The sequence below is a fragment of the Drosophila tropicalis genome, unplaced genomic scaffold (genome assembly GCF_018151085.1).
Source record: "Drosophila tropicalis isolate 14030-0801.00 unplaced genomic scaffold, ASM1815108v1 contig_1187, whole genome shotgun sequence".
In the NCBI taxonomy this organism is placed as follows: Eukaryota; Metazoa; Arthropoda; class Insecta; order Diptera; family Drosophilidae; genus Drosophila; species Drosophila tropicalis.
The window spans coordinates 1,495,947-1,778,354 of NW_027172559.1; the positions used below are offsets into that span (position 1 = coordinate 1,495,947).

The following is a 282,408-nucleotide window of genomic DNA, read 5'->3' on the forward strand; positions in this document are numbered from 1 at the left end:
CTGCCTCCATCTACTTGTGAGTGATTGTTTTATACCCAAAACTTTTTCACTCCCCCCACAATTGTCTCCTTCTTTTTATTTTCACCTTCTCTTTGGCATTTTGGTTCCTTTGTTTCAACCAGAATACATTTGTATGTGTGTGTGTATATGTAGGTATGTATGTGTGGCATATGCACAAATTTTCAACCCCGACCCCAAAATTTGCCTTCGAGTAGCAGACCTCTCATATTACCATTTGTGGCTTGAAGCGTATGAAGTAATTGAATTTTTTTGGTTTTCAATAGACCTTAGCAGATCAGATGAGTGTATGAGGACAAAGTTAAGGCCAAAAGATCAAATTACTATCTAAAATGGGAATATTAATTGAAGTTGAATTTCGGTAAGGTGTCGCAACTTAAATCCAATATGCTTCTGCTCATATACACATGTATTTTCATATTTTTCCAAAAAACCTTCAATTATCCATCAATTAGTCTCATACGGCCAATTGCCAAACCCGAAAAATAAAAAAAGAAAGAAAAACCAAAAACCAAAAACTAGAAACGGAAATTATTCATCGTTTCCAGGGAAACTAGGAAAAAAATGAATGGAAACAAATCGAAACCAAAACATAGAAGAATGCAAAAAGAAAGCAAAGAAGATAAATGACCCACAATTAGTCACACCTCCGATGACAATCATTGAATGATTTTCAAATAAGTGAAGGAGAGAAAGAGGGAGAGGGAGAGAAAGAAAAGACAGACTATAGTCCAATTGTGATTTAGACTTTGATTTTGGAACCTGGACAATGGCCAGAGTAATGAACATTTTTGTGGGTGTGACAGGCCTGAATAAACTTACCTAATTGCTGTGGGCGGATAAGGATTAAGGGGTTGAGTATAGATAGACAGATGGTAACTCAACACAACTTGGCTATTGGGATTATTCACCATGTGCTCGATTTCAATCTCATAGCACAAAGGAAGCTGCTTCAATATCAAATTGTTAATTATTCTTGCAATGTGAGATACAGGAAAAGAAATATTGATCAACATTTCGAACTATTTTGTTTTCTAATTACTTACTACCATAAATGTAACTTCATTCGACTGACCAAAGTTTCGAAAAGTCAATGTAGCCAATAAAACCGTAACCGTAACTGAAACAAAATCATTTATTTCGAACCGCTTAGACAGGTTCTTCATCATTTCACAATCTGAATACGAAAAGGGAAATTCAAGTGAAAGGTTCTCTTGGGGATCTTTTGTCTCTGAGCCCCACCTTGTATATACATATGTACATATGTGTATATTATATTGTGTTTTGATTGGTGACCCTGGCATGTCAAACAACAATTTGGCGTTGAAGCGTATGACATTTGAATGATGATTGCAGGGCGCAGGTGACGCTTCCGCTTTACACTTTACCAATTTAATGTCTCTATTATGGCCAACTAAACAACTAACAACTAATTTTGGGGGCATAGGAGGGCGTGCCAGTGACAAAACAATCATTTATATGCCAATGCTATTGTTTTTTACTCATTCTATTCATTGTTTTTCTCATTCCAGACTGAATTGAATACGTTCTGGACATTCTCAGACGCAAACCTCCCAAAAAAAAAAAAAACAAAAATCATCATCAATAATAAAAATGTTTGGGTGTCTCAATTTGCTGGCCGCTCTGCTCGTCATCGGCGCATTGAAAGGTGAGTAAGCCATCAATTTGTTCTCTAATTTATTTATGTTGTATATGCCTGACATGTGTATGTATATACCCATCCTGAGCATATATATACAATAAATTTTTCGTACTCTGCCTCAATTATGCATAACGCTTTGGTCAGGCTTCATTTGTCAACTGGCAACGGGCAATGGGCAACCGGCAGCCGGCAACATTCAATATGAAATTTCACACTTTGCCTGACATTTGAAATCGTTGGCAAATTGCGAGGAGACCGTTCACCGACCAGACTCGCCACAGCGAGGCGCCATGGTTTGCCTCATAAATTAATTTACACTTGAAACTGTATTTGCCACTGGGGGCAAAAGCAACATTAACAGCAACACCAACAGCAACAAAAACAACAACAACAATCAAAAGCGTAAAATCAAATGCAATTCAATGTGCCACCCATGGCGAATATGTCTGTTGCGAAAGCATTTTGCAGTAAAAATTTGATTGTTCTCTTTTTTTTGTTTGTGGTTGCATGAAACACTCAAGATTGAGGCTCACCTAAGTACAAATGTATTTATTCAAAAGGCGCACAGTGGCACCAATTAATAATATATATAACAAAATATGTTTACAAAACTATCATTTCAACAGTTAAACTGATTAACCAACTTTAATTAAGTCATAATTTAATGATAGGGATACTAGAGAATTCCTTAGTATGCCCATATCGACATCAGGGCTAAAGGTTTCGATGGGGATCGAAAGGCGATTGAGCTGCTGGACAAAGATGTAATCTTGGTCTCGTTTTGTCTTGGAAAATAAATAAAATTTAATTTATTACTCTACTGTTATTACTGTTATTATGTTGAAATTTGTAGAAAGTTCTAATACAACTTTATGAAACTTTACATTTTTGGAGGAAAGTAAGTGTTAAAGAAAAGTTGGGTTTTTAAAATGAATTAAGGCCAAGGCTAGCCCTTTTGCTCTAAAGATTAGGTTCAGCAGGAGTACATCTTGTCAAAGTCCCAAATAGACCGAATGTGGTATTAAGGCTTATATCTAATTAGGATATGCGAAAAAAAGTTGGTTAATTATGGGATGAGGATAATCATGAAGCATATTTACTAAAAAGGTTAAGGAAAACAAACATATTTATACTCCCTATATCCTACGAAAAACCACAACAAGTAACGACCCTTTTATATGGGGTTTCAATTAAACTTCAATCCCACATCTTGGTTTCTTTTTACAACTCTTCCAAGTTGAATGATTTCTAAAAGAATTTTTAACATCCATTGATGCACTTTGTTTCCATGGTCTTTCTACTGACCGCTTAATGGCGAGTTTTTTGGTGCACTGCGCCATCGAAACGAGGAAACGAGAGAGAGTCCGGAAGAGCCAACATTAAATCCCCCACTCCATGGGAGAATACTCCGCATCCCCCTTTCGCCAACCGATCTCTGCGGGAGGGCATTATCAGCTCAACTGGTCATTGCGACACGCGTCTGCTTAATTGAAATTGACGCTTGCCGAGTTTTTCTTTCTTGATGCGCATATGAATTTGTTTATGAACAATTCCCTTAAACCAGACAAAAAAATACTCAAAATAAATTTCCCAAAAAAAAAAAAAAAAAAAGAAAGCAAACAGAATCGTAAGCAAATTGCTCTGCAATGGCACTTTGTCGTCTGTCGTAATAATTTCAGCTGCAATTGAAATAAATTAAATTGCACTCGGAGCCATTTTCAGTGACATTGCCACCAGTTTCCGTTATTTGTGTGCTGGTTGTTCGTGTGTGTGGATGTGTGTCTGTGAGCTTGGCATCCACATTCACAGCTCACCCATTTCCATCCATTGCATAAACCGCAAAACTACGCTGCAAGTTGCCGTTCCACTGGCACCAAAAATGCCATCATCGTGATGTGCACATGTCACTGCGGCATTTGTTTAATTAACAAAAACGCTTGCCCCATGGGTATGAGTATGAATGTGTGTGTGTGTGTGCCAGTCCCAGTGTGTGTTTTTATGTTGCATGTGGATTGTGGGTGCTAAGTGGTGAGCTATGGCAACGCTGACGTGTGCAGCTTTCAGAGAAAGCCTTGCGGTTGTCAGTTATCGTTTGTCTTTTGTAATTTGTGACTTGATGAGTTATGCTCCTCGTATCTCTCCCAGTATGTGTGTGCGTGTGTTCTATCTGATTAATGTGATATGGATCTGGAGTTGATGGTGACGCTGCAGGATTGCAGTTAACTCATATTTTACAGCCACAATATACTTATGAAAAAAAAAATGTACAAGTAAGATTTTCAATTAGCTAAATGTTAAACGATTATTTAAAAAATATTAACCCTTTGCTAGAGCTTTCTTAATTGCTGAAAAGTTTCAATCGAGTCTCTACTATAGTCAAACTGATTCGGATGCCAAAGGATTTGTTCCTAGAGTAATTAATTACTTTTGTACTGAGCTTTGTAAAATAAGTTGTATCATTTTTGAAACATCAGAAACACACAAATTATAGTCTTAAATTCTTACTATACAAACGGAGTGCTAGAATTTACGAAATTTAAAATTGATGTCAGTTTATCTCTGCATTTATAATTGGGTCTACAAGTTCAATTTATATACTAACCTTCTAATACGAAATAGTTCTAGTTTTAAGAACTACGAAAGTCAACGAATCCCCCGTGTAATTTTAACTTTCTTTGAAACGTCCTCATATACAATACATACAAAGCTAAAGTCAACTTTTACAACTTTTAGTTGATTAAATGAATGTGATAGGGTAGGAAAGTTGATTAAATATAATCGAATAAAAAAGATCTCTGTAGCTTCTTTCAATTTCCTTCCACACACATCTTATCCTGTTTATAACTGATGTTCCAATCTTCCTACATTTGTGTGTCAATTTTGGCAATGGCATTAAACCAGATAGAAAAGTTAAGTTAACTGTGGACATAAAAGAAGACAAAGTTTTGAGCAATTAAATAATTCCAAAATTTATTTATAACATAAAAATGATTTGAATATTATTATAATTGTGCATTCACAATATGATATATAACAGCTTCCTTTCATCTTTTCCATGCCAATTTTGGCCTATCACCTTTACTTGTGTGATCACGTGTTTCAGAATAGGTCAGACCTTATACCATATCATCTCCACTTAGACTACAATAAAATATTTCGTTTAAGAGTTAAATTGTTTAAGAAACAAATCATTTATTATTATTTAAAGAACTTTATTGTTTTTGCAAAGTGGTACTTCAAGATTTCTATTTAAATAATTGTTATAGAAGTCTTGAGATATGAATGAGTTTTTTATCTTTCTTTTATTGACAGCCAAAAATATGTCAGTTGTTTGACCTTAATTGGATTCCATGTGAAAACTTCAAGCTATTCAATAATTTTAATTTTGTTGTCTATTGACTCTGATCCTTATATTGTATTTTTGGTGTTTAAACATTCGCAATATGAAACAAAATTCTGTGCTAATTTTCGATATTTAACTTAGTCTGATTGCTGTCATAGAAATTTCATTTTCATTTTCACTACAAATCATCTGAGCGTAAAGCCACAAAAGTCGCTGGCAGAAAACTTTCCCAATAAAATGTTGAACAATTTAATATATACACAAGCAACAAGAACCACAAGGAGGAGCGACATGAAAAGCATTTTGTGGCAGAGTGGGTATTGGTGCGGCGGGTAAACTGTTGCTGCTGCTGACATTTGCCTAGAATAAATGAAAAGCGAAAAGTCAACTGAAAAAAATTGAGGAAAAATAAAATAAAATGAAACCAAAGCAGAGGCAAACATTAATCATTTAATTTGATAAGCAATGAATTAAAATTTCTGATAATTTTTCAAAGTGCTTGAATTTTAGCTATTTCCGCTTCATCTAATGATGCCCAAACAAAGAAAAATTCTGTTTAGGAGTTCAACTTTAACTACGGCAACTTCCAAATTCGATTTGCTTTATTTTCTATTTTATAGGGAAAAGGTCTTTGGATTTGACGCATTGCATGCAATTTGAATTGATTATGCCACGGTTGAAGGGGTACCCAAATAGTTGAGGGGTTAGATGAATGAAAAACTACTTTTTTCTGGCTTTCACTTGCAGTGTCAGTGTCAGTGGAGGGTGTCAAGGGTTTGGCCAAACTTGTCGCATGAAAATGCAATTCAATTGATTTATGTGTTCAATGCAATTACCAACCAAACAGCAAAGGAGAAAAATAAAAAGATGGTGGATGTAAGGGGGGAAACCCTTGATGTGCGTGCTGGATGCCAATAAAAAATCCCCAAGCTGGGTTGCATTTGACAGCCGCATAAATTGCTGTCTTTCCGCCACCCCAAAAACCCAGACACCTTGTCACTAGGTGTGAAAATGGCTGCCAAGCTAAAGCCAAGCCAAAAGAGAAGACCCAAAGCCAAAGCCGAAGCCAAAGCCAAAGGCAAACAGACAAAAGTCAAATGGGCGTCTTCCTTCCTTCTCATTGTGCGGGGGGCGTCACCACTTCGAGGCCAATTAAATTTATTGCCATCTCTTTCTCTGCCTCCTCTGGCCGATTCTGCTCCTGCAAAATTGTTTTTAATTGTCGTCGGCAATTAAAAACACGCCCCGAAATTCAACTTGTCTAAAGGCGGCCGTGTGCCACTGATAAATAGAATTAAAGCAGATAAAATGAAAACATTATTCTATTCTTGGAAAGGCCTAGGCAAGACTTAATTATAATTAAATCGATTGGGAAAATATTTTGCAGTTAAAAGAAAACAAATTGAAAAACTTGAAGATTTTTCATTTCTCGTTTTCTGTGCATTTCATGTTATTTTTATCATTCTTTCCTTTTGTTGCTTTCAATAAGCGATTCGAAGGAAAAGCACCTGCTTTTCCTTTAAGCTAATGCCAAGCGCCTCTAGCCTTCCGCACTCAGTAGTCGTTGTGGTGAAGGAGATGCTACAGAAGCAGAGGACCTATCTAAAAGATGAGATTTGAAAAAAAGCAACTTTTTATGCACTGTTGAGGACAAATGTTGTTGTTGTTGTGGAGAGAGTTTGGAATATCTGAAGGGCGCAGTTTTTAAGCCACTTGCAGTCGGGCCAATCTTCTCCATTTTCCGTTCTCTACTTTACTTTTCCTGTCATCTGCCTTTTTTCAGCAACTTGTTTTCCTTGGCAATGGTCTTCTCTCTTTTTTGTAACATTTTTGCATTACCAGGCAGAGGCAGAATGGGAAATCCACAAAATCGACATAATGCAATTTTAGCTTGGCATTTTTTCTTCTCTCTTTTTTATACCCTTGCAGAGGGTATTATAAAATTGGTCAGATGTTTGTAACGCACAGAAGGAGACGTTTCCGACCCCATAAAGTATATATATTCTTGATCAGCATGAGAAGCTAAGTCGATATAGCCATGTCCGTCTGTCCGTCTGTCCGTCGGTGCGTACGCGTTTTACTCAGCCATTTTAAGAGCTATCGGGATGAAATTTTTTTGGGAGCTTTTTTTTACCCGGGTGAGATAAAGTATGAAAATCTTTGGGATCGGACTACTATATCATATAACTCTGGAACAAAAATTTTTGCAAAAATTGGAGTATCCCCATGAAATTTACCAATATAATAGAATTTGATATAAAATCTCAGATCCCAAAATTTGACCCTGATCGGATAAATAGAACACAAGTTACAGTCTATATAAATCGGTTCAATCGCTGCCGGCAGCTCTGCTTGCTGGCTACTACGTCATCATCAAATCAACAGAGCACATGCATACACACACAGACGCAACGCTACATAAACTGTATGTGTATGCGTGCGTTGCTTTGCTTAGGGAATGAGGGAAGAAGAAGAACAAATTGTACATAGTATGAAGAGTAAAATTGTTTTGTTTGTATATTAATGAATTGAGTTGCAGAAAACAAATTTTGAACATGTGAAATTATTATTGTCAAGGACTGCAAGGGTATATAAACTTCGGCATAGCCGAATTTAACTTCTTTGATATTTTCTTTTTGTATATCCTTCGAAACGTCCGCCATCTTTCTGGCAGCCAAGTTTGGTGGCCACTTTTGTGCAAATATTTTGCTTTGATGCGTTTTCGAAATTAAGTTGCTGTTGGCCGTTGTTGGTTGTCCTGCCCAGTCCTTGTGCAACATCATTTGCATACAACACACAGGCAGATGGGGTGATGAAACTGTGGACTATATTTTTGGACTTTAGTCTCCAGACTGCATTCAATTTACTCCACTCGACATATAGTCCAAAACTCGACATACACAAATCAAACTCATAAATCAAACTATACACCAGTTTGTTTGGCTGCTACTGTTTCATTTGTTCGCTCCCTCCTCTGTCTAACCAATTCATTGTGTCTCTCTTGCCCGATCTCTCCGCTTCTCTGTTGTCTATATATGAAATTTCTATGCTGCCTAAATCAACAGCATGGGGTTTTTATTAAAATGCTACGTGTTGCTCTTCCGGCTCGTCGCCATGGACGCCTCTAAACCTGCACGTCGCTCATAACTTTTCAGCGGGGTCCACCTTTTGCTCCTCGTTCTTCTCCTCTCTTAGCATCTCCTTCGTTCTGGCTATCCTACAGTAGGAGTTTCTCACGTCTCCTCTTCCACACAATTATCCCCATCCGACTGGATTTCGGTCGACCCACCTAGCCCCTGAGACTCTCTGCCTCTCCTGTTCCAAAATAAAAGCAAACAGTCAACGAGGCGCACGCAAAAAACACAAATCTCCACTTTTTGCATTTATTTTGATTTAAATTCCATTTCTAAGCAGAAACTTTTTCACTGAAAGTTTGAAGGGTATGCGCTAAGGTATGCCGGAACTTGAGTAAAGTTTAATTTAATGAAAGAAAACTTTCTTGGTTACTTTAACGTATTTTGATATTCTTTGTAAGTTATAAACATAATAGAGTGTTGATTAATTGATTTGGAATCAAGAATTAAGTTAGTTAAAGTTAGTTCATTCACATGCCCATTGAAAGAGATTATTAAAGAGGTATCACTTAGTCCATAACAAGCAGGCATATGCTTTCTCCCTTTCTGGCTCTGTCGACATATGCATATTATTTATTTGCCTGGATTGTGATTATTATTTCATTAGCTAGTCGTGGCGGGTTGAGGAATACCTCCTCCCCTCCTTCCCATAAGCTTGCCGTATTTGGAAACATAATTCTTGAGTCTGTTTGTTTTAATTGCCACAAGAAATTTTTGCACATGTGAAAATTTCACTTTTTTAACACAACGCGGGCAAATTGATTAGCATTTAAATTGCTTGCAATGTGGCGAAAAAATTAAGCCATAAAGCTGAATGCCAGCAAGATGGCAAACGGGGGCGGTAGGGGGAGACAACGAAAGAAAGGAAAGTAAAACGCACATGTGGGCAACTGTGGGTAACCATTTTTTTGCCTTGCGTTTCCCCCTTATGAATTCCCACTTCCACATTCATTCCCATAACCGATTCCACTCCTATTTCCAATCCCAGGCCAGCAATGAATTGCAAATAACGCATTGACCGCAACTGCACCTTTGCCGCCACCTTTTGTGGACAAGTAAGGTAAAATCGCTTTCCCTCCCTTCCCTTTACCTCTCCTCTTGTATTCCAGATCCATATGTGTGTGTGTGTGTGTCTTTGTCTCCCTATCTGTTTGTCTCTATGCAACATACATAAATGGCTGCAGCAGCAGCAGCAGCAGCGGGCAACAACGAAGCAAACGAGGAACATGCAATGCATTTACCGCCAAAAACAGAAACTAAAACAAAAAACCAAAAAAGCCACAATACAACAAAAAACAAAAAAAAAAAAAAAAAAGGAAAACCCACAACACGAGCGTAAAATTTTTCATGAATTTGTAATTTATGTGCTAAAATGTTATCGTTGTTATCGCTCCTTTTGTGTGCATGTGTGTGTGTGTGTGTATACATATGCTACAGCATACATATATCTATATATATATCTCGTGGCTGGAGCACTTATCAGGTAGCATTAATGGCAAGCTAAGACAAATTTATATGCATTTTTAAAACTGCTGCAAACCGAATGGACCGCAATTGTAATGAATTATAGCAAATGGCAGGGAAATCGTTTGCAATACTTTATTGATTCAGTAAAAACATAATTTAGTAAACAACAACAACAACAGTAATAGCAACCACCGATCCATTTGCTAGTATTTAATATTCTATTGGAAAGTTAAAAGCTGCTTATGCATAAAATGCGGGTCAACTGCTGCAACTAAGGTCATAGCCAAAGCCCTTCAATTCATATAGGTAAGTGGGAGGTTTACTAGAATTATACATATGTATTTATGTGTATCTATGTATGTATGTATTTCTGGCATATATTTAGAGTCTATTTAAATCGGTTAAGTACGCTCATGTGTTGAGCATAAAACTTGATAATGAAATGTAAAATAAAGCACTCTAAAATCTAGCTTTTTTCTAAATTACTCCATGAACGAATTCTGTTATACCCTTTTTTTTACTAAAGAAACTTTTAAGTCATTGTTGTGAATAAACAATTCAAAGCTTAGTTTATGTAAATTTCAATCTACCGAAACTATTAAAAATCTGAAGGTTTCTTCCCAATAAGTTTCATAATAAAATGATAAAAAGAGATTTTCTTACTTTAAATAGTATTAACATGAATAATTTTGATATTCCTAGAATAGAAAAACATTTATTTACTTCAGGAAAGAAAACACTTAAATTTTGGGAAATATCAAAATCGAATATTTTTCATTTCACTTTTCAAGCCATCGGAAGAGTACAACTTTTTTTTTCATTGCGTTCTACTGCATCGTTTTGCATATTTTATATTATTATTTTAAAAGGTAAAAAATATTAAAATATTAAACAACTTTTTTTTAACCATTCGCTGTATTTTAAATAATTGATTTTCTTTTGTTTCACAGACATTTACAGTTAGCTTTAGGTGCTAAATCGCAACTAATCTGTGGGTGTGATGTCAAGCAAAAATCATTATCCAGCATATTGATTAAATTTGCATAATAATTTTTTATTTTCAATGTTTTTAAATCGCTTTAGGCGAAAATGTGAAATGAAATTGAATTTCAAATGGCTGATCTAAGATTTGACTAAGAACTTTAACTTTCGCTTGGATTATTATAGCAAGACAAAATTGTAAAGTTCTCATTAATGAGTTTTTTAGGCAGCTCCGTTTCTTATGATAAATATTATGGAACTACGTTAAATATTTCAAATACTAATTATCCTGGCTTCTAGTTAAAGTGTAGATACTTTCCCTTACTGGTTGGGTATAAAAACTCGACTGCTCCATTTGTTCACTATTGCTCACTTTTGTGGCTGTTGTTGCTATTTTGTACCACACACACACACACAACCGCATATAGTTATGTGTGTGTGTGTGAGTGTATCCATATCCATTAAGCTGCCGGCAGCTATTCATGTTCACGCTCATGTCCAGACGTCGTTGGTCTGTCGCCGTTTCGCTTAATGCAACGCCGACGACATGCAAAGCGGTCATCCACTGGCCCTATGCCCTCAGCTCCCAGTGTCGCCTTCCCTGCGCCCAAGCCTCACTCCCTTCCACCTTGGTCAATCGTCAAGCTTATCTCCATGGCGAGTACGACAGAATAAAACTCGCTTTATGCCCAACGTTAGCTGCGTCTTTTGTTTTTCTGTTTTTCGGTCTTGTTCTTGTTCGTTCTCCTTTATACAATATGCGCGGCAATCGTAAAACATTTTTATAATGCATCCACGTTGGACCTTTGGATCAGTTTGGATCGTTGGACCGGTAGACCGTTGTGTTCTGTATGCTACACATTGTTGTTTGTATACATCCCCCTTCCCTTTTTGCATCTCGTAGGTGGCTCAATTGGGCCAATGGAACGGGCTATCATCAAATATTGAGCGACTTTAAGTGACAATTTTCACATGGGTATTTGTTTTTTGTCTGTCTTTCACCTGGCTGAAGTGAGGTCTCTTTCCCGTTTAGCTCAGATCGTAAAATATATAATTTTATGTGCTCTCATTTAGTTGGTTGTTTCTTCTCTCTTTGCCCTTCGTCTTGTTTGATTCGTTTGAGCAAGAATTTTTGAAGAATTTTGTGCCATCGATTTGAAATAGTTGGCCATTTCTTGATGATGGAAAGCGGCTAGTGACTAATTTTATAGTTTTTCCCATCTTACACAAGAATTAGATTTTTCTCTTTGGTCTTTTCTTTTTAGTTTCTTTCTCTCATTTTGTTGTGCAATGTTTATCATAAAGTTTTTGTTATACTTAAATTTTGTATCTTTGATCTCTTTGTACTTTTTGTGGCTTTTCCTTTAATTATTTAGAAAAATTTGTTCCGGTTTTGCGTCAGGTTTTTTCCCCAATTGAAAGTTAAAAGTTTGCGATGAAAATTTGCTTTCAACAGAAGGAAAATGTGTTTGCTGTTGGGTGTTGCTGTTGTTGCTGTCGGTGAGGGGTCGGATGGGTGGTTGAAACTTCTTGCAGGTGTTGTATGTGTGTGTGTGTGTGTTGGAGTTGCTGGTGTTGGCGCCTGTCAGCTTGTGTGAAAATGTGATAAAAATCGCAAAAGCTGCTGCATTTTCCATTTCACTTCATTTTTGATGACAATGCGGGTATTGCTGTTTCTTTACCCTTACCTTTTTCTTTCGTCTTTCCATTGACTGATTCACCTCTCAAAAATGAATGAAAGCAGTTGGGCGAAATATAAATATGTATTTAGATAAGTGCCGGCTTATCGTTAAGAAAGCATCTCAATCACTTGCTCCCTCTCTTTCTCACTCCCTCCTTAACACTTCTTCTCCTTTTCTTTGGCTCTTCAAACTGCCTGCCGCATACGCAATTAATTCTTTTAATTGAAATTGCTGTCGCCTCACCCATCTAATTGGTAGTTACTGTTCCACTGTTAACTCTTCGCCATGTTCTTCTCTTGCTCCCCAGCTCCTTTTACCGCTTTTGTTCGCATTGTCATTGTCTGGGGGTGATGTTGGTTCTGCTGAGGATGGGGTGTATCACTTGCATGCGAAAGTGGCGGCCGGCAGCTGCTGGCATCAAAAGAAGGAGAATGAAAATGAATTCGTATGAATGAATTGTGAATGAATTGCCAAGTAGCAGGCGGCACAGTGGAATCAAGATTCTTCAAAGAATCTTGAAGAAATTATAAAAAAAAAGTCTTAGAGATTAGAGAAACCTCACAAAACTCCATACAAAAAGGTGAATGAAAATTTGTATTATTTTTCTAAGTAGATAAAGATTTTCATTTAATTTTCATGCCACTGTGCATCACTGGGTGGGCAGTGTGTGAGATACATGAATTCCCTGGCAATTTTCGTTAAGAATTGGAGGTTGAAATGGTTTGAAGGGGTTTGGGTGGGACGGTTTTTGTGAGGGGTCGTACAAAAAGTACGGGCGAATAGCGAGAAATGCAGTAACTGGAAAATTGCGCGACAATTAAAGATTTTGCTCAGCGCCAGCGGAGGCGTCATCCAAATGTAAGTCAAGTGAGGCGTAAAGTGCAAGTGATGGCAAAAGGCATGCATAGGGGATAAGGCAGATAGCAAGAGGAGGGCAACTGACACTGGGTCCCACAACATAACGGATTCCACTCATTCTGTTTTCATGCCACGGCTTTCTTTCTGTTGCCTCATTCATTTTTCTTTCCATGTAGTTGCTGGTGTTGTCAACTTGTTGCAAAGAAAAACTCTGATGCGAGTGTGACAACTTGGCTGACAAAATGCTAACAAGATGATGTGGCGCGAACTCTTTTTTTTTCTGCGTTGGCTGGATTCTATATCTATATATCTGCCTGTTTTTTGTCCTCTCCGCTGACTGTGAATGTTGTTGATGTTGCGACAGATACAAGCTGTGCCAACAAATGACCAAATGTCTGCCAAGTGTCAGACGACCACCCGGTTTCACAATTCTCAGATCATTTCTTAACTTTAACCCTAGAGAGGAAGAGAGTGAGATCCACTTAGAGAAATGAGAAATAATGATTATTATTAGTTTTTATACAATTGAAATAGACAATTGTTTTTTTTTTTTTTTTTTTGTAGTGTAGTTTATTTGCATGAAATGCTTGAAGGCCTTAAATTTATGAGGGCGAAAAAGAATTCTCAGATGCCTTCACCCTCCGGTTCGTTGCTTTCTTTTTTTTCATTTTCAGCTCGCGACCAACATGGTGTATGAGCAATTTTTTCCATTTAGAGCCGTAAATCATTTGGCCAATGCTTGACTTTTGTTTTGGCCTGACAACTATGAGAGAGTGTGGCGAGCGAAGTGGGCGTGGCGCATGTGTGTGTGCTCGCGTTAATCTCCAACTGCAGTCCTCGTCTCCATCTCCATCTCCAGCTTCATCTCCAGTTGCCAGCCTCCAGTCTTCTGCTGTCTTTGACAGGCAACGGCATTTAGTTTTAATTTATGGCACATTTGCTTACTTTATGTTCTCGTTTCATTTACTTTGCTTCCTTTTACTTTTTTATCCTATGCTTTGTTTTCTTCTATTTCGACCACGCCTCTCATTGATATTGACGCCCACTTTAAGTCATCATATTAGCTAAAGTTTAGCCATGGGTTAGCTCTTGACTCCGTTGGCAGCGCCATTATCATCATCTTCATCATCTTACACGATGCCCAACATTGTGATAATTGCGCCTAATAACTTTTGATGGCTGTAATTAATTCCCACAAGCGTTTCAGCTCACACACACACACACACACACACACAAAATGGCCTAGCCACAACAATGGATGACATCCAGCAAACCATCAACCAGCATTGGGGCAGCAACGAACAACGTCGTCTTGTCAGCCATGAAATTGACACGTCTTTGGTATTAAGTGGCACATTGAATAGTGCAAATTAATACTGATGCCCCACAATGATGTTAAGTTAGTGTTGGTTAATGTCGCGCAATAATGTCTGATGGGGTCAACTGGCCAAGTAAACCTACTCGATGATGTCTTGATGTTGGATAATTGCCTTGGAATTTCACCTATTCTCATTCGTTGCACCCGGAAATTTCTCGAACCATTTGCAAACTTCATCAAAAGCTAACAAAATCTGTCTGTTCATTGAGATGAGAACTTTAAGATATTTTATTAAGTTTTCCCAAAACATTTACTTGAAATTTCGGTATACTAAAGTCTCCCTGTGCTTCCTTAGTAGCGAATAAATTTCTTTCATTAACATTTATAAAGCCAATCTTTTCGAGACCTCTCTCACTCTTTCATGACCTTGGAAAGTGTTATTTCCCTTTCACTTCCCATTGCAAAAAACTTGCAACTTTTTGTGCTCATTTTCATTGTCTGCCGCTGGTAGCTGGTTGCCAAAACTGCCATCTGCCGTTTAACTCCTCAACACCCGTTTAATTAACCCATACTGGGTTAGTCAACTTAAATGCAAGCTACCCCTATCCCCCTCCCCTTACTCCGCAGACATGGCTCTCAGTCATGCTGACTCAGCTGTCATTGTTTGGCGTCCCGCTTGGTTCCGGGGCATATGTTTTTAATTATAACTACACCCCCGCCTCAACGGTCTTGCCAACCGGTCCATAGTTTGTCCTGTCTCCAGACTTCGATCCATAAGCAATTCTCTTACTTTCCATTTTTTCTTTTGTATACTTTTATGGGTGTTTGTGGTGCCTGCCCCAAGACCTGCTCCATATTCTGTACTCTTTTTTAAGTTTTGGTTATTCCTGGTTCGAACATTTCTCTTTTTATTTTTTTGCTATAATTTTGCGAATTTATGATGCGTTACATTTACAACAAACGAGACATTTTATAGCAGATCATCAATCAATTTGTCAGCTTCTGGGGAATCGTGTCTGGGCATTGCATTGACAATTATACGATGGTCGCAATAAGAGGAGGGAATCGACAGAGGGGCGTTGTCACGCCCACCTAACTGACGAAATGCATGTAGAGGGGCTGAGATGTTGTAAACTTATTTATAGCATTGCTCAATGCTATAAAATATAATTTTATGGCACAGAAAACCGCAAAATGCAACAAGGCATGCAAGGACACAAAGGGGCCCCATAATGGGGCGAGAATTGGGGCGGGGGTGCCCCCTCCGAAATGTCAAAAGCAGCAGCAAATAATGAGGTATAGGGTAACTTCAGCAAAAGAAGGGGCAAGGTTGGGGGTGTGAGTCTGATGGCTAAGGGGGCGAGAAAGTGTAGTCGGCAAACTTTGCCACATTAATTTCCGTAGCAATTTTTTCTTTTCATTTTTTTTTCTTTTTACATTTTTGTTGGGGCTGCTGCTGCTGTTGACTGAAGACGACGACGAAACTTGCCACTGCAACTGTCAATGTTGCACCCCGGCATCCCAAGTTACTTGACAAGCACAAATATAACATCAGCAGCAGCAGCAGCAGCAACAGAAGCAGTGGCAGTGGCAGTGGCATCAACTGTGGCAGAGCGAAAATGAAGACAAATGCTTGCATGCTGAAAGCTGTGCAAAGTAATTAGACAAACATTTGCCCATGGTCGATTGTGGTCCCCAGTTCCAGTTTCAGTTCCAACGAGACACATCCAGCACCAGCTGCAGACTCACGCACCGACCATGCTATAGGATGGGACAACTGCTAATTGCTTCAATCAACAACTTTTAACCCAAACTAAAAACTAGAAGATGCAACAGTAAAATCAACATAAAATGCAGTCAAAACTTTGACACGCTATAAAATTTTAAAGGCTTGAACAAAATACTCTCATACACAAAATATATTTTTTCCAACTTCTTTCAAAGATATGGTAACTAAAAAACTGAATAAACGGTATGAATTGAATTTAACAAAATGTGGTCAAGTTAAAAGTTATCTTTAATAAATTTTGTCAATTTTGGGAAGAGAATTCGGTGTGAATTTCGACATGAATTTCCTCTGAATTGTGCCTTTATTTTAAAAAATTACTTTAAAATTCATATTTCATATTTATATTCTTAAGTAATGAAACGTAATACCAGGTCTTAAACTGTTTGCTTAGTTTGTTCTGTATTATTCCTATTTAAGAGATTCTTTCCAGCGATCACTATACTTATATCCTAGAAAGTTAAGATTGATTTTCAAATTTATAAGAAATATTCTGATAAAATTTGAAAATTATTTCGTTATGATACAAAGAATATCCAAACAGTATTTTGTTGGTTTAATTTCATTTAACTGACTTCAAAATGAAGCTCCAATCTATTGAATTTATCATATTCTTTTTTGATCAAATTTACCAATTTTTCTTAGTTATAAATTTGACAATTACCATTCAAATCAGAGGGGCATTAGATAGGTTGATAGAGAAAAATTAGTTTAAAACTTATATTTCTCTAGACGACATTTTTTGTTTTCTTTTTGATTTTTCTATCATATAGTTGCAGTTTTTCAAAATGTCTTTATTTGCTCTCAGTAAACTTTTACAAACCATGTTTTTTTTTTTTGGCTCCTTTCGTTCTTTGAATTTGGTAACAAATGTTTTCAATATGCCAGAAAAAGTCCTCGTTTCTTCCCTCCCATTATGTGAGACGAGACGCACGTTGCGGCGTTTATTGCAAAAATTTTCAACAAAATTGCCATGAAAATTGCACTAAAATTACAAATTATATACAAGAGTGTGTGTATAGGGGTGTGTGTGGGTGTTTGTGTGTGTGTGTGTGTGTGTGTGTGTGGCTGTCTGCTTTATGGAGGCGGTCATCCGGCGTTAATGACGACGACGCCAGCAAGACCATGCCCCCGGACGACACTGTCTCTAAACAGGAGACGATGCGCGGCTGTTTCTAATTGTTTTAGTACTCGTTGGGGAATGAGGATGCCTAGTTTGCGGTAGGTATAAAGTAAAAGGGGCGGGCGACCAGGTTATTGTTTTTGTTCCTCTGTCGGTTCCGCCCCTGTCCCACAATTCGCGTCATCTATGTTTGTTGTTAGAAAATGGGAATTATGACAGTTGGCTGCTTTTGTTGGCATAAGTTCAATCTAAATAGGGGCCACAGATTTTCACAGCAACTTTCCCCCATTTTGTCCGTTATACTAGAAAAGTGTTAATTACAACGAAGCGACAATTTCGAAGATTTCACCCGACCCGCCCTTCTTTGTCACACCAACAAATCATTTGCCAAACAATTTTCACTCTGGTTTTCAAGTGTGGGGCGACACAAAAACTTATCATGGCAAACATTGAAATGGAGTTAAGTAAAGACGGGTGATTGGATGGAGTTTAAGTTCTTTTCGTTTGGGATTAAATTAAATTTAGTGCCAACTTAAATTCTAAAATTAATTAAAATCTAAATTACATTTCTATTCTAGTCATTAGCTGTAATTTCTTGAAAGCCATACGAAATGATTTAATTAGAAACTCCTTTGCCGTGTTTGCTGTGGGCTTTCCCTTTATGTGGGAATTTTATTTCAAGCTCTAGCTGAAGATTCTTTAATATTTACCTTATGAGTAAACAGCTACTGTCGAATTTGTATGCAACCCTCTTATGGGTAGTTTATTCCATTCCCAAAACACACGGAATACGACAAAAGGTAGCAAACTTTAACCATTTCCAGCAACAGGAAAACAAATGTACCTATGTACCTGTAGTTTTCTACCTCTTTTGCCCTGTTTTCTCCTTCGTCCTGTTGTTGAAATTCGCTGAATCGTCACAAAATCACTTTTACGATTTTGGTTTATATAGCAATAAAAGTGAAGAAGAATGACAGAGGGAATGGGGAAAAAGAGAATACCAAGAGAATCTGTTTGCTAGCAAACTAGCTCAATACAACTGAGAAATCTTTTCCTGACTTTGCTGGCCTCACTTGGCTTGGCAAAAGTTACAGCTCCGACGAGATGACTGAGATTCGCGGGTGAAAACTTTTGGCAGCCACTGTGTGCCAGTTTGTGAGGATGCCCAAGTGTGTGGGTGTGTTCATATGTGTGCGCGCTTCAAGCTCAATAAAATTGCATGAGGCAAACAAAGTAATTTTTATAGCAAAGCTTCCTCATATATACCATACAGAACGATATATGTATATGAAGGTGGCACATACAAATGTACATATGTATGTATATGTATATATATGGGAATACTTCTTATTCTCTTTTCTTAGTTTATCGTCTTCTCTCTGTTTTTTTGGTAGCAATCTGTTGAGACTTGAGCCAAAATCCAACACCAACGCGAAAAAGGTGGAGTTGTAGTTCAATTCGTTACCAGGACGACTTTAGCAAAAACCATAAGATGAAAAAGAAAAAATGTTGAGGAAAAATTTACGCTTCAGCTTACATAAACTTTTTCACTGGCTTCACTCTCTGGAAATGCCGGCAGTCAGCATGACTCTACAAATTGAGCCTACGATATACAGATATATAATATATGCTACACCATATATGCATGCATGTGTCTTTGGCATCGCTAATTTTGCGCTTCAAGTTATTGAAAACGAATGGCGTGTGAAAAATGTGAATTATGGCACAAGGATGGAAATTTAACGATTTGTGGGGCACGATGATTTTTCTCGATTTATTTGATAAACCAGATGAGAATGAAAGCAAAGCATTGCCCATAAAAATGCAAGTCACAGGATTTATTTATACAAGTTTTTATTGCATTACTTGTAAGATTGTTTTTACTATAAGAATATTAAAGCAATGCGATTATCAGCGGGCGATGAATAAGACAAGTCTACATTAAAGAGCAGCTATTATATATCAGAAAAGGATAATGATTTGCCAACAGTTTTAGTGCGTAGAATTTAAATGATCTTATCAAAACCTTATCAAAAACAATTTGAAACGAAAATCACTGACATTCAAAATTAAGTCTTAATAAAGATACTAATCTGATGCCATGATTTATTTTTATTCTACAAAGATTTATGTCATTTAACTTTATTAATGTAAAATCCTAATGGTAATCTTATTACCAATTTGCAAGTCCCAAATCATTCTGTAACACATTTCCTGAACAATACTCTCTTTGTCTAAGGACTAAACTTTGCTAGAAACTGAAAAGTGAGCCCTAACTATCAGCACAAACAGGATGACACAAATTAGGTATCCAAAAATTAGCCAACTAGATTTGCCCCGGAGTGTATTATAAGGAGAGAGACAGAGAGAGAAATAGAGAGTCACAGTGTAAAAGAAGAGAAGGGATAGACAATTTGTGCCGGAAATCTTTTAGTCGCAAAATATTTAGGCAAAATTTCAAACTGTTGCACAAAACTCAAAGTTGACTCTAACGGAAGGCGCTTAAAAAGTTGGCAGCCATATGGCAGCACAAGGACAAGAATGGTCGACTGTAGAAAGGAGAGTGGCAGGGGTAAAGGGGTATCCTTGTTGTGCCTCGTTTTCAAGTGTGAATCTGGCAGCAGCAGCAGCAGCAGTAGGAGACAGGCAAAAAGGAAGTAAGAGCTGGATAAGGACGACTGTTGGGGTCCTTCACTTGTTGCTCACTTGGCGGCGGCCTTTTTGCAACGTTGCACATTTTTTTCTTCATGTAATTTTTTTGTTGGTTGTTTTTTTTTTTTTTTTGTTGGTTTGTAAATATTATTGGCAACAACGAACAAAAAAGTGGCTCAGCTGACAATGGCAGCCTTCAAGTGGGTGTCTGAGCTTAACAGAGAGCCAAAGAGGCTGTGTGTGTGTGTGTATATTCCACTGACGGGGTAGAGAAGTGAAGTAGCTGCTGCCACACTTTAAATGCACTTGAAAGTGTTTGCTTATACCACTTCGCACAAACACAAACACATACAGCAACACACACACACACACACACTTACCATGACATGGCTTTTAGCATGGTTATATTTTTACTTTATTTTATTCCTCCGGCTGCCGTTCAGCACTTTAAGCGCATTTCGGTTGGCAAAGGGTCTACACCTTTTACTTGGCCATTTTTAAGTTACCAGCCGTCGACATTCACCACATTTTCCGGCTTGTGCCTCATGCAGCTACCACTTCCCTTGCATGTTGCATACTTTTGTGAATTTCGCCTGCTGTGTTTTTTTTTCCTTTGGCCAAAAATCAGTTGCAAGAATTGCCTCTTTAGCATTGGTAACAAGTCTTTAAGGTAAGTTAGCAAAAAGGCAAATCTTTATATACACCCAGCGACAAAAAAAAAGCCGCACTTTAAGGTTATTGCAACTTTTGCCTTCTCTAGCTCGGGGTTTCCCCAAATTGTATTCTAGTCGCTTAACTTTTTATTTTGGGGAATCCCCTCGATTGTTTTCTTCACTTTTTGCTAAATTTTCGACTTGTCGGTTGATAAAATTTCATTTTGCGGAGATTCAATTTGGTGAACATTAAACATTATGGTTAAAGGAAAACAGATGACCCTCACTGAAAAGGCCAAAATTATTGCTTTGGCTCAGCAAAACGTGTCGAATCGTGAAATAGCTAATAAAACTAATTTTAATGAAAGTTCAGTTCGACGCTTTTTGAAAAAATATCGTGAGACGGAGGAATTGGGGAGGACGAAAGGATCAGGCAGAAAAAAGTGCACAAATGAACGGGAGAATCGCGTTATTATGAGAACGAGCCTCCAGAATCGCTTCAAAAATGCCGTCGAAATTGCATCTGAAGTGCAGCAACGATTTACGAAAGAAATTTCGGCTCGGACTATTCAACGTCGGCTCAAGGAGATGGGTTTGATAGCAAGGACACCAGCCAAAAAACCTCTTCTCAACCAGAAAATGAAGACAGCTCGCTTAAACTGGGCGAAAAATAAGCAAAATTGGGGTCAATTTGAATGGTCACGGATCATATTTTCTGATGAGTCCAAATTTAATCTTATTGGACCCGATGGCTGCTTGAAAGTTCGGCGCAGAAACGGAGAGCGATATTCGGAAAACTGCTGTGTTGCCACTGTTAAGCATTCGCCTTATGTTATGATATGGGGATGCATTTCCAAATACAAAACAGAATCACTTATTATGCTTCAAGGGATGGTGAATGCAGAGAAGTACAAAGAAATCATTCTCAGTGGACTTGTGCCTAGCATTGAGTCGATTACTGAAAGAGAAAAAGAGCCCATGTATGTATGTTCAAATAATTCAATTTAGAAGTTAAGATAAACTGAAATAAAATAAAATGACTTATCAATCTGCGATATTTGTATCTCAATATTTAAAAAAAACGACTTCATAGTTTCTATAGAAAATAGTGTAATTTATCTTATTAGACTGAGAACCAAAAGTCTAAAAGAAGAAGCTGCAAAAAATAAATGAATAATTTGGTACACTGCAAAACGTATTTCCCATGCCCGTATTGTCCGAAGTTTTCCCTCGCTCATAGCTTATTGCTAATATTGATGCTCATGCTAACCGATTGCCGGCTAGTGGATGGAATACAATCATCTCATAAACATATTCGAATATTTGCGCCAGATGTTTTGTCGCATTGTAAAGGCGAGGCGAGGCGCCTTGCCTTTTCTTAGCCCTCCTATGATTCTCTCTAATAATCTGTACAATTTTGTATGATTTGCCTTTTGCCAGGCAAAGATTTATTATCGTTTCATGCGGATAAAAGATTTACGCATAAAAATATGGAACCAGGGGCATGAGACATGGGGCAAGATAGAACATACAAACCGACTCTGACTCTGACTTTGTCTTGTGTTTATGCCGCTGTGTCACATCTTGTCTCAGTATGTGTGTGTGTGTGTGTATGTGAGTGTGTGTTTGTGCAGCAATCACAAAGATGTGAAATGAAGTCATTTTGCCAGCTGATTTGGTTATTTATCATTATTTCTTTATGATGCGCAGCTCGGAGCGAAGCAAAGCTGCTAGAGATGCCAACAGCATGTGATACAATATTTATGCATGTATTCTCGACCTCTCTTCATGCTGCTCCTTCGTTGGAGTTATGGCATGGAATTTGACATTGACATGATTGCATAAATCAGTTCTAAGCAGGGCTACCAACTGCCACTTGGTAAGAACCCTTTATCAATTACATATTAAACGTTAAAGAAAGAATCCAAGCTCATTATTGACTGTCAATTTGCTAACCCAAAGAGCCCACAAAAAGTCCAATAAAACAGTCCAATCTAATTTGATGGCTTTCCGGGATATCAGGATCAAGGCTTTGACCCAAACGAAACAACAACAACCAGTAAAGCCAAGCAATGGGCGATTGATTTAAATGTGTGACAAATTTCCAAAGACGTATTGACAAATCGACCCCCAACCCGAGCCCACAAAAACTATTAGCATACTCACCCACACATTCACATATGGTCTGTGCGGATTTTATCCTTATCGACCTCCCGAGGCGCTCATCACGAGAAAAGCAAGAAGAAGGCAATGCAAAAACTTTCAGCCAAGTTAATCATTTGTGGGATATTATCAATCCGTTTTTGGTTTTAGGCCAAAGAGAGCAAAAGACAGCATTTAGGATTGGGGCTTACTTGGAATATACCCTCACATAAAGTACATAACTTACATCAATTGAGCTAGGAAATTAAGGACCTCTCTGAATAAATATGATCTCTAATAAAAGTGTGATTGAAAATTAACTCCTTTATGGAAAATAATATTCTTTGCTTTTTACGAACAAGTGCCATAGAGAATGCTTAATGGATTGTGTTGATTGGAAACCTTTCCCATGTTAAGACTGTGAGTCTAATCTAGCAAATAGCTACTATTAACAAAATAGAGTATGCATCATCACATCTTTATCATGGTCAAATCTCTGCCTTGTGTGTTTTGTTGTTCTGTTGTCTATGTGCTTCTTACTGTCTCCTCTGCTCGGCAGACAGTACGAGGAATATAGTTTGCTCGTGTGTGTGGGATTTGGGCACATCATTACCCAAAAATTCCCAAAAGTGAGTTTTACGTGCTTGGGCCATCGACTTTGATACCCATAGCCGAGCCATAGTCAGTGCTAGAGTTGGTGCTGAACTCATCGTCGTCTGGGCAACCCATAATAAAGCTTATAACACTTTGCATTTCACTAATGCAAATACAATAGAAGGACCTATCTAACGTCTGTGTGTGTGTGTGTGTGTGTGAGTGTGTGTGTGTTTATGTGTTTTTCAGTTTGAACTCTCCATCCTATTTCAACTTCAATTATAGCCCCATATGTCTGTAACCGCTTGGGGAGCACAATAGAGAACAAAATTTGTTTAAGCTTCAGTTGGGGATTAAAATTTTGCCTTAGCTCAGAGAAGGCCAAGGCAAATGAAGAAGGAGCTAAGGCTAAGGCTAGGGATGGGCTTCCCGCTGGCATGGATAGCTGGCAGCCCAGTAGATAGCCCAAGCATTTTGGTTATTGTGGTCTAGAAGTTTGATGCTGCGGTTTGTGGTCATTATTGTTGTTGCCTTAGTTATCGTTGGAGGTTAACTGCCACAGACTTTTCTCCCACACACGAACGCACACATATGTATGTACACATACACACATGGATATTCAAAGCAATGAGATATAAACTCATTAGGTGCTCGGATTGTCTATTGGCTTATTTTCATTGGCCAAATTCAGGTAAAGCCAATATTCAAATCGTATCCAAACGAGCCAAGACAATAACATGAAATATTGGCATTTAATATTGACAAATTCTAAAATCTCTTACATAATTGCTCAACATCTGTCAGATAACCGCTAAGAGCAATCAAAAAGTTAAGAGCCAGACGACAATTCATCCGCAAACTAATTTATTAATCCCGCAACTAACACAAACACAATGAGAGCGAGAAAGAAAGAGAGCAGACCCAATGAAAAGTCAACTTTTCTTTTGGCCGCCAAACCGCTTTTGGACATGGCTAAAATATGCAAAACTAACATAAATCTCAATTTAGAGATTTATGAAAAACTCGCACACACACACGCACACATGAAAAAGGGTTGAAAAAGTAATAAAAAATTCTGTAATTCCCAGCAACGAATATCACCAAAAATACCACAAACGGCGTAACAATATAACAAAAAACTACAGAAAGAGCAAAAAAAAAAAAAAAAAACTCGTTCGGTTGCAACAAAAAATAAAAGTTCAAAAGGCACCAAACAAAAAACAAACAGAAAATGTAAAAAAAGAACAAAAATTCTATAAGTGAAAAAATGTTGTAAAATGCAACAAAAAAAAAACTTTAAAAAATCACAGTCTGGTCAGGACTAACGTTGCACCACGCCAAGGGAATAGAGAAAAACCATTTTTGCAATAATACGCTTTTGGATGCACTTTTTTGCCATAAAAAAAGGATGAAAAAAAGGGAAAAAGGATTTCACTTTTTCACCAAACATTGAATATGTGCAAAACTCTTTTAGCTATTTTCTAAATCTAAAATACAAATTTTTTGTTTTATCCTTGTAGATCATTTTTCTCTTTTTCGAAACCTTATCAACTTTTCGAAATTCTCCTCAATTTCTTTAAACTAATTTAATCTGTTAATTTGAGTATATGCCTGTAAAGCTTTGTAGAACATCCTTGGTGAAAAAAAATTGAGTGAAGAATTTTTTAAGTGTTCTCCTCCTGGGCATTTCTTTGATACTTTCTTTGTTGGCACCTGAACAAAATCTTAGGATAAACTACAAACAAGATTTTGTTTTTTGTAAGATCTTTAAAAAACTTTTATCTGATACGTGCTAAACAACTTAACACTTTCGATATGACTCCAATTGAAAGTTAGAGTGTGCCATAAAAATTGATAAAAATGGCCAGATGAAAAAATCCAAGCGTGCACAATTTTTCTCCCATTTGATGCGTTGCAAATTGAAATTCGTAGAGTGGAATCAAAAAACAAAAAAAATTAAATTAAAATAAAATCAAATTCCCACACACACACACACGGATACTCATTCCCTGTCAAGATAAATTACTTAACCTAAGTTTGCCACAAAAGTTTTGCGCAAACGAACAAAAAGAAGAGACAAAATTTGAAATGAAAATGAAAAATCCGGAAAAGCGCAAACTACTTCTTGTAGTCGCGGTGGCGCGGCGCGTCTGTGGAGAAAAATGTATGATGGGGGAAAAAAAGGGTTTTGCCTTCTGCCCCATATATTTTATGTTCACCATTGTCCTAGCCATCCTGCGAGTGTGTAAAATCTGTCGCTGCTTCAGCTTCAATTATTTTTTACACAATTTTCTTGTCTCTTTTTGGCGTTGCGATAAATTTTTTTGTAAGTATCCTCTGCAGTAGATACCCTGTAATAGTACCAACGTTTCAAATGGGCTCAAATATTTATCAACCTAAAAACTAATTTTTAATGATTTTTCTATTCTATCAGAATAGATGTAAAGACATGGCCAAAGTATTTTTGAGTAAAGGCACTGTTATGTCTGCTAATTTAGTAATCGAAAAGCCTTGGTTAGCAGAATAATTAATCCCAATTATTTTCCTAAATAAGTTAGCCTTGTTAAGAATATGTGATGAATGGCTATCCTGCTAGCTACACGGTATCTTTAAGTTCGCTCCAGGTCTACCTTGCTGGATTTTTTGATTCTTTTTTTGTATGTCTACTTCTGTGCCTTCTTTCTTTACACATTTTTTTATTTGGTGCTGCTCATAAATTTGGGTGTCTGTCGTTTTGTCGGTAAAGAATCACTGCTGTTATTCTAATTTTATGGAAATTCCTGCACTTTTTCTTTTCGTTTTTTTCTTGGCTCTTGGCTGCCGTGCCTTTTCTTTTCAGCGCACGGATTTGCGTTTGAGAAAAATCTGTTTGTCATACGCTTCGTTGCGCCTCATTTTGCAAAAGTGAAAAGCAAAACGGGGCGCAAAAAAGTACCAAAGGAAGACCAAATTATTGTTGGGCCTGTCTTGGCCAAGCATTTGGCTTCCATCGAGTGGCTAGCAGCTGGTCAGTGGGTGGCAACCAACAGTCAAAAAAGGAATGAAAAAAAAAAAAAAAACTTTTCACAACGCATAAATTTACTGCATTAGTTTTTGCGCCACATTATTCTTTGAGGGCGCAAAGCATATGCACACCGAAATTTCATTTTAAAGCTGGCGCAAAGTGAATTTTGATGATACAAACTCATTCACACACACACACACAGAGAAAGGGATACCTACACAGATAGACTCACTCACACTTATAGCATTCTTTAAAGTCTTGCAAAGTACCAGGGTACATAAAAACGTATCCACGAACTCAACTCTTTCACGCTTCAGGCACATTTTATGCCTAATTTAAACAAAATAAAAGCCATAGAACAAAAAAAAAAAAGAAGAAAATGAAACGAAAATGTTGCAATGTCCATAAAAAACGAACTTGATGGAGTGGAATTCTGATACACTAACAATTAAAGTGTTGTATAGAAGCCTATTTGTTTTCCCTTTTTTTTTTTGGCTGACATCATTGCGAAATTTGAAGTCATGGTTAAAAATAAATAAAAATTCCAATAGCATTGATGAAAACAAAAAAAAACATTAAATACATCGAAAGCAATTTAAACAATTGTCGCTCTAATAACGCTTTGGGTTTTAAGTGTTTAGCTCTAAACTTCCGTTTTGTTATTGTATCGGTAAATGGAAATGCGCTTTTAAGTGTGTCTGGTTTAAAATAATTTTTTTTTTCAATGTAATCTTTACCTTTTTGCATAAAATGAGAAGAACTCTTAAGGGGCTTATTTCAAATATTCATAATTTTTTTTGGATATATTATTTTTTGTAAATATTTAACTCAATCAATCAATTTGTATCAATTTATATTCATGATCATTAAGGAAATTTTCATTAATTTAGTCATTAGTTTTATTTGTTAGAACATTATGTTGGCAAGAGTATATCGACTTCAGTGTTTTTTTCTTCCCATTTTTCTTAGTTTTTATTGTATTGTCAGTTTTTACGACAAAAACGATGAAAAAGAGAAAAACTAGATGGGAAAATGGAAAAATAGAAAAATCGTCACCCGCCGCCCTCGTCACTACAGTTTTAAATGCTCTCCGATCAACGCTAATGCCATGGGCCATGCTCCCCCTATTAAGTGGGGCAGCAACAAAAACAAAAACAAAAAAAGAAAAACAGAAACAAAAACAATAATAATAATACCCATGGAAAAGCACTTTTCTCACCTTCCCGTCTCATTTGATGATGATTTTGTTCCTTTTGCATTTCCATTGGCTCTTTTTTCTGCTCTGATTTTCTGACTCTCTGCCTTTGCCTTGGGGTCATGCTTGGCCTATTAACTTTTTGTGGTCGGGAGACATCCGTTGACAAAATTAGAAGAGCGCGTTGGCGTTGCCATTCCCGTTGCTTTTTTCTCTGACTTTGTCAAATTAATTAATATCATAAAAATGTCAAACCTTAATTATCATAAATAGACAAATGACAACAAATATTAGACGGCTCGTTTGTTTTGCGCGTTTTTAAACTAAGAAAAATGAAAGTGCGAAACGAAAAGAAACACAAGAACGACAAGTCATCCCAATCGTTTTCGTGGAAATTTTCGATTAATTTTATGGAAACTCATTAGTACTGGAAATATGCTTTTCTGTTGACATTAATATCTTTGTTAGACGATCAATTTATTAAGGAAATTACAATATAACATTCCTAACGATAATCTTGTTAAAAAAATGGAAATTCTAATATTAATTTTAATTTGATGAAGGCTATCAAATCGATTGAAATCAAGTGGAAAAAACATTTATATTTGGTATGAAATTTTAATTCTAATTAACTGAAAACTCTCTCCGACTATACCAAACTATTACTTATAGAAGATCGTTAAGGAACTATATCTATATAGCATAAATGTTTATAGACATTTAAGGGGTATCCCTAGGTCTAACTAAAATGGTTCAAAATTCTAATTACAATTAGATTGTTTTTGGGATGGGTATGTCATCTACAAAGTTCATTGAATCTTTCAAGAATCAAAAGTCATGCAAGAATAAAGCCGTATTGAAAGGGTTCTGTGTTTTTCGAAACTAAAAACATAACCCATTAGCTTTGTCCACGTTTGATTTAAAGGAATCTCTTTTTGAGTTCACACTCTGGATTGCCAATGTCAAAACCAAGTGCATGAAAAGAGCACTTCAATTCAATTTTCAACACTTTTTCCAACCACTAGCTCCATTTGTGTTTCCTCCCCCCTTTTATCTTCACATTCTTTCGTAGAAGAAACTGAAGAAAAATAGTAAAGTTATTTCTGTGCATAACAAAAAATCAATTGTCTTACACAGAGCCACACAGACACCCCAGGCAAACAAACACATGTCAAAAACACACACTTATGTATAATGGAGGAGGAGGAGCAGCAGAAGTTGTAGAGATGAAGTAAAAAAATCTATTTTGAAATATAAAAAGTGTCATAAACCAGACCCAAGCCAAAACTCTCATGAAAGACCCAGAGCGTGCTGCTGACAAATAAAACTGTCAGTTTTAATAACTAAAACACAGCAACAACAATAAGGAGCAAGGGGTGAAGGGGAGCTAAGTATGTATCTGTGTATGTATGTACATACACTCTACTTCACTTGATGCACTCTTCGTCAATGAGTGCAACCCCAGCACTGTATCTGTCTGTCTGTCTATCTGCCCCTCCATCCGTTTTTCTGTCTTCTGTTTCTTCTCTGACAGATTACAGGCGGCGATAAAGCAAATGTGCCCTATGACTTTCAAAGATCTCTTTTCTCCCCATTTACCAAACTTCTGTTTTGGCTTATTTACTTCAACATTCTATTCAGTCTTTGTCGATTCGTTTTAATTAAAACTAAAGCAAAAGATGCTGATAACAATTTTATATGTTTGCCCTAATCTGTATGGTAGGAAATCATCTTTGTTTTTCAATGAGGTCATAAATATATCAAATTTTATTTTTATTTTCATACTTCAGACAAGTCGTTTTGGTAAGCACGAAGAGTTTTCGATTTCGTTCGACGAAAGGGGTTCATAATCCCGGGCAATTAGGTAAAACGAAATTTATGTTCATATGGTTCAGTTAATATTTAAAAATGTTTTTAGCTACGATCTGACCTCATAGACAGAACTTTAAACTTAAATGTTAATGCAATTTATCTTTCTTTCTTTCTTTCAGGTAAGTGAAGTCCAGAAAGGGGAAACTTTCTTTGCAAAAAGTAAGCAAACAATAAGAAAATACTCTCAACTTCAAGCTGTTACAAAGAGATGGAGCCAAAGGTAGGGAGAAGAGAAAAAGTCGACAATTGTGTCAATGTGTGGCGTGAAAATCCATTAGGAACTAAACTATGTCAATCGATTGCAACAAACGAATAACAACTGAAAGTAAAAACAGAAGAACCAAGTGAAAATTCCCAATACAGAAAGAAAACACAAAACAAACGCATACAAAAATAAACCAACAATTCCTAAACATTCAGCTTAAAGATGGTCACGTGACACGGCATGAAAAGGCATAATAATAATATTTTTTTCTGCAGCCACTTGGTTTTGGATCTGGTTTAAGATCTACCTTAAGCATCTGTCTAAAATATTTGAATAGATTTGAATAGGTAGACACAAAATCTCATTATCTCAATCATTGTAGACAGAATATTTAGTGCACAACTAGAAAAGCAAACAAAAAAGAACTAAAATTGCAACAAGTTTAAGGATTAATTTAGAAAAATATTCACATTTGGATAGTTTTTTACAAAAGATATGTACCTACATACAAAGATATCGTGGATATCTTTCCCTTTCATTTTCTGTGTCAGTTTTTCTTTGGCTATGTCATGAATTATTTAAAACTAAAAATGTTGGAAAACCCAAACTGAGAACGTCACCCAAATGCATTTCTAATATGTTTAGCTTTGGGATACAAGACAACTAGAGACAGCAAAGAACAAAGCACACATAGCAACACAGACTGTGTGATGGAGAGGGGAAAAAGGAAAGGGGACGAAGGTGCAAATGAGATTTGCTTGGGGTTTTAGTTTTAAAACTAAGTTAGAGAACCGAAATGAAATTGAGTGGCCAGCCAGAAAAGTCAAGTGGCACCTACCTCTCCTCTGTGGTCCCCACCGCTCTAACATACAGTAAAGCATACCGCAGAAGCAACCACACGTTCTGTTTGTTCTATTGATTTTGACAGTCCACTTTGTGGCTGTTCTAGTTTTACACGTATTTGACAAAGTCTTAAGTAGCAGTTGCCTACAAGTGGAAGCATCTTAAATAAGAAGAAGAAGGCACATTAAGAGCATTAAATGAATTTCAATTGAGTTTAATTGCTGTAGATTGATCGATGGAGAAAAAGTTACAAATCTTGCAATTAGTTTATGCACATGTATGTGGCTTAGCCTACATATTACCAATAGACCTATCCCAATTTATTGGACTTGACAAGGTCACCAGCCCACACACACAACACACACACACACCTACGCTCACAAATACTGGCATGTGGATTCAGCCTTTTAGTTGGATAATATTTCTTCCGAATTTGAAACGTTTAAATTGTTTTTCGTATAAATTTCAAATTAACAAGCACTCGGCTTTGAAAGTTTACTGATTTATTTTGGATTTATATTGCTTCACTGGTTGGGTAGCGGAAGGCAAGAGGTTGACAAAACAGCAGCAATAACAACAGCAACAACAACAACATGAACAAGGACAACAAGCAATCAGGACATATGAAACCCTTTTCTGTCTGCTTGCTCTTCTTTTGTGCGACTGTGTGGAATGATGGGACTGTGTATGGGTCGGTGGATACACGGAAGGAGAACCACCGAAAAAAATGGCGGAGCCAGCTCTTTATGAGCAAAGCGACCTTTTTTTTTTTTTAGTATGTATGCACATATATATGTATTTGTATCTTCTGCTCATCGGATCAAAGGATTACGAAAAGTTTGGTGATGCGTAAAATGAGTTTGATGTTGATATAAACATGTTGATGATGTTTTAATGTAAATATGTATATAAAAAACAAAACCAAACCATGAAAAAAGTGCTACGATTTTGCAGAGAGTGGCGTTTAATGATGTGTAATCTGTGTTGTGGCTAACTTGTTTTAAGCCAGACACTGACCAAGCAGCTTAAATTGAGAAATAAAGATGTATTTGGACTTAACCGGTAACAAGAAGGACGAACAAACCTTCCTTCCATTCCCTTGTCTAAGCGAAAATCAATTATAAAGCTAAACTTATTTTTGCCAGTGTAGTTATAGTTTCAATTTTTTGATCATATACATAAATTAAAATTTAATGTCTGCACACTTCACCCACAACATTTGACATTTTGCACATTCAACTAACCAAGACAACCACAAATTTTTGAAGCACCTGGCACTGACTTGAGCCACATTAAACTTGGCATTTTCAATTAGCTTAGCTGTCTTGCTTTCTCATTATACTTTTCCTACTCTTGCAGTTCTTGTTAAGCCCAAAAATCTATCTGTGTTTATTTGGCAAGGAGTGTAACCTTATAAAACCGCATCCTCATTACGAAATATTTAATCATATTTGGTTAAGGCGAAAATGAAAAGCGTAAACTAAACTGAACAGTGTCAAGTAAAGTGAAAGCAAATGAACGACGACGACGCAGGGTGAGCGTGGAAGGGGAAGACAGGGGGGAAAGGAGGTGGGATTCTCAGCCACAATTTGAACAATGGCAAACCGTGAAAACCTCAGCAGAGAAAACCACATGGTAAAGTAAATGTGTGACAAACTAGCAATATTTTGCACACTGATGCAAATCCAACTGCAGATGCAGTTACAGCTACTAGCTACGAGCTAAAGATACAGAGATACTCGTGCCGTGCTAGTTGTTGTTGGTGGGTAGCTCGGTTATAGAGATGGGTGAATGCTCTTAGAGTATTTGCCAGTTGGCAATAATATCAAATTGCACTTTTTGCAGGCAACATTGAAAGCAGGGAGAGCGCAAGAACGAGTGAGCAAGGATACACAAATAACTGGTAAATACAAACAAATGTGCAAACAGCAAACAGAAGCCAGGAACAGCCAGAGAGAGTTCTCTCTATCTCTTTATTTCTTTGTTCACATTATTGAAGTCTATTTGAGTCGCAGTTTGGGTCAGAGTCGAAGTCGGTGTAAGAGTAGGAGTAGGAGTCAGCAAAGGACTCGGGTAGTGACTGTTGAGCATTTTACCATTTCTGCCACATTGGCAATGTTTTTGTGTGTTTGTCTGTTTGTCATTTGATATGCGCGGTTATTTGATAATAACATCTGTCTCTCCCTCTTACAGACTGACTGACTCGAGTAGAGCTGTTTAGCTGTCCCATAATATCAATCAAATTCTGTCTATGCGAGTTGGCTTTATGCTAAATCGCTGATGAGGCATTCAATTGTTCGTCAACTGATTGGCAGTCTGCGATATGGCAGCAATATTGCCAAGCTCAAATGAAATGCAAATAAAGTGCACAGTGCAAAGACTAGGCTAAGTCTCTTATATGTCACAGAATTGGAACAGAATATTTGCAATAGGAATTTCAATGCATTTGGGAATAAGTGAAATTTATTGTGTTAGAAATGTTAACGATCGGAATTTTCTTAGTGGCGGTGCTCCTTCTTCCTCATTTCGAACGGGAAAATTTTATCATAATGTAGGTATATGGTGATAATCCTTAGAACTGACTTATGAACTTTAACTCCTTCCTTAACAATTGTAGTCCCTGCAAAATCAACTTCAACTAATGTTCCTGCACCTGGCGCAAATGTGTACCCTCAAGAGTCGTAGCTAAAATTTATGTAGACATATTGCCATCATAACCTGCCACTTATTGGCATAAACAAGTTCTTGGGGGGCGGGGAAGAAAAAGAGCAACCTTCGGGCTTTAGCAGATTCCTCGAATAATTGATGTTAATTTGAAATAATACTCCCGTTGATATTGTGTTTCGCTTGCTTGTAAATCATTTCACTCCACGCCATTGAAACTGACACAAACAAACACTTTATTAAATATGCCCTGTCTGCATAATCCTTCGTCCTTTTTTTTACAAAAGAACGGAAGAAAAAAAATTGACGCGTGACCGCAGCACGTACGAATTTTTTGGGTCATAAATTTTGTGCGTTTTGGGCAAGTGTTTTAAAAATGCTTATAATTTTGACTCTAACTTTCAGGAGAGTTGGAGTTGGCAACAAATTTACACACATATGTATATATAGTCACGCACACACACATGTCCGCACCTTGGTGCCCTTTGTGACTTGGATTCGGCACGCGCTGCCACCGAAAGAAAGAAATAAAAAGAAACGAAACCCTGAAATAAGATGAAGGTTCACAGTGTCCCAAAGGCGTCGTCTCAATGACTGTTCCTTCTCATATTAGCAGTTTTGCTTAGACGTGCGTAGTTTTCCGTATGACTTACATTCTGCCGGATCCGGTTGCCTTATCCTTGTCCTTGCCCTTGTTCGTAATGCGCTTATTATGATGGCACATAAAATAACAATTTATCTGCAGCATTACAAATTTCATCTCCCATTGCGTCCCTTTGCGAGACGGAGTTATTAGCATATGTCAATAAACGAAAATGTCTAAGTCAGCTGTTCATGCACTTGCCACAAACCAACACAGACACAGACACATAGACATTAATGTTTAATGAATTAATCAGCACGCGTCCTTAGGGTTGCCTACCAGCCTGTCATTTAGTGTGTGCCGTTGCCCAAACCATCGATCCTTTTGTCTCTGTCCTACCCTATGCTGACCGGCTGAATATGTAGGCACACATTCGATTGTTGTTCTCCGTATTGATTGGGCCCCGTTGTCTAGCCATTACCTAAGCCAGGTGCTCTCATTCCCTCTGTTATTTGTGTGTGTCTGTCTTTGTGTGATCAAACCAGCTGGTGACTAAATTTAGGCTGCTGCTATTTTTGTGCCAAGAATTTGAACAATTAAGTAGTTTGCCCATTTGCCATGACGAAATGTTTGCTTATTAATAGAATTTATTCTCGTCCTAAGTAAACTTAGGATTACCAGCCAAGTATCTCAGTGAATCTTGAATGGAGTTGTTAATTAGGCTTAAGCAATCAAATATATTTGAATACATCTTGTCTCAGCAATTTAATATTAGAGTTTACTTCCAGAAATATTATATTTAATAAAAGCTAAAAAAAAATGATTGGAAGAAACATTTTTTATGCGGATATAAAATGTTGGTTTCCTTCCTGACAAGACGTACTTATCCTTCAGTGTATTTTCTGTTTAAACGAGTAATAAATTCTATATATTTAGTAAATATACATATATTCAAACATTCATAGATTAGTGTAGTAATTGGTAGCAAATTATTTCTATATGATCTATATAAAAACAATTCTAGTGAAGATGGCAGGACTCTTCCAGTGACAAAAAGGAGCACAGTTTTTAGGCCTTTTTAGCCCTTGCTCAAAAATATCTATCATGAATATACTCTATGAGTATAGGCTTCCTTTCGAGCGCTGCAAAGGGGCTGACAAATTTTAGTGACCTTTATCGAAAGATATAAAAAACATCTGCTTTAAGCGCATTAAAAGGTTCATTCTACAACCGGTCAGGGGATGAGTGGTCAGAAGAGGAGAAACACAGCGGTTATTTGACCCCTCGCTAAAGATGACACAATTTAGAGTAGCATTAGTGACAAGGGGAGACAAAGAAGGGGAGGATTGGTCAGCATTGGTCAGGCGGCAGTCGTCATTCGGCAGTCTGCTATTTATTAAGCCTTCAACATGTCCCACATTCATCAGTGGGACTGAGTTTGCTTTAATTGTTGACCTTCTGTCGGTCTGACCTTTGGCCAGACCCCTAAGCTAGATGAATGACAGACAATGCGTGTGTGTTTGTGTGGGTGAGTGGGCGTGTGCTTGTCTCTGTCTGCATTTATGTACATGTGAGTGTGTGTGTGGTCAAGCCCATTTTGGCACACACTTGTAATTCAATTATAAAATCTTCATGGTCGATACGCTTTAATTGCTGTTTTTTTTTCTTCTATAGCTGTTTGAGCTGGATTTAGGATTGATCCAGTCGAGCGGAAAATACATTAGCGTGGGTCTCTTGTTAACCCTCACATTGCCTGTCACAGACAGAACACCCGAACCACCCATAAGTCCCCTTAGCGCGGGCTTCATTAAAGGCCAAAATGGGGGAATCCCCCATGGAACGTTTGCAGAGAGATGTCAGAGCTGCGGCCTTCATTAGGCCTACATGGCACATTCCACAATTTTTGTGTGTTTTCTGTTTTTCAACTGTCGCTTGCAGCGGACATTTCTATTTACCGCAATTTCCTACCCTCCCTTTATAGCACTGAAATGGAATGGAATTGCCAAAATACCTACCGACCATTTGACGCACCAATCCGCCACCCCCCTTTTGGGCTATGCTATTAAATCGAAAAACGATTACAAACTATAATGCAGTGTTTGTTTTCAGACTAACTCAATGCGTTATGTCGGCCACCCTCCTTTATGGCTATTGACTTTGGTTATGGGCCCTGGGATGGAGAAAAACCCCGTACTAGCTACCAATCTGCTACCTCACCCTCTCGTCTCTAGTGACCACGCACTTTTCGTTGAACGTAAATGTCATTTCGAGTCAGTTTTCCAATTTTTCGTTTGGGTTTTTCTTCCCCCTCCCCCACCCACAAACAATTCGCCTCATCTGCGTTTGTTCCATTTTCATGGACATTAAACTTTTGCTATTTTAGTTCCGTTTGTCTGTTTGTCTATCTGTCTAACTATTTTGCGGTCATGTCATTGTTTCATTTTCACACGCAACTGCCCCGCCTCCGCCCTCGCGCGTTCCCTTAGGACAAGACATTAAATTGCATGAAGTTTTATGTGCAATTTCGATTTTATTTGTATTTGATTGTGATTTTATCAATACATTCATACTAACACACATACACACACCCACACACCCCCACAATAGCAATCTATACTTATTCTCATGTGTGGGTTTTCTGTATACTCTTTAATTGAAATGTTCAACGGGCATAATATTGGACTTTTTTTTCTGATTATTCTCTAGACAATGGGTTAACCCTTAAGCTCGGTTGGGGGGCACAGTGACTCCCAAACCAATTAATAATAAATTATGAAATTCATTGGAAATACAAACATTAAGCAACATACACATTTTGATTGCACGAATGCGGATGACTAACTGAGTAACTGACTGACATGAATAATGGGTGGTTCTGGCGGGTGGTAGATGTTGTTTGGTCTATGATTAGATTCTGTTCCAAGAATTTTTGCCATACTAATTGAGGTTCGCAGCGGTGTTTGATGAACAAATTGGATGGGATGTGAAAGCATGAAGTCACTGATACACATTGCCAAATGAACTCATGCTCACACGTTCATAAGTGTGACGTTAAGTGTCATATGATGAGAATTCGATTCTTTAACTAACTTTTAAGTTATCACAATAAGGTTAAATTGAAAAAGGATGTTTCCGAATTTTACAGGAAAATTTTTGCTTTATATTACTGTCACCTAGATGATATCACTTTTTTCATATCTTTTCCACCTTCGTTTTTCTCACTTTTTCACTGAATTTGTTTTGGTTTTTATATGGTTTGACCTTTTCCTTGGTTCCTTCACATCTCCTAAGTTGGATGGAACAAGTTATACAAATTTTAGACTCAACTGACTTTATTGTGAATAGAATGTGTAACAAGTTCTAATTGATTGCACATGTTAAGCAACTGGATGTCTCTCGTTCTAAAAGTAATGTATTAATTAAGATAAAATCAATCTATTGGCCTTTTCGCGTATTTGCACTCATTTCTTCGGCTTCAATGCTCTTTGTCTATGTCCTTAGAGAGTAGTTAAGGAAATTGGCGGCCACGAACATGCCACATAGCTAAGTCTCAGCAAGTAAAAAGCAACTGATGGGAGAGAGGCAAAGTGTCAACCAGTTGACCTCATCTCAACTATACAGTTGCCGAGTAGACCGAGATGCAATGCCAAAAGAAAAACTGTCCACCCAGGCGGGGTGCACATCAAAATGACGTGCCACCCAGAAAAATAAAAATTGAAGGCAAAAAAAAAAAAAAAAAGAAAGCAGAGATGCTCTGAAGAACACGGAGCACAGTGCAAATGAAGTTGCTAAAGCTGCTCAGGGCTGTCCCTTGTTGTTGTGGTTGTTGTTGTTGTTGCTTCTGTTACTGTGGCAATTACAGTGGGTTTTGGGGGGTGTGCATATCTCCATTCAATGCTCACTCCATCTGGTTGGCCGTCTAGCTGTTTCTTTTCATCTGGTTAGCTGGGGAAGTGCAATGTGCAGTCACGAGATAAACAAGTTGGCAGCCCTGAAAATGGCATGATGCCCAGGCAAAACGGAGGAGCTATGCTCGCTACTACGTCTCCGGCTCTTGAGGGTTTCAACTCTCGAGTCTCCGCCTGTCATTCCGAAGCTTTACGCTCATTTTCGCCTTTTTTCGCAAACGGCGGCGATTTTCGTTTCGTTTTCGTTTCGTTTTTTTTTTTCTGTAACTTCGCATTGTTACGGCTCAGGACAAATACCCCCATGAGAATGGTGATGATGATGATGGGTGGTGGGGATAGTGGTGGAGGGGGTGAGCTAAGTATCTTCGGGTGTATGTGTGACTTGCGGTTCGACAAGCGTAAGACATTTTCAATTACAGTTGCCAGCATGACCAGCGCTACGTGGCCTGTGTGCCACAAGGTTCCATTCTCGTTACTTGGGTGCACTTTTTGCTCGTGTTTTGTTGCTGTTGATGTTTTCTCTTTTTTTCTGGTTTAAGCCAAATCAAGTTGCAATGCCACGCATGTTGCAATGTGTTTTGCGGCATTGCTTGATGTCAGCCAACGAAATGCGTCAATTAGACGAAACTGCTAAATGTCGGATGGAACATTTTTAGTTAGTCTCTGTAGTTGTTGTTTTGCTATTGTTACTGGCACAAAAATATTCACATAAATTTTTCCTGTTTTGGTGTTGTTTATGCCAAAGTCTCTTCTTCTTTGTAAGTTGGCCTTCTTTTCGCATTTTGTGGCTAAAACTTTTATGGGTGTTAATTTGTGTTGTCAACAAAGTTAACATGTACGGAGTTTTACGTTTAGGTCGAGTTAGTTTCCGAGAAAGGACAAACCAACTGACATAAAGGTAGAATAAATATGGAATTGGATATAGGTAATTAAAGTTGTGCGTATAAGGTGTCAACAACTTGAGTGCCCATAACCATAAACATTTTGTTTTTGACTTTGAGTTAAAAGATGACTCACTGTAGTTAGTGGCCAAAAGACATCTTCTCGGGAAATCAGTTTTGGTTGGCTTTCAATGGTGACTTAAAGTTCTTTATTTTCACATTATTTTCCAATTGTGGGCTAAAGTTCATCAACTTTGCCTTAAGTGCTGCTTGTGTGAAGTTTGCGATCATCTTTATAGATTACTCCACTTTCCATTATCTAGTGCCGCTACATTTTACAGTTAGTATCTCCTGTTAGGCAACAACCTGGAGCAGTACTTGAGTGAGTCTTCCATCTTCGATACCTCACTTGAACTGCTAAGTATCAACGCCCAAGTCCAAAGCGGAACATCATTCAAGTGCAATTAAAACGCAACTTTATGAGTCACTTATCTGCAGTACAAACTGCCTACCAGTTAAACGAGATAGAGAAACCCATGGAAACTTAGAGATATAGAGTGACAGGAGGAAGTGTGTGAGAGGGAGTGAGTAAGAGCCAACCGCAGCCGACAAGAGATGGCTGTCAATCAATGGAACAGACACTTGGGCATACCCAAAACACATTGCAACCGAAAACACTTTAGCCATAAATCAATTAAAATTGATTTTCATAGCCGCTGCACCTCAACTCTCTTTCTCTCCATCTGTCTCTATCTCTCTTTAGTCGTTTTTCGTCCCTACCTCTTTGTCTTTATTTGCTTTAGACAAAACGCAACGCAAATTCCAAGTAAGCATTTCATTTTTTCTTTTGGTTTTTTTTTATTTTTGGTATTTTTCCCCTCTCGTTGAATACACAATTTTAGTAATGAATCGAGACACTGGAAATTATCTACCATCAGCTCTGCTGTCTGCTATTTTATGCAGTTTTTGCTACTTAGAGTCGTTTGAGCGATTTATATGAAAGGCTCCATCCATTCTAAAAACATCCATCCACCATCCTGCTGTACGCTTGTGCAATTTCTTTGCCTTTCTCTCTGGCTCTCTCACTGCTCTTATCTGGACGAGACAGCAAGGCATCCAAGGAGAGTCACGGTCGCCATATCGAATAGATCTCTTCTTTTTTTTCTTCTCAAGCCATCCCTCTCTGTCTCTTTGGGTTAATGCATTTCAAATATTGACAGCTATTTGCCAATTTCGTTTATACTTGAAAACTGTAAGCCAAGTGGCCAATACAAAATCGAAAGATGTCTGCCAAGTGTTGTCTATAATTTTTATTTTTTCTCATAAATAAGTTGAAAGTTTGGCTGTGAATATGGAGATGCAAAATTGAAAATATCTAACGCACAAACACAGAATAGTTCACAGAAATTCTCATTGCCTTTGGGCAATTTCCATAAATATTTCATTTAGCGTAACTTATACACTTTTGAGTGGAAAAGCAAAAAAAAAGAGGATGTTCCACGCTGCTGCATTTATTTTTTATGCTCTTCTTGTTTTTGCTTAGTTTATCTTTTGGTTTTACCTCTTGCAAGTGCAATCTCCCTAGACATAATGTCCCCTGCTGTCTTACAGTCACAACCCATACACATTCACATTTTGAATTGCATTCACTTCCACATTCGCAATCGCATTCACATTCCTATTGTGCAGCTTGTTGCATTCGTACTTGTCATAAATTGGCAAAAAGCAGCAGCAAAAGTACAGAAATATTTTCAAATTTTTTTTAGCAAAACTTGACATTTTGATAGTGCTCTCTCCATGACAGAGTTAAGGACGATGAGAGAGAGAGAGAGATACAGAGAGGAAGAGATGGAGAGAGGTAGCCAAAGAGAAAGACCGAAGGAGGTTGAGATACTCATAGAAATGATGCTTAGCTAAACAGTCTGTAGAAAATGTTTGGTCAAATCGCATTATTTATTTGCAAGACGGAAACGGTTCTTTTATGCAACTCCTGGCAATTCCTTTGATTTTTTGTTAGAAGAGTTTTGAAAATGAAGTTGCTTTTTCTAGTTATGATATGTTGGGCTTGAAATTGGAATTGGGATTCAGTTTAATTGTTGTAGAAAAGGTTGTTCCTATCTATGGCAATTATTATCAAAAGTAAAAAATATGCTCATTAGACTCATTATTTGGAATATATCCATAGAACCAGCTAAAGTTTTTATTAAATTACTTTAAAAATACATCCACTGTTTCACAGTTTCTTTGCTTCCAATCATTACGTTATTGTAATTTAATGCCCATTTTCAAGTTGAATGCATCTGACTGTTATGGCCGTTATCCTCTTACCAATTTCCTGTGTTGTCTCTAGCCTTAAGCCATTGATGTATGCTATGAACGAGATGAAGCCAATTGATAATAGCCTCAGTCTTTGGGTAATTAGCGATTGCCACGCCTTCATCTTAATAACCCTTTATATCTTGCCAGACAAAGTCAATTACAAAGCAATTGGTTGACATAATTTAGCCAGAGAGACAGAGAGAGACAAAAGTACCTGCTAATTGAAAGTTATTTATAATGACTTGGCAGGCATTAATTTAACTAAAGCAACTGGAAGGACACTTCTGAAATCCATAAAGAGTCTGGATTTTGAATAAAGACATGGCTAATGCTATTGAGTAGGACATGGCCGGGATAATGGCGCATTTAGCATACATTAAAATACTAATTTCCATCAAAGTGGCAGCAGAAAAACCAAGCAAAAGTCCTCAGCAAAGAGTCCTGCTTCTGTTGCTTCTGCTGCCAGGCGGTGCCTTTTAATAGAGCCACACTAATTACATGCCGTTAGGAAAGTGAATGCCAGGCAAATGCTGAGAAGTCAGTTTCGTTGTGTTGGCCATTTGTGGGCGTGTGTGTGTGTGTGTGTGTATATATGGGTGTAGGTGGGTGTGTATAATGATGTGCCTAGGTTGCCCTACTCGGTGGATTGCTCCTGCTCCCAACATCGTTGGCTCATTGCCCAGTCTCCGGCGTCTGCCATTGCTTCGCTCGTCTCTCAGTGCTGCAGCAGCAGTCAAATTTGTAATTAAAGCAACGGAATTTATGAAACGTAACATTTTTGCAGTTTGCTAGCACCAAACATACTAGTTTATGCGCAAGCATATTTTGTAACATTCCAAAATTAAGAAATTTTTTCACATGCTTATTTAAGAGAATTCACAAAAAATTGAATCTTAATTCTTAAAATAAATTCTCTTGATATTAACAAAAACATGTGATTTAGAAATTTGTGGAATCCTAATTTTAAGCATACCTAAGATTAATCTAACAAATGGGCAATTCTTCAGGAAAGTCAACCAAGAGCAAAAAGGTTCAAATATAAAATAAATGTTATCTTCGAATGTTAATTGTAAACAAGTTGTTTGTGTTTATAGTTTTATGTTCTAGAATCATGTCAAAGTTTGACCATTAATGCTTTTACTCTTATAATATATAAATTTCTATTTATATATTTATTTTCCTCTTAATCCTAGACACAGTCATCGTTTTTTTTATAAGTTGAAGTCATTATTTCTTGTTTTGACTACGACTTTTTTAAAACGCAGAACTGTTAATAATTTTAAGGATGGAATTTCACTTTCGATTTGTTTATTAAACGGTTAAAAAGTTGTTAAAGTAAATAAGTAATATTACAAAATGAAATACCATATTTTTATCGATTTGAAAAATGTTTGTTTTTTCATCTTCGATTCCTCAAACGATGAGTAAAAAAAATGACAGACAATAAGTTTTATAAATACAATTTAAGATTTGCTGGCACTTTTACAAAAACTAATATATTGGAAAATCTGTCTGATGCTGTATTAATAAGATTTTTAAAGTCTACATTTCATTAATTTAAGAATTGGTTTAATTCGGATCCAACGAATTACTAAGTAGTTAATTTTATTTAGTCTTAAATTAATTTCTTGCAAAAAACGCATAAATATTTTTTGAGTTAAAAAAAATGTTTTCAAATCAGTCCCAACACACAAAATGCTAATTTCTTTTTTGTGTGAATATTGATTCTATAAACAAGTTTTAAAATTTCGATGCATGGCAAAAATTGCTTTTAATTCAACTAAAATTTTGCTCTTGCTAATTTATTTAATTCGTGCATTTTGTTAAGCGCATAAACACACATAAATGAGGTGGTGGAACACGGAGTGTTTATGTTCATTTTTTTTTTGTTTTTTTAATTCTGTTTTGCTCATTTGGTTTCTCGCGTAATGTTTTCTTTTTCATTTTTTGTAGCCTGCTTTTGGAAGTTAATTTTGTGCACAGTTTCTTTTATCTCTCTCTCGTTTTGGGTTCTGTCAGTGAAAATTCAAAAGAATAATGTATTATGTCTTTTTTCTACTGTTTCAAAGCGGTTACCTCACAAACACAGTCACACACACACACACACACTCACATATACTTTGATCCTTTACGCATATGTATGTATGTATGTCGTCCATATAAGCTGGTAAGCAACTGGCAACTGGCTACTTATCCACATAGAGGTCCTGCGAGTACCTACTCGATTTCAGACTATGCAGCAAAAGTGAAATATATGTATGTATGAATATTATGGCAGGCTCAGAGGGTAAAGGAGCTAGAGGAGCAATAAGAAAAAAAAAGAGAGTAATATATAAAATTTATTAGCAGAAATTATGATTATTTCGTTGCTCTTTTGCTGCGTGTATTTTTAATATCCACTTTTACTTCCTTTTTTTCTCCTTCCTTTTGGCCTTTATTCATCATCGTCTTGGTCTTCTCCTGCATTTTAATGGCCATTGCGTCTGCCTTCTGTCTTTTGGCCAGCTGCATCAATTTCGTTGCTGCCGTTCCTTCAGTTTTTCTTATTCGCTTTTATTTTTGAGTGGAGCTCGTTAAGCTTACTTTAATTTTTACTTGAGACCATAATTTCAGCAGCAAAACAATTTTTATACTCTTGGCAAAAGGTAAAATTCATTTTGGTCAGAGAAATGCAACGCATAAAAGAATGCATAGAGAATAAACATTCGTCTGTTTAATGACCAAAGTCCACCATAATTTATCCGAAATTTTCATTCTTTTAGATAATAATGAGTGGATCAGCAGGTGAAAAATAGGGTATTGCAGGTCTTAAATAATATTTTGCAAGTTTTGTTTTTCTGCTTACTTCATAATTATGTAAAATACTTTAAATTAGAGTAGATAGCTTCAGATTTGAATACTTATACCATATCAAATAAAGATAGCTGAAAGAAGTAGCTAAGTTTTTTTATTATTTTTTGATTTAACTTTGTTTGGCGAATTTTATTTCAGAAAGGGTATAAAGTTTTCGTTATAACAGTTTTTTTGTATTACTTTGCATAACATTTTTGGTTTTATTTCTGTGCCACACAATTTCGCGTGCATTTAATTGTGGCGAGCGTTTTTCTGGTCAAGCTGTTTTGATCATTAAGCATAGCAAATTATTTGTGGCTTATTGTAGTTCTTATACGTGTTGGCCGACCGCTAATTGATTTGGTTTTTTTATGCAATAATTTATAATAAATTAAGCCGATGAGTTGAATTAATTATATTGCCATATAGTGTAGAAAAGTCAAGACTCCAACTAAATAAATTATGGTTTTCAATTTCTATACCCCAAAAGTATGCAATATAAAAGGCGCGCAATTTCACCATATGCAGCCTATAATATTCATCACCTCCATTGCCAGGGGCAGCAACCGCCACCAGCACCACCACACCCCATAAAAAAAGACAAATGACCCATTAAACGCCAAAACTTGTGCACTTTCATTGCAAATAGCAGGCAAATGCAAAACAAAAAGACGAACAGAGAAGGAAAGAAAAAAAGGGAGAAAATGGAAAAGGAAAAGAAAAATATTGCCCCGCAGCCAAACGACAACAAACTCTTGATTTTTATACCTGCAGCAGCTACTGGCGCAAAAGCAAAAGGATAGAAAACGCTCATAAAACGTTAAGATATGCGCCAGGATCCACGCAGCGTTTCGTCTATTTTTCACTTCGGTCTGGGTTCGCAGGGGTCTTTTTGGGGAGGGGTTTGTCTTAGGATTTGTTGTGCTTATGAAAGCATTAAACTTTCCTCATTTAAGGCTGTGCGCACTTGAGTTGCCTTTTTTTACTGCAATTTCTGCGTCCTTCTTCAGTTCAGTTCTTTGTCGTCTGATTATGGCGCACAGCTCGCAGCGTTCGGTACTTCATGGTTACCCAGTAGATGAGGTAAAACTAAAAGAGTTTATACGCCTTGCCCTAAACGAAAAAAATTTATAAGTGTTATCGAAGGTCATGTCAGAAACAAAATCACTTGGTCTTGGTCATTTTCTGAAGCGTTTTTAAGATGAGTTTCTTAAGCATTTGAATCCAACCACGAATGTTATAATATAAAATATTTTACAGTACAATGTCAACCACTACAAGGTCTTTTCCGAGTCTTTTCCCTTTTTGCAGGGTATGAAATGGCTTACACCAACTTGTAGCATTTTTGTCATTTCTTCTTTTTCTGTATGACAATAAGGCAACTTTATCTGTGAGAGGGGGTGACTGTGACTATGTGTGTGTGTGTGTGTTAAAAAATATTATGCAATTTCTACATTTACACACTTGAACATTTTCATGTCGTCCCGCAGCGTTTTAAGGGTAAAGTTTTGTTTTCTTTCTCAGCTTCTTTTTTTTTTTTTTTTTTTTTCTTCTGACTCAAGCCTTTTTTCTTAGACAGTTGATGAGCTGACTCACACTCAAACACACATGCACAGACAACACACACACATGCATAGAGACACAATTGTTATAAATGAATTTGCAACATGTCGCCTGGGTCTGGGTTTGCCGCCTGCTCGTTTCTGTTAGCATGTGGGCGGGTTTGGCCTATGCTCCGTGCCTCGTTCCCGCAGTGTCACCATAAGCACAGCCGTCGCCTTTTGCTTCAGTTCGCAGCTTTACAGTTTTTCGCTCTAAAAGACGCCATTATATTGTGCTGTATGCTGCCCTTTGTATGCCAGTGAGACTTCCTTGAGGGATTCCAGTTTGCCATGTCTGCTATGTTTGCCTTTGCGTTGGCTCCCCTTTGTAACCCGCCTCCTTATCGCCGTCTTTACCCCTTTGGCTCCATTGTTTGTTATGTGTGTGCACTGTTCGGTGCTGTGTGCGAAATGCGCTAAAAATAAAGAGTCAGTTTCTTGCACTATGACGACTGTTGAACTTTGACTCGCCAACGACTGCAAACTATAGTATAGTATAGTAGTCGTAGAGAGTTTTGGCCCACCATTCTGCATTCCAGGCATATGCAGAACGAAAATGTAAACCGCTTAGTTTTACCGTCAACGGGATCAAACGTGCAAGAAGCCAAAGCCTCACAAAGTCAGAGCGTGTCTTAAGCTTGTGGAGAAATACATAAGTTTAAAAATATGTATTTTCTTTTAACTAAAACTCAAAGCTCTTGCAAAATATTAAAACAACAACTGTGCATGATTTAAATTTGTTTGGCCATTTTAAAGAAATTTTCCAGGAATAAGATTCTCTTAAATCTATATTAAAATTTCACTGGGTTTTTTAAATAAGAAGCTTTCAAATGATACATAGGTATATACACGGCCTAAATAAAGCTGATCACCTAAGACTGCAAAGGCACTGTTTAATTCAAAAGTTAAATTATATTTTAAACTAATCACACATGCAACCTTATTACAGGGTATAATCATAAATAAACCTCTTGTTGACTCGTTTAGATATCTGACTAAATTCATGCGGAAACGATTTAAAAGCTGGAATAGAAGAAATTTTTAGATTTGATTATCAAAAGAATAGTTTCATCTAGTTTTGGCCATAAAAAATTGTTTCCCTTATCCCTTGGTATTAAGGGTGGGTCTATGCTTTTGAACATATACATAACTGCAAACACATTTGAAAAAAAAAATGTATATAAAAGTGAATCGAAAAAATTGTAGTAACATTACATTTAGCTCACGGCGCAGCGCTCATATTTGCTTTCTCAAGGCAGGCAGGCAGGCAGCCAACAGTGGCAACAATAATAATAAAACAACACAAAGAAAAGAAACAAAAGATAGAGTAATAGAGATGGAAGCAACACAAACGAGGAGTCGACGAGTCGACGATGACGTTGACGTTGAGTGCGAGTCAAGAAATAATAATAACAAAAAGCAAACACACAGACCCAGACTCAGGGCTACCTTCTCTTTTCTCATGTGGGAGTTTTCATACGGCGCGTAGCAATTTCACACATTTACATAGTAAAAAATACACTTACACACACACACACACATGCACCCATATGGGTGGCAAGTCCCCTCCTTGCCCTGAAGTAGCAAAAGTGTCGTCGCATAGCGGAAGTGAAAGAAGTTGTCGCTCTTCCCGCTCGGCTGGGACGTAGAGCACAAAAAAGGCGCAAATTATATTTCGTTGTAAGGCAGCAGCAAATACAAACACAACGATTCAGAGTATGTGTGTGTGTGTGTGTTAGTATGTATATATGTATGTATGGGTGCGTACGTGTGTTTGTTATTACAAATAAACAAACAAACAAAAAGCATATACATATAAATAACAAAATTTAATGGTCGCTTGCACCATGGGCAACAAAAACAACAAATAGTTGGTTTATTTTAGTCATTATTTAATAATGCAATTAATTAAATTCAACTTTGAGTAGAACTAGATTTATGCATTTAAATACTAGTCTTTTTCAATACATTTATAAGAATTTTTAAAACTATAAACAACTTTAAACCTGATATTCGTATGATAATAAGAGAATCACAAACTTTTTTTTTTACCATACAATTTTTTTCCTTAAATATTTGAAATTTATCCCATGGTAAATATTTTTCAAGCAGTGGCCCACAAAAGTAGGCAACATTTTTTTGTATGTGACCACAAAAAGGGTGCGTCATATCAACATAATTCACGCTGTGCACAAATGCCATTAATGCTCACGCATCCACACACACACACACACACACATACATTCGTCCAGTGGGGGACACACATGACGTATGAGTGACTTTTTATGTTTTAATTGTGCTACAGTTTAAAATGACGACCCTACAGATGGGACTCCCTCCCAAGACCTTTTAATTGGCAGTGAAAAAGCATTCTTATGCCTATGTCTGAATATTAATAGGTATGCATGTGTTTTTTCCTGCCTAGATAATTATGCAAAAAAAAAAATTGTAACAATTATATCGAATTTAAGCCTTTTGCTCATTAACGTGGCCTTAATTTATGGCAGATTTCAGGAATACAAGATTAAATGAAAATTGACTGTCGTGTAAAATAAAACTACTGCAGATTATTAATATTAAAAGCGTACGAAGAGAGAATTTGCATTAATTTAATATAAAAAAACATAATTTTAAAATTAAAAATTGTTTACAATACTTTAAAGAGATCAGAGCAAGAAAAATGCTTTAAAAAAAAGAAGGAAAATTACCCGCAGCGGTCAATTCTCTGTCATAGGCAAAGGGCTTCGGGCCAATGTCCAACCCACAAAAACACACTCTCACATAGAAAGAAGGAAAGAACAAGGCAACCGAATTAATTAAATAAGAAAAAAGGTAAACCGAGAAGATAAATAAAAAACAGGAAAGACAAACTGTGCACACAGTAAGTGAAACTTGAAATTGAATAAAGCCCGCAGCTGAGACACTGAGACGCTGCCAACGTAGGGTCGTTTGCTCGAGTCGGCACTAAGGCCAAGACAAAGGAAGACAAATGTAAAACAATGCCAACAGAATAACGCATCGACTTATTTATACCTAGTATACTTACATACATGTATTTGTAAGCATATTAAAGCAGCTGAAAGATATAATTTCCACCCAAAACTTTGCGAAATTTCTTACTTTATATTCTTTAAGCCAAGCCCTAGCAACTTCTGATACCTTCTTTGGTAATAATGAACTACAATATATAGTTCACCCTGGGGAATGATAGCTGAAGGCTTCGCCCTTAGTCCTGAGCGTAGATTATATTCAATGCACACGGCAAATTTCCAGTCGAAACACCTTGGGAGTCATGTCATTTGCCTGGGTTTGGGTCTGTGCTTGGATTCGGGTTTGAATGTCTTTCCTCCACTGCAGTCTGTCGACAAGGTGGAGAAGAAAATGACGCAGTGAAAGAAGCAACGCGCCCACATGATTAAGGTTTTACAATTTATCTAATACAATTAGTCAAAAAAGGTGAGCCGCCTGGCTCCCACTACACATACAACTAGTGCTTTGTGGTGGTAATCGTAGAAGCTTGCCAAGGTGACTTACATTACATTAATGTCAGCCACTTTGCTTGGTTCCTCTTTGCTCTCGCCCCCCCATTGTTTCATTACCACCATAAAAATTGTGTTTTTGGGGGCGGGTCTTCTTCGGTCAGAGGTGCGTCGACTTTTCAACTTTTGACGCTCAAATGCAAATTTTTGAGGATAGTCCAACAAGCCACAAACTCTGAATGAATGTTGGCAGACGGCAAGGGGTCAAGAATATTATTTCGTTCTTTTTAATTTGAGGGGTGTGCGAGTGTGTAGGTGCATCCCCATTTAGCTAATTGAGATATCTGGCCAAAAGGAGGTGGAGGGTGGAACTCTTCAATGTCATTGAAAGATTCGAATGCACTTCAACACTTATTGATTGCCTGCAAATGCAAAATTGAAAAGGAAATAATTTGTAGGAAACTTTTCTCAACTGAGTGCCAAACATTTTTGCCCAAATGGATATTCTAACCACAAATATTGGCTAGTTTAATTGAAATGTTCTCTAATACATATACATACATAATTTTCGAGGGTTGAATTACAAGAATTTCTGCAAAATGTGTATAGAGTCTACTCAAAAGTCATATACACACACACACACATACACAGACGGAGTTACATAGACAACTGCCGACATTTAGCCATTAAGCTTTGGCCACATTCTGTGTTCTGTTGACTCTCGTTTTGTTTCTGCTTTTTTTTTTTTTTGTTTAATTTTTGTCCTCTGACACAAAACCGCAAAATGGCAACAAACTTTTTTGTTTTGTAGGTTTGACTACATTTTACCACCATGCTTAGGTAGGGGAAGTGACGGAGTAGAGGGAAAAAAAGCTGACAAACTTCAACAACTCAATGCACTCAATCAATGCACACACAGAGTTGCTGCCGCCTTTTGTGCCAAAACACTCAACACACAAAGAACCACTCATCACAAAAAACAACACACACACAAAAACAAAACCCAAAAAAAAAGAGAATTCAAAATTTATAGTGCCATAGATAAGGCTGGAAATGGAAATGGAAAAATCAACAAATGATTTTTCAAAAAAATCACCACAAAAAAAGTGCAAAGCCAATTTGATGGAAGCCATTGAACAAAAACAGAATAAAAAATGCAAGCGACTTTAATGTTTTCTTGTAAACAGATTGATTTTCAAAATGATAATGGGCCCCCAATCTTGTTGGCCATACAAGAGAGCAGAAAGAAAAGACAAAAACTCGTTGCCAAAAGCCGCAAAAGCCTCCAACAAGAACAACAACACAAACTTAAACAACAACTTGAACATTCACAGACCATTTGGCGGCTTAAGCTTCACATTGAGATTGAGGTTATCGCTTAATCGCATCGCTGCTACTTGCCAGGCGGCACTCGGCAATATCTTCGTCTTAGGTTTCTCTGTCCTTATGGCTGTTGTTGTTTTGTTGTTGCTTTTCTCTGTTTTACACAAGTATTTTATGCCGCCGCCTTTCGTCCGGGGCCCCAATCATTTTTCAATAAACAAACAATTTCATGGGCTGCTTGTCTGTTGGCAAAATCGGATCTAAGCCTCAATAAGCAGCCAGCGACAAGAAGCACTTCCCCTCTGACGTCGCACCGCTCATCTTACCACACCCGGACCGGGGCAAGCTGATGGCTATCTATATAACTGTTAGGCTGTTGCTCAAAGGAGTCAAAATTCCCATTTGGCTTACACTGGGCTACATGGAATTCAAATTGCTTCCGCTTTGCGTACTTGATAGGGTCAGTAATAACCCAGAAATTTAATAATGAGATACCATAACCAATAAGTTTAAGTCATCTAAAAGCGTTAAGACTTTCTAATTGCTTTACTTCTTTAAGAAAGTTATTAGGTACAAATTTATAAACTTATTAGCTATAAGCACGGCTAGGATGAGTTTTTTTTAATAAATAGAAGTCTAAAAATCTTTTAATTTGCTTCTGAAAGGTAAAAAGAGAAAAGCTGGAATCTAGCTTTAGATTTTAGTATTTATCCACTTTCTTTCTTTGGATGTCCAGTTTGAATTTAGGATTTCGCTGGAATTAACTTTAATTTTGTCATGTATCTCGCTATGCTAGGTCATAATAGACAATACTTAAGAAAGGATTCAACCAACACTTAAAATTAATATTTAAATTAAAGAAGCAAAATAATGTTACATAGTGTCGGAAAAAACACTTTGCGATTTGAATTCTAAATTCAGATTAGCCATTTCAATTGGATGATAATTGTTTTCTATTTTTTTTTCTTCTATTAAAGTTTTTGTTAGTTAAACAATTCTGAAGAACGTGATACGAATTTTTGGGGGGCCAAAAGCCGAAATAAAACGCAATATCCTGACAAATTTCAAGTCAAACAAATGGCTAAAGGGAGATCCGGAGAGTAATTACAATGAAAGCCAGCTCAAGTGAAACAGAACTAAGCAATTGCAACTGTATTGGTGTGTACTATTGTGAGTGTGTTTGTGTGTGTGTGTGTGTGGAGAGAAATGAAAAATTAAACAATTTTCTAGCTGATGCTGCCTTTTGCTCCCTTTTTTCCTATGCCAAAGAAAGGGAGGAAAACTAAACGAATTGCAAAAATTTAACTGAAACATTTATTCTACAAAGCACTAAATTATTCGTGCCAGCCTTAAAATGGATACTGCCAGAATTCATTCTTACTTCCAACATTCCGTAACTATCTTTGTATGTGTGTTTGTGTTTGTGTGTTTTTTCTTGTATTCATGTGGCAAATCGGCAACATTATCGTCATCGTCATCAGCATCAACAGCTGCAACTCTTGCCAAAAGTCATAAGAAAAAAGCCAAAAAACAGTAGACAACAAAGCCAAAATCAGATACATTTCTACTTTCCTGGCTCTGGTCCTGATGCTGATGCTGCTTCATTAATATGCGCAAATTATAATGAAAAGAGGATGAAAAAAAGAATGAATTGAGGATGCTGCAGAGACAACTCCATTCGACTTGACTTTGCGACATGATTCGCATTCATTTCATTTGCCTTCATTTGTTCGGTCGGTCTTTGGGTTTCAGTTTGTTTTTCTTTTTGTTTTCGCCAACGTAAGCGCTTTTAATTTTCAGCTTGCATGCACAAAAGTATGCAATATGTTTTACCCATCTCCAACAAAACTCGCCCACAGTAACTGCATTTATGCATGCATGACATGGACATGGCAAACTCTACCCCCCAAACCCTCCGTCCTTACACACACACACACACATCTCATGACAATGGCTTACATAAATTTTAAGCTCCATTAGCAAAATGCTTCAGCCACCATCGCACCCAGAGGCGTCTCTTCTATGCTGCATTTTTGTGTATCAAAGTTCAAGTGCAAGAAAAGTTTCCTTTTGCTTTTATATATATTATGAATTGCATATTACATTGGCTTGCCAGAATTTCTAGAACATTAAAGAAAACTTTCCATTCCATCTCACCTTAGGACGGGCTTATCCCTGACTAATTTGTATATAAATTGAAGCTACCAACATCATAGAAACTGGGTCATTTTGTGTGAGGTTAAAAAGGTGCAACTTAAATATGATTTTGGTAACCATTTTCACAGAAATTGTTTGTCTCTCACTTTGTTGTCGAAAAGTGTTCATTATCCTTGAAACTAAGTTTCAAAAATACCTTTTTGATGTCGAAAAGTTAAAAATTTTGAAAACATCATATTAACCATTCCCATCTTTCAGTCCTTTTTTATTGTTTTCTTATTTTTAAATTGGTCTCATCCAACTGATATAATATTATAATTTATTTGTCCTTTCCATGCAATATTAAACTCATGCCAGCTGTGAAACCAACCAATTATTGACATAACGAGCATTCCATCAAAATTAAAATGTTTCCCGCAAAGGCGAAGTTTGTACGCACTTAATTAGCTATAAGGAAAATGTCAGTTCTTTGACTTATTTCAACAATTTTGTTTTAAACTCTTTTTTGACATTTGTCAAGTGAAATGTGTCAACTTTTTGAAAATTTAGTTCATAATTAATGAGACTATTGCGCAAATTGGTCAGACTTTTAGAAAACAAGAAAAAAGTTTTTAAATTAAGCACTTATTATAAATAGTGTTAATTTAAAGATGCTTAAATCCTTTTTAAAATCGATGATGAGAAATGTTTTGGAATACTTTAAAAGTTATTTGAAACGATGGCCAAATGGCCATGCATTCTTCATCTGAAATGATGACAACGATTGTTGATGTTCATCTAAAACAACCATCGAGAAGTCTTTCAAGCAAAATTTGATGTGCTACAAAGAGGCTAACCAAGTTGAAGTATCCTTTAGTGAAGAGGTAAAAATTGTACGTTTATTCGCACCATACATATGTGTATGTATGTATGTATGTATGGTAGCCATATATATGTATAGTGCTTCATTGTCTGTATGTATTTATCGTTAAACCATGATTTACGCTCATTATTTGTTCACCCCGCTCTATCTCGCTCCATTCGGTTCGCTTTTAGGAGACTTATTTGCAATTGTTGTTGTTGTTGTTGGTGGAAAGCAATTTTCCCACACAAAAACCGAACGGAAGGGAAAGCCCAGCCGACATTTATGTAACGCCATTATATTCATTAACACCACACACACACACACTTACATATACACCAACATCAGAAAGCGAATTGTTGCTATTGTTATGCAGTGCACACACTGTCGCTCTTTGTCTGTGTGTGTATGTGAGTGGGTGTGTATGTGTGAGCGCGCGACCAAGTGAGATTGTGTGTGTGCCTTTGACTGTGTTTATTTTAGCAGCTATTTCTTTCTTTGCCTGCTTTTTTCAGTGGTTGGCGTCAGTAATTTGCTCCTTATTGAGATGTTGTTTATTTACCGAGCAATTTGTATTCATTGTGCGCTCATGTTACCCACATACTTATACCCCAATCCGTCCCGTAAAGTTGAGTTTCTTCTATCTGCTGCTCCATGTGGTATATATAAGACATCAGCAGGATTCAGCTAGTAGTATCCTCAGTAGTTTACGATGTGCCTTGTAAGTTATAGTTTCCGCAACTCATTTCGTTGTTTGTCGAATTGATTTTTATGCCTGACCAGAGTCCTACTTCTGCTCGTGTTTTCGGGTTGGCCGAAATAATAATTGTTTTCCTTATTCCCCAATGGGAAAGGAGAGGATGGAGAGAGAGGGCTAGTGAGCCAACGCATGAGCTTTGCATAGGCCACTGAAAAAGTAGTCGGGTTAAGCCATTAAAAGCTGAGTTAATTTATTTGCAATTAGTGGATTTTTTGCTTCTTCTTCTTGCTTTTGTTGGTTGGCTTTGTTTTGCTGGGTCAGCAAATGGCAGCATCGGTCAGATGGTCTGTGGTCAGCAAAGGGATTTGTTTGGTTATCGATTCAACGATTCATTTAGTTGATAGCAGTCAAAGAGAATTTGATTTTGGAGTCAACTCTAACTTAATCCCAGTTAACTTTCTTCCTGTCCTGTTTTTAAAAATACAATCCCAATGGTATGGTCCGGTTCTCTTCTTAATCATTCTTAGCAATTATCTTATCTGATTGTCTCGGAAAAATTTATTATTTATTCTTTGCAATTTCGTAGCAGGCGCAAGTGGCAGGAGATGGCAGGATGGTATAATCTACTGCCCCGTGTACTCTGTGCGGGCCCCAAAAGGCCCAATGGCCAGTACTTAGTGGGAGCTAAATTTCCCATTTCCCTCTTCCTTCTTGGGTCCGGCCAGTTCGTTTCTCTTGCTTTGTTTTCTTTTCATTTTCTATATACTGTTTTGTACTTTGCGTTTTAGTGTGTTTTTCGTTGTCGTTGTTGCTTTTTGTATTTTGATGTTACCCTAGGGAGCGCTGAAGTAATTGTTGCGCTTGCCCTCTGCCATGCCCTGCAGTCAGTCGTCGCCTACGATGTTTTAAAGTGGGACCAGCGGGCAATCGAGAGAATTTTCTTAGTTTAGTGAATGGCAAAATCAGGAAACAACAGAGGATTTTATCAGCAGGTGATCGAGGAAACTACGGAAATCATTTTACGAAATATTTGGCTTCCTTTTGAAGAGAAGATTGCGAAAATTCAATTTGATGGTATGAACCCGATTTATATATCCAAATGCAATAAATAGTTTCGGTTAAATTAAATTCCTCAATGCAGTGAAATGCAACATCCTTATATCTTTACACCCTGCAGACACTCCCCGACTCTCAACTGATTCAGCATGGTCCGTTTTGCTGTTACTGGTCCGGACATCTTATGAACTTTTACAGCTCCATTATATGCAAATGATGAAAGCAAGAAAACAAATATTGCTACCTCGGGCAATGGCCACACACACACACACACACGCACAACATGAAAGGCATTGTGTTTGGCTGTTGGCAGGATGCGAGAGGCACACGCCTTCGTCCTGCTGGTTCATATGCAGACATTTACATAAGCAAACAGCTTCTTCTTTTATGTGGCTCTCCTGCTTCTGGCTCGCATTTTCACACACGCACACACATACACACACACTCACACATATCTATACCCTGGCTCTGGCACATGAACTACTAATAAACCAACATCACTACCGCCAGCACCAACACCAACAACAACAGAAACAGCAACAGGGCAAGCGGCAACGGATATTAAGCTGAAACTGCCCTGAGGACAACACAGGCCCAACAACAGCAGCAACAAAAAAAGAATGTATAACGATGCTAACTTTCGACAAAGACCAAAAGTGACCGTTACCATTACCGTTACCATTTTCAATCTTTGAGGATGCAACTAAAAAATACAACGGCAAAAGCAACAAAAACAAGAAAAATGTTGATCGACTGATAGCTTAAGCAAACACCCTCCAGATATTGAGCAACAGTTGAGTCCCTGCCACATCTACAACTACAGCCTCAAAAACTCGTTGCCATGAAAACAATTTTTCAAAATTTTCAACAACATGAAATCACTTTGTGCCCTTAAAGAGATTGAAAACAACAAGCAACGTTCTTGACTCAAACATCTTTAGTCCAACAGTTTCTTAAAGTCCAGTATGTATGATTTCAATTGCCAAGGCTTGGAAATTGCTTTGAACTCCCAATTTGAATTTTTTAGCCAATACTGTAGAAGATTCCGAATCCTGATTTTGCATTGTAAGTTTTCATTATATATAGTCCTACTTCAATCGAAGCATGAGTAAGATTTTGGAAAGCAAGTATTTGAGTTTGAGAAAATTTCTAACTTGTTTCTTGCTAAAACGCATAGATATTGCGTTTGTACAAATAGATATCAAAGAGGTAGTTTTAATAAGTAGGTACATCTTTATATCCTTTTTATTTTTCCACAGACATAATCATATAAATGACAGCTAAGTAGGCAATGCATTAAATTGTCATTTTACAATAGATGAATAACTAACAATATGTTTATGCAGAGACACCCACACAAGATACTTTTATACAGAAGCACGCAAACAAAGATGCATTCACACAGACACACACAAACTGGAGGCACTTACAGCAGGCACTTGCAAAATTTTGTGGCAAAAGTTGTGCGACATGCGTGCAAGCGAGTGACATTAATGAGACTATGGACAACTTTAAGAATTGCCTTGCCATCATGTGTGGAAAAAGTTTTGGAAAAATAGAAAGTACGCCAAAAGTAACTCTCACTAGTTTCTATTCAAGACTTGGTGTGTGTGTGTGTGTGTGTGTGTGTGTGTGTGTATTATTTCTAGTTCTTTTGTGTGCTGCTGCTCTTTTAGTTTCGGTTTTTGTTTTTCGCCATTTCTCCCACTCATTAATTCTGCTTAAGAGTCAAACTGCAGATGGAACTAAAGTTTTTCTTGGTAATTTAAGGAACTTTGTCATTTGGCCGCCTTATACAAACGCAAAAGACAATGGAAACTTGGGTGGAATTAATATGCTCATGCTGCGACCTCTGCCAAGTGAAAAATCAATTTCCCTTTTTCCACCCTACACACTCACACACACATTTAATCTCTCTATCACATACACACTGAGTGAAAAAACCAACTTTCTTTGCTTTTTGTCAAGTTTTTTCGTTGGGAGAAAAGTTTACTTGGATGGCAGGCTTTTATACTTCATTTGGGGTTAAGTGATTAAATTTGCAAAAATACGAACGAAAGCTGAAGAGGTGAAAGTCAAGAAACTTTAACTCACACACACACAGAAACACATATGACACAACAAATTGATAAAGACACCTGGCAAGGGAGCGCTGGGGGGGCTGATACGTTATGAATAGTTCACTGTGATATACCTTTTCATCAGTTTTATGGAGTTTAATGTCATCATATCTATAGAATTCTCTTTAAGAATTGGCTCCTGACACACATAAAAGAGACATGACATTGCACTCCTCTGTCATTTCGTTGTACTTACAACAATTGCAACTCATCTTTCATGTCCTGTGAGTGAGTGAGTGAGTCAGTCAGTGAGTGAATGAGTGAGTGAGTGAGTGTGTTTGTGCCTATGTATACCATAATATCCTTTCACATTTTATTACACTTGTAATGTGCAGCGATTGGTAGCTGAGAACGCAAGTGAGCAGTCATCCTTGAGAGTGGAAGTATCTATGGATCTATGTGTGTTTGTTTGTATTCTATGTAAGTGTGGGTGGGCTTGCCTGTGTCTGTGTGTGTGTGTGTGTGTGTCTGACAGCCACAGGCTCTGTAATATTGTAGGACATGGAAGTGTGTGTCAATATTGACAATAAACAAGTTTGCCATAAAACGCTACACAACTCAGACTCTCTCCAAACTTGAAGCATCTAAGTGGGCGTCTGTGTGCCACGGATTCTCTGTGTGTATGTGTGTGCCACAAGTTGAATGCTCAACCAAGCAGGGAGCAAAACTAACTGCAAACCATCATATAAATCAGAGATACTCAATCATGCTGAGAGGCGTAAGAAACCATTCCATGTCATCGCATTGACTTATTAATCAAATAAATAAAATATATTACAATAAATACAATTTTTTTTGTGCCGTTGCTCATTTTTTTTAAATTACCAAATGGCCCTGACATGCCAACACAAAAAAAAAAAAACTTTTAATTTATAAATTATATGCATATACTTTTTATTTTTTATAAAATTATAAAGTTAAAGGCATATTCAAGTCCCAGTCCATCCCTTGCCAATCAGTCATTGGGTTGGCATTTATGCAGACCGAAACTTTTATAATTAATTAACATAACAAATTTATACACACACACACACTTACGGGAAAAAACCTTAATGTAAAATACGGATAAAACCAGGCAATTTGCCACAAAAAAAAAACGTAAATCAATCATTGACATTGGCACATTAAAGATTTAAGCTTGCCGCATAGTGGGCTGAGAGCTATGCAAAAAGTGTGATACAAAACAATTTGCATGAAATCGCTGATAAAATTTGATGTAATTAAGCAGATAAAAGATTTTTTTTTTCATTTGTAAATTAGAATTGTTTTTTTCAGCTCATTTTAATTGGTAAGATAATTTGCATTAAATTATCTAATTGATAAATTTCATGTGCTTTTTCGAAGTTTAAACTAACGCTCAACTTGGCATTAATAAACGTAGTAAACTTATTTTAAGCAAGAAAACTAAATCAATTTATGACCATAAGAACCTTGAACACATTTTAGGTCAATGCATTTGGTAAATTTTCAGTCGATTTTAGATTATAATCAGTTCTCCCAACCTTTTGCAAATGAATAATTTTTATTTTTCGATTTTCATTATCTCATTGCAGATTTCACAGTTGGCCTGCGTTTGGTTGAAGTACGCATACCAAATTACGTGATTAAAGGATCTGCAGCGCAATTGGAATGCATGTATGAGCTCGATGGCGAAGCCCTGTATTCGGTCAAATGGTATAAGGATGGCAATGAGTTTTATCGCTATGTGCCCAGAGATATGCCACCAGCTCAAACGTTTCTGCTGCCAGGTGTAAATGTAGATGTGAGTAACCCCCAACAAAAAAAAAAAAAAAAATAAACAGTAGAAAATAAACCTAAGAGACTGAACAGTCTGTAAAACTGTAGCCATTGTTTTTGTCTGTCATTTCGAGTGTGTCGCACTAAAAACAAACATTAAAAACATCGTTGCATACTTTTGCGGCAAGCCAGCAATACAAACGCAATCCACTACACCATATGGGAGCACAAGAGTGGCAAGCGAGGTGTGGCCAGAAATTGTTTATCACGGCTCCAGGTGCTGGGAATACCCTTTGTGGGCTTGTTATAAAGCCCTTGCGGCTCTTGTTTGTCGAACCCAAATTTACACTCACCGACCATGGAAGAGCTCGATAGACATGAAAGTGCAACTTACTATGCAAAGATCGAAGACTGAAGCCAACATGAGCTAAAGGGATTGCTATTGATATTCCATAACGTTGCTACTGAATGGATCGACAAAGCTGGTGAAAACAAAAGTAGCTCCTCCACAAAAGTGCTATTGCTCCATTATTTTTGCCACTAAAAACTTTTGCACGTAAAATGCGCTGCACGTTACCGCTTAGGTTACGGCCATCCCACCAAAAACAAAAAATACATCGAACGCATACAAAACCCATGTTGCTAGTGCCAAAGGCAGCACTTCCAGTTCTTCCGATGGCAGCCATTGCCTGGGCACCGCCTCGTTGAGTTCGAGATAAGCACGTGAGTGCCACCAGACATCCTAAATAGGAGCACACATACAGCTGTGTATCTCTGAGTGTGGGTGTGTGTGGAGGGGGTGTGCGTGGTTGTGTAGGTACTTGGGTCTATTTCTAGCCACTAATCGGCTACCGAAAAAGTGAATCCTCTTCTTGCTATGCATGCGTTTTGCCAAATGCCTGGTCGTTGTTCGTGAGTTCCTGCTTTTGGCGCGCAATGTCTGCTGACTCCCTCTTATTCTGTCTATCTATCTGTCTAACTGTCTGTCCAATGGTCCAAGAACTTTGAGTGCAATAAATTTTTCAAGTTGCGCTTTTCGTTTGCTATGGGCGTGGCGAACGCAGACAAAACGTGTCCATAATGCGCGTTATAACACAACACATTCACATAACCAATTCACTTACAAATGTATTCGACTATGTCACAGTGGGAGCATAAAGCAAAAAGTAAGTTCACAAAGAATGTTCAAAAGGATTGAAAAGAAAGTAGTTACGTGAAACCAACCTTTTCCCAGATGATTGAGTCTTCCAACTTTATGTCTCCTAAAAAAATAAGTAAAAAAGTATTCTTCTAGAATTTTTAGTACATTAAATAGTTTTGAACTTTTAACCTACCTATTTATTACAAGCATTTACCACATCCATAAACAAGACTGGGCATTCAATTCCAGATCCTTGTAGTTCAGATGCCCACTAATGATCCCAGATCTAGAATGCGACATTGAAAAGTTTTCTTAAGATATTTTTATTGCCTGGTAAATGGATAAGGAAATTTAATCTGTAGTTGCTCCGTTACATGCCACTGTTTGGCTTGGACTGACTGAACGTTGTTTTTGAGCCCCAGATACGTTTGCTTTGGCACATGTTATTCGAGAAAGATTTCCACCAGCGATAAAGCCGAGTGACTGATAAGAATGATGCCCCGACCAGGCTAATGGTTATATCCAACTCCATTGGCGGATATTGTTTTAGCATAATCGATTTGAGTGTCTTTCCGAAGGGGAGAAGATGGCGTTGGTGGGTGTCTGCAGGTGCGGGACATAAGTAAAAGTTGTTGTTATTCTGTTTGGGTTTTGTTTTATTGCAGTTAGAAATAGTTGAGTGCGGCCTGGGGTTGCAGAGGGGTCTCGATGGGTGGATAGAAGGCGGATGGGGTAGTAGTTGTTCAGCTTAGACATGGTACGTGAACGTGAGGTTTACCTTAGCTCAGTGCTTGTGTGGTAAACTATAAATTAGGTTAAAACAACGGCTCCGACCATAACAATGGGAATTCGAATGAAAAGGAGTCCAACAGCAGCAACAGCAGAAAAAAAATAAATAAAAGGGAAAAAGCAAAAGAAAAAAATGCGCAATAAAAGATAACAAAGTGCACTTTTCGCTTGGTCAGATAAACGTGAAACAAGAGCGAGAGAGAGCGAGAGCGAGAGTAAACGAACCCAAGTAGAGTTGGATTTAATGGCTTAAAGTTTAAGTGAAATATTTGGCTAACCCTTTTTTGGTCCGACATTCAAACACTGACCCTTAAAGCGTCCGCAGCAGACATTTAAAAAGCATTTACAAAAAAAAAAAAAAACCCTCAAAAAGAAGAAACATGAAGGAGACCCTGAGAGTAGGAGGTGGCCCGACTGGGCAGTTTACAAAAGCAATTACGTTACATTAACGTCCAGAGTGGCTGCTATTGAAACTGCCACTGCCAAGCAAAGCGACAACGTCAAGCTTCCAGTCCAGCTCCTGTCTTTGCGAACGATCCTTCATTCCATTCAATCCCACCCCATCCACATACATACCTTACTCTCCAGCTTTACACTTATAACTTTCGTTACTTTCGTTACTCATTCAACAATTTTTTAATTGCAGTTGCACAACTCTAGTGATGCCACTGTTACGCTCCGCAACGTCAATCTTCAGTCGGCGGGACGCTTCCGTTGCGAAGTATCCGGTGAGGCGCCATCATTCCAAACGGTCACCGAGCATGGCGACATGGTTGTTGTGTGTAAGTATATACATACCCACTGCGTACATATATAGATATATATCCCACTGTATTTGTATGTCTTTCGGTAAGGCGTTCGCTAAAAGTCAAGCGAAAACTTATAATTCTAATTAGAAATTGTGGGCATTGGCTCTTGCGGCTAAATGGCAGCAACGGCAACAGCAGCCACATTTTCCAACTTCAACTCTGTGAGTCTGAGTCTGACTCTGTCCACTGACTTTCGTACTGAGTAAACACAAAGAAAAAAAAGAAAGAAGTCTTTCTAGGGACCTACATAGCACAGCCGCAAACGATGGGATGGGCAAAAGACATAAAAAGGATAAAATAATAAGGAAAATAGAAAAAGAGAGTCAACTTCAGAAGAAGAATGAACATTTTCAGTTATGTATGTGACATAAGGTTTAAGAAAACTAAGATTGAAATTGTGACTTTAGCTCAACATAAAGCTTCAAAGTTTTTTATTATTTAAAAAGTATTAAAAACTGAACAATTTTTTAATATTTAGTGATTAGATAACAAATACTTAATAAAATATATTTAAATGCAGAATATGATTCAGGATGTAAGCAGAGATATAGCAAATTCGAAAGAGTAATTACAATTATTAGATTAATTATAATTAGATTCTGCATATATGTATTAGACTAAAATGCTTAATCAAAAACAATTTATTTACTTCAACTTTGATTCATCAACTTGTTTAACTATACTGAAACATTTGCTTTAAAAAGTTTTCCTCTCACAATTGAAGATGATTTTATTAAACAACAACAAAGAGGAATTTCTCCACAATGTTGTAAGTGTGTGTGTGTGTGTGTGTTGTTGTGTTGACTTCAATTCGCACAATTCAATCGGAATTTGCTCATTTAGAAGCTAAACAAGGCAAACTGCATTTGACAGGCTTCATTTGATTTCATGTTTATAATAAGCTTAGTAAGCCGAACTGTCCCCCAGAGCACAAATAATATGCCGAGGCCGGGGCCCGTTTAGTTGTCAGTCGGGCCCCAAACCCAAAAGCTTTATCTAACTCAATTTGGGACCGAAAACTTGTTGGTCGTTAAGAGCGGGCGAGTCTTTTAAACCATTTTTTCCCCTTGAAGGGAAACAAAAAAGATACACAATGAAAAAATTCATGAATTTAAACCAAAAAAATATGCCAAGAAATCTAAACTGTAACAAGTGATAGGTAAATTTTTGAAGTAGCTTTAAGTGTTATCTATTGTCCTTTTTTGCTGCACTTTTGGCCATTCTCAGTTATTCTTGGCATTCGTATGCAACACACATGAGACCTTTGAACTGGCGTTGACATTTCGTTTGTTCAATTATAAACTTTTGCGTGGGCGTGCTGGCATTTCTCTCCTTCAAAATCTTTCTCTTTTGTTCTCGCCTTTCTCTATATCACAGTGTCCTGCGTGAGCGTTTGCGTGTGTGTGTCGGTGTTTGTTTTTGTGTGTGTGTGTGTGACTTTGTTCTAAGCTCGCATTTGTGTTGGCCTTTGTTTTGGTTTTTTTCTGCTGCCTGTTTGGCTTTCAATCAAAGTTTTTAAAAGCTTTAACAACAAACTGAACGCAACAGCATCCACAGATGGCTTTGGCTCTTTAGCTCTGGGACAAAAAGAACAACACAACAACAACAAATACATATATATGTATAGAAAGCCAACAAAAACAACAACATTTCCGTTTCCGTTCACATAGTTCTAGTCGCTTTGCGGCTTTCGGTTTATAGACTTGCCAATTGACGGGTCGACTAACTTTATGACAGCTCTAGTAGCAGTTTAAAAACAAGTATTCAATATCCCTTTACAATATACAATAGAAATAGGGAAGGTAACCGTTATCCATAACGGTTATTTATAACAATCGACTGTATTTTTATTGCAGTTTTCAAAGTCCAGTGGATAGGAAGTGATTATAGTCCTCACAAAAAGACCCCTGCTTAACCTCGATCACAATGCTTAATATTTTAAAAATAGGCATAAGATTTGTACTTGAAATGGAAAAGGGATTAATGGGTTCTTTCAAAGGATTTCGACTGAATTGTAAATGTCGAAAGAGTATTTAACGTTCGACTCCGCGCATCAGGCCAGTTTTACTTTGCCTTTCTATCTTTTCCTTTGCGACTTTTTTTTTTGCAATTTTATCAGCCACTGGTTGGTTGGTAGGTTGGTGCATCAGGCAGCGGCTGGAACTTTTATTGAATTTCCGCCATCGTTCCCGACAGCTTTTGCCGTTCTTGTTGTTGTTGTTGCTGTTGATGCTGGGATTTCTTCTGTTTTTTTTTTTTTTTTTTGGTGGTTGGCTTTGGTTTATTACGAAATGTCTGCGGGTTTTGCTCGCTAGCCGTAAATGAAATTTCTCTTAGTCTGACTCGGTTAGCGACCCAAAAAAACAAGCAAAACCACTGCAAATAGTGGAAACAAGAACAGAAACAACATTCTAACTAACCTAAACTTATGTCCATTTTATTCGCTTAGCCCTGCCCGACCAAGGACCACCGAAAATAACCGGCGGGCGACCACGATATCAAATCGGCGATGTGGTTCGTATCAATTGCACTGCAGGACGCTCTAAACCGGCCGTGAATCTATCCTGGTTTGTCAATGGCGATGCGGCCGAACCACAGAAATTGAGAAAATACGACACGATTGTATCGGGACGTGAGGGATTGGAGACTTCGGTACTGGGCTTGCAGTTTCGTGTGGAGCAGCATCATTTTCGGAATGGCGACATGAAATTAAAGGTAAGTGCATGGGCATTCAGATTGAACATAATATTAAACATTATGATTGCTTATTTGCAGTGTGTGGCCTCGCTATCGACCTTCTATTGGCGCAGCAATGAGGAATCCGTCGAGGGAGATCGGCCGCAAAAAGCACCGGTATTGGAATCCCGCGAAACTGTCTATGCCAGCAACTCACGTGCCGATCCCGTTCAAGGTACGTCATACCGGGAATTATTTGTGACAAAAATCTTATCGTTTTTCATTCAACCAAATGCAGCCAACAAAACGGACTCGCTACTGGTTGCCCGTGCACCAAATGCAATGTTGTTGCTGGCATTGGCCACTGGAGCCACCCTGGCTGGCATTCTCCGGGGTGGCGGGTGGCCAACAGCTCGGCACAACAACAAGGGTAGGCCGAGAGTGGGTGTAAATGATGATGGTCATGATGACGATGATGAAGATGATATTAATGATCATGAAAATATAGATAAGATAGATGTTTTTGAAGAAGATATTAAAGTAAATGATACATCTGATGAGTTGCTAAGGTTGGCTACAGAAATTGAAAAGAAATTGCTTGAAGCATCTGTGTCCACATCCCAATTGGTTACGTCGCAGCATCAGCCAAAGCTGTTAACTGCACGGTAGCTCAATTAAGTCAACACACAAAAAAGGTCAACCACACAATTTCCCTCAAATAATTTTTCGTCTTTGCTTCAGATTGAAAATGAACAAAACCCAAATCAATATATACATACAAATGTGCAAAAATGAAAAGAGCTGCTAATTTATTTATGCAAAACAAAAGCTTTCTTGAATTTAATTTGTAAAAACAGAAAACAGAAGAAAAAATTTCAATAAAAAATTAACGATGAGAGAATGTTTGTAAATAGTAAAAAATTAATATATATATACATATAGAGAGTATATGTATTGTATTGTATTAAATGTTATTAATTTTTAAGCATTTTGGCGCTGCAAAACAAATTGAAAATAAACAAAACGATATACATACATACATATATAGTTTAATATTATATGAAATGATAACAGAAGAAGAACAACTCATGGTAAAAAACGAGTTTAATTAAAATACGAAAACCAAAAACACAAAATCATATAAAACAAAAATAGCTCTAAGTGTATCGTAGTAGTCGAGTGAATAGATCATGAATTATATGTGTAACACTGTCCAACACAATTCACTAAGCCAACTGGAATAGTGCCAAATTCAGAATAATATTTAATTAAGTAAAAAATATCTCGATGGAACTTTATTTTATATACATATTAATGAAGAATATTTTCAACTCATAAATAATTCTTCCTGCTTTTGTACTAAATGTTTGAGAGATTTTGATTTCATTATTTGAATCATAAAATAAAATAATATGATGATAATATGACAATACCAAATGGCAAATTCTTTTTTTCAACGTGAATCATTTGATTCATCACCAAAAGTTAAGTTCAAATATAAATCGATAATCAAACCCTTCCTATAATGAGATTTTCTTTCCTATTGAGCTTTCCTTTCTTTCAAATAATTACTTATCATTATGTATTCTTTAAATATTTATAATCTGAGCTGAATTCGAACATTCCATCTTCCAAAAATATATATTTTTATAGACGAAATATAAAAAGAGCTTTGAACAAAATCTAAATAAATAATCATCAATTGATTCAACCTAAAATTTAAATTGTTTCGAATAACTACCGAGCTCGTTATTCAATTACATTTATGTATTTCCACTTTATTTATTCTACATTTTTTAAATAAAAAGATTCAGTATAAAATATGGAGAATCTATCTATATATATCTCGATTGGCGCTAATTCCTCTTGGCTTAAGAATATACCATTCAAAATCATGTTGGACAGTGTAATACTTTGTTTAAATCAAATGTTTCATAATTGTTTTTTTCTGTAAACTTCTTTTCAGTTTAATACAAAAAAAAAAAGATCTAAACACAATTAAAAATGTCTTGCACTTGATTTACTTCTCATCAAAATTGTATAATCTAATAAAATTAAGCACATATAAACTGAAAAGATCGAATGGATTGAAGAACTCGTTTGGGGTGACTGTTGAAAAAGTCTTAAAACTAACACAAAACATATCGTAATTTTATAAATTGCCAAAGTTTCTATATGTATTGTACACTAAATTTTACAAGAGAGAAAACACAAAAACAAAATATTATCAAATTTAAACTTACTTATATGTATGTGTGTGAGTGTATGTCTAATACACTATGTATTATTCTGTCAATGTAAAAATGTAAAACGAATAAAAGAAGGATATGATGTATGATGAAGGAATTACATTCCAAAAACAAAGAGGAGGACAATTGCTGTTACAAAAATGAAATGCCGATTTTAGTTAGTGAAATTATTAAAATGAAAAACGAAAAACACACAATAGCAAAAGTCAACCAAACATCAAATACTTTAAACTCTGAAAAGCTTATGTAAATAGCCATCAAATCACTCACTTCCTAGCACTAAAGTCCCTTCATTGAGCAGCGCCAAAAAACAAACAAACCGAAAATGCATAATTAATAATATAATTAATCCAAAAAAAAAAAATTATTATTTTTATTTTTTGTTGCTAATTAACAAAAAATGTACCAACGATTTTCCATGTTGGTTGTAAATACAAAAACAAGATAAAACCCATCCCAAACAAAAAAAAAAAAACTATAAATATTGAAAAAAAAAAAAACGTGCGCCAATTCTTAAAATAAGCATTAAAATTAATTCATATATAAAATATCAATGAGCAAACATTTAAATGCTAATTGAGTCAAATTTGCATATGTATGAACGAGTATGTTATATGTGAGTGTGAATGCTTGCGAGTGTGAGTGTGTGTGTGTGTGTGTGAGAGCGTATTGGAGTAATAGACTATAGAACTAAATAGATACATAAATAAATCTGCATTGTTGTCAACCGTAATGGTTTTTTAAGTCTTATTTAAACAATATCATAAACATTTAACTACAACTAACAAAAAATAAAATAACACAAACACATAAATGATCAGCAAAAAAAAAAAACAAATATATATATATAGAATGTATATGTAATATGGACGTTTCATAGTCGTCCAGAAATGTGTTGAGTGTGTGCTAATTATAAGTGTAAATTATTTGTGTATTTAAAACAATTTTTAGATGTATAAAAAAAAATAGAAAACAAAAAAAAGAGGGAAACGAAAATCTAATCTTAAATGCATTCAAATATCTATACGATAATATGTATGTGAAGGAGAATGGAATGTTGGGGAAGAGATTTCTATAAGATACAAAAGCTGCATACTAAAAATTATTAACAAAACAAAAAAAAAAAATACTTCAAGTAATTGAATAAATCTAAATAAAATGCCATAAAGTAATTAAAACTTGAATTTAAATAATAAAACAAAACGAAAATGCAAAATCTCTGCCACAAAACTCTGTATATATCTTTAAGCGTAAATTCAATGTACAATACGATGAGTATATGACACAAACAACAAAATACAAAATTATGAATGAAAACATCATTAAGAACACCGTCAAGCATGGAAATGAATTAATAAAACATATTTGTTTCAAAATCAAATCAATCATTGTGAGTTTGTTTCTAAGTTATTACATATTTTAGATGGATTTCCAATCACATTTCATTTCACCTTTGATTAAATGAAACGATTACTAACAGCACGACAATTCAATTCGTTTAAGCACATCATTTAATCTAATAAGACTTCAATTGAAATAAAAATGTTACGTCATGGAAAAAATTCCACATTTTTGCTCACAATACGGACCGCTTCCCGTTGGAAGTGTGGCTGGACTTAATCTAGTCAACTTAGGGGTCAAGCATTTTGGGATGCTTAAGATAAGGTTGAGAGCAGCACAAAAATAATACACATAAATGATTCATTGGAAAGAAGATGAAATGTATCAGTTGAGCTAATTAACATTTATAATAATTTCATATTGGTTTAACGATCTAATGTTTAAAAAAAATTATTTAATTTCAGTTGGATCTACATCGCCTTTCAACCCCGTTTGGACTGTGTATTTCTTGAATTAAAAACTGAGTTCTTTTTCTTACTTGATCAATTAATTGTTTTCAGTTTATTACTGGTTTCAAATAAATAAACGTTCAATTAAAATTTTTGCCAAAACTAAATATAAAAAATAAAAAATAATTGCAATACTCACTCACTTTAATTGTATCACAAAACCGGAAAGTTTACTTGTCAAGCTGTCCATTTACGCATTCTCGTAGATGTCGCATAAAAAAAATTGGGTAATTTTTGGAAAATATTTCAAATACGTGAAAATGTCTTTGCCGAACGTGACAATAGGCTACCGCGTCCAAAACAAGAAAAGCAACCATAGCAACAATAAAAAAGAAGTAGAAACCCCTGAAACGTTTAGTCACAAAAATAAGGAAGAAAAGGCAAACAAAAAGTTAAAGAAAACTGGAGAATATTTATAGGATTTTGTTAAATATACTAGGTGTAGCATTCATTTAAGTGTGAATATTAGTTTCATGCAGTTTCATTTGATGCATATCTATCTGAAATGTAGATCTAAACGGTACTAAGATCCAAATAAATGACAAACATATGTACATGCCAGGATTTTAGTCATAAGTCAAGGCTAAACCTAACTAGCTAATAAGCTGACAACAGAGAGTAAGTACCTTTGATAAATACTCAACACACGGCCAAAACAAATGGCCACAAATGAGCAACTAAACAATGGCCGATGGTCATCTTTGTTTTCATCTGCACAAAGTTAGAGACTCAATGTGATTAGGCCAAGGTGTTTGTGTGGTCTTTGGGACATCTATTTATTCCTTACTGCTGCTGCTGGTCCTTGCTATCAAAGAAATGCCACATAAATCAGATTTGTCATTTTATACTTGGATTTTGGTCCATTGCTCAAATTGTGCTTAAGTTGAGCCTAAGCTTCTATTAGACAGACGTTTCGGTGCAATTTTTCTATTCTGTTTTTCTTTCTTTTCTTTTTGTCCTTTGTTGCGTAATACTTCAGGTTCCTCTCTGATATCTCAGCTATATGTATGTGTACATACATACGTTCATATGTATGCGATAAGCTGCCAGAAGTCTAAGCGAAAATATGTGTTGCCTACTTTGCGGCTTTATGTCCATGTCTATGAGCGTTGACAAGGCAAACGCCGAGGCGAAAAAAGTGACTTTATGCATATTAAGCTCAATTGTCTGAAGCTTAAAAGTTTTATGTTTGATTTCGCATAAGATAAGAGGGCATAAATTTACGCACAGGTAAAACTTTTTGATTGCCCCCTAATGATAAGTTAAACTGTGCAGAAAAGTAAAACGAAAAAACCGCAGGGCAAAGGTGGAAAGTGGAAAAGGATAGATAGATGGTACACTACTAACTTTAATGAGGTCTTTTGTAAAAGAAACACTTTTCAACTTATAAATACAAAAAAACACATGGCAATTATAGTTTTTGTTCAACCAAAAAGTGATTCATTCTAGTCAAAGGCTATCAGTTTGGTAGATGAATAAAATGAATAATCACACATATATGAAACCTTCAGAATTGTAAAATGTCGTAGGTAATTGTGTTTGTATATATATTTTATGTTTTTGTTTATTATATTATTGACTGCCGATTGTGAATTCCCACGTCTGGCGACAAACATACAAACTCTATATGTACATATAAACATGGACTTATGTGAATAGGTTGGCAACAAAAATAAGAAAGTGTGATTTCTGTTAAACCAGTTTTCAGTTTCCGCATAATTTAATATCTAATAATTTATTTTCTTGTACCAATTCTTTCATTAAGATGAAAGACTGATATATCATATCTTGAAAATAATCTAAATTGTTGTAACCATGAAGCACTTAGATATGCAACAACAAACAAACTCTAAATCGTGGTTAATTCATTATGATGTTTGCTGGTTAAAATATGTTGCACCTTAAATCGATTTTAACGCTGCAAACACAGAAGCCATTTCATTCAAAAGAATGTCATGTTTGCTTGCACACCCTTTGAACTTCCTTTTTTTGTCCTTCTGTTGTTTCGTTTCGTGTTGTTATCATTTGCAGCATTTGAAATGATTTGCAATAAAAGTGTCTGCGACTGTCCAATGGCCACACCCCATTGGTAAATTACGTGCAACTCGGCTAGCAAAGCAGTTGCCATTGCCATTGTCATTGTCATTCCCATTGTCGTCATCGATGTTTTCGTTGTTGTCGCTGTCCTTGCTCTGTCACTGTCACGTAATTGCATTGCCTTTGTTTATCCACATTTCTTTTTGTTTTGTTTTATTCTATGGGTGTTTTGGTCTTCTCTCATTTGCCGTAAATTCAGGAGCGTTTTGGAGTTTATCAAATTTGCTTTCTCTTGTATTTATTCAACTATTTTACCAATTTAAAGGCAGTTCGTTTATCTACCTATAGCAACAACATATGTAAAATAAATTCAGATAATTAGTTTTTTTTTCTGTTATCATATCTTTCTATATTAAGGAACAAGTCATCAACAGATCAAAGTGCTAAGCTCCTATCAATCGGCTTACTTTTAGCTGAAGTGTTTGTGGAAAGATTTGTATAAATTTTCCATTTTTAAAGAGCAGGACAAAATGAGAAAAATTAGAATTGCTATTTCGCTCCTGGTGAATTCTATTGAAAAAACAAAACATAAATACTCATAGGACAACAATAATGGCAGCAGCATCATAATTTTTTTTCTTTCCTCCCTATTTTGTGTGTCTTTTTTTTTCCTTTTGCAATAAAAATGCGTGGCAATATCAAATTACTCATAAAAAATGCTGCCCGCCAATTCCTTTGTTGAGGTTCTATTCTCATTGCTTTGGTTCCGGGTTGAGAGGACAGAGCCTGATTTTGCCTTGCAATTTCTGGCACATAATTTTGGCAATGGCTTGTGTCACATAAATTATATAGAATTCTGCACAACATTTGCTGGCCCCCGGCCATTAAAAGGCATTTTAGCCATGAAAATGGAAATGATTTCATGTCATTGCAGTTACGTGACATTCAAATGCCACAGCAGCTGTCACAGCTGTATGCAGACCTTTAAAACTGGACATGAGCCTTAAAGGCCAAGTCGAATGGAAAAACCAAATGAAATATCAAAATAGTTCGTACAAGTTGCATGTATATAGGAACATTTCGAGAACCTTCATCTATAGTCAATTGAGCTCACTTCATGCATTCCTTGACCTGAAATTTATTAAAGATTGAACAAAGAAATTGTAGTGGAAAATGTTCAAGTTGCCATAGTGAAAGTTGCCGAGTTGCTGCTGCCTGTGTATTTTTAGATAAGTTAATCGAAAACTTAAATTCGGCTAGTTAATTTCATTTAAGTGGCAAGCACCTAAAAATGTTTTACACCCGTAAAAAGAAATTCGCCAATGTTTTACGCTCAATTTACATTTTATCGAGATCCACCACACAATCCACCACATGTTCCCCTTACTGTTCTGTTCTCACACTACTTGGGCCTGTGCGTCTCATTATGTCTTGCCATTTTTATTAGCTTCTAAAGATTTGCAAGGACCCAAAACCCAAACCCCATTTGGTCTAGCTCGTCCACATATCTTTTGCTGATTTCATCAGAAAAGGGCAGTAAAAAGCATTTCTTTACCTGTGTCTAGCAACATACATACATACATACATATGTATATATGTATGGTAGGTATGTGTGTGTGTTTATATACATACATATATATATTCAGAGGCAATTTTCATACAAAGATTTGGAAACTATGCCTTTTTGCTACAAGAAAAACTTTTACTTTTCTTTTTGCTTCTGCATTCGGCTGCTATCTGGTTCAACCTTGAAATTGTTCATTTGATTTGATTTTTGTTGCCTACGCCATCGATATTTGATTTTTTACGATTCTTTGCCATTCGTTTTGTTTTCCTATTTGCTTGGTTTTGCACCTTAGTTTAACCCTTTTTTTCTGTTGTCTTCTTCCATCCACCAGCTCAACCCAACCTCTTGTCTTTTTGTTACTTTCGCTTAAAATAACAATTTGAAATTGGTTTTATTGCCTTTGGGTTAGGATTTGTGCTAGCGGTTTTGCTTCCATTTTTATGTTGTCTTCCCATTTTATCGTTTTGCATAAGCGCCTTTCAGCAATTTGCTTAGCCTCTGACCATTTGCCAAGCATGTGACGTGTGTATGTGGCTTAAATTCTAACCCTATTACTCAGGTTTTTTTTTCCATTCTATCCATCTCCATGTGTCACCCCATTTTTGCCAACAGTGAAGTGCATATCAAAGAGTGCACACATAAACAAACACAGAATTCTGTAAGAGAGAGAGAGAGAGAGAGAGAGAGAGAAAGAGAGAGAGAGAGAGAGTTGGCAATATATGGAAAATATAAAAACGAAATTCAGAGGTAACTTCTGTCAACGGACCATAATTGAAAATGTACTTGTGTCTTAAGTTTTTGCCAAGTTTTTTCCATGTTATTTGCAAGAAATTTATGTTAATTGAAATTTATGATCAGCCTGTGTCACATCCATAAAGAAATCTTAGGAAAACACTCGCACGACTGTTATCTAAAAAGGATGTGAAAACTTTTGACAGCATAACAATAGACCAATATCTGGACAGTAAGTAAGTAAGGTAATAAATTCCGACAAAAAAAATTATACTGTTAATATTTCTGATGCGATCTCGGAAAGATTAAGTACATCTATTTACAAAAGATTTATTAAATTTTTAAGTCGAACTAAGCAAGATTGAGAATCACAAAAACAAAGTAATAATCCTTTATCTTTAACTATGTACATATTTTTTTAATATGCACCAAGTCAGGAAACAGTTCAATCATTTATACTCATAAGTTTTAAGGACATCTTAATAAATGAATAAAAATGTTGATACACAAATTTTAACTTATTAGAATAAACATGAAATTTAATTCAAAATAATTTAAAACATTTTCCAAGTGGGCCACTGTACATCCGCTACAAACTCTTGTAGCCATCATTTGACTTTCATTTCGTCATAAATCAAAATGTCGCCGCAATTAAAGTGAACACGGAACACGTCGACCCCCTTCGCCTTATTGTTCTCCTCCTGATTGACACAGACGGACGAATTTGCTCACAATGAATCATCAGGTGCTTTTATAGTGGGAGAGCAAAGTGGTGAAGCCATTCAGCAAACGTGACCACAACTCGAATTGCATTTCCGCTAGTTATTCATGGTCAATATGCGTAAGTCAGGAAGACGGTGTCGAGTGGGTGGGATGACCAGTGAGAATGAGGTCAATATGAACACATGAAATGCCAACCAATGTGTTTATGCTGCAATTTTGTGCGGTTTCCCGCACCATCCCTATTCCTCCGTACTTGTGACCTGAACGGCCGCACAAATTAGTTTTTCCATTCGAGCTGAAAATTGTGGAAAATGGCAAAAACGGGCAAAAGAAGAAAAATGCTGTTTGTTGTTTCCTACTTTTGTGCTGGGCCATTGAATAATTTATGAATTAATTCCTGCATTATTACGCTTTATCTATTCGATTGTAATTTAGTTTATCAATTTAATTTCATTTAGCCATGCACAGTGTCTGCAAAAATATTGCTGACAGGCCATTAAAACGCAAAAAAAGGCAGCAACAAATGGTAGAAGTAAAATTAACGCTGCAGTGTAAGCATGTGCGTGCCACTTTTATCAAATTTACGCTTATTGCATTTTAATTAATTATAAACAGGTAATTATGGTAAACAGACTGAGGTAGGCACACAATTACATATACCTTTACACACACACACACACACACACACGGGCGCGATGTTAAAAATTTAACCATTCCATGTGAGCCAAGTGCTTAACGTTAAAATGTGGCATTTCCATTCGAAAGGGTAACCAAAGGCATGAGGTAAGACACACAGAAAATGGTGTAGAAAATTTCAGCAAAAAGTTATATATATATATATATATTATATGAATATGAATGGATGCAAACTTAAAATAAACTATTTTCATATGTGGAAGTATCTACCAAGAAATTTAAGTGGAGGATATAAATTGTTTTACAAGCTTTTGGTTGATTGCATTTACGATTTGAGTTAAGTAAACGTATTATTAACAAGAGATAAATAAACAACTACAGAGGAATAGTTTCAAACGCTAGTTAAATATGCCGGACTAAAAGCTTCCAAGCGAAAGTTTTAGTCAAGTTTCAAACCAATCAATTTTATGATCGCTCAAACTCTATTGCACCCCCCATTTCAGACAAGCAGACCGAGTTCTTTTGTTTGGTTTTATTAATATTATATTTCCTTATTATTTAAAATTAATTAACTTCTGAAATTCTATTCTCGACCATTCGATCTGTACACCAAAACGAAATAGAAAGAGAAAAACTAACTAAACAATACACAAAAAACCAAAGGTTATGGAATATGAAAGGGGTATAACTTTCGCTGCATGGAAGTTTGTATACGCTTGCAGTCTTTTTGTTAATCTTTAATCTAAAAATCCCAGGCTAACTGCCATCACGATTTAGTCACCTGCTCTTCATGAGTTGTTAATAGGTTTACAAAACTGAGATATATAAGTTTATATGACAATAGCTTAGAAAATAACGAAGTTATTATACTTCGTATGGGAGCTGATCCAATCAAGCTGAATTCGGGATATACGACACGTGTAGAAGCTCATATGCGAAATTTCAGCACTATAGCTTCAACGGTCTAGGAGGAGTTTGTCTTGATCCAGACGGACGGACGTTTCTATATGAACGCGTCTCGTCACACTGATCAAGATAATATACATACTTTATATATACAGTCCTTCTATGCCCTGCCCACTTTTGACAAAAATTTGTAGGTATATATTAAGGGTATAAAAAATAAGTGATAGCACTTATCAGCGATGAACAAGACCTAATTTATTTCCAAGAAATTCGATAACTTATCTAATCATTATATTACCGCTGTTGCATTTTAGAATATATCACATACATACATATATATTTTAATGCTCTTGAACAAGTTCAGAAATCGGTATTTCATTCTCTCTTTGTGTTTTTATCGCCTTCGCGTTTTAAATGACGGCAAATGAGAGAAAGCCCTCAGTTGTTCGTGAGCCTCCGGATCGAAGTGTTGAGCCATACTGGACCTCACATTAAAAACAATTCTAAATACTATCAGTACACAATCATACCTATGTATAATAAATATACATAAAATTTACTGCGAATTAAAATTTGTTTAACATTTGCTGAAACTTTGAAATGGAACAAGCTTCATCATTTGGGAGGGCAATTGAAAAATTGCTGTCAAAATGCATTGATTTGCAAATTCTTCGCGACAGAGTATCCGTGGAAAAAAACATTTTTTTGATATATGAAGAGTTTTCCGCACTTGAGCCATTCTGTGAACATTTCAAAAACTGTGTTGGTCCAAATGCTCAAAATTTTAGTCCGTTACAGTGCCGAATTTATCAGTTGCTATCACAATTTTTCAACTCTCTCCTTGGATGGACTAAACAGTTGACAATAGAAGAGCTTAATATAAAAATTAAACAAGACATTTTGAGTCTAATGAAATTAGTTTGTCATGTGGATGTACCAACGCAAATTTTAAGGAAAGGCAATTACTTTAATGCGAGCTTTCGATGTCTCCTTATAGATGATTGGAATCCCCAAACACGTTTAGTATGTTGTCATATTTTATCTGGTGAGTATTTAAATATTATAGAGAAAACTATAATATAACAACCTTTGTGCTTTGCTTTGATTACTCAAAAACATTTATCGAACAAAAGGAATTACTTACTAGCTACTAATTGACATTCATTACTTAATTAATTAAGTAGTTTTAAAACTTTGCAATTTACGTAAATGTATCCTAATTTATATTGCAGGCGATGAAATTAAAACACTTCAAGACACATTGGATCCTTCTCAAATAGTAGAGAATGCATCTGTTTATCTTGAGAATTCAATGGAGACATTGGAATATAAAGACGGAAAGCGTTTAGCCTCTTTTGATAAGTTGAAGCTTATCAAAACTAAACGCTTGTCGAATGGCAACTCAGTTTTGGAAGATAAATGCGCGTTGCTCTTCTGTACTGAAATTGTGATGAACACAGAAAGAGTGTTCATTTGGACATTATCCGATCCAGTGGTTCAGATTACCCATGTAAATCAAGAGAGAATTGCTGAGGGTACAATCTTTTGGATGACGTATTTCCCTATGAAAACACTTGAACCGTTTACTGTTTACAATTGGGTTTCATGCCAGGATTTGACAAGAGCCCTGGAGAAGGAATTCAGGAAAAGGATACCTCATAGGCCGTTGTGTGATGTGAACATTGCTTACATATGTAAGAATCTACATAAACATTTTTCGTATTTTATTGGATTTATCTTTGTAAAATTTGCAGACAACACTCTTCAGACACTTGCAGGACAGGAATCGATCTCATCGGAAATGTTCTTGAAAACATTATGGAGGCCAACGCATTCGTTTTGGCAGTGGTTTTATAACCTTATGAAGTTTTTGCAGCCCAGAAAAGGTAATGGAAATAACGGTGTCAGTGACACATCCGTGCAGGCCATATGGCAAGCTGGTCATATTTCTGGCTTCATAAGCAATGAAAAAGCTGCAGAACTTCTTAAGGATCAACGTGTTGGTACTTTCCTAATTCGCTTCTCCGAATCAAACATAAGTAAGATTTCTCTTAAGAGAAAAGAAAACGCGTATTTTATACAATTATTTATTTTTAGATGCTCTGAATGTTGCTCAAAAGATGTCGGATACATCTGTACAAGTCTATAAGCCGTGGGATCAACAACTGGTGAATTGTGCCAGCTTGGCAACGTGCATTGACCAACTATCAGGAGCAGATTTCTTGCTTTCTGTATTTTCCAATGAAATCAGAGATCGGTACGAAATTTTGTCACCACCACCAACCGAAACATCAAATACGACCAATTACCCTAGAAGCATTGGCATACAATCTCCAATGTCAACTGATATGAACAATAATTTCGACATTGATTTCGACGTTTACTTAAAAGATTTGCCATATCCAACAACTGATGTTCTTTACTATGGTGAACAATTGCTATCTGAACTCATTAATAATCATGAATATTAAATAATGTAAATGATATTTTGTAAAATATTTTTAGTTTGCAGCAAATAATTATACTACTAAATAAGAATTTTGTGGATTTCCCTGGGTTGAACGCCATTTTCATAACTTGAGGAGAAGGCTGTGCGTCGACTAATGACAAAAAAGCTGTATCATCTGCATAGGTGGCAGCTAGAAACCAGGAGTCCTTATGGATTGGCACTCCTGCTCTGTCGAATTTATATCAAATCGCATCTCTGCCCCAAACCTAGAAGCTTCTCTTTGCGATTAAAGACTTGAGCAGCAATTAAAATGGGGCAGAATGAACGGACTGTATTTTGTAGCGTAGACAGTTGTGCCAGACCTTGACAAATGCTTGCTTAACTATGGGGATACGGAAGTGTAGAACTTCTTTCCTTAAAACCCTCCAGAATACTTTCCGAGATGGCATTGTGGTATGACATTTGCTAAACCTAATCGAAGTATCACGGATCAAACCGATTGAATCCATTATTCATACAGAAAAGTAGTCTTTCAACTTCATTGCGAGAACCGACAATAAACTAAAACCAATGTAATTTAATCAAAGACTACATCTAAAGAAAAAAAGTTTCGCATGTATATTCATTTAGAAGACGAGCAGATTGAAAAACCGAATTGTTTCTTGCAATTTTTAAAAGTTTCTTACAATGTTGGCCAAAGGGTCAAAGTGAGCTACTTGTTTATTATTATTAAGTCGGCGAGAAGACTTAGTTTTTTGCAATCTGTGAGCTACATAGAAATGTATATTAATGTTTATTTTTTATTTATTTTAAACTTATCACTGTTTAGAAGCGCAAAAATGTTTTGATTCTCATGGTGCGATAAGAATACGGAGACGGAAGCTAGTGTACTTTAAAATGTGCTATGATTTGCATGCTTATTGGATTTATCTTTGTAAAATTTGCAGACAACACTCTTCAGACACTTGCAGGACAGGAATCGATCTCATCGGAAATGTTCTTGAAAACATTATGGAGGCCAACGCATTCGTTTTGGCAGTGGTTTTATAACCTTATGAAGTTTTTGCAGCCCAGAAAAGGTAATGGAAATAACGGTGTCAGTGACACATCCGTGCAGGCCATATGGCAAGCTGGTCATATTGTGAGCTACATAGAAATGTATATTAATGTTTATTTTTTATTTATTTTAAACTTATCACTGTTTAGAAGCGCAAAAATGTTTTGATTCTCATGGTGCGATAAGAATACGGAGACGGAAGCTAGTGTACTTTAAAATGTGCTATGATTTGCATGATCTCGAATATATTTCAGTCGTTTAAGAACCTCTGCCTCGTCGTGTTCAGCGTAACTGAATTTAAGTGCACCTCGCAGTCAAATCAATTCCTTTTACAATTAGTAAATAATAAATAAAAAACCGTAGACTGAATTATCAGCTCTGAACTAGACTTGGAAACTATCATACTTAGTCAATTGAAATATTGTAAACAATTAACTGGATTAGTTGCTATTTGCATCGATATGGAACAAATTTCATCTTATATAACGGCAATTCACAACTTGTTTTTAAAGTGCATTAACTTGCAAATTCATTGCGACAGAGCATTTGTGGAAAAAAACATTCATTCTATATATAAAGAATATTGCGCACTTGAGGCATTCTGTGAACATTTCAAAAACTGTGTTGGTCCAAATGCTCAAAATTTTAGTCCGTTACAGTGCCAAATTTATCAGCTGCTATCACAATTTTTCAACTCTCTCCTTGGATGGACTTACCAGTTGACAATAAAAAAGCTTAATATACAAATTAAACAAGACATTTTGAAACTGATGAAATTAGTGTGTCATGTGGATGTACCAACGCAAGTTTTAACGAAAGGCAATTGCTTTAATGCAACTTTTCGATGTCTCTACATGGATGATTGGAGTCCGCCACCTCGTGTATGTTGCCATATTTTATCTGGTGAGTATTTAAATGTAATAAAAAACCAGAGGGCCGCGCTGAAGTTTGTATACCATTGCAAATTAATTTTGTTAATCTTTCCTTATCCGTTTGTGTTTGAAAAAACTGCCTACAATCTTACCATAGGAATTAAAAAAGTTTCTGTCAAAGGTCATTGTTTTGCAACGATCGATGGCTATAGTCATTCGATCTTGATGAAAATCGGCACAGTCGTTTATAGGTGTAATAAATTCACTCAAAAATTATGGTAGTTATTAAGAAAATTCCCTGTTCGTGACTTTCTGAACCGTGATCGGCTGAATCGGAGATATTCATCTGTGCAGTATATATAAACCTACATTCAAAATTTCAGCTCAGTAGCTCTTACGGTCTAGGAGGATTTCGCATTGAACCAGGCGGTCGGACAGACATGGCTGTTTGAACTCGTCTCGTCGTGCTAATCAAGAATATACAGTATGTCAAGAAACAGTTTACACACATGGAAAAAAATAATTTTTTTCACTTTAAATACAAAAATAACTGGGTTTTATTCATTTTAACAAGTTTTTTTTATTGATTATAGCTTAATACTAAATACTTAATTTAATTATGAAAAAACAAAACGAAAATTATTAATACAACTCAAAAGAAACAACAAAAACTGAGATTACACATTTCTGACACTGTCAAGAAAGTGTTTACACACTTCATTTTTGCCAACTGTTTCGCTCTCGTTCTTAGAAATAATAGAATTTTACCGTTAGATATGCTTCCAGAATTTCTTAGAACAGCTTTAACTTTGCGTTCCTCATTATTTTGATGCGAAATTTTGTTGCATGATCTGTATAATTGACTGAATTGAGTTGAATAATTGATTTTTAAAATGCCAGGAAAGAGATTAAGTTTTGACGTAGTCCAATTGATTGTATACAATCACCAGTTGGGAAAATCTGTTCCAGAATTGGTCGAAATGTTTTCGGTGTCGAGGAAAACCATATACAATGTAATTAATCGCGCCAAAAACGAGGGCCGGCTTGAGGCAAAGAGTGGAGGTGGCCGTAAAAAAAGAAAATTTACCAACGGGCAGACCGCCTTATCATGCGCAAGATCGATCAAAATCCGCAAATTTCGGTGAGATCGCTTGCCAAGGAGCTGCATGATGAGTGCGACTTAGTTGTTTCCCATGAAACTGTGCGCCAGGCCATCCTACGACACAAGTATTCTTCAAGAGTGGCTAGGAAGAAACCCCTGCTATCGCCAGTTAATGTAGAAAAGCGCTTAACTTTTGCTACCAGCATGCTAAATCGGCCCGCAGACTATTGGGAAGACGTCATATTTTGTGACGAAACCAAAATGATGCTGTACTACAATGATGGACCACCCAGAGTAGGGAAAAAGGAATCCCAAGAACAAAGCTGAGCTGAAAGCTTTTATAATAGAAGAGTGGCAAAAGATCCCTCAGGATTACATTAGCAACTTAATCAATTCAATGAAAAGACGTCTTCAACATGTAGCTAATGCTAAGGGGGGTCACACAAAGTATTAAAAATATCCAAAAGCATATTAAAGTCCATGAGATTTGTAGTCAATTAACCTGAAAATGAAATGTGTAAACACTTTCTTGACAGTGTCAGAAATGTGTAATCTCAGTTTTTGTTGTTTCTTTTGAGTTGTATTAATAATTTTCGTTTTGTTTTTTCATAATTAAATTAAGTATTTAGTATTAAGCTATAATCAATAAAAAAAACTTGTTAAAATGAATAAAACCCAGTTATTTTTGTATTTAAAGTGAAAAAAATTATTTTTTTCCATGTGTGTAAACTGTTTCTTGACATACTGTATATACTTTATATGGCCGGCGATGCTTCCTTCTATGCACACTTAATATACCCTTGTGCAAGGGTATAATACCTATAAAGCCGGGTTATCCTTAACCATTTTTGTGATTTGCTTTAATTACTTATATAATTTTCTTGAAAACAATTAAAACTTAGGATTTTACATAAATATATCTCAGATAAATATGTAAAAACTTATTGCAGGTGATGAGATTAAAACACTTCAAGACACATTGGATCCTTCTCAAATAGTAGAGAATGCATCTGTTTATCTTGAGAATTCAACGGAGACATTGGAATATAAAGACGAAAAGCGTTTAGCCACTTTTGATAAGATGAAGCTTATCGAAACTAAAAGATTGCCGAATACCAAAGCAGTTTTGGAAGATAAACACGCATTGCTCTTCTGTACTGAAATTGTGATCAACACAGAAAGAGTGTACATTTGGTCGATATCTGATCCAGTGGTTCAGATTACAAATGGTAATCAACAGCGAATCGCTGAGGGTACAATCTTTTGGATGACGTATTTCCCTATGAAAACACTTGATCCGTTTACTGTTTACGATTGGGTTTCATGCCAGGATTTGACAAGGGCTCTGGAGAAGGAATTCAGGAAAAGGATACCTCATAGGCCCTTGTGTTATGTGAACATTGCATACATATGTAAGAATCCACATGAAAATATTTCACATAGACTTCAGGCTTACATTTTTTGCAGACAAAATAATTCGGGCGTTTGCAAAACAGGATTGGATCTCATCGAAAATGTTTTTTAAAACATTTTGGCAGTCGGATCATTCGTTTTGGGAGTGGTTTTATAACCTTATGAAGTTTTTGCAGCCCGAAAAAAGTAATCGAAATACCGGCACTTCCGTGCAGGCCATATGGCAAGCTGGTTATATTGCTGGCTTCATTAGCAATGAAAAGGCTGCAGAACTTCTTAAAGATCAACGTGTTGGTACTTTCATAATTCGCTTCTCCGAATCAAACATAAGTAAGATTTCTCTAAAGAAATAACAAATCGGTTTTTTTAATCCAAAAAAATTACTTATAGATGCTCTGAATGTTGTTCAAAAGATGTCGGATACATCTGTACAAGTCTATAAGCCGTGGAATAAAGAAGAAGTTAATTATGTTAGCTTGGCAACGTGCATTGACCATCTATCAGGAGCAGATTTCGTGTTTTCTATATTTGACAATAAGAGCAAAGATCGGAATGAAATTATAAAACCACCAACTTCTGATAGATTAAATACGACCAATTACCCCAGGACCATTGGCATACAATCTTCATCATCAACTGATTTTAATATTAATGTGGATATTGTCTTTAAAATGGATATGGATTTTGACATTGACCCTGATATTGACACTGATTTACAAGATTTGCTAAACTCTTTACCTGATATTTCAAATTCTGATGAACATCTGGTTCGCGAACTCAATCATAATTACGTATTTTGTGAATGAAATTTATATAAAATTAAAATTATAGTTAATCTATAAAATGATACTCAATAAAATATCTATAGTTTGTCTTTAATTGAACAATTGAAATTTTTGTTTTTTAAGGAAAAAAGTTCTTTAATTTTTGAAAGTAATTTTCCCTGCCTAATTGTAAATGTTTTATTTATTTTAAAAAACTTGTCCGTATAACTGATTCGCAATGGGCAGTCCTCGGTAGATGCGCTGTCTAGGTGACCCAGTCATTTAGACAACTGAACAACAACGAGGATCCGGGTTCGAGTCCCAGGCTAGTGTACGAATGTAGTTTTCGTCTAAGTCTTATGTAAATTAAAATGAAATTGTATTAATTTTGGTCAGAAGTGTGCAACGCGTAGAAGGAAGCATCTTCGACCACATAGAGTATATGTATTCTGGATGGGCATAACGAGACGAGTTCATATAGCTATGCCCGTCTTTCCGTCTTGTGACTTTTCTCAATATATTCGTTTTTTTGGCGTGCTAAGATTGTAGGCCGTTCTTTAGACATTTTAGATAAAACTAATTTTTTGTTCTTGGTAATGCTAAGGCATTTGAGTCGGCTCACTTTTTGACCAGAATAGACTGCAGAGCCCAGAACTTCCGGCAAACCCAAAAATAACATAAGTGAGAGTAACGTCAATATGCATAGACATCGTCGCAATCGACACTGCAACATACAAATGTATATATAGATTTTAAAGTTAGATGAGCTTGGTTATCTGGTCGGCGACCCACAAAATTGACCCAAAAATCTCAAGGTTTTGTCTTGAAATCGCTGTATATTTGTCGTAGGTGTTCAATGAAATAAGCACTCGTATGTATATATACGATCTGAAAGTAAACACCAAATGCTTTCTATGTATATAATGCAATTAGACAAGCCATGACGACAAAAAAAGGTTTAGTATATGTTTTGATGAGGGTTTCTTGGAAATTGAAATATAATCAGCAAACGCCATCTTATGTGGCCCGATTTCATGTGAAATGCTTGCTCTCTCTTGCGATTAATTTTTGAGCTTATCTTATACTTGGGCAGAGCAAGGCGTTTGCTGAGAGCGGCTTAGTTTTGAAACAGAGCTTGACGATATCAGACTTTTCTCTCTGTATAAAGGCAAGATGTGCCAGAGTGGTACTTGTTAGTTTAATTGTTTAAGTTGATCGACAAAAATGTAAATATTTTTAATCCGTCTTCTCAAAATAATATTCCAAATGCCAAATGAGGCGATAGGGCATGTTAAAATTTGATATCGATAAATGTGGAATAAACTTTATAAGCAACATAATGGACTTTTCTATATACTTTTGCCTTAATAATTTTCTCTCTTTCTTTTTTTAGTTCTGGCTAACTAATATGGATGGCATATCAGCATTTGCAGCTGAGGTCAAGCAGTTAAATTCTGACCTTCAAAAATTGAAAGTTACACCAGAGCTCTCCCAAAATCAGTTACATTTTCAAATTAATAAAATATTTGTTCGATATTGTACTTTAACACCATTTGTCGAAGAATATCGCAATTGTCAAAGTAGAAATGACACAAACTTAACTTCCCAACAGTGTTGTACTTTTAAATTGTTAATACAGTTTTTTAATAGCATTCTATATTTGAGCAATCAAATTAAATCTATACCGATATCGATACATCAAATAAGGACACGAATAACGACAGACAAATATAATTTGATGAAGTTAGTGTGTCACGCGGATTTATCAACGCAAGTGTTAAAGAAGGGTATCTATTTCAAAGCTGACTTTCGATGTCTCTATACGGATGAATTGCACATGTCAGAACCCAATGTATATTGTCACATTATATCAGGTGAGTAGAACGCGACAAGAAAACACCATTGATTTATGAAAAATTGTGATTGCAGGCAATCAAATAAAAGAACTTCAAGAAAAATTGGATTCTTTTCAAATTAATACCGAGACAGCACCGGTACTGGAGAATTGCATACGGATTTTGGCGTATAAAGACGACAAGCGTTTAGCTACATTCAATAATCTGAAGTTACTAAAAACCAAACGTTTTGACAATTGTATTTCCGTTTTGGAAGAAAAGTGTGCTTTACTTTTTCACGTCAAAATTTTAATCAACAATCAATTGGAGTGCATTTGGGCATTGTCCAAGCCCGTGGTTCAGATAACGCATACCAATCAGGAGCGACTGGCTGAGGCTACAATATTTTGGATGAATTACTTTCCATACGAAACAGATGAGCCATTTACAGTCCAACAAACAGTTTCACGAGACGCCTTAAAGGCGGCTCTGGTACATGAGTTTAATATAAGGACAAACTTTTTGCTGCATGCCGTCAATATTGAATACATTGGTAAGTAATAAAAATCCAAATCTTTTAATCCAAAATGACAAACATAAATATTATAAATTTTGCAGGTGAAATTCTTCTGAAATTCGCAGAAGAAGAATGGATTACGTCGGAAAAGTTTTTTAAGACTCACTGGAAGCAAGAGCGTTCTTTTTGGGAATGGTTTTATAGCCTTATGAGATTCTTGCAGCCCAGATTGAATAATAGCAATGAGGAGCATAATAATCCGAAAGATGTATCTGTAAGTGCCATTTGGAAGGCTGGGCTTATAGTGGGTCTAATTGATAGGCAAAGAGCCGTGGATTTGCTTGAGAACTACAGCGTTGGAACATTTCTAATACGGTTCTCCGAAACTAATCTGAGTAAGTTTTCTTTTGCAAACATCACCGCTTGTTGAATTTAATGTTGTTTTTTATATTTTTTGTTAAGATTCTCTAAACATTGTCGAAAAGGTATCCGATACATCTGTGTACATTCATCCACCCTTTGATCCGCAACTAATTGAAGCTACCAGCTTAGCCAATTGTATTTACAATTCAAGTCGAGCACCATTTTTGTATTCACCTCACAAGGGAGAAGTCCTTAATCGAGATGAAGTATTACAAGAATTCATTCGACCTCCATTATCAGCCGCCAACTATCCTGAGTTGAGTCTATTGAGTAATCAATATTATCGCCCCTGTAATTCATAATGGAACAACTATTTGTATATAAATTGCCTCTTTATAAAACAATGTTACTCATTTCTAACTTACTGCTCAGTTTTTATGAATCTACTCCAATAATTCGACAATGCTAACATTTTTTTCTATCATTAACATCCTAAATTTGGGATCCTGTTTAATCATATACAAGATCTCTTTGAATTTTTAAATGAGAATAATTTTAAAAAACTGAAAAAACCGAATTAAATCATTTTTATTTTGCTTTTTAGTGTCTTGTTTTATTTTTGTTTTCCATTTTACAAACTATTTTTAAACATTTCTGGTTCTCTTAAGTACATTGAAGAAAAAAATCTGAACCTAAAATAACAAAATTTAATGAGAAGAGGAAATCGGTTTCGGTTTTCATTTCCTTTTTATGTAGTGCTCAGAAAATTCAGATAAATTGAGTCTTCATCCATTAAATGATTCGTGTTTCCCTTTAACCTTCAACCTTTATGGTATTGGTTTTGTTTTTTCACATTCTTTTAACATTTACTTTCTTAGGACTTAAATGGAGAATATGATTTGAGAGTTTTGAGTCTTACATCTATTTTTTTATGTTTACAAATTTTTTGTTTATTATTTACACGTTAATTTTAAAGTTTTGGCTAGTTATTTAGATTTGCGATTTTAACTAACTATCTCTCTAGTTTCATATCGGATCAAGTGTCAAGCTGGCAGCATTAGTCCTCGTCTCGGATGTAGTGATTAGGGGCTGGGCGCTAGGAAGGAGAGCTGGCTTTATTCTGGACGGCTATCAAAGAAAATTATTTGCGTGCTTGGCAACTGTTCCATTTCTTGCCACAATCGAACGCCTTTGTATGCAAATGAGCTTAAGCAGCTGTCGGGACCGCCAAAGTCAAGCAACATGCAACACGCCACATGGTGCATGCATTTTGCCTAGAGGCGCAAACAAACACAACACATTTTAGGCCTTATGACTCATAAAGGTGGCTATGTTAGAAAACTTTTTCTTTCTTTATTTGGACTGCATTTTGCGGTTTAGTGCACAAATTCGAGTTCATTTTGCATTTATGCAAGTTCGTTTCGTTTCTGGTACAAATTGTTGAAATCATATTTCAGCGTGTTTCACAATTGTGACTCAATTTGCGCAATAAATTTACATAAAATAGAATTTTCTTGCATGACAAACATTTAAGAGATTCAAATATGATAAATGAAATAAATTTAAAAGGTAATAAAGCCCATGACTCAAACAAACATTGAAAAAAAACTGTTTCCAGACCTGAAATACGTGACATTACTGAGTAGGCACAGGATTTTAAATGACTTTGTTATTATTATTTTAATCTATTGGCATTATAAGCAGAACTCAAACTCATTAAAATAAAGTTCATTCTTTGGAAGGGTTTTGAAACTCGAGTTTTTAGTCTTTCTATATTCATTCATGAAATTCAAATGATTAGTCAGCAGGTGTTAATCGTTGTTTATGAGTTCGGAGTTCAGACTCAAAAACTTTAGATTGTAAACTATTTGGAAGTATTTTTACCAAGTTCTTTTTATAAATCGTTTACAAGAACAGTTTTGTTAATGATCAACGTTTTGAATGATTTGAATGTAGTGATTATTATTTGGTTTTTATTCCCATCTGGAAATTTCAACTTTGCTAAAGTTGAAGAATTCTGCTGCAGCCTGACATTAATTAGCTTAATTACACACCCTTATAGACTAGATACACACAAGAAGTAAGTACATACAAACATCAAATATTTATCGGCTGTTTCTTTTTGAAAGATTTGCAACTTTTCAAGTTGCCCATTTGACAGCGGCCTTACCTAAATTCTATTTACAATTATGCTTATTAGACATGCCCTTGAATTTAGCATAAACTGTAGTTTTACTTTTAAGTTTTTATTTTACAAATATTTCCTACACATTTTATTTCGGTTTGCTTAAGATCTAGCTTAATTGTAAAGTAAATTTTGTTTGTTTTTGGATTTATTTTTATTTCAAGAGTTGCTTAAACTTAAGTTTTACGATTTTTGAAATGTTCTTTTCTGGAGTTTGATATGCCTAAAGTGAAAAATTGATAATGACGAAAGCTTAGAAAAGATATCAATTGATATAATTGGAATCGCATGTGAAATGGAAAATCATAAACACAATACGAATTATCACATAAACCAAGTAATCCTTTTTTTATGAAACGAATAATATTCTTATTGGCTTACAATTTTAACTAAATATTTACAATCACTTTAAGTCTATGCTTAGATGCTTCAATTGAGTAGTTTTAGTTTTTTTTATTTTAAGTTTTATATGTTTTTCACACCGAATCCATTTTCATTTATGTAACTTTTTTTTTTTTTTTTTTTTTTAAGTTATGTTAATAATTTTCTATGAAATTTGGCATAGGATATGTTGATGTTGGTTTGCTCGTTTCTTTTAATGTTTTTATGTTTCATTTTCCTCATCATTTTTTTTTTTTTTTTAGATTTTATTCAAGCCCATAAATATATTGAAAATGGTTTTTATGTTCAATGGATTCTTATGGTTCAGTACTCAGTTTGGTTTAGAGGATGCTTGAGATAGTTAACTGGGACTTTGCCAACTCCAGAAAGGCATTAGAGTCGGCAGTAAGGAAAGGATATGTAAAGACATCGTTGACGCAGCCGAGCCTGCAATACAAAGAGACAGAAAATTTAATAAGTATTTTGCAGACAAATAGTAAATAATGAATAGAATGTAAAAATGCCCAAAATTGTTACCAATTGTGCTGGATTTGGCCGCCACCGTTTCCCGGGATTCCAAGGCTGGAGCCCTTTGCTGACGATCGCTTTCTACGCTCTCCTCATTGCTCTGCCAATATAGTGAACTGATTTTAGCCACACACTAAAAGTAAAGAAATTATTAATGATATCTTATTAAACATAAGTATTTTAACAAAAAATTGTTACCTTTAGCTTCATGTCACCATTCTTAAAGTGAAATCCACGCACACGAAATTCCAAGCCTAGCCGTGCCATCTCGAGTCCATCACGATTAACCACAATCTTATCGAACTGCCTGAGATGCGTTTTCTGGGCTGGCTCTCCGTTTATCAGCCAGCTTAGGTGGCATACTGGCTTCGATGGGGCTGAGGTGCAATTAACACGAACTACGTCTCCAATTTGATATCTGGGCTGACCTCCTGAAATCTTTGGCCCATGATTTGGGGTCACTGCAATGGAAGGTTAAAAGCTATTGGGTAAAACAGACTCATAATGAATTTGCTTATAACTAATGACTACCACTATAATCACACGCAGACACACGGAGAAAAAGATAACGACACCCCCATGAACAAACACACACAAACAGAATATATGATAAAGCAAGCCAGTCATGGTTAGCTTACTAGGGCATCGGCAAGGACATCAAAGTGACTTTATGTGTAATTATATACAACTCCAGTGGCGAGACCAGCTATGCAATACTTACTTAATAAATATACCTTTAAATATTCAGCTTATTGAAAATTTGGTGGTGAATCCTCTACATATGCAGGTAAAAGTTAAGCAGTCAAATTAAGGAATTCAAGATTAAAGCTCGGGGCAAATGTATGCATAATATTTTTGGTCAGATCCTGTAACTATTTCCAAATTAAATCAAAGTTTTCTTTGGTTCGACATTAGAAGAGCATTAAACTTAGACATTCATTCGGATTAAGATTTTAATGTACGAGAATTTACCCTCTATGGGCCACACTTTTATTATCTTACTAATTTGTTGCTAGTTGGTCGCATCGTTTAAATTAAATTTATATTCACCCATCACCAGGTGCAGGCTTTAGGCCATAGCTCTATCCATTTGTTTATTACAGATCCACGAACATGGAAAGCGGTGCAGTTATTTAATTTTAATGGGCCAAGGAAATTGAATATTTTTCTAGACCGGGCAAAACCTGGTGAACTAGCTAGCCATTTTGTGCTTATTTTATTGCCATTTTCCTTCCTCAGTTACTTTCCAGTTTTGGGTATTGCCCATTGCTCCATTGCTTTATTCTTTTTGTCTTATTATTATTATTCTTTTCTTTTGTGGGATTTTTTTTTCTATGCAGCATCCACTTATTTTCGTTTGGACGCATTTAAGCATAATAAAAGGGGACAGGAGCAAATGGGACGAGGACCAAACGCCGGCCGTTGCATTGTTTTGTTTTGTTTTTTCTTTTTTGGGGAAAGGCTGCTCCGGACTTGAGAATTCTTAAGATTTATGTTGAGATTTGTGCCAGTAAAATATATATGTACCTACATATGTATATACAACGGCTAGGCATACGAAATGCTTATTCAAAGTTTATTTGGGCGTGTAGATACCACATGTGGGCGTGGTGTGTGTGTGTGTGCCTTCTGGTGCTGCTTTTTGTGGCATGAGGCTAACACCCGCAACCAAGTGGCTGATACAATATATGTACATATATCCAAACACTTTCCTCTCCACTTTTGGGCATAGTTTTGTGAATATAATAAGCACATGAAAATTTTATAAGACTGAGAATGGAAAAATTTACAGACCTCACTTTTGATACTCTCACTTATGACATCTCGTACGTCAAAAAGATTCAGTAACAGAAATAACTTATAAGACAATCAATTCTGTTTTTAACCAAAGAAAGAATGTTTGATGACAAACAGATTTTGTTAAGTATTCTTTATAGAAATACAAAGATGGATGTACATAATGTAGATCTGAAGCTCTTGATCTCACGCATAGTTAATCAAATAGAAAATAGAGAAAAAAGACAACAGAAAATTGGCCCCACCAATATGGGTAGATAGATGAACATACATATACATAAATTTATATGGGGTAAATATTTAAGTGTTTTGTATAGAATATAAATATTTCAAGCTAAAGAACCAAAAAAAATAAAAACGAAAGAAAAACCTCTCACACACTGGCACACATTGCAATGAAAACTCGTATGTGTGTGTGTGTGTGTGTGTCTGTGGCATAAAATAAAATTAATTTTTAATGGTTTTCAAAAAATTAATTTTCTTTAGAAGTCGTTGAAGTTTTTGTTGTGGCTTCTTGCTTCAAGCAGTGCCGGCCATGGGACAGGCTATCCCGTCCGGCTTTCATCCAGGTGGATGTTTTGGATTCAGAAAACGAAACAATATGAGTGTATGTGTGTGTGTGTGTGTGTAGTCCTTTCCCGTTTGCTTATTTATAATTTATAAAGTGAAGTTTACTTTACGTTACTTTACTCTGGTTGGTCTCTCTCTCTCTCTCTCTCCCTCTCTTTGCCTACACTTTGTTGTAATTTCAATTTAGTTCATGCAACCGAAGTGAGTTGCATATATGATATGTATATGTATGTCTACTCATATGTAAAAAAAAAGAGAACTATATCCCACAGACACACACACACACACTTACACATAGGTAAAAGTTGTGAATGCATTTTGGCAAAAGTCTTTGAAGGCAATTGCACACGTCTGAGTAAATTGCATTCGTGTTTGAGTTTAACCATTTTCATTATAATTGCTTTTGCATTTTCTATGTGGCCAAGAGTTCATGTGATTCTGAATTATTTTACATAACGCTAATTAATAAGTATAACAGAGATATTTTGGGAAATATATTTTAAGCCCCAAGTATATAAGGATGCTTTGAATATGTTATCCTTAAACGTCAGTCCAAACACTGAAGCTAAATTTAAATGATTCACCTTACTTTTTTTATGAGCCATAAAACTTTAATTGCCTTCATTGCTAAAGATTTGATTTCTTGCTCTGTCTCAACGTCTTGCTATTCTTTTTAAATTTATTACTAGAAAAAGATAACGATATTGTTATTACTTTCAAGAAGCTGATCATTATTCATCAGCCAGTTGCAAATGTTTAATAAAATTGTTGAAATATGCTTCATGTGGCGGGGATATTTGCACGTGAGTAAGCCCTATACACTACAAACAAACACATTCTCTCTCTCCACACGCTAAAAATATATAGATCAAGTAAATGCCTAGAGGGGTGGCAACCATCCATCCATCCATGTAAGCATTGGCCCACCCCCTGCTGACCCAGCTTATCGCCTACTTTTGCAAAGTGCGCTTACTTTTGGCAGACACTGTGGCAAAGGCAAAACCAAAAAAAAAAAAAAAAAAAAAACGTGAAGGTAAAACATACCGCAGCATATTAAAAAAGACGAGAAAGCACCCCCAACTGGGTAGGGTGGAACTCTTGGAGATGTTTGGGGTATGCCACTCACTAAAATGCTCATCGTAGTTCTTAACTGACTGTGTTGTTGGTGTCTGCCTGCAGGCGGGCAGATGCTTTAGATGCTTTTTCACCTGTTTTTTTGGTTACCTTTTTGTTTTTCTTTCTTTTTTTTTTTTTGGCTGCACAAAAGGTAGCAAACGAGCAGTTAAAATGCTGCCATAGAAAGAGAAACTGCTTAGTCATAGGAAAATGTCCAAAAATATACTTCGACCATGTTTGGCAATTTTCCTTTCCCTCTCCCCCTTTTTTTTCTCTCTCACTCGCTTTTTCTCTATCGCCTTAGTGCCGCTTATTTGCAGGTCTTTGCAAAGGTCCTGTTTGGGGGGCGTCGCCGCTTGCCGTTTGCGTGCAAAGTCTGCCAAAATAAATTGCGCACACATATGCATGTGTGTGTGTGCGAGTGTGTGTTTGTGTGAGTCATGGAAAGTCTTTAGATTTATGCGGCAAATAAAATTTAAGTGCGACAATATGGCGTTGGCTTAAAAAATGACCACATTAATTTATAAACAATTATCATTCGAGACACCAAACACACACTTAGCACAAAAAAAGGGTTGACAACAATTTTAAAGGTGAAATAATAGTTATCCTGCGGTCATCAGAGGGCCCTATGTAATATATGGCTACCACAGATTACATTTAATTTATACCCGGTCCTATCCTTATTACTATCCCTAGAATAACTTTCTAAGGGTAAACCTTTATTGATTTATTGACTGTAAAGAAAGTTACAAGAGTTTGTTGTTTTGTATTGATTTCTCTATTTTTATTTGGCATTGCAATGTTATTTTATGATTATTATCAGTATTGGAAATAGACAAGTGTCAACTAAACTATATTCTACAAGCACTAGCAACTTCGGCTTTAAGTGTAAAACCTAGTTCATGCCTAAAAGTTAGTAAAGGTATAGGCTAAAGTTTCAACTAGATATATGCCTTTAAAAAGTGTTTACACAGATTCAAATAGTGGAATATTACAAAAAAAAAAAAAACAACATTTCATTGAAATTTCTGATAGCTCGGCAAACATTCCCTTATGCTGCAGCCAAACTAGGTGGAAGTGAACATAAATTATTAATAAAAAATTGAAATATTCAATCCAATAAAAAAATATTCAATTTTGTTATTCAGCTTTTTCCACTTTTTTGTAGTTTTTTTTTTTTATTATTATTTGCTGTTTTTAGTTTCGTCTATAAACCTCTTTTCTCTAACGATATCTCCACGCCATATGAATGTGAGTATCTTAGAACATTTACAGCTCATTAGTGTGGGCCATTCGCAAAAATGGGACAACGAGGCAAGAAGTGCCTCATAGAACGAACGCCTCATAGCTCGTAAAAATCACATTTTACTTTCTTTCTCACTTTTGTTGCTTTTCATTTCCATTTTACGTTGTTTCTCTTTTTGTTTTTGATTTTTCTTAACATTCTTTCCTTTTATTTTTTTTTATTTTGCTGCGTGCTCTTATGCAGGCAATTGCTTTTTATATTGTAAAATCGATAAGCGATCACATTATGTGAAGATGAAACTCAGCAGGCAGTGGGCCGATGGGTTGGCGGCAGCGGCAGAAGCAGCAAAAGTGAGTTATATGTATGTTTGTCCTTTAAAGTGCACTTAACCATAAATTCAGCGCAGGACGAAGCACATTGGGACCTGGTCGCTGGGACCACAGCGACCCAAAAGCAAAATGAGTAGGGCGGACGCAACATATGCAAGTGCGAGCATTTGCAAGGGCGAGCGAGCGAGTGAGCGAACCTTTGCGTGCTCATTAATTATAAAACAACGCGCTATACTTTTATATCTGCCGACAGATACGAAAGATGGCACCAAAAAGCGAGAAACTGAGAAAGGAGAGGGACAGAGAAAAAGATAGCTGAACTAGATTTATACCCTACAAAGTGTTTATTCTAGTAAGGTGCGTGGCACTCGCGTCTTTTTATTTCTGCAAAGACAAAAACTGACAATTGATGCTCGGTTTTAGGCTATCTGTGTTCTACTTTTTACAAAGATGGGTATACCCCACCTGTCAGGGTATTTCAGCAGCCGTAACTGTAATGTTTTCTTAACTCAAACATGCCCTCAACGTGGCAACATTGCGTTGCGGCTCGTATCGTGCATTAAAAATCGTTGTCATATGTAAAAGTAAAGATAACAAACGGTTTCGCCCAAGTGGATAAGTATGGAGTTGAGAGAAAGAGATAGAGAGAGAGAAAAGGAAAAGGACAGAGACATAGAGAAAGATGGGGAGTCGGGCAGAGTCTTTTAGTGGAGGAGCATATGAAGCGATTTTCAGTTTTCGCATTCTTTAAGTTGTTTGTCGAAATGCGGCTGATGTGGCGTATACGTAATGGGAGCCACACAATTACACACACACACACACAAAGGGCAAGGACGAAAAGAGATGGCAAGGAATAGCTGACCGCTAATGGAAATGCCTTGTCCAAAATTAAATATAATGGAGCCAAGACCTGCAAAACTTTAAAATCCTGCAAAAAAATGTCCGACATGCCAAGACCAAAAAAGATTTTCTCGGTGTAGTAATTAAAATATTTTTGCTAGCTTTATTATTTTACTTCAATTTTGTTGAAAAAGATATGATGACGGTCTGAATTATTATGATGGTGTTGGTTGTCCAGCTCCCCACCAGAAACCCCAGCAGCAGCAGAAGCCTCATCATCCTAAATGAAATTCATGCAACCTGGCAATGCGTTGGCAAATGGCATTGTCGAGGCGATGTCCCAGGCAAGTTGTAAACGGCTTTTGCTTGTTGGCTGGTTTAAAGCTAGCTTTCCTTCAGGTTTCCCCCAAACGGCCCATACTGCTTTTCACATTTTACTTGCAACCCCAGAGTCTAGAGTCATGGTCGTCGTTGTACACTGGATACCACTCTCCGGGTACGCTTTTCATTTTATTTTTTTGTAAGTTTTTTTTCTATTTTTTTTATGCTTAATACAACTGCATAATCTAAGCAAACAATTGAAATGGAATTTTCGTCGTCGCCGTCGCAGCTGGCTCTGTGTCTACAACAAAGAGAAGCAAAGCATGTGTGTGTGTGTGTGTGTAAGGGGGGTGAGGTGGGACATGGGCAGTGGCATAAAAGCAAGTGAAGAGGCGTGGCTGGTGCTGCAACTGTCATTGCAATTTGAAGTAAAATTATGTTTTCATGTCGGGCGATTTAAGTAGAAGCTGCAAGAAAAAAATGGGTTAAGACACAAAAGCGCCATCTGCCGGCTGCGACTGGCAACCGAAACCATAAAGAAAGGAAAGGGTGAAAAGCAAAAGGACTTGTACTTGGCTTTTGTCTTATGCGGCAACCAGAGAGCACTTTACATATGCAAATGCAAATAGAAAAAAAATATACTTGGGCGTGGTTAACTCTCTTCCGCCTTAGGAAACAGGCGGCGATTGGAATTCTTATAAATTTCAACTAAAAAAAAAAACAACAGAAACCGCAAGTCAATCAGATGCGGATTGCTATCAAGTTAATCACAAATTTATAAACTCATAAAAAAATCAAACGGTTATCAATATATACTATATGCCTGCAGCCTCTACTTTTCCCAAGAGTAACTCCAACTTATCATCATCATCGTGCTCGTCGTCGTCTGGATTCTTTTCCAGCCGTGGGCGGAAACCTACATTAACTTATGGCAATATAAGCAAGCTCTCCCTTCCTTTCAGTCGACGTTTCTTCCCTGCCCTAAAAACTCTGTTCCCCATACGCACTAAGCACATTTCATGCTGATTTTCCTTTTGGCCATTCGATGAAGAAGATGCAGACGAAGATGCTGAGCCAAAAAAAAAAAAAAAAAAAATGTCGAAGGAAACCCACACAAAAGGACTCTGCCTGGGACATAGGAATGTAACGGAAATGGTTTTGCATATTAAACAATGTGTCTGGCAGGCCAAATTGAACGACATTGGGTGCCCGGTGGGTTAAAGGGATGGGAAATGGTCGGTGGTGGGTGGTGGCTGACGCTGACTGGGAATTGGGTTAAAGGATGGGTGGCCAGAAGTGGGAATGAGCACCAAAAGTGCCTGCATCTCATCATCAACAACTGTACCATTCTCTGGTCTCATCATTCTTGGAATTTTTTTTTCCGTTCCATGCTTAAATTGGAGGTTGAAGCCGGAGATGAGATGATGGCGACAGGGACAGATCTGAAAACAGAGAGAAAGGCAGAGGGAGAGAGAGATGGCAACTTCACTGCAAGTGAACCATAAAATATGTTTTAGTGCGTTGGCATGGACTTTTCAGTGAACCGAATTCCCACAAGCCGCAGACTACCCACCGTAAAAACAATTGTGAAAAATGTTAATTGGCTCTTGAAGAACGAATCGAGAAAAAACAGGAAAACTGTATCCATTTAAATCCTTTGGGCATGTAAAATATTCAAATAGAGCACAAAAATAGAAAGATGAGAATGTAATAGATAACCCGTATTCAGTGAATTCGGCCCACTTTGATTCTGGTTCTCTGGAATCCGAGTTCTAGTTATTTTTTGCTTCTTGTATTAAGAAAATGTTCTGAAAATTCTGACTTGGCTTTGAATATGAACTTGAAGATATTTGAAATATGAACATTCCAATGTAAAAGTTAAATTCGTAAAGATAATATTTTCTTTAAAACTTTTAACAATAAATTTTCGATTATTCTAAGTCTAAGCTTTATCCCATTTTAAGAAGGATACATTGTTGGCTTCATAGTTAAAGACTTCTCTAAGGAAAACTTTGAAGAAAAAGCAAAATTCTCTAAGACATGTGGAAAAATTGAAACATTTCATTTTATAGAAAGCTCCTGATGGATTTTTAACAATTAGTACATTTTACTTTCAATTGGCTGAATATTGCAATTAAAGAAATCTCTTAATGAATTATCTTTAATGTGACATTGATGTTATCAAGAATCTGTAAATTATTCTTCGCCTTAATTGTAATTCCATCAAGCGATCAAGTGGCCATCAAAGACACTGACAATGGGCTGACAACCTCCATATTTGCCTCTGTGTGGTGTCTTTAAATCTTTTGAAATTGCTCATACTGTTATCCTGGCAAACTTATGTCAATGCTGCATTTTTTCCTTTTCTTTCTTTTTTTTTTTTTGTTCTTTTTTTGTTAATTCTTTTGCATACTTTCTGCCATTCTTGCAGTCATTCTTTATGCTTCACAATTATGTTGCACCACATCTTTTGCATCGTTCAAGCCATCCAATGCTGCTGCAGCCCGCACACTTCACAACTTCTCCAGTTGCCTGCCTGCCGCCTGTCATTGCCAACATTGTTGACTGCCCTGGACTATTAGCATTTTAATTAAATTTTTGTTGTTTTTCATGTCGCACTTATCCATACACATTCCTTACTTGAGTTTCTTCTTGCCTCCTGCCACTTTGCTTCACTTTACTTTATTGCACTTTTTTGTGTCTCTCGCTTTTACCTCACCTTTATTTTACTCCATACCCTTCGTTTAAGTGAAACTTACCCACAACGGTCATTGTCTCGGACTCGGATACCGTGTTGAATGCGGGCGCCTCGCCGGACACCTCACAGCGATAAAGTCCAGAACTTTGGAGCGTTACGCGTCTCAACATTACCTGCGTGTCCGAGGAATTGCGGAGCTGTAAAGAGATTTAATTTTATAAATTATACAGCCATGAATCGACATAAAAAGAGAAACGAAACCAACAACAGGCAATTAGAGAGGGAGAACGAGAACCAAGATTTGCAAGCCCAAAGAAATTAAGATTGATTAACAGAACGGACAACAGTTTATTATTAGTTTAGGATCTTGACAGGCCTCCGAGGCGTGGTAAGCCACAAAAATCACAAGTCATAAAGAAAAATCTATGGCAAATGATTTTCGAAAGTTTACAACATTTTTGCTTTACTTTTTGTCTTGTTCTTTTTTCTTCTTCTTCAACAAAAAGAGGAACTCAAATGATAAAATGAAAGAAAACTGTAGAAACAAATGCAGAGAAAGGCAACAAAAGCTGATACGCAACTCTGTAAGCATGTGGAGAAGAGCTGTAAAAGTCACTCAACATTTCTCCTGTAACACAATTGCAGTGAAGTTCCTTAAGTTGCACTTTTATTATCACACACACACACACACACACTCGCACACATATATATATATATGTACATGGAAAGAGTGAGTGGGCTACACACATGAAAAGTTTTCATTTCATTCTATTTTTCCTTGACGGGAGCCCACCAAAAAACTTGTCGAGCAAATTTTTATGAAAATTCTTTGCTATCGCTTCACATACATAGATGTAAGTTTATTTATATGTGTGTGGATGTGTGTGTGTGAGTGCGCTGCTCAAACAATCACAAAAGTCACGTTCAACATTATTTTGGTTTGTTGCTTGTTTCCAGTTGTCCTGTCCCTCAACCACTCCATCTCTTGGTCCATCCTGACTTTTACAATGACTGCGAACTGGCTTTTGTTTGTTTCCTTCTTCAAGTGCTTAAGCCGATTCTTCTTCAGCATTTGCTTCTTCATCTTTCTGGCTTGTTTTTCTCTATTTAGTTTTTCTTTGCTTTTTTGTTACCAATTCTTATGCACGCTCAAGTTGTCAGCGCCCTGTACAAACAGTCAACAAATGGTCGTGGGGATGTTAGCCCACATTCTAGTTCTTCCTCTTCCCCTTATTTTGCTTAGAGACCAAATCTTGGGCCACAATTCAAATTGCAGTCGCCCTTTTATTGCTTTCGTTTTCGTCTTCTTACAACATGCGCGAGCCATTTTGTGTATGATTGCAACAGCAGCAACAACCACGAATTGTTATTGTAATTTGGAACTTGACTTGGCCAAATAAAAATACAATTCAAGAAGGCCAAATCTCTTTTTCTCTCTCTCTCTTTCTCTCTTTGTTTTCTTTTCTTTGTTTATTTATGCATTTGTGTTTGGTCCTTTGTTCTCGAAGTTAGCTAAGTGAGTGCATTGGTCAAAGCAGCTTAAAGTGGTTTCCAGGCTATAAAGCTAAAAAACCATTACAATTGTACTTTCAATCAACTTTATGTTTAGTTAAAAATGTCGTTACACATACATAGTTTGACTAAAAGTATTTTTGTTATAGCAATATTTCTCAGATGGAAATGTTCTAAACATACGAAACTTTTCACATGTAAAACAATAAATGGTGTAAGCCTTTTCAAATTTTTGTCTAGAGGGATTAAAGAGTCATTAAAGGGGATTAAAGAGTCATAATGCGAAATATTCTGCAAACGTGATATTTTATTTCAAAAACTAGAAACTAAATTTGAATGAAACAGGACACACAGGTCGGAAGCTTTTAGCTTTTTTTCCAATCAACAAGTCATTTTTAAACTAACTTTAAGCTTTATTTCCTGTACTTGCTTATGTCTTATGGCTCATCTGTGGTAAATAGTTTAATTATCAGCAAATACAACATGACGACAGTGGCATGTGGTTAAACTTGTGGCAAATTCGTGAAAGCAATATAGATATTTGTGGGGAGAGTGGCTTGTTGTAATTAGATAAGGAATCCGTTGTGGTCAACATTTCAAATCTGGTTTAAAAAGTTGATTGAATTCGCTAATGACATAAGTAGTAATAATTCAATTTTTATATATATGTTTGTATATAAAAAAAACTGAGAACCGTGCAACGTTTAGTGATTAGCTATAAATAACTAGTTAATAAATAGGTTTGGATATCCTAATCTAATATTTATAATGTACCAAAATAGCAGACAAATTCCTTATTTATTCCTTAAAGGTCATCTGAAGTGTTTTGTATTGGTCATGGGGAAAAAGGTTGATAAGATCTAAATATAAACTTCCGATACCCTTATCTGTAGCTTTAATATTAATCTGACGAAATTCTAGTTGAAATTCGGTTTTCTTGACTTGGGTGAGTCTATACGCTCAATCCTTTCTTTGGGGTAGCTCCTAAATACAGACATTGAAGCTGAAACAAATTATGCGGCATTACGCATTATTCTGCTGGCGCTAATGCTGACGCTTTGTTTCATCGGGGACAAGGACATGGAATCCTTTTAGACACGCACAGGCCATAAAACACGCTTTCACATATCACTCGCACATCGCTCATACTTACTCGTCGTCAATTGGCAGGCATTTTGCTTTGCTTTGCTTTGCTTTGCTCGGCTCTGCTTAGCTTAGCGTTTTTTTCTTTCTTTCTTACTACCCTTCCCCTTCAAAGCAACCAAGTAGACGACGCACTTAAGTGCTTTGGCAAATTATTATTATTAGAGAATGCCAGGGAAACTCACTCCCACAACGACAAGCCATCAACAAGGACTCTGTATGTGTGTGTGTGTGTGTGGTGAATGTTGGCAGCTTTAAGTGATTTTCAGGCTTATTGGTTAACCTTTTCAATCGCAAACTGCCAGACCACAACGTGACCCCTCACCTCACACTCACACAACTCACACACATAACACACACACACATAGTCTCATGCAAGCAAGTGAACAATTTTATGGCTAACAAAAAATTACATCAACATTAAATTAAAGTTAAATGGCAAAACTACGTGGCTTGGCCATTTTTATATTTCAAGGAAATACTAAACAAAATGTTGTTCACTTTGAGAATAATCATTATGATAAGGTCGTAACACTAAATCCCCTTACATTACCCCTCATTATGCTCCCCACGTTCTTTTTTCTCTCTCTCTCTTTCTCTCTCTCGTCAGGCACATAAATTGTAATAAAATTTTAAATTAAACTTTTGCCACCTGTTGCACGGTTTTTTTTTTCTTCTCTTGTTTCCTTTTCTGTTGTTGTGTGTACTTACATCAATGTTTACGCCTGGTAACGGGAACGCTTGTCCCGGCGGCTTATCTCGCGGCACATAACGGTAGATCTCATGTCCATCTTTGTACCATTTAACCGAGTACAACGATTCACCGTCGAGGGCATACCGGCAGCCAAGAATGGCGCTCTTCAGGCGCATTATGTGATTGGGTATCTTCACCTCGGTCATTGTCAGTGAGCTGGTAATGTCTGCAATTAGTTTTTGAAGAAGAAACAAAGAAAAACTATGAAATTTGTTGTACTTAATGTTAGTCATTTAGTTTTAGTTGCAACTACTTGAACTGTCTGGCCATAAACTTGGCCGTTTGCCGTTCGCCATTCCCCGCTCGCTTTTCATTGCGGTAACAGTGCAGTTTTATGGTTGCTTTTGGCTAAGCGCTGAGATTAAAGTTTGGGGCTCCAAAGCACTCCACTGTAAGAATTTTGTTTTCGTTATAAAATGAAGAGTCTTTTTGCTTAAGATAATATAAATCACTCTTAAAACGAATCCAACCTACAATTGATTAAGCATGAATTTCTTTAAAAGGACTTAGATACTTTACAATTCCATATTCCATATTCTTTCGTTTCCCAGATAATAGGAATTTTTTTATGCATAGAACATGAAAAATAACTAAAACGAGACATCGACCCATGACCAATGGCAATTGAATATGGGCGGCCCTGATTGAAAACTTTAGAAGTCGTTTTCCCCGCGGTTTTTAGAATGAATTATGATTGCTCTACTGCATACATATTCCTTTTCCAGGACTCTACAACTCCGCGAATTATTACGAATAGGTTGACCAGCTTGGCATGAAGGAACAACAAGAAGAGAAAAAAACCAACAAAATATTGCCTAGAGACACAAAAAAATTCAGTCAACATGTCACTGCAGTCTACAATTCACGTCGACTGTTAGGGATAGCGGCAGTTTGTTGGCCATTTGCAGGACATGCATAGATTGGGGGACAAAAAAAAAAAGAACCAAAGTCACAAAATGGGCTAGAAATTTCTCTCCAACAAAATGCCAAAGCATTTAAATCACAAAAATTCCCATATTTGCTTTTACGACATTGAATGTTTGGACGTTTCTTCAGGGTTGGGTGTGATGGGAGGTAGTGGATGTTCTGGATAGTGCTCTTCTCGACTGCAATAGCATTTTATAGCCAGCAGCAGACGACAGAAGTTGGTAGTATGTAGAAGAATTGGTAGTGGCACGTTTGCTAGTTGGCAGTTAGTATTTGCCATGCCATACTGGCACACCTACTTATTTAATATACCCAGCTACACTTTTCATTTTTCAAAAAAACGTCAAAAGGTGAAAAAGTACGGCTCACAAAACAAATACACACGCACAGCATTCATGTGTGTGTTTGTTTGTGTGTGTATAACTGGGGTATCCCTTTACACACACAGCGTTGAATTTATCACATTCACATGCAAATTGCGCCAAACGACCTTATTATGCAAATTGCCAACTGCAAATGGAGAACGAAATTGATTTTCCTGCATTTCTACAATAACAACTACTCACATACAACATGGCAAAGAAGAAAATCAAGCGACTAACAGCCATGTTGATGACGCCATGCTACAGTGGTTCATAAATCATTTGTTTTGACTCAATTATTGGAGGGCCAGCTAAGGTGTCTTTGCAATCTACACATTACACACTTTCGAAAGTGTTAATTCTTTCTTACAATTATCTTTAATGAGTTTAAAATAAAACTCTCTTACTCCAAATATAGTTGACTTTCAATAAACAAAATTGACATTTTTTGATAAAAAGTCTTAAAAAAATGCTATTTATATTGCTAAAATATATCTTGAATTGTATGCCTAAAAAACACATTCTTTCTGCCTCACTGTAAAAGAAAAGCACCGATTTTCTTTACGCCCACATGATATCCTTTCACGAATACTTATGCGTATGTGTTTTGGGTATATAGAGCATGTGAGTTTTCCTTGTTTTGGTATCTCTCTGGGTTCGTTCAACAGTTTTGCAACTTTTGCCAACCACATTTATGTGAAACGCCGGCGACAAAGGCAGCGGAAAATATATACACACACACCTTGTGTGTTGTGTGTGTGTGTGTATAAATATGGGTGTGAGATGCGGTTTATACAGCGACAAATGGCGAATATATTGAGCTGTCACACGCCCAGCTCAAACCCATAGCGAAGGTTATGCACACACAAATGCAGACAGAGGGACATGGAAGAAGGAAGAAGAGTGAGAGACACAAAGACAGACGGAGAACAACAGACCGACAGACATCTATAATATTGAACAATGTGAACACAAATCGGGCCACATCAACGAGGGAATCGCAAGTTGAATCACAGTCGCGCCTTTCACAAAAAAATATGCTGAATGTGGGTCTCTGTCTACTATAACCCTTGTTCGAATGGGTTCTGCTTCGTGGCGGCAAGGCAGACAATTGCCACAAAAAAGGTGGTAACCACAAAATGAGTTAGTTGTTTGCCTTCCTACAGTCGCGAGCCAACAGCCAAAGAAAAAAAAAGTGAGGCGAAATTCATAGTGAATACCAAACACATGGGGCCAAAGGAATATCAACCAAAATAACAACGAGGCAACAAACGAAAAAAAAAAACCCAGAGAGAAACTCATACATTATAAATTCATTTCCGTGTGCGCTGCGAAACCAAGCGAAAAGAAGGCAAAGAAAAGGGAATAAAATGAAGTTGAAGGTGCAATAAAATGTGCTAATAAGCATAAGATTTGTGTCTCTTGAGCAGGAACTGAAAAGAGAAGAAATTCAATGGAAGCTACCATAATATGTATGTACATAAATTTTATCTGCATGCGAAGTTGAATTTAAGTCAATGTGACCAATCTAAAAAAGGATATAATAAAAGACACCCAAACCCACAGAAATCTCTACATATCGAAATAAGTTTGTTTCGATTTCAAAATCGACACAAAAATTCCACAAATTTTCTTTACATTTTAAGGTTTATTTTGACCTGATTTGAGTGATTTCCGTTCTCTTCCCAAAGATAAGATCATTCCTTAGATCATTTTAAAATTATGACAAAAAGTAGACCAGAGTTAACACTTGTAATATTTTAAAACTATTCTATTGATTGTAGGATTAAATATTTATATTATAATTATAATTGAAACTCAATCTATTTTAAGAATGACAAATATGAAGTGGAGCAACTTTGAAGATATTCTTAGAAGTTTTGTCTGTTCTGGTAAGACTCTCCGATTGTTTTTGCCTTTGATCATTTACAATTTCAAAATATTTTAAACACTAATGGGTGACATGAAATGGGTGGATTTTGTCCTTTCTGTCGGTCAATAACTTTTATAAGACTGTTGAGATTTCACAAAACTGATTCAGTGATTTATTTATTATTTAAGCTTATCTGGAATTTTACTTGTTTCTCTTTCTGCTACCATACACACTCGAACACCAATACCCACATTTCTAGCCGTGCTCCAACTGGACACGGCCCATAGGGTGTGCCCACGTCCGTATCCGTTTCTGTTTTAAGCCCGCCCATCGTTCAGCTAAATGCGCCTTAATTGCAGTTACTGACATTTTGACTTTGTAAATTGGCAGGACCTGGGCCTCGGCCAGGGTCGGGTTCGGGTTCGGGGATCTTGGGGTCTGTTTCCTTTTTCTGAATTCAACTCTCTTTCCCCTTACGACTGCATTGGCTGTCTGCGTAAATGGCGTGTATCCTCATCTTCCCCATCTAGCCTTTTGCCTCCATTCATTCTACTGCTACTACTAAAAAATGCTTCAAGTCAACGCAAGGCAAAGAAAAAACAACAACAACAACTGACTGCACATTAAAAATTTAAAAAAAAAAAAAAAATACACACACAACACATAGAAAGCAACACAAGGATAACGCCCAGGCAACCAAGAAAAAGGACTCCACTCAACTCAAAGCAAAAGCCAAATGCTAAAGCCAAAGTTGTAGCCCTTAGCAAGGGGTGGGCGGTGAAGCAAATGAAGGAGGGGAACTAAAGGAACTTTGCCATACAACAACAACAAATTTTACAAAAAAGAAGCAAAGTAATTTCATGCATCGTTTAATTTTCATTCGGGTTTAATTTGTGCAACGCCCTTACCAGACACGCCTCCCCTTGACAAACACCCCCACAGCCCCCCAAGCCGACAAGCTGCACATACACATTTTACCCCGTTCATATCATATAAAGAGACTTTCTTGATGGCACTTTCTTTCGTTGTTGCTGTTGTTATTGTTGTTACAATGTTGTAATATCCCCATTTAGACCTAATACCCAACAGCCACTTTCAGCCTGCAAAACTGACAATTGAAACAGCAAATAAAACGAAAGGCAAACAAAAGTCACGGACCGACTGACTGGCTGACTGCCTGACTGAGTAGCAGTCAGATAACTGAAATTGAGGCACAAATTTTTTAGCCAAATAAAATTAAATGAAGCGCGGTCTAAAATGTGTAACCTTTTTTTCCCCCATTCGTTGTCTTCCTTTTTTTCGATTGCCACACGCAATCCGAGTGTCGAATGAAATAAGATGTTTCCATTAGTTAGCATTACTTCAAAACAGGTGAAAACGATGCGTTTCATTTGTATTCTAAACTTACATTGTCTTTTATTCCAATATATAAACTAGGAATAAAAGTTAAGGAATTCATTAAGTATTCCTGTTAAGTTCAAAAATTATAAATGAAGCATAAGGTAAAATTATTGATTTGTAATAAATATTTTTTGCATATATTCACACAGTTCTCTTCTTATAGAGTATCTAAAGTTTCTAAGTCTTAACAAAAACTGAAAATCTTAAATTTGACACGAGTTTGTGTCTCGCCCCCCTTGACATGAGTTTTTTTCTTTATATTATGGTTGTTACTTCTTCTTAAAACAAATGGAAGAGTTTCATTTTTTTTTTAACATTTTCATTTAGATTTGTTTTTCACTTTACTTTTTTTGTTGTATTTCTGTGTTTGTGCCATTCTTACACGTTCTTCTAGCTCTCTCTTGGCTAGCTCCTTACGAAATTGCTATGGAATTTAATGAAGTCAATTTCCAGTATCCACCCCTTTATATTTTGTGTGCGATTTTTTTTGTTTTGGTTTTTGTCTTGTAATTGAATTTTTTATAGTTGTCGCGCTTTGGTGCTATCTCTTGCCCTTGGGGTCTGACATGGAGTGTTCTTTAAAACAATTTTTTAAAGGCCCTCCCTAACCCCGATTCGTGGAGCGTTTTCACTCGCTTTGTCTCTGGCAACAAATTAATCCCTTTATTTGCATAATTGAAAAACATCAACTGACTCTCTGACTCTCCGCTGCAAGCCAAATATCAAAATGGCAAGCCAAAAATGGCCGGCAGGCAAGTCGCCCCATTCATTTACTCCATCTCTTATGTCTGGTTTTTTCATTGCTTGTTTCCCTTTTGCATTTGTCACACTGAACTGTTGCCACATTTTAATGTTGCGAAGCCCCCCTTTGGCCCAGCCCTGGGGAGCTATTTAACATTTTTCCAACACTTTGATAATCGCACTTTGCGGGCAGATTAATTATTTACGAGCCTTCGTCTTTACATACCTTGACTTGCCACATGAAGTCGCGTGGCATGCCTCGCTTTGCGTCGAGTCGCGTCGTTTAACCCGACAGACCACCAACACCAACAACAACTGACGCACAAAAGCCCAGAAGTTGTTTCTAAATCTTGGTAATGCCTAAAGCCAAGCCAGTCGAGGCCGGTGTGCCAAAGTATATTTGTCGTCGGCCTTAAGAGAGATTGTGGCTTACAATATCCGCATCGTCTTCACATCTTCTCATCCCCACTTCGCAAGACACCCCAGCACAAACAGCAACCAGAAACACGAAACCAGAAATCAGAAGTAACCAGTGACAGTTGTGTTAGTCAGAAGGATTTCGTTAAAATTGGATTTGTCTAGAACTTTCTTCATAAGCAATTAAAAAAAAGGAAGCGCAACAAAAGAAAAGATTTTCTTTTCTAGGCTGGGCGAAATTCGACTAAAAAATTTACCACTACACGGCAAAGGCAACACAAACACAACACAAATGCCATGACTTCTTGACTGAAAGAGTACGATTATCAAATGAAATAATTGAATTGAAAAGCAGGATACCTGTATGACTGTTTTGCATTTAAAGGATTAGCACAAAAGCATCTTCAAGGCAAATAAAAAAATATAAATAAGCAAAATTCCAAAAGTAACGTTTCTTTTAAAGGCGCCTGAAGCGCCACTTTACTTCTACTCAAAAATTAATTCCAACATTTTAGTAGACTTTACAGACAACGAATAAATTCTGATATGATAATCAGCTTAGAAGGTAAATTTCTACTTATTTTTTTAGTCAAAGGAAATTTTAATTGCATTAATGAATTATTTGAGCGTTTTTGTGAAGAAAAATGAAGCTAGAATTTCCAAAGGTTTCATTATCTAGTACAAATTTATACCTTGAAGACGAAAAAGAGAAACTGACTTATATTTTCTTATATTTCGCTTCTTCAGTTTTTCATGTGCTGCTGGCATGATTTTAGGCACTTCGTATTCAACTTTTTGGCTTGCACACACCTTGGCCAAAGTAAAAAAAGGCAAATAAAAAATGAATATAAAATTACTTATCCAAAAAAAAAAAGAAAGAAAAGAAAAACTCGACCATGAGCTTATTACCATGCTCCTCGCCTACTATTCCCTCTCCACCGCCTTCTACTCCAGTTCCTTCACTGTACAATACACACCCACACACACAGTCTAACAATTCTTTGTTCGTATTATAAATAATTCAGTGGCCCAAAGTCTTGACCGGAGGCGCTTTAATGAGGCCAAAATGAATGAAGATTGGCCAGCCGTTCCGGCAGGCCCATCAAAAGTTTAAACAATTTATGTAACTTTACATAAGTCAGCAAAACGAAATATTTCAAATTTATGAAAATTTAACAGACAGAGCAGATACAGGTAGAGAGAGAGAAAATGAGAGAGAAACATTGAGATAAATGGGATAGACAAGGTGGCGGGGCAACAAGGAACAAGAAACAATCTGAGACCCCGAAGCTTTCACTTTCTTCTTATGAGTTTTGCTGGCAAGAGTTGAACTCGTTACCGGATTCTCGAAGAATTTTCCAGGGACCAAAAGGTAAATACGGAATAGAATATATATACTCATCCGAAAAAGTAAAAAAAAATGAACACGTTAGTGGGGTATGGAGGCAGAGCAGCCGCAACGCATTGGGAAAATCAATTTCACATAAAAAATTCAAGCAAATTTTATGCGAACCTTTAGCTAAGGCAAAAGTTATTGCCAATATGTCAGTGTGTTTGAGCAAAATGAATGCAAAGTAGATGTGTGTGTAACACTCACTCAAGCGCGCGACTGTGTGTGTGTGTGTTCGAAAATAGGGTGGGCGAAAGAAGGTCAGAGGTGTAGGTATGCTAAATGTTGGAATTCAGGGATACCCATATAAACAATAAAATACCTAACCATCTAATCACCAAACAATATATCCGTGTCATCAACTCAAGAATTAAATAATTAATTACCAAATTACTAGGGGTTGAAATGGTTTACTACACTCGCATGAAACAGACTAAGGCATTTCATGTGTTCCTTCTATTAATTTATTAATTATTTACCTAATTTTGATTTGTTTGATTTGTAATAAGGGTATTGAAATGTTAGGCGTTTTCTAATTGAACATAGAATAATATACTCGATATTGGTGCTTAACGATCGCTCGTATATGCTTTGAATAATTTTGTAATAGGTTCTTTCAAACAATTTTAAAATTTTTAAAATTTGATCAAAATAGCTACATTAGTGGATACAAAAAATTTAAATTTTTTACTCCAACAGGCCCACTTCTCCTTCTTTAAGCCCACCAGTTTACGCAACGTTCCTTCGTATGGGTTTGTGTGTGTGTATGTCTGTGTGCAGTTAATGATTATGCAAATTGGCGTAAATCGATTGGCGGCAATGCCACAAATTGTTGTTACTTCAACACCGGCGACAGTTTCTTAAAAAATGGAAGAAAAATATAACACTAAGGGAAAAAATTGAACTCAATAACTCATCGCATCGTCTTCTGTCCCTAATGGCTGCCAATGCTCGTCAACGCACTATAAAAATGTCATTATCAGTGCAAAAGTTTTGCTTATAAACCAAAAGAATCAAGTATGGCAAAGAGAAATTTGCATATTCCACAAGACACGGACACACACATACACACACACAACACCGAAACGATGTCGTTTGTGTGTGCTGCTGGCGGTGAAGTTGAAAAATGAAAGGCCAAGAAAATTGAATTGCCAACTCTCAAAGGCAGTGGTCGAGTGAGTAGGATACGGGTGCGAAAAACCCCTCCCCATCGTGGTTATCATTAAATTCAAATATCAATCAATTTATCATAAAATCGGTAAAGATGGAAGAGACTGTGAACAAAGACTAGTCAAAAAAGCAAATCAAAGTTGAAGCTGTTAAACAATGTGAAGGAATTGTCACTCACAAGTTACACATTTGTGAGTTTTGTTTAAAATCATTTCAACAAAAGACATTGTATATAACTAAAAGCTAGAAAATATTATTGGTAAAAATAAAATAAAGTAAATAATCATCATTTTCGTCTATAAATTTGGTTGATATCCACCAAATGTTCTGAAGAAGAAGAACTGAATTTAGTCGAAAAGACTATGCCATTCTGTTAAGACCTTTTAAAACTTTGATAAAACAATCTTACCTAGCTAGAAGCTCCCCATTTTTTTTTTTTTTTGACTTGTCTATTTGTTATGGATCTATTTTAAGATTCTTCTTGTGAATGACATTGGTAGCTTTTGTTTTTAGCTCACCTACTTTGAAAATTATTCCTAGACATTTCAAATAAACATGAGTTAAGACACTCATTACTAATTACCCACTTTACTACTTTAGAGAAAGTTAAATCAAAGTACATGTTAGTAACAGAAGGTCAGTCTTCAGTTAGTTTACATTCATTAGATAAAAGATATACATTGCTTCTACAATATCGCTTAAGCCTTTAAACAAATTATAGCTAATGGTCTAGCAAACACCCACAAGAAAATCATGCCTGATTGCGATAGAGATAGGGAAATATGAATAAAGAGAGAGAGAGAGAGAGAGTTAGATGGAGCTCAGACATGTTGAGGCACTTCGAAGTAAAGTAATCACAACATTTGATTGATTGAAATCAATTTCCCGTCAAAGGCATGTGCATATTTACTTTAACTTCATTTCGCAGCAAACCTACGCACACTGATATACATATGTTTGTATGTACGCATGTCTACATACATATATGCTTAGATTAAAGTCCTGTCTAGGCTCAGAAGTTGCCATGTGCACAAGAACATCTTTAGACTTGTCGTCGTTTCTTTCTTTTATGGTCTTATTCCGCGAAATTAATTTTAAATGAGTGGCTGGTTGTCATTATGGAAAATCATACATACATGAATAATTTCCACCAAAGCACCCAAACCTAATCCCAACTGAAGACAAACCTTAACGAAACGAAATCAAGCCAACCCCATGCCTATGGAAAAAAAAAATTGTTGTGTTCTTTTCATTCCCACATCATAAATCGCAAATGGAAGCGAAATCAGTTGGAATGGGGTCGAACAAAGCAGAATACGTGGTTGGGATTTTTATAACCAAATCAGGACAAGACAAGGCTTCTCCGACTCCGACTCCGTTCTCTTCCGTTTTGGCTGCAGCTGAATATCCAGCTGCTTTTGTTTTGTGTGTGTTGTTTTTTTCTTTCTTTACTTTATTTTATTTGTTTCTTGGCATTGCTTTTTATTGTTTTTTATGATCATTTGTATTCATCAATTTGTATTGATTTGGCTTGGGCGAGGCGTTTATATGCCAAGCCAAACTCACTCACACACACACACACCGACACACACATACAGGCAGCCAGCGAAAGGATAAATACAATACTTGGCTTCAGGCAATGAATTCTGATGTTTTTCTATATACTTCTCGTTCTTTCTGGTTTCGCCTTTACTTTTGGCAAAAATGCCAAACAGCATCTTACAAATTTATGAGCTATAAAAACATCTGGGCCAACAAGCAAAACAGACTGAACGGAAAGAAAAAATAAATGGTAAAGAGGGAAAGAAAGTCTACAACAAATAAATGTAAAATGTGCTTCAATTCGTTGATTACTTTTCTTATTGTTTTAATGCATTTTTCTCACTTTGAAATCTTAATTAGCTGCCAAAAGTATTCTTAATGAGCATCACGTCTACAAATCGAACTCGAAATTGAATTTAATTTCATTCTCTCACAGCTTAACGAAATTTATTGTATTAAAGACACTGTCTAACCAAGCTACTAAAATTGAGAAATCTTTAAACTGTAGGCGACCTTCACTCTTTCGCTTTTATCTTTCACGTATCAGGTAAAATGTAAAGACAAACATTGCCGTTATTAAAGTTAAAAGTTGGTTGATGTTGAATACTGTAATTAGTCTTGCGTTGGGCCAGCAGAGAAACAGAATTAAATATTTAATTAAGCTGCGCGCGCATATTAAAATTGCATTAAAAATTATGCCATGCAAATGTTATTCCCGCTGTAGCTGTGCCGCATTAATCCATAAAAGTATCTGGCTGTCACGGGCGATATGATATGGCCAACCAACCAAAAGGGAAAAACCTACGCAGTAAATAAAAAATTGAAAATGCAACCGAGACCAGTAGTCCAGCTATGGAGAAAGGCGGACGGAAGGGAAACAGATATATCTGAATTCATAAAATGTAACGCAGTGGGTAAAATGAAATGTTAACAACAAGCCAAAAGCCGAAAAGTAGACACATCGCCCTCTTTTTAACCAAAACCCCTTCCGCAGGTCTTTTGACATGCAGTCAACGAGGCGTATAAGTGTTTCATTGGCTTCATGTCAGGGTGGAAAAAAAGAGACAGAGACAACCAAGCTGGGAAAATATTTATTGACAACTGTAAAGTTTATGTAATCTGATAGTAAAAGGCACAAATATAAAAATTCAATTAAAAATTTGATGGTATTCTCAAAGCGTCAGAAAGAAATGAGAACAGACGGGAAATGCATATACATACATCCTATACATGCATAGATATGCGGCCTCAAATTGTCGACCGAATGTAATGAAAAGGGGATAATACAGCTACACATGCACACGTACACTATCAAGCATGAATACGCAAAATCCTCGTTCACACTTGCAAACTGTATGGCATGAGGCACTCATTGAGGCCATTGACAGTTTTTGTTGGTTGCTGCTGCTCATCTCTGCGGTGGCAACAACTGCACAAAAGTGCCGAGCATTTGAAATAAATATTATACTCTAGCAGATAAAAATTTGATGCGGTTTATAATGAACTTTGTTAGCAAAGTTCATGTTGTATGTCTAATCAGATATGATTTAAACCTTAAAGGAACAAAAATTTCTCATTACGAATTGGTAAGAATTGAAATAAAGGTAATTAATTTGGGTTTTTATATTGTAAATCTAATGTTACAAAGGCAAAACTTCTTTTAAATACGAAATATTTGAATTTTAATCAAGTTTCTAATTTCATTTATCATAAAATATTTTATCAAATACTAAAATAATGTATGTATTTGTGTACTTGATTACGAAATGCAATGAATGCACAAAGTGTAGAATCTAATTAGAGCGAAGAGAAGTCATTGAAATTTCATTTAAAACATTAAATTTCGTTGTTTTATTTATCTTTATTTGTTCTATTATTTTATGCTTAAATTGAAATTATTTTCATTGTGCTGGAGAAAGAAAAATAATCATTTAAATGATGATTATAATTTAGCTAACAATCTGTTGAATTTTGGTTTATTATCATGGATACTTTTGTCGAATGAGTTTGGGGTACTCTTGAAATGAATGAATACACTCGTATGTGTGTGAGTGTTTGTGGTACTCGAAAAACACTCATACGGTTATGCAAATGCTCGTTGGATGGGATGAATGTTTAACAGCATGTTCAGCATGAGTGGAATAGAGCGTGTGTTGTCATAAATCCTGGCCGCAGCACAAATCACCCATCTGCCATGACCTTTCAACTGGCAAGCCATAAAACTGTCCTTTCACTCGTTCTAGCTTTCTCCCTTTTATATTTTGCTGGCTACTTTACAACTTTAAGACCACGAATAGAAAAAGCGGATACGATAAGCTGCCCAGTAGTGGGCTTAACCCATCTCGACTATATTCCTTAGCTCTTTCTCTCTCTCTCTCTCACTTGCTTTTTATATATTATATATATATATCACCATCAACACGGTCGGGCATTGATTACCACTTGGCCAAATAAATTACTAAAAACTCGGCCGTGGACAAAGGAGATGGGAATAGGGTAGGGGGAGAAACTTTCAATAACTCTGGCACTGGCTCTGTCTCTGGCAATAGAGCCCCAAAGGCAGAGGCGGAATTTTTCTGCTCTATTTGCTCTCTCGCATCTATTGCCAAATTCAGTGCAAGAGCATCTAAAAACTAACATTGCGATGGTATTTGCCGTCACTTCCTAGGCTAAGAAACGCTTCAATGGCTCCCAAGGCGAAAGTGTTGGGCGCGATATTCTCAGTCGGGCATTAAATGTGCCAAAAGGGATGAGCGTGTGACGGGCATCGATTTGAGTTTGCTAGCTAAGCGCAGCAAAGTAAAACTTCCTTCCACATGGTGAAAACTTTTTAAATTGCCTAAAAACACACACATATGTATATAGTTTATATAGTTTCTGGTTCTTAGATAAGCTGACACGCTGCCATCTCTAATTACACACGAACACACCATTGGTATCGCACAAAAGTATGCTTCATTTTCTTGGCATTGTGTGTTAACATATTTCCGAGTGAGTTTTCCACCCTTTCCCATTGCTCTCAGCCTTTGTTTGAATTTAAGGAATGTGTTCAAGGAAATGACAAAAGTGAAAATATCTTAAGCACTTTTACCGACTCTTCCATCTTCGATATTTCGCCTCATCTTGCCCGCTCTCCCATCAGGCTCGCGTGTGTGCAAAGCGCATTACACACACTTGAATTGAAATCGATGGAATTACACAGCTCTTGGACTAAGCTGTGATTTGATGTCAACTATTTGCTAGTCACTTCTGCTTTGGTCTGATTATAACCAAATAATATTTAAAGTATTTAACCTTATGTTGGTCATGGCATTTGTTTTGCGAATCAAATCAATTTTCAGCCTCCAGTTCTCACATTCTCCAGCACTTTAAATGTGCCCCAACGTATAGAGGAGGCAGGGAAGAGACGATGGCAGTCAACAACCAACAGAGTGTGACCTGAAAAGCCTTTTAGCCTAACATTTGCCTTTTCTTTTCGGTTTGGTTTGCCTCTTTTTTTTTTTTGCTGCTGCTGATTATTTTATGCCTGCCTGACTGGTGTCATGTTGTTGCCTGCCTTCTTGCCTCCCCTGGCATGCTTTCAATCTCTCTCTCTCTCTGAATGTTTTTTTTTGATAAATTTACCATATCGTTAGCAGCACCACCAGCCGGCGACCCTTTGCTAGGGTCCGAGACTACATTTTAAAGGCTGTTTTCGGTTTTTTTTTTTGTTGTAGTATTCGTTGGTCTTTTTGCCATTTTTTTTTTTTTTTTGAGCACAATTTGTTGTAATACAATATTTTTACCATTAGGTGAGTTTAGAGTCGGGTGGTTGACGGGCAGTAACTTTGTTTGCTTCGCAATGTTTGTGTTGTGTTGCTCTTTTTGGTCTTTGCTTACACTTTGAACCTTTTTTGCACCCTTCATGACCGGCATGGGGCATATCACGCACTCAAACAGATATCCAACTTAAAAAACACACACACACACCTGATGAAATCTAGCTGGTATCTATTAAACACTATGACAATGTACATTGCTGTCGTATGATTTTCCCTTTAAGTTCTAGTTTATTTTTATTTATCTATTTAATTTTATGAATATATTTTTGTATTTATAGGACATTTCCAAGTCCATACATCAGATCTAAAATTAATAAGGTCTAAAGATGATGTGTCTCGGTCTGATTCTAGTTTCGGTCAATTCAATTATTTTTCTTTTCTCAATATCAGACCAAAAGCCATACAGTGAGTGTTGGGTTTTCTCTTCAATCTTGAATTTTTTTCTTTGTAATTTTTTTTTGTACTTTGCCTGTTGGAATATTCGTGTTTAATGGAACGGAAAGTCTGCATGATTAATAGGCGTCAGTCGGCTCGTTTGTTTGCTCGTCAGACATTAATGCTCAATGTCCCCTCACAGTCCTCGGTCTACAGTCCATCAGGCGGTGGTGGGCTACGCTCTAATGATTTCAATACAACTCGAAAAAAGTCAACACACGCATACTCTTACACACACACACACACATAGATTTCGGCACATACATACATATACGCATATTGGAGTTTCATTTTGTTTCAATTTGCTTGGCATGCTTTGGGGCGTTAACATTTCTTGTTGTCCGTTTTGCTTGCGGGTCCTTGGGTCTAACAGGCAGGATATCTACTTTTTCGTTTGCTTTTAGTAGGAGCTATCATTTTTAATTGAAATGTAACAATTTTTATAACGCACCATATCAATTTACCAAACAAAAAGGGATGAAAAAATCAAAGTTGCCTTTTTAGTTGTTTGTGTAGTAGTCTTTTGGGGGTTGGCTAGACGCATGGCAAAGAAACTTAATGACAGCTAAGAACCTTATTAAGGATAATAACATGTCTCTCTAAGGTATCACTCACACGTTTGCATCGCGCACATGGACATATCTGTAAATACTGAATGTGCCAAGGGTATAAAGAGAAATTTTTATGACATGCGAATAAAATTTAAAGAAATACTTAATATTAAATATTAGATTTATTTTAGCCAAACTTATGTTTCTGACATTTAATTATAAACAAGATTTAGCCAAGATAGTTTCAAATGGCATACAAAGTGGACTTTGTTATTTATGTATATAAGGCTAAGCCAAACCGAAAAAAAAATCAAATAAATCCAATTTGTCACTAATAACAACATTAAATATGAATGATTTTGGTATTATTACCTAGATGAGCATTACGATGGCCATAATTTATTTGTATTTGAGCTACCTGCTGCTTATGTCAGATGACACATTGCTAGGACAGCACTAGCATTGGGAATGAACAAGAAGGGGAACAACAACTTCAACAAAAGCTTAGTGGCTCAAAATGTTTTTGTCTGGCAAACACATGACATTGATATGCCTATAAACATTTGTACATATGACTGTGTGATACTGTGTGTCTGTGTTTGTATATGTAATCAAAACAAAAAGACTTGCTTTTATCCTATGGGGCAATACAATATTATTTAAACAATAGTTTTGCTCACTTTGCATCTGAAGCAATTTTATGTGACAACAGTGCAAAAAAAGTGTAGCATACATTCTAGGGCATGGGACATTTGTTCCTACTATCGCAAAACTTACAATCATACAATTTACATATTACAAATAAAGAAATAAAAAATTGAAAGGTTTCCCAAAGTGAACCCTAACAAGCAGAGTATCTCTGGTCATTAGTGATATTATGATGTTTTTCTTATAGACATATAAAACACTTTAGCTATTTCCATATGACATGCGCATGTGTGGGTGCAACTAAGTCAAGGGCACTTTTCTAGCTGAAGCCCAGGTTGATTAATGGCAAATTGTGTTAGTCTCTAATGAGAGCAGGCTTGTGTTTTTTGTTTTATTCATTTTTTTTTGTCTTTTGTTCTCCTCTTTATTTTTCTTTTTCTTTTATTTTTTCAAAATTTACTGAAATTCATATTTACTGTCGAGAGTCATTTAGATTGTGAATGTAAGGTTGTGTTTTCTGGGTGGCAACTAAATCGGGTCTGGTGGCTGTCAGAAGCAATCAGGCTGCAGGCATTGCCAGGCAATATCAAAGAGCGTATTAACATGCAAAGCAGGACCACGAATTCGCATCCTTCGCTAAGTTGACTTGCCACAGAAGGCGCAAAAGAAAAAATTGAAAACCATTAGGATTAATGTTTAGTTGAAAGATTTGCGCGTTAAGCCATTTTTACATGGCTGCGTTTGCGCTACCAGCACGGCTGGCAATTGCTAATGTAGTTTATGTGTAAGAGACGCAAGACCAGGAGAATGAGGAGAAAAGGAGGAGTACTAAAGCAAGAGAAGGGGCTGAGGGGTTTTAACGTTAACTGACGGTCGGGCACCCAGGCAGACTGCTGCCGTAGCTGCTCTGCTCCTTAGGCTTAAGGATGAGACGCACAAACGGCATGTAAAATGTGACATTTTAATGTATGCAAATGAGACGTTGAGTTAAGCCAACGCACACACACACAAACATTCAGTCATACATCTATACACACAAAGACACATTAAGAGACATACAGAATCACACTCATGCATAGACGCCGCATAGGGAATCCCATAGTGAATGATTTCTGACCTACATCAAACAAAAAGAAAGTGATTTCTGTCAATTTCTTTATAAATTTCAAACAAATAACACATTTTGATACACCTACACACAGCCAGCTTTAATGAAATCCCCCACTGGCTGCGCCACTGTCACCCGCAGTACAAACATCACTCGATCCCATATCCGTTTCCGTTCTATGTATAACGCCTTGGCTGAATGTTGCCTTTTTTGCTGATATGATTTAAAAATAATAAAAAAAACGAGCGTACACTTCCTACTCCATTTTGTAGGCTCCACACGTGTTTTGTTTCTCTCTCCCACGCTAAGTCTCTGTCTCTTTCTCACAGTCCCAGTAATGCTGCTGTAGTACCGGAAATGTCAACTTAACTTCTTGGCTCCTCCAACTGTGACAACAAGAGTTCTCAGCATCGAGTTTCATCAATTTATTAATTTCTATGCAATGCGCGTTTCACAATTTGTTTCATTCTTTGTTTGTTTTCCATTTTTTCTCTGCTCCTGTAGCATCTCTTTGTCCCCCCACTTTAACTGTGTGCGTTTGGGCAGAAATTACTTAAGTAGCCATTGACATTCGATTGTTTGGACTTTTCTTTCAATTTGCTGATGATTTTTGATTTCCCCCTCGAACAAATACGGAAAGCGTCTATTATTAAATGTAGAAAATTCCCTTGAACCATTATCAATTGATTTTTTGTTTGAAAATTCTATGGAATTTCGCCCTGTTAATCAAAATGGGCTACATCCCTTTAAATATTCATTTAAGCAAAAGTTAAATCTTCTTCAAATTTAAAAAAGCACAATGTTATTTGGCTAATATAACTCGTTGGCTTTGTTTGAAGCTTTGTTTACTTAATTTTTGGTACATTTATTTTGTTACCCATAAACATTTCCTTAAACTCTTTTAACGACAAAACGTATATCACTTAAAAATTTAATTTCGTTATCAAAAGCCCAATTAGTATGAAGGAAATGAATGGCTTAAGTGAGACACATAAAGTAAAAGGAAGATATGTATTAAACTGATAGTAATCCATTATAAACTATAGTATAGTCAGCATTAAAAAGCAATGAAATGCATTGTATAATTTTGAATTTTATAGACGCTTACTCGAGTGATAAATTTCATATCTTTTCGTATGGAAATAATCACTGCTGATTAAAAGTAATATTACTCTGGATCACTTGAAAAGCATTGGATCTTTTACAGATCCGTTGATTGTGTTTAATTTTTATTTGCCTGATTATTTTTATATCCAATGATCAAATGATTAAATGTCCTTTATATGTGAGCCTGAAATGTTGTGCTTTTCATTGTTGTGCATTAATATTTTATTTTGAAAACTTTGTTCAAGTTATCTCTTGGGATAAATTTGTATAATAACCATAAGCATTCATTCACCCCGTCACACGAGCCATTGCAAACCCTTAACTAATAGTTAAACATTTCCCTACATTAACGTGCATATGTGGAAAACTTTCCATTTTGCCGTTTCATTTAATTATATTTTCCAATGTGTAGCTACGAGCAGATTAATTATAGGTCATTTAAAGTAATTATATTTAGAACAAATGGAGAAAGAAAAAGGCAACACACAGAGATATAAACTCACCGATTAGCACTAATATCACATGTAGAATGTACCAAAGTTGCAGATGTGTTGTCCTTCGGGTTTGACCCAGCAGACCCTGTCCAGCCTGTTGCTGGTGACTCTGATAATGATGTTGCTGCTCCTTTTGTTGCTGTTGTTGTTGTTGTTGTTGGTGGCAGTGATAATGGTAATGCTGTTGCTGGTGATTATGATGTTGATGGTGATGGTGATGGTGATGATGATGATGATGTTGTTGCTGGCGATGTCGGTGGTGCGTGGCCAGCTGATGCTGATGCTGTTGCTGGTGACTATAGGGCTCCAGAGCACACATTTTGGGGGACAATTAAAACACTTTCACCGGGGGGAATTGTTGTTAGATGGTTGGAGAATGTATTTTATATGTCCGAGCGAACTACGCCCACTAATGTCTTTATTAATTTCTGTGTGAAAATTTCACTTATTTAATTTGTACATTAACTTGTTGGTTATGGTTGTTGTTGCTGGTGTTATTGGTGTTGCCTCTGTTGGCGTTGCTGGTGGCGCGGTAATAAAATGCTGGCAATTAATCACTTTTAATCGCAACGCGAATAAGAAGGAAAAAGGCAAAAAACTATTAAACGGCATAAGGACAAGGCAAAGGCAAAGGCAAAGACGAGGCAAGCAAAAGCAAGGCATGCTTCAAGACATAAATTTTCAAGCATTTTGGGCAAAGATTAATTACACACACATACACACACACACACACAGACTCACAAAACGATTTGGCCAAGAGAAAGAGTAGAGATAGAAGGAAAGGGTAGAACACTAGACATCGCCGCCGCCGTCGCAGAGTTGTTAGTCATGGGGTTGACTATTGAGGCACATGCAACATAAATTCAAAATCCTCCAAAATGCTGCTGCTATTCGCTTCTCTTCGGTTTCCTGTTGCTATATACACTTGAAAAAGCAATTTAAACCCGGTATCGCAAAATTTGTGGAATAATGCATAATATTTATCAAGTGCCCCAGAACAATTTCATAAAATTTTTTGTTTGCATATATTTTTTCGTTGATATTTTAGTTTCAATTATGAATATGACTTTTAAAATCTTTTGCAAGGGAACTTCAAACTCTTGAAAGTGTTATATGAACCCTCCTTTATTTTTGGTAATGAATCTTGTCTGAGTGTTTTGTATAGAGAGCTGCATAGACAGTTTGATTTACCGGTTAGATTTTCGGTATTGTATCCTGGCAATTGTTGGGGCAAGTGTCGCTGCTACTATCCCCAAGAAGTGGCTCTCACATCAGGGACTTGGCCCCATCAAATACGATTAGCGCACAAATGATTTAAGCGAAGTCGGTGCTAGATTGCATTAACCCATTGCCCTCGTTTTACTAGAACTCGATACATATTTAATACACAAATGGACAAACGATTGGAGCGAAAAGGCGGACACCAAAGACATTTTTTTGATATGTTGTGACATGTTTTGATTAAATGACAACAACACGTGAGTAAACATTAAATAAAAGATAAAAACATATGATAATATTGATATTGTTTGTCAAATTTATTAGCAAATTAAATGCAAACGGAAAATAACTATAAAGTAATCGTTAAGAAAGCATAGTTGAGCTAGACATGGAAACGTAATTTTGATATGAGAACTTTGAAGTTATTTTTGGAATTTGCAATTAACTTCATCTAATATTGTTTAAAATGTATTAAATACTTAATCGTTTTGCCTTTAGCAAAATCTAAAGTTTACATTAAATACTTTCGCATACAAATGAAAATGTTTAATTTCATTCTTACTCATTTGTTAATCGTTCCTTGTGCATATTTATGCCAAATTTTCCTAGACAACTTTGATTCGTTTTATAATTATCAAAATCTTATTGCTTTATTCGTTGAATTTTGTCTCTATGGACTTTTTTTTAAACTTTTTTTGATTCAAGTCGGTATAAAATATATTTATATTTATATTTCAAATAACAACCATAAATTTATGGCCATACTGAAATTTTCCGCTAGTTAGATTGCCTTGTTCCTGGTTTTTACAAACAATGTGAGCAAAAAAACACAGAAAACCGTTAACAAATATATTTTTTAATAAATATTATTGTTGTTCTTTTTGTCATATGGTCAGTTCTTGACAGTTTACAATATATGTATGTATATTCAGACATTTTTTCTTTTTTTTCATTTTTACCTTCGTTGGCTTTTTAGCCCATGTTTTTCTAGGTATTTATTTACACTGAAACAATGGTGGGGCCAACAGAGAAAAACAAGGCCAAAAAGTCACAGACAGATAATAAAGCAAAACAACATGGTCAGTGGGAGAGAAATTGGGGATGGGCAATTATGGAGGAGGCCTATATTAATAATTATAAAAAATTCCGCATCATTCTTTCGTACGCTCCTAAAAATATGCAGCACGATGTTGACTACCCATGGACCAGGAAAAACAGAACAGCAGCATAGAAACTTAATTAGGTTAAATTATGAGCACGGTGTGCATTATAACGAAAACAAAAAAAAAAAATAGATAAATAATTAAACATCAACAAAAAACTGTTCACAAAATTATAAGCAGTAGCATCGAAATAATTAAACATAATTTACAAAACACAGTAGTATTAAAACAAAGCGCGATAACAACTTTATGAAGTTTTTCCTGTTTTTTTTTTCATAATTTGTGACTTGGGTCAGTTTTTTGTTAATTAACCGCAACCGCATCAGTGGTTGGTTTTTCCACTTTTCATTTTTCTTCATAATTTTTTTGTTCACCCATTTCTAAAACCAACAACTACAGCAACAACAACAACAACCAGAACAACAAGCAACATCAAATGTTTGTGGCACGCAAGAAAGGGCCTGAAAGCGTTTTTCCTATTTTTAGTTGCATACAGTTTATAGATTTTTTTTATTCTTATTTTTTTTTACATTTTACTTGTTACAATTTATTTATGTTTTCGTTATTTGCACTAACACGAAATAACTTTTAATGTCCAACATCCACAATCACACACGCACACATCCTCTATCTGTGTGAGTGTGTGTGAGCGAGTAAGTGAGTGAGTGTGGTATGAAGTTTCAGTTTCAGTTTCAATTTCAGTTTGAACGTCGCTTGAGAGCAGCGACACAACGCGACAAAAACGACGTGCGTCCGTTAGGGAGTACAACACTTGACTGCCAATTCGAGTTTCCATATCAGTGGCCCCACTATAAGGGGAACTGTGGCGCCATCGCTTGGCCGAAGCCAGAACTTTGCCTTTGAAAACCCAATGAGCAAAGTTCGAGGTTTCTCTCTCAACCACCCCCTTGCTCTCTGTTATTTTCTTCTTGCCCATATGAACTCTCTCTCTCTCGCTTTTTGGTCGGCTGATTTCATTGTCAAAACATTCCGTTAACAGTTTATGGCATTCCCCTTAATTTGAAAAGCTTTTGCCATAATACGAAAATAGTGGGAAATTCCCTAAAGGACCTCTTGTATAAGACTAAACAGATATAATTAAATACCTTAATCAAAGAAGTATAAAAATAACAACAAATAATATCTTTATTCTATGTTATGTTTTTATATAATTGTTATTTTGTATATGTTCTAAATAATTCTTGTTTAGCTCTTTAGTATAATTAGAATCCAGAAACGAATTATCTATCTTTTTGTTTAAAAAAAAAAAAAAATAATAAAAATAAACAAACTTCATTGCATAAATACTTCTTGAGAGCATCAGAGACTAGGTACAATCCAAGTGTCATACCACTATATTTGACTGAACATATAACGAGATTAAAAATACATTTCGTAGCCTACTATCTGAGTTCCTTGTTTCTGGGAAAAAATAACATGATAAGACGATTTATACGTTTCCAAAAACACTAATGGTTATACCCTCCTGCTCCGAAGTTTGTATACCCTTGCTAGTTTTTTTTTTCCACGTAAAGGTAGAACCCTTTACCTATAGCCGTCAAAGTGGAAAAACCTTTATATATAAAAACTCTTATATAAAAACCTTGCGGCGCATTCATTTTATCATTTTGATCAAATTCATTAAGAGGTACGTAAATTAAACTGACAAATATCCACTATTATGACAATAGCTTAAAAATTACGAAGTTATTAACAAAGGCACTACCGATCGTTCCAAAAGAAGCTCTCTGATATCAAATTTGGCACAGTCAATAAAAAAAAACTAACAAATATTAAATTTTAAGACAAAAGCTCAGAAAATAACGGAGAAATTAAGAATGTTACTGTTTGTGACTTTGCCGTTTCCATGGGAGCTAAATGATATAGTAGTCTGATCCAGCTGAGTCCGAGATATACAAACTGGGTAGTCTATACAAGCCCACAGGAGAAATTTGGGTTGATCCAGACGGACGCACGGACATGGCTCGTGATGCTGATAAGAATATATATACTTTATATGATCGGAGTTGCTTCCTTCTATGTGTTGCACATTTTTTGACCAAAATTAATGTACCCTTTTTGTAAGGGTATGAATATTAAAGAGTAAGTGCAAAAAGTTAAGTCAAGTTCAACTCAGATTATGTTGCTCTGGCGCATAGAATCCAAGTTGGAATTCATCAAGACTTATACAAATTTATTGCAATGATTATTTCCGTTCACATTTTTTATTGCGTATTGCGAAATATTTTTAATGCTATATTAATTCTAGATGAATGCTTAAAAATGATGGAGATTTGTATATGTAAGGTAAATCAGCGCCCTTCAAGACTTCAATACTGTTCTCATATTCTTGACCTATCAATCTATTCATTCATTTATCCATATGGTTGGGCAGCACACACACACACATACATAAACTTCAATCATACGCACTGTTGGACGTTCAGCCCTTAAAGCTGACCTGCCCTTCAATGAAGAATAAACGAATCGTAAGAGTTTTTGGTTTTAAGCCTACAATTAATTGCTATTAAGTGAAATGAAAATATGCATGTATGTTTGTACATTTATTATATAGATTGCGCTTTGTGTGTAATGAAATAAAATGTAAATTTAACTGTCACTGAAAACCACTTAAAAATAAATATGAAAAATTATCACAATATTTAATGAACCAACAAACCGAAAAGCCAACTGTCTGATGACATACATACATGAATATACATATATTATGTGTATATAAGTGAAAACGTAGGGTTTTAAAAATTATGCATGAAATATGACTTTATCTATTGGATGCACACACACACACACATAGAGAGAGGGAGCAAAGGAGAAAGTGTGTATTTATATATGTATGTATGTGTGTCACAGAACTGTTCGGCCAGTCGTTGAGTCAGCGAACTGTGCACTAAAGTGACTTTTGTTTGTCCAACAAAATGACAATGAAAAATAACTGGGCAAAAATGAATTAAATAAAACAGACACATTATATTCTACGCGGTCATCTATTCGACTACCCTCTTCTACTCCCCTCTTTGGCAAAGTAGTTACAATAATAATTAAATTTATATTGATTAAGTGGAATTCCTCCCACAATTTGCAATTTAAATTGAGAAACAATCGCTTCCAACTTTAAGAACAACTACCTCCTGGTCAAACATATGCAAATTGTCTGGGGATAAAACAAAGCCAACAAAAGAGACAAGGACGAGAATACGCTAACCATCTACATTCTTGCATCCTTTCGGATGCCCCAGCAGCAACACCACCACCACCACCACCACTAGTGACCAGGCAAATGACAGTGGCAGTGGCAACAACGCAAACAACTCTGGGTCAATGGCATTTAACTTCATTTATGCCTCCTGCTTGGCCCAGGGAATGCACATAGTTTGGCTACAGTTGCCCGATAGCTGTTGCCCAATGGCCAGACCACTTGAAATTGCTGCTTTAAGTGGCTCTCAACTTAGAGAGATGGGTTAGAGACAAAACGAGACAACTACCAAAAAAAAAAAAAAATAGGAAATAGAGCGAGACAACGAAAGAAGAGAGACCCAGACAATAATAACGGGCAGAGGGTAAAAGAATTCTGTGTGTGCTTAACTAATGGGCGGTAGCTGGACACAGAAGAAGGATCATCGTTATCACCGAACTTTGTCCTCATTGAACACTGGCAAATGTGTTAATGTATAACCAAAGTATGTAGTCGAAGTATCAAAAATCACTTTGGCCATATTTATATTTAAATTTCTTCTACATAATTCCAATACTCTCATATAATTTTAGTTTTTTGAAAATGACAATTTACTGGATCTGTCGGAACATCATTTGCATTAAAATCTCTCTCTTTTTGACCCATCACAATGCCATAAAAAACCTTGTGCATTGGGGGCATTTTAGTCCCTGACATTTTTTAATCTAGCTTTCTCTCTTTGTGAAAAAGTTCTCTAAAATTAAGAGTCAAGAGTCGCCCATATGGACCATAACATAAAGCAAACTTTGACTGTACGAAGTTTGGAGTTTTCTTTTTTGTTTTGTTGGCTGTCATAAAAATGGTGTATGGCCTAAACTCGAACATAAATTAATACAAAATATATACTACATATAGCCGTATGTACCCGTGTGTTAAGGTGCCCAAGAAAATAACTCTCTCCCTCTCCCCTCTCCTCACCGATTCTCGACGAATACTTAAATAAAAATAAAATATTTGAAAAGAAAGTTGCGTTCTTTGTTTCATTCTTTTCTGTCTGCACTCTAAGTTATGCTATATGTTTTACTTTTTTTTTTTTTTTGTTGTTCTGGCTTTTGTTTATTGATTTATAGCGCTAATATTTTTGCTTTAATGCGTCAAATAAATTAAATTGTCTTACGCACCTTTCAGAAACAAAAGAGAAACTTTGACATCGCCATTACTTGCAAGAATAAAAATGGAAGCGAAGGAGGAGAGAGACTGCGCCAAATGCATAACTTCGATTTCAAAAACAAATAAATATTCATAAAAAAATATAAATATATACATATATTTTCTCCGCGCTCTCCAGAAAGCACTTTGGCGAATCTTCCAGTGCTCCAAAGTGGTCGCTTGGTGGCACGACGCCATGACATGGTGGCAAGGTGAGGCCCAAGACACTGAAATTATAAATATTCATTTATGCTAAGCGACCGACTGTGAGCCTCTGCAGGTGTCTGTAGCGGGCGTTGCCATTGACGGCGCGGCGTAGCCTGTTGCCACTCCTTGGTGTTCTTCAGGTTCAGGTTGCGCGTTTTGCTGGCACACTACTGTATATATTTATATGTATGTATATGTAGGGTCCTACTCTGATTGATTTAATTACAGTGTAAAGCATCTTTTTTTACACCCAAATATTTACGCCGCGAAATGCTTTCTGTCTCTGTCTTGGGTTTTTTTTTTTTTTTGGGGACTTACAACCTCTTAGTCCTTTAGAATACTTAAAATTGCGGTTACTCTATAATAGAATAATGTTGATTTTCTCAGAAATTTTAATTTCTTTTCAAATATTTAAAATGTTATTTTAATTTGCATTAAGCACTTACAAAAGAACATCTTGTTAAGGCTTTTAGAGTTATACTGAAAAGACGTTTTTAATTTAAATTAAGGAAGATTTGCGGATATCGGATTTTTAGTAAAATATATTCTGGTTTAACCTCTTGGGTTAGGATTACTTCTCGTTGTTTTTATTCAACTAAAAGTGTTAATACATTAAATATCATTAAGTTTTCTTCTATATAATGTGAGTCAACATTAACTCAAACTCTATTTGGCACAATAAAAAAAATAGACAGAGTATGCTGATGAATAGGTTGTAGAGTATTGTGGATTGGGTTTATTTTGATAAATGTACAAATGTTTTTTTTTTTTTAGTTTTATTTATTTTTAGCAAATAAAGTCTGGAAAACAAGCAATGGACGAATATTTTTGTTGGTGTGTGTTATTTTTGGTCGTCCAGTAGTGGGCGAATTGTTTATCGCTGACTTGTATCTTCTGTTCAATGCTTTGTTTAATTGTAGGCATAGAGAGAGGAGAGAAAGAGAGAGGGGAAGGAGAGAGAAATGGAGAGTGTGATAGAGAGGGATATCGGAAAGGGGCAGTGGCTAGAGGATGCCTTTGACCGACGAGGTGCGTCATTAAATCCTTATCGCTCGACCAAAATGGTTAAAATTTATGTGTGTGGGTTGGTCGCAATTCATTGTTGCTTGATGCCGCCGCTACCTCTGCTGCTGCGGCTGGAAAAGCTCATCTAAGCGCCGAGGCCCGCATATACACATAATTTCCGTTTTCCTTTTGTAGCGCCCACAGCAGCAAACAAACAAGCGGCAGTCGTACTTCATGTAATCAACATTTTAATTGCGGAAACGGAACTCACACACACACACACGCGCGCGCCTGCAAAGATGAGTACCGTTTCTTTGTGCGGGCGTGGCATATCTGTTACACATTACGCATACGCAATATGCGTCTGTTGCTTTGCATTTCGTTATGGTTCTTTACCTCTTGTTCTCCTTTTGCAACCACCCAAAATGCAGGTATATATGTATGCATATGTCTGGCCCACTTGGTATTAGAAGAGAACATGTTCACTGCGATGGCGATATCACGTCAGGAATTCATTACATCAAATATAAAGAAAGTTTAGGCAATTTGCCAAAAAAAAATTCTCACATCAACCGAGTAAGATAAAAATGAAAGAGAACGAATAAAAACGTTTGGGGAGGAACACTCAGTGTGCAGCTGACTGCATGCAGGTAGCCCAAATCTACTTAACAGTTTGGTGAGGGCGTATAAAGGGAAAGGAAAACTGCGGGAGGTAAACGTAAACGAATTTGCGAATATGCACCAGAAGCTGGAGCAACAGCAGGTAAAGTGTAGGCAAAGCAAAACTAGGTAATACAAGGAGCAAGTTGAAAGACACGACATGTTGATACCTTTCACAAGAGAAAATGTCTCATCGATGACATTTTTAAAAATTTTTCTTTATCTTTAAGACTTTTTAAAGAAAACCCTTTTTCGTTTTGACGCTCGTTAGTGGATAAAAAAATGTTGCAAGAGTATAGAAACATCGGCAAGGCCGAAGTTAGCCCTGGCCCTAGTTTTCTATTTCTTTTTTTTGTCTGGCAACTGCAGCAACAGCAATAGACATGATAAATTCTCTTTAGTATGCGGCATACATGAGTGATGATATTAACCAACAACATGGGATTGGCGAAGAAGCACCAGCAAAAGCAGGAGGTGACGGCATAACAGACAAGTCAGTCAGTCAGCCATCCCCGAAGTGAAGAAAAAATGGAGAGCTATGGGCGGTAATTGTGTCTGTTTGTGGAGTGAATGTGTGGATTCGGTTTCGCATCGTTCAACTGTTAACCTGCTGAGGTTAAAAGAGGTGAATGAAATGCACTACTGGCAACCTTGATTTCCTCTTGAAATATTTTTCACCGAGTGTCACATATTTTAATCTTGCCTTAGTTTGCCTGAATTTAAGTTTCAAAGTTTATTCTTTTTTTTTTTTTGTTTTCCTTACGCGTTCATGTTGTGTTTCCCTTGATATTTATATTTTAATTATTTACCATAATCGTTTTCTAAGATTTCAGATTGCATTACGAGTGAGACAAACAAGCAATGGAATCAAAAATCACTTCAGAGAAAACAGTACGGATAAAATATTCGAAGGAGTCTTTAAAAAAAAAACTAACCATGGAAAAGACTTTATCGAGGTTACCATCTTTGGGGAAAACTTTCACGAAAAGCACTCAGCAGGGGGCAGCCTCGAAGAAGTCCTTTACTTTAAAAACTTCTACGGATGAAAAACGTTCTGAAAAGTCATTACACAAAAATGATGCTCACAAGATGCATTTGGATCAGGAAAAAGTCGCTCCGAAGAGCTCGTTTAAAATATTTCGAGCTTTAGAATCGGATGTTTCACAACTAAAGTCCTCAAGAAAAGCCAAATCGGATGACCCTCTTTCGAAACATGTTTCAATTACCCCAAAAGATTCAATACAACTAAGGTTGAAATTAAAAAAATCAAATAATAAAAGTCATTTAAAAGACAAAAGTTTAAATAAGATTAGATCACCTGCATCACTTTCAATAAACTCCAGAACTAGTGAAAAGCAATTGGAAATAATTAGTTCAGAATCTCAAGGGTCTTTGACATCAAGTATATTTGAAACATCCACCGCATCGGTAAGGTCCGAACGCACTAGTCCCGGCTCAATAACAAGTCTTTATCTTGAAATGAACAGTGCAAAGCAACCAGATCAATTTTGGAATATACTAAAGACTAATCAGTTAAAAGCTGTACGAAAATCTAAGAAAACTCTGTCGAATTCAATGAACAGTTTAGAACAACAACTGAATATCTTGGAAAGAGGTTCTAAAGATTCCACCGAGAGTCTGAATGAATTTGAAAACCATGAAGGGGATGTTGTCAGCGAAGTTGAAGATGAACAGTCCAAAAGATTTAGCTTTCTTGAAGCGTTAAGGGACTTACCAGATATTAACGATTTATCGGAGACCATAAGCGAAGATCTAATACCTAGCAACGAAGAAGACATTGACAATCCGGTACAACAACATGTAGCATCTACAGATGGTACAGTTTCGGCAAGCTTTGATGCTCGGAATGAATCTTCAGAGGTTTTGGATACAGAAAACATTGAATATGATACTTTTATTGACCGACATTCTAGCGATGAAAGTAGTATAATTACGCTTGATGGTCTTATTGAGAGCGATGATAATGATGACGACTTCGTCAAACAGAAAAATGCAAAACCATTGGAGGTTACCTTCATAGATATAACAAACACCATGAAAGAACTTAAGCCAAGAAACACTGATTTGGTTCTTGAAAAAATTGAAGATGAAAATATGATTCCAGTAGTCCATGAGGTAGCTGTAAAGATTTGCCATCAATTTGTCAATCGCATGATCAATTACACTGTGACCTATAGTGAAAACTATACCAATAAGTTGCGTCGCTTACTTGATAAACATAAGCTAATGACCAAACTTTCTAGCTTAATTGGCGATTATCAGGATGAGAAATTAACAAACACGAGACTTGAAAAAATCGTCTCCGATTACTTTCTAAAAAAAAAACAATTTTCCTCTCTTTCACATGCCAAGGAAAGGGACATTTTCTATGAGACATGCTTGGCGGATGCCCTCAAAGAGCTGGATAGGCATTTGATAGCCAAAAAAGAGATTATTGACAAGCATCAGACCACAACAAGCATCCTGCGAGAGAAGGTTGAAGAAGCAAGAATCCGTAGTACACAGACGCTGTATGATTTCGAAACACTTGTAAAGCAAACTCTTTGTAACCGAGATGATTACGATCATCTTAATCAAATGGTTCTCAATCTTCTGAAGCAAATGGAACGATTTCGCAATGAAATGTACGATACTCGATTTGCATTATGTGTGGCCCAACATCAGTTTGCCGACACGAAATCGGTAAGCAAGGAAATCGAATATATCACGATATCAACTAGAATAGTTAAATTATATCTGACTCTGACTATCAATTGTTGTAGCAAACCCTAAAAATGGAAGATCTTGGGAATGGCCTCAATGTAAACGAGTATCTGGCAACTCAGGCGGAAACAGAAACATTGGCTAGCAAAATAGCAGGTTTGTTTAAACTAAGAAAATGAAAATTTCACACTTCATTCGTTCCTATACAACTCTACAGAAAGAAATGGAGATCTCAAACGTCTTGGAGAAAGATTCAATTTTGGTATGCATGCCATGGCGCATTGGAAATGCAAAGAACAAATTTTTCAATCGAATTTATTGATTATGAAGCAAAATTTACGATCACGAGAATTGGCAAAACAATCAAAACGGGAACTCATCTACCAGGGCAAGTTAAAGCATAATAAAATAATGAAAGAAATAAATGAATTGAGGTCAAGCGGCTGGCTGGCGCATTATCCTGCTCTAAAGCATGACTATGATCAGACGCAAAAATGCGTGAAAAAGAAAAAAGAATCGATAGCGAAATTGAAAGAGGAGCTCAATAGGTTGGAACATCGCATAGAACAAATTGAGAAAAGTAGAGCTTGCTAAAAAAAAAAAAAATAAAATTTTAAAGCTAAGTAATTAAAAGGATACATGAATTTTTATTGAACATTGAAGGAATATTGCCCATAGCTATTGGCAAAGAAAGGTATATGGGTAAACGGTGAACGAAATAACTAACGAATGCAATATATTTTCACTCGGAATGTTGTGCTTTCAATCGTCATCAGAAATAATAAAAGAGGAATCTTTTCAAGAGCTAGTATTAGATTAGTTGGTTTTACCGTGAGTAGTGTGTCGAGCAGGACTAGACATCCACGATGAGAAAAAAAAACCGGAAAATTTGCAACTGACTGTTCTTCAAACACTGTGGTAATTCTGTAAGCTGTATAGGTCTGTGTTATATGTAGTAGTTTATATATAAGAGCAAAGAGCAAAACGTATGGGACTATTAAAACTAAGATTAAGCTGAGGGATCAAGATTAGCTGAATTTAAATCAAATACACATAGCAGTTGCTTTCCATTGTTGTTTATGTCGCATACCTTATGTGTGTGTGTGTACGAACACATGTGCATAGTTTTTGTATAAAGAAAAGATTACATACACAGTTATTAGATTATACATTTTGGATTTGCACTTTTCTATGCCTAAGGGCGTTTAATTGAACGAGTGAGCACTTTATTAAAATGTCACTCAACTGTGTTTAGCTTAGATAGAAGTAGGGGCATGTGTAAATTTCATTACGGCCATGTCAGACATTTTGACAGCCGGTTTCACCTACATTTAACAACGACGTCGACGTTGACGTCAACGCCAACGCTAACGCCAATGCCTTAGTCGACGTTGGCTGCACTTTACGTATGCATATTTAATATGTTCTGCTTGCAAGCGAAACAACAAAACTGAGAACAGAGCAACCCGCAAGCTGGCCGGCCGGCAAAAACATAAAACCCAAAAAAAAAAAAAAAATTATGAGGGAAAAAAGGGGAAAACAAAAAAAAACCTACAACTAAGGGTTAGAAACAAGGAAACTGCAGGCTTACACAAAACACAACTCATTCTCGTATATCATTTTGAGGGTACAGAGAAGTCTTCTGACCTCCGGCTCCTCCACACCAACAGTGCAGTTAGTAGTAGTTCCTGCTCCGACACTATGTGTGCTTCTCCTGCTGCTAACAAGGAATACAAGAGAAAAGTTTTCGAAACGAAAAAGCAGTCAGCATATGAAATGAGTTTATTACTCAAAATGTGTTCGTGTTGTGTGCGTTTGCATGTAGCAAGGGTGTACTAAAAAGGGGTTATAAGTAGACCCGGAAATTTCACACCTTGAAGAGCAGATAGGCGGCGTCATTCTAGAAAACGATATTGAATTACGTAATCAAGATAATGGAGGAGTTGCAGATCCGGAACCTTAAAGTGAGAGTTCTTATTAATTTTGAGCTTATGACTTAAATAAGTAAATCCAATATTCATTAAGATCTGATTAACCGGCTTTGAGTTCTATGAATGAAAGAAACGGTTTTTAACACTTTAGTTGAATGTGACCAATAGTTGTCAAGGATTTGACAATGTGCGACTATTTAATCAAATTATCATTTTCGATTCCGATTAGATCCGCTGAATGTTTCGTTTATAATTCGCTAACTACGCCCATTTCTGGCTAACGTTTTTATACACATGGGAAACAGCGACTTGTTTTAAGTGGCGTGCAGTGTTGGGGAACAGGAAAGTATGACGTCCTGGTTCTGGTTGGTTGGCTTGGTTTTGGCTTCGCATCGGTTTGTGCCTGTTGACGCTGCCTGGCAGCCAAATAGTTAGTTAGATTTATATATAAATATTTAAAAAACATAAATCGTGCCAGAGCTTAATCAAATTTCATGCTTTTCTCCTACTCATCCTACTTTTTCGTTTCTCTCATCGAGTGGGCCTTTGGGCGGAAACACTTATGCAACGTCATCAACGAAAATGGCATAGAAAGGAAATGCGCCAAAATGCCAACTGCGTTAATTGAGCGCAACGCGACACGACAACAAAACGGATGTGTTTTTGCTGGAAACTGGCGGAAATTGGTTTATAGATACATGCCATAGATACTATATTTAGCCCAGCACATATCCGTAGACCAAAATTGTAAATTGAAGATGCGGACGTGCATTGCATATGCAAATTGTTTCTGTCGTTGCCTGAGCACCTGAAATTGCTTTCAGTGGTTAGCGTGAAAGAATAGTACTTAGAAAACAGGCAAACATACCTACACAGATGTACATATATGTGTCAGATGCCCATCAAGAAGTTTTATTTGATAAAGATGGAGGTGGAGAGACAGAAAGAGAGCAAGTAGCATGGCAAGTTAGGCATAGGCTATTAGCTTCGATCTTGAAATCAAACGAACTGAAAGAAAAACTCTTTTCGAATTCAAGCAAAACTCTATCAATTTGGCCTAGTTGCAAATTAAGTTAGACAAAACTTGCTTTGGCTGCATGTTATTTTCTTTGAAGCCAAACTTTTGAGAATCAAAGGTATACAAATTTCTCTATACACTTTGTTATCCTTCAGAAATAAGTGTGTCAAAAACTAAAAATAATATTTCATTTCATTTAAAAACTCATTATCTTACTGAAGTTGTATATTAGTAAAAATTTTAAATAAAAGACCTAAACCCCATAAACTTCTTTTATTTTATTTTTCTAATTTTTTTCTGTTGGTCAAACGCACCACGTTTCCATTCGATGGCCAAGAGTATTAGCTGAAGGCTCCTTAAACTTTTTATTTCGGGGATTTTTCCGTTTTTTTTTTTTATGCAGCAACTTCTTCCACTTGGCCGGCTGGGACATAAAAAAGCAACGGGTTAAGATCGTTGTTGGCTGCATTAGATGCAAGCGGCTCAAGTGCAAAATCGAATTTAGCTAACGGCATTTCGTCTTGGCTGCCAAAAGCCTGCATACACACTCTTTAACCCCTTCTCTACCCAACGACTAGCTTTCAGTTTGCCACTCAGTTTTAGCCGACGATGCGACGATGGCGATGAGCGCTGGTAACATGCGTGCCAAAAACACACACACACACATACACATCTATGCTCTAAATGTTGGACAAAAACACTAACCAAGTGATGGGGGAGGGACAGAGAGGGCGCATGGTTGCTAGAACAGGAGTCGAAGGGCAGCGGCAAAGTGTGCATCAGCACCTTTGCCATTAACCTGGCTTGGTTTCTTGCAGCTTCTTTTGCTATTAGTTTTCGCCACATGTTTGTGCGCTTCTCCTCCATTGCTTCATTCCTCTCTCTCTCTCTCTCTCTCTCTCTCTGTCTCTCTTTTTTTCTATGGATGGTTCTATTTTTTTTCACCGAGTTTAAGTGCAACATGAAATGTGCATACCAAGAAGGAGAAGACGACCACTGTGGACAGACTCCCAGCTTGCTACTCATCTGCATGCACCTGCCGCTGCTGCTTCTGCTACTTCAGCTCATCCTAACTGGTCGAACACAGCAGTAGTCTCACCTGTGTGTGTGTGTGTGTGTTTTTGTGTTTTTCACTATGTATCCAATGTTTTCGTAGTCTTGTTTGGCCCGCACCAAGATATATGGCAGCTGCCAGAAGATGCAAAACATGACTTTTCTATATACATATGTATGTATGTCTATAGATACATATGTATATGTATATGGAAGAGGATGTAGAAGGCAGAACATGTCCTGCTGTGCGGTTGCTACATCCTGTGTACTAAAAACCAAGAAGAGCACGAGAGAAGAATGCGAGGAAAGTTCGAGCTGTGTGGTATCTGTGGATATGACAGCTTGCTCAGGTTGTTATATCAAGTGGTTAAGAGTTAATGTAAACGAAATTTAAGAGTTAATACTAATTATAACAATTTAATAAGTTTTTTGTATTAGGAATTATGTAAAATTATGAAAAGAGCCAACAAAACGATTGAACAATATTGGTAATCTGCACTTTTCTAAAACATTTTAATCATTTCTTTTATGATATTTCTGATCCATCTCCTTGTACTTTAAAGTCTTAAATATGTTTCCCTCTATTACAAATTACAAAAGTCTCCTCAAACTGCTAATCTGCAAATCTGAAATTTTTTTTTAACCTAACTTTCTATTTATTTATTTAATTTGTTGGAATTGATTGAATTTTTCCCATTGAAATCGACTCGGACCGGAACAAATAAGAATTTCCAATGACGACAACACAAAACTCAATTATCGCTAATTCGATTTGAGCATATTGTATGGCAAATTAAATCACTGATTTAACAAAACAATAGGAAAATATGTTTTCTTCTTGTTTTTTTTTTTTCTCTTTCCAACCAGTTTCGATTGAGGTGCTTCACTTTGCTTAAAGTGGAAAACTTTTGTGCAATCAACGAGACGGTGAAAGTAAAAACAAAAGAAATATTTTTCCTCAAAATAGCTAACGAAAACAAAAGTTTCCACAAGAAATGGGACTTTGGTATTTTAGTTCTGTCAACATCCTCAAGCAAAATTTTTTTTTCTATTGGGGGTTGGGCAGTGAAAATCAGATGCAAGAAAATCGACTATGAAAATTGGCACATCAAGTGTTTTAAGCGCAAGTCGTTTGTCTAAAGAAAGGTGAACGATATTCTGGCATTTGCCAGGCGACAACCAATTGAATCGCATTACAAGCCAAATAAATTTTGTGTATCCTTGTGTGCTAGAAGAATGAGCACATGGATGTGGCTAAGACCCCCTTTTACAACCCCCCAAAACAAGTGATAAAATGTGTTAAATGAATATCACATAAATTTAATACGCCCAACTTATTTGCATTGAACTTAATCAGTTTGACCGAAACCCCTTCTATGAAACATCCTTGAAGGAGCAGCTGCTGAATGGGATGGTGCATACAATTTATTGCGAATGAATGTTGCAAGTGCATTGCAAATTGTTTTGAACTTTCTTAAAACTTTAAGGGTGAAAGTGAAGGAAAATGGAGAAACGAAGCAGTAGTATTGTATTAAAAATGGTCTATGTTTGTATGTACATACTTGGCGGGGTAACTAAATTTACTTCCACGATGGATTGAACGGTTATGTATTTAGAATTATACAGATTCTCATCAAAAGTTGAAGATACGATATTCAAAACATTTTTTTAGCCAAGCCGCAAATTCCAAGAGTCAAGTATTATTTGAAAGAGTGCAAAACAAATGAAATTAATCATGAGAACGATTTAGCTTAATTTTTCTTAACTCAACATTAATTAACAATTTATTGCTTTTTTCATAAGGCTTGCTCGTTTCTATTTTCTATATTCCACTTGGTCTCATTTTGAAATGATTGGCAGACGGCTGCAATCATATGGATATAGTACATATAATATATGTATATACCCCACAAAATGTCTGCCTCCCCCGCGCTTTGTAGTGGCAAGTTGTAAAAATGAGTTGGCATTTTTTTGCTCTATTAATTTTTGTTGCCTCTAACTAGTTGAGGCCTACACTAAGCCTTAAAGCTATACCATTCAGCCTCTGCCCCATGGAGTTGCTTGTAAAATTTAATTGGGAGTCAAAGCGAAGAGAAAGAGAGAGCAAAAAAGCAACTAAATAGAAATAAACTGAAGCACGCTAGGCCACTTCCGTTTGGCTCCCCTTTTTTGCGCTCAATGCCTCATCCTTGTTCCTATTTCCTTCCTCCTCTTATTAATAAAACAAATACGAGGAAGCTAAAAGAAAGCAAAAAAGAAAAGAAAAAAAAAAACGCAACGATGAAGCAGAGGCATTTCCATATAAGCCACATTTTCAATAACAGAAACCGGCGTCAGCCAGCGGCAGAACGAAATCGAAGGCGAAACAAAGTCGAAGGAAAACTTGCAAAGTTTTCGCTTTCCGCAAGTCTTTGGCTTTTTGGGTGAGGCAGAACTTTGGCTTGGCTTGGCGGGTCCTGGCGGGTCTTGGCTGGGTTTGTGGTGCGACTTACCAACATTATTGTTGTTGCTGCTGCTCCTGCTCCTTTATTTCTATTTTCATTTTCCTCTTTCGTCTTCGTCCGTCTTCTTGGCCTATTATTTGCGCATTTTATTTTCATTGAACATTTCATTGACACTTTGACAGCAGCATTGACATTTTCGTGACTCTGGGGGTGATTAGAATATGCTCGGCAAGGCAGCTTCTTAAACTCGCATAAAAGTCGATCTTAGGCGCATAAAATGCTTGGCTTAGTTTTTACAGTCGGCTTTTTTGAAGGCTCTATACATACATTATTAAAGGCTGGATCAATTTTGAGTGCAACCTGCCATGTTAAAGTTGAATTTATATATGTTGTATGTGTTTTTTTTAGTATCTTATCTTCGGACACTAATCAAGCTGTATCACAAGTTCATGGTCTTACTTATATCTCTGATTAGGAGAGACAATATTTGGCGAAAATTCGCAAATAGAACTTGAATGAAGATCAAAACTAACATTTTTGATAATTTAATTTATATCATAAATGACTTGAAAAGCTGCTTCAGAAAGCGAAAAGTAAATTTATAATTACAATGAATAGAAACGAAATACTATAAAAGAAAACTTTTTATGACTATTCACATCTTTGACGCTAGAGTTTTGAACTCTAGTCCTGAATCACATCCATTAAACAGGAACTTAATTGCAAATTTTCAGAACAAAACTCTTACAACACAAGCCAAGTGAAACAATGTAAATCTTAAAATAAATATATTTACTAAAAATAAAATTTTATTTACTTCACTTAACTGCTCTTAATTTAATCTCAATGCCTTAGTAGCCTTGGGACTTTTTGGCTTTGATTGGAAACTTTCACTTTGGCAATTTGGCATGGAAAATTTTCTCCATTGGCAAATTGCCAAACTGTAAAGTTTCTGTGACGTGTTGAGTGTTGATTTAGCCAATTGTGAAGTGAATGTGTTAATTTTGCCTGCAAGACATTTGCAATTAATTACAATTGGTGCACCCAGCTAACACACAGGTTAACAAAGACTCACATACACACAGACACATACACAGATAAAGCAATACGTACATAACACTAACATAGGTATTCAGTTGGCAATTCCTGGTACATGTCACATGGAAAGTTTGCTTGCTTTTCCATGCATATTAAAATGTTTGTCTGGCATTTTGCGTAGGTTTATTGAACTGTTTGCCTATTGACCACGCCCCCACCTAAAACGCCACCACCACCACCACCGATCACACTAAATGCACATGCACATGCCACGCTCTGTTCTATCTCTTCATTTGGAATTGATGTATTTACATCCGTTTGTAATTTCCTACGTGTGCATGAATATATTTTGCCCAAAATTTACCCCCCAAAATGCTGTTGCAGTTCACTCAACTGAAACCGTTCACATTAACCGAAACCTTGCACCAATCACCCACCCCACACCGAACCTCTTGTTCATTCGCTCATTCAATATTTTGCCATTTACCTTTTGCTCCCAATAGGACAGGTTTTGATTCAGGTGTTGTTGCCGGCTTTGGTTCTGGCAATGGAATTGGTATTGCTATTGCCACATATCCCTCAACCCCCCACACGTCGTCTATCGATACTAGATATCATCGAATGTGTTGCTTTAATTTCATCATCTCGAATTCTGTACCTCAACTGCATGCAAATTTCCATACAATTGTGACTGAGTCTATCCGTATGGGGTGTACCTTGTGTATGTGTGTGTTTGAGTGACTGACTGGTTTTCCCACAGCTCAGTCAATATTATTGATCAGGCGTCAAATATAACGGTGAGGAGGTAAAGAGCCGCAGGGGTGTGCAAATTGCGGCAAATTCTCAACGTTTTGGCTCAGTTTTGTGCTGATGGCGATGGCAATGGTGGTTAGAGGAACGGGGTAGCCTAAGTAATCGCTATCATTGTGAGTCTTAAGAGCAATTAGCCCGAGCAGGAAATGTGCAGACATTGTGTGTGGAAAGCAAAATGGGACTTAAAAAGTCATTGAACAACAGTGACAGTTGCATCTAATGACTGAGCTAAGCACTTATCATAAATGGAATACAATTCATAATTGGAAATGAAAACGGGTATAATTAATGCAAATTAAATATGCAAATTATAGCTCATTCCTTTGGAGAAAAATGTGCCAAGTTGTCGTCTAAGCGTCTCACATTTTTACTATTTGCGCTGCGTATTTATATGAAAATTAAATAAAAACCATTTAGAATCATTTCAAGCAGACTAAAATAACACAAACTTTAATTTATATGAACGCAATTTTTTATAGCATACTTTTTTGGTCCCCTCTCTATTTTAGTTGCTGGTACTTTTAAATCAAAATGGGTGGCAGTCATAAGTGCTGGGAGGAAGGGGTATAGTGTTAGGGATAGGGGTCGGTATAGGGGTGGTGAGGCCAGTCCATTCCCATTTCCAACTAAATAAATAAAAAGTGAATTTTTAATTAAAAGTTAAGTGGCAACTCATTTAAATTAATGTTGACTCAAGCGTCATAGCAAAACAGTTGGCGAGAAAAATAAGTAAAAAGACTGAAAGAGAAGGAGATTGTGAAAACACAGAAAGCGCAAAAGAGAGAAAAGGGATGCCATTGAGAAAGTGAGAGAGAGAGAGAGTGAGAGGGTGCAAAAAAAAAATTCAGTTTCTACTGCAATTGGGGTTAGTTTGCAACGGAAGGCGTTAGTGATGGGTGTGGACGCTGCTCCTCCAGTGTTGCATGTGCTGGAATGTTACAAGTGCTCGGTCTAGCATCGGCAACGGGACAGGACTACATAATAAGCATAATGCACCGCAGGACCTTGACTGCGAATAAACATTAGCAGCGGCGTAATGAAGCAATGGACGTAACACTGAAAATATCTAGTTATATAATTACTAGAGTCTCTCTCGTTTTCAGGTCAACATAAGTTGCAAGTTGCAGACAATCCCTTTAGCATGGGGTTGGAAAATAGAAACCCCATCTAATTAGATTTTAAAAACCAAAAAAAAGGTATACTTTATGCGTAACCATTTTAGCCTTTGTACCCTGTTTTGACAATTTTGTTAAAAATCTTTTTATATTTGGTCTTATTACTTAATTTATTTTCTTTATGTGTTCACCATCTTATTCAAAATGTTGAGATGATGTAACTAAGGTAGAAACCTATAGACTGCCTATTGTTTTCAAAAATGATCATTAGAACAATACAACAGACCTAATGGTTTTATTAGATTAAAGCCTACCATTATCTCTTATCCTGGTTATGAGTAATTGAGTTATATTAAATTTCTGATAATATACTTCTATTGCCAAAATAGCCCAATCAGTTAGACAACTCAACAGCGGAGATCCGTGTGCGAGTCCCAGGCTTCAAAAATTTAGAAATTCAGCAAGAGAGCACTATGTCTTTAAATAAAACTGAATACAATTTTGGAAAATTTTATCCATTTAAGTCGCTGGTTGATTTTGTATGGTATACAACAATCAGGAATCACAGGTAGATCTGTCATCTTCTTTCTCTGAAATTAAGTTGTACCAAGTTAGTGATAGATTACTTCTTCTGCAAAAAGCTTTCGACTTAAGCAACAAATCATCAAAGCTATCATTGAGGGAAAATGTGCAAAAATACATTAATGTTTCTATTGTTACCAGATCAAACGATAAATGAGGCTTGTGTCTTTTATTTTGAGCCATGGAGCTTAATATCAGTTACACCTTATCTAACGGTAAAAGACAATAAGCTATTCAAACAGCAATAGTTGTCTAGAATGTGTGTCCTTGTGTAGATGGGAATGAATAGTCCAAATGTAAAATTGTAAAATTTCTAACCATTGCAGCCTTTCGGTTGCAATGTATGTATTTCAGTTTATGCAGATGAAATTAGTTTTTCAAAAATTTCTAGGCCTCATCATTTGTACAAACAAATCGGATTAAACAGTTGAAAAGCAGATTATTATACAATTTCCGGTGGTCTCATTTTCAGCCCTTTTCATAAAAGTAAGAGGAAGTTATTTGCAATCGAGTCCCCCTCAGCCACCCAATCTCAGACACGCACTTGCTCCGTTTTATTTTGAATTTTGCCCGCTGGACACGGGGAGAAGAAAGGTTCATACTGAATACTTAGGTAATTGAAGGGATAAGAGAAGAGCGACCCGGTCTCATGAACTTTATCATTATTTTGTGTTAATTATGCATCTTTCGCCGACTAAGAATCCCTTAGTTGGATGGCATGAAGCGTTCATCTTCTCAATGCCCAATTATCATTTTGTGTGCTGGCAACTTTTGCGGCACTTAATAACCGGGAACCCAGACATTCAGTGTTCATCTACGCCGCCAAACTTTATCCGCAGCTCTCGGCGTCTCGGGATTATCAATTTTCAGCTCGCTTTTCATTATGGCAACCTTTGAACTTTCCGCAATAAGTTCGCAAGGCTTGCACTTTTCGACGACTGGATTTTCTGCCATCTTTCTGCACAGTTGCCCCCTCATCACCATCATCATGATTCAAGTTTTGCAATTAGCTCATCGATTTTATGAAGTGCGCTTTTTCGGTTCGTCGAGGAGCCTCAGCTGTCAATTAGAAAGGCGCTGGCTCCAGCAAATACATACAATACACAAAGCGGCCACATAATTAAATAGAATTACAGTTTAATTGTTGCCCGGATAACATTAACACGCCAAACTCAGTTCCAGCCCGACCCCAACTCCCCTCCTCAAACCATTTCGTTTGCCTTTGTCTGCCTAAACTGTCTGACGGTTCGGTAAACAGTAAATAGTTTTGGGTGCCAAACAAATTGGCAGCCTTCCATTTTTCCTGTCTTCCTGAGAAGATTTCATTTCCAAAATCATGGTGGCACGTGCACAAACTTCATTCCTTCACCTCACTCTGTATCTTCTACTCCTGTACTTTCTTTGTTTTATTTTTAATTTTTTTTTTTTGCACGAAAATTAAGTTTGTTTTCCATTAAGTTAAATAATTACAAAATTATCCACCACTCAAAGTTGGGGGAAAAAAGTGTGCGACTATTGTGTGTCTCGCTCCCCTTTTGGCTTTGGCGCGTGTTTGTTTTGCTAGAGTGGATATAAAGGAGAAGCAATACGCCAAGGAGTGGATCGGCATGAGGGCGTGGCCAGAGGTGCCGGAATAGCAGCTGCAATTTTCCTGTTTAACTGGCAATGATAGCTGCCTGGTTGAGTGACTAACTATTTGACCAGGGATGCATCGGTCGCATAGTTGCTGTAAAGTTACAAGAGATTTCAAAGGTTTCTTTGATAAACTAAGAAAATCTTAAGCAAAATTTAAATTTTATTGTAATTTAAAAGTCTTATCCAGAAATACTTACATATTTTAAAGGCACTCGAATTTTTCATGTATTAATAAATATTTGAAATTTACCTTTCTCATCCCTGGCTTCTACGGCCGTTAGTTTTTGGTATGGAGGCGAAAGTTTCGCTCAAACACAGGCTCATTATCTTTCTTTTCGTTGCTTGTCTTCGTCTCATTCATTTTTTCCCTCTTTTTTCTGCCATGTCTTTTCTTTAACGCTTCGCTAATCAAATTCAACATTTTTCCGTTTTAATTTGACAATTCGAAAACACGCTTCGGCAACAGCTGCGGCTTGTCAATTGGAAAATGATCAACTAAATGTGACCCCCCAAAGGGAAGGAGTTTTATTTAAAAGATAGAAATTTTGTAACTGCAGCTAACAAAAATTTGTAGTTGCATGAACAAAAATAGTAACAAAAGATGTTTTAGTCTCTGACCTTCAGAGCTTCTTTGCGCTTAGTGAGTGTCAACTAAATGCATTACAATGGGCCAATAATTAGAACTTAAAGTCCAGTTGCAGCAATTGTCACCGAGTTTTGTCTTACAAATTGATTGAATTTACTTGCCAGAAGCGTGACTGGAGGGCCACAACGTGTTTGGCATAAATTGAGTGAAAATAAGTATAAGCAGTGTTTTGATGCAAGCGTCCAAGGAGTCCAAGCAGTCTCATTAGTTGCAGTTTGTACCATATGCACCTCGCCCTACGCATACTTAATTCATATTTTCAAAGAGGCAAGGTTACAGAAAATATATCACTTCTTTGTATGAAAGTTCTTTATTTCAGTTAGTCACTTGAAAAATATCGATAAACTTTGGTAAATCAAAACAAAAACACAAATTTTTCCTATTTACACGTTTTATAATCTTTAGAAGTATTTTGAAACTATAAATACATGTAGCTTAGTTAATATAGAAATCTTTGGATAAACTGATTTTTATGAATGCTCTGCAGTAGTCTCTTTTGTATGCATATATAGATAGATAGGGTATATCATTGATGTTCATACAAATCTAATAAAGAGAAAATAACGAAGAGTCTCTAGCACACACATTCACATATATTTGTCTTTTGAAATGCAAACCAGGTTAAAAAGTTGCTTAAAGTTTGTGGTTTTGACTTTACGCTGTCGTGATTTTTTAAATATTTTGTTTTAATTATAATAACGTCTCTCTCTCTCTCTCTCTTTCCTACTCTTTTCTGACTTTTCTTCTGCTTATTTTATACATATTTTGCAACTGTGACTTTGCTCTTTGTCATAATTTATGCATGGCTTTTGCTTGAATCTCTCTCATGTGCTGTATGGCGTGCTGCAAGTGTCCATGTACGGCTGACTGCCCCTCAGACGCAACCTCTGAGACTGCGAATGAGAGAGAGAACCAGATTGACAGATAAAGTGGGAAAGAGAAAGCTTAGCATACTTATCAGCAGTCTTGCAGCCATCCGTAGCCTTGCAACGCTTTAGACTGTGTCCGCTGATGTCAATAGGGATAATTTAGTCAAATGTATGCAACTTTATATGGCACATAACTTTTTTTTTTTTGGCCATTTTTAACAACCGTAACTTTTGGCATAGAGACAGCCTCAAAACAATATTAGCAGCAACAACAACGACAGCAACAGCAGTAAGAGCCATAAGACATTTGCATATTTCTAATTTCAAAGTTGTAATTAGTATAATTTTACAGTTCTAATTGGATGATGATTTGAGCGACTTCATTTAGGCCGTATGTGCGTTATGAATATGCATAAGAGGAAGATTGGGGACATGGAGTGGAGTAGAGTGGAGTGAAGGTAAAGAGACCATAACCTTCATTTTGTCGAGGCGAGAGAGTGAAAGTCATTAACATAAGTTTCTAATTAGAGAGTGTACACAGGCACACATACATACACACACACTGAATTGCTCTATTTAAATACCTATGTCAGTATGCTTATATGTGCCTATGTCATCTTATTACTCTGACTGAGACAGAGTTTATGACCAGACCAGACGTCTAAGCAGAAACAGAGTTTAATGCAATTAAATTTTAAAAAATTTGAAATTAAAATCAACCCTTTGCCCTTTATAAAATCGTTTTGCGTTTAACCTCTTCCATATCGATATATGTATCTTAAGAACTACCAAGATTTATAAAGAATTCCCGTATAACTATGGCCATACATTATCTTCAACGCTGAGGCTTGTCTAGAATTTCAGCTTAATAGGGCAAAAAGTTTATAATATGTACTAGAGTCTAAAGTTTCGATATTAAAAGAAGCCATTTCAGCAACGGTTTAGGCAACTAAACAACACGAATGTGGCTTTCTATCCCAGTGTATGAATGTTGTTTTAAAAATGTTATTTGGTATATTATAAATTTATGTCATATAAGAAAGCTGCGTTCTTTTTTTCGATATAGACAGTTCATGGTGTTCATAAAAGTATACACACATTCTGGAAAAACTACACAAATAGCTGACAAATTCTAAGAAAGTTTACTACATAGAGTTGGAATGAATTGATTCGAATGCATATTTAAGTTTCACTTTTTTTCTGCAAATTAGAACCTGGGAGTTTTCAGACGTCGAATGTGTGCCGAAAAGCCTTTTTCATTTACATATACAGACTTATTTTCCTTTTAAAATAAAAGTAAAAATAATCTTACTGTTGTCGTAACTTTCTGATGATTCTCAATTGAAAACACAATTTAAAACATTGTCTTAACAATTTTTAAGGCGTAGAACAGCAGCAAAACGATTAACAGAATCCTAAGAAGGAAAACATACAAAACTGCAATACAAACTCACAATAAACATACATACGTACATAGAAGCCACTGCATACAGAATGCTCATTGAACTGATGGTCGGATTGGATAGAGTTTTTGAAGTCATTTTGAATGTTTTTGATTTCACTGATTTGTTTATTTATGCATAAAGCATGCGATTTTTGTTGCATTTTGTGCCAGCATCAGCAGTATGCGGTGAGTTGAATAGGAGAGCGAGAGGCTTGATGCCCTCGAAGGGCGAAGGATGAATTTTTGAAACTTTGGCTAGAAAACTTAGATATTCCATGCGAGTGCACATTCGCACGCAATAGATATGAACACGACTATGCGAAAAGCAGAGAAAGGGAACGGAAGGGAATGGATGGGAGCAATGGGCTGCTGTTCTGTTAGTACGAATGAACGAATGAGTTTTGCAAACAAATCAAAATCAAAATCGTGTGCGAATGCGACCAAATCGTAAACACGGTCTGGCATTCGCTGCCTCCATTCGCTTCTTCTGTTGCCGTTGCCACTGCCGGAAACGGAAGTTGCACTACCAACCTAAAACGATTTCATTTGTGCCGAATAACTTTTGATATGCAGCCATCCAGTATATGCCTTTTGTGTGCTTATGTGTTTGTGTATGCGACTCCGTGTGCAGTTGTGCTCGTGTCCTTGTCTGTATCTCTCTCCGTATATGTGTGCTGCTGTGTGGGTGTATGTGTGTGTTTGACTCCTGGTATTGTTAACATTGACACGGGCCGGCTATCAACTGGCAAAAGTTGACTTGCCCCCAAGGCAAATCGTTGTCCAACTTGTAGCCCTTTAAAAAACCCATAAAAGCGAACTGTGAGGTGGGAAATAAATATTGCGTATATTGACATATATATTCTTTTCCCACCCATTTTTATAACGAACACCCTGTAATAAACAGAGTAGACGTGATTGAATAGGGCAGGGTAGTTCCAGAAAAACAAAATTGGGGTTTACCTTACAGTGAATTGATGAAACCATGTCGAGACAACGACTTGAAAATACCTTCTATCAAAACGGGATCTCTAGTTAGTTATAGTTATATATAGTTAGTTATATATAGGTACATATATAAAAGATTTGATGTTAAGTCCTGTGACTACATAAAATAGAAGATAAGTTTAATGGTTTTCACTAATGAATGTACTAAGCTGCCTACAGCTAACAAACCATTAGGTAATTTTGGATTTTTACTCAAATAGTCGCTTTAAGTGGGAAACACCAAGTCGAATGCCACAGGAGATATTATTTCCTAGTACTTGTTCAATTTTCTTCGTATTTTTCAAACATATTCGCTTTCAAGTGATGCGCCCAGGCAGCCGAAGGCATGAGGATAAAAATGAGGAGAATCGGGATAAGGAGTAGTTTGAATGGCCATGTTGGTTGGACGGTTGGTTGCTTGTTGTTGTTGTTGTCGTTTGGCATTCTCGTAAGAATTGCTAATAACCAATTTCGATTCAATTCAAGTGTCAGCACAAGACGACAAAGATGACGGCAAAACGAATAGGAGATAGAATGCTTGGGGAGACATTTTGGTGGGTAGGAGGTGGTTTTGGTTAAGAATATGGGGATACAACTACAACCACAATCCACACGGGAAGCACAGCCAATTGAGTATTAATGGTCAGACTGTTGGCTGCTGGTGATGCTGATGCCAGCAAAAGTTTCCTGCGCAGAATTATGGCAACGGCAATGGCAACCCACCGTCACACAGGCACAGACACAGACACAGCAGGTCCTGTCAGGGTCGTCCATTTGAAAGTAAAATCAAACATATTAGAAAAATGGGCGACCAACCAACCACTAGGGGACCGACAGACGCTGTCTTCTTTTCCCACTTGCCCCGCTTTGCCCAGATGCGTTCGCTTGCAGAACCAAGAACCGATGATGATATATGAGATTAGCTCAAGTGGCTCCTCAATGGCAGCACGCCAAACTCAAGGCAACGAATGGCAGAGTTGGGCCAAAACCAAGAAAAAGATTGGAGTGGGAGTCGGGGCGACACTTTTCTGTCGGATTTTATATTAATGATAAATTAAATTGTTCATTGACTTGAATAATTTTGTGCGTTGTCGTTTTGTTTTTGGGGTCGTTTCACATAGTTTTCCTCGCATTTCTCTCGCATGATGAATTGATGATATTTTGTGTGAGAATTTTTGAAGCTGTGCGGGAATAACCGAGTTAGTGTGCACATAACTCTATTATCCAGGCATTAGGACAAATAATTGATGGACCACTAATGTTATGTACCGAAATAATGATGAAATTTATGCCACCCAATACAAACATTGAGTTATGATTAGTGGAAGGAGGAGAGTCCAATTATGCGGGGTGCGGGTAACTCCAAAACGAATTGAACATTGGAAATTGTAATAAATTTTCCAATATCATAGAGTTTTCAGAAATTTATTTATTTATATCCTGAGGGCAAATAATTCCGGGGGGGTATTGTGTGATGTTGTCGAAACTATTTTCGAGTCGTTGGCCAGCGGACCGACCAAAATACACAAAAACAATTTACTGATTTTAACAAAAATTTTAATTAAACAAATTTTGTGTGCAAAGAAACGGAAGTTGCTAGCTGTAATGTTCAGCAGCCCTCCTCACTTTGCCTGCACTTTTCCGTTCCCTCTCTCCGCTTTTTGGGGTAAAGTTTTCGCACGGTCTGGGACTTCCGCTTTTGCCTCTCGAAAGAGTCGTAGGAAGTTGGCTCGAATGCTTGGGCAATGAATTCAATTTTTGCACCATAAGTTGTGCCCAAAATAGCAGAAAAGTTGCTCAATAACACAGGAAAAATAATAAAAATGAAGGCACAAACAACAACAACAACACAATGATCAAGCTAAAAAGGATGAACATGAAAATCTGTAGGAAATGTGCACAAAACTTTTTGGTCCCAAAGGAATATACGGAAAAAAGAAATACTAAGAATGCAATTGGAATGCTGCCTGCCAGCGAGTTAGGGTGGGCACACATTTAAAGAAGGCATCGGTCTGATGAGGGAGTATGATAAATCTCTGTTGCTGAAGCATTTGAATGTCACCACTGACTTCGGCTCTGACTCTGACTCTGACTGGACCCTTTCGTTGTGGACCCTCGTTTTCTCTCTAACTCTGCAAATGTCTAGACAACTCTAGCCAATAGAGTCATCTTAGGCGACCCTAAAACCAATGTCTGACTACCACTTAAGCGAGCTAAACATATAAATCTTGCAATGGTTGGTATTTGCCAACAACAACAACAACAACAGGAACAATGTGCAATTTTATTGCCAAACCTCAGACATTGCGTATACGTAATGTAAGCCATGTTACCACCACAAATTCTACCAGCCAGCTGCCATGCATTGTGACCGAACCGTACTGAGACCAAACCCAGGCATTCTGAGAGAGGGAGGGAGTGGAAACAAAAACTGGAGCAGGATTGCTTTGGGGCTTCCAAACGGAGTTTGACAGGCAGCAGGCAAACGAACGAATGAATCCTTTCTCCATTTAAAGCTTGCCAAAAAACACAAATATTTTTCCCAATTTGAGGAAAATTTTAAGATCATTAAAGTGAGTTGTTCTCCTCCTACGCTCTTAACTTATGTCCCCATACCATCTCTTCTGTGTGTGGGTATGTGTGTCCCGGACATTTGGAGCGTGTGCTGAGTGCCATAATTAAAAATGAAAAGTGAAAATAATATATGCACTTTCCAAAACGAACAAAAAAAAAGAAACTGCACACACATAATAGACAAAAACCAACCAACAACAACAACAGAATTGAGTAACCGACCACTTGGCTATTATTTATGTTAATTGTAACGAAGCTGAGGCGACGTTCATCATGCTGCCAGTTTGCTGTTGTTGTTGTTGTTGTTGGTATTGTGGCCAGGACATACATACGTGACAGCAGCTGAAAAACATAGTGCAAAACAATGAGCAGGGAGGTAGACAACTACTAACTAGTCGAACTGAGACTGTGGGTATGACAAGTTGCAGCTCCTTTCCTCAGAGCACAGTGTGTCGCAATCTATTGGTAATACAACTGGTTCCAGATTTGCTATTTGAAGTCGAATCTTCTCTATTATTAATTTAAGGCAAATCTTGAATTTTTGGAGCAGAAAAATCTGCTGTTACTATAACATTGTGAATTTTGGAAGTAAAAAAGAAATAATCTTTTTTTCAATGTCGATTTTGTTATGTTCCAAAGTTGTTTCACTAAGATAATAGCTGTTCAATATAAAAATCACTTTAACTTAGAATTTCACAAAAATATTGAAACTAAAGTTACTGCAATTATTTGGTTTTCACAATTAATCTTGTTCCACTGTATCCGGTGACTGTCTGACAGAGGCAGTGACTCGACAATGCATGTGTGTCTGTGTCTGTGTGTTTCAATGTGTGTGCCTGTTGGTGCGTGGCGTTATTAGGCTAATGGCTGCCCCGTGGGCATTCAAAGCTTTTGTCTAGCTAAAATGCTTTTGTGCCCCATCTCTCGCAGCTGCAAAAGCACCCAACCCACTAACCGACCGACCAACCACTACAACACCATTGTTGTTGGCCTCTCTGTTGCTGATGTCTTCTCTTCTCCTCATGTTGCATCCACTGACTGGTAGTTTCTGCCTGTAAATATGCAACGGCAGGCTTCCAGGCTAACTGCCAAAGCCACGCACAAAACGCATTGAGACACCATAATTGCAGCCAGTTGCCATTCGCCGGTCGTCTGTGTGTCATCGTCGTCATCATCATGATCATCGTCATCAACGCCATGCAGCATGCATGGATTCCACACAGCCGGTTCTATCTTCCATACCCAACCCCATTCCGTCCATCGGTGCATCTCCCTTAGCATGGTGTGGGCGCAAGTGCGTTAAGTGCACTGACAGCAATTGCGTTGACAGAGAAGCAAAATGTGCCACACACTCAGTGCACGGCATTTGCAGAGCAGTTTATATTTAGTCTTCTCAACACAATGTCTGACTGCCTGACCGACCAACCAAACGCCCGCCAAACTGACTGACTGACTCACTCTCTCCGCCATCCTACTATGTTCATCCTTGGCTCTGGGCCTGTCACAAATAAATTTAACTTAAGTTGACTTGACATGCTGCCAATTGGCCGCGTGCGTGTTGCATTTACAATTGTGAATCGGGTCAATTTGAAAGTGAGCTTCTCGTCTCAAAAACTCTTCCTTCAACTCTCACTCGTTCCCTTTGCTCTCGTTCTGTGTGAAGGACTGATGCAAAATGGAGTTTTAGGCGAAGTAGACAAACAAGGATTTCAAGTATTCCGTTCTTGAAACGTGTTGTTTTAGGTGATTAACGAAAAATGCGAAAACTTTATAGTATGCAACCAAAAAAAAAACGTTTGTGAAAAAAGTTTAATGATTTGTCACTAATTCACCTTTTACAATTAGTTTGTTTAACTACATTAAAAATATTTGTTTGTGTAAATAAAGATCTATCTTGGGAACATATAAGAAGAAAATCCTTCAACTTTCAACGGCTACATAGCAATCTTACGGGCGTTTATAAATTTCAGTTAGCTTCGCATTAATGAAATCATTTCAGCTTTAATAAAATTAATTTTGTATATCTTTTATATTCTGTGTTTTTCGTTTTCATTTTTTTCTTATGGGGTAAGGCAGTTTGTTTTTATTCTTATCTAAATTAGACACTGCTTAGCTTTTTTATTCTTTTGTCCTGCGGAAAAAATGTTGCATTGAAAATTATGAGATATATGAAATAAGAAAACTGTTCAAGCTGTAGGCCAACGGCCAACTGCTCTGATTTATGTGGCCTCGACTTAACACCGCAAAATCTGAGCTGAGGCTGTGTCAATTTGTTTTGCGTGTCCACGAAAAAAAAAAAAAGAGACAGAGAGAAAAGGCAACAAGAAGGAGAAAAGAGGCAAGCCAGCAGAGTCTTAAAAACTGGGCCAAGTGAATAATTAAGCGGTTTATAAACATTTGTCTCGGCCAAACGAGAAGGAAAAGACGCTGGTCGACTGGCCTACGCATTATTTATAACAGCTGGCTCAGAGTTGGTCGGTAACCAAGCAAACAGAAACGGCAACAGCTATCCAAACAAGACACATTTACATACACACAAACACACACACACACAACAATACAGAAACAAAGGCAAAAAATAAGTTAAACTTAAACGCTAATTTGCAAAAAGGCCCTTAAAGTTAGGGCCTGAAGAACCTGGTCATGCATTGGGGTTGGGCATGGGACTGGCTGAAAATAAACTGCAACTATTTATTTTTAATCGCATGCTCCAATTGCAAAAACAATTTAAAATCAACTTGCTCGTTAAGTGAAGCGAACCAGTCCAGCCCAGTCCATTCCATGGGCCCTGAAGTTTCTCTAGTACCGGCGCCAGGACCTGTCCCAGTTCCCCTCCGTCTCCACTTTTCGACTGCTGCAGCCGCTGCTCCTGCTGCATTTTCGACAAGTGCTTTTAACATTAAATATTCATTTACAGCATTAAGGGCACTCGAAGTCACGCGTTAACGGGGGGAATGCACGGGTTACACCAGCAGCAGCAACATCAGCAACAACAAAAACCAGTGGCAGGTGAACGTGGCGCATCAAGCAAAACGGGCGTGCATTAAGTGAATATACTACATTTCGGCATGGCCAAAAAATGAAAAGAAAAAAAAAACAAATCTTGGTCACCAGCAATGGACACCAGGTGCTATTTGCAGGTATCCACCAAACATTTGATAGTGTTTAAAGAGTCCGAGTCAAGCTACGAACAACATATTATACAAGGATCCATCGAGCCGAACTTTATCCTGTCCATTGTTTCATTGCCACTTGTAGCTTTATCATTTGTATGTTTCAATCCCAGTGAAAGCTTTCTCTCGTGGAAGAGAATACAACAACTCAAAGCACACGAGAGAAAAGACAAGTTGAGTGAGAGTGAGACTGGGAATGCTTTCTCTCAGTGTTCTCTTCAACGAAAAAAAACGAGGAGATAGCCGATTGAGAACTAGCCTTTCGTTTCACTTTGCGGCAGCCAGCAAGTGCGACAAGCTTTTAGTTGCAAATGTTGGATAATGCTGCATGGAACTTGGCTGCAAGTCCGACATAAATGGCTTAAGGCTTATATTAACTAATATTAATTATACAATTAATATGAAATGTACCCTAGATCGGCAGGCTTATATCTTATAATATATCAACTAACATTGTCATTTAAACGTTTTGGAATTTTGGAAGATATATGTACTTATTTTAGAAAAAAATACTAACATATGGTGTTAAATTTACTCAATCAACGCCTGGAATCAAGGTTTAGGAGGAGCCCTTTGAAAATATTCATAAATTGTTTTTATTTTCTTACCACAAATACTGCTAAACTCTAAACAAATATAACACTATTGTGAAACTAAAATAAAGTCTTTCGTTCTTCGACAACCAAACTAGACTGATGTCTCTGGACTTCCCATTCATAAGGGCTGGCTATGCAATAAAATTCTGAAAATATCTTTCTTATACCAAGCATAATCGAATGCAGATATAGCTTATAATTTTGTGAGAAGAGTTTTACGAATTTTCAACAGCATAAATTTATTTTATTACAAACAAACCAACATATTATCAGTGTTAATGAATCAATCATTTACTATTAAGATCATAATTCGTATTCATTATATTTTACAGCACTGATTACACATACGCCCTGTAGTCCATTCCCAATGTTCTGTCCGTTTGTGTCAACGTTTATGCAGTACATTGACCCTAACAAAAACTATATTGTCTAAGCCTCATATCATAAACATATTTATGCACAATTAAACACAAAATGAAATACTTTTTATGCATGACAATTATGCGTACAGAAATTTGTTCTCCAAGGACCACGAAAAACATTTGCAGCTTTTGTCCAAATGATTAATGAATGAATGAATGTATGAGTTGGTGTGGTATGCCTGTTTGCGTGGGTGGTAAAGAGGGCGTTTGGTTGTGGGAGGAAAGACATCTGTGTGCGTAAGCAAGTGTGTGGGTGTGTGTGTTGGAAGTTGACATCATAATTCGGTCATTGCTGTCAGAATGCGTTGACAGTTAAAGTTATTATGGGCTAAAAGGCAAAAGGCCTGCATCTGAAATTAATTCTGAGAAAATTTAATTAAATACGAAATCAATGCAAAACATTTGCCCAGCATTTTTTGTGTTAGAAATGTATAAAAATATATACATTCATGTGTGTATAAATTGAAGATAAAAAGAATATAGAATACGCACATATGTACAAGTGCAAGTGCTCCAAAATCTGCGCGTAAAACTGTCAGGCACTTGAAAATTTATATGCAAGGAGCATGTTGCCGCGAGTGGCGGCACATGGTGCCAAACATTTGCCTAGACAAGCCGAAAACACAAAGAGTCAGTAAGTGAGAAAGAGAGGGAATGAGAGCAAAAGTGTGTGTGAGTGATAGAAAGAGAGGGCTATAGAGAGGCGCGCATTTATGCCAAACACATTGGCAAACATAAAAATTTAAACATGCATAGGCAAAAAGTACAACAACATAGAATACAATTCAAACACATAAACAAACAAGAAACTCGAATTTGAAAAGAAACAAAATACTTTGGATCGACCTATTTTATACCTGATAAAACAACTAGAGTCAAAAAGGCAAACAAATTATGGTTAAAATATACGTTAGAGAGATAATCAATGAAGGGAAAAACCCACTGACACTCGACAATGGTAACCAAAATTATAAATTTGAACTCCTATAATGATAACCATAAAAGAGAATATCATAGGAATACGAATATTTCAATCTTTTTAAAACGATTAAGTCTTGAGCGTTACAAATAGAAAACTTAAACATAAAAGCTAACATTCCATACATACTTGATCCTCAACAATTTCCGATAGGACATATGTATGCTCGGAGTAATATTTTTAGTTTAGCCCTTGGATTATGATGTTAACATTTGACATTTCTTGAAAAACTAAAAAGAAAGAATCCTTTTGTAAATAAAAAATCAAGGTTAGTTATAACACAAATGAGTTTAGGACTATGGATGTTCATAATTTATTTATTTATATATTTTTCTTGCCCGCTTCACCCGTAAATTCGTTTGGCCACAGTTTCAGGTATTCAAGAAGCTAATATACCCAATTTTTTTGTATAAATTTCTAAAAAACTCTAAGGGATCCTCAAGGAAGTCAAAGCTTGTTGTTTGCTTAGCCCCACGGACTGCATGAGGTCGCTGCGGTGTCTAAGCAGCTTAAGTAGCAGTGGCACATACACACACACACACACACATACACACACTGCTGAAAATATATGCGCCACATATTTGCATATTTGCGTGTTGCTTAAAATATTTTCGCTCTCGCTGCGCCTGATTATGGCGCTTAAAGAAACACTTAAAAAAGGAAGCTAACAACAACAGCAACAACAAGGACTCGACAAGTGCCAAGCGCAATTGGGGTTAATATCCTTGCACGAAAATACCCCACACAACCAAACACACACATACATACACTGACTTGACTCGACTTGGCATTCACATTTTTTGAATTATTTATGGTTAAGTTTATGGTAAAATTTTTGACTTGAATTTATTTGGCCCTGAGGCATTTTCTGCTTAGAATTTTTTGTATGTTTGTATTCCTTTTCCTCCTCTTTTTTTGGTTCTTGATTTTTTTCCTTTTTGAGTGTCATGAAAAATACGCAAAAATTAATAAAAACAAAAAAAAAAAAAGCTGTTGCATAATAAGCCAGATTGTTGTTGTTGTTGTTGGTGTTAATATTGTTGTTGGTGTTGTTGCCCCTTTGCGTGCCAGCCAAATTAAAAGCCAACAATGTCTGCAAACAGCCATTTGGAGCCAAATGAAGCAAAACTAGGCGACGTGTTGTTATTTGTGCCTTTTCTCTCCTTTTTGTTACTTTTGGCTCAGAATAAGAGAGATTTTTGTCGCCTAGCGCCTTGACTGGGCCATAAATTCACTCAGGTTGCCGCATTTCGTTTGGTTTTTTTTTTGTTTTTGCAACAAAAAAATATACTGAAAATAAAATCTAGGGTAAATTGGGTATATAGGCCAGAAATCTGATCAGGCTTCCTTACGAATATAATCGATTTTAAGCAATGGACTTACGCATTATCGACTAACATATTTAACATTAGAAAACAGTGTTAATTAAAGATTAAAATAAAAAAAATGAATTAACTTCTTTGAAATTTCAACGTGAAAACCGTGAAAAAAAGGTAAGGTAAGTTTTGTTAAATTAAAAAATTAAAACTATTCAGAAAAACTATTCATTTACAGAAGTTTGGCAAGAAGCATTTGCAGTCTTTATTCACAGAGAGCTGTGTTAGTTAAAAGTTAGACAATTTAATACCTGAATGGCTGGTATCAAATTAGTCGAGTTTGATGAAAACTTTTCCAGCAGATAGCCCTTTGTATGTGTGAGTGTCTATGTGTTTATTTCAGTGTTTTGTATATGTGCATTGACATTTACAAAGTGAGAATTTAATTAAACTTAATGAAAGTGCATGAGTGTTACGCCTTGGCAGAAGGCCAGCAATAACAGAAAAAAAGAAACACACAGAGCAACAAAATCCAAAAAAAAAAAAAAAAGAATGGGAGCGAAACTTTAGTGGGCACTTGGCAGGCAATTTTTTCGGCCATTGCCATGTTCTGTTTACGGCCAGCCATTAAAGGACCTGCAATGTCCATCATCAAAAGAAGAAGGGTGGCAATGAGGTGTGAGCAGTGAGGGGTGAGGGGTGAGGGGTGAGAGTGGGTAGTGAAGCCCATTGATGGGTTTCATCCAAAAAGCTGCACCACACTGCGTATGCTTAACAAACAAAATCGAAATCGCCCCAAAACGAAATCGAAGCCAAGAGCTCTTCGCTAGTCTGACCCAAATTTCCACTTTCAGCTGCATTGCGTCCGCACTAATACACACAAAACACAAACACATGCTCGCGCACTCTTTTACGTACACACACACGCACACACACACACACGCACAAATACGCACACAATGTTGGCTTACAATGCGTATGATTAATTTAAGCATTGAAGTTGGCGGAAGGAAGTGAGGAGTGAAATCTGCGGGCTGCCGTGAAGCAGCTTTTGGCTGCTGTGGCATTTTCTGGTCGATAAATTTAATTTACACAAATTAGTCGCGCATAGTCGTCGTAAAAACGCAACAGAAAGCGAAAGAGAAACAAAAAGGAAGCAGGAGCGCAAAAAGCGAAAACCAGTAACAGAAGTAGAAACAAAAGTGGACAAAAGTGGGCAAAAGTTGAGCATAAAAAGTAAAAGAAAGCTAATTAATTAAAACACCTTGGCCATGCGGCCAACTCAGTCTGTTTTGGGGGGCGACAATCAAAATAAGCTCGACTATTGCTATCACTAATTATGGTTGACTAATCAATACCCTAACTCCGAGTGCAGGTGTAATCACCATGATCGATATCTACTTATTCAAAGTTTGTTGAACTGCAAAGGTTCCATTATGGCCAATTCGACTTGTATCTTAGCCTGAAAAAGTATAATGAATGTGTTGTTTACTGTTAAGTTAAGAATTCAAGATGAAAAATCACGATTTCAATGACGTATTAATTTTTGTTTTACCAAAATGAAAGTGTAGAACTGATTCGAATTGTGAACAATTTTATGCTGGCTTGTGCAAATTAATTACCCAATATCTTGGCTGTTGTTGTAAATGTCCATTTGCCATTCACCACGCCCCATGTCAATGTCGTTGTGTTCTTTTCGGGTGAGCAAAACTTTGTGTATCCCTTTAAGTTGAACTTTTAGTAATGCGTTAGTGTAACTCACTTTAATGTGTCTTGTGTGTGTGTGTGTGTGTGTGTGTGTGTGTGTGTGTGTGTGTGTGTGTGTGTGTGTGCTTTCAATGTCTTTTTGGTTGGCCATCAATCTCTCAATAATTTTGCAGACTTTCCGGTTTACGCTGATTGAAGGAGCAAATAAAATATGCGAGTCCACGATCATTGGCTGAAATTCAAAGTGCAAATTTGCCAAGGCTTGCCCAAGCACAGCACGCACGTATGGACTAGACCCTTGAGTTGGCAGTAGTAGGGCAACAGTGAAACTGGGTACGGAATTTAGGTCTTGGGCCTGGGAACCAATCCCTAGGTCATCTCATCCACTTGCTGTGGGGCTGTCAAGCGTGCGCGTTTTCATTTCATTTCGCTTTCGCTCTGCTCACTCTTAAGACTCACTCGAGCATTGGGCGCTGAGTGGTAATTTATGGCTACGCATTTGGTTTACTAATAATATTCGCAGCCAGTAGGAGATGGACAGCGCAAGGAGCAGTAGTATCAGCGTAGGAGCAGGTTTCCGGGCTAATCACATGACTGTTCGTTCGCTTATTCTTTCGCTCGTTTATTCGTTTCGATTTTTTCTGCCGTCTTTTGTTTACCTAAGCAATAACCATAAATTAATCGAGAGGGAACATTAGCCATTAGTCTTTGTATTACGCTTTATGCTTTGTATTTTTAATTATGTGTCTAATTTTTATACCCCCGTCTCTTCCTCTCTCTCTCACTCTGTTCGCAAACCACTTTTCTACACACACACACATGAAGTATAGGAAATATGGCGTGTCGAGCTGTTAATTGCCTCTATCAATGCGGTTTCCTGTCTATTTTACATGTGTTTATATCTATCTATATGGTTGCTGTTAGTGTTTTTTGTTGGAATTGTTTTTGGTCCTATTGTTGTATCCTGACTGCCTAATTGTGTGTAATTCTATTCTGTTGCCGTGTCGGGTCAACGCAGAAATTAGTATACAATTTTCGATATTTTCCCCTCTCTCTCTCACGACTGTGCGTATGTGTGTGCATGGCATTGTTTAATTTTGTTCAATATAATTCTGTGTGAGTGGCATGTTTTAATAAATCAAACTAGTTGGACTAAATATCACCATAGATAATAATCTCTTCAATGATAACAATGAAGTGTATAACTACATATATTCTCTTAGCTGAAAGTAAGTAAAGGATTACGTGTCCATAGAAAATGGTTTGTTTTTCTTTATAATCAATAGCTCTGTTAGCTCTATAATCTATAATCTTAAATCTTATGAAAAAAAAAATTTAAAAACTTAGAAAACTGAACTAATTTGTTGTCTGGAAAGTACTGTAGAAATGTTATGGAAATCTCCTTTATCCAGCCAACTCAAAGTAAGACAACTTCGCCATTTAAGGTAAGGCGGCAAGAGGAAGACATAGTAAGACCAGTTATAAGAAAATAAGAGGATGTTTGAGAATACAAACTGACAAAACATGAAAATAAATAATGCAAATTAAACCTAATACCATTAATTTCATAAAACTAAATAAAAGAACCATAAAATTATAACCGGGACTATAAAAGAACGAAATTGAAAATGTTCTTGTGTACGTTCTTTATTCAACACGATAATTTCGTGATTTCAAGATCTTTAATTTCTAGGTTGCATAGATTAATGTCTTAGTATCTCAAATATCAAAAATTTTGCTTTAGTATACAGATAAAATAATTGAAAACGCAAGTCATTTGTATACAATTTGTTGCTAGTTGCATTTTGAAGTGAGTAGAACAAAAAACAAAACAAAAAATCATAGCTCAATGTCAACTAGGTGCGAAACGAAATTAGTTTACACTTGAACTTTTCACATATACCAAAATCCCACACACTTCCCCCAACCTCCTTCCCCAGTTGCAAAACCTCAACTACCTCACCTGCACCTCACCTGTTTGACCCGCCTTCTTTGAGCGGGACCACTGCAGTTGCCATTGCATTCGTGTTCATGCATAAACAAAATGGCTGCTGCAGCAAACCGGAAACTGACAGCAAACGACATTTGCGATATGCATCATATGTCCCCCTGTCATCTCCCACCCCCGCTCCCAGTACCATTTCTCTACGTCATATGCCGCTATCCGCTACCCACCCACCAATCCCGCTGTCAGAGCTACTTGGCATATTTCTGTCGTGTCATTGTTTCTTGTGCGCCTTTTTTGCAGCTGCTCTGCCTCCTCTTTCTCATCCTGCTCCTGCTCCTGTTCCTGTTCGTGCTCGTCCTCCTCTTGCTGCTGCTGTCTACGATTGTTAGCCTTGCAGGTGCAATTATGATGGCGGGACAGCAGAGCAACAAGAGATGAGTGAGAGGCGGCGTGGTGCTGTTGGTGTCAGCGACACATAAACATTACATCATCAGGCAACTTTTTGTAGCTGTCATAAAATGCCAGCAATAACAGCAACAACACTAACAACAGCACGATGACAAAAACTTGCACATGAACCAAAAAATTTTCCAGAAATACTCTTTCTCATGGATAGTAATTTTAGGAAATAAACAAAGTCAAAGATCATCTTAAAATGTCATAAAATTTATAGTGACTATGCTTGATAGCTAAAACTTACAACAAAAAATTTGTATCTCTATCTCTTGGTATTAAAAATTTCCTTAATCGTTTGTTAAAAAAATAATATTATTTCCAACTAAACGAAAGATAACATAGTATCAATATGGCCTTATAAGATTTTTGACTAAAAAGTTGACTATTTAAGGTAATTCTTAACGCTGGACATGATACAAAGTTATTAAGTTAATGTCATTAAGTTGATGTCACCAATATGAAATGATCTAGTTAATGACAAAATGATTTTTTTTAATCAATGTCGGTGTTTGTTTTAATGTAAAGAATATTTCAAACCCGTTTCAACAACGGCTTAACTAAAGTATTAAACATCAAACTAAGACTTAAAAAAAGCGAACGTGACAAAACTCAATTTTTCTTTGCTGATTGTAAGATATTTTATGTTTCTTCTAACACAATTTCTAATTGATTTCCCATGTACTGAAATTGCAATTTTTTGTTATAGTTTGAGACATCAGAAATATTGGTTACCTTTGGGGCATGAAAGGGTAAATAAGATGAATGCAAAAATGACAACAAGAAGAGCAACAAAACAGCGAACAAGGAGAACAAATGAATGCAGAGGCAAAAACAAGTAACTACAACAAGAGCAGAAGTTGCTGCAGTGGCAGAAGCAGAAGCAGCAGCAGCAGCACATATCCTGCTCTTGCAGCATTTCCTGCTTCTGGCTAAGCCGGCATGCTAAATCCTTTCATTCGCCCCGTTCGCCCACCGACTCCCACTCATGTCATGGCTCTAATGAGCTGTGTGTGAGAGTGAGTAAGTTTTCTATATATGTATTTGTATATCTAAAAGTGTGTGCAGAGAGTATGTGTGTGTGTGTGTGTGTGTGTCAGTTGCTGTATTGTTGTTGACATTTCAGTTGGCATATGATGCTTGTTAGTGACGTTTTCTTCTTTCTGTATGTTTTTTTTTTCTAGCCAGATGCTGCCGTTGCATCTACTGATGGTGATGGTGCTCCTCTGCTATGTTTTATGTGATCCTCGTCGCTGGGTTTTGTGAAATATTTTCATGAGTTTTGACAGTAATGTGTCGCAATGTTTGTCCATGCCTTTTTGTCCGCCTGGCAGCAGGCAACATCCATGGAGAAACAACCTCCAACCATGGCCAGAAGAGCGACGAGTGCGAGACATGTTTGTCTCGTTGTAGCGAGTGTTTAAGCGTTGATTACACTTTCGTGTTTTTGGCGTTGCCTTGTCACTTCTGTTGCATGCGTCTGTCTACTCGGCTGTTGTGCCAGTTATTGTTGTTGTGTCTTCTTCCTTTCTTTCTAGTTGCTCGTGTTGTTTCGTTGTTCTGTTGTTCATTTGCCGCATCCGACTCTCTGTCTGTCGTTTTGTTTGCTTATGACAACTATTTCACAGGCGAGAAGTAGAGAAAGGCGGTGGGCAAATAAAAGTGCATTTGTCTTTTCCTACATTTTGTTAAAGTCATTCTCCAAAATAACAACTGGTAACTGAACAAATTGCAAGAGACAAAAAACTTTTACCTTGAATATTTGTCACATTCTTTAAAAAAAGTCAACATCATTAAGAATAAAACACACGATCACAGCACCCAACACAACACTCAAAGCTTCCTTCTTGATTTCGATTACCGACTTTTTTAACGTAAATGTGTAAGTGTGGGAATCAGTTAAGAGTAAACCAGAAGAGCACGAATCAATAAGAGGGATCAGAATGAGAAGAACGGAGGTCTAAGCCAACTGCATCTACTTTTTAAGCAATTAAATAAACTTCATAATAATACTAAGCTGAGAACATAATTCTAGAGTCTTCACGAAAAAAGCTTTTTCTAGAATATATTTAATTCTCATATCATTATTAAATAATCCCGCATACATTTACGTGTGCTAAGTTACTTTAGCTAACTAGTCCCCAGATTAAATGCTGGAAGCCCTTTAAACAGAATTATTGGTATGCTAGTATGGAATAAGGCTTAAGCAATTACTAAAGTATTTGACATTAAGAATGTCACGAAAGGAAATCATTTTTAATCGATTTCGGATTGTCTAGACACTGAATACAAAATGAAGGTCAGTAGTAATTTGTATATATTAATAATATATACACATGACCGAATTATGAGTAGCTTAAAATGACCTAAAGGAACACAATTATAGATTAGACATTAGCTAATATAAACGTGTTAAGGCAAACAAAAAAGTATCAATCAATAAATGTGCCCATTATATACGATAACGAAGTAGATTATCCTTTCGGCAGTTGGAAACTTTAAGATAATTTTAGCAATATTAAAGTCGACGGTCTTTTAAACAATTCTGATGAGCAAATAAACTATAATTAATTTATATTACTGTTCCGGCAAACAAGCGAACGAAAACAAAAAAGGAAACAGAAAAAATAGCCCATCATGCAATTAATAAAACTTTTGTGTCACATTTTATTTTTGCCATACAAATTGGTTGATATACATTACATTTTTGCAACCAACCAATATTCGATTTGTACTCAAATTCGCAATGGCTTAAATTAATAAAGGTATGTAAATATGTATGCACTTTGATGTAAATAATTGCATTTGGCTATGAGCCAAATTAAAATGAAATGCTGTCATCATTTTTGATGAAATGTCAAATGTAGGGACATTACGATTGTAACTGACGAATCGACTGACTAAACGACTGACTAACCTACTGACTGGCTGGCTGGTTGGCTGGCTGACTGACTGACTAACTGAATGACTGAGTTGGTAGGTCCACAAATCTTGTTGCAATGTCTGGTGTTGATTGCCACAATGGGCATATTCTATGCTAGACTAACACTGCCCAAGCAAACAAACACTCGACACTCTCTCAACACACTCAATTCACTCTCTCTTTCCTTTTCCTCTCTCTCTCTCTCTCTCTCTCTATTTCTACATACACACAACTGGCAACACAAATACACACTCAATGCGAGTATTTGTAACAAGCGATATTTCATGTACATGCCATATATCAATGTCACTTTACTTTGGCAAACAGTTTCAGTTAATACACAATCAATGTACCAATGTGTTATCAATAATAAATTGCCGGCGATTTATCAGCCAATGCAACAACAAGAACAACAGCAAGAACAACAACATTCGCAACAAATACGTAGTACTCTACTAGCTAAAGTCTTAACTTACTTTGCAACAAGAAAGAGACTGAACAGAGCTCGACTAGCACGATTCTGAGGGATGTGAGGCGACCAATAGCAAATATTATAATATTGACTGACCTACATACTAAACTTATATCCATGCTTCAATTATGGTAAATTTGTGTCGTTTAAATATACAAATTTAAATATTCATAGAACTAGGGACTGTTTCAAATGGAGCATTAAGTTCAGTGCTTGTTGATTTTGGTTTCAAATTCAATTATCCTTAAATGTTTAATTGTTTGAACTGTACTTTCAAAGTAATCGACAAGGTCAAATAAGTTTTCAGACATTAGTTTAGGTACTTAACGGATATGTTTTGATTAAATAAACTAATTAAATCTCTTACTATTTATTATCGAACTGTTACTTTGATTAATGTTTGTTTCCTAAATTTAATTGCAGGGCAAGCTTCAATTTCATAATATTTTAGTAATTATATAATAAGATTAACCAAATAAGATAATATTTTCAATAAATTTTTGTAAATATATCAATTTTTTAATAATGTGTTAAAAGTTTAGTCAAACAATTTAAATACTTCATTTAAATAATGTTGATTACATAATGTAGCATACTTATTTGGGCACAGACTGCAACGAGTTAATATTTTTATGTTCTTATGAAATTATTCATTTTAGGGAATGTTACATGATAATAATTTTACGATTTTATCATTCTAATGAAACAATGTAGTTACTCTCTTATGTCTTGCATCCGTACGGGGTATGGCAACGGAGACATTCGACTCTTGCTCTCTCTCTTCACCCACTCGTTGAGGGACTTTTAAATCTACACCCAAACCGCCAGCCATATACGAAAGTCAAACATAAATCGCTCTCACTCAGTGTGTGTATGTGTATGTAAAAATTACGACTATGTATGTGTTGCGTGTGTGAGTGTGTGTGTGTGTGAGTTGGGAAGTTATGTATGTGCAGCATGCAAAACTGTGCACGTGCCCGGTTGAAGTGTATAAATGTGCTGGTACTGCTCCGGCTGCTGCTGCTAGTGGTGATGGTGATGGTGGTGCGATAGTGGTGTGTTCCCTAGTGAGTGGAGTTGAGAACCGAACGAACTTACCATTCTGCCCGTCGACCGACAATGCGAGTCATGCGGTGGACTCATATCGGATGACAATTAGGCCCTGGTCATCAATTCCAAGTGCACAAGCGATAAATCTTTGGTAATTGTATACGTGTAAGTGTGCGTGTGTGAGGAGTATGTGATATGTGTGTGCAAGGCACTCGGAAGGACTCCAGGGAGCAAGGACTAAAACCAAGACCAGGTTAAGAGTTGCCCAAAAATATCTTTTGTGAATTGTACTTTTTGTTTTGTTTGTCAACCAAAAACAGAAATTAAGTGGTTTAATTTTTTCTCTTTTCTTTTATTCCAATTTTACTATATTTGATTCAAAATGCATTTAACTCAATATATATAGCGAATTTGTTGGAGAAATATGTATGTAGTAATTATAATTTAAATAATTAATAAATATAAAAGGAAAACGCATTAGGAAATGAAAGAGGAAACAAGATGACGAGGGGGAAAACCAAGAAAGGCGGATGTAGGATGCTGGCAGCAGCTAAAAGTTTCTCATTAAACAAATATTTTCACAGCAGTTAAAATTTATGTTGCCAGCCAGAGACAATACATACACTCGCACACACACATTTACACCCATACAAAATATAAAATTTATGCTTGGCAAGTCTTAGAGGACATTGCAAAGGACAGAGGGCAACAGTCGCAATGGTTTGGGTTTGGGTTTAGGTTTTGGGGTCGGAGTGAAACGGGCATGCAGCAAGTAGTGCAGTATAAACAACAAGAAGAGACAAGGGCCCCTCAGCAAGGACATGCCAAAGGACACATAATGCAAACATGTGACTTCCGCATGCGGTGCAAACACTTATACACACATACACATACCCGCACCAACGAACACAGATACGCACTGGCACACGCACATTCATAAAGTTTAAGCCATAGTCTCATAGTTGTTAACAACTCGAGCAAGAGCAGGCAGGCTGGTTGGCAGGCAAGCAATGAGCCAAGCTTCTTGTGTCCTTCCGACCGCCTGTATCTTGGTTTGTAAAGCACTCCCCGCTGTCTTCTGTAGGATGAGAGCGGGTGTGAGAGGTAAAAACAGTAGGCAGCAGCATAATGTGAAATAACTTATTGCCCTTAAAATGTCATTTATGTCAACGGTAGAGATAAGTTACGTATTCTCTCCCGCCCTCATCTTTCCGTCTGCAGCTCACCCGTTGCATGACAACAATTAAAGTCAACAGGAAATGTGACACATTTACTTTTGCAAAATAATATTTTCAATTATTTAACTAGATAAACTCGACTCGATTTGCTTTTATATAGAGCCCGGCAAATGCTTAGTCCATGTAATTTAACACATGTTTTGCGTTTTACCATTGACACGGCCCGAAGCGTTAGGCATTTCCAAAAACTAATTAGCCAGGCCAACGGCCCATCAAAAGCACCAACAAACAACAATAAACAAAAGGCAACAGCAACAGCGACAACAACGACAACAATTTAGGCAAAAATTCTGCATTTTGCTGTGGTTTCAATTTTCAATTTCTCTATATCCTTACATATATGAGAGTTTCAGTGTGTTTGCATCAGTCTATGTATGTGTGTGTGTATCTGTTTATGGAGAAAATCCTTTGACAGAATGAAAAATTCCATTTTCCCCATGGGTAATTTGAATCCACACTTTTCCGTTGCATTTTCAACAAATTTTCATTTAAACTTGTCTATTTTCAAAATAGTTTGTACACTGCTAAAAAACCAAAAACTAGATCCTATTTTTATTTTCAAAATAAAAATTTTATCAAGAATTTCATTTGCCAACAAATTAAAGTCTATTGGAAAAACATTTTTTTAACATTTACAACACTGTACATTAAATGCCATTCAAAATCTAAAACTATTTGTAATTAAGCTTAAGCACGTATTATTTATTTTCTAAATAAAGTCAATAGTTCGTCAATTATTTTAGTTGTGCATTACAGCTCGAAGTGTAAAATCTTTTTTCCTTATTTTTTGTTTAATCGATTGATATTGGTTTTTGCTGATGTTGAAAACTGGTAACATCTAATTTATATATCATCCACTTACATAGAATGCTTTTTATTTGAAAATTAAGATAAAAAAATCGAAATATTTTCCTTAATTTAATAATAATCAATGATTTTATAGTTTGATTTTTATAACAATTGATAAACAATTTGATACTTCTTTAAGAGCTCATTAGTTGTATCTAAGAAAGATCCTGGACTAAAATCTCTTTATCTTGCTCCTTAAAAATGATTAAGACAAGGCAATTTTATCCGTTAATCCGTTAATAATGTGAGATTTTGGTGATATATTTTGTTAGTTTAAGCCTTATTTTAGGACTTCGAAAAATGTGTAAAACATTAGTTAATAATATCTTCAAAATTGTCAACTTTTTCCATTGTGTATAGCATGTTTGAAATGCTAAAATGGTTTCGCTTCATCTGCATTAATTTACTGAGCGAGTTACACAGAAATAAATATCAGCTATATGATCTGCCATGAAAAAGTCAACTTGATTGTCTGACTGAAATAATGATAATGTTCATCAGCACTGGCATCTATGTACATATTGTCTAGACATTGTAGGTTGATTGAACTCAATTTGCAAAGGACAAAAAATTAAAAAAGTGAAACGAATGCTCGACATATGCAGCTGCGTCTCGTTGCTGAAACTCGAGAACCAAAATAACTGAAACAAAATAAAAGCCATGAAGTCGGACACATAAAAATTTAAAGCCCTCCTTAAGTATATATATTATGAATCTGTGTGTGTGTGCGTGGGAGCGGCATGTGTGAGCATATACATATAGAGCATTTAATTAATGTTTGCTTTAGTCGCAAGCTTTCTGCAATTCTCTGTTTTCCTTTACCGACACTCATCAAGTAACCAAAGTGGCATAGTCATGCCGCTAAATCCTTGAGTGGGCTGCTGCAAGTCATGATGATTATGTCGAGCTGATGAAGTGTGTCCTTGTTGTCCCTTTTGCGTACACGCAAACACAAAGAGATTTCATTGAGACCGATTTTGAGTATTATCCATTAAAGTGAATTCACTTGAAAAGGAATATTTGAACATTGGTGAGAAGCCTTAACTTAGTACCAAATTAATCGATTTATGGCAAGTTAGATTGAAAGAGTTAGATTAATATTATAGTTGTTCCAGTGAAATTTTATATATAAATATCTTTGTGTAACGATTTAATGCGAAGTTGTTGAACATAAGCCCAAAACAGTTTTCTTCTATTTATGAGTGCCAAAAATCCGTACTATTTACGTCAACAAGCAAAAAGGAATCTTGGCAACACTGGATTTGGTAATAATTACAAAAAAATCATAAAAAATATAAAAATGGAGTGCATGGAGTTTTCGAGTGCACTAATATTAAATTATTTACATTTCAGCATTTTAATAAATGGATCTATGTGAACCCCCCAAATAGTTCTTGGCTAGCCTTTTGAATCCAAGCAAACATATTAAATATATGTTAGCACATTATTTACTAATTGAAGACACTTGCGATTTCATGGATATCTATGACAAGAAGATTTTCTTTTGGTATACATACATACCCAAAATTTATCATTTAAATAGAAATTTATATTAAAATACTCAAACACACAACCGAAATTTCGTCTGGACAATATGAGGCCCATATCGTTTGCTTGTTGTTTTCACTTGAATAAACTTGTGTCGTCCTGTTGTTGTTGTTATTATTGTAGCTGCTACTGCTGCTTTTAGTGGTGCTGTTGGCCATATTCTACATCTACGAACAAGTTGATTGTTATTAATATAGTCGTTTTGACTAGGCGACGGACGTCAGAGCAATTGTTGTCAACTGTTTGTCTTGGTGGCTGGCTACGGTGAACAGCACCACTACCGACGCTGCAATAATGATTCTTGAGCAGACAAATACACTTGATGAAGCCGTACACAACACACACACATGTAAAGGAATACTAACAACACCCATCCACCCACACATAAGCAAAGGTTTTTATCAAGATTAGGACCAAGTCAACAAGAACAACTTATTCATCAATTTGTGTGTAATTCCGAAAATAGTCAGTGTATTAGATCTGTTGTGTGTGTGCCGTGTGCGTGAATTGAGATGAAGGCCATTGCTGAGGCAAAACAAAAGCAACATCATTGAACAGACACAAACTAAGCTCAACTAGTTCGGCTGGCATAGGTGCCATTATATGAAACCTATGTATTAATTGTGCCCACAAATCTGTGCTACGATTTCTGTTTTTCCCACCTGAGTAATGGACTTAAACCGGAATTAGAGCTAAACTACATAAGTAAACTGGAGCATCTCTGTACAAAATTCTCGATTTACTCGCAGAAAATTAGAGTTTGTACATGTGAGGCTTATAATATGTTGAGCCATTCAGTAAAGCAACCTTTTTATCAATGCAAATCTATCTCACTGTTCTTTTCAACAAAGATTTATGTCGTAATGTAGATTGTCTCTTTTACTTTATTAAAAGTTACTCTTCTGTGCATCTGAGAAAATTAATGTAAGGTATTAATTAATTAAAAAAAAAAAACCAGCCCCCTGGACCACGAACTAGCCTTCTATGTGAGATGACCTTCAGCCAACTCAAACGCAATCTTTAACACGATAATAGAAAAACAAAAACTTATAAACAAGCCCTGTGCAGTTGTGCCTAATTCAGTAGGCAATTAATTTTCTGATGTTGCTTTATTTTTGTAAAGTATAAAATGTAAATAAGCAAATAACTAAGTAAAAAGCAAAGTGCTTGTATTACCTGTATTTGTAGTCAATCAATTCTCATAACAAAATACGAAAAACTAAGTGATACCACAAACGTTTTGTTGTCAACACGAAACTCATTGCAAAGCGAGAAGATACAAACTACGGAAAACAAAATATTTGACAACAAAACATATAAAAACAATTTTCGTCAACAATCAGGACAAATGAGGACACTGCCAGTCAATCCACCTCCGCTTTCTACACGTTGGACTACCTTTGCCGTACCAAAATCCTCGCCTCGTCAACTAACAGTTTGACGAGCCATTTGAGACACCTGCCGAAGCAAAGTTCCTGAAGGAAAGGAATTGGCTATTTGAGTGCTTTTCGATCGAGTTGACAACAAAATTCTTCAACCTGTTGGATCCCCACCACTCTCTCAGGTGAACTGTTTGTCTAGGCTGCTCACGTGCTGGCTCTCATTAGCCAACTGCGCCAGCTCGTTGCTGAATTCATTAAAAAAAAAAAATAAGTGAAGAAGAAAAAATATAATAATAAAGGAAATAAGGAAGAGAGATGCGACAGCAACAAATTAAAAACCATAAAAGGCATCAAATTATGTGACGCATTCTTAAGTAAATGGCAAACCACATTTTGCCATCCCCATTTCCCTGGCAGGAGCCTATTTGTTAACCCCAGCGTGCCGGCAAACAAAGTTTTTCAATTTCTGTCGCATAATAAGCGGGCCACAAAAGACACGGCGATGGCGTCGGCGATGGCAACATCGTCAGGGGGAAAATGAAATTATGAATGTGCGTTTGTGCCAACAACCGCACCCCAGACACAGGACACCCACGCCTGGGCCGTTGGCGTTGTCGTCATCGCACCTGTTTTGTTTTTTCCATTTTTGTGTCTCTGCATGGATGTGTATGTATGCGTGTGTGTGTGTGTGCTCATTTTTCTGTCAAGGTGTCATAAATGACGCCGCTACGGCAATGGGCATTGGAAACGGTGGCAAAGAAGGAGGCGCGTCACATGCGTGTAAGTAAAATAAATGAGGCCCGGCACAATGCCACTGACTGTCAGAGTCGCAAAAGAACAAAAGCCAAATGAATGACAGAAACCACAGAGCAACAGGGCCAAAAAAAAGTACATAACGCTAATAAGAGACCAAAACTGGCGACCTGAGGGATACCTTTTAGAAAAAAATGGTAGAGTAACTATCGTAAAACAAAGAAACTATTTAAAGCAAACTATTTAATTTACTTGCGAAATCAAAACTGATATAAAAGGCAATTCCCTTAATTTAAATTGCTTGTGTTATAACTTAAGGGAAACATGTAAGACATGCTTATCGCCTTAAAAACTCTTAAACCTCATGTTGAATGCAAGTTTAAAGTAGCTTTTGATTGTTTCAATTAGTTCTCCTTATTATTTTGCTGCCCTCATACCATTTTTATTCGTTCTTTGGATGTCTTAAACTTCACAAAGTAAAATAATACGACTAATCATAAGCTTTTCCCTTTCTAGTATAACAATTTATTTTAATGAGCCAATTTGCTTATTTCCAACCCCTCACCGCCCATACTCCATGTATAAATTTTTGCCACAAATAAAAAGAGAAACTTTGTTAAATTAATTACTTTGTAAAAAGCCTAGCTTTACAGGTTAAGGTTAATGGGTATCTAAGAATCGGTTACTCATGATTAAGTAGAAGGTTATTTAATTTATTACACCTTTTGCATACGCCTAAAGAAGACCACAATTTCTTTTTTCACACCTGAAAATAAAAACAGAAACTTCAATTAAAGAAATGTTTTCGAAATAAGCATAAAGCTAACACAAATGAGAAAATCAAACTACTTTTACAACTTGAAAGAAAACAAACTAAAAGCGAGACGAGTCTGTTCTCTTTAGTCTTCTTTCAACTGACAATTTCGACTAATTTGCTCTCGACTAACGCCCAATAAATCTCCGTACCCAAATCAACTGTGCTATTGCTGACCACGCCCCTCATTTACTGCCTGCTACCATCGCATTGACTCACACACACATACACACAAAGGCAACTGCAAACTACTTACTATGGCAGAAGCGTCGTTGTCCTTGTCGTCATTGTCGGCACTGCAAAAGAAATGTAATTTTATGTAATTGAAACCATTTTCGTGTTAATTAAACTCTTCTACTTTTCTTTTGGTTTTCCTTTCCAGCTATTGCTCCCTTTCTTGATTCTCCCCTTTTCTTTTTTTTCGTCGTACTTTGCTGTCTGTTACTTCTTCTGGACTTGGCTTAAAGCATTTTACACTTGCCATTAACGTTTCAGTGCGTTGCCGTCATCGTCCAAAAGTGACAGCCGCAATGAAAACAAAGACGCGGGCCAAGTACAAGTCATCGCCTACGGATGCCCAATGGCAGTTGAGTAGGGTTCGGGTACGGGTACGGGTACGGGTACGGTGAGGCACCAGTCCGTCGACTCTACTTCACAGTCATTAAATTGGATTTCTTTTCAAGCGGACTTGGTTTTCTTCGTGTTCTTTGATGAAGGGTTCGCAGCAACGTAACGCAAAAAACAACTCTCTCTAAATGGGTATTTTGAATCACAAGCATTTAGGTTGCATAACACTGTTGTTTCGCAGTCAGAAAGTGTGAATCGAGTGTCATGGGGTCAATTATGAGAAAGATTTTGTTTCAAGATGAAATCTAAAAAGTTAAAGTTAGTGTTGTTTGCTGTCCACACTGTAAACATAAGTCATGGGGCGTTCATGCAAAAACAAAATCTTAACAATAATTTCAATTTTGAAATTGTATTTTTTGTAATGCAATACTTAGACCTGCTGAAATCAAAAATTTAGATTTCAAAGTTTTAAATCTAAAAACTTTATAAATTATCTATAATGTACTCAATAATATCAATACTTAAAGGTTCAGCCCAAGCTTTCAAATAGTCTTCTGGTTTTGAATTATATTCAATGTGCAGACCTCTTCATTATTTTTGAATTTCGTTTAATGTTCAATTCACTTTGCGTTCTCTCTAGACAAATCTGTCACAGTCTGTTTGTTTGTGCAAGTCTGCGTTGTATGTCTGGCCTTAAACGGGGTTTTTTATTTTCCAAATGGTGGCCCTCTTTGCCATTATTGACACATTAATCAAACAATAGACACAAGTACTTTCAATTTATTTTGCCACGGCGCGACTACATTCAATATTTAAACCTTTGCCAGTTGTGTGGACATAAAGCGAATAAGAGGGGAAGAGAGAGAATAAGGACATTGTTAGAGATAGAGAGAAACTCAGACAAAATGTAGACACAATGCTTATATAGTTTAAATTCTAGATACATATATACCATGGCATTGCAGAGTCCTACATTTTTCTTTTTCCATTGCAGACTGTAGCCGCTCATTAGCTTTCATTATAAATATTGACTGGCTGAGAGGACAAAAGTGTTTGACTGACTGACTGACAGTCCAGACAGGGGGGCTGGCAACTAGTGCAGAAGAGTGCATAATAGAAATTAGGTTGATTGCTTGGGGAATAGTCAGCGAAATGCCCCCAATCGCCTGCACTTGCTGTTGTTCTTGTTGATATTGTCAGGCGTTTCAATTAGGCGACCCTTAATGCATTTTTCATTTAATTTGATTCATCTATTTTGATAACACAACAGTTGGCCGGCTCAGGTATTGGTACACCTGTACCTGTATGTACATATATACTGAAAACTGAAACTGGAGCTGCAAATCGAGTTGAAGCATAAAGAATGGCGATTGCTTTGCATATTTTAACGCTTTCGCATAACTTAAAGCGTCAACGGCAGCCACCACCATCGCAGCTGTGGGTACAAAAATAGCAACAAATGCCACATACTTTCGGCTTAATAGTCATAAATTTGCTTTGTGCCATTTCTTTTTTTCTCTTTTTTTCCCCCTCTTTGCCCACGAAAGCCAAATCCTTTTCAACTCTCTTACCTCCCATGGGTCTGACCTCATTTTGACCATTCTTTGGGTTTGTTCCTGAGCACCTTTATATGTACTGGGTATAATAAGTTAAACATAAAAGTTGGTTTGATTCTTTAAAGAATAAAATGCAGAGAAATGGTTTTAAAATTTTAATAAATAAAATCCAAATTACGAATTTTTCACAGTCGATCACTTAAAACAACAATAATATATAAACTTTTTTTTTAATCATACTAGTTAATTATTAATATACATATGTTAAATCCACGTTCTATTTGAAGAGTAGAGTATTTGTTTTTTTTTTTTTAGAACATTTCAAATAGTTTTGTTTGGTTTCTTTTTTGCACTTTAATTTAACGCCACATATTTTACATATGCACATTCATCACATTGCATAGCATTTCAATTTGCATTTTTGCCTTAACACTTCAGCAAATACACACAAAACATTCATTAAATATTCATTCATTCTCTGTATGTATGTATGTATGTGTTCATTGTCCAGCCCCAAAATGTATGCTATAGTTTTTGTGTACATTTTGGTTATGTTCTAATCAGCTATTAAACTAAAATCATTTAGTGCAAACAAAGACTAAAAAGAGAGAGAGAGGGAATCATAAAGAGAGAGGGAGAGAATGTGAGTGAGAGAGAGGTCGAGGGGGAAACACCAAAGCGTAGAGAGCTCTAAATCATTGAGCTATGACCTGGGGGGCGTATATAATTGTTTTCAAATTGTCACGCCCTCTGGTCCCAGCTGCATCACGCCCACACAACAACAACAGTTCAACAAGTTTTCTGTGTTATGTGGCAAATTGAATTTGTAAAGTTATTATTTATATATTAATCAATATTTACAACCATTTTTTCCGCCTGTAACCTTCAATTCAAATCGATTGGGCCGTTTCCAATTGTTGCACTTTCGTTTCTATCTATCTCACAATTGTTTTGTTGATTTATGATAAAAGTTCGTTAAATGTTTCATAAAGGTTTGATTTACTGGTGTAGTATAAAGTATCCATCCAGCCTAAATAAATGATTAATATAAATTTTAATTTTATTTAATTAATAATGTTTATTAAAAAATTCTTTGCCTTTTTTTCATAGTTTCAAAGAATTTAGTTATTATGGTTAATCCATGGATTTGGGTCATACAAAAACATGCATTTATAATAATTTAATTATTTTTTACGCTTGAACCAACACTTATAGCTTGTAGCTAGTTGTAATTAAAACTAAAACTTTGACCGAAGAACAAAAAACAAATAAAAAATGGGCGGTTAATTACCATTATAAACAATTAAGTGGAGCGCATTTAATTGGACAAGTCTTTGTTCAATTTGTAATGAGCAAAATAATTGGCATAGCTTTCCACTTTCTCTCGCTGTCCTTTGGTTGCTCATCCAGATTGACCTGGAAATACCTCAATGACTTGCTTCGTGCTGTACGTATTGCTCCCCATAGCTCTACCAAAAACTTGACATTCTCGTGGGCATTTAAATTTTTGAACAAGCCATAAATTATGCGCTTTATCAGCGATAAAAAGTAAATACAGTTGTTCCTACAAACGCCTACAAGCATGAGGGAGGAGGGGACAACTGGGGGTAACTGAGAGAAAGACTGTCCCATGGCTTCTCGTGTATAAAAAAAAAAACAACGTGTAAATGAATAATTCAAAGTGTCCTGCAACGTTGTGTCCTGCGTTTTTCGTGAGGGGAGCTCTCACTTTCTCCGTTTCATACATTGCGTAATGCGTAAAGCACGCAAAAGATTACACATACCAATGCGGGGTTCCCATGAGTGCGTGTGTGTGCGTTTGTGTGTGTGTCTGCATAGTTAACGCTTTATCTGAGGGGTGCCAAGTCAAGGGACGGCCAGCCACCAGCAACAATAACAACAACAACAGCAACAGCAACAAGAACAAAAGCCACAACATACGACAAATATTTAACATTGGCATATTTTTCACACACACTCATACACATGTAAAAGAGAGACCATCACACATAGGCTTTAAGGCCTCTTTCTGTCTGTGTGCCACGCCTCTTTTGTCCATTTCTCCCTGCAACCTGGGCTTATACATGTTTTATCTTACCCACGTGGAATTTGCGTGCGTTTAAACGTTTTCGATAAGGTTTCGCTTTTTGAACCTGTAGATTTTTTTTTACCCAAGCCTCCCTTTCCGACCCACTTTTGCCTACCAGGAGCACTTTGCCCGTCTACCTTTCGGCTTGTTTATGTCTGTGTATATACATGTATGTACCTACAAGTATGTGTGGCTGTGTCTGGCATATTTGTATATGCGTGTTAAGACCTTTGCTGATAAAAAGACATGCCATTGGTTAAGCATTCTCATAAAACCATTAACCCATTAAAGACCTATCAAGTTATTTATGTAAAAACATTTAAAAGTGTCTAAATTCATCTCAGTTGACTTGGGAGCTAAAATTAAAATAAATAACTTTAAAAAGTCTTTCAACCCCGTCCCATTATTAATCTACTAAGAAAATTTGTAAATATGAAAATGCATTTGGCAGTTGTTGAAAATAATGATTTTGATCCACAAGATTTATTCTTCACCTAAAAAAAGGATAACTTGAAATCTTATAGCCATGTGGGTAGAGACTACAATGAATAAACTTTCTAAGAACTGCCAAATCAAATCCAAAAACACTTATAGGGTTAATTTTCCCTTGTCCTAAAACAAAATTCGTACAAAATTTTTACCCAAATTGCTAGATTTTTTACTACAAAAATTTGTATAGTTGAGCGGATCATAAAGTTCTTTAAGCAATTGTTATCGACATGGAGCGTCTGCAGCAATCTTCCACTTCCATGCCGATGCCGATGCTGATGGCCCATGCCTTCGAGGCCGTGGCATGTCTGTGGCTTCGGAGCTTCGTGTTATTAAACGCGGATTAAGTGCCAGACTCCGTGGCTTGCATGTGCATAAATTATAATGCGAAGCTTCCTGCAAATACGCCCATTTTTCCCTGTTTTTTCTGTTCTGGATTGGATTTTGCATTTGCTTTTGGTGTTGGTGCTGGTGCTGTTGCAGCTATTGGTGGTGGTCTTATAGCTTGTCAGGCTCTTGCCATTTTACCATAGTCCAATTTTTCGTTCACTTGTGTTTGGCATACAATTTTATGCTTAATATGTCGCCAGTAGTCACATATGGATGAACGATGCAGCAAGTATGTATGTACATATGTGTGCGATGGGGTGCATGTCCATATCCTGGTCACGGCTCCTCCGGAGCACATGCAATATTTAAATTGTAGTCATGGATGTATGTATATATATTTATAGTCCATATCCGTATCGTACATTGACATGGCCCGCGGCCATGGGCCATGGCATTGATCCCAGTCAGCAAAGAGTGTATAAATTTTTGGTAAAAAAGTTTGCATGTTTGATAAAGTCGAAGAGCCAAGGCGAACATGCAGGAAATGCCATCAGCATGCAAGCTATTAGAACAAAATAAAACTCAATGAAGATTTAAAAACATAAATACTTATATCTCACCGGGAATATCTTGACTAAAGCTATTCTCTATATGGACTAAGCTTTGTTTACAGCAGGAAATAGAGCAATTGAAAATTTTAAAGCTCACAATTCTTTGTTTTCGTCAATATATTACTCAATATATTGCCAAAATATTACTCATTCCGTTAGCTAAAGTAATTCTGTAATTGTGGACTTTCGATAAAGTTTAGTTAATAAATAAAGTAAATATCAAATAATTTTTAGCTTTTAAAAAGTAGGTTCAATGAAATTATCATTTTGTTTCATAACTACAGAAAAATAACAAAATGTCTGTATCTTAACAGTATCAGTATCAATAACAGATAGAAGAATGTTTCGTTCAATTAGTAAAAAAAAAAAACATTTTTATCTAAAAACTTTAGCTGGTATGGTATATTTCATTTTCTATTTTGACTTTAATCTGGATTAAAGTAAAAGACTTTAAGCTGCGTTAAAGTCAAAATAGAAAATGAAATGTTTAAACTTACTTTACCTAAATTCGTTTACACAATTTGACAAATTGGTATTGTAAAATCGTAATCTAATCTCATAATCACTAAGAAAACACAAAAATGTGAAAGGAAATTCATGTTTGCAATGAATTCGTCAAGACCTTCAAAACCCGAAGTGCTTGCAACTGTCAGCTTTCAATCGAACCTTATATTTGTTCCCCGTATAGACGTCAATGGTAAAACAATAGATTCCTGGTATTGCAGTTGCATAAATTTGCAGTCGCTAGTGTCCTCCAGCCCAACCCCAGACCGAGTGTATGTGACATTCCACAAGCGCTGAAACAACATGCACTTAAAAAATCCAGATACACCACCCTGCCTGCCCTCTCCTATCTCGACGACCCCCCTTGACCAAACCTAATGGGTCTTTGTGTGTGGCCGTTGTCGATATTGAGAAAATAAACAAAATGCTTGTTGATATTTTGTGGCAGCCAATGAAGCAAACAGCTTCTGTCTATCTGTCCATCCATCCCAATGGCCTGCAGCAAAATCGACAAAATCAACAAGAAACCCCAACCCAGGATGAAGAACGTGCTGGAAAGGGAACCACTGAAGGGCGGTATAGAGATGAGAATGGGGACCCACAGCTAGCTAGAGTTCAGTCTCTGGCATAACAAAAGCAACTTCCATCTGCCGCATAATTGCAAACAGCAACAAAAGCAACAATAAACAGAAAACTGCAAAATATCTATGCCATTGGCCAATGGGCAATATCTCCATCTCCATCTGGCCTTGGGTTCCCTTAAAGTGTTATCACATTTCACTTATAGTTGTCGCCCCTCCCGAAGGCGAAGCATATCAAAAATTTCTGATGACTATAAAGTATCTAGAAAACCAACAAAAATCTTTATACTATTACAGTGCCCCAGCTATTTTTGCCAAATGAATATTCTTTTTGCTTAAACACAATGAACAAATATAAAATTTTTAAACAATTCATACATAAAAACAAAGTCCAAAAATTTTCGTTTGAGTTTCGTAAAACATTTTCAATGTCTCTTTTTTTCTGCATTCAAAAATAAAGAAATTAATATCAAAGGTCACAATTGATCCATACAAAAAAGAAAAAAATATACAGCCCCAACATTTATGTATATACATACATCAGATTCTCTTTCTAAATGTTAAAAATACTTTGATTTGAATAGACTCTAAAATCAATATCTTTTTGCTAAGACATGAATGTGCATTTTCTTTTAAACTTCTTAATATCATTCTTATGAATTCTACAGATATAATATCATGTTGATCGTATTTAAGTATATTTAATAAAATCCTATAAATCTCCTTAAGTCGTTTTTATACCATACACCCATAGGGTGAAATGGTATATTAAAGTCGCCAAAATGTATGTAACAGGCAGAAGGAAGCTTCTCCGACCCTATAAAGTTATATATTCTTGATCAGGATGAATAGCCGAGTCGATCTAGCCATGTCCGTCTGTCCGTCCGTCCGTCCGTCCGTCCGTCCGTCCGTCCGTCCGTCCGTCCGTCCGTCCGTCCGTCCGTCCGTCCGTATGAACACGCAGATCTCGGAGACTATAAGAGCTAGAGCCACCAAATTTGGTATGTATACTCGTGTAGTATGCACATGTTCAGAGTTAATTGGAATTTCGGCCACGCCCCTTACGCCCCCAGGAATCACATAAAACTGTTTTTCTTAAAAAGTATAACAGCTAGAGACATCAAATTTGGTTTATATACTCGTTTAGTTGGCGCGCAGAAACTAATTGTCTAAACTTTTTGCCACGCCCCCTTCCGCCCCCGGAATTTACATAAAACTGATTTTCTTAAAAACTATGACAGCTACCGACATCAAATTTGGTATGCAGACTAGTTTAATAGACGCGCAGAAACTGGCTATTTAAAAATTTTGCCACGCCCACTTCCGCCCCCGCAAATCAAACAAAACTGATTTTATCAAAAACAAACAAAGCTAAAGTCACCAAATTTAGTATGTATACTGGTTTAGTATTCGCGCAGAGTATATATATTTTCATATTTTGCCACGCCCACTTCCGCCTCCATAATTAAGAAAAACCGATTTTCTCCTGTAGTTTTTTGACTATCGCATTCAAATTCGGCAGACTAATTAATCTTATCTATTTCTACAAAACTACCAAATTTTATTGAAATCGGACTAGAAACATGCAAAATATGCGTATGAACGTATTTTACTACGCGGTCCACAAGGCCAGAATTGGCCGTTGGCTAGTAGCGGCGCTAGAGTGCTCGTGTGTTCGTAGAGTGAGCGAGATAGCACATACTATGAACCATGTAAAAACAATTTAATAGACATACATATGTACATTTGGTTTTCGAAATTTAAAAAATTTGTTTCACCTGGTGTATGGTATACCCGAGTCGACGAGTCGACTTACTTGCTTCATTTAAGTAAAAAGTTGCTCTATATGAGGTTTAACTTTATAAAAGCCTGTTGAACAATTTTCACTATTTGGTTTAAGCTTAAATTTTGGAATAAAGCTTAGAATAAGATGTCATTAGACTACTTTTTGTCTGTACAAATGGAAACAGAGTGATTTCAAAGTGTTAATTCGCTTATTTCGTTGCTTAAGGAAATCTCAGATAAAATTCCTGATAATGCTTATTTACCATACAGTTTGACAGATTTCATTTGTGGAAAGTAAAGCCTAATGATGAAAAGCCAGCAAGAGATGGTGTTGTGCATATTTTTACTCTCTTTTATTGAAACATTTTTTAAACAAATTGAAGACTCTGCGGTGCTGTTGTTGTTGTTGGTGGTGGTGACACATTTGATCCGCTTGTTAGTGGTCATAACCATTTGCCAAAGGAAACGATGAACGCAGCTTCATAAATACACAACCCCTTGTAGAGTAGAGTCGCTTGGAGTTGATATTTGCTGGATGCTGTCATATACTTACTTGCGTTTATTCATGGTTTTTGTTCGATACTTTGAGTGATTTTGTTGTTGGGGGAGGGAAAAACCGGGGCTATATGAGTTTTCTGCTCAACAAAGCAACTAAGGGGGCGACGGAGACCGCAGCAAACACGGACACACTTATATGCACACACTCACACAAGCTTTCTGAGTCCTGTATCCTATATCCTGCTCCCCTACGCACTTTGTCTCATAGAGTAAAACGAGAAGCAAACTGTCGAAACTGTCAGGATGTCAAATAAGCGACAGGAGAATGAGAGAGAGAAAGAGAGATAGAGAGACCCAACAGAGATCGGGATCAGAAGCAGTAGCAGTCAGAGTAGGAGTAGGAGTAGGAGCAGGACCTGGACGGACTTACCACCCTAGGCATATTTATTGGAAATCTGAAACAGCTCGAATGTCCATGTACATGTCCCTGTCCATGGCTGTGTCTACAGTGGGTAACCCGCATCCTCCCCCTCCAATTCGTATCCATGTCCGGCATAAGGCACAAAGAATTTGTTACATGAAATTGTTAACGGGCTTCTGCAAGGATTCGCCTGCGTTTGATGTCTTGCTGATATATGGCCAACCTTTGACATCCTTTTAAACGAGCAACATGATGCTCTAGATTATGGCTTGGCAAGGACCACTGCTTCGCTGCCACGGTGCTTGCTGCCTGGTGCCTGATGCCTGGCCGATACGTCAATGTGACAGTTTGATAATTTATTTTGTTCAAATTTGTTGCTCGCTTTTTTTTCTACCTCTCTCCGTCTCTGTCTCTCTCTCTCTCTCTTTATCCCCCTCTATATCTGCCTCTCTGGCTTTGTCTCCCATTCAGACGCTTTCGCTTAAATAAGTTATCAACGGCATATCCCCGCAATGGAAATGGCAGCCACGTAAATGAATGAAATTATTTTGCAACAAATTAAGGCAAATTTATGCGTCAAGGCAACAGGATGGGTATCTGGCCGGGCTAAGGATGAGATAGGTAGTGGTTGAGTGGAGAATGGGGGAGGGAGTGGGCGGAATGGATGGTTGTAACAGGAAACACAATCCACAAACAAAACGAAACGAAACCAACATACAAACAAAGCGAAAAGCGCCACAGCGAGGAGTTTTTCTTTAACGAAATCTGAGGAAGGCCTCGTTCGGCTGGGGTACTACAGCATCCTGGATTTTTATGGTGGGGCTAACTGAGGTCCTTGCTGGTTTCTGGTGTTTTCATTTTTTCTCATTTTTTCTCTTCTTTTTTCCCCCTCTCTCTCTCTTTTGCCATCTCTCTTGTAGAATCAAATGTCAATAGAGAGTACATTTCATTCAGTTGGGTTGACGCTTTTGCCAATGCCATCTCTACTTTCCCAACCTCACACTCCGTACTCTTGCCACGCCCCCGTCTCCCCCTCCCACCAGTATTCATGCGCCCCGCATTGTAGCTGTCACAGTGTTTGTTTGCGGATTTGAAGCTTTTTTCCTTTTCGGTAACGCATTTTTTCCCATCGTTTCGCTTTATTTTATAAGGGTATTAAAGATTTGTGCAGATGAATGTAACATTATATCCATCCATTGTTCCATGTATATTCTGTGTGTATAACCAATGTAGGTATATTCAAATTAAAAAAACAAACTTAATTACATTTTTAATAAGCAAATAAAAGCCAAAGACATAATTAATACTTTTTTTACAATTAAAAAATAGCTTTAACCGCGTCTGATAAAAATAAAAATACCAATTAAATTTATGAAAAACATATTTGGCTTGACTGAATGAAGGTAGATTAATAGATAGATAGATAAGGATATCAATTTGCCTTTTCAGTAAGGCTTGTATATTAGATTTCCAATCGCCTAAGACTCCGCTGGATCTGTTTCGAGCTTTGGTAGAATAAAGATATGCAATCAAATTTGGTTGAAATACTTTTAGAAAAGGGAAAAATTAATTATAATTGGGTAGGGGAAGGAGTTTTTCGTTATAAAAGTAGTTAAAAATTATATAAATATAAGTCTCATTGCAATTTGATATTTTCAAATGGCACTCTTCAAATCCCAACCTTCCAGGCTACGATTGCCACAATTGTTTTTCCAATAAAATAATTGATTATATTTTTAATTAATTTTTTCTTGATTTTGGAAAACCTTTGAGGTTTGAAACTTCTTCTTCTTTTCTTTCCGTTCTTATGACAAAATATTTTTACTTAAGCTTTTAATATATTTTCCAGTGCATCTCATATTCGTTACCCAATATAATAGCATGGTATCCCTGTCTATTTCTGTAGCTGTCCCGCTCTAATCTTCTTGCTGGGTTTTATTTTAGGCAACTCTGCTTGCTTTTGGCTCTTTTTTTTTTTTTTTTATTTGCACGGAAATGTATAATTTTCCCCAAGTCAAATGTAAATACTTTTAGCGTATTTTTGTGGGTCGTCGTTGTCGTTGTCGTAGTAGTCGTCGCATCGGTTTCGGCTCTTGTGCTCTGGTTTATGTGGATTGGGGGGCGTGGCACATGCAAATGACACGCCTGATGCTGCGTAAATAATTTTAACGCTAGCCAACAAAATAAAATGCAAAATAAACATTTTATTTCTATGTTCGTTTTGTTGCTTGAGTTTTGCCAGCATTTCACCATTTTTCGAATGTGGGTCAAGTGGGAGGCGTGAAGCGAAAACTTACGCAATCGTCTAAAGAAAAGTTTAATTATATATGTATGCATGATGAAGAAAAATAGCAAATACAAAAACCGGAAGAAAAATGTGGGACAAATAAAATGTGTTACTGCGCTTTTTTTTTCTTTTCTTTTTTGTTTAGCGAGAGAGGGTTTTACGTGGTTGCCAAATGTCACGTTTCAACAGCTCAATTTTGTTTAGAGTGGCCAGAAGCAACAGAAATAGCACAACCGACCGAATGGCAACACTCACAACTGCAATCCAATTAAAATCGCAAATAAAACCGTATACGAAAAAACAAACCGAAACCTCGGCGACTACTGAAAAATGCCAACGGGGGAATATTTATTTGCATTTCAGCCCAGACGCTATCGATGGCTAGACAATGACGACGACCCGTGCCCCATAAATAACGCCATTTGACAGAAATGAAATGAGGGTCTCGTCCTTGTATCGAAAAGTACTATACACACAAAACACACACACACACCATATAACCCCTTCCCATTAAAATTTCCAAATATCACAAATAGGTAAAGAGCAAAAGTCGCAAATACGACAAAAAAAAGAAGCAAAATATCGTTAACATTTGCCTGACAACTTGGCAAACAAATTTTCGGTCTAAGATTAAACGGGGATTTTATTTTATTTCTCTCGGTTTTTTTTTTTTCTTTCTTGTTGTCAAACATCTGACCCGGCAACAAGCATCTGCTACAGCCTAACAGAAAGGAAAAAGGGTTTAACGTATGAAATTTGACATGAAATTATGGAATCCACTGATCGGCCTGTGGGTCTGATTTCGCTGACAGATTTATGGTTTTGATTATTCAAACAGTTCAATATGTTGTATTTAAAGATATGTTTGATATTATCAAGGGGCTATTCAAAAATAAACAAATGGGGCTTAACTTTTGTGGTTTTGAGTCAACAATTGAGAACAATTTGATGACTGAAAGAATAATAACTTTAATATCAAGTAGCTTACTCACCTATTGTCACTTGACCATCTATACGAAAGGAATAAATACTTTTTCTGAATATTCAGTCTATAAACAATTGTAAAACTTTATCACTTTATATTTTTTATTTTGTAAAATATTATTTAATGGATCAAATAATACGCGGCATCTTGAAAAAGGAACAGAGGACAGATGTTGACAAAAGGAAAATTCGCTTCGATGAGTACAATGTGATGGAAACAATGAAATTGATTCAAAGAACGGATAATCTGGATACTCCTTTTACGATAAAGGATGAGGATCAGGGCAATCTAGATATACCTACTCTGATGAAACAACTCAATATTGCATCGGACTCTGCATTCTTTAACATTCCCGAAGATTCTGAAGACTCTTCGGCTAATGATGATGATGAGTTTCCGGAGCTAATACATGAAAAGGTACGACGCTTGGAGTTTACCAGGCGTCGCAAAATGCATTACAAGGAGTATTTTACTGTGCCTCTGGCACGTCAACTTATAAGTAAAGAATGGAACGATATGAACGCATCTGAGTCTGAAGGCAGCGGGGAGAGCAAAAAACCTACAACGAACTCTCAACTATCTCCGAAAGTGAGTTGTTCTCTCGAGTCTTGTGAGGCCAGTGAATCGCTCGAAAGGAATGTTCCAGAAAGCTTTTTAGAATCGAGCTCTTCAGTTGAAATTGCTTCCCCAAGTGATGTAGTAATTGAGCCCGGTTTTGATTCCAATCATCATTGCTATCAAAAATTAATGGCAGACGCAGGCAATTTAAATATAAATAATGTGATTTAAGTATCGTTATAAATTTTTTAAATTCACAACGGTATGCTGGTTTATGACTCTAAAAAGATCCTGCCTAATGTAAGACCCTGTCATTCGTCCATTCTTCCTTTAGTAGTTTATGGCCTAGATTCAGATGGTCCGAATCAAACTTTAAATACATTTTTGTTATTATGATTTTTAAAAGCAATTTGTTTACAATTAAATTGCAAATAACTGAAAATGTAAGCAGAAAGTATTTTTTTTTCTCCAATGCTGGTTCGGTTTCAGTTTGTAAACTTACTATACACTTGTCCCTATTTAAATAAACATTTGTTTATATGTACACTGGAGTCTATTTGAAAGGTATATGAATTATGAAATTTACACTAAGGAATTACTATGTGAACAATCTTGGTACAGCTATTGTTTTTAGTTGTATATAGAGTCCTTTGTCTATGCTTTAAATAAACATCCCGTGAATGCCACTCCCGGAGTGCTTATTGCATGGAGTATTCAGGTTCATGCATATGTATGCAAATGTGTGTATCTGAATGCCAGTGTGTAAGATGCATTCACCTGTTTGCTTTTAGTATGTACCTATTTGCCATTTAGTTTTTTGTTTAAAATTACTTCATTGTTTGAACGTGCAAATTTCCAGCCTTTCAACGTTCCTTTTTCTACTATTTTTGTTTCGTCTGCTTTATTCAGTGCATTTCTTTGCATATCAAATGCGTGAAAAGTAATGTGGGAATAAGAGGCAGCGCAATATGGGTATCCATAAGACTGAAGGCAATGGGAACACAAATGGTCTTTGTTCGTTCTGCAAACTTATTAGCAGCGACGTTTGGCTCAACATTTCACTACCTATGCATAAAAATGTAAGCTGCCTGCGGAATTTATGTCCGCATAAATATACATGTGAGCTGGCAGGTAGAACTAAAGCCAGTTTTTAGTGCCGACTTTTCTTGCTGCTTGCTCGTTTTCCTAACAAATATGCCAACAATTTTGGGCTTAGCAAAAACCACCACAAATTAATTTCAACAAACTAGAACAACTATACGTACGATATGCGAAGGTAAAAAGATGTGCCCTAAAGTCATCTTAAAGAACAAATCGATGGCTAAAAGAAGTTTCGTTTTCGTTTAAGCAAGTTTACTGACTTTAAGTCCAATGAATATCATTAGTTTTACTTCCTTTTATGTATGGATATTTTAGATCGGATAAATGATACTTTATATTTCGTTGTTTATGAATGTAGATATATTCCTCAGGCCAGAGCATAGCATTAAACAGGTCTTTATATTTCCCGCGGTAAGAAAAGTTGTATTAGGTAACAAACGCTCCAAAAAACTTTGTTGCCCTGAGGTAACAAAATTCAAAAACTTAAAATACAAAATTGGATACGTCCCAAAAAAAAATTAAATGCAAATTTGCCAAAATAGTTCCCAAAAATTCTTGCTAATCGTTCAGCAGTAAAAAAAAAAAGGGAAAATATATATGTATATGTATAACCATATCACCGCAAAACTTTAAATATTTCCCGGCCCGCAGCTAATAGTTTTTAATGGGTGCAACTTTGGGCTGGTATCCCGCCCACAAGGTCAACTACATGTGCCAGATAGTCGAACAAAATCTGGAAAACTTTTCTGGATTTCCTTTCCACGGGGGTGGTCGTAATGTGGCTACTAAGTGTGAGAGTATGAGAGAGGGGGAAAATGCTGACACTAGCATATCGAAGCGGTTGGTCGCCTGCAAGCGATGCCAGCAACAATTTTGAGTTTATCACACGTGCCAAATTGTGCGGCGGCGGCCACCTCCTGCGGCGTCGGCGAATGGTGAAATGGCTCTAAAAACGTGCAACCAGCATCAGACGGAGAGGTCTACGTGAGTTAAAACTACAAAATCTATATACATATATATGTGTGTGTGTGTGTAAGAGAGTATGGGTGTGTGCCACTTTGGCCCCATTTTTGATTTATGCAGCGGGTTCAATGCAAAAAGTCAACTCACCAGCCATAAAGAACATAATTTATGTCGTTTTTGTGATGGCTTTTCATTCGGTTTCTGGGGTTGAGGTTTTTTGGGAGTTTTCTCAATTCAATTGTTAGCCAACCCACTAATACATACACACACACACATAAGAGAAAAAATCGGTATAATAATCTCGTCGTATATAAGTACATATATTTATGGACCGCAAATGAGCCTAATTGAGTGATTTTTGCTTTGGCAATTTCAAAGTCTAAGCGCATTAGCCTATTTCCGGTCTCGCAAGTATTCGAAATCGATATATTGAATTGAATGGAGTCTTCTTTGAGATACTCTTACATTAAAAACAGATCAATTAGATTTATTGCGTCGCATAATTTTAGATAAACTTTTTTAAAGGCAAAAGGTCCAATGCAAAAATGAATACCAAGGTCATGTTTATTATACGAAGGACCAGTCTTTCGCTTGATTTTTTAAATATATCTGAAACACTAGTCAAAGTTTTTGGTAGACAGATTGACATTCCTTTGAATAGGTATTGCAGTTTTGTGTCCTCATTTGATTACTTACTTGACTCGATTTCTGTAAGAGTACTTTAAATTCGGTTCGTAAATAGATAAGCAATATGCTTCCTTTTTTTCCCCTTCTTTTGTTGCCTCGTTTCAAGCGACTTTTTACTATTATTGTTGGCTTTTATTTAGCCATTTTCATTGTTATGCGATTTTGTGGGCCATATTATTGTTACAGTTGCCAGTTGGCCATCTTTTTTCTCGCTCTCTCCCTCTCTGACTCGTACGTCAACTCCATCTTCGTTCACGTAATTTAATTCAATGTAGCGTTTCAAATTGAATCTGTGAAAAGCTTGGCAAAGAAAATAAGCTACAGTTTGCCTTCAACGACGAACGGTCAAAACGGAAATTTCCATTAGCTGAGCATAACAGAACACAAGAAGACAAAAAAAAAAACGAAGAATAGAAAAACCGAATAAAATCTGAGAAGAAAAAAAAATTAAAACGAACCACAAACAGTGAAGATGAGTGGGGGAGAGAAAAGAATATTGTAGCCTAGAGTTGGTAGAAAATTTAATTGAGCAAAGACAGGAAATGTGTTACTTTTAGATTGGACTAACTCGCACCCGCACTCACACCGTACACACACACGCACACACACACACATAACCAATGGATAGAGCTGACCAAAAGTCAACACTAGATACTCCTTCACATTTGGCCAACTCTCCATGCTCTCCATGCTCATACGCAAAAAGCACTTAAAACTAAAACTGAAGAAAATTAATTGCAATAAACCTGGGCAAGATGCGAGCACTTCTAGGTCGATGAATAGAGAGAGAAAGAGAGGGAGAGGGAGGGAGTGGGCTTCTTCAGCTGAAACTAATGAAGTGTCGCAATGGGATAATTAAGCTCTTAATCGCCGTGTCTGTGTCGGCGAGCGTGTTAATGTAGAGCGTAATTAGTATTTTATGATCGATTTGCGCACACACATAAAACATAAAACTATAATTTAATCTCGTGATTTTATTTTCAACTTTAAAACACTTTTCAGTAGGAGTTTGTTCATGTACATATGTACGTGTGTCTGCGTTTACGTGTGTGTGTATGTATTTGTGAGGGTGTGTGTGGTACCAAGTTTTTGCGGTCTGGGCCTAGGCAAAGCGCCTAGTTAAACAGTTAGCCAAACAAACAGGAAAGCAACACACAAGCCAGACGAGCAGCAACTTGAGGAACAGGAAAATCTGAAATGAGCAGGGCCAAGCTTCTTGGCAAAGACAAACACCAAGAAACGAGGCATCCTCCACAAAGTCCTCATAGTCATCGTCGTCGTTGTCGTTGTCGTTGTAGTTGTCCTTGTCGTAGTCGTTTGCGTTTGTTGGTTGTGCCTCTTGGTTCCCCTCTCAGCTTAAACCTGCAACCGTGTGGAAATAGTAAAAGCCGCAGCTTTGAGGCTGTTAATCCTTTGAATACAATCAGAGCCAAGCTAAACGAGGGCAAATTGAAATCTTTCTCATAAGTTTATCAGTTTGAGCTGTGGGTTCCATATGACCTTAAATAAATTCTAGTTTATTTCCCAAAACTACGTTTCCCGTACAGAGATAAATTCGACTTTGATTTTTCTACATTTCAAAGCTAAAAATTTATTTAGTTTTTTTCAGGTTCAGGTTTCAAAGAGTATTTATATGTTTTTCTCATAAATCACCCCACGAACATAAACTTTCCAAGATATGCATATAAATATATATATATCTTTATACACATACATTAACATATGTATATACAAGTATGTATAAGCATATATGTATTGGTTTGTTTCAGACGACATTAAGCTGATTGTTTTGTTTGGCTTAGCATTGAAATGTTGATATAAATTAATTAGTAACAAAGGGTGCAAACTGTGGCCAGGCTTGCTGAAATATTTATTAAGGTCCGACACATTGCCTGGCCACACCCATTCCTACACCCACACCAACACCCACACCCACACCTACACCTACACATTCAAACAGATTGAGATTGCCTAGTTTTGAGCAGATTAAACTAAAGAGTCTTACATAGTCAACCCAAATACGAACCAACACCCCACATTAAAATTAATAGAGCAGAATTATTTAACCGATTTACACGGTTTGTTTAATTTTTTTCACACCAACTTTCAGGGTCTTTAATGGAAAGCTTAGTACACAATATATTTCTGTACATTTTCTGTTTGGTTTTTATTGACATACACGGATTTGGAAATTTTATTTTAGACCACAGTTGCTGGGGCTACGACTCTGCAAGGATTCGTGTTCTCTCTACTACCATTCAATCATATCTAGCTAGTAATTAGATGCAGCTCTCATATTGAATGTTTTATATAAATATAGGGAAACTCTTTACATTCTGCGGACAGTTTACACGGAAAGAAATTACTTTGCTATTAAATTTGGTTGGTATTTAGGTTGTTGATAGATTGCTTTCGATCTCTTATTTGACGATGAATTTGCCAATCTTTAAAGATTTTAAGACCCGAAAAAGCAAATATCAAAAATATTATACAACTACGTAATTTGGATAAATCTTGCAAATCTAACCACTTAATTTCGAATTTATTTTTAAATGTGTAAATGTTTGAGATAAAAAGACTTAAAAATAGCAAAGTTTATTTCAAATTATGGAACAGTAATTTATATTTCTCGATAACCACAGTGTAGGACTTTTCATTGTACCCGAACCGACTCATGACGTCATGACTTCGCTAGGCAAATATTAAAAACTTTAAATATATTTGCTTATTTCCATTTTTTAATTAATTTTGAATGGAATTTCTTTGAGACTCAAGAATTTTGATTGAAAAAAAGGGAATAACAAATCAAATATTTCTTCAATTCATTATTTGCTTTATTGGTCTTTGATAGTACAATGTTCTTAAAGCTAAATCAAATCTTAAAGGAAAATCAAATATCAATTTGTCAAATGGAGAAATATTTGAAATAAGTGAAAAGCCACAAACAGAATAAAATAAAAATTAATTTGTTCTTTTGTCACAAAAAATGATGAAAAGAAATGCAACTGGAATTCTTTTTATTAAGATACAAAAAAAAAATATAAACGTTGTAATTCTAACTACCTTAAACTTAACAAAGAAACAGTTTAATAATGCCTCAATGACACTTTGTATTTGCCGGTTATAATAACCAAACTGAACAGAATGAACCTTAATTTATGCAATTTGCTTGCAATTGGTGGACCAAACTACATGCATTGACGTTGCGGCCAAATCAATTAAAAATTACGCATACGCACTGCAAATATTTATTATACTCAACAATATTTGACCAGCGTACACGAACATATTTGCCCATTTTTAGTTTGAGTCTTCGATAATTAATTCGATGCATCTGCAACGACATTATTATGAATCAATTGATATTGACATAAGATCGCGTTTGACGCAATTCATAAATTAACTATGCATGTACATATGTATGTTGGTACTTAATATTTAAGTCAAAATGTTAATTAAAGGAAAATTGTTTGTACAAATATGTATATTTTTTTTATATTTTTCTTTTTCTAGTGCATCAAGTGAAATGAATACGGTTGGAAAAAAGTTTGTGGCAAGCAAAGTAAACACAAAAAGCATGGCGCAAACTAGGAAAAACTTTCACCAAGCACCCAACAATCAAAGGTGTTGCATGTGTTTGTATGTGTGTGTGTGTGTGTGTGCGGGTATGTTTTGTGGGTATTTTTGTGTGTGTGTGTATGAGGGTGGAAGCGTATCTGTGTTTGTTTGTTTGTTTGCGTGAATGTCACAACTTTCGCATGTCTGTTTGTCTATCTCTGAAGTCTTGTCTGTCTGATGATGCTGCTGCTGATGCAAAAGTTTACGGCAAATATGCAACGCGCTGGCAAAAAGCTCGTCGTGGCATGCAGCAGCAGCAGCAGCAGAACAAACATCAACATCTCACAAAAAAAACAAATGAAGAGCGTTCACCGAAACTGGCAATATATGACTAGCAAATGTTCTATAAATTAGTTTCACTATAAAACGTTTGATTAAGAAATAATCCAAGAAAAATCTGTCTATATCAATTCTGATCAAACACTACTAAATAGTGGGACCAATCTCAGCAAAGACATAGACTTTTACACTTTAGTTATCTCAAGTTAGCTAACTCATCAATCTTATCATTTATTTCTAAAAATTTGCTTAACGGTTTTGGTTGAAAAGAACCGAAAAACAAATTGTTTGCATTAATCATTGAAACCTCGAAAAAATAAAAATATAAAATTAAAGGAAGAAAAACATTAGTTTGAGTAGCAAATTTTTTTGAATAGAAAAGAATATACATAGTCTTCGTGTCAATCTTCAGATTTCTGTTCAAGTCGTATAGGGTAGTCTGACGAAAACCGAAAATGAACTTGTGCATTTATCTTGGACTCAGAAGACAGAGCCAAGTTTTGGCTGATTGCAAGCAATGGCAATGGAAATGGGCAGGAGGTGGTGGCACTGGGATGGAAAATGAGGAGAGGAAGTAAAAGAATGGCTCGCTGACTCTGTCTTCCAATATATTAAGTGACATTTATATCTGTTTCCTCTTAGCTGCTTCCACCATGATGTTGTTCTACTTTCTGGGATGTGGCACTTAAAAATTTATGCAATAAAGTTTGCAGCCAAATAAAATTAGAGCCAATGTATGTGTATGTGTGTGTGTGTATGTGATTTTTGCCAGGGCCAGCCTGAAAATTGAAGGTCAAGTTGAGCCCGGGCAGAAAGCCGTGTGTTTTAATTGTAAGCCCGAATAAAGAACTGAAGAAAAAGACGGTAGACGGCACTAGCCATTCGAAAACTCTGAAAGTTGGCATCGAGTACGGTGTGGGAAAAGTGTGGGTGTGGATCAGGGGAATGGGATGTTGTGCAGATGGGTGTATGGGTGTGGCACTTGCAAATAAATCAGCAACACTTGACAGACGCACTGAAGTTACTAATTTAATTTACATTTTTAATTCATTTTTTCTTCTTATTCTGCTTTTGCTCGACGGCAGCTCTTCAGTCCTGTTTTGTTCACTCTGCTCTCTGCGCGGCCGTCAAGTGAATAAGTAATGAATTTACAACTTCTCAAGAATTTCAAATTAAAAACAATAACACTAGACAGTAAAGCAAATACAAAATTAGAAAAGGAAACACGAAACAGGTGCGTTTGCATATTCATTTCTTTCAGATGACTAATTAAAAACTGTTGTGGGCATGGCAGTTAGTCAGCACCATAACAGAAAACAGACATCAAGTAAAATCTGAAAAAGAAGTACTTTAAGCTGCAACTTTAAAGTTGCATGCAACTCAACCAACTCAGGAGCCCACATTCTACAGCAATTCCATTCTTGCATTCCTCTCAAGCCGCTGTTTTGGGTAACTGTCATTTGCACCTCTTACACTTGCAAAAATGGCTCGACCACAGAGAGAAACTCGGACTCATGCATATGCAAATTGAAGTCGCCAGTGCTGTCATGGTCCTTGAAAGGAGTGGACTATGCAGGTGACGCGACTATGGCGCCTTTTTGGGATAACACCAAAAAAGTATATCTTTCTAATCATAAATTTAAAATTAGATGCAGAAATATAACCACAAAACCTTACAGAAACTAAAGACAAAAGAACATTTGGATAATGAGTTATTTCATTTCATTTGGGCCCCACATATATGAAAATCCACCCCATGATTTCTGCGATGTCTGTGGCAGAATGTTTCTGGTGTCCTGGTAGCAGTTTGAGATCAAAACTGAGGTTGTTGACCAAATCCATGTAAGTTCTCCATGTCTTTGCCCCCTCTGCAACTACCTTGTCTCCCACTTCGACTTCCTGTGTCTATCTTTGCGACCGTTTTTGCTGTATGCAGATGGCAAAGATGCGTGCCAAAAGTCACGGTGAATGACAAATCGGACAACAAACTGTATCTATCAGAAATCACCTGAACAAAAAGTTAATAAAGTCTTTCAAGTGTATAAGGACCAAACTCCCACGACCCTCTGACTGAATGTGTAAATAAAACGCTTGGCCTAAAAAAACACAACCCTTGATACTTGTTAAACAAAAAAGAAGAGCTAAAGGAAAAAAAAAATAATAACTTTCATGGGAAAAAAATAAAGCAAGATTTGCAGCGCTCAAAAAAAAAGTAACAACAGCAACAAAACAAAAAGGAAAAGGTAAAATAAAAAGTTACACAAAATGAAAATTAAACGATGCTTAAAATTACTTTTCGTCAAACTCTTTACCCGAGGAGAAGTCTTTTTTGTTCTTTTTTTAACGGCCAATGACCTGGAACGATGTCTAGCTAAATAGCAAATTAAGTTGTTGTACTTTAAAAAAAAAAAAAAACAAATAGATTTGACTTTATATTTAAATTGAATTTTTTTAAGTCAAGCAAACGAAAATTTTTATTTTTTCTCCACATTTGGTTGTTGTATTATTTTTTTTATACTTTTATTGGAACAAGTGACATTAAAATGTTAATGAAGCCACATTAACATATGACGGCCATAAAAAGGTATTAGCTTACACACACACACACACATAACGCCACACAAACATGTGCGTTTAGTTAAGCTGGCACACACACACACAAAGTGGGTGAAAGTGAGAAATAAAGAGGGAGTGAACACACCTGGAAATCACCAAGGACTACCCGCTGACCGCTTGGCCTGCTGCCTGCCTTATGTCACATAATCCCCTCATAGGAAAAGTGGGAAAAGTCGGGTTAGTTGCAGGGGCCACATGGATGGTTTGGGGGTGCACACATGCTGACAGCACCCACTTACAGTTAGAAGCCAAAATGGCATAAAGTTGAAATATAAAAGTTGACTCTATCTGCGGCTGTTACAGCCAACCAACCTCTACTCTCTACACACACACACACACACCCACACTCACAGATCGTATATCCAACAAACTGCCTTTAACATTAGCATATCCATTGACATTAGACGATGCTGAACAATAATGGGAAATGGGGCAAAAGGCAGTAACTGGAATCAAAGTTACCAAGTTGGTGCCCTGCTTTAAAAAAATATCTCTTAAATTAACTAGAATAAGTCAATTTGTTAGTAAATTATAAAATAATTTATTTTTTAGCAGCGAGTTTCACCTTGTTACTTAAACTTTCTACGAATTTGTAGACTATACTGAGTCAACTAAAGGGGATGTTGGAAAGACTGTTTCCGAGAGACCCCGCGATATCGATCGCGCAGCTATGTATAAGTGAAAAGATCAATATACTTATTTGCGAATATACATATGTAACTTTATTGGAACTTAACTACACGTCTGTACAGTGCCAAGAACAGAAGCCGACTCTTTTTCTCTCTGTTAAGCGCTGCCAGATCTCCTTATAATACTAGGGATGCCAGATTGCCACTTTGATATGAACAGCTGGCGCTAATATCGAACAGGGGAAGTGAATAAAATCATTTGATCCATCATTTTTGTTTTGGAGATTTTTGACGTTGAACATTTTTTATTTAAACCAAGTGAGTCTGGGTCAAAATCAACTCTGGCCAAAGAAAGCAAACCCTGAGGTGTAAAGCGCTGATCTAGAGCGCTTAAAACTGTTTCGCATTAGTAATAATCCATCTAGGCAATTCGCTTTCGCGATTTTTCCTTACACTTCTTAGTCGATTTAATTCAATTATCTTTTTCAATTTACAGGCTCTACAAATAATAAATAATTTATTTTCATTAATAGGGGATTGTTTGTCTTGATAACAAACACACCAAACAGACTATTTATATATGCATTTTCGACTGAGCCTCGCTCACTCATCAATTTTATTCTCCTTCCACTTTATTTCATCCTCTCTTTCAATAATATACCAAATAAATAATTAATTATTTTTGTACATATGTTTGAATGGCAGAAGTCAATTTCACACCTACCTTTTGGTTATTTGTCAATTTGATTACAATGTGTGTGTATGAGAACCCCCAGTCCACGTTCTCATACCACGTTCCAGCTTACCTGGACAGGTTTATCAATCAAGTCGGCCAACTCTGTATGCCACTTGATGTTAAAATTCAATCAAAGTTGACGTCTGTCGATTAGCACACACTCTCATACACACTCACACACACGCACACTACCGTGAAACTGAAACATCGTTCCATAAATATTTACCTATAAAAATAGTTTAAGCATTTTATGTTTGCACAGCAGTTGCCATAGCGAAAAAGCCAAAAAATGAATAAAACGGCGAGACAAGTTAAGGCGCCAGCCAGCCAAAAATTAAATTAAACATTTTTTATGCCCACACACACACACACACCACACACACACACGTGTAGGTATATATGTAGATACGTATATGAATACTATATACATATATATGGTTCCTGAATCTGTTTTTTGAGGATTCATCGTTCTGCTGCATATGGTGAGCTTGACAGGCGCCATGCAAATAAATTTTGTATCGTCGCGTGTATCGTATGACATATGCATCAAAACGGTGAGAAGGAGAAGGCAACTGCCATGGGGAACATGGATGGGTGAGTAAGCGAGGGAGTAAGTGAGTTCTGGGGCGTGTCACATGCCTGTCGCAGCTGTCAATAAGTGTGCACCGAGAGTTGACTTTAAAAATCAGGCATTAAAATATGCTGTTAAAAATGCAGATCCCCATTTCCCATCAGTTGGCAACCAACAGCCGCTTTTTGTTAATGCGCCGGCAAAAGCCCCAGCCCCCACCCCCAAAGCCACACCAAACAAAACCCCCCCCCCCACCCCCTGCAACAGCAACAGCAACAGCAACTGCATTGCCCTGCTGCTGGATGTGGCAAGCAAAAATTTAATGCAATACAAAACAACTTTGTATCAATTCGCATAAAGCAGGGGCCAAAAGTTTGACTTAAATTTAATTTGTTGCACAGTTCACAAAGAGTTGCAAGCGAAGTTCTTTCAAATTTATATATAGGTATGTGTATATGTACATGAATAATACATAAGTGCATATTTAAGTGCGAGGGGTTTTCCAAATGTAAGCTCTATCAAGGAGATTCTAATGTGGTCTATATACTAACAAGAAAAAAAATTATTTTAATAAATAACAACAAAAAAAAAAAAAATAAAAAAAAAAAAAAAAAAAAAATAATTTTAAAAAAAAAATAATAAAAAAAAAAAAAAAAATTATTTATTTTATTTTTTTTTTTAAAAAAAAAAAAAAAAAAAAAAAAAAAAATATATTTTTTTAAATAATAAATTAAAAAAAAAAAAAAAAAAAAAAAAAAAAAAAAAAAAACCACCAAAAAAAAAAAAAAAAAAAAAAAAAAAAAAAAAAAAAAAAGAAAAAAAAAAAAAAAAACTAAGAATAAACAATATTGTTATTAAAAACAAAGATTTATACGGAAGATTCCTTAGATACTGAATAAAACTCTTCTGTTACTTTTCATAGAAGCTAAAATGTCTTAAGCTAAATTTAAGCTACAAAAATAATTTGAAGCCCACCCTCGCCCGTGGATATACATATGAGAGTGGGAACTTCATTTTTAGTAAAAACTTTTTAAATAGTTGCACAAACTGGTAAATCGCTTTTCATTTTGAGCTGGCCAGCAAAGGATTTACAAGCTTTTGGCTTTGGCAATAGCAAAAGAAGCAGTTCTTCGGTTCCATTTGGTTCGATTTCGATTTGGCAAAAGTACACAAAAGTTTTATGCAAGAAAATGAAATGAAAATCCCCCCAAAGCGAATGGACCAAAGTAAGCAAATGCATGGGATATAGAACACAGGCATTGGCGCATTGGCAAAGGCTATAGATAAAAAATGTGTGGCAGGGAGGAGGATTGAAAATCTTTAGGTTTGAGCTTAAAAACTTTAGATGGCAACAATTAAGTGCACTTTATGGACCCAGAATCCATCTATTCCTCACTCTCTCCACGTCATGCCCAAGTTAAAGTGAGAATTTCTCCCAAAATTAGCAATCTGCCTTGCCACTAATAGCCAAAAACTAATAAAATAATAATTAAATGTGTCAAAGTTTCCAAAGAGTAATTAATTATAATTATATAGACAAGCAAAAAGTGAAGGAACTGCCATTGGACCGGCACACACACATGCCATGACTGCCCCAAATATAATAAATAAGCCAAGTTAAGCGCAAACTTTCTTATTGGTCTAAAACATTAAATGTTTAATGGGCACCAGTTGACCACGAAGCCACCTGAAAACGAAAAGGAAAACGAAGGAAATACACAAATAGTCAAAGTTTCCCTTCGATTTATGGACATATACGACGACACAAGGCTCTGCTAGTAGTTTTTTTTTTCCCTAGGATAAATTATGGTGCCTAAACCTAAATAGAAAATATGTAACATATTCTATATATGTATGTATAATATTTAGATCGAGTTATTATGTTTTTGTTAGATTCGTATTTGTTAACTTTTCTTTAAGCTTATTCAATATTCAACATTCTCTTTCGAAGTCAGCCTTTAATTATTCAATTAATAAATCTGGTTTCTAAAATCTTAATATACTAAATTTTTATATTTTATTATGGATAAAAATTTTTAACATTTCGGCATTCAACTTTATCCTCAATATCTTGAGGTTAATCTTTCTAATGAACATGTGAATTTGAATTTTCCTTCCTTTCTGGTAGGGCTTAAGAAGGTCAACGCAACGAACCAAGTCTATACATGTACACGATTGCCTTAAACCTCGAAAGTTTTGTTGGATTTTGCTTCTGGGTTACACCCTATCCATCAGTTAATAAATGTGACAAAACGGTATTGACCAAGTATGGGTTTGGGTGGCAGAATAAAACCAACAAGGAAAAAAATACCGATGGAAAAACACATTGAAAAATAATAAATCATTTGGAACCGATGTTGTTGTTGCTGTTGTTGTTTCTATAATGGGCAGCACAACCAATTTCATGACAACAGGGCGATGATGGCAAAAGTTGGAGTCAACCATAAAGTGCACCTGTGTTTGTGTGGGGAGCCACACACACAGACACGCACTCCCACAGACACACACGCACACCCAACTTGCTACGTGCCGAATGCTTTGCTGTAAACTATTTCTCGTACTGTAAACGTCGAGAGAGGAGGAAATTTTTACATGAAGAAATGAAGTGGCTACTGAACGAGGTATAGGTGAATGAGGCAAGGGTGTAGAAGACGGACGGAGTGTAAGTGTAAGAGTAAGCATGTGTGGCAAATGAGTTTAATCACCTTATAGAAAAGTGGCAAGAAAGAAGTTGCATCCTCGCAGTGCCAGTTGACATAGTTTCCAAGGCATTTTCTAATTGAAGTGTTGCTTAAACAAAAGCAAAACTTAAATTGCTGTCAAATTGTCTGTGCGCTCGCACGTAGAGCGGGTTGAAAATGGCAAACGTTTGCCTTTTTTTGCGTCTTTTTCAACTTAAACACTCTGTTGCAGTGACAGTCGCAAGGGCACACCCGGGGGTAGGAGTAGGTAGCTGAGGAGAGGCAGTAAGAGGTTTGATGCTGTGACGCAGGCAGTTGGTAAACTGCAACATTTATGGCGTCGGCAACGTTGCTTAACTGCTTTAAGAGCACTTGACGCAATGCTTTGACCAAGAAGAAGCGGGTGACAAGCCAAGCGCTTTGTGGCTGTCAAGTGGTTCCTGTTCGGTTTTTTTTCTCCAACCTCTCGCTCTCTCTCTCTCTGTCTCTGTATCAGTCCCTGTCTTGCGACATTTGGAAGAGTGGGCTGATGGGCCAACTTCGTGTAACTCCACCACACATAAGTGCACTTAGCCTGTGTCCCGAGACTGCAACAAAGTCGCCGACTGCCGGCCAACAGCAGCCACAGTGGTTTCCTTTCTGTGGAATTCCAAATATTATGTTTATCAATTGTCTTCCCGAAGTTACATTTATCATTTTTATTTGCCAATCTAATAAAGCAAAAATGTTAGGTAATTGGAATATAAAGTTAAGCATTAGGTAAGTGGCGTTACTTCAGATATTAATTCTGTTTAGGAGTTGAGACTTAGAATATACGTAGCTCTAAAAAGCACAACATCTGATAAGTAAGTTATAGAAATAGATTTCATATACCACAATTGATTGCAATTAAAAGCTTAAAAGTCTTCTCTAGTTCATCACAATTTGTCGAAGTTTTTGCTGGAGCCAAAATAATGCCCATTGTACACTTCAAGTCTAACATATACACCACATGCACAGGCATACACACACGCAGAGATATTCACTTGGCCACTTTGTCAAAATAGCGCCTCGTCCTTTTTGCTGTTCGATGGGCGTGTGCATGGGCGTGTTGCATTGCCAAATTAAATCTAAAGCATCGGCCACAAAACGCTTCGTTTTCGCAACTTGGCTGAGCTGATGCTAAAGCTGAAACTGAAAGCTAAAGCTGATGCTGCGAGCTGGCTAAGTACAGTTGCGCCTTAGACAACTATCGATTGCTCGCAGGCACTCGAAGTGCGCACAGCTGTAGTATAAAGTCAAAGCGAGCAAAAATAAACTTTTTGCTAATACAATAATAAAAAGTTACTACGTGCATTGTTGCCGAAGCGAACGTTCATACACACATACATACATATATACTAACCAGTCAACGAACGATCCACACAGAAAGAAAGAGCAAAGGGAAATAAAATACAAAAAAAATTTAAGTAAAAACTTTTGCCCGCCAGTCAACGCTACAGCGCTGACAAGTTGTAAAAGTTTTGCTTAACGTTAACCTTTAAGGTATGCCCAGCAGTATTACTACTAGTCCTTTATCCTTCAACCACCTACCAGCCCCCCTTTGCCACCCAACGTCCGGACAGCCAAGGCATGCTCTGCGGCTTAATGTTGCTTGGCTTGGGCGGCCGCGACACTGATTAGATTTATCAGCGCCACAAAATGAAGTTGCACATGACAACAATGCGGAGACAAGTTGTCAGCGTAATTGCAGCCAGTATGGCAATGCAATCCAGATGCAGATGCAATTTAAGTTACATACATAAAAATGCCAACAATCAAAATTCAATCAGACAATGACAGCTCCAACAACGGCAGCAACAGTTGTCAATTTAATGCGATACGCGTAATATGCTAAAAGTTCAGAATGAAATTGAAATTAAAGACAGACAGCCGGCAACCCAGCAACAGTAACGAGTAACCAGCAACAAGCGACAGGCAACAGTTTTGTGTTGATTGCGGCCGTGACATGACAGCAGCCGCATGCTGATTGTAACTGTAACTGAAACTCAAAACTCAAGCTGTGACTGAGACTGCGTGTAATGAGTGCCAGGCGAGAAACTTTTTTGATCAGATTAAAACTGTCGCAATTCCTGACATTTTCTGAAATGTTGAATGCATTTTGAATGTGAGTATCCTATTATGCAAAAGCTTTGCTTATTTGCTTTGACACTCAAAGAAAGTAAAACCCATTGAAATATATATAATATAATGCATGTCAAAAACTATTATATTTTCATAAACTGTAAGATTTCTATGACAATAAATTCATTAAGGTCATGGAAATTTGGAAATAAAGTGCTTTTAAATTCAAATCGGAATGTTTTTCAAACCAGTTGCCAAAGAACAGCAAAGTATTCCAATCAAATATAGACTTCAAAACTAATTTGCTCATTAAATAAACAATGTCTGCAACGAGGACTTATCCTAGATTTCTCTGACGAAAATCCAAAGCAAAGGTAAAGGTTCAATCGATTTGGGAGTGAGCATGAATTAGAGATTATAGCCACAACCTGCAATTGTTTTCTAGTTTGTTTGTTTTAAAAAGTATAAATATTTATATCCACTTGTTTTAAATTAAATCTAAAATGAAAAGTCTTTAATAGAATTTCTTTTGTTTCTCATTTTTGGGTACACAAAATAAAATACAAACAAAATTTTAACACTTAACTTTGCTCAGAAAGCAAATGAATCAAAAGCAAAATCCATAAAGCTATTTAGCATGCACATCAAATCAACCACCCACCAGGGCTTCAGGGCGTGATATGCAAAAGATATACAGGAGTGGATTATTAATGTTATCCTAAACTAAAGTCTTTTGCTTTAGTGCAAAACTCAAGTATTTTAGACAACCTTTTTTTGTATAAGCATTATTCGACTTGAATCAAAAATATAGCATACATTTTTGGGCACTTAGAAAACATTGTTTTTCAGTGGAAAGGCTTGTCGTCTCTTTTTAAGCAGGACAACTGTTACACAGAAAGTGTAAATCCGTCACTGGCGATGGAAATAAAGGCAGAAGTCGGTTTTGGTCTTTTACAATAATTCACAAATATCACGCATCCGAATCATAAATGAGCAATAAATAACACATTGCCACATACAAACGCATATGTACAGAGCGGAAAAAAAAGAAGGGAGACAGACAGTGATAGACAGGGGGAAAGAGACATATAAATATAAGGGTACTTATGAAGGCCCATACATTTATAGATGAAAGCCGACGAAGTTCTGCAGGAACGTGCTTTTACTTGGTCTCCTTGTATGCCTTTCCTTTTCATTCCATTTCATTCCTTTCATTTTAGGATGAGTTTTTTGTTGTTGTTGTTGTTGGTTTTTGGCTTTGTTGTTGCCACACCCCCCGTTTGTTGGTTGTTGATAAAATTTAATCATATTACACATATTTCGCTCTTTACGGTCTGTTACCCCATATGGCTATAAGGCATGATACGTTGCTGATGCCGATGCCAATGCTGATGTTGTTGCTCTCACTCTCTGCGTGTATGTGTGTATACTATGTAGGAGTATTTACTCTTGTTTACACTTGTGCACCGCCGGCGAAATGGGCAAAAATATCCAATTTGAAAATTAATGCCTTTAGGATATTATTCATAAAACTCGTGTGCTCTATGTATATGCTGGCCAAAAAGAGAACAGGAGAGAAATGAAGCGAGTTCTTGGCCAGAAACGGGAGAGGGTAAAAAGAAAAGCAAAGCCAACAGCTGATGCACAAGCCGACAACATATTTATGCATGTATATTTTTTGGTTCAGCATTTCGTTACTGGACTGGTCATCATCCATTCTCCATCCTATCCTCTCCTTCAGCCCCACCGTTGTTGTAATTGCCCTGCGGTATTTGGCGCGTTGAAGTTTTGCCAGCAACCGCAAAACTTTATTGCTCGCTATAAATTTAATGCAAAAGCATTTGAAGGAACCGACAACGTCGACGACGGTGACGACGACTACGACAAAGAGGGGCAAACGGGCAAGCAGAGACGAAGAAGAGAATGAGTCGGCTCAAAAATATGCAGCGAATGCCCATAATTCAATTTCAGCAATTTTCGTTAAATGGCATACAAATGAAAGTGAAAGTTGGCCAAGCCGAAAACTCTACATTTCCCTTGGCCATAAAAGAGTGGAGAATGAGAGAGAGAGAGAGTGCTAGAAAGAGGAGAGGTGGCATAATTCAAGTCACATTCAAATATGAAACATGAAATCAGTTAGTCAAGGTTAAAGTTAGTAATTCAGTCAGTGAGTCAGTCAGTCGTTCAGTGAAGCGGAGACATGCGACTAGCCTCTTTATATCAATACAACGCGCCATGGCATAAAATGTTGTAAGGAAATGATTGCGGAAATTACACTAAAACGCCACCCGGTACAAATACACGCACATTTATATTTACTTACACACACAAATATACTTGTGTATATGTAAATACATATGTATATATGTGTGTTCTTGCCGTCTTTTGGGGGCCAAATGGTGTGAGTTTAACCACAGCCCGAGTCAAGCAAATGCAAATATTTTACATTTTATGACCAACTGCTTTGGGATATCCGTATTTCTTCACTTGGTGTGCTTTAAGTTAAAAACTAAACTGCAAAAATCTTTAAATTGTTTGTACAAAAAGAAAGTTTCAACTGACTTTGATCTCATTTATTAGATATGTATGTGGGGTTTTATTTACGATATAATTATAGTCTAGGGGGTTTATATGAAAATACGTATAAATAGAGATTACACTATGCTAAATGACAATCGATGTTTAACTCGGCTCGACTTTGGCGTCCGTCTATGATGCTTCGACTTTTCGCACCCGACTTTGGCGCTCGACTTTTAGTGTCCGACTTTGACACACGACTTATACATAGTACCTTCTACGGTACTCGACTTGACCTTGCATCTGACTATGACGCAAGACCTCAAAAACGTCCGTCTTCATCTCTCGTGTCATCTCTCATTCGTTCGTCTTCCGACTTTGATCGTCTTTTCTCACACGCTCACGTTCTATCTTTGATCGTAGTCTCGTCTCTCGTGTTCGAGTACAGTGGGATTGATGCACATAGCAAATGCTCATCCCACATATATTGACCTAGTATTGAACATATTCTCTGTTGCAATGATATGTCTTTAAATAAATGAATAGTTTAGGTCTCTAAATCAATTTTTTGCATTGAACATCTGTTAACTAACAGAATTGTTTAAACCTTTGACCTCAATTAATTAGATAAATATTTTCATAGTCAATAAATTGCTATGCAATTTATAATTTTTCAAATTAAATTCACGTTTTTGTTGTGTACCAAATATTTGCTATTATTAACTAAAAGGCAAAATAAGAAAAAAAAACAGGTGAAGATAAAAAAAACTGGAATGGGCAAATGCAAATTAATTATGCGCCATATTTGTATTGGGTTATCTAATTAGATAAAAATGCAATTCATTTTTAATTGTTGCCTGCAATTTGCAATTTACATTTGTTTTTTTTTTTTTTCTCACAACATTGGCATAAAATTAAATGCGTTAGCTACAGATACCAAAGCTATTGTGAGTCATTTAATTTGAATTAACTAAAATTATAAAAATGAACAATCTAGCAAAATCAGACAAATTAAAAAAAACAACAACAAAATGGTACAAAAAACCAGAGGAATTTGGCTTTAAATTTAATTTAATTTTTTTTTTTTTTTTTTTGCGTTCTTCTTTAGAATAATTATAAATGCTCTATTGAAAGCAAGTAATGCATGTAAAAATGCATTATAGAAAAATGTTTGCAGACCAATAAATTTAATTAGTTTGAGTAAAGCGTTGTGGTCTAGAACAAGAAACAAGCAAAAAGCAGCTGCCACAGCCAGAGATCCAGCATAAGCAAAACTTTGCCAAATTAGTTCAAAGTTCAAGCCAACAACAACAACAATAAGAAAGAAAAAAAAAAATTAAAACCCCAAAAAAAAATATTGAAAGAAAAAGCAAACAAAAAACCAAACAACGTCGAGTCAATTATTAAAAATAATTACTTTAGCCCAAAAGTTGCCACAGCGAATTTTCGCATTTGTATACAACACTTTGTGTGTTCTCTTATGTATGTCATATATATACATACTTACTATTATATACAAGAACATATATTTCTTCTATATACCCTGTACCAAAGACTTTGGTAAAGAGGGAGCATTTACTTTCGGACAAAATGAGCTAACTTCAAAGGCATAAATTCATTTGAGAAGCAAATAAATTCTTAAAATTAAAAGGACTTCGATTTTGATACATGAAAAAATATATAAATTTAATGATATTTTCTATATGGTTTTTAGATTTTGGTAGATCAAATAATTTTCTATTCTACATGTGTCCAGAATTCAATATTCAATTTTAGTTTTTATTTAACATCTCACTCACTCACTGGCTGAACCTTTCTACAAACCGAAGGACTATCTTGGAGAGCTTAAAAGTCCATTAAAGGCTTAGAAATTGAAGCTTGCCAATATGACAACCGAGTGCTGAGTATTTCCAACGTCGGACGCGTCGATGAATAGACTTTTATCTCTGGATCTCATTTTTTGTTATTATAAACTTAAACTTTTGTGGCGACAGACAGGAAGAAGAGAAATACAAGATCGGTTTAGGGCCACCAAAAAAAAAAAAAAAAAAAAACTGGCCACCAACTTGCGCCATTTGTTATTTATAAAAGATTAAACCACAAAAAAGCAAAGCGAAAGCCAAGAAAAGGCGAAGGCCAAAAAGCGTTTTATCTGTGTTTCATGTGCTCTCTCCGGGCAACCGCAGCAAAAGTGGAGAAATTATAATAATATTTACCTAAATATGCCTACAGTTCTCTGTCATTCTCTTTCTCTGACTGTGTGTGTCTGTGTTTGGATGGGTGGGTGTTTGGTTGGTTGTAAGGGTAGGAGGTATGCGGCTTATTTATGGCCGCATCCCTAATTGAATTGCAGTTTATTTGACTGGGGCTACTTACACAAAAGCCAGGACCACAATTTTTTAATTAACTTTCCGCGTTGCTGCTGCTTCTGCTGCTCTTGCTGGTGATGCTGTGGCGAAGGTCATTTGTGTGTCGACCAAAATGATTTATACGAAACAATTATCAGTTTAAATGGCGTATTGAAAGCGCGCCCACAACTTTTCACCTGGCATCTGGCACCTGCTTTGGCTGCTGCTTCTCCTGCCTTTGTTGTTGTTCTTGTTGTTGCTGCTGCTGCCGTCCCTGTTGTTGCAGCAGCTTTAATTTTATTATTTTCACAACGTAAACGAGATTAAAAAGTTTTGCCAACGCCTGTCACAAAAGAGAGCAGCCAACAACCAACCAACTCCATGTCCACGACCAATCCACCCCACTCCCCACACATAGAGATAAGGCGAAAATAGGGAAGAAGCACAAAGTGTTTGTGATAGTTTTCAGAGAATTGAAGCTGATGCTGACGCTAAAGCTGAAGCTAAAGTTAAAATTCGGCTAACTTGTTGCTAAATGAAATGGCACACTGCATTAGTCAAAGTTATAACCGATGTGCCACACCCATTGAAAAGAGCAGCGGCAACAACAGCACCACCAACCGCAACAATAAATCAAAGTTGAAATATGCAAACATGCAATATAAATGAAATAAAATGCAAAGCCTCAAAATCACAGAGCCACAAAAAACTAATAGAAACCAGCGAGGAGCAAAAAACCAACGAAAAAAAAAAAAAAAAAAAAAAAATTCGAATCTCAATTTCTGCTTAATAGGCGAATTTTATACCCTTTTACGCAATTTTAGTTCTTTAAAATAAGAATAGAGAGTCATTTTTTGAGAAACCAGAAAAAGAGTCAGTTGACTGAATTCAAAATCTTTTTTTTTATTGAAGATAGAGTTTCCAATGAAATAATGTACTAAAATAAATTTTAAAAGCAATAGTTAAAAAAAGACTACCATAGACAATTGCATCAGTATATCCTAAAATATATATATAGAATATAGTAAATTTAGTTCTCCTAACAATTGGCATCAGATTTCAGCTTTATCAGAAAATTTTAATTTATTTCTCTTTAATATTCTCTCTAAAGTTTTTCTTTATGGCAAACTTCTGCGCCTTGAAATGGATATGCCTTTATGCAAGTGTATGAAAAAATAGAATGAAAGGGAAACAAAATGGTTGGAATAAAAATCATCAATGTTCCTGTGAGCGGGCAATAAAAAAACGCCCCTTGCAATGGGCGTAACTGAGAGGATTTGTTCGTTTTCTTTTTTCCCCTTTTTTTTTTTGTTGAAGGGGGATTTCTAATCCGGCACACATGAAAAGTGCCAGCAGCAATAAAAAATGAATGGAAATAACCTAATGATGATGAAATTTTCGAATAAAGAAATTATTTTCGATTAAATGTGCGAATATATGCGAATACAAAAATGTTAGTGGGCCTAATGGATTAGATCAATTTAAAACTATCAACGCCAAAGACTTGGCTCCGTTTCATTAAATACAAAAATGGAAAGAGAAGGAGCTAAATGACATGATTTATATACATACATACATATATGTGGGATTTGTGCCGACAAGAATTATAATTGTTGTTATATTATTATTTTATTTAGGAAGTTATTATATTTAAGATATATTAATTATTTGATTTTAAACAATTTTAAAAGGTTAATTGAAATACTCTTGCATCGTTTACACACACACGTCGTTCCTCGTTCGTCGTTTTCTCCAGACTCCTCGTTTTCAACTCTGCCTTGCCACATCGTCTTCTCTTTCCTTGCCACCTCGTCGATCAGCTGCTTCGGGAGTAGGTCTGGCCTTACAGCGTTACCATACCATCCCCACATATATAGATCGATTTTGTATCGTATTGTAAAGAAGATGAAAACAATCATTAAGGATAAGATGAAGGAAAGTTATTTCTTCTTACTAAGACTTTTTATATAATGGATTGCTAGAATGGAACTACATAGATTCTGTTCTTAAGTAGAGGAAAACACTGTTATACAATATAAATAAGATGCTAAATAATAAGCTCAATAATTTATTCAGCTCTAATAGACAATTATGACTTATCATCTTGGCATTAAATTGTATTCATATTAACTTTGTATTACAAGTTAAAACTCACAATTAACAAACAAAAAAAATATTAAAAAAAAAAAAAAAAAAAACTTAAAAAGATGACCCACGAGTTGATTACTACACAACAGCTGCTTCAGCATCGCAGAGCGGATGAACAAATCGAAAAGACTCATAATCGTTGGAAGAAATATTTCTCATGGTATCCCATCGAACAGGCAGAGCACTATAAACGCTATGGCGAGATCTATAAGGAGACTCTTGCAAAATATGGAGAGAAAAAGTTTAATTATTATGCGAAACGTATTCGCTTGCGAAAATGTTATATGGCCGGTGGCATTAGCAAAAAGCAGGAAGATGAGGATATGGACAAGCAATTAAAGGACACAATGGGTCACTTGGAAAACTATAAGCCTTCGGTGACAACTAATGGTGAATATGGACTATTTAAGCCAAATCGCCTATTCGAGTGCTTTGAACTTCAAAAATAGAAAAATTGTAGTGAATAAAATAAGTTTATGTGCGGTCATCTAACATTTGTTGTTAACCTATATTTATTTAATAGAATTTTGGTGGTGCTTTTTTTTATTTTTGTTTGTGTTTCCAGCAAATTAAATGCCATAAAGTATGAAGTAAGAGGCGGTGACTGGCAACAGGGACGGGGGGAACGGGTTAGTGCAGTATGCAACACATATTTTAGCGACAAAACAATTAAAACTGCATGCTGAGCGAACAAAGAGCGAACCATTCAAACGCGAAATGAGCAGCTTCCGTTGTTGGAGGAGGAGGGGGAGTAACAGCAGCAGCACTAGGAGACCAGAAAGATGTGGTTTAGGGCGGCAGGCAGAAGAGTGGGCGGGGAAGTCCAAGGCGTGTCACGTTTGTGTGCCATAAATTTCACATTATTGCTAGCATATCCGTGCATAGATTTTCATGCATTTTGGCTTAATAAAAACGCAAAAACCTCGCAAAAGCAAAAGCAAAAGTCGTCGAAACGAGACGACAGACAAACAAACAAAAACCATTTTTGATGGCCAACATGGCGTATGCTTAACCACATCCGACTCCATACTTCCGTGCATTTGGTGTAACAAAACCGCATTCGGGGTTGTTAACAAATGACTCGTTGTGGTCGCTGAACAGCTAGCGAGATGGGGAAATAATACAAAGGGAATACGGCTGGATGGTGGATGGGTATGCTGCCAATTCACTATATATACATATATACATACATGCATACATACAGACATACGTACATACATATGTATATGTGTAATGACTCATTTCGCATGCCCATTTTTTGGACCCCCCGCTAAGGCGCGGGAGCGGCGCTAAGAGTGGGGATTTGGTTTTCACATTAAATCACATGCTGCATCAGCACTCGGCATTAGGCAAAAAGTTTCCCGTTGAGAGGGGCAATCGCCCAGCGAGAAAGAGAGAAACAGAAAGAGTTGGAGCACTGGACAACAGTTTTAAGTTGCAAATTACAACAGCATGTCGTCGGAGTCGCGGATCGCCGTCGTTATCCTCGCTGCCGCATCACCCTTCACATTTTCCCCTCAACTGCGGTCAAAAGTGCACCCCATTAGTCCTCACCAAAAATGAAATCTATGCTGTATCTCCTTTAGCCCCGAATCTCCATGCATACGTGCGGGGCCTTTAATTAGGCGCGTTCACCACACAGGACAAACACAACGGACAGATAGACGGACGAGACTCTATGTATGTATCTACCTACTGCAGGCATACTTACTCACATGCTACTGCACTTCAAAGGGTTATCACACGATAGCCGCTTGCTCTCCATCTCTCTCTCTCTCTTTCTTTCTGTCCCTGACTACGTGAAATTGACACAAGTATGCGACCACAGGAACACCCAAGGGCTATGTGAGCTCAACAAATCGGCTCGAATCACCTCGTGTTCATATTTCAAATTTGCCCTTTAGAGGTCCCATGAAGTAAGAGACAATGACCAAGGTGCATATCCTTATCAATGGACAAGCTACAAAAGTATTCGTTCGATGTTAATGTTAGCTGCAGTCCCCTAACTTATTTTAGATCAAAACCCATGTAATTAAATTCGATATCTACTACTCCAATATTTGGAGATTGAATTGAATTTGAAAGGTGTCGTGAATATAATTTAACTCATGTAAATTGTCGAACTTATCTACAACATTTTGGAGGAAAATTGGTTTTCAAATATCGAAATTTTACTCATTCTTTCCTCATCCTACAATTAAACTAGTTGAGAATTACAAAAGTTGCACCAAGAAAACCAACGCAAATATCTTTAAATCTAAAGTTTATTGTAACTTAAGAACTCGAAGCAAGGGCAGAACTTAACTCTATTCATTATCGTATCATCTGACAATTAGTTCATTGGACTTTCTTTTACACAACAGAATTTCTCTTTTAATATCTCTTTTTTCAGTTACATGAAGGGTTTAGCACAAACTGATAATTATCCAAGGATTAACTGCAAGACAAGTCTGGTTTTTTTTTTTTATGACAAGAAAAATCATTTGTTGCCATGCAATTTGTTGTTAGTTAACAATTTTTTCTTACTCTCATATTTTCATTCTGGACTTTTTCTTGTTGTACTTTGGGTTCATAGAGATGACAGTGAGTTACACACGGACACATAGACGCACACACATACACTCAGAAGTAACTGCATGCAAATTGGACATTGCACTGATGAGCGATGTTTGTCTCGCTTTCGCATCTTGCTCGTCCTTTGTCCTCGGCTACAGTAGCATGTTTAATTGCAGCTAAAAATGAAAAACACAAAAACAACGTATTGCCAGTTCCCTGAACTGTGTCAAAAGGCAAAACAAAAAACAAGCCAAAGCAGAAAGCAGAGAGCAACAAACAGAAATGCCAAGAGAAATATAGGGAACTGCAAAAGAGAGGAAAAAAGAAGATAGCCCGAGAGTCGTCGCTTTAGTTTGCTGTTTAGTTTTTGCGCTGGGCTATTTGTTTGTTTGTTTGCCAGTTCGCTTGTTTGTCTGTCTGCCCGTTAGTCTGTTTGACGCTCGTCGTTTGCCCGTTGTCCGGTTTCCTGCAATTTGCGCACTGCCAACACTTCCTTTTAAGCGCAAAGTAAGCAGCAGAATAGCAGAGCATAGCCGCAGGTGTCGCTGTGATGCTAGCTAACAGCGACTAAGTACAGTGTTACACACACACACTCACACACTCGCATATATGCAAAAACTAGAAGGTCTCCCAAAAGAATAATCAACAACTTCAATTCATTCAATAAAAGTCTTAAATATTAATACAAATGTGGAGGTAAATCATATGCGAAAAGCATCTCAATCAATCGTAAAATTTTCGTATTTTAGAAGTTATTTCTGCTTATCATTTTTTTTTTTGGTTCGGCTTTGTTCTTAATTTAATTGTAAACGAATTCTCTCGCTATGTTTATGGCAAAAGGTTCTCGAAGGATCCTCCAATTTTTGTTCTATGTTGGTTTGTATGCTTTCTATTTAAATTGTGTATTTATTTCGCCTTTGTTTAAAAGCTAAGTACATATCCAACCACTTTTAAAAATATTGCAACCAATTGTAAACTTTAATATTTACTTAAGATTATTAAAAAAAAAGTTTAATATGGTTTCTATTATGAGACTGTAATCACTGTGCTTGGCTTACTATCATTTGGATGGGGATCGTAAGGGAGGAAGGAGTTCTGCTTTCCTTTTTTTGACACACCATTTTGCATGTTGCATGAACGGGCCAAATGTGTGTGAATGTGTGTGTGTGTGTGGCGCATATGTCACTTGTCTAAATAGCAGCGACGCCAACGTTGACGCTCACCTGGGCAACTGGCCGACAAACTGAAGCAACGGCAACAGTGTTGCAGTCAGACTGGACTGGCCATGCATGCAAATGCAACATTTGCAACTGTTTGTGCGGCCATGTTATAGCCATTTCTTTTTTTTTTTTCTTCTTTCTATCCCCTCCTCTGTTTTCTCTGGAGAAAAAGTCCAGCTACAAGGTGGCAACACTAACACCCGGCAACGACACCAACTCGAACATGAACCGGCAGTAATTTGGCCACCTTGGATGTCTCCCAATGTGTGTGTTTGTATGTTTGTTTTGGGTGAAAGCTAAATGAACGAAAGGGCTGCTGGCTGGTGAGATGAATTGAATGACCCAAAGGTGAGAGATTTAATAATTGAACTTGTGTCGAATAGCCAACTGATTTACCTTAGATCTTATTGGCAAACATCATTTCATTCAAAAGTTACGTTTAATTTTCAATGGAAATCCTTGAACCAATAATGGATTACAAATTGAAATAGCGTTCAAAACAAACATGCATGAAGTCTCAGGAGTGCAAACGTTGACTTTGGTTTGAAAGTACTCAAATCAACTGACAATTTTAATTTGGTTAACTGTTCATTTAGAGTGTAAATTAAAAAATCAATATGATACAGAAAAGGATTTATACTTCAACTCCGCATTAATTTAGTTAATACCCAAAACTAGATAGTTTTAAAAAGAAAAAGCTTCGACTTGTATGCATAATAATGAACATTTTAGATTGATATTTTTATTAAAAAAGTTTTTTTACCAGATTTGACAGACGAAATAGACGCCAGTTGATATGTCTTTGATCTTAAAGACAGGGAAGAAAGTGTTTTGATTTAAGAAAAGAAAGTTTAAAAAATGTTATATATGACACAAATCTGTTTGTTTTTAAGATGCTAGCTTAATAAATTCGTACAAAATCGGTTTATGATCCCATCAACATCTTTGTCTATTGGGATGTCGTAATTGTTTTCTATTGTCAATTACCTATTTATGACGCTTGACCCACTCTTTTGGTTCATAACGTAGATAATTGATATCGATGCGTATCGAACGTTTGGCTATAGAACGTTTATGTTGTTCGATAATTTCTGGAGTGATGCAGGCAATATATTGACCCCTGTAGTATTTGATGATATTTGAAAGATGCAAAGTGGATATGACATCCTCCTTTCTAATGGAAGTACATTCAGAAATTTCTCTGAAAATAAAATAAAAAATGAAAAGTGAGTAATGATTTTTATTTTTTAATAAGGTCAACTTACTTGACACTGATGCTTGGTCTTTCCTCGTTCACAACGGGCACCTGACTAAGCAATACCTCAAGTATTGCTTGCGACCAGTAGGAACGATACGATAGTAAACCCAAATCCGAGAGGGGCTTCTCTGGTGCACCGCTCTTGTGCTCAAATTGCGATAGGACGTAACTAAATTCAATAAGCACTTTGCCATAACCGTTACGCTGATACGGCGGTAGAACAAGAATACAAGCCAAGTTATAATTATCGGCACTTTCCTTTTCCTTGGAGAAGTAGCCAACAATGTGAAAGCCTCGTGCATCGAATTCAGTCATGATATAAAACAAAAATGGATCCACATCATGGAAGAGTGTCTTATGATCAAGAAACAGTTTCGCCAGCAAGCAAAGATTTTGGGCATAGATTTTGTTCTTGCGTCCGTCAATTTCGAAAAAAGATATCGAATCCTTGCGATAGATTTCATTGCCCGGTGGATGATGGAGATTACATTTGACCAAATGACGAGCCAGACACTTTGCACTGGCCACATACTTGAGACAGAATTCGCAAAGATAAATGCATGGCAGAGTTGTCATCTCTATTGGATATGGAGAGAAATACCAGGGTACAATGCGATTGCGACCGAGCTCGATAAGTGCAACATTTTTGATGCTTTCGGCGGCATCGTCATTATTAAGATTCTGAGGTCTTGATGAGCTAGCGGCATCACACATCTCCACATCGACAATGGCCAAACTGTTACGCTTCATATCGGAATCAATTTTTCGAAATTGCACCTGTGTGAGATCAAAGTCTTCCTCACTGATCCATTCATCCAATCGCTTGTTAACTGTATAAGGGAATACATACTAGATAAATAATGCTGTATTCTAAAGTTATACACCTACAATCCACATAGTGCACATAGAATTGCACTTTCTCTTCGTGTTGTCGGACACTGATTATTTCCGCAAGCTTCCAATTATCGGGCTCCTTTTCCAAACGCACTGGGAGACGGCAGCCTTCAACCAGGAGAGCCTAAAATATACAATTACACAAAGGCCAAAATAGACATGATCATAGATTTTACTTACTGCTGATTGACAAACTTGTGGTTTGGTGTAAATTGATGAACTCATGGCTTATATTTTACTCTCTTTAATTCAGTTTTTTAATAAATGACACAAAAAAATGCAAGCTCAGAATTAGTGTTACCAGACCATGTGGAACGTCAATATGACAGAACTAGTTCCAGGGCTGCACAGACAAAATGCTGCCAGCAGTATTTTAACACTTTTCTAACTTTAATTAGCAGTAAGTAAATATAAGTGAAAGTGAAGTTTAACCAACATAAAAATAATAAATCACAAAACACCGCATCGCATCGCGTTATTATGCGGAAAGTTTTGAAGCGAAACTTACGCTTGAATAGTTTGCTTCCGTGTTCCCTCCAGCACTTAAGCTTAAGTGATTTTTTATTGATTTAGCACTTCCTCTCACACGACCCGATTGACCGAAAACAAGCCAACAAAATCGATAAACAAATTGCCAAATTAGCACATAAACCAAAAAAAAAAGCGAGAAGAAGAAAGTAAAAAAATCGGAAGCAAATCTGTTGGGTTTGTTCTTTCTTGGCTCTGCAGGGTCCTGGTGTGGGCTGCGGGCCAAGCAATTCATCTATCCAAACAAAGCTATTCATTCAGACAGTGTCATTCATATGATGGTGGAGAGGGGACAAGGAGGAAGTGGATGACACCGCTGCCCAATCGTGCGAGCATCCGTGGTCATTCATCTAAAGCCGCCAAGCATACCCCCAAGCCCCTCCTTTGCTGGCTCACTGTCTGTCTGCCTGTTGTGTGTTTGTAAGATAAATGACTCTCAGATTATGATCAATTTGTAGCAGGGAGCAAAGGATGCTGGCGACCACGCCTTCTCGACTAGAAGGCGGGCAGGGGCTTTGGCATCTGCTTATGACAAGCTAAGTATGATCTAGACCTGACAAATCAAAAAACACCAAAACAAAAAAATAAAACTGCTTCAATAGGGTTAAGCCTTCAATAAGTGATAAATTGTGGGAATCAGAGGCCAATTTTGCAGATTTGTAAATTGCAACCAATTCTGATTAGCATATGGGTCGAAAGAGGCGTATAAGATTAAGTCAAATAAGGATTGAGGAAGCATACCTTTCACAAGGATAAAGTCAGGATTTGTTATACATATATCTTAATCATTGTTAAATGTATCTATCAATCAATCAAAGTGATAAATTCCAAGGACACATAAGTATATCCACATCACTATTTATATTATTAATGCTCCTCAAGATTTTTCCGATTTGGCGGACTCGAAAAGGAATTCGATTTTGTCTTTGGCCACACCCATAACCAAAACTGCTTTAAAAATTCTGTTTTCTTAGCGAAAGTAAAATTCAAAATGTAGTCCCCCTACAAGACATGGCGAATGAGAGAGGGATAAGAGCTGTTTGGCTATTTTCCCCCTATTTATTTGCTCTTATAGTGCAGGGCCAAACGACCTTTAGCTTCTGGCTTAAGGTTTACATGGCGTATGCGTGATTTGATTCCCTTCGCTGTTGTTTCTGCTGCTGTTGGCAGTGGCTGTTTGTGTTGCTGTTGTTGTACCTAGTGCACACGCAATGTCCATGCGGGTGTGTGCGTGCGTTTAACTGCTGCAACGGGCCACAAGGACTACGACGCTGACGGTGACTCCGATAAGGGATCCCTGTCGATGGCTTTGCTGCTACTCCTGCTCTTGCTTCTGCTGCTGCTGCTGCTCTTGTTGTTGTTTATGCGTGTTAATTCCCTTTGATAAAATAATGCCTGGGATAACCTTTAAATGGTTTTGGGGCCCGCATACCAAATCTGTCCATAAAACAGCCTTTTAGGCATGCAAAGAGTGCCGACGGCCTCCCAAAACTGCCTCTGTCCCTGACCAAAGCACAATTAAGTCTTATTTATTTTTGGCCTTATGACCACCAATTGATTGCTGTGCCAAGCAATAAATGCTCACATATACACAATGCGCACTATATATAAATATTATTGAGTACGAATCGAACGGTAATAAAGAAAAACGAACAGAAATCCATCAGGCAGCAAAATCAAAGACCGTGTTAACTAATATCAAAATCTCTTTTTTCAGCAGTTTGCCATGCACACTAATTGGTGCTTTTTGCGCACGCACGCAATATGGTGTATGGCTCGGTGTGTCTGTGTGTGTGTGTTTGTGCAGGTCAGGCAGCAGGTTCAGAAAGCATTTAGCAAACATGACAAAGTGTTAATACCAAGGCTAAAGCGCTGCCACTGCGTAATAGGAGCTAGAGCCTTAAACAGGATCTCACACATGCGTCTTCAGGTGGGGCTGAAGCTCAACTTGCTTAACGAGGTTAGTTGCGTGTTCGAGCGCATAACAAGAAATTAAAACAAGTTCTAAAGAAAAGCAGGCAAATAGACTAAGCACCAAGGAGCTTTAAGTTGAGTTACCTTCGGCTAGGTTAGGGACGAGTGAGTTAAGTCCTTTTGACTGATGGCACATACACTACAGCTGCTACAAAACTAAAATATGAGACAAATAAATATAATGATTTTTAATGACACAAGAGAAGGAGGAAGTTGACTCCTAACATATTCGTAAAAACCTGATTCATTCAGTTTCTTATTTAAATTTTCAAAAGCTAGATAAAGTTTCATTTTATTTGATGACCTATGATCTTATGACTAAAAATTAAACATCAGAACTTATTTGGGCAGTAAAAATTAAAGTTCCAAAGAGACCTATTCTATGTCTTTAAGAATTTGTATCTAGTTCTATAATCTTTATATTTAAAGCTTGATACAACAAACTAAAAAACCTCTTTCGGAATTAAACCTTTGTCGCCAAACACTGTCTGCATTCATGGATGAAGCCCAACTTTTTAAATGGTTTCGTTTACTTGGTTAAATTCTTCAATATTAGCTTTTAAAGTGTTCAATTTTACGTTGAAACTAATCGAGGTTACATGGAAAGTGCCAAAGTGTAGAAGGCATGTTGTTTTTTTTTTTTTCTAGGTTAGTTTTCGCTTTCGTTGCTGCTTGAGGGTGAAAAATTTTCAAAGACATAAATTATAGCCTACATTTTGGCGCCTTTAAGGGGACTAGTAGCTTCTACTACTTTGCCTCTCACTTGTGTCTGCTGTGTGGCCCCTTCTTCTGGTTTTCTGGATGCCTGGGGGTACCTTTGGCAGGAGCTACTTTGTCGTGACTTTCTAATGATGTTGAATATGCATGAAAAGTTTTGCCTTACGCAAAAATTGCTTGGAAAAACTTGTCTCCCTGCTTTTCTTTCCATTTGGCACAAGTGTTGGTAGAGCCAAATGCAGAGGAGAGCCTCTCTGTCTCACCTGTCTATACATATAGTTACATGGGTAAATTCCAGTCACTTGCACTCGCACCCATGCACTTCTTCCTCATTGTCTGGTTGGGCAAAGTGGTGACAAGTATTTTTTCGTTGTAAATGGTGTATGTATGTGTTTGAGTTTGTATAAATGTATATGTGGGTGTGGGCCATAATGAGAAAACTTTCATGTCTTTTCAGGTCTCATTTAGGAGCTGGGAACGCAAATGTGGGTTAAAGAGTTGGTTAAATGACAGCCGAACAGAAGTAAGGCAAATTCTGACTGAAAGATGGACGCAGCTGCCCTTTTCTGCCATGACTTTTGAATGATTAAAAATGGCGGCCATGATTGCACACAAGAAGATTGGAAACAGTGCAATCATAGGGACAGGGAGAGAGGGAGACATGTAAGCAGCTGGAGAACTTGGCGGAAACAATTACCAACTTGTATGCAAAAGTGCAAATTGACGCCGCTCAATGTCAGACAGACAACATGCACGGACATATGGGGCACCTGGTGTTGGTCCTGGCATCGTCGCCGTCATCATCATAGTTGTTGTTGCTCTTGTTGTTTTTGTTGCCCTTCGCCACTGCTTTGTCCTCTGGCTTGTTTCTTCGCAGAGAATTGGCAATTTCGTGCCATTTTGCCTGCCCCGTTGCTGTTTGTTTATGAAACAAGTCACGTAAATGTCGTCGTGGGGGCGTTGAACTAGAGCTAAATGGGCGTGCCGTCACCTTATTGCTGCTGCACGACGATTGTCACTGCCACTTTTCGGTTGATTCGGTGTACGAATCGAAAATGTAGCAATTGGCAAGCGGCACGAAAATGAATTTCTTTCTTTTTCCCCTTTTCGGTTTCGTTTGCTTTGGTTTCTTGTCTCTGTTTGATCCTTTTGCCCCCTTTTGTTTGTTGATTGTTGATTTGGTGTTTTTTTGTTTTTGGGTAGGGTTTTTTTTTTTCATTTGTTGGTTTCGTTTGCTTAACTTTTGTTGCATTATTGCATAAATTGTATTCTCGTTTTATTATCGGTGCAATTGAAAAAGTTTCGCACAATTCCCCTTTTGTTTTGTGTTTTCTTTTTAGAGGATTTTGTCACCATTATTGTTAGCTTTTCATCGATGTTTTACAAGCCGCAGCAAAAAAAAAAAAAACACAAAAAATGGGATGGCAAAAAACCCAGACAACGACAATGCCATTATTTATGCATCGATTTCAAATCAGAAACCAAAAAGCGATATTCGGTACAGCATAATAAATACTAGAACATGGACATTGGCCAACGAAACAATGCCTGCAAAATAATAATATCATCAAAGAATATATACATATTTGTATATTGTACATTTATATAGGTATTTATATTATATTTGTATATCGATATGTATGTATGTATATGCCCACCTAAATATATACATATTTCATGATTTCCCTGCCTATGCATTGGCGCTGACCAAATCACAATCAGTCCAATGGCCAACAAAAGTTTTTCGTTTGTTTTTCTTGAAATTACTCTAAGCATTTTCAAGTCGGGTATGTCACTTTACTTTTTGACTTTGGTAGCTTAATAACTTGAATAGGCAAATAATAAATTTGTGAAATAGGTATACAAATATAAAAATTTCAAAGCAGAATAACCATTGAATTAAAGTTAGTCATTAAAACTACATTCTGTATTATCTTAACAGCTCTGATTTACAGACGACTGTTGATGGAACTCAATGATTTTTGCTCTCCTCTTTGTGCAGCCTTTAAAGCAATATTCTTTCGAAGATTCCCATAAAATATATATTTTAAAACAGAAAATCGAAATGTAATTGGATCTTTTACCTCCACAATTTCGGAAGTTTTTGGACATTTCAATTTTATTTTTAGTAAATTTTAGGTTTTAAAAATAATTGCTACAGATAACAAAACTTTCTTAAGTTACGGAGATAAATATACAAAACATTACACAATAAACCTAATTTTTTTGAGATCGTTTAATAGTATTAACGTATGGAAATCGATTTGTAACGTGTTTCCACTTTCATAGTTGAAACTAGCTTTCAATTTCGCTAAATGAAGAGATGTTTGATTTTTCGGTGCATGTGAAAGGGTATATCTTTCATCAACCACACCAAACTGTGCGAGTTTCTTCTATCGATGTATTTGGTTTTGGTTTTTTGTTATTCTTTTGCTATGCACAACAGACACAGACACGACGAGCATTGGCAGCACTTTAAGTTAAATTGAGCAACAAACACGTTTGGCAATAAAAATGATTCCACTTTTGGTTCCTGTGCACCCCGTTTTGCCCAGTAGCTCTCTCTCTATCTCCTTTTTCCTTCTTTCCGTCAGTTCTCCCCCAGTTGTCTCCAGTTTTTCAGTTCGTCTGCTCTGCCCAGCCCAGGCCAGCCCGGCTCACCCAGTTCACCCACCCAAAATGCCCGCCGCAATGCGATGGCAGAGTTTTGCACATTCTAACAGATTTATTTCACTCGAAATAGTTTCATTTCAGTTGCATTATTGTTATTGTTGTTACTGTTACTGTTATTGTTGTTCTTCTCCTTCTTGTTGTTGCTGTTGCCGCCGCTGCTGCTGTTGTTGTTGCGACTGTGAAAAGTTTTTCTATTATTTTCAAATTTAACTTTGCCATTTGTTTGAATTTCATGTGTGTGTGTGCTTCTCTGGGTATGTGAGTGTGCGTGTGTGTGGGAAGGGGGTCACATTTAAAGGGTTGAGTTTGATGTTTGTCAAGTTTTACTCTTTTGGGGTGCATTGCTCTGTCTCGAATATGAAATATAATATCGATATGCTCAACTTTTAAATGCACAAAACTCCATTCATTTGCCACCACAACTCCCTATCCCTGTGAAAATGGTCAAAGTTATAACTATTTGCAAATGTTAAATTTTTGTGGCTAAAACTTGAAAGAGTTTCTAATAAATAATACTTGAATCTGAAAATCAAATAAACAAAAATGTACCAAAAATTGCAATTCTTATTGCAACTTCTTTGAAGCGGTTCAAGTTGTAGGTTAACCAGCTTTCCAAAGCTTTCTAGACCAAAAGACCATATCGGATTTGGCTTCCTAGATTAATCTAAGTTGGGGTTCGCACATAGACCTGGCTTGATCAAAGCTGACTTTATTTCTCAATGCTAATTTAAAACCAAAAGCTTAAAATTGTAGGAAAGAAAATCATCTATTTTCCATCTCTTTCTGTGAGGCAATAATTGAAATATTGCAAATAAGGAAATCATTTTTGGAGAACAGAGCTCAAGCAAATAGTTTCTTCTACGAATGGATATATGAAATATAACATATGCTTAAAATATATTTATATATACACACACACACATCCAACTCTATATATCTATAATAATGCCATTATTCCACTACATTTTTGGATTTGCTGCTGCTGCTGTTGCTGTTGCTACGGTGGCGCCATGTTGTGTTTATGCGCGAAGGGTTCAGAAAGGTTGATGCCGCATTCGAGTGGCTCAGTTTGCGATTTACCACTTGACCCCGTCACCCTAAACCAAAAACCCTTCGCCCTCCTGCCATGGCCACAACATTTGTGTGACACAATTTCATTTTCCTTCTTGGTTTTGCTTTTTTTTTTTTTTTGGTTTCAGCTGAAGAAAACAAAGAATGTAATACACGATTAGGGTGGTAGAGGTGGGAGTGTGGTGGTGGTTGTGGGATTGCGGGTGCCATTTTATGAGCATGCCCATGCACACATATTGATCAAGTGACAGGCTGAGTGACAAACAAACTGGGCCTCTGCTGCTTATTATGCAAATGTGCAGAGCAAATTGATTTGCCAGCTTGCTGAAGCCAGCGGGGAAGGAAGAACTGAAACTGTGTCAGCAAGTCGAAAACAAAACGCGGCGTATGCGCAATTTCCACAGCAACAAGAACAAAATGTATGCAAATATATCGCGCATACGCCTCGTAAACAATCTAAAAGAATTGCTAGGCGCAGAAAAAAATTGAAAAGAAATTTTCCTCAACGTAGAACTTAAGGCTCAACAGAAAATTACCCAAACAAAAGCAAACTCAGCTGACACAGAGTCGCGATTTTTCCACCAGCAACATTTGAAAATCTTTCTTTCTTTAAGCTTACTTTTTTTAGAGGTTTTTCCTTTGTTTTTTTCTGTTTTGCTTTGCAGTTCTTTTGCAGATACTTTTGAATATTTAATAGGCTTCTTACGCGACAGGCTAGGTGAAAGTGAAGTTGAATAATGCCAGGAACTCTATTATATTGTTGATAACATATGAATGCGAATGGGATATACTCTACCAAACTTTCTTACGTTGATGAATCCATAAAGAGCCAAGTCGATATTAACTATGATAAAAAGAGAAGAGAATTTCGTTTGACGAGGACTTTGCTGTCCATAAGTTGAGTTGCATTACTTTTGCATGCTTTTGTTATATTTGAACGATTTGAACTTTATATTTAGAATGTTCTACATATTCAAACAAAACATTTGAAAAATCGCTTATAAGTTTTTGTCCTTACCATATTCTTATCCTTGTTTACACAAAATAATGAATTAAACTTTCATTGGATACAACGAGGTGAATCACCATTGCCTTGCCAAGAATTTTCTGGTAATCCTGAATATATTTTGTCCCCAACCTGCGACTTTACCTTTGGCTTCCCTTAATTCCGCATTATAAACCATTGTGACCAGCTAAAAGCTCTATTTATTTCAATAACGAATTAATACATATTAATATTTATTAAAATCCTATTTTCGTTCATATTCTTAGGCAAATTATTTGTGAAATTTTTTGCCATATACTAAAAACTTATCCTAATTGGCAACTAAATGTCGTAGGTCCCAACTGGCAAATATTTCAGTAGGTACTTGGATAAACCAAACCTGCAAATACCTGTAACTCGTATTGTACACAGTGAACTTTACACAGACACACACACAGACTTACAATTGTCCCAGGGGAAATATGAATGAGCGCGGTTTAACGTGCACAAAAGAAAAAAAACAGTTGGATTTTCAAGTTTCCTTACGCCATTGTTTGTTGGCCTTGGCTTTGCTTGGGCATTTTCATGGCCATAAAGGGAATACTAAAACGAAATTTGTACACAAATTATTGAAGGCAAATAAAAGTGTACATGTGTATGTGAAGATCGCGGGGCATAAATAAAATTGTGACAAAATAATTATAAATAAAAGAGAGAGAGGGAGAGAAAGAAAGAGAGAGAGAGAGATAAAAACAAAAGAAATACAAAAACAGAAACGTGGCTATAAAACTAAAGACCCAGAGCAGACAGATATTAGATACCTACATAGATTGAGGCACTTTTTCGATTACAACTTTTTGTGGGAAATAAAATTTTTGGAGCTAGCAAGTCGAAAAGAGCACGCCCACATTTTCGCGTATATGGGACAAGTCTTGTGTCCTGCGTCCTGCGTCCTATATCCTGTCTAGTGACCACCTACACAATTTCAACTTAATGACACAACAATCACGAATGCCATAAAACATTTTCTATGGTCATACTTAGGTATGTATGTACATATTGTGTATTTGTATTTTCGAAACTATTTCCGTTGAGAGCAGACAACGACAATTCGTTGGCCTTTTGCTTACCGCTACACGCACACACACACACACACACACACATACAATACACATTTTGGCAATATTCTGAAAAACTTTTTCTATTATATTCAAATTAAACTTTGTGCGCTTTTCAAGAGCCAAATAGGAGTAGAAATTGTTGCTTCAGGGCTTTGTTCCTGGTGTTTTGCCTGTTGTCTATTTTATTGCGCACAAAAAAGTAAGAAAGAGAGGAGGGGAAAAAAACAAAAAACCAAAATCAACAAATTCTGATGTTCATCTATATGTGGGATGTGGATTTGCGATGTGCATCAATCCCACTGTACACGCAGACGAGAGACGAGACGACGATCAAAGAGAGAACGTGAGCGTGTAAGAAGAGACGATCAAGAGGGATGACGAACGAATGAGAGATGACGACGAGAGAGTTGGTTTTTGCGCGTTGAATAAGACGGACGTGTTTTGAGGTCTTGCGTCATAGTCGGATGCAAGGTCAAGTCGAGTACCATAGACGGGTACTATAAGTCGAGTGTCAAGGCCGGACACTAAAAGTCGAGTACCATAGACGGGTGCTATAAGTCGTGTGTCAAAGTCGGACACTAAAAGTCGATCGCCAAAGTCGGGCGTGAAAAGTCGAAGCGTCATAGACGGACGCCAAAGTCGAGCCGAGCCAAACGTCGATTGTCATTTAGCATAGTGTAATCTCTATGAAGTCGTATTATCATGTAAACCCCCTAGACTATAATTATATCGTAAATAAAACCCCACATATTTTGGGTGCTCATCCGGGATAGATTCAAGTTAGAGTGGTTACAAAAGAGTTTCCTCACATATTTTGTCGTGATAGAAAGAGTGCGGGATACAAGAGACTACCTCACATACATTTTTTGTGCGTTCGTGCGGGAGAAGAGTGAAAAAAAAAATAAGTGATTTTTTTTCTCGAACAATCGTGTCGTATTAAGTCGGTCCTGCTCTGCTAGTGGTGAAATTAAAACATTAACTATGTCGTGTTTAAATGATTTAATAAGTAATACTCTGAAAACGGGTAAAGCAGACAATATCAGAGCATTGCATAAATTTATCTATGAGAGCGAGGGAGATAGAAATAACCGCAAAAGAATTCGAGAATTTTCTGGTTTCGATTTCGATGAAACGAACGCAAAGTACGAAGCAAAGGCGGAATATGTACGACGAAATTTGACGAACGGTGATCTTGTTTCGATTTGCAATGTATTGGGAATCAAGTACAGTGTCGACGACCTAGCATTGCATATTTTCATGAATTTGAAGCTGAACAATTTGTTGGCATCACAAGACGAAGACGAATCAGACGACGAAGTAGATGATGAAATAAACGACGAGACAGATCATGAATCGGTAGCTACAGAGAGGAACGTAGCAACAGAGAAAAATTGGAGGAACAGGCCGCACGAGAGAGCAAGCGAGAACGACAACGAGGAGTACAGAAGAATAAACGAAGAGAGAGATAGAATGATGACGCCGCGTTTTGCCATAAGTTTCCGCGACGTGGAAGAGAACATTCGTATTTTTGACGGCACTAATACTATTGCAGTAGAAGTTTGGATTAACGAATTCAATGAGCAAGCAACGTTGATGTGTTGGAACGATTTCCAAAAGTTTCTGTTCGCGAAGAAGGCGTTAAAAGGCATCGCGAAACTGTTTGTCTTGAGTGAGAGAGGAATAAATTCGTGGAACTCTCTCGAAAAAGCACTTTTGAGTGAATTCAAATCGTGCGTGAGTAGTAAAGACGTACATGAGCAACTGATGAAAATGAAGCGTAAAAACAATGAGTGTGTTTTTGAGTACTTTTACAGAATGAAAGATGTAGCTTCACGTGGACAAATAAAAGACGATTCATTAATAGAATATCTGATTGACGGCATTGATGAAAAAAGTGAGAATAAGTCGATTTTATATGGAGCGAAAAATTTAAATGAGTTTAAAGAGAAATTAAAGCAGTATAAAACAATGAGTGAAAAAGAAAGTAAGAAAGACAATGGTAAATACAAAAACGACGAGAACTGTGCAAAAGTGAAAGACAAAATGATGAAAAGAAATAATAAAGATGTTAAAAACGATGTCGTGTGTTACAATTGTGGAAATAAAGGACATTACTCGAAAAATTGTGATGATAAAGAGAAAGGTAGAAAGTGCTACAAATGTAATGGATTTGGTCATATAGCTAAAAATTGTAATAAAAGAGATATGAACAGTCAATTTGAACCAAACACAAGAAGTTTTAAGTCGAAAGAAGAAATAACCTGTAAAGTTATTAAAATTGACAACATTGAGTGTAAAGCATTGTTCGACACCGGAAGTAAATTTTGTATCATTCGCGAAGATTTGTATAAACGTTTGAAACAACCCGAGTTAAGCAGTTTTGACGGGTTTCTAATTGGATTCGGTGGCGGAGAATCAAATAAGATAAAACCAATTGGACACTTTGTGAATTCCATTTTGATTGACGACCATACGTTCGTGTTAGATTTTCATGTAGTTCCGATTAGATTGTTAGATGTCGAAATGATCATAGGCGAGGAATTATGTTTGCAAGCTGACATTATATTTAGTCGAAATGGTGTAAGAGTAGAAAAATTCGAAAAAGAAAGTGATGAAATAAAAATTCTAAAAATTGATGTCGCGAATAATAAAGATGAACTTGATATAGACGAATGTGCAAGCACAAGTGCTAAAAAAGAGGTATTCGATTTGATATCTAATTATCAACCGGTAGCAATAAAGACGACCAATGTTGAAATGCGAATAATTTTAAACGATGACAGTCCGATATTTGCGCGACCCCGTAGACTTGCATTCAAAGAGGCAGAGTTCGTGAACGAGAAAGTCGAAGAATGGTTGGCTGAAGGCATAATTGAAGAGTCAACGTCCGAATACACAAGTCCGGTGGTACTTGTAAAGAAGCATGACGATTCCTACAGGCTCTGTGTCGATTTTCGCAAAATAAACAAAGTATGTGTGCGTGACCATTATCCATTGCCGCTCATCGAGGATCAGTTGGATCGTTTGCAAGACGCTACGATTTTTAGTACCATTGATTTGAAGAACGGATTCTTTCATGTGGCAGTTGCAGAATCTAGTCGAAAGTATACGTCGTTTGTGACCCACTGTGGTCAGTACCAATTCAAGAGGGTTCCGTTTGGATTTACTAATTCGCCTGGAGTATTCCAAAGACATGTTAATGCAATATTTCGGCATTTAACCAAGAGAGGCATTGCGCTGCCATACGTTGACGATGTTATCATTTTGGCCAGAGATGAAGTTGAAGCTGTTAAGAATCTAAAAGAGGTAATCGTAACCTGCGAAGAGTATGGTTTAGAGCTAAACCTGAAGAAGTGCCATTTTTTAAAGAAAAGAATACAATTTTTGGGGCACATTGTCGAGAATAAGAAGATATATCCATCTCCAGATAAAATTGAGGCTGTTGCGAAGTTTAAAATGCCTCAAACCGTAAAGCAAGTTCAAAGTTTCTTAGGTTTGACGGGATATTTTAGAAAGTTTATTCCAAACTATGCGTGTATAGCGAAACCTCTGACCGAATTGACCAAGAATGCATCAAAATTTGTCTGTGGTCCTGAAGAAGAAAATGCAGTACAGATCTTGAAGAAGTTACTAACTGAGAATCCAGTCTTAAGCATCTACAACCAGTCGTACGAATCGGAAGTCCATACTGATGCATCTATCGAAGGTTTTGGAGCAGTTTTACTACAAAGATGTCCAGACGACGGTGGACTCCATCCCGTATACTACATGAGTCGAAAAACCACAGACGCACAGCGAAAGTATAGCAGCTATGAATTAGAGATTCTCGCAGTCATAACAGCGTTAGAAAAGTTTAGAGTTTATCTGTTGGGCATGCATTTTAAGCTAATCACGGATTGCGACGCATTTACAAAGACGCTGGAGAAGAAGAGCCTTTGTACCAGGGTAGCTCGTTGGGTACTTTTTTCTTCAAGAATACGATTTTGAAGTTTTACACCGTTCAGGTAACCGTATGAGACATGTCGACGCGCTTAGCAGATATCCAATTTTGCAAATTAACGACTATGGAATCAGCGTTGGCATGAAGAAGGCGCAATCACAAGATGAGAAAATAAGAGCCATTATAGAAGTTCTGAAAGACAATTCGAAAACTTATGATGATTATTTTCTGAAAGCCGATATCCTGTACAAATTGGTCAATGACGTTGAGCTAATTGTTGTCCCAAACGCGATGCAGAAGCAGATTATTGGTCAAGCCCATAACAAAGGACATTTCGGGGCAAAAAAGACGAAAGACTTGATTTGCAGAGAATACTTCATACCGCATCTCGAGGAAAAAATCCAAAAATATATCGAATGCTGTATTCCTTGTATCATCAGTAGCCGTAAAGTTGGCAAGCAAGAAGGCTTGTTGCATCCGCTTCAGAAAGATGATATTCCACTTTTGACTTACCATATTGATTTTCTGGGTCCTCTCGAGTCTACTCACAAGGACTATAAGCATATCCTGGCGGTCATAGATGCATTTACGAAGTTCTGCTGGTTATACCCAACCAAATCGACGACTAGCAATGAAGTTATTACGAAGCTGACGATGCAAAGCACGATTTTTGGCAACCCTACGTTTATTATCTCGGATCGGGGTTCCGCCTTTACATCCCAAGATTTTCTGAAGTACTGCGACAACGAAGGTATCAAACACGTTAAGACGACTACAGCACTTCCGAGAGTAAATGGCCAAGTCGAACGTTTAAATGCGATTATCATTCCTGTTCTGTCGAAGTTAAGCGTTGATGATCCGACGAAGTGGTATCGACATGTTAGCAAAGTTCAGCAGGCTATCAATTCGACGTACACCAGAAGTATTGACACTTCTCCATTTGAGTTACTAACTGGCGTTAAGATGAGGACCAACGATGACCATAAACTGAGAGATCTTATCAACCAAGAAACGAAGGCAATATTTACAGACGAAAGAAGCGAGCTCCGTGCCAAGGCGAAGGCACACATCTCCAAGATCCAAGACGAAAACAAGAAGTACTACAACCTACGTCGTAAGCAAGCTCGATCTTATGATGTTGGCGACCTGGTTGCAATTAAGAGGACGCAATTTGGGAGTGGTCTCAAATTAAAACCGAAATACTTTGGACCCTACCAGATTAAGAAGGTGAAGCACAACAACGCATACGATGTCGAAAAAGTTGGCAAGTGCGAAGGGCCTAAAGTGACGTCAACATGTGCAGAGTACATGAAGCCCTGGAGCCTAAACCGAGACGACGAGGAAGATGACCCAGCATTCGGGTCGAATGCGTAATCAGAATGGCCGAATGTGGGATGTGGATTTGCGATGTGCATCAATCCCACTGTACACGCAGACGAGAGACGAGACGACGATCAAAGAGAGAACGTGAGCGTGTAAGAAGAGACGATCAAGAGGGATGACGAACGAATGAGAGATGACGACGAGAGAGTTGGTTTTTGCGCGTTGAATAAGACGGACGTGTTTTGAGGTCTTGCGTCATAGTCGGATGCAAGGTCAAGTCGAGTACCATAGACGGGTACTATAAGTCGAGTGTCAAGGCCGGACACTAAAAGTCGAGTACCATAGACGGGTGCTATAAGTCGTGTGTCAAAGTCGGACACTAAAAGTCGATCGCCAAAGTCGGGCGTGAAAAGTCGAAGCGTCATAGACGGACGCCAAAGTCGAGCCGAGCCAAACGTCGATTGTCATTTAGCATAGTGTAATCTCTATGAAGTCGTATTATCATGTAAACCCCCTAGACTATAATTATATCGTAAATAAAACCCCACATATATAGATGAATACATATATAAAAGGAGCCTAGCTGCTGCTGCTGCTGCTCATTTACCTTGTGGCACGTTTTGTCATTAAATTTGCCAAGCTCCCTAAGAGTTTCCATCTTCCTTTATAATTTTGCTTCCTCCTTTTTTTCGAATAATAAATTTTCACACACCTGGTCTTAAAAGCCGGATCAAGCGGCTGCTGCATTTAGCAAGTTATCAAGCACTTGACTGTAATTCTATTTATTGCTGCATTTAGTTGACTCAATGCTGCCACAAGTTTGGGGCATGTGGGAATTGACAAGCCACTGGAAATTGCATTTATTGTTGGCAATGATTTTTTAAGCCACAAATAACAGACTGATTGATAATTGACAGACAAACAAAAGCTACATCTAGAAACTTGAATTTTAGTTCAGAATTTATAATTTTTAATCATCCAATTTAACAAAAGACTGTCAAAATTGTTTCTGCAGTTGAACATTTTTATTAATTTATTCTTAAAATTTCAATTAAAATTTAATTGTACAAATGCAAGTGGGATTCTTTTAAAACCATTTAAAATATACATCAAAATAAAAACTTTAAGACTTTCCCCCCCCCAAAGGAGTAAGCACATATACAGCAGCTTACTTCTGCTTTGAAAATATAAATTTTAGATTCTATGAACAAGTTTGACTTTAAAAGTTTAGAGAGCATTAGGAAAGTCTGCTCTGTCAGTGGCATTGGGATTGACTGTAGCCTGTGGCCATGACCAAGAGTTGCCACTGGCTGACTCTGGCTCACAGTCTGCTGCAATTGCAATTTTAACTGCCTTTTTCTCTAATTTCTCAGTATTTTGCTGCTGCTGCTGTTGGCCATTTTTGTGCAGTATGTACTTGCGCTTTTCTTAAACTACCGCAAAAGGAGGCAACTTAGCTGGCTGGCTGGATAGCAGGAATACCCACATAGAGACATAGACAGCGTCAGGAGTTTATTTAGTTCGTTTTACTCACATAAATACAGACTAGAGGGATTCGAAGAGAAATAGTGAGAGAGGGAGAAAGAGTAGGAGAAAGCTTCTCACACTGACAGCCGTCGTCCATATTTCTTATTGATTTATCTGTTAATTAAAATTCTTAGCACGTAACTGGGTGTGTGCATGGAGTGAATGAATGAATGGGTTGAAACATGAAGATGCTTCTACATACAATATGAAGTGGTGTCTTCTAAAATCCATCCACCCATAGTCTTCCATTGCTGCTGTTGCTTTGCTGTTCCTGGTGCTGTTACTCCTACTTCCATGTCAGAGCTACGAAACAGCAACAGAATTGAGACAGGCAAACACGAAATGCATTTCAACTGCATGTCTTCAAATTGCAATGCCAATGTCTCCCTGTCTCCAAGTTTATGTATGTATCAATGTGTGTGTCTATGTGGGTGTGTGTGTGTGTGTGTCTATGTGATATATGTGGATGAGTAAGACATACTACTGGCTGCCTTTTAATTTGATCAAATTGCATGCAGGCACTGTGGAATGGGCCAGACGATTGTCACATTTGATTTGATTGATTCTTCAAAAAAACAAAAAGAAACCCCAACGCAACAATAAATAACTTTGTTGAAAACTTTCATTTGCTGACTGGGCTAAAATATTTCAGATTTTCGTTTTTCCAACGAAGTTATGTTACACTTTAATTTTAGTTTATATTCATAAGAAACCTCTATTTGAGTAATCTTTCATGTCTCAGCTGCTTCGGTCAGAATTTGCAACTGAAGCAAACATGCAAATTTTCTTATGGACATCATATATCAATTGATAACGTGACAAACATATCAATACATTAATTAATTTTGCTATAATGTTAAATGTCAATACATTCAGATTATCGAAGAGATGAATTAAAGCTTAGAATTATTCTTGAAAATGTTTTAAAGTCTAGAGGTTTGTCGAAATGTTGTAAAAAGAACTTTTATTGTTTATTTTCATGACTGACTAAGCTGAAGTTAACTTATTCTGCTAACAGTTTCAACTATGTTTTGATTTTTTCAAGAGTATTCCAAATTCGATACGTTGGAAATCTGAACTAAAAGTGTTAATATCTATCCACATATCTACAAGGAAGTTTCAGCTATCTAACTGACACACACAAACACGTATAGATAGAGAGGGACAAACAGTCAGAGACATAAGCATATTACAATATTACACTGTCACCGGAAGCAACAACAGCGACAAGCTAGCAAAAGGAAGAAGATGGAAAGAGAAAAAGAGAGTGAAAAAAGTGGCAAGCAGATTGTATGCGACAAATGGGAGATAATGTTGCTGGGGCAAGTTGATGCGGGACTCTCTCGTTCTCGTTCTCTCTCTGTCTCTATCTATATCTCTACCCAAATAAAGACAGCCCTTGTCTATGTCTTTGTATGTCTGTGGCATTATTTTAACATTTTATGCTGGCACAACGAAAATCTGACAGTTGACTAGCGTAGAAAATATGCTCATACAGATACACAAACAACCATCCAGGCATACAACCACCCAGTCACCCACTCACCCACCCATGCATGCCAAGCCAGAGAGGTATAAAAGAGCAGGCAAATATAATATTACAAAGCAACAGCCGGAAACGAGAACGGAAAGTGTTAAAAGCGCCACTACAACTGTATGCCTTTGAGCCCGCATTTAACGGGCTCTGCTTTTGCCAGGGTGCATTCGTTTGGGGGCCGTTGATATTCAATCAGCGGTACTCATATATTCATCATCTTTATCTTCATCATCATCATCGTCATCGTCGTCATTGTGGGCCCACCTACCCAAAACTACATACCTAGAGAGCCATCATAATTGACAAACCAACTCACGTAGCTGAATCAGTGATGAATGTTTTTATGCTTATTGTTGAGTTCAGTGAGCGAAATGAGTTGTTTGTCTGTCTCTCTTATTCGGGTGTGTATGTGTGTGTGTGTAGGTGTATGCTCACGTATGTGTCAATGTGTGGGCATTAGGCTGGTCAGGCCCCTGCTGTGGCATCACCGAAATTGAACAAATGTTGATATAACAAACAAACATTTATTCGTGATTAGCCACGAGCATTCAATCGTACAACATTTTCAAATAGAATTCTGGAAGTTGTAGGTTTATGTAGTTACTACAGATATTAACCAACGGTTTAGATCAACAAATAAATTGTAAAAATAAGTCCCTAAAGAAGATCGTCAAAAGAAATTCAAATATATTGAAAAGCCAAAACCTTTAAATTGAATAAAATTCTATTTTTTCTTTGAACTACCTTGCTAGAAGTATTTATAACTCAAGACTTTTAAATGAAGAGTCATTTGCATTATAGACAGGTTAACCTACTCATAGATCGATACTTAACTTTATTTTTTAAGGTGTGCAGAAAAATTGCTGAAAATATGGAATGAATAACAGATTCGACCAGCATCTAACGTCAACATACTATAAATGACTACTAGAAATTGTACAACATGTCGCATGAGTAACGCGCCAGCACATTTAAAGGCTTATTTCACATACCTGTATATAGAAGTAAATTACATATTTAAATCGAATTGTTCAATTGTTCATATTTGCCTAGTTTCATTTTATTATTAACCTATTATGACAGACTTTAAATTTATCGCCACTAAATTTTCACTTAATTATTTATAAAAATGCTGGTATTAAAAAAAAATAATTAGGTAATACATTATTTTCGCCTGCAAATCGGCTTACAAATTGCATAAAAATATATCAATTTTCAGAAATTTTAAAATTATTTACTAGGTTAGCAGCATTTGATGGCGATGCTCAAGGGCATCATCATCATCACCATCAGAAGGGAATGCGAAAAAAGTAACCAAAATGCAAAAATGTTATAAAACCACAGCTGCAATTTGCACATTGCAATTGCAATTATTAACATTCATAGATAAACGGCATTTTGTATCGGTTTGGCAATTGTGTGGGCGTGGCATGATGTTGCAGTATGCGGTGGCGTTTTGGCCCCGTATTGGGCGTGTGGAGCATAATAAATTAGGTTGATTGCTTAGGGGGTTTCTTTTAGCAATGGCACTAAAAAGGGAATGCAGTTTAGTGAACTCGAGTGATTTCTGTTTTCCTCTCCCCTAAACTACTCCATGCTTTCTTTCCGTCTCGCTTTCTCAACATTTTTTATGGGCCACAAAAGTCACAAGGCAAATGAAAATTATTTATTTTTGTGACCCCACAAAAATTTCTCAAAAAGCAAGTGAACTCTTTCCGAAATTTGATTACCGTCGAGCTTTGCCGTTTGCCCATCATCAATTATTCGGTCATCGTTCGCCGTTTGCCACTCGCAATTCTTTGAGCTTCATCTGCCTTGGAGCTAGAGCAACAATTGCAATAATTAGCGCATGATTTAAAACCGTCAGTAATCATCATTACCGTTGCTGTTGTCGTCGTCCTCGTCGTCGTTGTCGTCGTCATCCATTCCGTTCCATTCTCATTTTGGACTGTGTCATTAACAAAGGCAAAAGGGTCCGCCAAGAAACGACCGCAGGCATTTTATTTCCAACTCGTGAAAATTTCAAGTGAAAACTCGCTGCGGTAGATGGTAATGACGATTAATTGTGCGGCATCACACGGACAACTATAAATAAGTTGCGTTCGGTTGGCCCCAAAATACGTAAAAGCCAATGAATGGCTTACAATTTCAGGCTCTAATGCATTCAATTCGTTTCTTTATGTTTAGAAAGGATTTGTTTAGGTATAATTAAAATTCTTAGAATAGGAAAAATAGGTTTACGAATATGCCTAAGTTAAGGACAATTGTTTCTTAGAATATTACAACACGACCGCAGCATAGCAACACTTAAATTCAAAGGCAATGAAACAACAATGTCTTAAGTTATGATATAAGTCTCAAAGATTACCCTAAATGAACACTTATAATATAAAGACCAAAAATACACATCTTATAGGCTTTTGAGTGCCTATGGTCAATAAGGTTTCCACTTAATCCATACCTGCGGGGTAAAACTTGTTTAATAGTTATTGATATGGCTAAGACTATTAGCCCGGATGGGCATCATCGTGATCATAAATACCATAGAAAAGTTTCAGCAAATGACAGTGAAAAAAATAGAGAAAGAGAGAGACAGAGGGACAACTTTATTTAGTTACTCAATCAGGGCCGCAAACAACACTTGAGTTAGCCGGTTCCAGCAAAAGGCTAAGTAAATAAATGAAGGCGAAGGCTTCACACTTTTGTCATCCATTCATTCATTCACTCACCCACTTGGTCAGTCACTTGTGCTGCACATTCAAGTGTCACTGATTTGAGGATAAGCACTTCACAAGGCAACTTGATAGCCCCACTCCATAAGAAAGTGAGAGAAAAGGAGAGTAGAGATGGGAATAGAGATGGAAATGGGGACTGGAGAATCAGAAACACTCCGGGTTTGGTCAGTCAGCCGTAGTTGGAAAAATATCACAGTACTACGCTTCTATTCGAGGGCCACTCGTGCAAAACGAACTAATTTGAATATATAAAATCAACAACATTCAACTGCTTCCCAATGTGAGTGTAAGAAAGAGAGAGAGGGAGATGGAAAAGGAAGACCCGCAGTAGATGGCAAAGAGCAAGCAGAGTGCAAAAACAAAAGCACAATAAAAAAAAAACAAAACTCGAGAATTTGTTGTGTCCATTTAATTGCTGGCACTTAAACTGTGAAGAGTTAACAAAATGGGTTTACTTGATGAATTGTTTGATTTGCCTTTGATTAATAATAATGATGACGATGATGATGGCAAATTGGCCAATACTAAGCCGCTTTCAAAAAAGAAAACAAAAATATTTGGAAAATTCTATTTTCAGTTAAAGAAATGCCAAATAAGTAACTAAGGTTAAGTGCAGGATTCCAAGAAGTTGCTTTTTTCCTTGGAATTTAATCATATTTATATCTAGTGATGCTTTTTTGGCAGTTTCACTAGCAACTTAAAACACCTGCGATAAAACTCTCTAACTTAGGGTTGTTTGCGTTAATTGATTTGAAATTTTGAGGTCTTGATAGAAGTATTTAAATTTCAAAGTTGGATTTGAAACTACTTTTAGTATAGAACTTAGAACTAGTAAATGTCACGAATAGTTTCTTCAGCCGACTTAGTTATAATTTGTATTAGCAATTGAGTAATCTTCATTAAGAAGGAAAATGTTTTATAATAACCGAATAACTCATAATTAGGTTATGACAGGCTTTTGGGACATTGATTTCATAGGTTTTTTGTAATATTATACTTTTCAACGTTATTTTTCTTATTTGAAAAGTTGTAAAAGACCTATTTATTAAGTTTGCAGTAAAAATACTTTAATGGAAAATATTATAAATAAATATTTATTTGTTGTTTACCAATTTTACTTCAGGACTGTTTAACTTATTTAGATATTTATAAGGGTAATGTTGGTAGTAACTCCGACAATCCATTTTCTTTGGTAAGGTGATTCCCTTGTAACTTGATTGTAGACTATTAAACTTTGCCACGACCTGCTAAAATATTAACTATAAAGAGAGATTCAATTCAAAATCCGGGTGTTACCAAGCAATACAACTATTTCTCATACATATATGTACATATTTACGCCTGTCTTTAGACAACAACAGGTTAATCCTTCCTTCTGCCTAAAATGAATCCTCCCCACTTAGACCCTCGCACCGGCATCGAAATATTAGATTTTTATGACTGAAATGCTGTATTGGTTACGAAGTTCTTACCAAAAACACAGCCATCAATTTAATTTGTTTTTTTTTTACTATAATTCCTCATAAATCTGGCTAGTGGTGCAGTTTTATTTAAGTGCGATATGCTAAAAAAGAATCAACAACTTGTGGTACACGTCTTTACTTTTCAATTGTCGCACAAGAACTGATTTATTGAGTATCTTATTGCTAGCTTATTCTAAATGGTTACATGTATGTGTGTGGATCTTATAAATGTAGATAACTGAGATAACTTGGTAGTGTGAGGATCCACTGTGGGACTTATGTTAGTATGACTAGGTGATGCCTACAACTCGGCCATCCTGACCAGAGAGCTCCCGATCTCTTAGCTATTTGAATTACTTAGCCATGGCCGTATGTTTCCTATGGCCCATACTCCTTTATAAGGAAGTCTGGTTTGCTGAAAACCCTCAACATCCTCCAAAACGTATCTGTCATTGCGCAGAACTTTTGTCACTCTATACGGACCTTTGAACTTGGGAATAAGTTTTTTAGACACTCCTATATGTGAGTCGAAATTCCTAACCATCACCAAATCGTCTGCCTTATACTTAACGGGATCTTTTCTTTTTAGAGTCTACTTTTAACTTATTATACGTTTGTACTTTTTCTATACTTTTACCCGCCTCCTGTCTTGTTCTATCCAAGTTTCTATCTATGCTTATTTTATTTAATTCATCTAGGCTAATTTTCAATGTATCTAAAACCTTTCCTCTTTGTGCAACTCCGAACAAAACTTTACTTGGATGCTGACTGATTGACCTTTGTAACGTGTTGTTAAGTGCATATTCAACTGTTTCTAAGATTGTGTCCCAATACAATCCTTTGTCCGGCTCAGTCAGCTTAGCGATCATTGGACCCAAACTTCTATTCACCCTTTCTACTTGTCCGTTGGCTTGCGGAGATCCTGTAGCGATTTTTATGTGTTTAACTTCGTTTTCGACTAAAAAATCTTCAAATTCTTTTGATGTGAAGCAAGTTCCTCTATCTGAAATAACGCATTTGGGTCTACTATATGCTCTAAAATAGTCTTTTAATGCTAATACTGCCTCTTTTGACTTTGTAGTTTTCGTTGGGTACAGACGAACGAACTTTGTGAAAGCATCGATTACTACTAATATGTGCTTGTTAGATCTGCTCTTATCTATTGGACCATAGTGATCTATGTGTATGACATCAAAAGGGACCGTTTGCTTAGGAATGTTATGAAGAAAGCCTTCCTCTTTTCCATTTTTATCTGAATAAGATATACATTTTAGACAATTTTGTACATGCTGTTTGCATTTTTCTTTAACGCTAGGGAACCAATAGCTTTTCGAAATAACATCTACCATTTTGTCTACTCCGATATGGGCTAACTGATCGTGATAACTATACATGACATGACTTTCCATTTCTTTCGGGACATAAAATAAAAGAGATTCCTTATCTTTTTTTCTGTACACTATGCCATTGCGCATTTCATAATTTTTGTGTTCTGTATTCTGTAGTTTCGTTAGGATTTCTTTAATTTTCTCATCTCTACTTTGACAAATAATTAGGTTCTCTTCGAACGAATTGGAATCAATGGTGAGTATATGTGTGTTTCTGCTAAGCGCATCAACGTGCTGCATGCGCTTTCCGGCTCGATGCTCTAGGGTATAATCATAGTCTTGAAGAAGGAGAGCCCACCGAGCTATTCTGGGAGAAAGTTCTTTCTTATTAAGTGCTAACGTAAGTGCACTACAGTCCGTGACTATCTTGAACTCTAATCCTTGAAGATATATTCTAAAACGTTTCAATGAATACACTACGGCTAGTGTCTCGAGTTCGAAACTATGGTACTTGGCTTCTACATCTGTTGTACGCCTAGAAAAATAGAACACTGGGTGCATCTTATTATCTTTCTTCTTTTGCAAAAGCATTGAACCAAAACCAAGGGCACTAGCGTCGCAGTGTAACTCTGTTGGGTCGGTCGGGTTGTACAAAGCAAGTATAGGGGCTTCTAACAAATTTCTTTTCAATTTTTCAAAACATTCTAATTCTTTACCACCAAACTCAAATTTTCTATCTTTTCTCACCAGATCGTACAATGGTTTTGCTATTGTTGAAAAATCTTTAACAAATCGTCGAAAATAAGAGCATAACCCTAGGAAACTCTGTACCTCATGTGTTTTAGCCGGTACTGGAAAATCGCTAACTGCCTGTAATCCTTTTGGATCTGGCTTGATGCCGTCTCCTGTAATCACGTATCCCAAATATTTAATTTCTTCCTGAAGAAATTCGCACTTGTCAATTCGTAATTCAAGTTTGTTGGCAACTAAACGTTTGAAAACTTCTGTTAATATTTCTAAATGACTTTTACTATCCTTTGTTGCTATCAATATGTCGTCCATGTAAATTAAAACCTTGTCTTCTCGAACTAAGTCAGCAAAAATTTTGTTAACATATCTTTGAAAAACTGCGGGTGCGTTTCGTAGTCCAAATGGCATTCGAAGCCATTCGTATTGACCCATCGGTGTTGTAAACGCCGTGTACTTGATAGAGTCTTCGTGCATAAAGACGTGAAAGAAGCCATTTTTTAAGTCTAACTTGGTGAATACTCTCTTTCCCGAAAGTTTGTCTATAAGATCATCTATTAAAGGTGTGGGGTAATTGCCTTTGAGCATGATCTTGTTCAGGGTTCGGTAATCTACACACATTCTAAGTTCTCCGGATTTCTTTTTAACAAGTACTATTGGTGATGCGTACTCTGACTCGCTTACTCGTATAATTCCGTTTTTAATGTATTCATCTAGCATGTTTTGGACTTGGGCTTTCTCTGCAAATGACAAACGTCTCGGGGGATAATTAAAGGGTTTCGTGTTCTCAAAATTTAGTTTCATTTCCCATTTAACTGACGGATGATCTGGTGTTTTGACTTTGACATAAAATTGACTAAAAATATCTATGAGTTCCTTTCTTAACTTAGCGTTACAATTATCGTTGATTTTTAGCGAACTACTTTCATTTGGTTCGGGATACTCAATTGACAATATTTCAAGCGCTGATTGTTCATTCTTCGCATACTCTAAAATTTCGACTGATTTTTTTGTATTTTCTTGCCATTTTTGCTTTGCACTATTATCACTAACCTTTTTATTTTTAAGAACATCCTCTTTACGATCATTATTTACTATTTTTACATTTGTATAACTTCTATCGTTTCTTTCTATAATTTCTTTTGCTTTAGCATTATTATTCCTTCTAACTTTCTCATTTTGTATGCCATCATTCTCAGAAATTCTATTCGTTTCAGTGCTATCCTTTTCATTAATTTGATTGATTTTTATACTATCGCTTTCAGCAAGTCGGTGATTTTTACAACTCTTCTTTTCATATTGCCGATCATGTTTACATCTGTCATTTTCATTAGGTCGATCATTTTTACAGCTATCGTTTGCATAAGTTCGGTCATTTTTACAGCTATCGTTTTCATAAGTTCGATCATTTGTGCTTACGAATACGAAATTACCATTTCTTAAGAAATTTCTGCCTAACACAACGTTATATGCCATCGATCCGTTTGTCACAACTAGTAGTTCAAAATAAATTCTTTCTTTATTTATAATAACAAAACATGAAATTTTTCCCAGCACATTTAAAGGACTGTTATTTAATCCAAAGTAGGTGGTATTGTCTTCATTGACTTCAAAGTTAACGTGATTCAATATTTTTTCAATGCAACAAAATTTGATAAAACTGATTGGACTCCCAGTATCGATTAGGCATTCTAGAAACAAACATTTTTTAGTCTTAGAATTAAAATTTATCTGAAACAATCTTACAAATTCGTTTTTTACGCTCCGTTTTTCTCTCGCTGCATTTCGATACCAAATGGTCCAGGCTGCCGCATGCGTAGCAGGCTCCATATTCGCGCTTCGGTTTGTTGCAATCGGCCGCAAAATGTCCGATTACGTTACAGTTGAAGCATCTTCCGACCTTAGAAGAAACGCCATTGACAACCACCCTCGATCGTTGAATAACCTGCGAGCGCTTACGCAAGGTAACTTTATCGAAAGCCTGCAATAGATGTTGAGTCGTGACGAAGCATTGCATGTGGGCCTGCTGTTTCAGTTGATCATCGGGAATTCCCTCGATGATATTGTCGATTTATTCCTCATCATCCATTTGGATTTCTGCTGCCAGAAGGATCTTCTCCTTGAAATAAGTTGAAAAATTTTCGGTGGTCTTCCATTTCCGGTCCTGGAATTTGCGACGCAACATTATTTTGCTTTCCTTGATTTGAAAAGCGTTTGCCATTTGATTTAACAGCTCTGTCACCGGCATAGCCAACAAAGTTTCGTTCGAGTATAGCCAGACCTGGGCGCGGTCTTTTACTTTGGACATAATCAGTGTGCGAACGACTTCGTCATTGAGATCGTACATCTTGGCCACGGCGTTCAGCTGAGCGATCCAAATATTTACTTTAGCTTCCCCTGCACCGTCGAATATTGGGAGCATTTCCTTTACCATGGCGAATTTGGAGTTTTCCCATGAAAATAAATTCGCATGGTTGATGTTAGCGGCTTCAGATATGGCAACCTTGTTTTGCTCACTTCTGAGCTGTGTAGTGCCGACAACGCTGTTGTGATTAGTGTTGGTTACCGAGTTTGGCAATTTAGACGCGGTCACACTATTTCGCATCGAATTGGACTTCTTAAGCAATATGTTTTCAGCTTGAATGAGTTCCAATTGGCGACGCAAGAGTTCCAACTCTGTAACCGATTCACGCGCGCTTTTTTGTGACGCTCCTATCTCGCCGTCTCGCTCGTTCGGTTGCTCACCAATAAATTCAGATTCGCGCGCGAAAGGCGCGTCGTCGCTATCTCGCTCACGCTCATTACAGACTGCAGAGGCGCCAACGTCGTGATTGAGTTCGGACTGCGCGTCATCACTGTCCTGCTCACTCTCGTTGCTGAGTTCTATGCCACCAACGGCGCCTTCGATTTCATCTGGAACTTGCTGGTCGAATTCCTCAACATCTATGTAGGTGTGGTTCGTCTATGCCATCCGGAGGTGGGCATGATCCTCGGCTTCGGGAGGCACCAGGTTGAGTCGTGCGGCCAATGCAGCTTTAGTGCCACTTTTTTGGAGGCCTAGGTTTTCCAGCCACTTTCGCAACTGGGTTGCGCTGTACTTATTTAATTCAATGGTTTCCATTTAAATATTTAAAAACAAAAAAAGTTCTTGATTTAGTTCAGACACTTTATAGGCTGTGTGATTTTGCAATGAAAAAAAAAAAATAAAAAATATTTTTTTCACTGTTATCCCACTTCTGAAATTGTGGTACACGTCTTTACTTTTCAATTGTCGCACAAGAACTGATTTATTGAGTATCTTATTGCTAGCTTATTCTAAATGGTTACATGTATGTGTGTGGATCTTATAAATGTAGATAACTGAGATAACTTGGTAGTGTGAGGATCCACTGTGGGACTTATGTTAGTATGACTAGGTGATGCCTACAAACTTTTTTGGATTTTAACAACAACCGCAAATGACCATCAAATGAAAGACTAGTAGCCAATAAATAAGCGCAAGTAATTTGTGCAATTAACTAAAAGCACTAAAACACACTAAAAACCGCCATTAGTCAGTTTTCAGGGGTTAAGCTAGCCAATGGTGAATGCAGTCACAAATGCAATAAATTGCCCATAAATTTAACAAATCGTTGAAAATGGTCAAAATGTGGCTAGCACCTTTTTGTGGCTAGATGAGAAACCGGGAATTCGGGGCGTGTGCGGCACAGTAGCGCAAAAAGGGGAAAGTACTAATTTATGTTTTAACACAGTCGCACATGCAAATTAGCAAAACAAATGCAAACATTGAACCCAAGTGCCATTTCGGGAGAGGCGAAGAGAGAGAGAGAGAGGGAGACATTGAGTGAGTGGGAGGTAGAACGAGTATTCATAATGAGCTCAAGTTGGGAAACAATTTGCTGGGTGGGAGGTTCTTTTGCGGTTGTTGTTCTTCTGGCAACAACTGTTTGGCCAAAATGAAATCAATAAATTTAGCGCAAATCAATTAAAATACACGAGATTTAAGCAAACTTTCTATCTCACTCTTTCTCTCTCTCTGTGATTGTGTGTGTGTGTGTGTGAGTTTTTGTTGTGCAAACTAAAATATTTGTCAATTTGCGGTTTCGACAAAATTAAATTTGTCACACAAGTGATGGCAAAAAGAGAGGTTGAAATGGTGGCGGCGAGGAATGTCAAAGTGAGTTTCAAATTTTCCCCTCTCCACTGTAATTTTTGTTTTTGTGTGTTTGCCATGGGTGAAAACTGATACAAATTTATTTATATGGCTTATTAAAATTGTTGTAAAAGTATCATTTAATTAAAATTTTCGTCAACTATATTTGAAAAGAATCATTTTGCAAAAATTGTTAATAATTACAAAATTATGATATCAAAGTGAGATGTCAATCGATTTTTGTGTTTTTTTTTGTTTGTTTTTTAATAAACGCAGCAACTTGGTGGAGTCTTTTCATTTTAAATTTTTCGATTGTGAATTTATCATTGAAACATAAGGACAACAAATGAGATACAAAAGAAATTTTATGATCTATAGACTGGCGGATAGCAAATTTTTTTAATAGCAACTCACACAACCATCTACACATTCGAGATTAATCGAAAGTATTTGGTTTTTTTCCTCTTGTTTCTTTATCGTATTGCGGATCGCATATACAATTGAGGTAGATGGGAAATTTATGTCATATTCTAGTCGTCTTACATGTTATTTTGTATTTTTCAATTTATTTAATAACTTGTTCCGCTTGCAGTAGTGTAACCAACGAAAGCATGTCCCAGGACAATGATGAGATTGAAGTGGACATATCTTATCGGGAGACAAGGGAGACAAAGTCAGAAGGGGATTTGGAAGAAGCAGAACAAAATTTACAGCCATGTGGAAGTCGAATCGTGGACAAACGTCTCAATCCAAATGCTCCAGCATTTGTGCCCGGATTGACAGCGAGCATTTTGGCGAATAAAATCATTGAAGAATGTAAGTAAGAAATATGGATTCGCAATTTTATTTAAGAGCATAATCATTGTCCATTATGCCATTGTCATGTAGTGCCACCTTATTGCATATGGAGTCATGCATCAACGCCCGAAAATGACTCTTATGGCGTACCCTATGATCGCATATGGCGGGAGAGTCCATTCAATCACAGGTCACCAGTATCAAGATCAGTGACCTTAAATGCCAGAGCGAAACCTTATGTACCCAAGTCACAGGAAGGTCTGGAGGAAAGTGATGATGTTGTGCAACTACAGCCACAAAGACAACTACATCCTGAACTCTCGGACCCTGATGCAGAAGTCTCAAAAACGATAAAAACGAGCCTAAGAAATGAGGAAGTGCAAAATGATTTCGATGAACCCTATCGATGTTGTGGCTGTCGAATGATGTAATCAATGGGAATATGACCGTGTTATGCTAATCTTCCATCTTATTCTATACCAATGTTAATTTATCTTTCCTCAAATATAATAATAACAAACGGTTAAATCCATAGCTCATAACTCCGCTCTTAGGTCGTCATTTGGGGATCGAAAACTTGCTATAGATTGTAGAAACTCTTTTGGTTACCCATCAATAAAACCGCCAAACATCCTCGGCAAAATCATTTTACACACCCAAAAGTGAAGAAAGCAACGAACGCCGAAACATTCATGCAACAATTGAGGGCAGTCCTCCATCACCATTCAAGCAGTGCAGCTCATAGAAATGCTCAAATTCGAATTATTGCACTAGCAAGAGGATGGAAACCTCAAGCGTTTATCCGTATTCAACAATTCCTTACCACTTCGCCTCCGCTCTAGCCTTGCCGTTCGTTGTCGTTGTCCTTTTTGCAGTGGCACAGTTGTTGGGATGCGGTTTTGGGAGCGCCTTAATGCCAAGCAATTTGCGTTAAATGCGAAAGAGATTAAAACAATGTTGCATTTCTAATTGTTTTAAGCAAGCGAGGACCGACAACGATGAGAATACTACAGCGATGATGATGACGACTATGCCGCACACATGGCGTATGCGCAACGCAATTGGAGTTTAAGTATTTTCTATTTATTGCACACACATACACAGACGAACAAACACCGCAAAAGATAGAGTAAAGTTGATTGTGAGGGTTGTCGAATATGCATATCTATAGAAGTATCTCTTGGCAACACAAGCCGCAATTTGCAGAGCTTAAGTTTCATAGTTGCCATTATGAGATTATTAAATTGTAGATCCTCTTTATCCTAGAATCTGATATGCAATACTAGAAAACAAACGAATTGGTTTTTGATATAGACAACTGCTTAAAGACTCGACTGTATTAAAACATTCAATGAAAAGCTTTTCATATTATCATCGTCACCAGAGCTCACATTCCACAATGGTCTCCAATCAAGACGAGAGCAGAGATACTGCATGAGGCACAGAAGGAACACAGAATGAATTGAGTTGACTTCAGTTGCTGTGCTAATTTTCAACTTAATTGAATTCATTTCCATGCTAATTGAATCTAGTTTGTTTTTAGTTTTTTTTGGTTGTCGGTATTATATTTTCAAATTTCTTACAAATAAAGTTAAGCTTTTTAAGAATTTAAGAATTGAATTTAATATAAGAGTTTAGTAATTTCGGCAAAGCTTTTTTAATAATTTTGATTTGAATCAGACAAATAAAAATATTCAAGGCAAATGATATTAATACTTCTTTGCAAAGTCCTTTTTAGACTAGAATGGAAAGACTTTAAAAGAATCGGAAACCGAATTCTTAAAAAATATCCAACGGAATTAGCTTAAATTTTATCTAATGCTAAGTCCGTCCTAGCTAGATTTTCTTCCAGAAAAAGTCCACAAATATATTAGGCAATTTTACAAAATCTTAAGTTTTTAGTATGAATATAGCTTGTTTACTCTTGTTAATGGATTTTAATGGATTTAATGTTTTCAAAGCAGGATTACACCCGTTCATATGTAGAATTCACATTAGTCTCTTCCATAAACCGTCATCTAATTCGAATTGTAATTGCTTTTGAAATAATCATAATTATCGATAAAACGCATAATTAAGTTGACCGAAATGCTTCAATGATTTATGAATTTGACATGGACACTTTTGGTTGAGATGCACTTAACACATATTGCCCAGAAACCGCATGATTTCCAAATTTGGTCTATAACACAGAATAACCACAAAATTTATGAATGGTTGTGGGTTCTGTTGGTTGCTGTTCTCTGGTTTCGATTTGGTCATTTATTTGAAACATCCATAATGAATAAACTGAATTAATTGAAGCAGTTTATATTTCAGAGCCGTTGTCAAAGGAAATCAACATAGGTGAACTAATTACATGTTTTGGGGGACAACAAGGCAAAACCATAGGCATGGGGCTAAGGGTGAGGGCATAAGAGACTTTTGATTGACATCCATACTATTGTAAATTTGCATCACTATGTGTGACTATGTGTTCGTGTGTATGTGCATGTATGTGTGCGTATGTATAACACAGAATAACCACAAAATTTATGAATGGTTGTGGGTTCTGTTGGTTGCTGTTCTCTGGTTTCGATTTGGTCATATATTTGAAACATCCATAATGAATAAACTGAATTAATTGAAGCAGTTTATATTTCAGAGCCGTTGTCAAAGGAAATCAACATAGGTGAACTAAATACATGTTTTGGGGGACAACAAGGCAAAACCATAGGCATGGGGCTAAGGGTGAGAGCATAAGAGACTTTTGATTGACATCCATACTATTGTAAATTTGCATCACTATGTGTGACTATGTGTTCGTGTGTATGTGCATGTATGTGTGCGTATGTTTGCGAATGTGGCTTTGTCCTAGCGTGTGAAATGAAAGGAATTCTCTGGTTGCAGCAGCAGTAACATCAGACATTTGTCGTTTTGACGCTGATGCGCTTCAGCAAACAATGTTGCACAAATAAACATATCTGCGTAGACAAAGATATTTCTGAAACATGTTTGTCAGCAATGGGAATTGTTTTGGCGACATTTTAATTAAGCCAGACGCCAGTCAACTAAACCAAGTAAAATAGTAGTCACTCACCAATTGAAAGCATTTTCCTATAACTAACGCCCATATGCTTCAATGTAATATGTTAATTTAAGATTTATTCTCCATCTTTTAATGATTTATAAAAATATTCACTTTGTTATTAAATAAGTCTATCTAGACTTGAAAGTATTCGATAATTATTAGCCGACTAAAGGTCAATCTTTCATTAGCAGCCCAGCAAATCCATCTTATAAAACTTTTGCTAATTTCATGTAAGTGTGTTTGTTCACATATAAGTATATTGACAATATTTCTAGTGGGGTCTCAGACTCTTCAATTGAATTGATCTATTTTTAAATATGTTGATGCGGCTAGCAATTTATAGAAAATGATTTATATAATTAGAGTTGACTTTTTATATAAGTAGAGAAGTCTTTGCCTATTAGAAGACAGCTAAGATAAAAAAGAATTAAATTATTTGTTAATCCACAATCCTCTTCATTATCCCCGATAAAACTACCTTTTAAGTATTGCTCCATATGAGACAAATTGGGGCTTGAACTCAAGAGCAACAATATTATAGTTATGCTAGGTATCCTCCCGACTAGGGAAACAAACATAGTTAGATATGTCCTATTAGATATTGTTATAGTGTATGCTTTTTTTGCGGTAATGCACCTTGGAATTGAATTGTATGTCATAGGTATTTAAGTAGTAAGTGTAGGTAAGAAATCCCGAGAGAATGAAGGAAAGAAAGTGTTGAACCATCCAAGGAACTACATTAGTATTTGTACTTAAAATTTGTTCTATTGATTTTTCGACATTTGCTGGGTTAGCTAACAAAAAATTTCTTAGCTCCGAAGAAAAGTCATGGCAACCTTTTTGTTTGTTTTAATTGTTATTACTCTAAAACATTTAGTTTTATTTATAGTACACATTTACATCATTTGCCTTAATTATCAAGGGTTAATAATAAAGCAATTTGTTTATTCTTACTGGACTTTGTAATTTTCTTGCATACAAAAGTTTTTCTATGCATTCGGGCGTAATAAATGAATTGAATTTTAAGGCAAACACAGACGCACAAAGACACACTCACACACACTTATACATATGTAAAATGGGATCCTTTGGATAAAGTTTGTTTGCTATTGGTCAGTGGCAAAACAAAAGTTATAACCTAAATAATGCGGTTTTTGTGGCTAAAAATCAAAGCAATCTTTTCGCTTCAAAACATTTACACATACATACACATATGTATGTTTGTTTGTGTATGTGTGTGTGTATTCAAATATGAATATTTTCTTAAACAAACAAAATGTATTTCAATTTTTGAAGCATAAAATAATGTGGCTAAAGCGAAAGCCGCAGAACTTATTGCATACTTTTGGGCTAACAAATATTTCAAGACCGGCTAATGGCTAAAATAGTCAAGGCAAATTAAATTGCGGCGCTTGACTCAACAACATGTAGAAAGGGTTTGTTGTTGTTCTTGTTGCTCGACCCTCGTTTGTAAAAGCAGCTGTGGAAAGTTGGCTATTTGCAGAAAAGAGAGCAAAAACCCAGAATAAAACTGCAAAAGATTCAAAAAAAATTGGGGAGGAACGAGGAAAAACTTATAAAAATGGCCAACGCAAAGAGCAAAGCAGAAAACCAAATGAAATAGATTCTTTTTTACAAGTTTTACTTTTTACTTTTAGCCAAAAGAAATGCAAAGTTCTTGGCAAGAGGTAAAATTTATATGGCAAGTAAATGTTATTAGTTTGGTTTCCCCTCTTTTTTTTCTTTTTGTCTTAAGTAAATAAATTTTGTATTGTTTTCTTTATTTCTTTCTCGCACTGTTTGCAACTAATTAAAACTTTACTTGTGGCAGCAAAACCAATGATTATGATTTTTCTGTGATTTTTAACTAAACTAATAGAAATGTTTAATATTAGGCAAGTTGCTGGTACTAAAAATATTAGGTTCAACTGGCACAAACCCATTGCATCTGCTTAAAATCGGTTTATAATCGTGTATATTGTTAAAAATTCAGTTTAGTCAGCTTTCTAAAGATTTAAAATCAGACAAAAAAAGTTTACAAGACCGATACAATTGAGATTATTCGAATGGCTTTATATGTATGTGAATGGGTCTTATCTGTTATTGCGAATATCAGCCAGATGCCACGCCCACATCAAACACTAATATAAATAGCAACTATTGTAACTATATAAAAATCTATATAGACTGCATGTGAAACCATTGCATAAAAATGGCGTGCGTCAGGACTTGCCAAATATTTTGCAAACACAAATAAATCCATTTCGATGCAGTTTCAGCCCAGTAAAAAAATGAAACTCAGCGAAACCAAAACCGGCAATGTACCAGAGTATTAGTGGATTAGAGACTTTTGTGTGTGTGTGTGTGTGTGTTGGTAGCTGTGTGGCTGTGTGTGGTACACAAAAGCCCAAAAGAGAAGCAGAACTATGCGAAACCGCATAAACAACAACGTAAATAAATCAATGTAAACAATCGAAACAGTTGTCGGTAAATTGAAATTTGAAATGCAACCCGTTTCAAAATCTCTTACCCTCACAATCCATCTATCTCTCTCCAACGGTATCTATCTCCGACTCACTCCAATTCGTCCTTTACCGTGTGACATCCATGCAAACAACAATACTCCACAACACATGTTGAAAAACAGCCGAAAAGAAAGCAAAACACAATAAAAAAAAAAAACTGAAAAAAAGCGAGGAGAAAAAATTCTAAAAAAAAAGCGTTGACGGCAACAACGCATCTACATGAAGTTTGGCAACCAGGCCTGGCAACCCGAGATGGCTGGAAAAAAAGCAACGAATACAATAAGCGTTAATTGACAAATACTTCGAGTTACCAACTGACTGCGTATGCATTACACTGTCGAACACAAAAGGCAATATTTTCTGAAGCATTTGCAACTGCCAATTAAACAAAGGGTTTTTGCTTATGCAAAATGGGGAAAACTCGGACATAGTAAACCAAAAGGACTTTGACCAACTGCGTCTATGGTGGAGTTCCTATACCCTTTGTGTTTTATATTCGAGATTGTTGCCATATAGAACAAAGGAAAATAAAAAGCTGCTTTAAAACGATTGAAAGAATAGTTTACCACGAATATTTACTTCACATTCTCACTTTACCTATAATTAGTAAAAACATCTCCAAATCCAAATAGAAAACTAAGAATATGAATTGATCCTACAAATATACATAATAAACAAACTAAATTACTTCTTATTTAGTAAGTAATAAGGTTGTTTTTGAATGGTTTTGTTAAGCTAGCTTTTATAGAGTTAAAGACCAACTACAAGCAAGTTTTGAAGGTAGCTTACAATATATTGGAATTGTAATCATTGATGATTTAGTTCATAGATCAAGATTTTATAAGCCAAGTAAAGAGTAAATCTCTTTATAAGCCATCTATAAGAATCTTCTTATAAGGTGGAGCAGGCAGCAATAAGAAACTATTATCTTCGATTTTTATAGCATATTTATTTGAGCTTTGTTTTAGGATGATTTTAAATTTAACTTTTTGCTAGATGAAAAATCGGAATTAATAAAATTTTTGTTTTACTTTCAGGCATACCTAAAAGTTGTCTTATCTTATTACCATGGATGCAAAAATGCATTCAGTTCAATCCATTGTTGTTGTCGGTTATTTGAGTCTTTGGGTTCACTGGGTGTGGGTGCAGCTTGTGACACGTGTCATGTGGCGGCTTTGTGACAGTGCTAGTGCTGCAGCAAGTGTGCAAGAGGAAAGAAATGCCAACGCATGTTTTCTTTGTTTTTTGTTTTTGTGCCTGGACTGGGCTTTGGATTGAAGGAGCGTAAAATGAACTGCATGTAGAACAAAGCCTAAGTTAAGCAGAAGTTGATTTTCAAGAGCAACAACTACCAACAATTCTAGAATGGAGAGCCAGAGAACAATGCCAACTGCCATGTCCATGTCCAAGTGCCATGTCAAACGTTGCCATCCACCCGTTACTGTCTGTTGTTGTTGGGACTGAACCAGAGTCAGGACTAGAACGAGGCGGGGCTTTCATTTCACACCACATAGATTTTATGTACTGTGAAATCTTCAAGTCAAAAACTTGGGTAATAAAATAAAGTAATTAAAAACCGCAATTTTCAATGGCCAAGTCTGGGGCGAGGGCGAACGAAAACGTAAATGACAATAAGTGTAAGAGAGAGAGAGAGAATTGGCTAATCTGGTGAGCTTTTATTGAGGAAATACAAGTAGGTAAATGTAAATGTAAATGTCTGTCCGGGATACAGGATACAGGCGGCACCTGTTCATGGCTCTGTCCTGCCAACATTTTTATGATGGAATTACAAATTTTAATGTTTTGCTTGTTTGTAATTAAATTTGGTGTTGTTCTTTTTGCTGTTTGTTGTTTACTGTAGCTGTTTGTTGTTTTATGTGTGACTTTTATGGGCGTGACACGTGAGCTATTTTTATGGCCATAAGAGATGGGCGACAGCGGGTAAAACTGAAGGCCAATGTTTTTGTGGCCTTTAAACTTTTAATTACACAAATGTCCCTGGCCCAGAAGCTCGCGTTTTTGGTAGAGTAAATTTTTAATTAAACCAAATTGCCATTAAATTGGCACAAATGCACATGTTACTTTAATATCTTTTCGATTGGTAAAAGTTTAAGGAAATTGCATATAATTGCCTTTGATGGATAACTAAACATATGTCATATGTGGGTCACCTCATAGTACCCCTTCCCGTGTTCTGTGTTGCCCACCCTCTTGCTCCCTTGCTTCACTTAACGTTTGCTTTTTAAGTGAATTATAACTTTCCCTTTTTGCTGCTGTTGTTGTTGTTGTTGACTGGCTGGATAGCTGGCATGTGGAAAAGTTTTCGCCGTCTCAACTTATCCAGTGAATCAACATTTATATTGGTGGATGGAGAAAACTGGGAATAGTGGAAGGGGGGTCTGCTTTTTTGTTTGTGTGAAAAGAAAATAGCTCAAAGGTTCAATTCAAGCACTCGGGCGGACTGACTTTACACTTGGCTAAGAAACAGAGCAGCAAACTTAACAACAACAAACGATAGTAAAAGAATACCACGAACAGAAGGAGGATAGAAAAAAGATGGAAACGAAACGAAACGAAACTGTCAAAAGTGACTGCAAAAGTTTTTTGTAACAATAAGTTAAACTCATCCTTGTTTCGATATCCCTTCGGATACGCCAATGAAGCTACCACAAAATTGTGGCACTTTGTCCAGAGTCGCGGCATCGATCAATGAATGGTATGCCATAGCGCTAAGCAACATACATATATCCGATACACACACACTGATTCGAGTGCATGTAACCCACATTTTGGTTTTACTCGGACAAGCCTCTGGCAGATGTCAATTTGTTACTTATACGCCATGTGGCCACAATGGAACAGTGGATATTGAGAAGGGGATTTTCCCCCCTACTGCCATGTTAAAGCTAAAACAGTCGCCTGAGAGTCGGATGTTGGATCAACTGCTGCTGTTGCAAACTATTCGAATATCTCGAATACTCCAAAGTGCAAGAGACATATCAGCGAAATATCTTTAGGTCAAAGATATGTACATGCCGAACAAAATGTTTGTGTAGAACTTAAACAACTGAATCCTAAAGGCATTTCAAATTTAATCCTTCATGTGGAATATTGTACTATGTTGAATGGCCTGTTTTTTCTTAACCATAACTGATGGAGGATATTTCCAAAGCCTCCAAATGCGTCCTGCCAAAATTATTTAAATTCGTTTAAGTCTTCAGCTGTGTCTTTGAATAAAACGGATTCGTTATTGCGTCGAGTAAGCTTCCTAGGTTTTCTATGTTTTCTTTTAATAGCTCGATCTAAAAATAGTCTACATAGAAAAAGCATTTATACAATTATATATTTAAATTTAGAAACAGCTGCTGGTATGTGAACTACAACCTTTAAACTGTTTACAATACCTAATTGGCTTATGGTTCATGAAATGGTTTCCATTCACAGACAGAAACACACACACACCCACCCAGAGACCACCTGCCCCATGATTGCCTTTAATTTTAAAAGAGAAAAGATTGACGAGCAAGTAAAGAAGATAGAAAGAACGTACAGAACGAGAAGACATTTATAATAATTGCGAGCCATCACATCAACAAGAATCCGGATGAGATGGACTTTCACTTGGTCCACAGTGCACGGTCATGTTCCCCACTTAATTATTGACTGCTGCCTGCTGCTTCTGTGTATCCTAGTTGTACATACAAATGTATACATATATGTATGTATGTGTATATTGGGGATTGGGGCTTCGATGACAATGAGTCAGGTTGAAGCGAAATTGGTGCTGTCGTCGTCATTGACAATGCTGTCGTCACAGTTCGCCAATGCCGATTGTCAGTTAAGGATTTTAAATCTCCTCTGTTTTCCTTCCTTCATTTTCCTTCAATGCCATTGACAATTTTGAATGCCTTTTTCATTCTGTTGATTTACATTTGCTTATTGTTTTTTTTTTTCTTGCTTTCGATATCTCTTTTCTTTTTTGTTTTTCTTTTTCGTTTCCGTTTATTTTCGTCCCAACGTGATCTCTGAGTCATGTGTCAATGAGTACTTTTATAAGCGAATAATAAAGCAAATGTCATAAATGCAGTTTTAATGATTTATTTATAAACTTGGGCCAAGGACAACATTTCCCCATTGGCTAAATGTTTTAATAAAGATAAATGGATTGGACAAAGGTCAGAGATGGACAAAACGGAAACGGCAAACATATTAAATGTCATTAAATATGCATAGACGTCATTGCTATTTTACATTTTTTGCTAGATGAAAACTGTTTTGTAATCATAATGCATATACATATTAAGTTCAAAACAACCAATAAACTACGATTTTAGTTGTTATTCAAAAAGGAGTCACCACCTGTCAACAGTCAAATTATGCATTGTTTAAATTTCCCACTGATGACTTAAAATTTGGCCAAACTTCAAGTTAGCCAACTTGATTTCCAAAAAGCTTAGGTATATTAAAAACATCAGAAATTTTTAATTTTATTTTAAGTATTCATAATAAACAGTAGAGGCAATTATTGCATATATACTTTGGCTAGACAGATAACCAAATATGTAGTAGTTTTTGGAGTTAACTTTAAAAAATTATTCAAATTCCATTACTACAAGTTTAAGTTTAAAAAAAAAACAACATTAACTTACCAAAATTGTATATTGTGTTATAAGACTGTAACCCATAAGGCAGTAACAAAAAAAAAGGAACAAACCAATTGCTATACAGTTTTTGTATTTTTTCTTTGTGGGTTAAAAAATTCAAATAAGGATAAGGCACTCTGGCATCAAAAGCAATGGCAACTTTTAATCTAGCTTCTAACTGAGCTTACATTTTTAAGCAGCTGTCGCTGCTTGCATGCAAAATTATGACTTAAAGCCCAGTTGGGGATCTCAGCTACTTCATTCCTTCTACGATTTACACATGGAGAAATTTCTAAGCATTTTTATTATTGCTATTAATTATTAAACAAACACAAATTCCACTTCTTAGAGTGCTGACTTGCAAGAATATTAGCTACCAACGAGTGTCTCAAATATGTATATTGGAATTATATAATCATAAACAATTAATATCAAGTAATAATAGATAAAGAAATCTTCATCTTGACTTTCAGCCGGCTAAAACAAGGGTTGACTTAAATATCAAATCGAACAAACAGACAAAAACGAAAACCATTTTCAAACAATCTTCTGACTGACCCAAAATCTTTAGAGTAAACCAAACGTCTTTGAATGTTAATTTCAATCGTATTCAATATAAAATATTATAAAATTTCATTTCGTTTCTATTTCCACAATTATCCTTCGTGGATTTTGGAAAATATTGGTTAATAAAATAATTCAACTTTCTGGTCTTGGATTTTGAAAATAATTCGATGGTGTTAGTTTATTTTTGTTGAGTGTACTTACCCACGCACAGCTGCAGCTTCTACAAAAAAAAAAAAAAGGATAACATAGAAGTAAGTTATTCATTGTGCACGCAAACATTACGGAAGTCATATGTTAAAGGCAAAGGTAGACTGGTACTGGTTCAGGTACAGGTGGGTTTTGTGTGGTGTGGAAAAACAAGGCCAAGTCGGAGGAAAAAATATGAAATATGACTCCAAGTCGAATTGTGAAAACTTGCAGAAAGGCAGAAGAACAAGAATAAGCATATCAGGATCATAAATAAAACAGAAAGCAGGGAAATTAAATTTTCGACTAGGCAGAAGGCAATCCCAAAGTTCACACACACACACACACACGCCCTTAGACCCCCTCTCCACAATGAACCTCTCTTTTCCACTCACTTAGGGCGTGTATGTGTGTGTGTGTGTGTGTATTGAAATGAGTGCACATTGCTAATATACGCAACGCGCTGCTAACTTTGATTTGAAAATAAATTATTTCGTTTATTCCTGTTCTCTTTTTTTCTGTGTTTGCCAGAAATGAAAATCCTGGCCGCCAAAAGGTGGAAACGCGTGGTAAATTCACAATACTTCTACCACTTTTAAAGGTGACTGTGGGGTAGATTGGGCGTAAACGTAAGGATCGAGGGTAGTGGTTTCTGGAAATGAAGTCTTAAGTTGGGGGGTATCAACTATTCGTTGCCTTTTGTGTGGTTACCTTCTCTTTGGGGTCTTTTGGATGGCTCTTTTTTTTCTGTTGGCTGTTTTTGAGCCCGAGTCCTACGCTTTGCGAGCCTTTTTTGCCTTTGGTCCCGCGGCATTCTAACCAAAAAGTTAACTTGAACTTAAAATAAAAGTTTTAGCCTCTTTTTTCTCTGCTCAACGGAGACGTGGGCAGTGTAAGGGAGTGGCTTGGTGGCTCAGTTCGGTTCGTTTTGGTTTCGTGCTTAATTTTTTTTTTTTTTTTTTGCTTTTTTTTTTTTGCAACGTTCCACAAAGTCAAATATCATAAAGTTCGCTACGCCTTTTTGCATATTTTATTTGCGCTTATTTCAACTCCCCGCTCATTCATTCTACTACTCTCTCCACGACTCACACACACACAGAGAGAGAAAAAGAAAAAAGTTTTTTGGTTTTATGCCATTGAGTTCCCTCTGCTTTCAGTTTTGCAGCTTCTGTCAAGGTTTTCGGCTTTGGCATCGTCTCTCTCTTTTGCAACAATTAAATTATTCAACCGAAATTTGTTGAAGACCCCGAAAAGTCACGCGCACTTGACGGCAACAACAGCGGGCTAAAACTTAGTTTTGTTGTTGTTATTGTTGTTGTTGGCCATGATGATGTAGTTGTTGTTGTTGTTGCCTCTGTGTCTTTTATGCTAGGTTCGGTTCAGGTTTTATTTTCCAAATGAAATGAGTTTGAAGTGCATTTGGCGGCGGTCGCTGAAGTTGTTGCTTTTGTTGCTGTTCCTCTTCTGGTTACGCCCTGTTTTAGAAATGGGCGTGCCTGCAACTTTTCACAACGGCCTGCAGCAGCAGAAATTTTTTTCCAGTATTTTTATTTCTTTTATTTTTCTGGTTTTTTGGTTTTGTTTTGGTTTGTATTAAGCATTTTAATGGAAAAGTTTTGCAGTTGAAGGCGCTTCTCCAAATGATATTTTAAAAGCTTTCGCAACCAAAAAGTTGAAAACCAATTAAACAATTTGTGAGTTTTTATAGCAAATAAAATAATATTTTTTTTGTTTTTTATTTCTTAAATTTATTGTTTTACTTGCTTTGCTAAATTTTCGTGATATACTTCATGGAATGTTTATCAAAATTTTAATGTATTTGTTTGATTAGTTAGATCGAAATAAAATACAAATTTGTAGATACAGAGATCGGACACAGAAATGGATTTTATATATAGTATTTGCTAGTCCTAAGCAAACCCCAATAGTTGATAATAGTTTGAAAATTTTCTTTGAAACCTTTGAGGACTACTTCGTTAAAGGGTCATTGAAAAAAAAATCCTTGACTAAGTTTTTGATTTTCAGCTATAAATAATTGCAACTGTTCTCTTTGACAGATTTGGTTTAATGAAAAGTTTCTGTAAAATCTGATTAGACATCAGAAGCTGCTTCCGTGTGTGTGTGTCTTCAATTACTAAATATTTTCTTAGCTTTTTTTTGTCACTTTTTTCTTTACGGGGAATTCACTTGGCTTCTTTTTTCACTTGCTTTCTTTTAAGTCTTTGGCGTTCCCACTTTCATTGAACTCGCAATCTGATGCTGTCTTTGAGAGCCCCACATGACTGTGTGTGTGTGTGTGTCGCTCGACTTTTTCTTCTGGCCTTTCTCTTAGTTGCATTGCACTTTGACAGTCTTCTCATACTCTTGTTTCTCTTTTCTTGCAGAGACTTTGGCCTAATGGAGCAACGTGTTTGTAGGCCTCTTAGCACTATCTGCAAACCTTTTACACCTTTAAGCCGCTTTAAGCATCCTGTGCGATGGCATATTTAACAGATTGATTTTGCTGTTGTTATTATTGTCGATGCTTTGGCTATTGCTATTGTTATGTCCTTTTATTCAGTTCGGTTCATTGTTCGATTGGATAGTAAAATAAAATTAACTTTATTTGCACATTTAATTTATGCTCTTCATTAAAACTTTAAGTCGGCTTTATTTATGTGGAAATTAATATTAATATTATTATGTATGTTTGTACATACATACAGTATATGTATAATGTAAATATGTACAAATACATCTACTATATACATATGTATGTATGTGTATGTACGTACATTTTATGGACAATAACATTGTTGTTATTGGATTGAATTGGCCAGTTGCCGATAGCCGTCGTCTGCTGTCGTATAAATCGCACTCAATAAAGCATATACAAGGCATAAATTATATTTTTATATTACTCTCTCAGACAGAAGCGGTATGAGAGCGAGGCATAGAGAAGGAAAGGAGGGAGAGCAAGGGATGGAAGTTGGTAGAATGATTAATGGAGGGGCAATAAGGAGGAAAGAAATTAAATCTCTTGAAACTTTAATGCAATTTGAGCCACTTGCCGCTGCTGTTGCTGCTGATGCTGGTAGCAATTTCTATTTTTAATTGTATTATTGGCCAAATAACCAGCAACGAAGGCAACGCCAACAACAACAACAAGAACAACAATCAACAACAACTCTTGTATTCAACAGTCAAAGTCCAAAAAATTAATGAGCGCAATAAACATTTTAAGTGGAATTGTTTGGTGAAGTTGTTAATTTTTAGTGCAATTTATTTTTTGGCAAGTGTAATAAAATTGTTTTGAAATTGGCAAAAAGAGATAGAGAGAGATAGAGGGAAAGAGAGGAATGCTAGAAACAGAGTTGGCAGGATGAGACGGTGCGATAGACAGGCTAGCGAGAATTGAAGTAACTCCCATTTCCCCATTTTGCCCCTTTCTAAGTATTGGTATCATAAATAATCAGTTTACAAGTAAGTTACGCAGTTAATTTCTTTGCGCCTCTTGTTTCCTGGCCTTTTAAACTAATTTCCCCAAAGATTTTTGCCATTGTCTGTTACCCAAGGTCCCAGGCACGCAGCAGTATATACCTTCGACCCTCGCACATGCCGCACCAACAGCTCAACTCTTCACGATGCGTTAGTTATTCTATAAGCTAAGCACGACACCTGCCGAGCCATTTTCGGTCTAGTTTTGTGCACAACAAAATTATTAATATTTTATTTTCCCCAAGTTCGGACTGCTTTGCTCTCTCTTTCCCTCTCAATTCTTTCTATCATTCATCCATCGCTATCTCTCTCGTTCTCTCCACTCACGACTTTCTTTTTAGTCTCCCGCTCTGCTTCTCTTTGTTGCTTGTCTTCCATTTGGTATTGCATACTTGATGGGGCTTTCATCTCGTTAAGTGCTTAAAGCCTTTCCGTATGCTGACCGTGCTGGGAAGTCATACATAGCTCCATCGTCCACTTTCCCTTGCTCACTCTAACCCTCTTGTAGTATGGGAGGGTGTCTGTGTGCTTGTGCATATATATGTGTATATTGGTCAAGTTTCCTGTCATAATTGTACAATCTGGTTTTGGGCGTTTATAGCATTAGCGGTTAGCAATTTGTGAGCGCAACTCCTACAGGTTATTGAATGGTTCTTTAAGTTGCTGCTTAGCTTGATTCCTCGATTCAAACACATTTCTTGTAGCATAATAATTAATGAATAGCTTTAAAAGTTTTATCTTTTAAAATAAAATAACAAGCGAATGCTGATAAAAGTACTTGAAATGCAGCAACTTTAATCGCAAGGAAAAGATTAACTATTTTCATGTAGCTAAATTTAACTGAAGTAGAAGTAATATCCCCATGGAGTTTATTTCTCCACTGTTTTTGGAAATATTTTTGAAAAACTTAAAATATTCATAGTAAATGAATGTAGGTTAACAAATTATATTTATTGGAGTTTAGAGTTTTAGATGGTTAATGATGAAATGAGCAAGTTATTTAGTTTTAACTCTGAGAACACAGGACATAATAAGAAGTTCCCTTTAGCTAAATAGCTGACTTTAGCTGATACATAAATACGTAATGGGAAATTTATTTTCAAATTCGAAAAGTAGAAACATTTATTATCAAATCTTAACAACAAAAAAAGTTTTTCATGGTCAATGTAAAATAATTTAAAATGCCTTATCAATCCTAAACTATTTTTAAAGATTTTTAAACAGTTCTAAAATTTCTTATTGTAGTTATTCTTGTAAATTCAAGAAAATGAATCTTATTTTAGAATACTTTTACATATCAAGTGATCTTTTTTAAATGTTATTTACTACTACTCTTTAGTAAGAATTTCTTTTTAAAGCATCATCAGCTTTTTTTTTATTAATCATAAAATGGAAGAAACAAAATTTCAGGAAGTTTTTCCATTCTTATTTATTTTGTTTTTGTGGACAAGTTGAAAACTTGTTTTTTTTTTTTTGTTTTTTGCCAATGGAAGTAAAGAAGTCTTTTGTTGACATTATAAGCCAGTCGACTGGCACTTATCTTACAATGTCGAACTCGTATGAATTTATGAATGTATAAAAATAATACATTAAAACCCTCGCTTTCTGCTCTTACTCCCATATACGAAATCATTTTCATACATATGCAAAGGGGCAAATGCAGTTACCTGTGCATAAATGCATGCCGAGCACGTTAAACATTCGAGAGGTTTTTTATACGCCTCATAAGTATGAAGCTTTAAAAATTAACAGAGGAAAAAATAAAATATGGCTGGGAGTAGTGGCATGACGGGGGTGAGGAGGAACGGATGGATGATGTATATAGTAGTGTAGCGGTACCAAAATAAAAACAGCGAATATTTAAATGTATAATGAGCAGCTGAAAGCTTTTTAATGGCTTTTCAATTAGATGAGGTCAGAGGTAGTAGATGCGAATGAGAAGCGTACCAGGAGTTGTGTTCGTGGGGGTGTGGATTGTGGGAGCGGCTGCTCTATATGCTATTATGTGTATACAATATTATGCTTAATTATACACAAGTCCTCTTGGCCGGGCTGTGCATTTCATTAGAATTAACTAAAGCCAACTTTCAGAACCTAAACACACGCACACACACACACACATAGAGTCTGAGTTCGAGTCAGAATGTACACTAACTGCGATTTAAAAGCTCTCACATGTTGCACAAAACGAATTCTGAAGAGAACGCTGAAAAGTATGCCAACAAAAAACAAGCTGTGCTGAAAATTCTTTTGTAAATATTTTCTTTTGCCAACAATTTGTTGTTATTCGAAGCATTTTACAACTGCGGCAACTGTGGCTTAAATGAATTTCGGTTCTTCAGGTTTGATTTCTTAGTATTTCAATTTCAAGTGATTTTCCAATGCAGGAATGCAGATTTAAAATTTATTTTATAAATGAAACGAAATTGCTTTTAGCTCAAATACATTTATCCACCTTGTGCTCTGTCATCTCTCTCTCCCCGAGTCTTTCTCTCTTTTCGCATGTCTAATCAGCAAGTTTGATAAAATTACATTTATCAAAGGCAAACAAAGCGTTAAACAAATTACGCTTCTTTTTACAACTAATCAAAAGTAATCACTTTGCCAAAAAGACAAATAAAAAGTGCGCCAAAAAAGAAAATTTTCTTTCCCTTTTTGCCTGACACAAGCACAACGAGCGGGGTAAAAAGTAATGGAACATGGAAAAAAATCTGCTGGCACAACAATCACAGAGACATTTGCCGCCTATCAAACTTTCCATACATACAACTTCGACAAACAAAATCATGATAAATGAACCAACAAACAAAGAACGTAAAGACAAAAACACAACGCCCAAATAAAGGAAACGGAGAAATTGGGTGTGGCAGCAGGATTTCAGGCAGATGAAGGGAGGAGGCGGTGGCTAGGAAATTAGCTTCACACACAAAGTAAAACACAGAAGGGCTGAAAGTGCGCGCTCGCTGATTGAAAGAGTTTTGTATGCAAATTTCTTTGACAAAACTCCATGACAAATTAGCCAGCAGTCGAAGTTCACATGGAAATTTCGCTCTCTATATATGTGAATTCAAAGAGATTGTTTTATGTGTTGCCTAATACTCGTAATTATCGCAAGTTATTACAAAGCTAATTACTTTGTAACCCCCCGCTTCGTGCCATCTACATTCTCTTGGACACATTTGCAATTATTTTGCACAATTTGCCGCAGAACATTTCAAATTTTCTGTCTGCATAGAGACCAAAGAGACACGACCAATATTTTATGCATGTAGCTATCACACCGCATATTCACGCATTCACAGCATTGGTTTTGACCAAATTAAAATTCATACGAGTGGCAGAGTGTTTATATGGGAAAACCCCCGAAATTGTTTGTCGCATAAACAATTTATCGATTATTATGCATTAAAAGCGAATTAACGAATTGTCTATACACAAGTTTGGAACAGAGATCATTCAATATTAAATGAACTCATTTATATGCTGATACAAGTTGCCAAAAAACTTTGCCTGGCTCCTTTATGGCAGTTTTCTTAGCTTAGCATGAACATATCCTCAGTGATTCTATGTTTTTAATTCAAGTTTCAGCAGGGAATGAAAAACAAATGGAAAAACAAAAAAGATCATGTGTTATTGTAGTTGAATTTCTATTGGGTGTTTATCTTAAAAGTATGAAAGCTTCCAACCATTTAACTGTGTGATATATTAAAGGATATTTATTAAACCATTATTTCAAATCAAATTGATAAATGAACTTGATGCAAAATTTGTGAAACCTCACAGAGAGCTTAAAAAGATGAAATTACCGAAAGTATAGGAAAAGCATTTTAGGTACTTAAGGTTACATCTAACTGCACAGGATAAGAAGATAGAAGAAACAAAAAAAGGTCTTGAGAATCTACAACAGCTACATATGAAAAAACTTCTTTAAAGTGTGCTACCAATTTAGGTTTATCCAGACGAACAGCACTTATTAGCCATAAGTTTCTACAAAAGTAAATATTTCAGTTTTAATTTAAGCATTTCCAATTGAATTATTTCCATATTCCTTTGTGTATTTCTGTATGTAGGCGAATGTAGATATATATTTACAGAGATGGTCATTAGCAACACTTCAACAGCTGAAGGATTCACAGCCCCACAAGTCCATCAATTAAGCACAATCAAAAAGCTTCTTCGACTTTGACCCAAGTCAAGTCAAATCAAATTGTATATAGATAGACAGACACAAAGACCATGCCCACGCCCTAAATTCACACCCAAAAGGCATATACGGTCGTTACCTTGGACTGAGCCTTAATGATTGAAATGTATTCAATTGTTTGATTGACTCACTGACTGAATGACTGGGCATGGTCAAGTCAAGTCCGACCGTTACGGTCTGTTCTGTTCTGTTCTGTTCTGTTCTGGTCTGGTCCGGTATCGTCTGACTCGTGACTACAATGCATGATTAATGACTCGGACAAGGGCTGCGAATTAAAAAATTATTCAAACCAAATTTGTTTGTGAAATGTAAAATGCTAGGCATCATCATTATAATCATCATTATCATCATCATCATAGTCGTTGTCATCGTTATCGTCATCGGCATCGTTATCCTTATTGTCAATGGAAAACCAATTATGTGGGAGGAGGTCGCGTAGGTGGCACTGTCTGTCTGTCTGTTTAGCATTTGTCAATCATTAATCAAACAATTTATGTTAATTGAATTGACGGCGATTTATGGCAATTTTTCAATCAGAATTCTCCTTCCTCTCTATTCCTCTCTTTCTCCATTTTGGTCTTCTCTTCTATCTCTATTTTTTTTTTCAAGCATTTTCAGTGCGCCAGCTCGAAATGTCCTTTATACATATATATGGTTTATGCATAAAAAATGATGATGATGATGATAATGGCGATTGCTCGCTGTGACAATAAAATGTCTGCAGTGCACACACACGGCGTACACACACACACACACACATATATACCCATTTAGGGCTGCCTGCTGGAATAAGTATAAGCGCTTTAGCAGTTCCCATGTATTTTATAGTCAAAGCGAACACTGCAATTGACCCACTTAACTGCAAAAATGAGAATGCGGAGCCAAGAATCTATCTCTTCTCGATGGGGTTTCCTCCCTCGATGTATAAAGTCCCTTATTTAATAACCGAAATTGCATAAAATGATCGATTCAAAACCACAAATTAAAGTTAGTAATGGATTTATTCAGTCAGTTGAATACTTTTCTTTCAGGTAAGCCCCCGCCTCAGTTATTGCCAAGAAACGGCTAAATATTTTAAAAATTGAATGACCAAACTTCCGATTTACTCACATGTAACGAATGCTTGGCACATACAGCACCCACAGCCAGATATTTAGTTAGCTTGATTACAGAGACCAAATGTGATATAAGGCACCTTAAACAAACAAAAACAAAGCCATATTTGACCACGCTGTGATTCCAAGATAATGGGTGAAAGTGGCAAAGGCTGTGGGAGGAGCAGCACAGTTGATGGGAGTATGTAAGTGCCTTGCGGTCATCTTGGCACGTGCCATAAAATATGCAGGCAAACGGCCACACAAAGTTGTCTGTAATGTCTTGCCATGTTGAAAATTATGTCCATTTGGAAGCATTATTTGATGAGAAACTAGACTGAATTGTAATGTGATTACATAGTAACCTGTGGCTTGAACTTTACAAGACACATAACACCGTTTGCTGAGATATTATAATTTCGCAAAAACTGTTTATTTTTCTTCTTCTTTTTTTGGCAAATATCGTTGTATTCACGAAGTGAAAGAGTGTTATATTTATTTTTGTATGTTTAAATATGCTTTTGGTCTTGATATTTCTACAAATTCACTGGAGAACGCGTTCTTGAAGTATTATTGATTTAAACTTAATTGAAAAGCGATTAACATCAAAAAGAAGACAAATCAGTTGTATTCTTAATACGATTTTTTAAGAGACTAACAATATTTATAGTACAAGATGCTAGAGTAAAGTCGAATCGAATTAATTTGAAGCGTGGCGACGACGCTTGCCGTTCCCTGAGATTTGTTATCCACTTAACTAATTGGAAGTATTTATTTGCCATGTGTCCAGAATTCACAAGAATATGTTATAAAGTCTTTGTTGCTCTTAATATTCTTTAAAAATTTGCTTCATATACTATTGTAGAACTGTTGGTGTTATGACCGTGTCCAGGCCGCCGGCGTTTGTGGTACCACAAAAACCGCAGCCAAAACAAGCCAGAGACACGCTTGTACCCAACTACAGGGACCTGGGTATACTCATATGTACATACATATGTACAAATTCGTGTGAGTGTATGGCAAATGGGAGCCTTCCCCTTAGAGCATTCGTCCTGTTGAGGTTTTTGTTGCACTCTTTCGCCGCACACATTTCGTTTGCGCACTCAATGTGTTTGACTATCCTATGAAGTTAACTTGTTAGTTCTGTTCGACATTGTTGCTTATTGTCATGTCTTTAGTATACTTTTTTTTGGGGGGTTTTTGCAAGTTGAAATTCTTTATAATGCCTTCTGTTAAATGATAAATGTTTCTGTGGGTTTTCGTGCCAGGGCATAAAAACTTTAAAATGATCATAAAAATGCAGACAAAATCCTTTGATTTGTGTGCGTGTATGCCCAATGCTTAAATTGCTTAATCCCAGCACGCAATGCGCCTCTTGACCCAATTTTTAATCACTTTTCAAGCACACATGCTCCACCTCTGGCATAAATTTGTGTCTTAAAACTTGCCATTGGCCAAAGGCAAAAGTTTTGAGCTGCACGTTGTAAGCCGGGCCAGTGGGCCAACAGCAGCTCTCACCGGGCGACAGAAATGAAGCTTAAACCAAAAAGGTAAGCAAATTTGCAAAAAAACAAGCTTACTGGAGATGAATCATGAACGTGAGGAAAAGAAAAAATAAATAAATTTTATAATTTGATAATAAAATTAACTAACTTAAACTTAAACTTGTTATACAACATAATTCAGATACAATTAGTTTATTTGTTTTTATCTTTAATATAATAGGATCCATAAAATTCCATATTGTGATTTAAAGTTTAAAATTTATTAACAAATGTTTTAAAATATCCAATATATAGAATTATTTCCAAGTGTAGACCTTTAGGTAGTCGAAACTGTGTGTCAGTAGCTCTTCTAACTCTCACTTTGTCATCTCTAAATTTGTGTTGCACTTGCTGAGGTCCTAAAGGTAATTTTGTGCTAAAAATTTTCTAAATTTCTGACAAACACACGGAGCGATGGGACAGGCCTGGCCAGGCCAATTGTTGTTGCTGTGGGTGCAAAAAGTTTAACAATAATAAGCAAATGCCCCAAAACCCCCTCCCCGAAAAAATGACAACGAACAAAGGCAAATGGCATGTTGTTGTTGTTGTTGCTGCTGCTGCTGCTGTTGTCTTTCGTTTACTACTCCGAGTACAAATGCTACTAAAAACCTACCAAAAAATGTTTTTGTTGTTGTTTTTTGTTACTGTAGTTGTTACTGCAAATACGATTAAATATGGCAAAAGTTGTGCGTACACACACACACGTCGACCATTTTATTTAGATTGCGCAACAAAGCCAACAACAACAGCAACAATAACAAGCTTGAGGGTGTCATGGGGCCTCAAAAAATGGTTTTTGCCATTGTTATTTTTGTTGTTGTTGTTGTTGTGGCTAACAAGGCCAACACATGTTTCTGTGGCAAGGGAGCCAAAAGCACAGCAATTCTGTTAACAATTTTATTATTAAAATGATGTCAGTGTGGAAGTGTGCACATACTGTATATGTGGGTCGGTGTAAGTGTATCTGTCTCAGTTACACAACAATTTTCAATTGCCCTCAAAAGCATTAGTGGCTTAATTTTAACCTAAAGCCATTGAAAGTATTTAAGATTTCGAGTGACATAACAAATGTGTAATCTAAACCTATTTCAAAATCAGTTGATTAGGATAAATTGATGAAAAAGAAATGACCACAAGAATTCAGAAATTGGGAGAGCATACCATAGAGTTGATAAAAGTATTGCTGATAATAAAATATAATAAAATTATGGGAACAAGATGAATCGAGATTTGAAGGCAAAGTTATAAATAAGTTATTGGTTGCATATTTCTAGCAAACATGTCGTATGAGTAATTTGTCCTGAGTCATAACTCTTATGAATCTCTTTAGTTTAAGTTTATAAACTAAAACCCAGTTTATGTACTCACTTTCAGAAAGTCTTTAAGATCTTTGTTTATGTGTGTGTAATGCTTAGAAAAATTTTATTTAATACTTGTTTGCTGAAGTATGTAGTTTGCCTTGCATCGTCTATGTATAGTTAAATGTTCCTTAGACATTTCTATTGTTGACATTTATTTGCACAATAAACGCAAGGCAGCTCGAATTGCATGGGTTGAGACGATGTGCAGTGGCAGCAGCATTCAATAAAACGTTTGGAAATATTACGGGAACACTCGCCCACTCCCACACACACACACACACACACACACACACACACACACTTGCACTCAAGCATTATATATAGTCACGGGGATCGGGAACTCGACAAAATGAAATGAAATGAAAGAAGCGCACAGAAATATGCAATTTCACCTCAATCACAGTTGTAAAAACAAACAAACAATGGAAAAGTGCTCAGCAGGGGTTAGTGGATGGCGCCCATAAACCGCCCCCATTGAACCCCTATCCACACTTTTGCCGATGCACCAAAAATTGAAGGAGCCATATGAGCTACATGCTGGCTGATTCAGTTTGCATCTACAACACACACACACACACATTCTCCCCGCATCATTTTGCCAAGTGAGCGAAAATGCAAAAAAAAAGAAAAAAATGAGAAAAATGCAATAAGTAAAATGTTATAACTGCTTCTAGCAAAAGACCTGGCAGGAAATACACGACAAGCGGAAGAAGATATAGAGCCAAGATTATGTGCAGGTGAAGAGAAAGGAATCGATAACAGATTTTTGCATTACATATAGAAAAAGAGGCAGACGGAAAAACTTACACTTTCTGTACCTAATGTTGAATTTACATGCCTGAATTAAGAAGAGAAGAGAAAGACTAGAATTAGTCAACTGAATTTTCAACTTAATAAACTCATAACTTTTTGTTGGAGATTATCTTAATAAATGTAATCACAATCATAAACCAATTCTTAACACTCTTTTGGAGAGAATGTTTGAAATAATAATAAAACATTTAACACTTTCTCTTTAAGTTAACATCGTCGAAAATACTTTTTACTATTACAGTTTGAATCCAATTTTACACAATATATCTGACATTCTACAAGTAATCAGCAAAATAAATGCCTAATTAACAAGTACGAAATTACATTCAAAGAAATTAAACGTTTAGGATACAAATATAACCAAAATATTCTTGGAAACAAAATACAGAATCGACTTCAAAACTAATCGCAGAAAATATCAAACTTTTTCAATATCTCATAGTGACGTGGCATTTGGAGATCACCGGGCTGGGGCTCCAGTTGGAGCAACTGTTCAATGCTATAACGTTTAATGACTTTGACATTGCCACCAAGATGATTGCGTCGAGTTGAATTTGGCTTTGCGACAAAAATGCCGGCATGAGTAAGATTGCCACGTCTGGTCTCTCCGGCTAAAACCAGGCCAGGAGGTACATATTTAGGGGAGTAGCTAAGAGATTGAATGCCAGGCAACATAAAATGATTCGAACTCGAGGTCGTGGTATATCGCTGGGATGGATTTTGATTGTCCGAATGACCTTGAGTGCTGACACTATGCTTCTTTCCATTATTTTCCTTATTCTCGCGATTCTCCTTAGTCGTTTTGGCCATTTTCATTTTGCATTGCTCATCCCACTCCTTGACCGTGGGTATATATCGCTTGGGTATCTTATTTTTAGTAGTTGTAGTAGCTGGATTTTTGCTCTCGATCACTATAAATGAAGCTGGATCAGGCCCACTGCGCTGGTGACTTTCTTTGTGCATCTCCTTGAGGACTAATTCAATACGACTTCGCTTGGCAATGCGCAATCGATTGACACGATCACGTTCTACTGAATTAAAGTTCACCGGCGAGCGTGTGAGATGAATAATTGGTTGCTTATTCGCATCAGTTTTTATAGATGAAACCACACTCTTGAGTGGCACTAAGGGCTCACGCATGCGACGCTGTTCGACAAGTTTAATAGCTTCCAAAGCCACTTTCCGTTCATTTTCGCGTCGCTTAACTTCGGACTCATCAACCAATTCCTTAGGCTGATTTACATTGGGTGATTTCACTTTTGGTTCAGATTTTGTATCACTTCCTACCGATTCTTTTTCCTTCTTAGGGCGCTTCGTGCCTGAAACTATCAGATATTCCTCGGCACCCATTGAGATAACGTGTGGATTACGAGCAGCTAAAGGATATTAAAAAGAAAAGCTCAAATACTCAAAAGTTCTATGAAGAGTTCTTACTTCCTGGATTATCGGGCCGCATTTGAGACCTTGGGAATCCCTTCCATGGCAATGTTAACTTGGCTTTATTATTTGCCTCATCAAAGGATTCAAAATGGCGCTTTAACTTTCCGAAATCCACAGTTTCCTTAGGCTCTTCCAATTGTTTGGAGAGCGGTACAAATTCTGTTGCATGCGCATTAAGCTTTCCATGTGTCACATTAGTCCTCCATTTCATCCCCCATTCACGTCTGGTTTTTACTTTATCGCCAAACTCTTCCTCTATGTTGCCAATGTCTGGCAATGGAGACTTAAGAATCTGCAAGAGGGCTTTACTTTTGATCAAATTATGCATTTTCAAAAAAAAAAAGTTTCTATTGTTTGTTGTTTTGTAAGAGCAATATAATTTCAGTTGTTAACCGAGTCGTTAGTTATATAGTAGTAAAGATATATTTCTAAATGAATATGACTTTTAAATACTGTGTACTGAGATGGAGTTCAATAGACACTATTATTTTTTTATCTATTGATGTTGTTATTGAATGTCAGAAATTTGTACTACGGCTATTATTTGTAAACATACGGGTTGTCGGTTGTAATTTGAAATCCGTTTTTGCAGACTCGGTATATAGTATATGTGGAAATGGGTCGAGAGACGAGAAGTGGTCGATTGTACTGAACCAGTTCAGAGGTGCATAATTTAAAGTTTATCAACGATATCGATGACAAACCATCGATATCAATTGAGAAAAGAGTTTTATGGCGTCAAGTTGTGTCGACCGGTGGTGTTCCTCGTGGCTGCTCGAATAAGAAGAGTGTAGTTATGCGGTAATTAAGTGATAAATGTATAAAGAAATAATGTTGAATAAAACTGATTGATTGTGAGAAAAAACGGCCTAGAAATTCGGGAGGAAAAAGTGGGATTGCACTAACAGTCCCACAAATTGGTGTCAGAAATGGAATTGCACTAACAGTCCCACACATACATATATGTAAATATGTGGTACTTTTCTGACCACCGCATTGCATCTTAAGCTCTATCAATAAACCTTGACTACGATTATGGACAAAATGGTTTTTGGTTGGTCAAGATTATGAACTGCAAAGTTGACCTTATATACGTTTTGGATAATTTAGATCCATGTGAAGGTTTGTTCTAAAAGCTAAAAGCGTTTGTCTAAAGAAAGAGAGAAAGTCTGTGTGTGTGTGTGAGGAGCTTAACTCACGCACAAGCGTTTACTTTTAGTGACACTGACGTTGTAGCCCTTTTATGGTTCAAAGCAGCCACAAACCACGCCCATACACGCACGCTCTATGAAGGCTGATGCCTCTGGTGCATTAGACATGTGGCACACGTAAACACTTAGCCAGAGGAGAAAAAAAAAAGGATTAACTGAAAAAGGCGGACAATGACATGGTGCCACAAGCAGGAGCACTAGCATGAGGATGCGGATACCAAGGATGTGGTCAGCGTAACATACACTCATGATATTTAACAGGTACTTGCAGATTTACTTAATTTTTCAGCTGGTAGATTGCATTTGTGCACTCTGCACTAGGATACCTGGCGTGAGTTTAGAACTAATTTAAGTCAAAAATCATTTGCCAAACGGGTCACGAAATGGCTCAGTATTGTCCAGTTTTCTCTACGTTATTTCTAGCATCGAAAGGGTGACATGTACAGGTTCATAATGTGCGCTAATGTGCATGCATAATACAAACGAGTGAAAAGGCAACACACACGTGCCACACACATACACACTCACACTGTCGCCTGCACCCTCAGACAACAAGGACACGAAACAGGCAATTTAACAAGCCATCAACGTTGATGGTGCCGACAATGATGTTGATGATGACGCCGTGCCTAGGCAATAATAAAACCAACACATCCAACAACATTGACAACTCAGCAATATGCCCTGAAGCCTGACTACAAGGAGTTTTCGACAATTTACAAACAACTTTTGCAGGAATAGAAATTAAATTTCTTTGAAATAATAATTGTTCTTTGCATAGTAGGCAATCATTTCTATATTTCAGCAAAAACTTTTACGTAGCGGAAACCAAAAATTAAATCAATTCAAGGTGATTTCTGTGCATTTCCATCTCACGTCTTTGGCCAACGATTCGCTCTACTTGTTCAACTTTTTTGGCTTATGTTGATGATCACGTAGTGCCCCATAAAATCTAAAAAGGAAAAAAAAATGAAACGCATAACGTTCAAAACTTTAACCATCAAAGCGCATGAAATATTTATATTACGTATACGTCATGTGACATTTCACTTGGTCCACCTATAAGTAGCTTAATTAGAGTGACAAACTGTTCGCCAATTGAGAGTTGGCTCCAAAAGCATTTAACATTGTGCAAACTTGCGGATTTTAATCCAGCTTTACACATTCATGGACCATCACTAGCATCAACAACAAAGTCAAGTCCAGTTGTGGAGCCCATGAACTGTCAGAATGACTAAAGCTGCTTTCCTAGCCGCAAAGTGCCCCACATACTTCTGCTTCCTCTTTTTGTCTTTGTTTCAATGGATGAATTTTTAAAATATTTTCTGAAGCAGTTTACGAACATGTAAGTATATAAGTAAAAGATAAAGAAAATAATCGTTGATTTTTTCGCCTCCGACCTTAAGAGAATTGCAAGGGGTTTATCTTCTACCAGAAAACCGAAATGGGCGAAAAATAATACTAAATGGCATGCGTAGAGTATATCTATAAGATATTTCAAATGTTATTGAGAATAATATTTTTTTATTTTGGTTTTTACGGTATTTTTGCCGTAGTAATTTTAAAAAACAACATCTAGTTATATTCTCCATGGATAAGTAGTAAGGTGCAATTATGTTTTTACAAGTTTTAACAAAGTTAATAAAAAAAAATGTATTTATAGAGAAACTTATTTTGTTTACCAGAAATAATGGATATTTCAAAGTCTTACCTCGATATCGAATTCAATTTTTCGCAACTTTCGCAGCAGTTTTACCGTCTTGCTTGTGCTGCATGCACAAAAGCCAGGAAATTGAATAAAATTGCCATGTTATGATTATGGAAAGGAAGTCTGCTGCAAGTAAAAGAGGTGAAAAACGTCGAAGAGGTGTGCAGTGGGAGGGCTCGAAAGAGCAAGGCATATAGTTTTTACAACTCTTAACCATCGTTTAAGTGCGTTCAACCACTAAAGGAAAACGTTTATTGTAAAGTGAATGTGTTCTTAATTAGCAGATGCTGGGAATTTATCTGTGAGATACGGGTACGTAGATATACACAGGGCCTGGAGTAAAATATCTTTGAATTATATAATGAACTTGTACGATTCCCTGGGTATCCGGATTTATGAAGTTACCAGTTTTAAGATTTTTGCGGCGTAAAAAGTAGTCTTGTTTTTAGTGAACATCTAACTATATGTTCTGAAGTCAAAGCTTCATTGACAAATATTTTGTTGAATAAAAATGAGAATTGGCATGATATTTAAACAAATTTTGAGTTCCTTAATCACTGAAGACAGTTTTGTTGCGAGGTGAGTTTGGACCCTAATTAAAAACAATTTTTAAGTAAGCTTACTTGCTCCCTTCAGTAAACAGTTGTGATATCGTAAGCTGTGGTTAATTCAGCCAGTTTCTTATGAATTTGTTCTACACTGTGCACTAAGAATAGAAACACGACTGTTCAAAAAATATCTCATGTAGGAGAAAGAATCCTTTGGGTGCCTTGATTTTCTTTGGAAGTCTGAAAGTAAAAATTGATACTTCATGCTTCTTTGTACAAAATCCATTTTTTGACATTACTTAAAGCAATACCCTAACAGTAAAAATATTTGTTGAAAATGAATTTTTGTACCTAAATGCGTACGAAAAAGGGTTTTGCGGCTACAAGTGCTATTATATTGCTGAAGTGTAATCCTTACAGGGATTACTCGGGTTATTGTACATTTGACTTTAAGGTACGTACTACTGTTCTCCTCACTATTACCCATAAAAGCTGATCCCTAATCCCATATCTGCTTGCGCCAAGAAAATAGACTTTAATTATAGCCAAGTTTTTTTCAACAAAACATGATGCGAGATCCTTTTGCAGGATTCCATGCAGTCATTTTGTCATACTCAGTCAACTTAAATGCTACCCCAATGTGCATAAAATAAATGTCAAGAAGGCGAAAGCTATTTAGTTTTCAGATTTTTGTATTTTCCTGATGACTTATTTGATTTTATTAGGCCGAAATATAAACTGAATGTCACGTTTCATATGATATTCTTTTCAACCATTTGTCTTTCACATTTAATTGATAAGTTATTGCCTATGCAACTTTATTGTCTTGCCTTCATGTATACAGAACTTTCTGGCATTGTAGTCTTCAATTTCAGGCATCTCTTAACCCCTTAACTAACTGATAATTATAATGAGACACAGTTGACAGGGAAAATAATTTGTTGTTGGTCCTGCTGTTTTGTGGTTGCCCTCTGTCAGCAATGCTGTTGCTGCTGTCAATTATTGCGTGTGTAAGGAGGACTATGTTGAGGTTGGACAATGATTTTATTATAATTATTATTTTTATTATTATTATTCCAACTCAGCAGGAGACGAAAATAAAATGAAAATAAAACATTAAATTTCGTTGACATTTTGCTACTGCATTGTGTTTTTTTTTTCTTTTTTCGTTGTTTTTGTTTTAATTTTATTAAACAACAGCAGGCACTTTACACATCAATAACGTAGCCATTTCAGGATTCGCTTTTTCGACTCGATGCGATATAAATTTGCAGCAACAAAAGCTGGACATACGACCAGGAGGAGCCACGGATCCCTGCGGGGCCCTGAGCGTTAAAATATTGACATGTGGCACGGTTGGGCGGAAGAACGGCAGCAGCAAGTGGAGGGAGTTTTTGGCAAAAGGGACGATGAGTATCACAAGAGGCAAAACCACGAGCAGACATTTGTTGTTGCTGCCGCTGCTGCTGCTGCTGCTGGTGTTGTTACATTTGTTGTTTTTGTTGGTCCGCAGCCGCGCAAATAAAGCGTAAAATTGTGTTTTTTCGCATTGTTTGTTGTATGTTGTGCAAAAAAAAAAAAAAAGAAAAACAATGTGGAAGGAGAAAAATACCCTGCAAAAAAACAAACAATCAAATGCATTTCACTCGCTATATATTAATTTTATATAATTGTATGTGTGTGTATATGAGTGAGATTGTGAATGTGTATGTGTTAAAATGACCTTTGGCTTTTATTGTCGCTAGCAACCCTTCCATTTGGTGTGCTTCCTACTCTTCATTTGTTTATGTTGCAGCCTCAAGCTGTTGCGTTAATTGCATATTTAAATTTATGCTGTTAATTGTCGCCCAAACCCCAAGGACGATTCATTCGCCTTTTAACTTATACATACATACATTGGCAGCCAATTCCCCATTCAGTCTGATGGACTGCATCAGAACGATAGACGGAGGTATGAAGTTTATACATTGCCGGCTGCAGGAGACACATTAAATGCGTGGAAATGTCCGCTTAAAAGGCACATTTAATACAACACTCGAATGTACTTCGGTTGGGCGATAACTATGGACAATTATTTTTAAAGACTACCTCAGAATGCTGCCGTTAAAAGAACTCGAAAATTTATAACATGTTAACTGAATTTCATTAATTCATTTTGATGTAAATTTCTGAAGAAGTTAAATGGAACCTCAACTTTAAATATACGATTACAACTGAATATCACTATCCTCTTAGAAGGAGTTCCAAAGATTTCACAATATTGTTTATATTACTTAATATAAATAAAAAAAAATAAACATTTTTATTTAAATATATATGTAGGTACTTTTAGTTTAAAAAAACCACAAGGTAATTGATATCAAACAGTTTTCCTTTCCTTGTTCAAAGTAATCCTTTCTTGGGCTTTCAGCAGTATATAATCTTAAAGGATTAACTTGCTTGGTCATTCTGTCAGTGCAACTTAATGATTTTCCTATAAAAAAATAACAAATCTTTGTTTAATTTCAACTAAATAAGTTTCAACGAGTAGATAATCCTAAAATGGCCCACTTGTTAGCTACTTTTGTGTGGTAAATACTAATAACCTTGGAAGACCACAAATTTATATGGGAACGAACCGAAGGCATAATGAAACTAATTTTAGATTTTTCGGGCTAAAATCAGAACTAAAATTATACACTCTTACTTTAATAAGCTAAATTAGCCATCTCGATGTTGGATCTAAATGAAATAATTCAAACTATTGAAATTTACATAACACGTTGATTACAGTTTCATCCTGTTATGTTTCCATTTCAACACATAAACTCACTCCATTGATCAGGGTTTTAATTAGAATTCATTGCAAAAGGTTTGGGCAAAACAAAACTTTATTCAACTGCTGCTCGAAATGAATGTTCTTAAACACCTTTCGAACAGCTTGTTGAAATGTTGCTTCGTAACAAGATTCCTTGTACAAATCCCTTAGGCTCTTTCATTCCATATAATACTAGGCACATTTACCATTTACAGTAAACTAGAGCAAGTAACTATGCAACAATTAGTACAACTAGTTCAATTGCTATTGGTATAGCATTTCATCAGGCAGCTCATCGACAATGGACTCCATTCTATTCTCCTTCCATCTCTCTCTGCGTGTCCTAGTGTCCAAGTCAAAGGAGTATGGAATAGCAAATTCGAATTTTGCCACTTGCCAGCTGCTAAGCTCTATTTCGTTTTTCCTTCTACATTTTTTTTTTCCTTTTTATTTGTTTGTTAATTTTTTAAATACCCTCTTACCGCTTTGGTCGGTCCACAGAAACATCTTGTACATTCTCGTACATTGTGCACAGCAATTTCCATTAATTTTGTGTGCAACTCAACTGAAACGTAAATGAACAAAGGAGCTTCTGGTTGCCTTCAGGTGCACACAGCGATTGAACAACCAAGAAGGGTATCTAAGGGCAGTGGATTGGGAAATGAATAAGGAAGGGGGCAGGAAAGAAATGTTTGCCATTGATAAAATTTACTAAGCCAAAGGCATCTCTGTACAAGCTTCACAGTTGAGAGAAGGCCGCCCAAGGGTGTCTTAGTACCACAAGGAGCACAAGCTATCAGCGGCATCGGGTGTTGATTGTGCTAAATAACTGCACAACAATGGCCTAAGTACGTTGATAGAAAAGTAATGAAACAGGGCCAGTCTCCAAGTCTCGCAGTCTAATGGCAATGCGAGGCGGCATGTGCCGGGCAAAGTCTTGATTGGTTGCCCAACAAAGGCTAATTCGCTGGCTGGCTGCACTAGCAATAATTGGTAAAAGTCAGAGCTAAGAAGAATACAAAAAATCAAAGTGAATACACTCACCATACTGACTTTTCGATACTCTAACAAATTTACTTTAAATTTTTTATAAAACTATTGGCAAGACTTAAACATTTTCAAATTTAATTTGTTTATCACAACAGTTCTAAATTGAATTGCATAATAAGCATTAGACGACAAGTTGAGTTATATTAAAACCTCAACTAATTTAGAATTTTATCTCTCATAATTCTAATTTAATTTCCAAAATTGTAATTACAATAATGACACTTATATTAAACTATTTATCTTGTAGAATCTTTTCATTGCAATTAATAAAACTTCTTTGGATTAAAAAAATGTTTGTACTCGATCATAGTTAGTGCATAGATATCCAACATAACACGAAGAAAATCGAAAAACAAAAGACGAAAATTGTGTAAAGTGGTTTTATGGGGCAACAAAATAGAAAAATAGGATTTACCACACACACACACACACACAACATACACACATATACACTGTAGAGGAGAGACGAGGACGATTGGGCAGCCACAGACTTAGGAGATTGAGAGAAAGAAGAATTTGGACTTGTACTGGACGCCTTAAGGTTAAAGCGAAGATTGCAGCAGCGGCTCAAATGGATTTACGTGTTGCGAATTTTAATTAAACGATAAAAAAGGCAACACCAGACGTACCGCCACCCGTACGTACCCATTGCCATCCTTTTCTATAACCCAAGGCTTCTTAGCCGCCTTGGACCCAGCACTTTCCACTCTTGGAATGAATGACCAGAGCGCACTGCGTGTGCTTAGTAAAAATTTATGGCCATCTCAAGAGGAGAGAGGAAAATAGATAGATGTACATACACACATATATAGAGAGTGAGGGAGAAAGAGAGAAGGGAATGGGAGCTAACAATATGAGTAGCAGCATCATTTGGTCTCCAGGATGACTCTTCGCTTGCTCTGCCATTGCCTTTGCTGACGATGTAAAATTTAATTTACGAGCTTGTATTTTCAATATGCCTGGGCACTTGGCTCCATTCTTAAAAGTGATTAACATTAAATCATATACATGGGGTTCGGGTCATATCTTTGGCAGCCACCTGACCACAGAACAACCACAAGACGAAAGGTAGCTAGCTCCCCGCCACAAACAATTACATTTTCTTCACGCACGTACGATTTTTCGCACACAATTTTCACCTGGCGGCATAGATTCAGTCAAAATAAAAAAAAGGGCAAGAGCATCATAATGGAGAGAGTCCGAAAAGGAAGGGATCTGAAGGGTAAGAAAGGAAGGAAGGAAGGAAAAGCATTTACAGCTACGCACTTTGTTTGCTAATTTTCACGATTCACGGCTTATCAACGAGCAGCCGCTGCCATTAGCATGACCCCCATTGACACTTGCAGCTGGACCAGAACCTCTCATTCTTGGCCAGGTTATGGGGTACTGGTACCTCACCCCGCATCGGAGGGTCGTGAACTTTTAGCAATTTGTTTGATTTCGCGCTTATTGGACTTTGCGTTTTGCATAAGCAATAAACATAAATTATCGACCACAGAGAGGGAGAAATTTGCTGGTCAGTGGCTGGAGCAGAAGTAGCTGGGGTATGGGCCCGACACTGCTGACATTTATTTATGCTCATAAGTCATTCAAATAGGGCCAAGTCAATAAGCGGTAGGGGCATGGCTAACACAGGCAAAGTGTGCTATTGGCTGTATGGAAATGTATAAAATTCTAGAGTCTGGCGAGTAGATTTCAAAATTAAATTGCAGATAAAACATAAACTAAGCAAAAATAAGTAAATGGTTGTGATTAGCATCTGTAGTTTAAGTTCAATGCAAATCCATGCAGAATCTTTCACAATTCAGAGAAATTAAATACGAAAACACCAAAACCTTCCCCTTATCCGTATTGGAATTCAACCAATATATAAAATATTTTTACAATTTTTAACTGTTTCATTGAAGTGTGAGGAGTTATTGCAAGAATATAAAACTTTTTACGTGTGAAATTTGGCTTCCGAAATAATTTAAATATTCAATTGGTTATTTAATTTATGCATGCGCCACTTTTAATTTATTTATATTAATAGTAATCAAATTGAAATTAAATTGATTTCACAGAGCAGCAACAAATTTAATTAGTTAACTCACACAAAAAGCTTCGCATCAGAATTTAGCATGAAAATTGTTAAGGCGGGAGGATGAAGGATAAAAACCGCCACTTAGCAGCCTCGTGTTCACATTTTAAGCGAATTAAAATGTGAAAATCCGTTATGCTTAGAGCCAAAATCAAAAGGCTTAACGTCATCGAGCCGAGAGTCGGCCAAAAGTTGCATCGATATCAAACATGGTATGGGTCCAAACACAAAAAACTTCACTCAAAACACACACACACACATGGAACACAATTTTCCAGACCTTTACGTTTTTGTTTTTGCTGCCGCTCGACTGATATGTGACCCTCTCACACATATGTACATACATACATACATGGAGCACTTTCTAACTGCTTAAAATATTTTGTTGAAGCTTAACAAAAAGAAAAAAACAGGAAAAAAATCAAACGAAAACCCGAAAGTTAGCCTCACTTCTTGCTCTTCAAACGGTTTTCAAGCGATTTAAAAAAAAAAAAAAAAAAAAAAAAAGAAATTTTTGTGACTTTAATAAATTCGACCTCTTTATACCCTAACAAAAATTTGATTTATTTAAAAAAGGTTTACTAAAACAACAATTAAAAATGGCGAAAGAAAAATCTTTTGAAATTAAGATGGTATATATATATATGAAAACATCAACACAAATCTAAAGACTGATTAAAGTTGACCTTATAACTTGATTAACTGCTTGCTCTTTTGAGTTCTTCACTAGTTTCTTAATGGGATTGTTTTAATACATATGTACATATATCATATTTGAGGTGGAAGGTTTTTAGCTAGTAACTCAAAATTTTTACTGGACTTAGATCTTTACACCAACAAAATTATATTTTGTTGCATACACAGAACTAAATTTTGTTCTCATACATTCACTTATTGGATCGGTCAACTGAATGAAGTAAAACAACTTATTTTCTTATTGAAAAGTCCTTTTAAAGAAATAATAACCAACCACTTTTGTTATGATATCATACAGTTAAAAGCAATATACCTCGAGTCACAAGTGTATAGTAATGACAAAACGGTAGAGTAGAGTATCGCTTTCATACACTATATTCAACATTGCTGCACCTAAACTGTGTATCTGTGTGTGTGTGTGAATATATATAGATATACATATATATATATATATATATGGCGATGTATCTTTCACTTTCCTGCATGTGGCAATGAACCGTGAAACCGTAAAATGTTATGTTCTGAAAATCTGAAAATTTTAGCGCGCTTCAAAGCGTTTTTCGTACTCTTGTTCATCGCCCACCCGTTGCCAGTGCTCCCCCTTGTATATCACACTCTTTCTCTTCCCCTTCTAGCCCTATGTTTCCATCTATGTTTTTGGTGTCGACAGCAATGCCATGGATATGGGATCCAAGCACCCGCTGCTACTGTTGCCGCTTTTCCACCTATTACCCTCTCCCTGTGCTGGCCTACCTGTCTACCAATAACGTTGCCTCATGTTGTGCATGGCTGGCAGCATCTGCAGGCGAATGTTTCCTGGTTGAACTTCTATATATTGATGCTGCCTAGCCTGTCTCTGAACCACTGATACTTGGCTACCTTTTGACTCCTGTAGATGAGTTGTGGCATTTGGCTGCTCCGTTGAAACGAAAGGATTCCTATAATTAATTTGTTTTTCTTCATCTAAGGCATTACCCTTTAATTCATACGACCAACTCATAGACAACGTTTAATTCTATCCCATTATTTTTAATTTTGATTTAAGATAAAGCAAAAAGTTGATACATTTTTAAAATGGTTAAAAGCACATAAGAGGAAGTTATTCAATCAACCATTTTAAGTTCAAATTTCAACCTGGATAGATTCATAAGGATCTATACCTCAATTTATTTTATCACAGCACATTTTTCATCTCACTTACAATTCGAAGAAATTTTGAACAACAGTCTCCATTTTCCTGAAAGCTGGGGATCTACATTTACCTACCAATTATTTTTTAACTGGAATCTTGCTCTTAAGCGGTATCGGATAATTGTTTAAAGTCAATAATTTCAGCATTAAGCAACATTTTAAAATCGTTAAATCAACAACATTTGAACTTGAAACACAAATAATAGAGAGATTATTCACTGGCATCATCATTTTAAAAACGGAAAATATTTATTTTCAAGGTTTAAAACAGAGGAAAACTTTAGCAGTGGAAAAACAAGAAACCTGAAGTCGAAGAACTTTAATTTAACTGTCTACAAAGACATTTTGTTTATTTGTGGCATGTTTTTTAAAGTAAAATATAAAATTAAAGTGTTTACAAAAAAAAAAAAAAATTTAAGAAAAAAGAAACAAAGTTATAACACCCAAGTTAGTTACAAAATTTGGGTCATTGAGGGTCGTGTATTTCATTCGCCCCTAGAGTACTTACATCCCAATGTACAAAATACCCCAACTCTAAATTGAAATTTGTCTGTTTATTGGCCATTTTTTATTACCAGAAAGAGCTTAAGTTACGTGTTGCGTTCATTGGTATTTGATTATTCTGCTCTTTGGATTTGCTTCACACAAGAGAATTTATTTTTAAAACAAAGTTGTTAATAAATGTTTCGTCTATTGATAGGCTGAGCCACTTAGAGTTTATACAATTTTAATACGCCGACTAAAAGGTATTTGTAATACTTGAAAAGGACACGTGTGGCGGACAACACAGGGAATTCCTTTGAGTGGCTTTTGAAACCGCAGGGCACAGGCTGTTGGTCCGCGTTCTAAAGACAGTGACAGGGTTGGGTTGGTGGGGGATGGGGGTTGTTTGAAGATGTGGTAGAACAGCCAGCACTTAATTTACGAATAAACGCGCATAATTTTATATATACAAAAAGAAGACTTCTTCTGCTTTTCCGCACAGACGCTGTCTAAGTTTTTGTGGCATATGAAAAGGTTGCCAACGTGGCGTGTTATAATAATTTTTCAAAGCTACGCATGTGTGCGTGCATGTGTGTGTGTGTGTGTGGGTAGTTTAAAAGTTTTTAACCAATGTCTACTTGAGTGGTTGCAGCAGAGAAGGGGGGTTGAGGGGGCGGACGCAGTAAGGTGCCTAAAGGTGTGCCTGGCACGCAGCGCTGTCTGACTGCTGGTCTTTTGTAGAAACTTTTGCCTTTTCTCCCTTTCTTCTTACGTTCCCCCTTTTGTATGCTAAAAACTTAAGCTAAACTCTCACACACATAAACACCAACACATGCAAAGGTGCACCTGCACGCATGTGAAACCCTTTTCCACTATGCTATGTATGTGTGTCGAAAAGTTTCATTTTTTTTTTTATTTTGGCCAAAAGTTTTCGTGCAGAAATTGTTGATGATGAAAATGCGCGAAAAGCGACAAGGAGCAAGTAAACGGGCGTCATCCATAGGTGCGGCGGCGAGAGTAGATGGAGAAAACGGATGAGGCGGGTCGCGTGGAGCGCGTTGAACCGCAACCGAGCAAAACGCGAAACTGCAGAAAGAACAACAACATGAGGAAATCAAGTAGCAACACCAAAAACGTTAATGGTTAGAGAAGCAAAGTGAAATAATAAAAAGCTGGCAAACCAAAGAATTAAAAAACAAAAAAAATAGAATTGCATAAACTAAAAGTAACAACAAAAGTGAAACCCAAATATAAAATATATGAAACAAAAACCTGCCGACTTTAGAGTTGGTTAGTTTGCCTTCTAAGTTTGTAGACAAATATTTGAACATAAAAATGATTCTTTTTAAATTATTTTTATTTGGTCATTTAACAAAGTCAAACAATTTTAAATCAATTTTATTTCAGAGTTTTTCAAACTAATTTTTAGAGATAAATATTTGATTGTGACAATTATTCTTAAGACCCAAACAGAAACCAAGGAAATCTCTCATTTTAAGTATTTCAAAAGGGATATCTCTCTCCGTTTGAGTTTAAATTATTTCAAATGTAGTATTCGTCAATGTCAATGTATCAATCAATTTAATCCTTCAAATTCGTTATCTCGATAGCCATCAGCAAACGTAAAGTTCATTATAGTATTCAGAGAAAGCCTGTGTAACGAAAACTAGTAATTATGTGGGACTAGGTTCCGATTCCGTAGAAATAAGTAGTCCCGTTTGATTTATATTTAGTTATATGATAATAGGTTTTATTTTAGATTATAATTAGGTTTTAGTAAACTATATAAAATGAATTGAATGGTAATTGTTTCGTCATTAGGTTTTTACACGTCTTTCGTTTTTAACACTTCTTTACTTCTTTTAATAAACTTCTTTTTCGTCTTTAATACTTCTTTAATACACGTGTTCTCGTCGTTGCCTCGTCTTAAAAATTTCTTCTTCCTCGTCTCGTAGCAGCATTGCCACATCGTCGTTTTTGTGGGTCGCTTGCCACCTCGTCTCATATAGATCGCTTGCCACGCCGTCGTTCAACAGCTGTTTGAGGTGGTCTGGCCATTCGGCGTTGGCAATCCAACCCCACAATTATAAATACATTTTTAAATAAAAATCCAGTTACGGGCTTGGTATTAAGTCCTTAAAGCTTTCCCAAAACATTGGATAATCGTGATGAACTATTTTGAAAAGAAACCCATCCCATGTCTTGTTTACCTTTAATAATATTTGCTTATTGTGCACTTATGATCGTTTGCAAATAAATATAAAAACTGAAAAATACATATATTGACAAGGCTTTGTCGGAAATCCCCTTTCTCTTATTTTAATGAATAGATAAAATGAACTACAAATTAAATTTAAATTTCACAGTTTCACTTTTTTAGTTCATTTTCTGTTGATAGTTTTGGTATATCCGCTTATTGCTTGTTATTTATGAGCTTATTAATGTTTTCTCTTATTTTTATATTTGCCTATTAATTGTAAAAACTGAATCGAAATGGCATTAATTAACTGTAATGAAATGTTTATCATGAAAACCACAAATCCAATATGAATAAAACAGGTAGAAGAAAAAAAAAATCAAATTTAGTATGTATTAAATAAACAATTTCCCTCATTTCTTCTTTTATGTGGGTTTATCCAGTAGATAATATTTTGCTTAACATACTGTTTAAACTGTTTTGAATCCTTTAAAATCAATAGAGCATTTGCACTTCGGTTATCGTTCATATACAATCAGATTTACCCCATATTTGCCACCTGCTTTTCATGTTTGGAGATTAGTTACACCTGAGTGCTTTGCCACTCGACGACATTGTGTTTGTGTTCTAAACTGAAGCTCAAAACTAAAACTTCATTCCATCACAACAATCACACACACACACAGGTTTTTTGATTTTTGACTGATAGACCTGTTGGCGGATACGACAGCTCAGCTAGCTCAATGAAAGGGTTCAGAGTTCAGTTAATTTTATTTATTAAATGTCTGTGTGCCTTTTGATATCAATATCAATTTCAGTGGGGATCTATCACTCAATTAAAAAACATTATACATTGGCATAAGCCAGCTGACAGGATGTGGGTACCGCTTAAGTTTTTTAAATTCCTGGCATGAAATCTCCCCTAAGACCAATCGCACAGTTGTCAACGTTTGACGGCCCAGATTAAACTAGCCTAGAGCTAGGAGAAATAGTAGAAAGAAAAAAAACCAGTGAAATAGATAATAACGGAATCGACTTCTTGATATCCAGTTAATTTCTCTCTTAAAATCATTCATGGATAGTTACGTTCAGATGGAAAAATATAGATCCCTATTTGATAATTGTTGACAGAAAGCGTTTGAATAGTATTGAAAATGGAATAGATCTCGCACGGACTTATTGAACATTACAAATTTTTTCGAAATCATTTTGTTTTTCCGATTGTTTTTACTTCCGATAGATAGTCAATTATCTGCAGTATTAAATAGATTCAAGATTATTACTTTCTTTTCTTAAGTTTGGCATTAATGACGTTATCGAACAAAGCAGTGTTAGGTTATTGCTAAATGGCACATCCATCATTCCTTGATGTCATCTATAGGGTATAAATAAAAGAGATTTGCGAAGGACACATGTCATTGACGTGCACAGCAGCATCAGCGGCAGGAGTAGAGCTTTTGCTCTCAGGATGGAAGTACAAACCATCAAAGTGGTGTGGGATAACTGACGTTAGTTTCAACGTCAATTAGATGATGTTTGCTACATTTGCCACAAATTGACAAACTCGTCGATGGCACAAAGAAGATTTCCATCCTGCTGCTCATTCTTCCCTTCCAATGTGTTTCATCCAGATCACCAGCAGGCAGCAGCCAAACACAAAGTAAAAAAGGTATAAAAATATGTAAAGCGAGACTCAGATATACACCCACTCACCCAGACATACATATACATTTTATACATAAGAGAAATCAAAATGAAAATTCAAAGGCAAAGAAAACTATGCCAAAGCACAAATTGTTGTTTCTGTTGTTGCTGCTTTTGGTTTGCGGCTATGTTCAATTCTGTTGACGTTATCAAAAGTTGCGGTGGAAAAATACAAAAGAAAAGAAAAACAAACCAAGAATGAAACAAAACGAAACAAAAAAAAAACTAAGGACAACGAAATGTATAAGTATAAGAATAAGGAAAGAGCGAGCCAGTCAAGGAAAAAGGATACAAGTAATTTGCTAAGGGCAATGTGGGCACAGCGGAAGTTAACATTGAAAAGGATTACCGCGTGGAGTAGGAGATACGCTGAGAAGACAGGCGAAGGCGGCGCAGCGGACAAGGCTCGATGGGACCCGTCTTTTGTGTCTTCATCACCTCTCTTAGTCTTGCTCGCAAAATGTGTGTGTGTTTGTGTTGACAACACAACAAGTTAGCATCGAGAATCTGTTGGGCCATTTGTCCTACCCTCATGGGTTTTGGCTACTGTCTGACTTTATACTTGATTCTCATGATTATTTCTGCGCCAAGGTAAAAAAGTCAACAAATTTCTCATGCTCCACATTTTGTTACCCTGCAGCTACATATAAAGTGAGCGAGTATATTGAAATACCAAAGACATTAGCAAATATGGGGTATATTGTCAATTGCAGAATATTAGTTTATTAAATCCTCCCTTAAATCGAACAAATAATTGTAATTATTCCAAAAACCTCAATCTCTTTAAAAATGTTGCATTTCCAATTTGGGATCGAAACAATTTCCAAACTAAAGAAGTTGAGAAAAGTCGTATAAAGAAATTATCAACAACAAAATACTGAAGCAAACATTTCTTATTTTAACCCCCACTTAAATTTAGGGGATGTTTCAAAGTCGTAGTTATTTTGTGGACTTTTTCATTTCTTATACTTAGTTGAATGCCTTTTTGCGATTTGAATTTATTTTGCTGGTTTTTGTTTTCGTTTTATAGAAATTGTTCTTTTTTTTTCTCTCATCATTTTCATCTACTTGTTTGCAAATTGAAATTTGCATTTTGATTAGCCTTCTTCTCTATATGTTTCATTTTGCCTTCATGTAGAGGCACATATATGTACATGGTCCCACCACACACTCACACAAACTTGTCTTTGGTGTTCATAATGACTTCATAATCCTTTGCACAAAACTTTTC

The 282,408-nt window shown here is 36.6% G+C and overlaps 9 protein-coding genes and 1 long non-coding RNA gene across 14 annotated transcripts; 7 read left to right on the top strand and 3 right to left on the bottom strand.

The window, feature by feature from the left end:
- Positions 1–1,550: 1,550 nt before the first annotated feature.
- beat-IIIc (beaten path IIIc) lies at positions 1,551–67,779 on the top strand. The gene is made up of 6 exons (XM_068288474.1): positions 1,551–1,687; positions 58,551–58,759; positions 61,311–61,446; positions 63,923–64,188; positions 64,249–64,384; positions 64,448–67,779. Exons 1-6 carry the CDS (start codon positions 1,633–1,635, stop codon positions 64,816–64,818), a joined length of 1,173 nt encoding a protein of 390 aa, XP_068144575.1. The 5' UTR covers positions 1,551–1,632; the 3' UTR covers positions 64,819–67,779.
- A 7,525-nt stretch (positions 67,780–75,304) lies between these two features.
- On the top strand, positions 75,305–77,387 carry LOC137576479 (signal transducer and transcription activator-like). The gene is made up of 4 exons (XM_068289621.1): positions 75,305–75,894; positions 76,082–76,543; positions 76,604–76,888; positions 76,947–77,387. The coding sequence occupies exons 1-4, from the start codon at positions 75,450–75,452 to the stop codon at positions 77,318–77,320; spliced, it is 1,566 nt and encodes a 521-aa protein (XP_068145722.1). The 5' UTR covers positions 75,305–75,449; the 3' UTR covers positions 77,321–77,387.
- A 1,160-nt stretch (positions 77,388–78,547) lies between these two features.
- On the top strand, positions 78,548–85,645 carry LOC137576788 (signal transducer and transcription activator-like). Of its 3 annotated transcripts, none has more exons than XM_068290099.1 (5): positions 78,548–79,258; positions 83,900–84,380; positions 84,436–84,894; positions 84,960–85,253; positions 85,321–85,645. In XM_068290099.1, the coding sequence occupies exons 1-5, from the start codon at positions 79,187–79,189 to the stop codon at positions 85,581–85,583; spliced, it is 1,569 nt and encodes a 522-aa protein (XP_068146200.1). In that variant the 5' UTR covers positions 78,548–79,186; the 3' UTR covers positions 85,584–85,645. The 3 variants fall into 3 exon arrangements, with proteins under 3 accessions (XP_068146200.1, XP_068146192.1, XP_068146207.1); XM_068290106.1 differs by lacking the exon at positions 78,548–79,258 and adding an exon at positions 83,643–83,732; XM_068290091.1 differs by lacking the exons at positions 83,900–84,380; positions 84,436–84,894; positions 84,960–85,253; positions 85,321–85,645 and adding exons at positions 81,280–81,741; positions 81,797–82,072; positions 82,133–82,611.
- Positions 85,646–85,793: 148 nt separating this feature from the next.
- Positions 85,794–121,754, bottom strand: beat-IIIa (beaten path IIIa). Of its 3 annotated transcripts, none has more exons than XM_068290133.1 (7): positions 121,592–121,754; positions 118,641–119,059; positions 100,602–100,810; positions 97,297–97,432; positions 88,514–88,776; positions 88,325–88,448; positions 85,794–88,234 (listed from the first exon to the last, which is right to left on the bottom strand). In XM_068290133.1, exons 2-7 carry the CDS (start codon positions 118,948–118,950, stop codon positions 88,149–88,151), a joined length of 1,128 nt encoding a protein of 375 aa, XP_068146234.1. In that variant the 5' UTR covers positions 118,951–119,059; positions 121,592–121,754; the 3' UTR covers positions 85,794–88,148. The 3 variants fall into 3 exon arrangements, with proteins under 3 accessions (XP_068146234.1, XP_068146225.1, XP_068146219.1); XM_068290124.1 differs by having other exon boundaries at positions 121,553–121,754; XM_068290118.1 differs by having other exon boundaries at positions 121,546–121,754.
- A 6,288-nt stretch (positions 121,755–128,042) lies between these two features.
- On the top strand, positions 128,043–130,646 carry LOC137576659 (putative leucine-rich repeat-containing protein DDB_G0290503). The gene is made up of 3 exons (XM_068289899.1): positions 128,043–129,992; positions 130,073–130,169; positions 130,231–130,646. The coding sequence occupies exons 1-3, from the start codon at positions 128,151–128,153 to the stop codon at positions 130,605–130,607; spliced, it is 2,316 nt and encodes a 771-aa protein (XP_068146000.1). The 5' UTR covers positions 128,043–128,150; the 3' UTR covers positions 130,608–130,646.
- Positions 130,647–182,608: 51,962 nt separating this feature from the next.
- On the top strand, positions 182,609–183,809 carry LOC137577454 (protein phosphatase inhibitor 2-like). The gene is made up of 2 exons (XM_068290935.1): positions 182,609–183,073; positions 183,678–183,809. The coding sequence occupies exons 1-2, from the start codon at positions 182,609–182,611 to the stop codon at positions 183,807–183,809; spliced, it is 597 nt and encodes a 198-aa protein (XP_068147036.1).
- A 22,290-nt stretch (positions 183,810–206,099) lies between these two features.
- LOC137577462 (uncharacterized) lies at positions 206,100–206,489 on the top strand. Its single transcript, XM_068290947.1, has one exon. The coding sequence runs from the start codon at positions 206,100–206,102 to the stop codon at positions 206,487–206,489; it is 390 nt and encodes a 129-aa protein (XP_068147048.1).
- Positions 206,490–210,803: 4,314 nt separating this feature from the next.
- LOC137576779 (histone acetyltransferase Tip60-like) lies at positions 210,804–212,270 on the bottom strand. Its single transcript, XM_068290079.1, has 4 exons — positions 212,149–212,270; positions 211,963–212,092; positions 211,082–211,904; positions 210,804–211,017 (listed from the first exon to the last, which is right to left on the bottom strand). The coding sequence occupies exons 1-4, from the start codon at positions 212,191–212,193 to the stop codon at positions 210,804–210,806; spliced, it is 1,212 nt and encodes a 403-aa protein (XP_068146180.1). The 5' UTR covers positions 212,194–212,270.
- A 27,777-nt stretch (positions 212,271–240,047) lies between these two features.
- On the top strand, positions 240,048–241,030 carry LOC137577187 (uncharacterized). Its single transcript, XR_011032383.1, has 3 exons — positions 240,048–240,295; positions 240,383–240,606; positions 240,679–241,030. It is a non-coding gene; the product is annotated as an uncharacterized lncRNA (long non-coding RNA).
- Positions 241,031–264,421: 23,391 nt separating this feature from the next.
- On the bottom strand, positions 264,422–265,949 carry LOC137576740 (uncharacterized). The gene is made up of 2 exons (XM_068290005.1): positions 265,507–265,949; positions 264,422–265,448 (listed from the first exon to the last, which is right to left on the bottom strand). Exons 1-2 carry the CDS (start codon positions 265,838–265,840, stop codon positions 264,475–264,477), a joined length of 1,308 nt encoding a protein of 435 aa, XP_068146106.1. The 5' UTR covers positions 265,841–265,949; the 3' UTR covers positions 264,422–264,474.
- Positions 265,950–282,408: the final 16,459 nt, after the last annotated feature.

Excerpts from the sequence above, each read along its gene's own strand:
- beat-IIIc (XM_068288474.1), top strand. The coding sequence starts at position 1,633 with ATGTTTGGGTGTCTCAATTTGCTGGCCGCTCTGCTCGTCATCGGCGCA. Across the intron at positions 1,688-58,550 it reads CGTCATCGGCGCATTGAAAG|ATTTCACAGTTGGCCTGCGT; the intron begins GTGAGTAAGCCA and ends ATCTCATTGCAG. Across the intron at positions 64,189-64,248 it reads ATGGCGACATGAAATTAAAG|TGTGTGGCCTCGCTATCGAC; the intron begins GTAAGTGCATGG and ends GCTTATTTGCAG.
- LOC137576479 (XM_068289621.1), top strand. The coding sequence starts at position 75,450 with ATGGAACAAGCTTCATCATTTGGGAGGGCAATTGAAAAATTGCTGTCA. Across the intron at positions 75,895-76,081 it reads ATGTTGTCATATTTTATCTG|GCGATGAAATTAAAACACTT; the intron begins GTGAGTATTTAA and ends TTTATATTGCAG. Across the intron at positions 76,544-76,603 it reads TGTGAACATTGCTTACATAT|ACAACACTCTTCAGACACTT; the intron begins GTAAGAATCTAC and ends TAAAATTTGCAG.
- LOC137576788 (XM_068290091.1), top strand. The coding sequence starts at position 78,817 with ATGGAACAAATTTCATCTTATATAACGGCAATTCACAACTTGTTTTTA. Across the intron at positions 79,259-81,279 it reads ATGTTGCCATATTTTATCTG|GTGATGAGATTAAAACACTT; the intron begins GTGAGTATTTAA and ends AACTTATTGCAG. Across the intron at positions 82,073-82,132 it reads CTTCTCCGAATCAAACATAA|ATGCTCTGAATGTTGTTCAA; the intron begins GTAAGATTTCTC and ends AATTACTTATAG.
- beat-IIIa (XM_068290133.1), bottom strand. The coding sequence starts at position 118,950 with ATGTGTGCTCTGGAGCCCTATAGTCACCAGCAACAGCATCAGCATCAG. Across the intron at positions 88,777-97,296 it reads CGAGACAATGACCGTTGTGG|TGACCCCAAATCATGGGCCA; the intron begins GTAAGTTTCACT and ends CTTCCATTGCAG. Across the intron at positions 88,235-88,324 it reads GGCCAAATCCAGCACAATTG|GCTCGGCTGCGTCAACGATG; the intron begins GTAACAATTTTG and ends TTTGTATTGCAG.
- LOC137576659 (XM_068289899.1), top strand. The coding sequence starts at position 128,151 with ATGGAATCAAAAATCACTTCAGAGAAAACAGTACGGATAAAATATTCG. Across the intron at positions 129,993-130,072 it reads AGTTTGCCGACACGAAATCG|CAAACCCTAAAAATGGAAGA; the intron begins GTAAGCAAGGAA and ends CAATTGTTGTAG. Across the intron at positions 130,170-130,230 it reads ATTGGCTAGCAAAATAGCAG|AAAGAAATGGAGATCTCAAA; the intron begins GTTTGTTTAAAC and ends ACAACTCTACAG.
- LOC137577454 (XM_068290935.1), top strand. The coding sequence starts at position 182,609 with ATGGATCAAATAATACGCGGCATCTTGAAAAAGGAACAGAGGACAGAT. Across the intron at positions 183,074-183,677 it reads ACTCTCAACTATCTCCGAAA|TTGTATATAGAGTCCTTTGT; the intron begins GTGAGTTGTTCT and ends TATTGTTTTTAG.
- LOC137577462 (XM_068290947.1), top strand. The coding sequence starts at position 206,100 with ATGACCCACGAGTTGATTACTACACAACAGCTGCTTCAGCATCGCAGA.
- LOC137576779 (XM_068290079.1), bottom strand. The coding sequence starts at position 212,193 with ATGAGTTCATCAATTTACACCAAACCACAAGTTTGTCAATCAGCA. Across the intron at positions 212,093-212,148 it reads CACAAGTTTGTCAATCAGCA|GCTCTCCTGGTTGAAGGCTG; the intron begins GTAAGTAAAATC and ends TGTATATTTTAG. Across the intron at positions 211,018-211,081 it reads AGACCAAGCATCAGTGTCAA|AGAAATTTCTGAATGTACTT; the intron begins GTAAGTTGACCT and ends TTTTATTTTCAG.
- LOC137576740 (XM_068290005.1), bottom strand. The coding sequence starts at position 265,840 with ATGCATAATTTGATCAAAAGTAAAGCCCTCTTGCAGATTCTTAAGTCT. Across the intron at positions 265,449-265,506 it reads GCGGCCCGATAATCCAGGAA|CTGCTCGTAATCCACACGTT; the intron begins GTAAGAACTCTT and ends AATATCCTTTAG.